The 288,358-nt window shown below is 36.1% G+C and overlaps 9 protein-coding genes and 2 long non-coding RNA genes across 16 annotated transcripts in view; 4 read left to right on the top strand and 7 right to left on the bottom strand.

Moving 5' to 3' along the window:
* Nucleotides 1-10,700, bottom strand: part of LOC112054662 (putative sodium-dependent multivitamin transporter) — a 12,371-nt gene extending 1,671 nt beyond the window's left edge. The window contains exons 1-9 of one of the 2 annotated variants that reach the window (XM_024094513.2): nt 10,320-10,700; nt 5,693-5,815; nt 5,049-5,611; nt 4,870-4,966; nt 4,239-4,403; nt 3,626-3,783; nt 1,743-1,947; nt 1,008-1,202; nt 182-346 (exon numbers count right to left, since the gene is read on the bottom strand). In XM_024094513.2, coding sequence (XP_023950281.1) covers nt 182-346; nt 1,008-1,202; nt 1,743-1,947; nt 3,626-3,783; nt 4,239-4,403; nt 4,870-4,966; nt 5,049-5,611; nt 5,693-5,809 — 1,665 coding nt within the window. In that variant the 5' untranslated portion in view covers nt 5,810-5,815; nt 10,320-10,700. The remainder of the gene's footprint in view (nt 1-181; nt 347-1,007; nt 1,203-1,742; nt 1,948-3,625; nt 3,784-4,238; nt 4,404-4,869; nt 4,967-5,048; nt 5,612-5,692; nt 5,816-10,319) is intronic. The other variant, XM_024094515.2, reaches the window with a different exon arrangement.
* A 2,011-nt stretch (nt 10,701-12,711) lies between these two features.
* On the top strand, nt 12,712-26,857 carry LOC112054663 (odorant receptor 7a-like). Its single transcript, XM_024094517.2, has 5 exons — nt 12,712-15,180; nt 19,422-19,518; nt 21,249-21,362; nt 22,765-22,920; nt 26,646-26,857. Exons 1-5 carry the CDS (start codon nt 14,246-14,248, stop codon nt 26,712-26,714), a joined length of 1,371 nt encoding a protein of 456 aa, XP_023950285.2. The 5' UTR covers nt 12,712-14,245; the 3' UTR covers nt 26,715-26,857.
* On the bottom strand, nt 26,715-41,401 carry LOC112056838 (uncharacterized). Its single transcript, XM_052884832.1, has 6 exons — nt 41,240-41,401; nt 40,708-41,038; nt 39,499-39,559; nt 35,877-36,085; nt 30,150-30,312; nt 26,715-29,484 (listed from the first exon to the last, which is right to left on the bottom strand). Exons 2-6 carry the CDS (start codon nt 40,883-40,885, stop codon nt 29,400-29,402), a joined length of 696 nt encoding a protein of 231 aa, XP_052740792.1. The 5' UTR covers nt 40,886-41,038; nt 41,240-41,401; the 3' UTR covers nt 26,715-29,399.
* Nucleotides 41,402-44,124: 2,723 nt separating this feature from the next.
* Nucleotides 44,125-58,876, top strand: LOC112056837 (cell division cycle and apoptosis regulator protein 1). The gene is made up of 16 exons (XM_052884629.1): nt 44,125-44,956; nt 45,824-45,972; nt 46,224-46,449; nt 46,904-47,193; nt 48,037-48,304; nt 48,604-48,769; nt 49,612-49,764; nt 49,988-50,151; nt 51,500-51,670; nt 52,388-52,753; nt 53,691-53,926; nt 55,149-55,251; nt 56,281-56,395; nt 56,762-56,997; nt 57,507-57,622; nt 57,823-58,876. Exons 1-16 carry the CDS (start codon nt 44,270-44,272, stop codon nt 58,025-58,027), a joined length of 3,651 nt encoding a protein of 1,216 aa, XP_052740589.1. The 5' UTR covers nt 44,125-44,269; the 3' UTR covers nt 58,028-58,876.
* Nucleotides 58,877-60,260: 1,384 nt separating this feature from the next.
* On the bottom strand, nt 60,261-67,617 carry LOC112056687 (abl interactor 2). Its single transcript, XM_024097152.2, has 9 exons — nt 67,438-67,617; nt 66,727-67,166; nt 65,943-66,134; nt 65,341-65,465; nt 64,723-64,798; nt 63,960-64,027; nt 62,799-62,948; nt 62,156-62,261; nt 60,261-61,466 (listed from the first exon to the last, which is right to left on the bottom strand). The coding sequence occupies exons 2-9, from the start codon at nt 67,157-67,159 to the stop codon at nt 61,303-61,305; spliced, it is 1,314 nt and encodes a 437-aa protein (XP_023952920.1). The 5' UTR covers nt 67,160-67,166; nt 67,438-67,617; the 3' UTR covers nt 60,261-61,302.
* A 390-nt stretch (nt 67,618-68,007) lies between these two features.
* LOC112056686 (striatin-interacting protein 1) lies at nt 68,008-72,699 on the top strand. Its single transcript, XM_024097150.2, has one exon. It carries the CDS (start codon nt 68,147-68,149, stop codon nt 70,601-70,603), a length of 2,457 nt encoding a protein of 818 aa, XP_023952918.2. The 5' UTR covers nt 68,008-68,146; the 3' UTR covers nt 70,604-72,699.
* A 2,177-nt stretch (nt 72,700-74,876) lies between these two features.
* Nucleotides 74,877-80,541, top strand: LOC112056688 (uncharacterized). Its single transcript, XM_024097154.2, has 6 exons — nt 74,877-75,127; nt 76,054-76,266; nt 76,833-77,011; nt 77,841-78,046; nt 78,746-78,996; nt 80,035-80,541. The coding sequence occupies exons 1-6, from the start codon at nt 74,898-74,900 to the stop codon at nt 80,144-80,146; spliced, it is 1,191 nt and encodes a 396-aa protein (XP_023952922.2). The 5' UTR covers nt 74,877-74,897; the 3' UTR covers nt 80,147-80,541.
* A 2,885-nt stretch (nt 80,542-83,426) lies between these two features.
* On the bottom strand, nt 83,427-94,966 carry LOC112055205 (homeobox protein LOX2-like). Its single transcript, XM_052884802.1, has 3 exons — nt 94,831-94,966; nt 93,431-93,544; nt 83,427-83,797 (listed from the first exon to the last, which is right to left on the bottom strand). Exons 1-3 carry the CDS (start codon nt 94,964-94,966, stop codon nt 83,427-83,429), a joined length of 621 nt encoding a protein of 206 aa, XP_052740762.1.
* A 56,972-nt stretch (nt 94,967-151,938) lies between these two features.
* On the bottom strand, nt 151,939-281,504 carry LOC112056914 (uncharacterized). Of its 3 annotated transcripts, XM_052884570.1 has the most exons (6): nt 281,412-281,504; nt 274,685-274,850; nt 270,064-270,175; nt 269,336-269,480; nt 267,075-267,204; nt 151,939-152,552 (listed from the first exon to the last, which is right to left on the bottom strand). In XM_052884570.1, exons 1-6 carry the CDS (start codon nt 281,430-281,432, stop codon nt 152,467-152,469), a joined length of 660 nt encoding a protein of 219 aa, XP_052740530.1. In that variant the 5' UTR covers nt 281,433-281,504; the 3' UTR covers nt 151,939-152,466. The 3 variants fall into 3 exon arrangements, with proteins under 3 accessions (XP_052740530.1, XP_052740531.1, XP_052740529.1); XM_052884571.1 differs by lacking the exons at nt 267,075-267,204; nt 269,336-269,480; nt 270,064-270,175; nt 274,685-274,850; nt 281,412-281,504 and adding an exon at nt 224,340-225,226; XM_052884569.1 differs by lacking the exons at nt 267,075-267,204; nt 269,336-269,480; nt 270,064-270,175; nt 274,685-274,850; nt 281,412-281,504 and adding an exon at nt 224,200-225,217.
* On the bottom strand, nt 157,895-158,309 carry LOC128198543 (uncharacterized). The gene is made up of 2 exons (XR_008251301.1): nt 158,120-158,309; nt 157,895-157,990 (listed from the first exon to the last, which is right to left on the bottom strand). It is a non-coding gene; the product is annotated as an uncharacterized LOC128198543 (long non-coding RNA).
* Nucleotides 191,310-194,102, bottom strand: LOC128198542 (uncharacterized). 3 transcript variants are annotated; one of them, XR_008251300.1, is made up of 5 exons: nt 193,538-194,102; nt 193,060-193,232; nt 192,486-192,800; nt 192,142-192,342; nt 191,310-192,062 (listed from the first exon to the last, which is right to left on the bottom strand). It is a non-coding gene; the product is annotated as an uncharacterized LOC128198542 (long non-coding RNA). The 3 variants fall into 3 exon arrangements; XR_008251298.1 differs by having other exon boundaries at nt 192,486-192,621; nt 193,538-194,100; XR_008251299.1 differs by having other exon boundaries at nt 192,486-192,621; nt 193,674-194,100.
* Nucleotides 281,505-288,358: the final 6,854 nt, after the last annotated feature.

Genomic DNA, 288,358 nt, shown 5'->3' with positions numbered 1-288,358 from the left:
TGACGAATATACTCCGAAACGACTGGACCGATTTTATATTCTTTCACGAATGAAAGCTACATTATCAGCAAGTAACAAAGGTATAATATTTTATTCCAGTATTTTCACGGGAATGGGAGCTACGCGAGTGAAACCGGGGTCTAGTAACAAATAGGTAAATGTAATATTAAAAGCTTCATACATGTACGCTGGACTTCTTGTCATATTTAGCTCTGAGTCTGCTCGCGAGAGGGGGCGTGAACAGCGCAGGGTCTGGGTGCGCCAGACCCACCTTCTGCCACGGATGCTGCTGTTTCCATGCCAACGAGACAATGCTCCCCACCACTAGCACCCAAATAAAGCCGATCTGGAAAAATTAACAACAATTTTCTTTCAACACACATTAGGTAGCTACTTATTAGGTACAGAAATTTTAAAAAATACGTCATATTAAAAAGTCTTAATGACGCCACGGTTTTAAGAGACTGGATTCAGGGCCCAGAAGTCCTAGGTTTGATTCCCGCCTGAACTATTTTCTACTACCTACTAATACGTAACATCTGAGTTAGAGCAATCGACCAAGGAGGTACACCGACACGATTTTTTCTTATAGATGATATAGGCAAATCCTACCTACCTACAGATATATTGTCAGACGTGATAGCAGTGGATATGAACACTGCCTACGATTCAGAGGACTAGGTTCGACTCCGTTCCGGGGAATGTACCACATATGCTTTGATTATATATACGTATATATAATCAAAGCACATATGTAACTTGTCAGTTATGTGCCTTTTAAGAAATTAAATATCACTGTCTCAAACGGTGAAGAAAACCTGAAAATTTTCTTAATTCTCAACGTGTGTGAAGTCTTCCTATTCGCATTTGGCCAGCGTGGTGGACTAAGGGTTAACCCCTCTCATTCTGAGAGGAGACTCATGCTAAACAGTGAAAGAATGATGAATGATGATGACTTAACTTGATAATGTTAAAACCTTGTAAAAGTTGAAACCTTGCGTACTCACCGGACTAGTCCACATATAAGAGACCCTGTACATGTAGAAATAATCGCTCGGCGGCGGCGTGGATAAAACGCTCAACGTCACGTTGCCAGGACAACCTTTGACACTGACTGGCAGCTTTACTGGCAATGGTCGCGGTCCACCGAAGCTAATCCAAAGTGTTACGGCCATACCAGTGAGAAGTGCCACGGATACACCCTATAAAGTATATGAATCAATAAAAATATAAAACTGAAATAATTATACAGGTATGATTTTATATGGTAGCCTACTTAATTCTTTCATCATCATAATACCAGCCGATGGACGTCCACTGCAGGACATAGGCCTTTTGTAGGGACTTCCAAACATCACGATACTGAGCCGCCTGCATCCAGCGAATCCCTGTGACTCGCTTGATGTCGTCGATTCACCTGGTGATGGGTCGACTAACACTGCGCTTTCTAGTGCGAGGTCGCCATTCCAGCACTTTAGGACCTTGGGACTCCAACGTCAAAGTTCTTTCAACGTAAGTGTATCCGAAACTTATTTCAAAAAATTTACTTTTAGAATTTGTTCAAGCTAATCTCTGAAACGGATGGACGAATTTTGACGGGATCTTGCAGATGGCTGATGTTATAAGGAGTAACATACACCATACCCCACGCTAATGAATGAATTACGCGGGTTAAATATAAATATGAAAATATATTTTTGAAAACACAAACAATCAAAAAAGACTAAATAAAAACAACTTACGCGCTCGTTTGCATACGTAGTGAACATTCCCAATGTGAATATTCCCAATAGGGGTCCCCCAACTGCGCCGAATATGGTCAGTGAAGCTTGCAGCACCCCTCCCAAGTGCTCAGCGATGAATGCCAAAGCCAGAAACACCAGGCCAAAACCACATGCGGCTAACTTGGTCAGCCATGGTACGTATGATGGATTTATTCTACACCACCTATACAATAATATAAAAAAAAAGTGTGTCAGCTCCGTCGCACGAATGGAGTTTACTCTTTTCAATAGCAACGCCTGAAAAGTGAAAGGTGCGCAACCAAGGTGCAGCGCTGCGTGCGCGCCCGCCAACAGCGTGCACGTGCGTGCGGACGCGCTAGGCATGTGCACGCTATGGCGGCTACGTACGGTGAAAGGTGCGCAGAATAGGTTGCGCACAAAAAACGTACCGAGGGGTATAAATGAAAAATCGATTGTTAAGGAGTAAACTCCAATAAGTTATGAAATGACATGCGTTACGTTTTTTGTGCGCAACCTATTCTGCGCACCTTTCACCGTGCGCTGTGCCGCCAACAACTTGCACATCGCACCCATGTTCACGCTGTAGGCGGGTGCGCACGCCGCGGCCTGCTGCACCTCGGTTGCGCACCTTTCACTTACAAGGCGCGAGTATTGAGACGTGCTTCGAGCTAACTTTTTGTTTTTTTTAACATACACACTTTTTTTTGTTGGTAAACAGTGCACATCGAGTAGGGCTTTAGTAATACTTATGTTAAAGAAGACTAAATGTATAGAATTGTAAAATAACTAATAGACTTTATAATATACTTCACATTATATATTTTACTCTACTACAATGATATAATCATTAAACAAACAAGCCCAATAACATATAGTATATAGGTATAGTCGCCTATACAGCATACCCTATGTACGTCTCAATACACTCACAGCTAAATTAGAAAGTTGCGCACTAAAGGTGCGCACCAAAAACGTGACACTTTTTCGTTAGTTCAGTTGGTTTTACCCCTCGGATTTTTCTCATACCGGGCGCCTTATATATAAAAAATCGATTCTTAAGGAGTAAACTCCAAAAATAATTAATATTAGTATCTTGTTATAAAATAAGAATTTCATATACATATAGAGCACAGATGTCTATAATACAAGTTCTTTCTTAGTTTAGATACCTGTTACTCATCCATTAATTATAGTGTTAAGCTATTTTTACCTATTAATATTATGTTACGATTTTATAGAGAATAAACGATATTATTATATTATTATTATATATTTTTTTAATATCCTATCACATATAATTATTTTTAACCGACTTCAGAAAAGGAGAAGGTTTTCAATGTGACGCATATATACGCGTATATATGTATATATTTTAAATATTTGTTACATAATAACGGCATTTTTAACCAATTTTAAAAATTATTTTTTCCTTTGAAAGAGTATACTTCCAGATTGGTCCTATTTCATTTTAATGAAAATTGGTTTAGTAGTTTTGTGTTAAAATCAAAATAACTGAAATACTTCTTTGAAGTCGATTCCATTCTTATGTTAAAAAGATTTAAGTTTTAATTATTTTGGCATAACTATTACAGGAAAGTGCACTGATATTTTTATAAAATATTGTGTAGTTTTTATTTATATTCTTTTATCATATGATTATGCTCTGCAACCCCGCAGTTTTACCCTCATAATTCCCATTCTCGTGGGAATACGGGATTTAAGATAATACGAGTATCTGTATACCTACGATATGTCTTTTGTGCGTTCTAGGGGTACCTACTATTACTTGTCACTAAGTTTGGTTCACTTTCTAGAGATCATTGTTTAGTCTCTATAAATTCTCAATCTCAATGAATCTTTCGAAAGTATCCTACCTTTACCTGCCCACATAATCCGTAAGAGTGACAGCTGCCAATGCATTACAAGAAGCGGATATGGTCGATAGGGACGCACTGAATATTCCAGCCACAAATAACCCAGCCAGACCAGGCATTGATTTCATTGCATCGACCACGTAAAACGGCATCAATTGGTCAGCCTGTCAAATAAGAGAGACAATTACCATTCAATCAATATTTAGCACTTAACTTACACTGGCAAAAAAATTGTGCATTGGTTGACTTGAATTTTGTGCAAAATACCTACGGAATTACATTGAAGGGTAGATATGCAAAAAAAATTGAATTAAACTACAAAGTCTTGAAGAACTTGAAGAAGAAGTTTCACTACAGACTGAAAAGCTATTATTATTTGTACAGATTTTCGACAATAACTATATCCACCGTATGTAATCTTACAGATTTCTGTATGACCTTCCGCCATTTTGTTTTATTTTCGCAGTTTTTGACCTTCTAACGGCTCCTAATCTTAGAACCCCTTTATGGCTATTACCATCATACAATAGCTAATTCCAACTGTACTTTTATGATTGTATTAACATTACCATGAGAAAATAGAAATTTAAAGAGGCTTTAAAAATATTACTCTACTTACTCCGGTGATTCTTTTGCTGGCCAGCGGGTCACAGTCTTTGTAGACAGCGTACATACTTAAACCACTTATGCAGGTCACAATACTTAGGACTGAAAGCACAGGCCAACTCCACCACAGACACTGCTGCGAACGGTCCAACGTGCTCACCGTGAGAAGACGTTGCACCTGTGTATTTATTACTCTATTATTTTTCTCACTGGAATATTCCATTTGTTACGATCGTTACGCTTGTGGAGATTGTCACTTAAAATTTAATTGGCCTGCTGATTAACACAAGCTGAGGAATTCTAAATGAAATGTAAAGAGATTCGTTTATATCAAGCACCTTGGTTTACAAGCACATTTATAAGTTGTTATTTTAGTAGTTTGTTTTTAAACTGGTAAAATTTGAAAATGTGCTAATTTCAACTAATTTTGGCTGGCAAAGACGTACCGCCAAGCGATTTAGCGTTCCGGTACGATGTCGTGTAGAAACCGAAAGGGGTGTAGATTTTCATCCTCCTCCTAACAAGTTAGCCCGCTTCCATTTTAGACTGCATCATCACTTACCATCAGGTGAAATTGTAGTCAAGGGCTAATTTGTAAAAAAAAAAACAAAACTACAAAGATTATGTTATTGTCATTCTCTCACCTGTGTATGATTTACGGCGTATAGAGATAGATATGTAATACATCCACCAATTATAAGCGACCACCACGTGTGTCTCTCTGTTGGATCTACGCTGAAACTGAATAACAAAATGTTCAAGTTATTAAGTTATTTCAAACTATGTAATGTCATGTTATGTCATAATTCAGTGGTAAACTTACTTGGAAAAATCTAACCGCCCACCGTCTCGAGCTTTGATAAAAATCTGTTCAAATCCTCCAAGTTGTACCGATGCAAATATAACTACACTAAATACTGCGCCAAACATCAAGAATGATTGTAATAAATCAGTAAAAAGCACAGCCTTCATACCACCCAGCGACGAGTAGAAGGTACAAACTAAACCAACTACCAGAATAGAAATCAATCTATCCAATCCAGTTACAGATTCCAAAACGATCGCCGGTGCATATAAAACTATTCCATTGTATAATACCATTTGTAAGGTATACGTTAAAGATGCCAACATTCTTATTTGAGGTCCAAAACGTAACTCTAAATATTCGTAAGTACTAGTTTTCTGCAATCCAAAAAATACTGGCAGATAGAGCCGAGAGGCAACCGGTGTAGCGATGCCATAAGCAATGTTTATTACAGCGAATTGCATTCCAAAGTAATAATTCTCAGCTGACAGTCCTAATAGTGTGATAGCAGACATGAATGACGCCATTAATGAAACAGCTACAGGAAATATTGACATGTTGCGATCAGCTAAAAGGTACTCCTGGAAAGATAAAAGATAACATAAATTATTTGTATTCATTGAACGTAAATTTATATTTGTTTTAATAAAAATAAAACTAACATCATTGGTTTTTTGTTTCCCTCCACTGAATCTAAAATAAAGTCCGATCACAATTGAGGCTAACATTGTAGCTACCATAATGACGTAGTCCCATACTCCAAAAATTGTCTGCGCCATTGTTGTCTGAAATTAAAGTAGTTGCGTTATATTTATCGATAAAAAACCTTTGTACATCGAGAAGAGAAGACTCGATAAAGCCCACTTATGGCTACTAATCTGCTAAAGGTTATGGCTATTACCATCATACAATAGCCAATTCCAACTGTTCGTTTCCACGTTACGTTTCCAACTGTACTAACTGAAACTGAATAGTATCGATAATATTCACTTTCAAGAAATATCAATAATATTCACTTTCAAGAAATATCGATAATATTCAGTTTCTGAGTTTATTAAAAGTAGGCTTTAAAACTTAAACATCAAGTTTGTCTATTTGTGGGAGATTCTACCACCGGTTCGGAATGACAGTTCCTAGAATAGAAAAGATTAGTAGTAGTCAGCAGGTTCGTCACTACCCAGACTTTTAGGTGCTTGGACCTTAAAAAAAAACTTGTAAACAAAGGAGCGTTTTTTAATATTTTAAAAGCGTTTTGGTATTTTTATTATTGAACACTGTTAAAAATCATAAAATATCGTAAATTAATAGAAGAAATAAATTATTATCATATGATGATGATTATGATTTTAAACTTATTTCGTGGTTGTTCATTATGAATATTATTTAAACGGGTACATACCATTACTTTTGTATTTATATATGTTATTGAATTGTTACGGAATAACCTTAAATCAGATGAAAATGTCACACGAAAAAATAAATTATAATTCCTCGCATATTTCTTTGGTTCGTTAGAATGTAAAAAAGAAACTACGTGTAGTTTCCCAGTTTTTATTTGTAACTACTTTTGTAATTCAAGGAAGGCGGGACCAGTTCATTGGCCATTTTAACGTTTAAACTCTGCCAAGGTTACATTACCTCGTGAAACAGTTTAATTGTAATAATACTTGTTTACTTCTGAATATGTATTTCGAAACCGATAGTGCATATTATAAATGTACTTTATTGTTGGATCTCACAGGTGAATTCCATTTTCACCTGTGAGATCCAAAAATTATCTCTAGCCTGTTTAGTGCTCATATAATTTTGTTATCTGTTGCTCGTTGGGTGCACGGGAGTAGTTCCCATAACTCTACGGTTATATTTTTTGAAACATGTGTTCTAAAATAAATGCTTTTGGTGTAAAAAATATTTCTTTTGTAAATAGATCTTAAATTGTGTCAATTATATTATGACCTAGCCAAACTTACTACTTGATAAATATCATTAAGTAGCTTACTAGTGAAGTGAGGAGTGCTAGTTGTAATACGTCGTCGATATTGAGTCTTACCACTACGATTACGTATTTTAAAATGCAAGGATAGATAAAGGCGTGTGTTACATTTGTCGAAATTATTTGAATTTGTATGAAAACCTAAAAAGTTTTTTTTAGTTTAAAAAAGATTAGTTATGCGGTATGGCTCCCTTAAGTGGATTTTTCAACACGTCGAAGTTATGGGAAATACTCCGCAAAACCCTGTATATAATATAACACAAAAAATATGTGTGTTATATACCTATATTTTGTATTAAATTCGTCATATGGAGGAAGGAGGGCTTCATCCGCTAATGTAAAATCCCCTTTATCTAGTACATTTTATAAAATCCTTTTTTGGAGCTAGCCGACCGTTAATATCAGCCAGTAGTATTATTTTCAGAGTAAGAATAAATTAGTAATTCTAATAAATCATACATATAAGTATTACTTAAAAGAACTATAAGATAAGAACAATATATTAGTCGTGAAGCTACCTATATTAATAATATTACACAATTCAAAAGTACGTACCTAGCACGTAAATAAGTAGGTACGACTACGTACCATTAATTTCTCATGCGATTGATTCAATAAGTAATTAAGTATAAAGACAGACAGATGTGATTGTAGATAGGTACTTACTTACTCGTTTTTCAGATGATACCTACGTGATTTAAATAATATACAAGATGATTTACTAACCATCTACTATAATAACCATCGATTTTGTACCAACGCACTTTGAAAAGGATTAGGTATTTAACCTACCTAAAATGGCGTCGCCTCAATTCACTTCTTGCTTAAGCACATACAAACACATAAATGTTGGTACCGATTGCAAAAAAATATGCATGCTGAGAGGATTTACTTCGATACGGAGACAATGACTTGCCATTTATAACAGTAGCACTAATCCCGAAACTGAATGGGTATCTATTTACATATTTTAGCTTACCTTGTAGCCTTTATTTATCTAATGCTGCGCTACTAACTACTAACGATTTTAAGACAATTTATACTATTGAGCAAAGCATATTGCTTTATACATATTTTTCCCGGTATAATTTGAAATTAAGTCATATTCCCATTCGCCAATTACTTAGTTTCATGGCAATTTAAAAAAACTGTTACAACTTTAAGGATCTCTAGCGAAGAGTTGCCACGCAACTCAGCGTTACTTATAAGAGCGTAGACGAACAGCTATCTTGTGAGTTTCTAAATGATTAAATTGAATTGAATTGAACCGAACCTCGGCTTTGGGGGACTTTCGGACCATCAAAATCAAGAACACTGTTGTTAGCAACGTTGGTATGTAGATTTATTAATAAGTAGTTTTGAATTTTATGTATCAAGACACAAATGTAATTTCCAACTTTTATTTTACGCCCAAAAATAAATCGCCTCAACAATGGTAATAGAGTCTACATACAGTTGCAAGTAGCTGTATGATGAAAATGACATCATGGTGACAATAATACGATCTAAAGAACTCTAATGAACAGTACCTAGGTTTTCTAGTATAGCAATATATTAAACAGTGTAGCAAGATAAACATGTTTATTGGTTTTCAAACTAAACATAATAAGGAAAAGGAAGTTGTAATGATTCCTGTAATATACACTAAGTAGGTAGGAACCTACCAAAATTAGCTTACAATATAAAAACTTATAAGTAACAATAATAATAAATATTAATATTATTACTTATACTCGTAGTACAAACTATCTATTTCTTCAACATTTCAAACAATTCAATGATGAGGTGAAATTGAAAAACTTTTTTATTTATATTATTTTTACTATTTCATAGACGTGTATTAAACCATGTCAAATTTCAGCTTTCTAGTTTTAACAGAATCCGAGTTATCTTACTAACAAGTTTATATCTATTGCATTTGCATGCATTTTTCGTGTTTCAATTACGTTTTTAAATTGAGTTGACTACTTAAAGCTCTTTAAACAGCAATTGCTACCAAGCTGTTAGTTATTTTTGTAATTTCATTTTACATATATCATATACGGAAGTAGGTATATTATATAGATTATAATATATGATCCTACTTCCGTGTACTTTTTCTCGTATTCTTAAACAACCGTTTGGCTGGTAGAAGGGTGGACACTTAACTATAACAAAAATTAGCTCTTAAAAACTTAATACTATTATTAATATATTATTATTAATTTTACAAACGGATCACTAAATCGAAAAATAGTGGTAAAAGACCCTTCATATCCTTCAAAGACCTATCCAACGTTACTTCACATTATGCGATAAACGAGGTAAAATAAAATTCATTCCTACTTGCATATAGGGGAGGTACCCTAAAAAAATATTTTCAAGATTTTATTTTTCGACGTTCACATTTTTAATGTACCTACAAACTCATGCTAAATTCCTAGTTGAACGCTAAGCCGCGGACTGACAGACGGGCGGACGAAACTATAAATGTCCCTTGTGGACTACAGAACCCTAAAAAAATTAAATCGCAGATTCAGTAGTAAAGAGTAAGTAGATAGGTACATACTACATACCTACGTACTGAATATTTTTTGGCACATGGACCAATTTCAGAAGATGGTTCAGTGATTTTCATATGAGATTTTCTTAATTTTTGCAGTAATTTTTAAGTAATTAGAATAATTTACTCTGATTACTGAGTACCTACGTACATAATTAAAAATTTGATAATAAGTTGCTTGCATCGTATCGGTTTAAAAATGATTAATGTAATATATAATGTATCCTTATGATAAGACTACTTACAATAATTAAGTAACCTTGATCTGTTCAACTTTTATATTTTATTCCTCTATACCCACAGATTAATGAATCTATACCTATAACTTGTACATAATTGTGTTTTCTGTGCCATTATAATAATTATGTCCGTTTTCGCACCACTTTTGAATGGTTGAATGTAGGTATATCGATGTAATTTGTTGTAGGTAAGTCTGAAGTCTAGTAAGTAAGATGACTGTAATGATACCTATATACGATCTGATTTTAGAAAATATAGTGGAATGGAATGAAGAAACTCAAATGGCTACATGAAACCTAAAAACAACACTCAGCATTTCAGCAGATGAGATCAGACCAAAAATTAAGTAAGTATTTATTTATCTAAAGTACATAAAGTAGACCTAGGTAATAATTTTTATATAATATATGGAGTCGTTATATTTAAACTAAATCATGTAGTAAAAAATAATCAAAACTCTATTAAAGTAGATAACACCACTGTGAAGCATGGTTATAATTAACTGAACACTTACCTATTTCATCAGAATTTGTAGAACTGAATTTAATAACCCGTAAATTTTTCACCGGTGCAGAATTAAAATCTAGATTTTTCGATATTCCTGCATTATAAGTACACTCCACAATTTTACACAATATTTTAGAAAATATATTTAACTATTATTTTTTTATTACAACATAGTTCATAGTATATATTTTTTTTACTAACAAGGTATCATAATTAAGGCACAATAAGTACCTATAAACGTCTCTTCACGCGAAGTGCCTCCATTGGAATGAAATGAAGTTCGTATAGGCCAATGTCCATTTGTTTGCATGTTTAATTAAACGATTGTGGTACGTATAACCTCACAACTACAAATATTTTGAGGTTATGTTCAGATTTCTTGTAGAAAAAAAGCAAAGTGGTACAAATGACATAAGACTTAACGATAAATCCAGCGATGTAAGCGCTGCAACATTTATAGCAGGCGTTAATTTTATTGTAAATGTAGAGTCAGACTCAGAGATATTATAATGGTTGGATTGATTATCCTAACATAATTATATAACATATTATAATATGTTAGAATAATCAATTCAAATTATGGTATATCTAATTTGAAATTAATGTAGATATTTTAGGTGATAATAATAAATGTGAACAATTTAAAAAAAAATCTGTTATATATTGCTTTAAATTTCTTTTGAATAATCAAATATAATAAAAATAATGCTTCAAGAGCTAAATTGATAGTAAAAATCTTAATGCAACCATTATTTTCAAAAGAGCTTGATTTTTTTAAAAATAGTTTATAGTTATGCACCATGGCTAATGACAAAATATTTTTATTTACAAAAAATATTTATTTAAATGTAAATATTATTAAGTAAGGCAAGATTTTTATTAATAATTTTATTTACAATATATATAATAGCTACTTACTTTTTAAAAAGCGCTTTATCGCTTGACGGATTCACAAAACACTACGTGCCGATTGACGTAAGAATCGTACGACCATCATTGTGTTACACAACGTGAAGCATTATGTCTAGATACTCTATAAATAACTCTTTAAGCTTATTTATTCTAATATCATACCTTCATTTATATTCAAATGTATAAAGAATAATTTAACATTTTAATCGGGCGTTCAAAATACTAAAATCATGAACTTTGACAACCACAAGTTCTAACGCCCTCTATAGGCGACTCTTAGTACCGCTTTATCACGTACGGTTGGTAAACGGTGTATGGTTCTTCTAAAGCTCGTAAAACTTAAAGTAGAACCCAGATCTCTAGTTATAGCTATCGCTAACTAACCGAACGAATCAGTTTTAATGAATAGAATAGGAATTTGGGAATAATAATGGATATTAGTAATAAAAATACTTATATAACTACAAACAACCAGTCAAATCTTTCCTTTTATAATATTAGTATAGATTAATAGTTGATGAAACAAGCAGATAGACTAGTTCATATTACTCTTAAGTGAAAAACTATCCTCTATACCAACACCTCCTAGGACAAGCTATGTCGCTAGGATGTTAGGGACACGTTGTACAATCAGCTATTCTACGCCCATTTAGGTGAGACAGGTGTAAATTCAAGGCAATTAGATGCTATACGGCAGGGGTCACCAAATGGCGGACCGCGGTCGTCGTCCGGACCGCCGACCCCTCATGTGCGAACCAAAAAAATATATCCCCCGCCGTATAAATTTCGATCTCAACTTATTGATGAACATCTCCAGGACTGAATGTGAATCATCATCATCATTTTATTTCATTTCTTAAAATGGACCCCGAGTGAAACTAGTTGGTGACCACTGCTATACTGACAAAAAAGCTACATGGGCTACATAGAAACTTGCAATTTACTGCCACTGGTGTAGCATACGTAAAAAACATGTAAATAAATAATATAGTCGCATACTTAAAATGTTTCCTCATTAAATTAAGTAGTCATCACGAATATACTTGAGTAAGTAGACAACAACTTATTACTTACACACCTGATACTAATAGATAATTTATTAGTTCGTAGCTTTAATCCAATTTAAAGATATATTATTATAACGTAAATAATTTTATACCATTATTGAGCACTATGAATTACGTTTAAAGTGTCAAATGCGAGCACCATTATTACAAAGGGAATAGAACTCCCCTAATAGTTACCAGCCTAATTAATAAATCACAGCTTTCAGCTAAAGGTGTCAGGCAACATAGCAAGTGTTTAAACGCCCTGCTTTAGAGGGCAATTATACGGGAACTATGTTTTTCAAGAGTCTAGACCTCCTTGCGTCCCAGCGTTTCAAGTGCTCGAGAGAGACCAAAAGAGTTACTTCGTATACAAATCCCTCACACAACATAAATAATATACTAGCGGACGCTTGCGACTCCGTTTGCGTGAAATTCCTCATTTACAAATCCCGTGGGAACCAAGCACTTTATCAGGATAAAAAATAAATATGTTCTGCTCCAAGTTCTAATTTATCTCTGTACCAAATTTCATCCAAATCGATTCAATGGTTTAGACGTGAAAAGGTAACAGACAGACTTACTTTCGAATTTATAATATTATATAGTGTGAACTTTAGAAATAAAAAAAAATATTGTTTAAAAATGTCAACATTTGAAACTCTACATCAATGTTTAAATTCTTTTTATTTTAAGCTGCAGCTTAATGTTTTTTTTTATATTACCGTTAAAAACGTATCAACGATTAAGTACTTTTTATTTAAACCGGTATGTACAAAAACAAAATATACCTTCAGTGTAATACGCCAAGTAATTTTCTATACTGTAGCTATAGATTAAGTTACTAATCAAAATAAAATTTATTTACTTTGTCAAAAAGCTCAGTATAGTTTGGCAACTTCGTTCGTAACACTCCCGATGTTGCACGCAGGGCGGGGGCGTGTTGCGATGAATGAAAATCCAACGACTGATGCACGTCATTTCCCACCCGTGCAGTCTTTCCGCCCGTCGCCCGCATATCATCAGTGTTATCAACGTTAGCCAGACTATAATTTCTTGTTTGCATTCACAATAGTTTGCTTTCATAACTATAGCCATTGGATAGCTGGATAGCTATAACCTCTTTTTTAAACAGTTGACCGTTCTTGCCATATATGTATGTACATTAGAGATATTTTTTGTTAATTGCCATCCAAAATATTTTCAACGAAGAGGTGAAGTCACTGTCAATAAGTCAGTCAGACACGGTAAAAGGTTGGTGTTACCAAAAGTATGTAAGCTATATTAGAAGTGCATAATATGATATGGCTGTAAAAATATTTAACAAATTACCTGATGACATTTGAAATTAAGCTTGCCTCATTTTAAAATGAAGTTAAATAAATGGCTTATTGTTAAGTGCTTCTACGACCTTAAGGAATATTTGACTTAATTCTTAATGACATACTCGTACTAACTTTTAATTCTAATTATTGTATTATTTTGTAGTTGTAACTTTATTTTTTTTTTCATTTAATTTGGTAATTAAGGCTGTTTGTGTTACTTTTTTTCTAATCTGATTTCATTTAATTTAGTAATTGTGACTGATTGTATTCTTTTTTTCTTAATTTTATTTCATTTATTTTGGTAATTGTGAAAGGTAAAGGACAATAATTCTTGCAACTAAATGATTTTTATTTATTATTATTATTATAAAACTTGATAGTCGTTTCATTGATGTTAAAAGAAAATTTGATTTTGGCAAATATAGAGCGAAATAGAGAGGCAAATATCCACTAGAGCGATTCCAATCAGTATTATGTATTACCAACTTCTTTCGCTTAACACTCTTACCTCTTCCATTTTACACCATTCACCTAAGTAAGCTCAACCCCTACTTATTAAATATGTATGTAGCACTCATCATGTTTCACATTATACTCCACTTTATAACTCGATAATCCGTCACTATACATTTAAAAGTAGAAACATAACCATGGCGGATATTGAAAAACCTTTAAAAAAATTACGTGCACCAAGACGTTATTTTGGAGTTCATTACTTATTGCTCAGATTCCTTGGACTTGGTTGGTGGCATCACCCCGATGAAGGTGATACCCGTAATTTTCCAGGACTATACCTTTACTATGCTATAATTACTGAAGTCGTTTGGGTAGCTGGTTTCGTAGGACTCGAGACGATTGACCCGTTTGTGGGACAAAAGGATTTAGATCGATTTATGTTTAGCCTTTCCTTCGTCATCACCCATGATCTGACTCTTATCAAATTGTACATATTCTTCTTCAAAAATAAGGAAATTCAAGACATCGTACAGACACTGGAGATAGATTTGCAACGTTTTTATCAAAACAATGAGAAGAATCGGCAGACAATCAAAACTACTAGAATACTCACCGCTACATTTCTTTTCTTCGGATGGATTACTATTGGGAATACTAACGTCTACGGTGTTGTTCAAGATATTAAATGGAAGACTGAGGTTGCAAGGTTAAATGATACCTCCTTCAAGCCTCCGCGGACTCTTCCTCAGCCGATTTACATTCCGTGGAACTACCAAAGTAATGAGTCATACATCTCGACTTTCTTTTTGGAAACAGTAGGTCTTTTGTGGACAGGTCACATCGTAATGACCATTGACACATTTATCGGTTCAGTGATACTCCATATGAGCTCTCAATTCGTGATACTACAGGAGGCAATAATTACTTCTTACGATCGCACAATTGAACGTTTAACCAACGAAGTCAATTGTGACAAAGATGACCCAGATATGATTGACGATTCTCATAACACGGATGTTGAGTGTTATTACGAAAGAGTTGTGAGAACATATTGCACGGAGGAAGAAATTGAGAACGCGTTAGAAAACACGTTGAAGAGTTGTTTCCGTCAACATCAAACGCTAATAAGGTTCGTGCAAGATATATCTACTAGTCAGTTATAGAGAACACTTGTACCACATTTGCGTTACTGCAGTTCTTTGTATAACGCCTTGCCTAAAGTTTGAAACCTATTAGGTACTGATAATGATGATGATATATTTGAATCACTGATTGTTAAAACCCCACAAGTTACAATGAGTTAATTTTTCAAGAGAGACATTAAACCATTTATTTAAACAAATATTGTATATTTGTGTTTGCCATATGTTGTAATTAATATATTATGCAGCCAGCCATAACTTACATTTTTTTTTTAATTCTCATAATGTGGTATGTAATAATGTGTAAGTATGGTACTTTTTATCAGCGATTTTTTTTTATTTGTGTTTTTTTTTTACACTCAGTGTGCTACATAAGTTGTTTTAACACTAAATTCGAATAACTCAATGCAATAAAAAAATTTAAAATACACAGCACATTACAATATAATTTTATGGAATGTCCATTTCCTATTTTATTTTGTGGGTTGCATGATGCATCTACTATTCGCTATATAGCTCCAAAAGCCAACAAGTAACATTATTAATATATAACAAAATATTACACTCTTCATTCTCTCTTCATAAATGATTTCTTAAAACATGTTACTTGTGGAGTTTTTAATAATCACCGATTCGTTTATAAGCTTTATCTATTGAATAGTAGTAGGTAATCTGTGTTACATAAATCATATACTACTCGTAATATAAATTAATTAATAAAACAGCCGAAAGAGAGATGTCATGAATCCATCTTTGGTGCAAAGATGACTTTGTCTTATTATCATTGAATTATTATGCACTACGTACGTATTCAATGCTTATTACCAATAAAAATTGTTAGTTACCTACTAGTCCTTTGTAACTCGTAATGACACAAAATCGTTATTGTATTTTGTATCACAAATATTCTGTCTTTAATGATAGGTAGGTAGAGTAGATAGGTGTAAGGGTAAGGTGATCCTAACATAGTATTTTATAAAAATCTGTACTAAATTCAATCACAAACCCTTGCTCTTGATGATTTCATAGCTTTGATAAAGTATTATCTATAAAATAAAGTACAATCTGTAAGGAACATTGATATAATTTCCGAGCGTGTTTCAAAGGCATTAATTTTAATACACCCCCTAGCAATGCAAGCCTACCAGAAATTGTGGAGGCAAAATTTATTTTCATGAATCGTGGAGCGAATATTCATCGGAGTTTTTTAAGTTCATTAATTATTTAAACGAATGAGTGTCATATTCGTTTTTTCGTCCAAAAATTACGACTTTTAACTACTGTAATAAACGTTGTATACCTATCTACTTGTATAACACTAAAATCAGTAACTGAATTAAAGTTGTTTTCGGTTATATATTTTTTTTTTATTTTTAGCTTCAATTCACTTGCATTTGTAACCTTTTTTAGATATATTTCTCCATTCCTACCGCATTGTAGTATATAGGTAGGAACATCCAACATACCACAAAAAGCTCAATTCTGAACTTGGAAAAGTTATAATAGATTTTTATTATTAATCAGATTGACCAATTTCCAAAAAGCAGGTTCTATTGTTTAACTGATGTTTTGTTAACTAAAAAAGACCGAGATATTTCACTGCTGCCTTGATCGATGATAAATAATTTAAAGGGCTCATTTTTTGCGCAAAACATCTGTCCTCGGCTCTCTGTGTCAGCTGTCCAGATCGGAAATGCAGCCATCATTCCATATGGGCTTGATTTGTACTTATATTTTGTACTAGCGAACGCCCGCGACTCCGTCCGCCCTTAGACCTCTTGAATTACTTACAGTAGTATCGCTGTAAAAATTAAGTAACTTCTCCCGTTTTCCCAACATTTCCCTTCACTGCTCTACTCCTATTGATTGTAGCGTGATGAAAAGTATACTATAACCTGCCAAAGAGAATGAAGAATAATTGTACCAAGTTTCGTTAAAATCCGTCGAGTGTTTTTGTTTCTATAACGAACATACAGACAGACAGACAAACACTGATTGCATTTTTTGCATCAGTATCGATCACTGATCACCCCCTGATAGTTATTTTGGAAATATATTCCATGTACCTACAGAATTGACCTCTCTACAGATTTATTATATTCCCTTATGTTCATCTGCCTCGCTCGACTCGCTCGACTCGCTCGTAAATCCATAAATCCCCTCTACGGCTCCCCTACTATATCTATCTATCTTAAAGTGCAATTTGTTTTGAACTTTTAACATCGTGTAATTGCTGTATAATTAAAAGATTTAAACGCGTCTGTAACTTGAACTTAACTTCTGGCAAGCAAGCAGAATACAAGTCAACGAACCTTAAATTGCAATATAGTGAGACGTAAATTAGCTAGCATCGTACACCATGCCAAGCAGCGACAAACTTCGTCTCTACAGAAAATATTGTCACTAGCAAAAGAACATAAGGAAATGAACATTAAACCCATTTTGGAATCGAGTCAAAATAGTACAATTGTTTCCGAAACATCTTTGGACACTGTTTAGATTAAATTTCTTAAAGATATTTTCTGTACACTAACTTTATTATTTAACTAGCTGATGCTCGCGACTTTGTCTACGTGAATTTTGGTAATTTCTTATACTTTACATTTGCTCGAATCTGGCGATGTACTGGGGCGTATTCGATCTATCTCGGTGATATACGGGGCGTATTCGATCTATCTTGGTGATATACTGGGGCGTATTCGATCTATCTCGGTGATATACTGGGGTGTATTCAATCTATCTCGGTGATATACTGGGGCGTATTTGATCTATATCGGGCGGTGCTCATTAAAAAGGACGCTTTTTTTCCCACTAAAATCCCGATCCCGGAAAGATTCCGGGGTTCATTTAGCATATATGCTGGTTAATAATCTACTCTATCTTTCAGTGAAAGTCCCATTGGGATTGATTTAGCCTATCCGAAGATTGACTCAGGAAACAATCAGACAGACAAGCATACAAATATTGTCATATCTGTTTGTGTTTTTTGTATAAATAATTATTAAAACTAAGTCATTTTGTAATCACCTATTTCATGCTCATATTTCTAGAAAAACAAAACAAAAACTACTTTTCTTTTTATTAAAACGGGAATCTTTTATACTTTCTACTATTGCTAGAGGTCTGACGAAAACTCTAGTTTCATCAACCAAAAAAGTATAAATCAGGCAATATAATAGGCAATAAGGGGGCCACATTTCTATGAGACATGGTTCAATATCAACGGATTACCGCTTCAATATTGTCAGTCGGTTACTTTTTTCGCACGCCTAAATCAACATAATATACATTTCATTTCATATTCACCTCCCTCCAAAATGAAAGTGTTCATTCATATTTTTCGATAAGTTAGTGACAGATATATAGGTGTTTAAAGACATAGAGTATCTAGAATCTAGATGAATAAGGGACTTTAGTTGGTGTAACGTCGACCTTCTACATCTTTTTAGTAGGTTCAATTCCCAACCGTTGCGCTATTATGTTAACAAAAACACCACAAAAAATATTTAGTTTCTATGTAGAAACTTTCATTAAATCATTTAATGAAATTTTTGGGCATTCTTCATTCGCACTATGCACCCAGACTAAGCTATCATCTATACCAGTCAGGCAACAAGCAAGGAATGCCCTGTGCCCGTCAACTTTCAGGCCGAAAAACGTAAGGCCTTAGGCCAAGAATTTGAACAAGAAAGAAAAGAAGACAGATTTTTTTTAAGAATATTTGCCATATCTTTTTTAAATATGACCAATATTCCCATTCTCCTTCAACTAGTCGGGAAAGATTGTATTAGGAGTGTGTACAACAATAGACCAACGGGACGGGGATTGAACCACCACCCCTCGGTGATGAGCCCGACCGCTCTTACAGATGAGCTATTGAGGCTCAAATTGGTTCAGGTCTGGCTGGTGGGAAGCTTCTGCTTTGGCTAGTTACCACCCTACCGGCAAAGACGTACCGCTAAGCGATTTAGCGTTCTAGTACGATGTTAGCCCGTTTCCATCTTCAGATTACTTCATCTCTTACAATCACGTGAAATTGTAGTCAAGGGCTAACTTGTAAAGAAAAAAAAATACCTATCTACTACTTAAAATATATTTATTATTAAAACACTGGTGTGATTCTGGTTGAAAGATATATGACGAAATTTTATTTGGTGGTTAAAGAAGCCTTCCCGTCTTATTCCCTGATATAATATACCATTTTATTCAGATAGTTATTTCCTTACAGTTGTGTTGAGAAATTCGCGTCAACTTATTCCTACGGCTTTATGACTCAACTCCTCTCGAGCATGGCTGCGATTTGCGTGGTAATGGTGCAAGTTTCGGTGAGATATCACAGTCAAATTACTTTTTTGCATAATTCAGATAAATTGCTTTTTTCAGATGTACAGATGAATGCTGGTTTTATCAACACCTTTTTTTGTGTAGCCGTAATGTTTGTATCTACAGTAATTTAATGCACATAATATATCTACAATTTAATTCACATATAGCAGTTACCTTGGATTTAAGAATTAGCTTATGTGTTTTGTTTTGTGGCAGTTACAATGGACTTAGTTGGTCCTAACTGCTTTGGTCTAGTGGTTATGCCTATGTGGCTTAGGATTCTGAAGTTCTAGGTTCGAATCCTAGGTCGGTCTCTTCTTTATGCCAAGGAATTATCAGTAAAAATCTCGACTCTACACTATTTGTGCAGTTCTTATTTTGCTACGCAGACAATCCGGGTAAGGTTCTTATCAATAACTGTCAGTGATCTTTATGAGTATTAAACATAACATAATCACTCTATGTCCGCCAATCTACGTTGAAGCAACTGAATGGTTCTAAGCTCCAAACCCCCCTAGCATTTTCAAGTGATAAGAGTTCTCTATCACTGTCGATAATGATAAGAGAGAAAAATCAGAGTTAAAAAATGTAGGTGATTATAAATGTTTATTAACATTTTAAAATCCATCAGTATCTAATCTACGATTCTCTTCACGCATGAAAATATAAAAATACTATAGTTAATAAATACAGTAGATAATGTTTAGTATCAGTGGTGTGATTTATTAACGTATATTAAATTGCATTATCAATTGCATACCAACAAATATTTTATTATGAAGTATGAGCCGCATGCCACTTGTTCATGTAACATTGACCCTTTGGTAGCTAGAACAGTTTGTAATGTGTATGTTTGTGGCTTTTTATCTTCTAATGTAGATGCAGTTTTCTTCTGACTTGATCAAGATTGTTCTTAGCCAACGATGTCAAATACTGTTAGAAGTTTTACTAGGGTCATGAAAAATGAGGATTTCCACATCTCAATGTTAGTTGTGGTCAACAAAGAACGTTATTTAAACATATAATACCTAAGTATCGTCTATAACGTCGAGTTGTGTGTTCAGGAAGTGTAAAAACTATATATACATAAATAAACAATGGAATTAAAGACAAAATCGTGCATGTGTGCGCTCAGTCTCAGTGTTGTAGCGTATTGTTCGGATCACTTTTTGCGGTGATTTTGTAGGGACGTAACTGATCTATAGTATAAAATTATCATCTTAGCCATATAATATACATATGGATTTATAAGACGAATCATATAGACATAGACATATATAAATAGAATGTTCCAGTGTGAATTCGAAGATAAAATTGTCACTCGCAAACAGTGGCAGGTATCGATTAGGGTATGCACTAGTAATAAAATTAAGCAAACTGGAAAAATCGGTATTTAATAAGCATGAAGAAGAAGACAACTCTTAGGGTATGCAGTACTTAAATGCATGTATGGAATGCACGCCACTGCTCGCAAATATCGTGGTTCTCTATTAGTAAAAGAATTTTCCAAATCAGTTTAGTAGACCCAGAGATTATTTCCTACAAACTTGCAAAACCTATGTTTTTAGTATAAACGAATACATCCACGGATGATGTTAAATTCGATAAAGACATATCCAAAGTTTTATGCACCCAGTTTCCGTTGACTTCTAAAGTTTCATTGAAAAGCAAAGTTATCCAACTTAACTGTACTTAGCAGTAATATCCTCATTAGGTAATTCTGTTGCAGCAAGACGCCTCCAGTTTTAAGTCAATCCGCTTAGTGACTTCGTTGGCCTTCTTCGTTGCTATGATTATACAACTCGCTATACAGTGCTTTACTGGTAATGAGCTGACCTATCAAGTAAGAACTTTAATTAACTATAACTACGAGTAAGTTACGTGTAAGTACGTGAAAGCCCAGTGGATATGACCTCTGTCTCCAATTCTGGAGGATGTAGATTCGAATCCGGGGCTCAAATATCACGTGTCTCAAACGGTGAAGGAAAAACATCGTGAGGAAACCTGCATACTAGAAAAATTTCTTAATTCTCTGCGTATGTGAAATCTGCCAATGCCTATTGAGCCAGTGTGGTGGACTATTGAACTAACCCCTCGCATTCTGAGAGGAGATTCGAGCTCAGCAGTAAGACGAATATGGGTTGATAATGACGAGTAAGTTGAAACTTTACTTTGTTGTTGTATCTTTATCTAATAAGGTTTTAATGTTAGCCTTTGACTGCAATCTCAGATGATGCACGTGACGATAAAGCTTAGGACAATAGCCAGTTAATTTAGAAGAGAAATCCAGAAGTTTAAAAATAACAACACCATTTAAAGATTTTTGTTTTAAGTAACTAACATAAAATTACCTTATTGTAGATCTTTCATCTTCATCAAATAAATAATCCTACCTAGTAATATACTTTTAAAAAAATGTGAACCGTCACGGAACGCGTAGATGTGAAACGTCGATATTATTTTATAAAAGTAATATGCAGAAAATAACAGTGGGAGAGAAACGCACAGTCGATTGCGCATGGCGTCGCATCACCATGTCGTTTACATATACCATCATATAGCGTGGCGACGCGTCGCCACGGCATGCATCGCCACGCCAGAAATTGGTAATGCGCATGGTGACGCGTCGCCATGTCGTTTACATATACCATCATATAGCGTGGCGACGCGTCACCACGGCGTGCGTCGCCACGCCAGATATTTTACGTGCGGCTATAGATGTTTCACATCAAAAACCTCAGCTTTTACAATTTTCTCAAACATAGCATCTTTCATACGGTACCTAGGTATCTTGAAGAAGTGCTTGAGACAGCTTCCTCAAAAATCCTAGAAACACAATGACGATGATCACTCTGATCTGGCACGACAAAGAACCATCTTGGAACCCTAACGCCGATGAAGAAATTAGAAAACCTACTCTAATTACACTATCAAAAAATATAAAATACTTATCACGCGATAAACCTTAATACATATTATTGTAAATTTTTGGTAAATTATTTTAGATTGTAGGTTAATCTTTTACTTTAAGTTTTTAACCGGACTCTGCAGTGCTGTGAATGCCTGTAAAAGATGGCTGCAGTAGTTCAAGAATTTTGTAACTTACTTACATATAATGTTTTCTGCTGTCATTGTTGGCATTACAAATAAATAAATAAATAAATAAATAGAGCCGTTCTAGGTAGCTAATTGGCAGTTAAGCTTATATTTATCAAGTTTTTCCAATTAAAGAAATAACCAAACAGGCTGGTCGGGTATCAGACGCGATTATGGAGTGCAAGTGGGAGCGAATGCCGCCTCGCTTTCGCCGGCAGCTTACGATGATGATGGTGCGAGCTCAACGGCCTCTGAAGCTGACAGCGGCCGGTTTCGCTAACATGGACAACCGCTGTTTTCTAGCTGTAAGGAATTGTTTACATCATATACACTAACTAGCCGATGCCCCGCGGTTTCAACCGCGTAGTTCCCGTTCCCGTGAGAATACGGGGATAAAATATACCCTATGACAGTCACAAATAACGGGGCTTTCTAGTGGTAAAGGAATTTTCAAAATCGGTTCAGTATATCCAGAGATTATCCCCTACAACACTACAAACTTTACCTCTTTATAATATTAGTATACATTTGAATTATCATCTTTTAACAAATTTTTTAATTTTATGAAAGCGGGCAAACAAAAAGGTGTCATTTAGTATTTTATTAATTAATACATGTACGCTTGCAACCCTAGAGTTACAAGGGGAGTGTAACATAAACGTATCTCTAGAGATAAATAACCCTTTATTAAACTGGTTGGAACCCCGTACACAGTCAGTATTTTTTTTTTTTTTTTATTCTTTACAAGTTAGCCCTTGACTACAATCTCACCTGATGGTAAGTGATGATGCAGTCTAAGATGGAAGCGGGCTAACTTGTTAGGAGGAGGATGAAAATCCACACCCCTTTCGGTTTCTACACGGCATCGTACCGGAACTCTAAATCGCTTGGCGGTACGTCTTTGCCGGTAGGGTGGTAACTAGCCACGGCCGAAGCCTCCCACCAGCCAGACCTGGACAAATTAAGAAAATCTCAATCTGCCCAGCTGGGGATCGAACCCAGGACCTCCGTTTTGTAAATCCACCGCGCATACCACTGCGCCACGGAGGCCGTCAAAATCTTACTAATATTAACCGACTTCAAAAAAAAGGAGGAGATTCTCAATTCGACGCGTATGTTATTTTTTTTTGTAATGTTTGTTACCTCATAACTTTGTCATTTATTAACCAATTATAAAAAATCTTTTTATTTGAAAGACTATACTTCAGATTGGCCCCATTTAATTTTCATGAAAATCGGTTTAGTAATTTTGTGTTAAAATCAAAGTAAGTGAAATACGTGTTTGAAGTCGTTTAAATTTTTATGTTAAAAAGATATTATTAGAGGTAAAGTTTCTGGTGTTGTACGGAGTAATCTCCGGATTTTATTTTTCACATCAAAACTGACTCTATATGTAATCACATTCTTGCTAATATTTTTTTAGTTATGATATTTTTAGTTATTCAATTGAAATGGTTAAAATTGAGTGTGGACTTTCCATGATTCTTGGTTTGATAGAAAGGTGTCACTATAACAACGAGTGTAGGTGATTGAACCTTTGCCTTTAATCAGCATCTACTCGCATCAACGATATTATTTTCAAAGTAATAAGAGCAATGCTGAGTCGCATATAATTTTACATATCATTGTACCTATTTGTATCTATATAACGCAATGGACTTACGTCAGTTTATTTATAACTAGCGGACGCCCGCGGCTTCGTCCGCGTGGAATTGTTTTTTACAAATTCCGCGGTAACCATGGTGTTTTCCGTGATGATAAGTATATGTTAATCCAGAGTAAAATCTATTTTCATTCCAAATTTCAGCCAAATCGCTTCAGTAGTCGCAGCGTAAAGGAAGAACAAACATACTTACACACAAACTTTCGCCTTTATAATATTAGTGTGATTTTTAATTATGTTTTTTAAAAGAGAATAATCTGAAAGATCCTTAATTCAAGTCCGACTGATATTGCTGTCTCACAAGGTTTCAATGTTTTTATCAATAACATACAATTTAAAAATTTTTATACACCTCCAAATGTCATGAAATTATTAATTACACTCTCGATCAATATTCTCTTTCAGTGCGCTTTCATTTGAGACCCCACTCGACTACATTTGCAGACATTCGGTTCTCCACTTTTACCCTCCACATATTTTATAAACCAATTTTTATCAAATATATCTAAGAACACTCGCATTTAAGTTACCTTTAATCCAAAAAAAACTAAATTGAAATCCCTTCATCCGTCCGGTAGCTATGATGCCACAGACAGACTGACAGACATACAGACAGACAGACAGATACGTCAAACTTTTAACACCCCTGTTTTTGCGTTGGGTGTTTAAAATATATGAGTAATAGGTTATACTGTACATAGCCTTGTGAAAACTTTGATTAATACCTATTGATCGTAAACCATAACAAACATTTAATTCATGAAAGTTAATTATTAGAATATTAACCTACTAATTCAAACATGTCTGACAATGTACAGCTACCCATATATCATTAGACGATCCAATGTATCATAACTGCGTTGATTGTTACAATTGAGTTCCAATCTTCGTTCACTTAATGATCGAAGGTTCCAATGAACCATAACAGACAAGAGTTTGAAAGTAGGTACTTTTATTGCCAATCAAAAGCTATTAAATTCTCGAAATTAGCTATTATATCCGATATTATTTTTTTTAAACTTAAAGATTAAAAATCCCACGGAAATTAAGGATTGGATTAACACATAAGCTACTTTTTATCCCGAAAAAATCCATAATCGAATCCATAAGAAACCCAATGGTTTTCCGAGATTCAGTTTTCCGAGAAAACTGATGATTTTGATGATACGAATGTTTGTTACTCTTTCACGCCTCGGCTACTGAACTGAATTAGCTGAAAATTGGTACTGACATATATTATAGCCTGGATTAACACATAGGCTACTTTTTATCCCGGAAAAATCCATGGTTCCCGAGGGATTTCTGAAAAACTAAATTACACGCGGATGAAGTCGCGAACGTCCCGACGCCCTAGTTTATTATATTGCTTAAATAATAAATCAAATTCAATAAAATGAACCCCAGGATGAATTTAGGTAACAACTAGAAATAAAATTATCTACGCAATTTCCGTATACAAACACAAAGATTGTACTTAAGTACAATGTCAATCTAGAATATTTACTCGTGTAAATATCACACGTACTTGACAATGTGTCTAGATGCTAACAAATATAATGCTAATTTGCTTATTAAAGGTCGTAGCTCATTAGACCCAACCGGGACCCGAGCCGCACCGCCTCGTCGGTTGTCGTCGACAGGTGAACCACGGGTGGACGCCGCGTTGTCCACTAGTGAACCTCGCGTGGTCAACGAATTTCCGAAAGTCGACAGGGAGACCACGGGTGGACGCCGCGTTGTCAACTTGCGATTCACGCGAGGCAAGCATGCCAACAGCGAGCTTTATCGAGTGGTCCACTCGCGGTCGGCGCGAGGACACCTCGCATTCGAGGCAATCCTGTGATGGTCCGGAGTTGATGTAGTGAGCGCATGCCCATACAAATCCATACAAAGAATACTAACCACTCGAGGCGAGGCGGTGCGGTCGGGTGGGTCTAATGAGCTACGACCTTTAAAAGGGTTTAATCTAATATATTTCATGCAATTACTAACATATTTATTAAAATTATTAAAAAGTGATTTATGAAATAACAAGCGGACGCCTGCGACTTCGTCCGCGTCGAATTCAGTTTTTCACAAATCCCACGGGAACCATGGATTTTTCCGGGACGAAAAGTAGCCTATGCGTTAATCCAGGTTAATATTATTTATCTTCATTGCAAATTTCAGTCAAATCGGTTCAGCAGTTTCGGCGTTAAAGAGTAATAAACGTCCAAACAAACATCCATAAAAACTTTCGCGTTTATATTATTTGAACGCTTTTTCAACGTCCGTCAAAAAAACTCTCGTGCGAATGAAGGCTTTACTTTTTTTACTTTAAATTATTATACAATAAAATAAATAAAAAGAAATGCTCTTTTGTTTCAGATTATAAAAGCTGCTTATTCGTATTACGCGGTACTAAGTCAGAAACAATTAATAATTAAAACAACATAATACAATCAATATCTTTATTGATACACTCATAAGTTACAATTCCAACAAAATCGTTGTATTAGATACATTATTATGTCATAAATACACTTATATGTAACTAAAAAAATCTAGGTATACTATCACAGATCTTCAGGACATAATATAAAAGTTAAATTAATTGTCCAATTATTACTAGCACTAAGTTTTGTTAGCTTAAATTAATAATTTGTGATTCAGTGATTTCCACGGGATGCTCGCTTACTTGCCACTTTCGTGGAAAGAAAATTAATGTGAATCGAGATTTAAAAAATAATAGTCATTGTACACCATACTGTGTGTATGGTTTAATATTTATTTATAAATAAATTATTTCAAGAGATGATGTATTTGTTATTTTTCATTAATGCATGAAATTGTAAAATATACTACAAATACTAAAAGATGCAAGAACCAGCTCAGGACTAAGGGCCCCGTATGGGTTCGAAACGGGCATATTCCGACCTAAGATCACGTTAGTTGTTTTTCATAATCAATTAATATGAATACTCACTCTACACTCTACTTACGTGTTGTGTTACTCATGATTGTTTTAGTCAGTCAAAAGATTTCTAAAAAATATTAAATACAGTTTTTCATACAAGCTTCAAGTTTTATATAGGTAAGCGCCAAAAAACTGTAATATTTGTATTCTGTACCAAAATTGGTTCAGCAATTTAGGCATAAAAAAAATCTTAAGATTACGTCCTATTTGAATCGAAGTCTAGGTCGATTTTTTATATTGAGCATTGATATCATCCATTTCATCAAGTATGATTGGAAATTATACAATGATACTTGATGAAATGGATGCTGAGTAAGAAAGGAAAATCCTTTCTTACTCAGCATAATTATTGGTAATTTAAACCCATAAGAAGAAAGGAAAAAATACAACTTTGTATGAAATATTTTCTTTGAAGTTTGAAGATATTTATTACACGCGGTGGCTTGTGTCTGCTAAGTAATTATAAATCCGTGTGTAAAATACAAATTAAAATTTTGTATGAAACGTTTTTTTTGAAATTTGAAGATACTCGTATTACACAGTGGCTTGTGTCCGCTAGGTAATTATAAATCAGTGTTTGTAATAAAAATGTTAGTATGGACATGATATCTATAAAACCAGATATTATTAGATAAATAAAAAATTTGAAAATTTTGAAAAACCCCCGAATGACATGAAATTATTAATTAGGTACACTCTCGATCAAGTCGTCAATCTTTCCCACTCGAGTGTAATTACAGTCATTCGGTCGCTTCCCCACTTTCAACCCCCACAATTTATAAACGGCTCAACCGATTTTCATCAAATATGTATAAAAACGGAAGTCATTTGATACAAAAAAAAAACTATATTGAAATTGCTTCATCCTTATGGAGCTATGTACCAAAGACAGACAGACAGACAGACAGGTCAAACTTATAACATTTGCGTCGTTAAAAAAGTGATGACTTTTAATAAAACTGTTAAATGTAGCTTTAGTTTTACAACGCATATAAAATCCCATGTTCTACTTTGTTTTCGCCGCACAAAGTTAGTCCGACTAGTTTTAAAGTCCGAAGCTTGTGGCAACGCGTGCAGAGTATAAAAAGCTTATGGCTTCTACTTCGGACATGTACAATGCACATCCGAAAAACTGTTGGCCAATTCATTAACTTTGACGTATGTTAGCTACCTAATATACTTCTCATCAGAAAAATCGCAACAGGCTGTCTGAACAATACTTGCGGTTTGTTTCGATTTTTTGATGAGAATTAGGTATATTTAAATAACGTTTCACAATGTCGACTGGGAAATGTCATCTACCTTATCAAGCCACGAAATGTTCAGGTTTTTGGCGTCGGCCGTGGCTTGTTACCAGCCTACCGAAAGGGTTACCGTCAAGCGATTTAGCGTTCCAATACGATTTCGTGTAGATATCAAAGGGGGTGTGGATTTTTATCCTCCTCCTAACAAGTTAGCCCGCTTCCATCTTAGATTGCATCATCACTTACCAGTCAAGGTGAGATTGTAGTCAAGGGCTAATAAATACCGGATGTAATTTTTTACCTACAATCATAATTTTGATTTGATTTCAGATCATTAAATGAATAGTGTATACGAAATCACGTGACTTTATGACCCTTTGTGATTTTTTTTTTATGACCCTTTTTGCTAAAAATTTTCGCCGGTGTATAGAAGCGACGAAGTAACATTTTAAGCTGTATTATCCGCTCAAATATCCCAGCCGATTTTACAAACACTTCTAAATGCCCCACTCTATAAAGGTAAATAGTATTTTTTTCCCCAGAAAATTAACAAAAAAAAAAAGAAATCGAACAAACAAACCAATCAAGTCTTCAAAAAATATCATAAAACTCAGGCTGTATGATCAACGACTTACTTTGTCCCCCTTATGTACAAATTGAAGATGAATTAAAAAAAACGTAAAACGTTGTAGCAAACTTTTTTTGAGAAAGTAATGATTTTATTATTAAAGTAAAATTATCAAGATTTTTTTAGATATACAAAATTGCGGGGTGGTTAGGGTTTGCCTGGGCCGGAGATGGGTATTCACTTTTCTTATTATGTCCACTAACATTTATTAGTACGTCAAAGTTAGTGAATTGGCTTGGTGTCTCCGGAATTTCGTGTGTAATTTAAATTTTTTCACGTCAAAGTCAAACAGGTCAAAGTTCTAGGAGCCGAGGTTTCGGCGTTACCGAGCGAGATCTTTCAGGAGTCTTCACGTCAAGTACAGTCATTTCTTCGCATCTGGAAATTAGAGAACGTATTTTTGAAAATGGAATTCTGGGAAAATGTTTTCAAATGCTGCTTTGCTGATTTAAATTTAATTTAAATTTAAAATAAATTATCATGGGTTCTATAAACCATCTTCTATACTAATATATAAAGCTGAAGAGTTTGTTTGTTTGTTTGATTGAACGCGCTATTCTCAGAAACTACTGGTCCGATTTGAAAAATTATTTCAGTGTTATATAGCTCATTTATCGAGGAAGGCTATAGGCTATATATTATCTCCGTACTTCTACGGGAATGGGAACCACGCGGATGAACACGAAAAAATTGTTTTAGTTCTTTACACAGGTGTGCGATATGAAGATATATTAGCATTTTACGACAGGAACCTTTATAAAACTATGTAATTTATAGAATGTATCTATACTAATGTTATAAAGCTGAAGAGTTTGACAAACAAACAAACTCTTCAGCTATTAGTATAGATTGGTGTAATTGTTGTTAGTGTTAAATTTTTAAATACAAATTATGAAAAAAGGATGTCAAGGAGATGCGTGAGTTTTTTAATGAGTTTCCCCGGCTTCACCACGCTGCTTGTAAAGACTCATTCTGGACATTCTTTATTCTGTAATAGATATATAGAAGATAGACATATACAGATAGTAAATAAAGATACATGCCTATCATCAGCTGATTGCGCGGCGTTGTAGTACACATCAGGTAGAACAGAATCATGCTGACTCAGCAGGGTGCTGCCCGCTCGAGGCGAGTGCGGTCCGTGCGTCGCATACGGAGAGAAGGGCACTGTCGCCCGTAACGCTGCCAGAACAAGCAGCATTCCACCTGGAACAGTATTACATTTTTACGTCGAATTCACAATAGGCTACTTGCCTCTTTTGTAAACAGTGTTTAAACTGAACTATTATTATAAGCTATATTTTATTTTGTCCCGTCAATAATAACCAGTAAAAAATTTAATATAAATCAAAAAATATCTACGTAAAATTTTTGCCGCCGAAACACAACACATTAGCAAGTGACGTCATAGAGATAACAGCGTAATTGGCGTTTGCAGTGATGTGATTATATCACGTCACCGCACGCGCCAATCACAAACCGATGCCTTGTAGCGAATGACGTTACAGTTTATGATTGGCGTTTGCAGTGACGTGATAAAAATACAATTTTGTTTTATAAAAATATTACAATTACGAAATTATTTTCACAAATAAAAATGTGATTAGAGTTTCTAGGCATCTAAACTACCTATATGCAAAAAATCTTCTTAGTTTTGTACAGCAGGCGAGTAGCCTATTAACGACGCTCTTTGGAAGAGTTCGGGAAAAGTTCTATTGTCACGCTAAAGTATTTGTAGGACAGCTAGCCTATTCACTAATTTGGTCTTTATCCTACTAATCCTACTGCCATTATAAACGCGAAGGTTTGTATGGATGTTTTTTACTCTTTAACGCCGCAACGACTAAACCGATTTGACTGAACTTTGAAACGAAGACAGGCAATACCCTGGATTAACGCTTATGCTACTTTTCATCCCGGAAAATTCAATGATTCCCATGGAATTTGTGAATAATTTAATTCCACGCGAAAGAAGTCGCGGGCGTCCGCTACCGCATTTTTCGTTTTTCGTAAAGCCTATTGCCGCAGCAGGCCAATGGGCCATTGGCCTGTCATATTTTGGAAAAAAATGTTTCTGTTTAAACATATTACGATTATTTATGGTAAGTATAAGTACCCTCTCGTAACATTTATAATTTAATTTGAGTATACCTAATGAGATATTGTACAGTTTGTTGCTGTCGCGAATTTCAACGCAAGTTTGTAAGTCTAATGACTGTTCTACAGAACTTTCGGTGCTATTGTGTTTATGTAAAGCCATGTCTTAACCGTTGGGAACTCGGCACTCCAAATTGAAGGGGTCTATACTTATATTATAGAGGTTGGTTATAAGGTTCGATTTCAGGAAGGATTTCAATTCGAATCGCTCAAGCATTGTTTGGCGAATTACGTTTGTTATGCGGTCATAATCACTCCGTGCTTGAAGACAAGAGTTGTTGTCATATAATTTCCGCTATTATGCGATACGTTATCAAACTGTCACATCAGTATTTTATAGGTATTTCTCTATGGCTTATGATAAAGTTCGTCTACCCACGCAAAGGTATTAAGTGGAATGACAAAAGAGGAGAGGAAGACCAAAGTTATGGTTGGAGTATGTGAAAGAGGATATTCATGTAAAAAGTACTGCTAACAGTTCGTTTCATGTAGGATGGTGCGGGTGAAAGTTCGTTTCGCTCTTGAAAGTTTGCCGTGATTCACGATAATAGTACGGATTATGAAAGTCATACAGGCGACTGCCACCGTACCTACCCATGCTATCTGTAAAACACTTTATAGAGATTTACTGTACCTATTTGAAAAATATCTACAAAATTATATACAGTACCTAATCTACTTACATAGCGTCATACCGCAAGTTAAAATAAACATAGGACAAAAATTTGACGATAAGAAATAATTAATTGCACAAAAAACAATAAACGTCAGTCTTTTGAGTTGTTCGTACGATAAATGTTGCGAGGATGTCCTTGAATTCCTGTATGATGAATTTCGAGATAATATTACTTACAAGTAACACAAGGTTTACCAAAGTGATTTATTGAAAGCTGGTTTTTTTTTTGTTAAAAAGGGTTCCGCATTTTCCTTTCAATGTGAATTATGGCACATATAAATACCGTTGGTATAGAAATTCATTGTTATTTATTTTTATAGTTTTCCCACTTTTAGGTACCTACAACTACATGCTTATTAAACTTAAATATTTTATAATGAAATAATATAAAACAAATGCTTATTATACATTTTCATTAAAATATATTTGAATTTACCACGTTTTACAGATATCGGAGTGAAAAATGTTTGAAAAAAGTTTTCGTTTTGAGATATCTCTCTCTAAATAACAAATTTCTTTATTTATTTTATTTATTTATTTTATTTATTATGACTATGTAAGGTAAACGTGGGAGATAATAGTTTAAAAAACTCCTTTCGTAAGTGAATCCATTCGTTGTTGTTTTCTCCACTTACCTATTACATTTTTCGTAGGTAAGTATTTAAGTAAATGCGTCTCGACTTTGATGGTAACAGATTGAAAATTTCATCCATCTCCAAACTAGGATCACCATTCTCACTAGATGAAGACAACAATTACAATTATTGTTGAAAAATATGTAAGTTACGGTCACAAATTTACAATGAATTTCTGAAAAAAATCAAGTGTGTATTATTCATGCCAATTGGTTTTTAAATTCTCGTAAAAAGCGAGAATTTAAATCCTTAATTTGATCCTAGTTTGGAGATGGGTGAAATTTTCAATCTGTTACCATCAAAGTATGCTCTCCAACTAAAATTTTCAAAATACGTATCTTCAGAGTACCTACAGAATTTGAGCTGTTACAATTTTTTTTTTATTTTTTAAATTTCACAGCAAGTACTTAAATATGAAAATATCTAAGTTGGTATATGAAAAGAAAATTTCAGACAGGTTTTAGTATTTACAAATAAATTAAAAATCTAGCCGCATTTCTTGAATTTTTCAATAATAATACCTACCGTCATCTAGTATAATAAAAATAAAACGAAGGTTTTTTACAACGTAGTAGATACTCTAAACTTGCTGTAGCAAATAGCTTACGTAAAAATGGTATCAGTTTGTACGTGAAGGATACGCCACACGTGACGAGAATGGTAATTTCGCGTCAACATAAAATAACTTTGAATGAAAGAATGAAAGAAAAATATTTTTATTTGGTCAGTAAAAACTTAAAACTTTTAAATATTAGATAGAAGCAGGCGTTACATTGCGGAAGTTCTTCATGATTATATAATGATTTATTTTGCTATCATCCGTGAAAAGCCGACGAACCCATGCAACTCAACATCTCCTGAGGATGCTCCGGTTTCGGGGTGAAACGTACGTAGAGAGTATTTTGTCGGACCTGGGTGACGTTGTCGCGTGGGTTTGTCAACTTTTCACGGATGAAAGCAAAATAAATAAATCATTATATAATTCAAACTTTTATATTATTATATGTTTAAAAGAAAAAAGAAGAAGAATAATGCCCGTTTTATCGAACTAACAGTTGACTGTGACATTTTTGAAAAAACGTTTTCTTGCCTTTGCGGTACTTTAGACCGAAATTGCTGGCCAGATCTTCGTGACATTACACAATTTAAAAGTTTGTCAGGAGAAAGACCACAGCATAAGTAATTAGCAGCATATATAAGTAATTTAAAAAAATGTGATCCGTCACGGGACGCCTCGAAGATGTGAAATATCGACATTATTTTGTAAAAGTAATAATATTCAGAAAAGAACAGTGGGAGAGAATCGCACAGACGATTGCGCATAGCGACGCGTCGCCACACCGTACACACGACTGCATATAGACTGTATATATATAAAAAAAGATTAAAAAAAAAAATTAAAAATTCTTTTATTTCATAAGGCTTAGTTTACAAGCACTTTTGAACGGTCAGGTATATGTCAAAATTTAATTTAATCTAATGGTGATAATAATAGACGAGAACTTAAAATTAAAGTTACGAGGGTTCCAAACGCGCCTTGGTCCGAGAAGACCATCATATACCATCATATAACGTGGCGACGCGTCGCCACGGCATGCGTCGCCAAGCCAGAAATCAGTTTTACGTGCGGCTATAGATGTTTCACATCAAAAGCTAACACGTGAAGTCAGAAGGTGTGAAATAAACATTTTTCATGCGAATGTACTCAGGCGATAAAATGCGCAGACCGTTGCCATAGCAACTGTTACTTCCGTGTTGTACATTTGATTATATTTATATGTTTCGAATATTTCGCTCGCTGGTTACCTGTAATTACCGACGCCTGTGAGCATAATAAATTAATTATTCAACCAGATGCACTGGATTCATTTGTTATTACTTACCACTAAACAACGATTGTAAAGTGGTAATAATAAAGACTAATATGGGCTAGATAGAAATTTTAATTTTCAGTTTAAAATTTTAAACTTTAAATTAAAAACCTCTCATCTACCGGCGAGCATATTATATACACATGCAGACCGTAAAACTATTTAGCTGGTGAATAATACTAAGTAGGCGGTAGTAAGTACTTTGTACTATTAAAGTACTTACTACCGTAAAAGTTCGTTTCACTCTTGAAAGTTTCCCGCGATTCACTATAATAGTAATTATTAACGTCGTAACCCATGCTATCTGAAAAACACTTTACTTTACTTTCCTGTACCTAACTGTAAGATCTCTACAATGAATGTCTACTAAAATCGAGCCGTTACGCGGTAAAGAATGATAAAAGAAAAATAGAAAATAATATGTACGTATCAAATATCCACTACTTTTGAAAACAGGTATTAATTGCCATGAAAGTAAAAAAACGGAGATCTCATTCTACTTTTGAAAACAGGTATTAATTGCCATGAAAGTAAAAAATCGGAGATCTCATTCTACTTTTGAAAACAGGTATTAATTGCCATGAAAGTAAAAAATCGGAGATCTCATTCTACTTTTGAAAACAGGTATTAATTGCCATGAAAGTAAAAATTCGGAGATCTCATTCTCTAACTGTAATGACGCGATAATAGAAGATTATTACACATAAAGTTGTGATCTTTAAAGCTACCTAATGGCTTTACATATGCACTGATATTAAACCTAATTAGAATCATCATATCATCATATCAGCCGATGGACGTCCACTGCAGGAGATAAGCCTTTTGTAGGGACTTCCAAACATCACGATACTGAGCCGCCTGCATCCAGCGAATACCTGCGACTTGCTTGATGTTGTATTGACATAATATTAATTAGTGTATGTGATAACCTATAATTAGCAATGCAATAACTACTCGTATATTCATTTCAATGTAAATTATTAACATGTGACATTGTAATAGCTGACACTGGTAGCCTAATAAAATAAATAAATGTCGTCATTCCACCTGGTAGGGGGTCGACCAACACTGCGCTTTCTAGTGAGGGGTCGCCATTCCGGCACTTTGGGACCCCAACGTCCATCGCGACTCTTCGAACTATGTGCCCCGCCGATTACCACTTCAGCTTCGCAACTCGCTGAGCTATGTCAGTGACTTTAGTTCGCCTGCGCATCTTCTCATTTCTGATTCGATCACGCATAAAAACTCCAAGCATAGCTCGCTCCATCGCCCGTTAAGTGACTTTGAGCCTTCTATAATAAGGCCACAGTTAGCGACCAAATCTCGGATCCGTGGGTCATCACTGGCAACATGCATCGTTCGAAGACTTTCGTCTTCAGGCACTGAGGAAACATTCGAACGTACGGAACCCTACAACTAAAAGAATCTCACCTGAGACGGTGGCTAGTATGGTGAGGTTAGCAAACAGTATGGCGGTGGCCACACAAGCATAGAAGGGCGCGCGCGCTCGACCGCACGACCAGCGCAGGAAGTCCCAGCAGCGCAGCTTCATGGAGTACTCGCCGCGCCGGCACAGCAGGTCCACGAACAGCGCCGCCACCCACATCGTCTCCAGCAGGAAGATCAGAATGGCTCCCACACTGTAAATTAACAACTGTTTAGCATAGGTGGACATTAACTCGTTAATCCGTTAATCTTTAATTAACGAAGTTAACATTTTGATTAACGGATTAACTTTCAAGTTAACTTTTAAAAATTTTAACGGACTCGTTAACTTCCGTTAATATGCAGAAGTCCGTTAATCATTAATCCAATGCCTACCATTTACCGCACGACGCGATTAACAGTTTTAAACAAGTAAGAAATGATGAAAGATATTTTTTTTCAAAGAAATCAACAGATATTTATGTTAAAATTATAGATAAAATCAACTAAAAACAAATTTTGGCACTTTTCCCCAGTGCTCACCCTTATTTTTCCTATGGGGATCTCACACAACATAAAAATGCACTATTAACTTGCCATATTAACGGATTAACGATTAACGTTAACTTGCGTTAATTCTTCCGGAATGTACCGCTTTGACGTTTGACGAAGCTAACTTTTTTTGTAGCGGATTAACGATTAACGAAGTTAACTATTTAATTAACAGTGCCCAGCTATGCTGTTTAGGCACGTGTTTTCTTTCACTCTCTCTTTTTTGTTCTGTCTCTTTTTCTCCCTTCTTTTCATTGTGGTTCGGAGCATATGGGCGTAATTACCATAACATACTAGCGGACGCCTGCGACTTCATCCGCCCTTAGACCTCCCGGACCTATTGCAAAATCCGTTCTTAGTGAACGTCTACTATCTACGAACTACCTCCCTACCAAATTTTTGTTTGTACGTCAAACGTAACCCTATGCCACACACTGCACGAGTAGCGTTGTAAGTAGCGAGGGAAGCAGGCAGAGACGTCGTATGACATGGTTACTCGTCCTAACGCGAGGTGCATAATGTGACTGCGGCAAAGGTGCGTATGCAACGCTGCATGGAAAGTACATAATGCGAGTAATCCACTTGACTCCTAAATAGACGACCGGTCGTATCCGTTACGTGACATGTAAAAAAATATAAAGTAAACTAAGGGCAATAGGCGAGCACAGTATCATGCTCCGCGCGATAGAGGAATATAAAGATTTTTTAAATGGCTCACAACGGTAGATTAAAACCGCATTCCCTGACTGTCGGCTTCTTCAACGCAGACGGGCTTTTCGATAAAATACTCGCAGGCAGCGAATGGATAATTAACCTAATTGTTATACATTACGATACGTTTACACTGTCATGGTTGCTTCTTGCTTCTGGGGCTTATCTATTGCAAAACGTATGCATCAATCTTGTGCAATTAATAGAGCAAACTGGAACAATTTCAATACAATTCGTCAATTGTTTCGGCAGTATTGTAACAAATGATTACGTATGAGCATCCTAGATTTGTCCATAGGTCGCAAAATCAGGCTTTGGAAATACCTATCTCATTTTCTTTACCTCATATCATATATATTTCCGTTATGCGAGAAAACGTAACAAACAAAGTGACATTCGCATTCGTAATAAATATTATTACGAATGGTAATGCGAATTGTGTTTTGACTAGACTAATAACAACATGGTACACCCAAAAACATTCCTGACGTAAGATAAATCGAAATACGCACTATAGGTGCTTACATTCATATACCGAGGCAGGATTTCGTCAGTGACGAACTTGTTTGGTAAATTCTTTAAATTAGTTTTCTGAGAAGGATTCTGATCTCATGTTTCATGTAATCGCTTTTAGCTTTGATTATCGAGGTAGGTACTTGATTGTTATAAAATGAATTTTTATTATTAGGTAGATAAATCATATAGGTACCTATACTACAGCCGTTCTTGATGAGTACCTACTGTTTACCAACAAACATATTAAAACTATTTAACACCTAATAATAATCATAATTAAATTGTTCTTAAATAATTAGGTAATGAAAATAAATTTGATTAATTAGTAGGTAAAATTAGATATGGTTAATATATTTTATGTAACATTTTTTAAACAGACCATACTGAATTTAAAATAAATAAGCTATGAAAAGACATGCGTTTTTCTATCTTCATTTCTAATTTCTTTGTTGGTAAACAGTACTCATCAAGGAAAGCTGTAGTATAGGTACCCAATTTAATTATTGGAATAATGTCATGTTCTAAGGAATATTAAAAAATATATAATGGCATAGCGATAACACCGTTAGTATTTGTTTTAATAATAATAATTAAAAAAAAATGTGACTATATTTCTTGCGTCCCCATCCTATGATAATGCAATTGTATATTATAGTAACAAGTACTAATGCCACAATGGGTAGGTTCCGGCACATTTGTACAATTATTAATTATATACATCTATTATTATCTCGACTTCATTTTTTTATTTCAGTAAATTATTTTTTTACTCTACTGAAATATCGTTCAGAAGTGGAAGAACATCATTGTGAAGAAAGGGGCATAAGAAAGACATAAAACACGGCGTCCCAGCCTCCTTTAGAGTTTTCCTCGAGTTCTCATTACGTGTAAGCGCTACACATTTTACGCATTTATTATCTCGCCTCTCTGACTTCTTTATGGCCTGAAAGGATGTTTTCTTGACTGGTGAAGTATTAGAATGATGTGTTAAAAAGATACACGAACCTTTTGAGGTATGGTATAATATTTCTTTTAAATATTTACTTGAAAAGAAACTTGTAAAGATATGTTAGCTTTATAGATCTTTGTTACTCAATTACGGCTCAACGGCTGAACAAATTTGGATGATATTTAGTACAGAGATAGGTCATCATCATTATCAACCCATATTTGGCTCAATGCTGAACTCGAGTCTCCTCTCTAAAAACCTACATTAGTACCTGAGAATGTTCTTAATTCTCTACGTGTGTGAAGTCTGCCAATCAGCATTGGGCTAGCGTGGTGGATTATTAGCCTAACCCCTCTCATTCTGAGAGGAGACTCGTGTCCAACAGTGAACCAATGTAGGTTGTTAACGTTGGTAGTGAAGAACCGCAAGACTCAGCTATATCTTAGCCTTTCTTGATAAGTACTGTTTACCAACAAAGAAATTAGAAATGAAGGTAGAAAGCGCATGTCATTTCATGACTTAATTATTTTAAGTTTGTTTATAAAATGTTATATAAAATATATTAACCATATTTAATCGTTATAAGCTTATTAATCAAATTTATTTTCATTAATTTAAGTACAAGTTAATTATATTAAATATTAGGTGTGAAATGACTAGTGATCAATGGCGAAGGAGGGTATTTTGATGAAGGTAAGCCGTCCCAAAAAAAAAGATAATAACACAATTACAATAAAGAAAAGATTATGTATGTATGAATTTTTAAAAGGTAACCCGACGGAATCGGCCTGTGTGGACTCTTCGCCGCTGCTAGTGATGTATACCCTCATTTTTAATTAGTTTGTTGGTAAACAGTACTCATCAAGAAATGCTGTAGTACAGTTATAAAGGCGTACTTACATTAAGCCAGGAGCTACTTCATAGTCCAAGACAGTGAGCTGTGCCCCCGCGCCGCTCATCACTGGGAACAGAGACCAAATAGTAAATAATAGAAGTAATATTTTGATTATTTGTTTGTTACGAATAGTTACCGAAACTACGGGACCGATTAAAAAATCTTTCACCAATAGAAAGCTACATCATCGGGGGACTGCTAGTTGTGAATTTTGGGAATGCATTTTTGCATACTAGAGTCAGCCGTGAAGTCAGCCATTGACGGTCAGTTATTTTCACGTTTCTGCAGCGAAGCGCGCAAACGGCAGCGAAGACATTTAATAAGTCGAGCCGTCATCAGATCAGTTATAGTCGTGGGGCTACAGAAACGTGAGAATAATTGATCGTCAATGGCGTGCATTATGAATGGTCTCGTCGGGCAATAAATCATTTTCGTATGTGTATCTCTTTTGCACTTACGAGTCTTGTGGAAACGCGTAATTGTTTTCTTTATTTTTCTTTCATTTTGTAACACCTACGTGGTTAGTTACCACCCTACTAGGCAGTGGTTTAGCTAAATTCGGATCACTTTTTGCGGTGATTTTGTAGGCACGTAACATATCTAATAGTATAAAATATCGTTGGTCAAGATGTGCTGGCACATCCCTATCTCTATTGACATTTATGACATAAAGTACTAGTACATATAATGTACCTATTCTGTGCCACAGAAAACATATGTACAAGTATGTTCTGTGTCTCAAAGAGGCAGACAATTCATAATGATCTGACTATAGGAACTAATATTATATTTATAATCCTTCTAGAGTTTGGCTAATGAAGGTAGAGACTGAAATCGCGCGCCAAATTAAAAAAAGAGGAGTAAAATTTGAAAATTATAGTGCAAATATTGGAATAACTGAGTTTAATACTTATTTAAATAGTAAATAAATATTGTTTTTAAAAATAAATGTTGATTTTTTACTTGTTCCATATAATACTATATTTTATTTAAGTATACTATATTTTTTTATTACTAAATGTGAAAAATGCTATATTTTTCTGAAAAAATTGTCAACCCTAGGCGCAGGACTGATGACTACGTGCTCTCCGAGGCACGAGGATGTACCAACACCACCGACTTCCAAACATCCAGGCATGCAATACAATCGAACATAAAACTTTTTTTTTGGAAGTCGGTTAAAAACTTTCAAAGAAAGTGATTAAATATCTTACCTATAGCCGTTATAAGTCCCCATAATCTGGCAATGGGTTGTAATAAGTCCCATAGCCGGGACTCCAAAGTCTTCTTAGGCACTGGTCTGTTTATAACGGGGATCCTTTTATTTGCATTCTGAGGCGCACTAGTCCCAGTTTCCTGGGTGGCCTGGTTTATATCCACGGCCTCGCTCATATTGCTACTTCATCTCCAAATAAATAATTATATTCTACACTGGCACGACAGAAATTTAAATAACTTTCAAGGCTTCCTTCACGGTCCAAATGTACTACACTCTGATTACGATTACGTATTTTTACGACGTTATCGCGTTCAAATAAAACGTACCTACGTAACACGTAATAAAATAGCTTTGATAATGAGAAATTATTCACTTTTATTTATATAAAAAAACTAATATTATTGCCACTGAATAGGTACTAATTTATTAATAGATTTTGTTTGGAAAAAAAGCGCATCTGCTTATTTATCCTGGCTAAATGCCAGATCGAAAATATTACGCCTTGAAACACATCTTTGTAAACACACCGCGGTTTAATTATTTTACGTTAAATTATCATTGTGTAGTTTAAAAAAATCACGTAAGTAACTGGTATGTTTTAAAAACGTTACGACTCGCGACGCGCGTCTATGCTCGTGGACGCACCATGTAACTATGGCGCTGCCTTCTGTTCTAGCTGAAAGTTACAGCCCGACTGATCAGTTTCGAGATGAACATTCATTACGAACCTCATCTCAGTAAGTAGGTATAACAATTATGAATGAATAATTAATTATATATTACGGTACCCACAAGTATCTGCCTATGTACAATCTTAACATTTGAAGTAAGTATATATTCTTTGTAGATAGTTATATTTTGCTAAGCCGTGAGCCGTAATAGCCCAGTGGTTATGACCTCTGCCTCCGATTCTAGAGGTGTGGGTTCAAATCCGGTCCGGGGCATGCACCTCCAACTTATCAGTTGTGTTGTGTGTCTCTTAAACGGTGAAAGAACACATCGTGAGGAAACCTGCACACCAGAGAATTTTCTTAATTCTCTGCGTGTGTGAAGTCTGCCAATCCGCATTGGGCGTGATGGACTATTGGCCTAACCCCTCTCATTTTGAGAGGAAACTCGAGCTCAGCAGTGAGCCGAATATATGTTGATAAAGAAGATAAAAAGAAGATATTTTGCATTTGAAGGCCGAGCTTCATTTTTATACTGACAAGCTTTGAACCCCTAAATGGTTGAAAAAGGTTAAAATTTGTGTCATTGTAAGCTGGCTTCTAAAAAAGCTGAAAAAAGAAGAAGGTTCTCAATTCATCGAAATGTTTTTTTTGTGAATGTTCATCGATTACTCGAAGATGCCTGAACCGATTTGGAAGATTCTTTGTTTTTATTTCATATAGCTCCACTAGCGGACGCCCGCGACTTCGTCCGCGTTGAATTTGGTTTTTCACAAATCCCTCGGGAACCATGGATTTTCCGGGATAAACAGTAGCCTACGTATTAATCCATGCTATAATATATCTCAATACCAAATTTCAGCTAATTCGGTTCAATAGTCGAGGCGTGAAAGAGTAACAAACATTCATATAATCAAAATCCCAAGTTTTCGTAAATCTCGGGAAACCATGGATTTTTGCGGAATAAAAAGTAGCCTATGTGCTAATCCAGAGTAAAACCTATTTCCATTCCAAATTTCAGCCAAATCGCTTCAGTAGTAGCGGCTATATAGAGTAACAAACATCCATACAATCTTTCGCGTTCATAATATTATTAGGATAATCAATCAATCAATCATCATGTACAAAGGACATGTCCTAATTTTGTATGGAGCCTGGGTCTTTATTCCGAGTGTCAAGTAATTAGAACAAATTATTTTTATTTTAAAAGAAACATAAAATACAGGGCTCACAACCCAAAATAACACAATTTTTGGAACCCGCATTTTTTTTAATTAATTATATAAAATATATTTTTTTTCAATATTTAAGAACACTAAGAATTTTTATCATGGCAATTAACACCCTGACAGATTGTCAGTGATCTTCGCTTAGTCGCGTTCGTTTATGGTGTTTTTAAAGCAATAGTATTGTTTTGGTTCAAACTTCTCTGTCTACGCTATAAATGTTTCTCTATACCTAGTGTCTGCAATTTGACAATATTACATGACATTGACAGCATAAACCGGATATGAATTCAATATCCACATTCAATTTAGGCTGTTTTGCTTTTGAACACTTTTACCTTAGATCTTAGCTTAGACCATTAATAAATGGTCTAAGGATCTTAGATACAAAGATATATATAGATACAAAGATAAAAATATATAATAGCCTTAGGCTTAGATACATTTTAAATAGGTGTCAAATACTTTTACAGTATCGTCTATGTTTAATTTGTAGACAAGGGAGCGAAACAAAAAAATATTTATCTAATTAACCAGTGTTTCAAAAATTCTGAAAATTATTTTCTAAACAGCAATTTGTATCTTTTATCCGTAAAAAATACTATCGATATTGGATAGAAGCAGGCGTTACTTTGCGGAAGTTATTCATGATTATATAATGATTTATTTATTTTGCTATCATCCGCGAAAAGTCGACGAACCCATGCGACAACGTCACCCAGGTCCGACAAAATACTCTCTACGTACCTTTCACCCCGAAACCGGAGCATCCTCAGGAGATATTGACTCTACAACGTGCAATTGCACGTTGTCGCATGGGTTCGTCGACTTTTCTCGGATGATAGCAAAATAAATAAATCATTATATAAAATACTATCGACCTGCTTATAAATTATAAATAATAAAGACCCATTTTGTGACATGTCCTTTGATGATGGAATCCTGTATTGTAGGACCTCCGACCGTGGCTTTGGTTGAGCATTTTACCCAAGTACAACAACCCGCGGTCTCTGGCCACGCGCTTACTTGTACACCAGCCTTCGGCCGGAGGTTGGTGATATGGCCTCCTTCCGTGGCTTTAACTAGGCACTATATCCAAACTCAAAACGCACAGCTTCTGGCCTCGCACTCAATTATTCACCAGCCTTCGGCCAGGGGTTTGTGATAGGGCCTCCAACCGTGGCTACGGCTGGGCATTCTGCCCAAGCACATAAAACGCGTGGCCTCTGACCTATAAGTAAATAGAAGTGGCGAAGAGGTTGAAATTGTATATCGATTTTCACGACGGACGCGGACGAAGTCGCGGGCATCTGCTAGTTCTTTAAAATAAATGGGCAAAATTATAATAATCTGCCTTTTTAAACTTTACCTACTGCTTTCTACTTCTACTGTTTTTTTTTTGGTGAGTTAGTGTTTTTTAGCTTTTTGAGGTTGGTAACAGTGCTTTCAGTATAAGTAGTGTACTCTGTGGCCCGGCCCGGACGATCAGCCATCTTTTAGCCGCTCCTACTACTCTATGGCCGCTCCGTCCGGCGTCCGCCATTTTAAAAACAGCGTGGTTTAGGTATTATTGTGTTGTAATCAAAATAATAGAAAAACAATAGTTTATTGTTACTTTAGAGTGTAATATATAGTTTATGTTGTGATTAATTATTAAAGAAGAATGCAGACAGGCAGTGGAACTAAAAATCCACCATGGGCCCGATCAAATGTGAACACAAACATGACCGGCATGAATCCCCAAATAATGGATCCAAACGCCGCTATGATGACTCAACAAGGCATGATGCCATTCCAACAATCACAGGCGGTGTTTAATCCAAGCATGATGCAAGCGCAAAGTGGTATGGCAATGCCAATGTCAGGGCAGATGCAGATGAACCAAATGGCTCAAAACCAAATGTATCCAGGAAATGTGGTAGCGTATCCCACACCACGAGCTTTAAACCCAAACATGTACCAAAACAGCGGCGCTAATCAAAATCAACAAACTAACGAGCAGCGTGTTTTCACCGGCACCGTCACAAAGACTCACAATGACTTTGGTTTTGTAGATCACGATGTTTTCTTCCAAACCTCTGTGTGCGCTAAAGGGTCTATCCCCAAAGTTAACGATAGAGTGCTAGTGGAAGCAACCTACAATCCTAACATGCCGTTCAAATGGAACGCGACGCGCGTGCAGGTGCTACCGAAGGCCGGACCGAACCAGAAAGTCAACACTCCCAAAACAAACGCGTATAACGCAGTGCCGCCGCCGTCTAACAAAAAAACAATTCTATCACGTCGAGACGATCGCAGAGATGATCGAGTCTCACGACGAGATGACAGATCCAATACAATGTCAAACAGGGTAAATATTAATTGTATACATTTTTATTTAGCTTATCCTAGACTTCTCTAAGTTAATGACTATTCCCCCTTCTAAGAAAGAAAGACCTGTGATAGCCCAGTGGATATGACCTCTGATTCCGGGGGGTGTGGGTTCGAATCCGGACCGGGGCATGCACCCCCAACTTTTCAGTTGTGTGCATTTTAAGAAATTAAATATCACGTGTCTCAATCGGTGAAGGAAAACATCGTGAGGAAACCTGCATACCAGAGAGTTATCTTAATTCGCTGTGTGTGTGAAGTCTGCCAATCCGCATTGGGCCAGTGTGGTGGACTATTGGCCTAACCCTTCTCATTCTGAGAGGAGACTCGAGCTCAGCAGTGAGCCGAATATGGGTTGATGACGACGAAGAAAGAAAGAAAAAGACTATTCCCCCTTGATAAGGGAGACTTGCCGAGGGGAGTAGTAGAAACTGGTGTTCCACCTCCGGAAGGTGGCTGGCATGTATGAGATGCAAAAAGCCAAAAATAAGGCAGGTTGCTGCTTAAAAGAGGCCTATGTCCAGCAGTCGATGCATAACGGCTGATAATGATGAATAGTGCAAATGTTGATAAAGAAAAACAGTATTTTTGGTGGTACATTAATAATATTGAAAGCTAAGAATTTACACCTTCATAAATAGAGTCTTCTAATAATAATTACTCATTTAGATATTTTTACTCGGTTTTCATAAATGCATATTGTGGATGCCAAATTAAAAGTCTAAGAGTAAATGAAATTGTAATTAATATTGTTTTATACATTGCAATACAAATAATATTGTATTGCAATGCCCTAACCACACTATATATAAACATTCATACATAGGCATTACTTCTCCCGTTCTAGAAGAGATCCCGTACCAGAAGCCGCTCCAGGTCTCGGGACAGGCGTGACAGTCGCAACCGTAGGGACTCTCCACCACGCAAACGTACTTTTGTACATCAGCCGTCGCCTGCCAAATATGTTGTACGAATGCCAAGAATTCCCCTAGATGTGTGAGTAGTTTCATTAATTTAAGAACAAGTTAATTGTAATTATTATTAGGTGTGAAATGACTAGTGTTTATACTCTCATTTTTAATTTGTTTGTTGGTAAACAGTATTCATCAAGAAAGGCTGTAGTATAAGTAGCCTCATTACCCCTCATATTTGGAAGATCTGGCCCTCTAATGGGCCTTAAAATAAATATTGATGAATTGGCCTATTTTGTGTATAATTTCCAATCTGACAGTAAAATTCTCTTTCAGTCAAAAAATTGATGTGCCTACACTATCTCAGAGATACACCAATCTGTATATACCTTCGGACTTCTTCAACGCATATGTGAAGTGGGGCGAAACATTCCCCCCACAGGCACCGTTTTCTCTGAATAATCCTTGTGCATATCACATCATGAGCCGAGATGTTCCTGATCCTAGTCCCAATGATGCGGTATTAGAACCTCCGGATGCAGACTACAGATTTTCAGCCAAGGTTAGGATAAATATGCTATATTTTCTGTCTTAAGATGTAATTTTAATTGAATTAAATCGAGAATTGTAGAAAAGCTTGGAGGAAGATCAGACAAACTCTGAATAAAGGCTTTTATTATTATTATAAGATATAATTAAAAAAAACCTGCACACCCATTTTGGATAAGAATCTAGTATTTTTTATTTTAGATGTTAACAACATTATAAGAAACCTTGAAATATGTTTTAGTAGTATTAATTTGCTCACCTGCTTCTTTACACAACAACAAACAAAGTTTATACTAAACAATCAATTAAAAGTTTCTTTCATCTTTTTATTTTTTATTAATGGGTATAGTATTAAAAGTAAGGCAAGTATTAAAATTTTAAGCATATTTTATGAGTTATAATCCAAATATCTTGAATGAAATATTATCAATTGAATGTATGTATTTTATTTATATTATTTCTTGCAGGTTATGTTGATCAGTATGCCAACATTAGAGAGTCTCTATCAAAAGTGTGGTCTAACAAAAGTTGATGAAAAGGACAAGCGTAGCAACAAAAACCCTTTGCATCCTACTAGGTTGATCAAATTCCTTGTCGGGCAAAAGGGTAAGGGGGGTGAAAACTTTGCTATAGGTGGGCCTTGGAGTCCTTCCCTAGATGGCGAAAATCCAGACACAGACCCTGGTGTTTTGGTCAAAACTGCTATAAGGACTTGCAAAGCCCTTACGGGTGTCGATTTGTCCAGCTGCGCACAATGGTAAGTTGTCTATGCACTACTTTTCCCATCTAACTGGTGTTATTTTAAATCCAGAAGTCCATATTGTTTGTACCCTTATCCTAACTGGACCTAGAGTTTCCTCTTACATTGTCAACTATTGTGTTGTAAATTCAAAAGGAATAGGGATGATGACAGTTTTTTTAATTGTACATAAATTAAGAGTATGCTAATAGTAGTACAGCAATTTTGTAAAAGTAACAGGGTATTTGCGATCATTACTTTCGGAGCTACAGGGATTTAAAGGGTCAGATTTGCAGTGCTGCTATGGATCCCTGAAAAATATATCCCCCATACCAAATGGCAAGAACTAATGTCATAGGGACTTAATCATCTTTAGATCTAATATCTTTGTTATTTGTACATTTATGTTTATAGTTCATGTATTAAAAAATGTCACATTCAATGTAAGGAAGCTAAAACTGTATGAACTTTCAACTAATTACGATAAAAGATTTTTAATAGATTTTGAAATTTTATAATATTATTTATTTTTCAAATATCCGGACAATCTTTGCTTTTTATGTATAAATTAGTTAACATTGACTTTATTTACCCGAAGTATCATAAAAATCAATATATTCAAACCCAGTCATCATCCCCATTTGATCAGTAACAATGAATCTGTGAAGAGGAGATTCGAGGTTGTAGTGGCACTATCATGGTACAGTACACATTCATTTGAGAGTACCAGCGGTCGTACATCGGGAGCAGAGATTGTGCCATAGCGACCCGCTCTCGTACGGGATGTGTACTGCGGCGGACGGGCAGCCCGTGCTGGGCTGCAGTGTGAGTATGTGAACTACAACTTGGTTACCCGCGCAGGTACCGAATGGTGGAGTTTTACTACTGGCGCGAGGGCGGCGGCGGCAAATCCCGACTAGAGTGTGTGGTGTTGTTCCTGCCAGACGTGTGGTCGGCACAGCCGTCGCGCGTCGACTGGACCACTGTCACCGACCACTATAAGGCGGCCTGTGACGCTGCTTTGAAAAAACTAGACGGCGACCAAGAGAAGAGCTCCGGCGACGAGGCGCCGAGCGGCGAGCCCGATGCGGCCTCCGTCGACGACGGCGCTAAGGACAAATCGCAAATTGTTTGTTCCCAGTTTTGTTTGGTATTGTTTCCGGCTGCGCGCTATACCCCGATGACATCGCCCGAGCTGCTGCCGCATAATGCCGATGCTGATCTGGCCGATGTTCACACTATGAACGATACGCATTCCTTTTATACTTTTTTTTTTTATAGTAGATACATAGTCTCTAAAGCAGAATTCAATTTCGATAAAGTTTTATCACTTTTTTTTATAATACACGATTTTATCTCAGTTAATGCCTTGAGCTAATAGTATTTTGTTTGTTTGACTGAGACCTAATTAAGAGTGATTTTTTTTAGGAGGCATCAGAACCAAATAAGGATGACAGTACCATTACAATAGATGAAAATGATGATGATGACGAGGACAAGCCGGAACCAACTCATTATTCACAAATTGAACTGAGAACTATTAAAGTTGAGCAATTGAGACAAGAACTTCGTGCACGAAACGTAAGCTGCAAAGGTAAGAGATTTTCAGTATTACAGATAAATAGCCCAGTATGCATTAAATAAAGCCGATTAAATCATAAAGTTTTAGTATTCAAAGACTGTTCTTTCGTTATTGGCTTGGCACCACCTTCAAAGTGATCATGAGTAGCACATGATTTTGTTTTTCGCTTTTTAGTTTATTTTTGTGATTTGAAGTTGCTAAATTTTTTTGTTAAAATGATTTTATTACAATTGATTACTATCAAGTTAATTTTCCGTCAGTATATTCATCTTTATGAGAGGCTAACTGGGTTACCAGGTAAAAAAAAATCTGATCAATTTGTAAGACATTGTAGCTGTAACATAGCGGTTAGTAACAACTTTTCCTCCTAACTTGTATCAATAATGAAGTTATTAAAAATTGTTACTAATCAGCTGTTTTTACTGTTCCTTAATTATACAACTTACCTTACTTGCTTAATTCTACATAAGTTTGTAAAATGGTGGTAAACAAAAAAAATAAATCTTGGCTGAGTTTGTTGTGGGCTCTTTTCGGACCAAGGCGCATTTGGAACCCTCGTAACTTTAATTTTAAGTTTTCGACTATTATTACCACCATTAGAATAAATTAAATTATGACATAACTTGACATTTAAAAAGTGCTTGCAAACTAAGCCTAATTGAAATAAATGAATTTTGAATTTGAATTTTGACTTAATTTAACAGACTCAATGTCCTACAAATTGCGTGTCCTACAAATTTAACAGCCTCAATGTCCTACAACGTTATCTCGTTCCGACACTCCAAACAATTTTGGCGTTTGGTGGCACGTCTTTGCTGGTATATGCAACCTGTATGTATTAATTTAATTCTTAGGAATACGGAGTCAACTGGTATCACGCTTATCAAAGCTACTGAAGACAGAAGAAGAAAAGGAGCAGAAGGGTGAAGAAGTCATGGAGGTAGAAGATGAGGACCAGGACGAGAAGAGAATATCAACTGCAGACAAGAAAGAAGAAAAAGATACAGGTAAATTATATTTGTGTATATTAATGTTTACCTATTGAAAGCTGTTGATTTTTTAATTATTTCCCATTGTTAATACATTCAGAAATTACCTATCTAAGACTGTCAATGCTAATAAATAGACTAGACCTATGTTGAAGGTAGAGTTAGAAAACTGCTTTCAAAGTTAATCTTAATTAAAATTAAAAAAAAAATCTGATTAAAATTAATTTATTTTTTATTTTAGCTGATGAGTCTGCAATAATTGCTGACAAAAAAGATGTTGACGAGTCAACAGATAAAGATAAAATGAAGGATAGCAACAAAAAGGACAATGACAATAAGGACAAAGTTGAAGAAAAGAAAGAGAAACCAAAAACGGAAAAGGAAATTGAGGAAGAAAAGAAAAAGGTTTGAATTTTGGTTTGAGTATAATGTGTTGGTGTTATGAAAAATGCAAATTTCTAGCAAGTGCAGAATTTCATACAAATTTATTCAGCAGTTTTTGTATTACTAGTAACAAACATACAAATTTCAGTAAAAACGTAAGTTATTCACGCTTCCTTTATTCACGTTTTCACTATTCGCGGATTAAAAAGTTGCGTCCAAATTCCTATTTTCGCAGCTAAATATTTCGTTATTCGCGGATCTTTAACTTGCAAATACCTATTGCCGAAATTGGATGTTTAAGAATGCCACTGCTTAAAATCACTCTGAATAGAAGCTTTTAAAAAATTTCAAAATTCTTCAAACCATTGTCTAAGACTGAAGATAATAGTTAATCAATAACTTCAGTTTAAGAGGTAACCCCGTATCGAACGAAGTTCGCTATAGCTATCATGGCTATCGCTGTCGATATCGATATCGCATCCCATCCCATCCCGTCCCATATCATATTTAAATATTTAAATTAAGTTTTAAAAGAAATCCTTAACTTTTATTAATATATTTTGGACCCTTATTCCATGTACTACATCAGAGTTTCCCAAACTGTTTTGTGTCGTAGACACTTTTGCCATGTTTTTCCTTGTTGGGTAGACCCCCTACTTATTTGATATTGATTTTCTGTATGCACAACTTACACAATTTTATAAACACATATAATATTTAATTACTTCATAGTTACTTTTAAAATAATGTATCTGTTTTGATATTATAAGATAATATGTTGTAAAAATAGGTACTGTCAGTGTATGTGTTATGATCCACTATTGTGGAAACCATTTTCATTTAATGGACCCCCAAATTTTTTTTCGCTGACATAGACCCCTTGCGGTTTGTCATAGACCCCTAGGGGTCGATGTAGACCACTATGGGAATCACTGTACTACACGAAACTAATATCTATAATATAAAAATGAATCGCAAAATGCGTTGGTAAGCGAATAACTCAACAACGCTTGGACCAATTTGGCCAATTATTTTTTTAAAATATTCGTTAAAGATCTAGAATGGTTTCAACGGCGAGAAAAATTTAAAAAGACTAAAAAAAAATTATACCCCCATACAAAAAATTCGTAATAATTTGAATTTTAATATGTATAGGGTAGTGGTAGGGTAGGAGTAAGGTAGGGGTAGGGTAGGGTAGGGTAGGAGTAAGGTAGAAGTAGGGGTAGGGTGGGGATAGGGCAGAGGTAGGGTAGGGGTAGGATAAGGGTAGGGTAGGTAAAGGTATGGAAAAAGTGCACAAAAGTCAAAGCGAAGCTTGACCGGGTCCGCTAGTTGTTTATAAATTTGATATGCAACTACCCTATTGCAGTTGGAAAAGGAGAAGCTAACATTGAAATCGCGCTACGCAATGCCAACGACGCCGCACATAATCGTGCACCCGTCCGCGACAGCCAAGGCGGGCAAATTCAGCTGCAACGTCGCCACCGTCTCACTGTTGCTGGACTATCGCATCACTGACAACAAGGAGCACAGCTTTGAGGTGAGTTCTATGAGATTCATAGCATTCCAATATTATCACAAAGCTAGTTTTGCCATGTTCATTTATAATATATAATATATACAGGGTGATTCGGTCTTAAGTGCGGATATTTTTTTTCGTGGTTCTGTATCATTAATAGAATATAAATGTACAAACACGGCCTCCGTGGCGCAGAGGTATGCGCGGTGCTCCGTGGCGCAGGTGCAGGGTCCATCGCGTGGTAAAGGACCCGGCACCTGCACGGTGAATCCATAACTTTGTTATTTTTGAGTTAAAAAAAAAAGAAAAAATAAGTGATCATTAAATTTTGTTTATGTACAAAATATAAAAATATCCGTACTAAAAAAAATCTTCATGTATATATAGGGTGATCGGGAGTATTTCCCATAACGCTACGGTTATATTCTTTACCGAAAAGCAATTAAAAATGTTCAAGGAACATGTATTCTAAAATTAATATTTTCAGGGTTAATAATATTTCTTTTGTGGCGTGTGTTACATAGATAGTCGGATTATTTGAATTACTTTATGTGAATAAAAAGTTTTTATTCAACAAATATAACCATATACATTTTGTACAACATATATATTTTGGTATATAACAAATATACCAAAAAAAAAAAGAAAATTACCAAAATTTGTTTACCAAATGTTTATTTGTAAACATTACTTTGATTTCATTGATCATGTCATGCTAAACGGTTATTTTGTTTAAAGCTGTTCGTATTCGCGGAGCTATTTAACGAAATGCTGATGCGCGACTTTGGGTTCTACATCTACAAAACGCTGTACACATTGCCTGAGAAACCAGAGAAAGTTGATGAGTCCAAGGAAAAGGATAAAAGTGTTGACAAGAATGACAAAAAGGAAGATAAGGCGAAAGTAGATGATAAAAAGGAGGAGAAAAAGGATGACAAGGAGAAAAAGGACGATAAGGAGAAAAAGGATGACAAGGACAAAAAGGATGACAAGGACAAAAAGGAAGATAAGGAGAAAAAGGATGACAAAGACAAAAAGGATGACAAAGACAAAAAAGAAGATAGCAAAGACAGGAAAGACGATAAACGCAGGCGTGATAGACGGGTAATTTGTTAATTTTACATTTAAGAATTCAAACCATTGTGATAATGGTGCTTAGTTCCAGGAACAAAATATCTATTCATGACCATACAGCAATAGTGCTCTAGTTGAAATGCCACTGTCATGTAATGACGTCCATTGTAGCACGAGTCATTAGTGCAAACAACGTGGTGCAATGGCTAATTATGTGCAGTGGCATACAATACTTTTTTTGAGTAGATTACGAAATGGGAGTAGAAAAAATTATGAACCATATAGTGAACCTCGGGGGTATTTTTCTGTACAGCCATCTTCCAGACTTTCATGTGTCTGAGGAAAAATATGCTCCTGTAAATTTTTGGATATGATTACCTCTTCTTCCTACCTCTTCATCTTTGAGATGGAGTAATTGTGCTAGGAAAATCTCAAATGATTCATGATAAGTCCTAGGAACGAAGTGTAATATGCTTTCTGGGTCAAAGAGAAGCAATACCACCAACTTCCAAAATACAGTAAGTGATAAAAGAGAAAAAGAAGTTAAAAAAACAATGTTTAATTTTATTGTCAGTCAGTCCAAATTTAAAGTTTTATATTCAGTTAATAGTCGATAGTCAATTAGGAGCATAGCTTTGTTGTTTTTTTCTGTTCTGGTTCTTTGCTTTGTCTATCGGAGATCAGTCTCTTGACCATAATCCATGACTGCTTAGTATGTTGTTTCCTTAGAAGCATAAGTAGAATAAAAAATAATTTTATTGGTTCAGGCGTCTTCGAGTAATCGGTAAACATACATAAAAAAAAGATTCCGACGAATTGATAACTTCCTCCTTTATTGAAGTCCGTTAAAAATAGGCCTTCATAAAGTGTGGTATATCTGGCTGCTCAGGCTTTTATTAATAAAAATAATTAAACCACACGCGTGTGTAAGACAAAACACACATAACTAAGTATGTCATGCAAACAGGACTCGCACAGCGACGACGAACGCAGCCAATCGCCGCGACGCCGCAGCCGAGGGGTGGAACTCCCCCCCGACCCGTACCTGCTGCTGTCCCTGGTGTACTTCGACACGGCGCGCGGCGGCAGCATCGCGCGCAAGGACCTGCAGAACCTGTTCACCAGCCTCGGCCTGCAGCTGTCGCGCTCGCAAGTGCGCAGCATACTCGAGAAAGTGTGCATACGCGATGTCTTCAGCTACAAGTGGGTTTTTTTTAAAAAAAAAAAAAAAAGAATATATTGCCATATCTTTGAAATACTCGAGAAAGTGTGCATACGCGATGTCTTCAGTTACAAGTGGGAGTTTTTTTTTTAAATATTTGCCATATCTTTGAAATATGACCAATATTCCCATTCCCCTCCAACTAGTCGGGAAAGACTGTATTAGGAGTGGGTACGACAATAGACCAACAGGCGGGGATCGAACCACCACGGTGTTTGAGTCAGACCGCTCTTACCGTTGAGCTATTGAGGCTCAGTTTTGAGCACTTTGCTTGACTTGGGGAGTAAGTTGGCGAATGCGTTACGAAATGTGTAATTGGGCGAGGCTTTCAAGATCCGTGCTGACATTTACAGGCACAGTGAGTCTCAGAGGAGATGCCCTTAGAAAGTCGTTCAGCCCACATATTCTGCTTCTGCCTTTGGGCACCATGAGGCGATGCATCTGGGCTCGCCCAAAACTCCGGGTGACGCCGCTGAGGTCCCATTAAGGAGCCTACGGCACTTGCATGAAGATAATCTTTTTAACATAAAAAGTGAACCGACTTCAAGGACATATTACAGTTATTTTGATTTTAACACAAAATTACTAAATCGATTTTCATGAAAATGAAATGGGACCAATCTGAAAGTTATACTCTTTCAAACAAAAAATAATTTTAAAATTGTAATGCATATGTAACAACCATTAAAAAAAACATGCATTGAATTGAGAACCTCCTCCTTTTTTTAAAGTCGGTTGATAAAGGCATAATGAAGCGTGTTTGTTATTTCAAACTACCAGTTTACTGCACTGTTACTGTTTAGGCACTGTTAGAGAACTTTGAAACAATCCCTTTTTGTACACTAACCTTTTGCAAAAGTTTTAGCTGCTGTGTTAGTGTCATTGTCTGTTCTTGCTCTTAATAAACCTTTTCTTACGCTACCCATCCTTAGGGATGGATGGACTTATCTTTATAGGCAAAAGAAAGATGTGATTTGTCAAAAAGCTTGTTCTAAGATGAGGTCCAAGTCTTTTGAGAGGTTTAAAGCATTGTTCTGTCTAGCTTTCAAGCTCAATTCTGGCAGAGCTTCAGCACCTGCCCAAACTCCTGATGACTGCAATCTAACCTGCATAATCTTATCATGAGCTTCAGCGAAGCATACTCTAGTGTACATTCAGTAAAAAAAATACATACAAAAAGTAATAACTGTGTTTTGTTCATAGGACTCTTATTCAAGCGGTCAAAGATTTGTCAGCGGGCTCCCAAGAATACATGCAAGATTTACCACTCGACGGCACCATTGTGACCAGTGAAATGCCTCCACAAGTAAGCACTACTACTGTTTTATTAATAACTGCAATATTTCAGATTTGTATTTTACGGGGTCATTGGGAATTTTTCCCATAACTTTAAGGTGTTGACATAACAATTAAAAAAAAAAACTTTTTATGTTTTCATACTAAGTAATTCAAATAATTACGACTATCTATGTAACACACGCCTTTATCTATCCTTGGATTTTAAAATACGTAATCGTAGTGGTAAGACTGTCGATATCGACGAGATATTGCAACTGGCGCTCCGCACTACACTAGTAAGCTACTTCTTGATATTTATGAATAAACTAGCTGACGCAGCGCGGTATCACCCGAGTGGTTGTCATTCCCATAGAAATACCTATAGAATTCCTCGATAAATAAGCTATCTAATAATGAAAGAATTTTTAAATCGGACCAGTAGTTCCTGAGATTAGCGCGTTCAATTAAACAAACAAACAAACAAACTCTTCGGCTTTATAATATTAGTATAAATAAGTTTGGCTAGGTCATAATAATTTTGTACTCCAAAAATTTTCATTTTAGAACACATGTTCTGTAAAAATTTTAATCAATTTTCCTTAAAGAGCTATGGGAAACACTCCTGAGCACCCTGTATATGTTTTTGGTATATGTATTAGGAAAACATGATCATAAATTAATGCTTACAGTTATTTTTAAATTACAATCATTGAGATGCTTTTTCACTTACCATTAGGTGGGTTGACTGCTTGTCCATGAATAATCACACTAATATTATAAAGGCGAGAGTTTGTGTGTAAGTATGTTTGTTCCTCTTTAACGCTGCGGCTACTGAAGCGATTTGGCTGAAATTTGGAATGGAAATAGATTTTACTCTGGATTAACACATACTTTTCATCCCGGAAAAATGCATGGTTCTCGCGGGATTTGTGAAAAACTGAAATCCACGCGGACGAAGTCACGGGCGTCCGCTAGTTTACCATAAAACACATCCATAGATCCATAGAATCTCTTTCCTTTTTGGAAGTCAGTTATTAAAAAAAAAAATGATTTGCAGATTGCCGAACTGGAGGCAACCATAGCGGCTGGTAACAGAGAACTGCTGCCCATATTCAACAGAGGCAGCGATGACGGCGAAAGTACTGCGGAAACTAAAGATGTTAGCAACAGTGGTAAGTGTAACTATTTTTCTTAGAACAAGTTATTTTGACAAACAAACAGTTTTACACAAAAATAAATAAGAAAACACATTCAAAATTTTGTCACATTTATTTGCCTTTAGAATAAGTTATTTTGACAAACCAACAGTTAACTTTTCTTAACGTCTAATTAAATTATTAACTAATATTTTTGTCAAAAACTCCGTTGAAACAATTAAAATATAGAAAATCATGGCCTCTTATTGTCAAATAAATATTTAATTTAAAAATAATATAATCACGTCTCAAAAAAATATGATGAATTTTTTTCAATGTAATAATCAATTTTAAGACCATTTAAAAATTGTATCAATTAGTCTATGAACGTCTATGCCACAGGTATAGTTATGTACAAGTCGCGGCTCGTGGACGTGGGCGCGCTAGTGCTGGGCGCGGCGCGCTGGGCGGGCGAGCGCGCGCGGCTCGAGACGGCGCTGCGCGACACGAGCGCCGCGCTCAAGGCGGCGCGCGCGGCCGCGGCGCGCACGCAGAATGCGGAGCGCGGCGCGCAGTCGCAGCTGAGCGATGTGTCGTCGGCGCTCGCTGCTGCGCGGGCGAAGATCGCGTCGCTCACGGTACGCTGTTTTTCTTCATGATCAGATCAGTATAACAGCCGATGGACGTTTTTTTTTTTATTCTTTACAAGCTTGACTGCAATCTCACCTGATGGTGTAATCTAAGATGGAAGCGGGCTAACTTGTTAGCAGCAGGATGAAAATCCACACCCCTTTCGGTTTCTACACGACATCGTACCGGAACGCTAAATCGCTTGGCGGTACGTCTTTGTAGGTAGGGTGGTAACTAGCCTTTCTTCCGTTCTATCCGTTCTTCTGCGGATCTGCTCATTTCTGATTCGATCACACAGAGAAACTCCAAGCATAGCTTGCTCCATCACTCGCTGAGTGATTAAGCCTTTTTGTGAGAGCAACAGTTAGCGACCAAATCTCAGATCTGTTGGTCATCACTGGCAACACGCACTGATTGAAAACTTTCGTCTTCAAGCACTGAGGAATTTTGGTCGAAAATATAATAATTTAGGACCAAAATTAGTGCAAATAAACTAATTTCTTTTTTTTAATTGCAGGCCAGTTCTAAAATATTCCATTCCGCACTCAAGAGCATCCAATCGAAAGTGGAAGCTGTGGTTAACATCAAATATGAGGACGACGATGTTGTTGAAGTCGTCAATGGACCTATGAAGTAAGTTCTGTCTATGTGTTATTACTACAGCCTTACTCGATGTGTACTGTTTAACATCAAAAATGTTTATTTTTTTTTCATTTTCAATGTGTTGTTTCTAAAGTTTCATAATAACTTCACTAAAATTTACAGTCCACAATATTACTTTTTTACTATATAAAACAAAATTTCTAAATATAATAATATTTTTTCTATTCCAGACCTGAAGATAAGAAAGATGTGAAAGACATAAAGCTGTCGGTAACAGATAAAACAGAAGGCGGTGACGAAAATGTTACAGAGATTAATGATGATAGTGTTAAAGACCAGAAAACTGAAAAAATTGAGGAAAATTTAACAGACTTGGTTCAAACTAAAGAAGACATTATGACAACAGAGAACATGGATCTTGACGATAAGGAATGAAAATATATGTGATTTTGGAAACTTACCTACTTTAAAAATAAAATAATTACATATTGAAATTTGTGTCATCTGCCCAAATAGCAATATTTTTCTTGTAAAAGTAAAAATAAAGTATAGTTTAAATGAGTATGAAAGAAAAATCAACATCGTAAAGAAACTTGCATACCTGAGGATTTTCTTAATTTTCTACATAATATGTGAAGTATGCCAAGCCATATTGGCCTAGTCCCTCTCATTCTGAGAGGAGACTCGTGCTCAGCAGTGAGCCGAATATGGGCTGATAATGATGAATGATATCTGTAACTTCGAGTCTGCTCTAAACACAAGACTTAACTGCATATACAAAAACGTGTGTTGCAACTTATAGGGAACTAGAAATTTGGATAGAAATCTTTATAAAATACTTTTGAAAATAATAATTTGTATATTATGGTAATAACATGCTCATGTTAATGAATGTGGACGTCAAAAAAAATGTTTAACTATTAAATCTACATAAAAAGTATGTTAGAATTTGGAATAAGTTTACGGTGATATTCTTTATTATAAGTGAGCGTGAGAATGTAAACTTGAAAATGTGTGATTCAATTATTTGTGTGATGTGGTGCGCGCGCTGAAACTTAACGCGTTCGCTGCAGCACTGATTTTTCTGTACGAGGTTTTTTGACCTCGTACTAAAACAATCAGTGGTGTGATACGAGGTCCATCGACCTCGTACCTCTTGAAGACGTGATAGGTACCTACGAGGTCAATTGACCTCGTCCCGCAGTGAACGTGTTAAATAGATAAGTTGGTCGTGTGTGCGCGCTCTTATTGGTAAAAGCAATAGTAATAAACATGTGAAAATTGTCAAGTGTTTTATTTTGCTTCTACAGGGTGCTCGGGAGTATTTTCCACAACTCTAGGAATTATTAATAATTGTAATTGTACTTGTATTCTAAATTACTTTGTATAAAAACATTCAATTTTTTTTTAGTTAAAAAAAATAGTTACGCAGTTCGGAGATGTATAAGTGGACTTATGGGTAATACTACCGAGCACCCAGTATATAAAGATATTGTTCTTATTCGAAAAGTTACATTTAACCAATTTCTGTTAGTAATAATTTTCACTAATATTTTATAGAGTTCTCTATACTATTTATACTAATATTTGATGGCATTGGGATCTGAAACTACTGTCTTTATAAATGTGGGATCATTTGTGGACATAAATCGTCAGCTTTATTTAATGCACTTACGTATCGGTCGCGAGAGCGAGCTATGCTTGATCAAATCAGAAATTGGGATATCCGCAGAAAAATCAAAATCACTGACAGCAAAGCTGAAGTGGCAATGGGTGGGGCGTTTAGTTCGAAGAGCCGATGGGCGTGTGTTCCAAGGTGCCGAAATGGCGACCATGCACCAGCAAACGCAGTGTTTGTCGACCCCCCACTAGGTGGACCGAAGACATCAAGCGGGTTGCATGGATGCTGGCGGCTCGAGAATGTGGTGTTTGGAAGTTCATGCAGTGGATGTCCATCAGCTGATAATGATGATGAATGACGATGCAGTTATTGATTACTTGTCTTCATCTTCATTGTTGATTCAAACTATTTTTAATGGCCTTTACTCTACTCCAAGTCTAGGCCACCTTATCTGAGATGAAATTCGGAGATAATACCCACCACGCTTCTACAATAACAATCTAGGTTGAACTCGTGAATCTATGGTATGGTAAGGTTGTTCCGAGGGGGTGTACCACCAATACTATAGCTTGGCAAATTAGTTCGTAACACTCCCGATGGTCCGCGCGGTCTGGGTGGGGGGTAGCGATGCCCAGCGCTTCACACCTGCGCAGTCCTTTCCCCCCGTCGCCCGCATATCATGGGAGTGGCACCTCGCCCAATGTATGAGTACATTATAATTTTAGGAGTGTTTTAGAATCAATTGATCGTTATAAATAAAACAACAAATAAGATTGATACAATTTAATATTATTACATGATTATTGGTTTGATTGAAGTTTAAATAAAAAATTAAAAATATTAGTACCATAATAGTATAAATATTACAAAGAAATACATAAATTGTTAAAATACAGTATATGACGTACATTCAATAGATAAAAGTAAAAATTAATATATCGTGAATGCCTTATTTGTGGTAGGTATAAATCACCTGTTTTGTTCATATAACAGGAATGTATATTATAGGTATATTTAATTATTTATACTAATATTAAATTCCTTAACTGCTATAAAACAAGCCTGCAAATAAACACTATCCTACATTTTCATTATGATAAAATATGTAAAAAAATGCGTGCTTAGATACTATTATTTTGTCACTATCGTAACTTTCGTATATTGATATTTTAAAATTCTAATTAATGAATAGCAACATTTTGCTATTTTTCCTTAAAAATCTACGAAATTCGACGAATTTATAGTGCCACGTCAGGTTTTTCCGGAAAATAGTAAAAATAATCTGTTATTCATAGTACATTTTACTCAAAGTAATACAAACTTCTATTATATTAGAACTCTAAAGCGAGTAGTTTTTTTTAGTTCTATTCCTACCTATAAACGAAATATACATTCGGTTTCCTAATCGAAATATTAACATAATCTTGTAAATTAAACTACGCCACGAGTACGAATACGAGTGATTCAAGATTTATAGTTATACTTATAGCATAATAAAGAATAAATAGTAAAATCCTATAATAATAGGCTTTTACTATATATAAAGAATAATAGTAATCCTTTTTTTACTCGAATGCGGTAGCAATACAAATTAATTAATCTTTATTCATAATGAACTTGCGCAAAGTGGCGCCTGCTTGTATTTAAATTTTATAATAAAGTGGAGCCTGTGTATATTACAATTTCATAATGAACTTGCGCAATGTGGCGCTTATCGTTATTAAATGTTCATAATGAACTTGCTCAAAGTGGCGCCTGTAAGTATACAATTTTCAAAATTAAATTGCGCAAAGTGCGCCTGATAGTCAATAATCATAAATAATCATAATGAGCTTTCGTAAAGTGGCGCCTGCTAGTATTAAAATTCACAATGAACACGCGCAATATGGCGCCTGCTAGTATTAAATTTCACATTGAACTTGCACAATATGGCGTCTGTTAGTATTCAATGTTCATAATGTACTTGCGCAAAGTGGCGCATGCTTTTATTCACTGTTCATAATGAACTTGCGAAAAGTGGCGCCTGTTAATATTCACTGTTCATAATGAACTTGCGCATAGTGGCGCCTGCTAGTATTCACCAGCGCGCTCAGACGCACGGCTCGACGTAGTTCCCGGGGAAGAGGCCGGTGACGCCGTCCATGACGCCCTCCCACCAGCCGTCGTCGTTCTTCTTCAGCACGTAGATGACGGCGCTCTCCTGGAACGACAGCTCGTCCTCCTTGTCCGCGTAGTAGTCGTATATCGCCACCACTGGAACATAACACACCATATAGAAGGGGAGCCCAAGAGGGAATTTTTGCAGTTACTCGAGCGCGGCAGAAGAACATTAGGGATTACACCTTGCACGTTGTTGAGTACCTCCACCACGATCCAAACTCTTTTGTTTGGATCCTGCCGCGGCAATTCGGGCGTACTCCGACGTCGTATCACGTGAGTTTTAGCCGTGTTTTATAATCAATTAGTATGAATAACACTCACAATAGTTTAAATTCTAAAATACACAAATATTTCGTTATTAAAACTAAACATCTAAATGTTTAATTTTCGAAGCGTTAGCGTTTGTAGAAAGAGAAACGACGTGCCACTTTGCCACAGGACTGATTATTGAATAGGGTAATTGACTCATATCAAATTTAATATAAGCAATATTATTTTTGTGTAATATTCTTTTATTAATATATCGATATCAATTAATAAAAGTTAAGAATTTCTTAAAAAAACTTAATTTAAAAATCATTTATTTTTTAAATTTTCCAAACGTCAAAAACGCTGTCGTCCATTTTGTGACATCACAAACACACGTGATGTACTAAACATCAAACTAATTGTTATCTAATATTTTTGTCAAACGCTCCGTTTGGTTCGTATAGTCAAAAACATATTTAAAAACTAAAATGACATGACGTGACTAAGACAGAGTATTGAATTTTTTCACATACCTTTCTCAATGTAATTCTTGGGCACCCATCCGGGCAGGTCCTCTTCATCGGGCACAATGGCAGGGACTGCGTTGGTGTACTGCCCGCCCAGCTTACCCTGGAACAGCTGCCTCATACCAGTTAACTATTGACTTCTACTAGTTCTTTTTCATCATTGGCAAACATGTTTGGCTCACTGTTGAGCAGGAGTCTCCTTTCAGAATGAGAGGGTTAGGCCAATAGTCCAATGGCCCAATGCTAATTGGCAGACTTCACACACGTAGAGAATTAAGAAAGTTCTCAGGTATGCAGGTTTCCTCACGATGTTTCTTTTTCACTGTTTGAGACAAGTGTTATTTAATTTCTTATTAAATATCAAATATTGGTGTTTTTTATTTTGTTACTACTCATCATCATTATTAACAACCCATAATCGACGAGTTTTTTTAACCATCGGTAGGGAGCAACCCAACAAGCTAAAGCCCGCTTTCTCCCACTACCGGTGTATATATACACAAACACTACAGTTCCAAATGCGCCTTGGTCCGAGAAGAGACCACAACAAACTCAGCCATGTTTACCTTTTTAACCGACTTCAAAAAAAGGAGGCGGTTTCTCAATTCGACCGTATTTTTTTTTTTGTTTATATGATGACGATGTGTACCTGCATGTGGTGTCGTCCGAAGGACTCTGCGAGCTCGTCGTCGAGCGGCGGCGGCGGCAGCGGTGGCGACACGGAGCCCCCGCGTGCGGAGCCTCCGCCCGAGCCTCCACCGGAGCCCCCTGAACCACCTGCCGATGAAGACGACGCGCGCTGCAACACAAATATATCAAATCAAAAATATAATCTAGTGGAACAGATCAAGCGATCAAAAAAATTCCCAATTTTTTGTGATTTTTAAGGTTAATTGGTTATGAAACACGGCTAAAACTCACGTGATATTAGGTCGGAGTATGCCCGATAGTTTAAAATCGGTTTAAACTATTGTATAGGACCTGCCTCGCTAGACGTTACTTTTCTGTCAAAGTATATGATCAACTATCTAATGCGATTATAAAAACTGTATCTATAGAATCGATGTTAAATAGTTGTAATCTTGTTCGTCGGTTAAAGAGCTCCGTAAAAATACCTTTCTGTGTAATTGAATTGTGTAAAAAAACGGGCAAAAACTTCTAGTTTAGTATAAGATATATACCAAATTTAAACTTGTTTTCCTCAGAAAATGACAGACAATTTTGTTCGTGACTATGACTGTGATACAGGTCCTTCTATGATTTAAGTTAATTGGTCTGAGGTTTAAACTCACGATAGTTTAAATTCTAAAACGTTTAAGGTTTTTCAGATGGCTGTATTTCCCTTAAAGATGGTCAAAATGGTATTTTAAAAAACAGGATTTTAAAGCTTAAGTGTCTAATTTTGAGATTTTTCAAGCAACTTGTTCTGCTCTATCTTAATGAATAGGTACCAAAAATATTTTTTTTTTCGAATTTTTATGGGTTCTTTTTTTTTGTTCTACGAACTTGAAAAAAAAATCTACGTAAAACGTAATTATTAATATCCTATAGTAAAACGGTTGACCTTCAGGTTATCCTTGCAACTTACCACTAATTTTGAGTACAAAAAATTTGGAATGTAATAGCAACATTTTTGAGGTCTATTTTTCATTTTTTTATAGATCTCAATTAGTTAAGATATTTGCAGAAAAGCCTTTTTAGAACAATTTCTGTGATAGATACTTATTTTTTTTTAAACATGTACATGTAATAAGTCTTATTTATTTAATTATACGAAAGAAGTAAACCAATGACCAAAATATCAACTTACATGCCCCGGCAGGCTCATAGAATGCTGGCTGTGTTCTCCATCTGATCCAATCAATGGTGAAGGTGGGGCTGTAATGAATAAAGCTTTATTTATACCTTAAATTTATTACTGAGCTTTCTTGGAATCTTGTATACTATAAAAAAAAAAAATACCAACCGAATTGAGAACCTCCTCCTTTTTGCAGTCGGTTAAAAATTGGAAGATTTTATAGGTTCCTGTGGCTTCATGATGAGCCATGATGAAATGAGAGCCAAGTCAATCAGTCCTACTTAAACATGGTCACCTTTTATGTATACGTATTTTCGTATTAGAGGTTCTTCTTTTTTCTTTTTGGTCTATTATTGTCATCAAATTTAAAAGTTGGCAGTTAGAAGCTATCTTCCCCAGCGGGAGAAGCTGTATATATTATAGTTCGTTGATGACACTCCCATGATATGAGGGCGACGGGGGGAAAGACTGCGCGGGTGTCAAATCGTGCGTGCGGGAAAGTGAGGTGCATCAGTCGTGGGCTTTTCATTCATCGTCCGCCCCCCGGCCCGCGCGAACCATCGGGAGTGCTACGAACGTAGTTGTCAAGCTATAGTCATATGTGTCAAGAGTTTACCATCTTTTCAAGCTTTGGTACAAGCAAAGTTAACTGGACTGTCAGGTAATTTGGTTTCTATGTTTAGCTGTTACTGGATGCAAGCGGAAAATGTAATTTTTCTTCTGGTAGCTATGATGATAAATAAGAATCAAAATCCTAAATATTATTGTAACTCACGTGGCATACTGGAATGCAGATCTTGTTGAGAATAGTTGGATGGGGACTGATGCTGATTCGGATGCACCATTCCAACCTGAAAACAAACATTAATTAAACAAAAGGCCTTGTGTGTAGCAACACAATACCCACTGCAACCATGCTCTTGAGATCCTACACCTTCAGGCTAATCATTGGACCAATGAGGTAGTAAATTTTTTTTTTTTTTTATATGTAATTTCTGCGACATGGCGATCTGCTCATAGGCAATAAGCCATTCATTTATCTGATATCATCATATCATTTAATGATTTCTTTGAGAGCTATTTTGCTGCAGATTCCCTGTCAGCAGCTCTCCCTTTGGCTTGTTATGGAAATCTGTTCCACAGGTCGGGAATGCTCTGTCTTTGTACAAGATCGAATCTGTAGCCTAGTGGCACATCGATCGAGAATCGATGTGCCACTAGGCTACAGGTACACTAGTCACGTCATGTCATGCTTGAGTAATGGTCTAAGATTTGGCATAAAGAATCAATACCGTCATCTGTTAATTATTTGGAATAGCAAACGCAAATATATTATAGAAAATATTCACATTGACTTAATACAGTAAAATAAGGCATAAAATAAACTTGTTACCTGCGGTTGAGCGACCGGCAGCGTGGAGTAGCCGGGCGGGCGGCGCGGGTAGTTGGGCGCGTAGTGCGACGGCACCTGCGGCGGCGCCACGGCCGGCGGCGTGCGGTACTCGCGCGACGACTTGCCTACAATCACATCAAGATGAATTTCTTTCTTCGGCTTCACATTGCAACTTCAACTGAAGAACAATTTGAGACTTGTTCCTCCCTTTGATGCTTCATCTTGCACTGAGTCCTTAGCCCAAAATGACAGCAAATCAACAAGCTTAAATGTATTTGAATGTTGAAAGTTGAATTTGATTATTATAAAGGTGTATCCAAACATAGCAAGGCCAGTGTCAGCAACACGCGGCAATCGCGAGAGACAGCCTTACAGCGTGACTTGTGGAGTCACGAAAACACCAAAAGCCACGTTTAGTCGTCATTATAAAGCACACATTGTGCACTTTATCACACAATATGGCACACACAGAGTGACAAATTGCTTGTTCGTGAAATTACACCAAAAAGAGTAATTTCAACGGTAAGTGAAGTTATCTGTATTCTGAGGTTTGGACAGGCCTTTAATCATTCCTCAAGACATTAATAAGTTATCAGTCTTACCAAGGGTGCCCCGTCCAAGAGTGCCAGTGTTTGCTGCAGATGATGAGGATCTCACCACCGCGGGTGGTGTGGGCGGCTTGGTGGTGGGCGCTGGCAGGGGCGCTGCGCCCGGGGCGGAGCCCGAGCGGCGACCGCGCGGCGTGCCTGTGCTGCCGCTGTTCCAGCGAGCACCATGGCCAATGTCATCTAAGGCTATAAATAATTTATTATTAAATAATCATTTAATAAAGTCATTAACATCTAATAGTGGTTGTTAACGAATTGAACATTATCACTGTAGCAGTGTGCTGGTTCTAAGATCTGTATCCCTCTCCTATCAGGAGGGAGGCATAGCTCTGTAGTGAGCTGTTTTTTTAATATAGGCTAATTTTGAACTTTTAAGGGGCTGGCTCAAATCTCAGTTTGAGAAAAAATCAGGAGCATAGGTCTAAGATTTGATAACTAGCTGCTGTTATACATCCACTCCTAAGACAGGTCTCTTATTTGGAAAGAAAGGGCAATATTTTTCATATTTAAAGGTATAGTTCATTATGAGCCTATATGGCATCAGGGTGTGGCCTTATACCTTATAAGATATGATATATTGATGAATTTGGAAAAAATATATGTTAGCTAAGTATTAGAAATATGATATTATAAATAAAAATGTCCTAATAAAATAATAAAATACCATGAGGCAAAGCTATTAGGGGAAACTGGTGTTCGAAGTCACACCAATTGATTGGGAAAGCAGGCCCCTTGTAAAAGGAATATGGTAGGTGATAAATGAAGAATAACAACTCACCCGAGTAATCAATGCTCTTTCTAACATATTTTATAGGCTTCTCAGGATTAGCCGGCGCTATGATTTTATATTGTCTATTAGTGACCTTGTTGGCAGTTAACACACCAATCTCCCTTCTGGCCACTTTCTCCTTGTGAATGGATACTGTTTGAGCGATATGATTCATCTGGCCTTCCATTTCGGCCAACTGCATAGTCTGGAGCTCCAATAATTGAAGGAAGTTGTATGCGAGCGTGTTGATTTGGTAAGCAACACTAGCCAGAGATTGTGTGGTGTAGTTCTTAGTACTTTCTAGAGCGAGACGTTTGTTTTCGGATTGGAAGTAATTCGCTTCGCAGTACTCCGCCACTCTTTCGAGGTTTGTATGACTGTCGGTGAGGTGATTACGGCCCTCGGGTATGTCCGTTTGTAGCAACGCGGCTAACTCTGCCATTTTGGAGCTGAAATTAAGATATCCTGCCTTATGCACCGGAAAATGATAATCAAATGCCTATTTTCCACGCAAAACTGTTGCCAAACGCCCTCTAATACTCGATTCAAAATGTAACATTATTGCAAATTATTTATTTAACACAGGAACTTTCGTAAGTACACTTTAAACAGAATGCGAGGTTAATTCGTAATTGTAAGTAGAAATTGGATGATGTAGAGCTAAAGTTGTAGTATGATCTGATACCTAACAATAAATATGAATTATTATTAATCACGTACCTTTCTTAAACTTTCGTCTTGAATTTAATTATAACACTGCACAATAAATGATTATCGATGCGGTCAGTATCGGTACATTTAGAATACAAAAATAAATAAACGTAAAATTATATTTTTACTCCACCCATTACAAAAAAAAACATCACAATTCACAATTTCACACCACTTGACTTGACTGACAGTTGACAGTTGACCACAGTTGACAATTCACAGACGTAACAAAAACAACAAAAATCAGACAGAGGCAGATCGACGTGACCATAGACTTTAAAGTATTTAGTGTTTCGCAGTTGCATTCGAAGCGCCATTTGGATTCTTTTACAAATTCTCGACAAGGGCGAAAGCCGAAATGGATGCGTATAGCTCCTCAAAGATTACATAATTGTAATGATTTTGCATGCATGATAATGATTTTGTGTAAGAATCACGTGAATGTGCTTAATTATGCAAGTATCATTCTAATCTGTGTGCGTATTTTAAACTTAATTTGTCGTCTGTGATACTTTATTCAGTATAGTGCTTTAGTCTTTGTATCTGTCATTGTATATTAATAATCTGTGTTATTATTCTTCTGTCTGTGAGTTTCGCAGCGAAGCGAATCAAAAAAAAATCAAGTAAAAAGAAAGTGAATTTGTGTAGAAAATTTGGATAGATAACAGTTTGCTTAAAATGTAATAAAATAAGTAGTTATAATTTAAATTATAATAAAATGGGAACTAACGGTAACGGCCGCCGCGGCGGCACTAAATTACCCGACGTCCGCCGACCTATGGAAGAGGGTGACTGTATCGACATGGAGAGCCCGGAGCTGGATTTCGTGTACGACGACTGTGACACTCAAGCTAATGAAATAGCTGAATTGTATAGTTACACCGAACATCCGGAATTCCAGCACAACGTGAAAGCCTTCGAGGAAATAATGGACGAATTCAATTACCCACCCAGTTGGCAGAGACTGACGAATACTCAGCAACGCACTGTTGTGATGAAACTTTTGGAGCATTTGGATGTTGCTGTGAGTGAGATACGTATGCGGGCGACGAGATGTATACTGTACTTGGCGCAGGGTTGCTGGGCGGAGATGCAGTCGGATGCGGAGCAAGCTCATTGGGCTCGAGTTAACATAATGACTTTGTACGACATGGGAACCTTCGCTGCTTTTGTCGAACTGTTAAATCTGGAAATAGTGAGAAGTAGTGCTGCAGTTGCGTCTAGGAAACTCGCTGAATCACTTGCAGACTCTACTAACCTGAGAGTGATTCTTTCTGTGTTGTATCTTATAACTGAACATATGAGAACTGAAAAAGAAAATGTAGATACTGAGTATGCACATCTCGTGAAAACTTTCAAGGAGGAAATAGGATCGCCCTTTGGGGAGGAGATGTTACCTGTTAAATTACTTGGTATGGTAACCCAGCTGTGCGCTGGTACTACACCACATTTTCCTATGAAAAAAGTCTTATTGCTCTTATGGAAAATTTTACTTGTGTATCTTGGGGGTACAAAAGAGTTGAAAAAACGGAAAGCCAGGCTTCGCGAGAAATATGGTTTGCCTCCTGTGACTGAAGATACCCTTGAAATAATAAAAAGTATGCGTTCAAGTTCTCCACCTCCCAGTGCTGCTGATATGCTGGAGAACCAGAACCCGGGACAGAGAAAATTGAAAGAGAATGAAAGAGCACTCCGTAGACAGACCTTTATGAAACAAACATCTCTCGATGAATCAGACGAGCAAATTTTTGTTGACAAAGAGGAAACTGGCAACGGATCTGAAGATTATTCAATGGAATTCCAATCGATGTCTTCGGATAATATTCAAAATGCTAACACAAACCCCAATTGCCCATACTACATGTATATTAAACGTTTTGATAGTCCACCTCCACCGCCACCACTTCCTCGAAGCCTACCGTGGCGATCAAAAGTTCGTCAGAAGGATATTGACATGTTTTTAGACAATGTCAGAATAAAATTTGTTGGATACTCCCTTCCTGGTGATAGACAGACCATCGCTGGATTACCCCAACCTATACATGAGGGTATAGAGATATTGAAGAAACACATGTACACAAGTCTTGCTGAAGTCCAAGCAGAAAGGGAGTTTGAAATTGCTAGAAGTCCTTTAACTAGAGGGGAAAAAGATGTAGAAGAAACTGAGGCAGAAATTCTATACAAAGCAATGTTGCCTAATTTACCACAATACATGATCGCTCTACTAAAGATCCTTTTAGCTGCCACTCCAACCTCAACTGCAAAGACTTATTCAATGAATATTATGGCTGATGTGCTGCCAGAAGAAATGCCAATGACTGTGCTCCAATCATTAAAACTCGGTATAGATGTCAACAGACATAAAGAGATTATCGTCAAGGCAGTCACAGCTATCCTTTTATTACTGTTAAAACATTTTAAATTAAATCATGTTTACCAGTTCGAGTTCATGTCTCAGCATCTTGTATTTGCCAATTGCATGCCTTTAGTACTTAAGTTTTTTAATCAGAATATTTTATCTTATATTGGAGCGAAAAATTCTATACCCATTTTTGATTTCCCTGCTTGTGTTATAGGTGAACAGCCAGAACTTACCAAAGAATGTTTGGACATTGGGGACTCGTCAGTTCCATATTCTTGGAGAAATGTTTTCTCTTGCATAAATCTTTTGCGTATTTTGAATAAATTGACTAAGTGGAAGAATGCTAGAATCATGATGCTTGTTGTGTTTAAAAGTGCACCAATTTTGAAACGCACACTCAAAGTGAGGCATGCCTTGATGCAGTTCTATGTATTGAAATTGTTAAAGATGCAAACTAAATATTTGGGGAGGCAATGGAGGAAAACTAATATGAAAACAATCAGTGCTATATATTCTAAGGTCCGTCACAGATTGAATGATGATTGGGCATTTGGGAATGAAGTTGATGCTCGACCTTGGGATTTTCAAGATGAGGAATGTGCTTTGAGAGTTAGCGTTGATCGTTTTAATCAAAGAAGGTACAGTTCTGTCGTGGATTTAGATGGTGATCTGACACCGGTTGATACAGATATAAATAGTGTACTGGACACAATCATAGATCTCGATGAAGAATTTAAATTAAACTATGAATTATGGCTGGAACAAGAGGTATATAATAATGAAATCAATTGGGATGTTCTACTCTCAACATAAAATATATATGTATATGCATGATTTAGTAAAATTTGGTGTGCACAAAGAGGAATAAAACTGGGTACCTCGCAGACTAAAATTATTTTATTATGAGTAGGATGATGTCAAAAAGCAAACACATCCATCACAATGTGGTATTTAAAGAAATAATCTTAACATAGAAAGTATTGCAAATGGATGTTTGTTGTATATTTGCATTATTGACTTAACTCTCGTAGTGAGTAGTTACATCTGAGATTCTTGAATAAATGGTTTGCCATATCTGGCAAAATATAAGTCTGTGGCTTAGATGACTTTCTCTTCTATTTAATTTGCTTGTATAATCAACTGAACTAGTATTTAAGAGCTGTATACCTAATGGCTTGTATATTACAACTTTTATACAACATGATAACAGAATGACATTGGTAAATCTGAAAATGCCCATGCACGCCACTTGTAATGGATCTAGTATTAAACATCTTATAAATAATTTACATTTAATTGAGTGTAAACAAGTTTTTTTATAAATTTTTTTTTCATATATTTGTCTTAATGTATCTAATGGTCGTATTATAATGTATAGAAGTCTTTTTTTATAAATAAAACATTTTATCCAAGACAATTTTAATGTTACTTAAATATTATTGTTTTAACACCATGTTTTAAGCAGTATTATTTAACGACAACTTTTTACGGTTTCAAAATTATTTAAAAAAATATATAATGTACTGAATATTTATTTGTTTTAATATTTCAGTAGTAGTTAGTATTGTAGGCATGTTGAACAAATTAAATTAAAACTTATAACAATTATGAGGTTATTGAAAATTAATTATTTCCATGTTGACTGTTCCCTCTGTTGTCTTGGTTTCGAAGACTCAGTGTGATTATTTACTAGGGTGGACCTGGCCCTTACATCAAGTCTATTATTATTAGTATCATAGTAGAATAGGGATGATGACAGTTTTTAAATTGTATAAATTAAGAGTATGCTAATAGTAAAGCAATTTTGTAAAAGTAACAGGGTATCTGCGATCATTACTTTCTGAGATACATTTTTTAGTTTTCGAAGCGTTAGCGATCGTAGAAAGAGAATCGACGTGCGATTTGGCTAGGGGGGCAGATTTCCAGGGTACAGACCTGCAACAGATCAACTATAAAGCATATTATTGTTTTTTAAATATCGGGCTATAGCACGTTCTCGTTCTACTACAATTTGTTTTATGTAGGATGGTGCGGGTGACAGTTTCACTCTTGTAAGTTTGGCGCGATTCACGATATTAATACGTATATGAACGTTATACAGGCGACTGTCACCGTACCCATGCTACCTGAAAAACCCTTTACTATATTATTTCTATACCTATCTGGAAAATGAAGTTTGTGATACAATCGCATTGCACGTGTAGTATAATAGGCCTTATGTGTATTGAAGCAATAATGAATTAAATATCGAATATGTATGTTAGTTTTTACTTTTTTTTAATTATAAACATACATGTAATATGTTTTTAAATGTTTAAATTATATGCAAAAAAACATAACAAAAATATTATGGTGATAAAAATAAAACAGATAATACATACTTACTTGAAATTCAAAATTATGCAATATTCTTAAGCGTACCTAGCTTAAGTACTTTATGTTCTGAGATGTGTAGAGGCCGATACAAACTTTATGACGTCTACGTGCAGACAGTACCTAATTAAAGTACGAACGCCGCGCGCGGGATGAAGCTCTGCCGCTGCATTACCGCTGGTACCTAAAATTTTGCATTGCGATGTTCCGAAACGTCATAAAGATTGCATCGTACTGAACCTAAATCAATTTTGTTAACGATATACCTTTAAATTTTTAAATTTTCTTGTTATTTACCTTTATTTTAAGAACATGACAAGTATAAAAAACTACTTAGAGAGATTAATGATTTAGAACTAAGGTAGGAATGCATGATCAATAAATTGTAGATGACTTTTTTAACATAAATTACTTATAATTTTTTTTAAACAGTGTAGGTACCTACCATATTCTGAAGTTTATACAAATATATTTAAGTATTATTCTACGTAACCAAACTGGTGAAAATTAAATAAAAAGAGTTTATAAAATTGAAACAGCCTTTTTTATTATTCTCATCGAATAACCTAAGCAAAGCTCAGCCTAATTTTAATGTCAATTTAAATAGGATAGGCTATATTAGAGAGACGTGATAGCCCAGTGGATATGACCTCTGCCTTCGATTCGGAGGGCGTAGGTTCGAATCCGGTCCGTGGGACCTTCAGTTGTGTGCATTTTAAGAAATTAAATATCACGTGTCTCAAACGGTGAAGGAAAACATCGTGAGGAAAACCTGTGAATTTTCTTAATTCTCTAGGTGTGTGAAGTCTGCCAATCCGCTTTGGGCCAGCATACCATACCACCTCTCATCCTGAGATTCGTTCTCAACAGTGAGTAGGAATATGTGTTAAATCGGTTATGGGTGATATTATAATAGGCTATAATGTAATAAAAAATGCTTTTGGATAGATAAGGAGCTTAGACCCACCAAGCTGATCTAGTGCGGGTTGACGGGCATAAAGTGAAATTGATTGGCCCTACCTAACGATTATTATCAGATTTTATATAAAAAGGCCAGGGAAAGTCGTCTTACCAGTTATCACGCTCTTCGACTCCGAGGCACATAACGCGTCTTAGACGGGAAAGCGTAATATGCGGGATATGGGTGGGGGAGAATGAAAAATATAACGTCTAATGTACACATTGTGTATTTGGTGTAAAGACAACCTAATTATGGTACTTAAAGTAATCACGTAGGTATATCTGGTTTGATCATTATAGAAATATAGAGTATCAAAAAGATTAAATTTTACTTTTGCAGATTTGTGAAAAACTGAACTCCACGCGGACCATATCGCGGGCGTTCGCTAGTAATAACATAAAATTGAAAATTTTGAACAACCCCCGAAATTCATGGAAATGTTGGATCCCTAATATTAATTACACTCTCGATCAAGTCATCAATATTCTCTTTTAGTGCGCTTTCATTTGAGACCCCACTCAAGTATGTTTACAGACATTCGGTTATTCTTCCCCACAATCATCCCCCAGAACGTTTAAACGGTTCAACCAATTTTCATCATTCACTCACAAATGTCACGTTTCACACAAAACAAACTAAATTGAAATCGCTTCATCCGTTCGGGAGCTATGGTACCACAGACAGACTGACAGACACGACAAACTTATAGCACCCCTCTTTTTGCGTGGTGGGTTAAAAAAAAGCTGAGCCGAGCAAGTTGCAGGCTGGCTTTGTTCTCACGTCAAACGTCGCTGCGATGACATCAAAACATTAGTAATATTGTGTACCTATCCAACATAATGGATCCTCTCACCGCCCTATATCGGGGCACTTAGCACCGCAAGGGTGCGATTTGATCTGAATCACAATGACTGGTAGGTGGCAGGCGATTTAAATTTATAGCTTCATACGAATTGGAGTAAAAATAAAAAATACCTACTCGAAAACTAATTTATTTAAAAATACTTATAATTAATCGCCTAAATGCGTTGGCCACGTGCAGTATAGGATTCCGTAGATTAAATGATCACGTGAAATCTGAAAAATCCACAAATGCATCCCTGAATAATGATGCTGGTGTGTACTCTGTACCGACTCGTAAATCTATGGTGCTGTCACACCCACAATACTTTTGAAGACCTAACCCAAGATACGTAACTGTGGTATAGACGAAATAAAAATGTCAGTTTAAAGGTTTACATGTAAGGAAGGGCCCCAATAAATATTCTTTTCAAATCTCTTCTAGGTAACCTAGCTAAATCGCGGACGGATAGACGAACATGGAGAAACTATAAAAAAACATTTCAATTTTGTATGAATCGTCCATTCTCGTAACAGCATAATTATGTACGGCTATGTAGCACGACTATCGGAGTGCTATGTCGAAAATCTCTCAAAATCGCAGTTGACTACGGAACCATAAAAAGGGATTAAGTTTTGTCCTTTTAACCGATTCAAAAAAAGAGGAGGTTCTTATTTCGGGTGTGGCTATTTAAAACAATCTAAAGTAGGGACGTAGGACACCTTCCTAAATGTGTCATTTACCTACCTAAGTATATAAATCTTTTCCATGTAAACTGCAGTTAGATACTAACAGTTACGAGTCCAACTGCGATACAATCTTCAAGCTAAAGTATTTTCTGCTCCATAACCCGTGTAATCTGCGCATTCAACATCCACACTAAACTGTAACGCCATTTTCAACGCATTTCTCTAACGATACACACGAGCAAAATGCATAAATTCGTCGCGATATGGATATTAATTTTAAAAGCGTTTGAAGTGTCCACAAAAGTGCATTACGATGAATTTAATGTAAACGATATTCTGCGTACGGATCTTATGCCGACATTTTTTATGATCGACGAAGTTAAGCAGAATGTAAGCGATACGTCGATAAACAAACAAATGCCGTACGTTAATGGATCGATTGACTCGGCGTTGTCTACCCTCGATTTTCACAGGTAAAATTTTAAAAATAGAATTATGTAACCCTTTCGCCTTTAAATTATTAGTCCATTGAAAAGTTACATTTGGGGTTGCGTTTTTTTTCATTCAACAGCTAAGTTTTTACAGCGCTCCGAAGTTAAAACCTTTTCATTTATTGTTCTATGACAAAAAGTTACTGAACCAAAGTTGTAGAAAATTTAATTTGCTAAAAAAATATTAACAATTTTTTTTATTAGATGAATAGTTTACGAGATAAATCGTAAAAAACATTTCAACCCTTACTTTCAAGATGGCGGTCGCGGGACAAGGGTGGCGACCCCACAAACTTGGTTTTAGCTTTACACTGACCCCCTACACAGCAAAAAAATAAAATTGCGTCCTCTAAAAAACGCAAGGCAAGGCCTAAAAATGTAACACTTCAATGGACTATATCATTATAACGTTATTAACCGATAGACCTCCACTGCTGAATAAAGGCTTTTTATCCAGGACATTCAAACACCACGTTATTTAACCGATTGCATCCAATGGCTCCATAAAACGCGAAGTAGGAGGGACCATTACAACGATTTCCAACACAGGGTCGCCATTCCAGCACCTTGTGATTTCAGCGGCTCTTCAAACTCTTTTTTTTATTTTTATTCTTTATGAATTAGCCCTTGACTACAATCTCACTGATGATGCAATCTAAGATGGAAGCGGGCTAACTTGTTAGGAGGAGGATGAAAATCCACACCCCTTTCGGTTTCTACACTACATAGTACCGGAACGCCAATCGCTTGGCGGCACGTTTTTGTCGGTAGGGCCGTAGGTAGTAGCCACCGCCGAAGCCTCCCACCAGCCTAAATTTCCCACTCGTTGAGCTATGTCAGTGAATTTTAATTTAACATTTCAAATTATTATTATGTTTTGATACTTAACTAAAAATGTTTGTTTTTAGAAAAATGATGAATGAATATCAGTGCAGAAACTACCTCGCAGAACAAATATTGGGTGAAATGGGTAAAAGTGTGCTGCAAAATCGAGTCGGTAAGCCACCTCGTGAGGGACATGAGGGTTTTGGGAATAATCTGCTCACTCGGCGCACTCAGGACATACGAAGCAACTTTATGTATGATCCTGGTTCAATGAATTATCAGGAGTGGCTGGCTAAGTATGTTTGCTATTTTAGGCCTCATTCGCACGAGAGTTTTTATAACCTACCTACCTATACTAGTATGTTCACACGACAGCGTTTTTAAAACACTACGCTTTTTTATCGATCAGTATTGCATTTTCAATTTTGGGCGTTGGAAATACTCCATGAAATAAATTAAGAACGTTAATGAAAGCGCCAACGTATTGTTTTTTTTGATTCTCGTGGCGAATGTGTAAAATATCAATCCTTTTAATAACTAACTGTCACATTTGTCCAGTGGTAAGCATATGTGATTTTGGATCACGTTTTTCTTAGGGCATCTCCTATATGGCGTACTAAATTATATTGTGGTTCCATTCAGAATGTCAAGATAATATAGGCTTTGAAATTTCATCTGGGGGCATCACAAAATCTATTTTATTGCAACACATGGGTTTTATGTTATGGCTAGACCACCATCAATACCCTTTCAACTTACTTTCAACTCAAAAAAAAGTCATTTCTTCACACGCTCTTACTGTATTAATATCCTGACAACAAGACAAAGTTTTCTATTTTCCTGGTCGTGCTATACTTCATAGGGTGATGGCTCTCAACGATATCTACCGGCATCACAACATGTCAGTAAGCCCATCATACAACGCTACAGCCTTTGAGGCAGACCATCGGTCACAGCCTAGAGAAGGCTATGAGGTTATGGAGGGTGCGGAAATGGCGATTGGAGACTCTGATGGACTTATGTACGAGGTTTCAAAACATGGTAATTATCTATTATTTTTAATTTTTAAAAGAAGATTAAGTTTTTTTTTTATACCTTTTAAACGATACATTAACTGATATGGCTGAGACCATCATTTATGTACAAAGCTGTGTCAATGTTCCATTAGTAATTAACATAGCATTTGATGCTCATGGAAGCTTACAAACATTTTCTAAATTTTCCTTCCTGCAAAAGTATCCTTTAAGCATTTTGATTTTAGTCCTACAGCTAGATCATCCTTAGCCTCACTTTAGCAAAAAATATAATTTCTTATATAACTGTCTTGCTAGTCTATTGCGAAAGCATCAGCTTTACCGTTTTCTGTTAATAATAATAAGTCGAATAGTCTAAACATAGACTATTCGACTTCGGACCATGACTTTAACTCATCGATATGACAATATCGTCAACCCGGAGTTTGTCAGTTGGTAGTGTTAAACTTACAACCCTCTACCTTGCTATTCCATCCATTATCAATAATTTCTGATACAATATCTAATCGTCGCACAATCGAATCCATTGTTACCTTAAGCCCGGAGTAATATAATATAGTTCTTTTGACTGGTGGAAGGCTTCTGCCTGGGCTAGTTAGCACCCTACCGACAAAGACGTACCGCCAAGCGATTTAGCTTTCCAGTATGATGTCGTGTAGAAACCGAAAGGGGTGTGGAGTTTCATCCTCCTCCTACCAAGTATCATCAGGTGAGATTGTAGTCAATGGCTTACTTGTAAATAAAAAAACTTCGGAGAAACCCTTTAAGGAGGGACTGGTCCTGAAATGGGTCGTTCAAATAGTTCAATAGTCCTCTGATAGTGATGTTTTTATTAGGTGGTGGTTACGAATACAATATGCCTCCCCCTCCGCCGTCGATATACCAACACCCGTCACCAATACACGAGATCCACGAGGAATACGGCGTAGAGAGGGAGTCCCATGGACTGGGCATCTCTGATCTCTTCGATATATCTCTTACCGGGATCGCTTTCTTGTCCTTCGGCATGTTTATATTGCAAGTGCTTATGTGTATAACAATGGTGAGTACTTAATGTTTAAGTTTTTAACTAGCGGACGCCCGCGACTTCGTCCTCGTGGAATTCAGTTTTTCACAAATCCCGCGGGAACCATGGATTTTTCCGGGATGAAAAGTAGCCTGTGTTAATCCAAAGTAAAATCTATTTCCATTCCAAATTTCAACCAAATCGCTTAAATAGCCGCAGCGTAAAAGAGGAACAAACATACTTACACACTTACATACAAACTATTATATTAGTGTGAAGTGTGATATACTTAGTGTACTGTACTTAGTAGATTTCTATACTTGGTTGCTAATATACTTAGTGTATGTGTTGCCAGTGATGACCTATGGTTCCGAGACTTGGTATACCTCTTCTAAATTGAGCCACTACAACCATATTACTATACTATATGTGAAAAGCTACCCTTGAATAAAAAAAAACTAATCAAATCTGATTTTAGATAGGTACTTAGAATAAAATAACCAAAACATAAATGTACCTACCTATTAAAATGTATTAAGTATTATAACGGTAAAAAAAGAGTAGCAAAATAGGTAAATTAAAATTTTCGTTTCTTTGTTTTTGTCTAAAACTACTTCACGCTTTTTCGACTATTGGTTGGTACTTACAGAAAATTATATCAGGAAAAAACAAATGTTAAGGAACTTCCATGGGCTTTTTTTGCATCATAAGTAATTAGTTGTTATCAATTTACAGAACCAACAACCTACGCAAGTAATGCAACTAGTCGACAACACCGATACAGTCAATGTGGACGATGTTTTCCGAGTGAAAAGAGACGCAGAACCGCGTACCAGAACTATTGCAACCCTCAACAGCTTGGCGCGACACGCTCTGATGGCTATCCGACCTCAGTCACTGGAATGCCTCTACCGTACCTTGTGTTTAGGGAACAAACATGCAAGGAACATTCGTGATAGCAACAAATATTGGCTACCTTTGTGGCAGTAAGTATTCAAAACGTTACTACTTGAAATTTTTTGTCATGTTTTAGAGCCTCAATAGCTTAACGGTAAGAGCGGTCGGACTCACCACCGAAGGGTGGTGGTTCGATCCCCGCCCCGTTGGTCTATTGTCGTACCCACTCCTAATACAGTCTTTCCCGACTAGTTGGAGGGGAATGGGAATATTGGTCATATTTAAAAATATGGCAAATATTCTTAAAAAAAATGACTAAAAAATAAGCTAAACATGACTAGATTTTTTTTTCTTTTTTTATTCTTTACAAGTTAGCTCTTGACTACAATGTCACCTGATGGTAAGTGATGATGCAATCTAAGATGGAAGCGGGCTAACTTGTTAGGAGTAGAATGAAAATCCACACCCTTTTCGGTTCCTACACGACATTGTACCGGAAAGCTAAATCGCTTGGCGGTACGTTTTGGGATCGAACCCAGGACCTCCATTTGTAAATCCACCGCGCATACCAGTGCGCCACAAAGGCCGTCAAAAATAGGCATAGGTGTAAAGCCTCATTAGACTGTAATACCTTACCTTTGTAAGGAATTCATTACGTGTTTAGGGAATAAGCACGCAAGGAACTACACAGGAACATATCCTGCCAACTATGGCAGGATATGTGTTTAAATATAATATTCTGGCGAAATAAAAATTGATTGATTGAAGGAACATTTGTGATAACAAAAAATAGTCGCTACTTGGCTACTTTGTGGCAGTAAGTATTCAAATCGTTACTAAGTACTTGAAAAAAAAACTGTTATAGGAATAAATTGAACATGACCTGGCCTACACCCGCCTCAGGCCTATTCTCAGGTATAGGTGTAAAGCCTCATTAGCCTGTAATTCCTTCTCTCATAAATATACAATGCTTGGCGGAAATATTAAATCGGTAGAAGTACTTCTCCGACGATTTCCGTCAGTTCCATAAAGTTCAACTACTTACTACTAAAGGCTAATTTGTAAATAAAAACTAAGCTTATATATTACATATATATATATGTAATAATATATATATATATTTTCAGTGCAGGAGTCGCCTGGACGCGCGGCAAAGTGCTCGGCGCTTTGCAGGCAGCTGCTCTTGGACTCGGCGGTGCTGATTGCAACGAAAGTTATCCTAAAAAGCTATGCATTTAAGTAAGCTTAAGTTATACTAGTAAGCTTAAGTCATACTAGCTATGCCCTACGGTTTTACTCGTATAATTATGAAATATGGGCTAGAACAGATAGATTTTTCCAATTCGAACCATTTGTTTCTGAAAGGAGGCTGGCGAAAGTGGGAATCACACTGTGATGTGTCGTACATTCATACCTTTGTATTAATTAAATCTATTATTTTATAAAATGCTTGTAAAAAAAAATATTTAGATTTTACAGAACGGGAATCAAAAGAAAAATTACTGTATTTTATTTACGAAAAAACTACTAACTAGATAGGGTGCCTACTAATTTTAAGGTATATCTTTTTTCTCTCTGCTTTTCGAAACTGCTTACCATTTGATTTTTTCTTAGTTAAATCATGTTAAACAACTAGCTAGTCCCAAAATTCATGCAATCTTCTTACCATTCTCCTTTGCGTGTTTAACTAGACAACATCGCTTCATATCCGACTTCCAAAAAGGAGGAGGTGGTTCTACGCTTGGCTGTATGTATGTTTTAATGTTAGTATAGATTTATGTAATCTTATTTTCTGAAATGAGCAAATCACATTTATTGTTACTAGTAAAAGCAATTTAGTTCTCTTATAGAAAATACTTTTTCCAGAATAAAAGGAAACCTTTGTGTTAATTTCAGGTGTACCTAATCTATATACATTCCAAATGTCTGCGAAATCAGTCTAGAAGTTGCGGCGTATTAATTAACCGATTTCAAAAAGGAGGAGATTTTCAAGTTGATCAAGTTTTTCTTTATTTTTTTTATGTATGTACATCGATTCTATCGATTTTCTATATTCTAGACTTAAATCAAACTATTTGTGCCGATAATTGAGTTAATAGATAGTTGATTCATTTATGGAAACAATTTGCATTACTTACTTACCTATATTATTTCAGTTAGATTTCGGGAATATTGGAAACAAAACGACAATAAAAAGATTTGTACAATTTATATTTACAATTTTGTTATAGTTTAATATGTATGCAATAATTTTATGATCATAAAATCGATCAATCGATCAACTATACAATAGTGTAATCATAATGTATTTCTTATTATTATCTATTAAGCTTAAATACTCGTATATTGCTTATACAATTTAAATCTATAATTTTTTTCATTGTAACTGAAAAGTCATTATAATTATGATATGTTTAACTTATATCGTACTATCTATAGATTAACTTACTCGTAAATATTAATTTATCAACCCATATTTGGCTCACTGCTGAGCTCGAGTCTCCTCTCAGAATGAGAGAGGTTAGGCGAATCCACCACGCTGGCCCAATGTTTTGGCAGATTTCACACACGTAGAGTTAAGAAAATTCTCTAGTATCCAGCTTTTCTCACGATGTCTTTCCTTCACCGTTTGAGACACGTGACATTTAATTTCTTAAAATGCACACAACTGAAAAGTTGGAGGTGCATGCCCCGGACCGGATTCGAACCCACATCCCCTCCGGAATCAGAGGCAGAGGTCATATCCACTGGACTATCACGGCTCTTTTTTTTCATTGATTTATTAAACTTTAATTTATTAAAGTCGAAATAGCTCAGCCATGCTCTTTCCATTTACATAGTGTTTTAATGGCATCGCTAAGTACATAAGAATGCTGTAACTCGCTACTTTTGTCACTTCAGCTCTCGTGTCGACACAACTCGTGTCGCAGGTGACAAACTGGCAACAGCACTGTGAGGAAATTTAATTTGTTTTAACAGGTAAATGATGTTTTATTACTACTACATCCGTTTACGAGCAGTGAAATATTGTAGACTAGTTGAAACGCGAGACTTTGTCCGCGAGAAAATCGGTTTAAACTTTCATTGTACATGACGGTTTGTTTTAAAGATAAAATGGTTATAAGTATAGATTCCTTAAGAAATAAGTACAATACTTATTATGTCTATTGTCTACTTGATAAAGAAACTATAATTCCGTGATAGCCCAGTGGATTTGACCTCTGCCTTCGATTCGGAGGGCGTAGGTTCCCATCCGGTCCGGGTCATGAACCTCCGATTCTTCAGTTATGTGCATTTTAAGAAATTAAATATCACGTGAAACGGTAAAGGAAAAACATCGTAAGGAGATCTGCATACCTGAATTTTCTTAATTCTCTACGCGTGTGAAGTCTGGTAATCCGCATTGAGCCAGCGTGGTGGACTAAGGCCTCTCTCATTCTGAGTGGAGATTCGTGCTCGAAAGTAAGTCGAAAATGGGTTGCTAATTATAATTATGACTTATACGTCAAGTCCACGGACTTGTTTGTAATTCTATAAAACAGGAATAACTGTGCATTGTTTTGTTGTAGGTCTCTAATATCTCGGAGGAATTAGGCGGAGCTTTCCCAAGCTCCCTGGTGGCTTGGATTGAAATGGCTTGAAATTTCCAACATTTCCAACAATTTAACTGATTTACAGAAAACTTTGACAACATCGATCGTAGATCTTTAGATAGGCCCCGAAGCGTCACGGAATTGTCATTGGTTTCGCAAATACTTATGAAAAGTAACAATTTTCTCATTATATTCGTGTTGCGTCTTGTATTTTTGCACTTACCAAATGATCACGAAGGCATAATTAAGGGATTAAACAAAAAAAAACAGTCAAATATTTTTTTAAGTCACAACATGCGCTTGTTGCATACTAAGTTAAGATGTGCGTGCACGTCTTTGAGTAATGACATAACATTGTGCGTTCTTTAATACGGAAGGGCCCATCTAACAATTTATATCGATCCTTGACAAATTATATACTTATCTTAACGTTCCTATTAAATTAAATCACTCGAGCTCAATAGATATACCAAAAACTACACTGAACGGATTTTCATCGATGTAAAAATCCGTCATTAGCTTGGAGTTTAGTAAACAGTTTTTTTTTGAAACAAATATCAGCATGCTTCTAATATTTACAATAGATCAAAATCACAAAGGTATCTATTAATTTATAATATTTAAACCTTAAGTTTTAAGTTAAATACAATAAGTGTAGATGTGATTTGGACTCTCATCTAACTTTACATTCTTAATCTACTTCCTTAATTATGATTTGTTTAAATCAAATGAGATTTTATTGTGCTAACTAGCCCAGTCGGGGATCGAACCAGGACCTCCGTCTTGTAAATCCACCACGCATACTACGGAGGCCATCAAAATAATCTACTACTAAATCAATCAGTAACTACTTAATCAATGGTGATTTGGCATTTTCGAGCTTTTAAAGGTTCTTTTTCAACTTACATTCTAGGTGATAACGTTATTCATGGCGGCGACGATGGTATTGTGACAGGAGTAAACACGCAACTGAGTGGCGCATACGCGTAAGGATTCAGAAGCGAATAAGTTTGGGGAGAATGTCCGAAGATGTGTCCCGAGAACAATCCTTGACGTTGAGCGATCTTAATACGAGACGTTAGTTGCTTCTTCCATTTCGTCCTCCTGTTCTGAAACCACGTCTTGATTTGTACCTCTGTGAGGCCCAGCGCTTTGGAGAGTTCCATTCTCTTTGAAACGCTGAGATATTTGTCTAGCTTGAATTCAGATTCGAGACGCTCGAGTTGCTTAGCGCTGTATGCTTGCCGGGGTTTCCTCTCTGGGCCTGATCGTCGCGGGCGCCTGTTGTTTTTGTCGTCTGTAAAAAAAAATATTGCTTGTAATTTTTCTATAGGTTGGCAACTTCGTTTGTAATACTCCCGATGTTGCGCGCGAGGCGGGCGTGTAGCGATGAATGAAAAATACACGACTGATGCTTGTTACTGCCGATTTCACACCCGCGCAGTATTTCCGCCCGTCGTTCGCATATCATGGGAGTGTTGTCAACGAAATTGCCAGACTGTAACATCCATACTAGTAAGTGTTCATTTACAAGAGCGGCAGCTGCTACCGACGACTGAAGTCGGCGACTCTCGGCGGCGGTCGATGTTGTTGGCTGCCGCCGAGACGTCACTGACTGCAGTCAGCGACCGTCACCGACTGCCGCCGACTGCAGTCGACTGCGGTCGTCGGTAGCAGTTGCCGCTCGTGTAAATGAACCCTAATATGTAGGTAGGTATGTTAGTGGGTATAAATGTGTCTATCATTTATGTCGATAATGTGTAGTTATGATTTCATGTTGTGAACCGGTTAATTAATGATTTTGGTATTTTATAGAGATAAATAGATTTTTTTTTTAAATAGAGATTTTTTCTCAAAGATTTGCGTTAAAATAATGACTGTTGGAAAAACAACAGAATATAGACAGGGCAATAACGTAAAATATAATAAATAATAATATTTATTTCGCTTCACTTCTATATCACTAAAACTATTTTAAATATTCTTTCACCATTAAAGCTACATATATAATAATAATATCAGCTAGTGAAATAGGCTATAATTAATCACCGTAATCCTACGGGAACTGGATATACATTGGTGAATCCGCGGGTTTATTTCAGTTATTATTCTATATTACTGCCTTTTCGTGTGAAACAATAGTTTCCTTTGTATGATAAAAAGAATGTTAAACTAACGAAGTAGTAGTCAATAAATAGTGCTTTTGTGTAAATTTTAATAATAAAATTCATGGCAAAACTTAAGATCAAACAAGAGAATAACTAATAAAACACGCCCAAATATACAAAGTAGCTGCTCTCACTAAAAACAAACAAACGGTGATTTTTTTTCTCAAGTACTAATCGGAATAGTCGCGGTCTCTCGTTAAGTGGCTATAAACACAATCAGGGTGTTTGTGTTGCGCCTGCGCAGTTTGACATCTCGTGTGTAAATAGAAGATTGTCGCTGACGTAGACAGACAAAGAAATAGACAACTGACTGAAGTGTCGTTGTAAGTGATAGGGCATTCGATTTGACGGTAGTTTGACTGCACATCACACTACACTGAATAATTACTTCATTAATTTTCGGCTACTTGCGACTTCGTTCACGTGAAATTAGGGTTTACGCAAATTGTTTTCAAATAACAGACAAATATAGCTAATACTTTTTGCTTAAAAGAGTTCATACATTACAATCAGTTTTTCAAAACTCATCATCAACAAACATACATCCATACAAACTTTCGCATTTCTAATATCAGTAGGAAGCTAGCTTGTTAAGTTCTTAAGATGTATTTATTTTATATTTTTATAATAAACGCAGAGAGATTTACTAATAAAATGGCACGCGTCATAACCCCTCAAGTCAAACCGCCTTGTCTCGTTACTTTACAGAATCTACCCATATATTGTTCTCTTTTTTGAGGAAATGCATTGTATGTACTCGTAATCTATTCGTCTATTCACTGCTCTGTCTACGGACGCTAGTGTGTGGCGTGTGATGGACTCGCTAACACAGCGCTAACGTTTTACGTAAGCTGTTCACGTTGAGCTCATTAAAATATATTTAATTATTTCTTAATACTTAGAAAGGATATTTTCAAAAAGAACCTAATGTAACACAACCTTATGTAGGTAGAATTTGTCTGCTTTTGGAAGTTCAAGGTATACGTACAGTAATTATACAAAGCTGTGTACGAACAGACGATTAATGTTTTACAATATAGACGACTATCAGACGTCCCGCGGTTTAATTAAACCTATTTTTAATATTTTTCCTTGTTTAATTATATAAATTTATAGTTAACCGAAATTTATAGAACCGAGAAGCCAAACCGATTTAAATTTTTGACAGTAAATAATTATTGTTATTAGATACTAATAGTATAACCTACTAAACAAGTAGGCATAGGTAGGAAATGGGTATATACATTTTTCTATAAATTCGTCGTAGGTCGTGAGGAAACCTGCATACTTACCTGACAATTTTCTTAATTCTATACGTGTGTGAAGTCTGCCAATCCGCATTGGGCTAGCGATGTGGACTATTTGCCTAACCCCTATCATTCTGAGATGAAACTCGTGCTCAACAGTGAGCCGAATATGGGTTCATAATGATGATGATGGCCTACATAAAAGAACAGCCTACCCTAATATACGGTTATTCCTCACAAAAACCATGCATTCATAAATTATTCGCAAACGTTGTTGAAAATAAAACATATCGTCTCAACGTTAAGTATTTAACGTTAAATTGAATAATCGTTAAACATTTCCACGATCGAAATTGCGCTAACGTGAAAAATTGTCGTCACTAACACGTAAAGCAAACAGGGTTTTGACGGCCTCCGTGGCGCAGTGGTATGCGCGGTGGATATACAAGACGGAGGTCCTGGGTTCGATCCCCGGCTGGGCAGATTGAGATTTTCTTAATTTGTCCAGGTCTGGCTGGTGGGAGGCTTCGGCCGTGGCTAGTTACCACCCTACCGGCAAAGACGTACCGCCAAGCGATTTAGCGTTCCGGTACGATGCCGTGTAGAAACCGAAAGGGGTGTGGATTTTCATCCTTCTCCTAACAAGTTAGCCCGCTTCCATCTTAGACTGCATCATCACTTACCATCAGTTGAGATTGTAGTCAAGGGCTAACTTGTAAAGTATAAAAAAAAAGGGTATAACATGGCGTTCCGTTAGTGCGATACGTCTCAACGAGGTCCCTCCTATATCCTCCTCCCTCAGACCAATTATAGAAGGACCAGTATCGCACCCATATTCACAAACGAAATTTTCTATCATTTTCTGAGGAAAACGAGCTTAGATTTGGTATATATCTTTTACTAAGCTCGAAGTTTTTGCCCGTTTTTTACACTATTCAATTACACAAAAAGGTATTTTTACGGAGCTCTTTAACCGACAAACACGATTACAACTATGAAACATCGATAATATAGAGAGAGTTTTTATAATCGTATTAGATCGTTGATCATATAATGTGACAGAAAGTTAACGTCTAGCGAGGCTGATCCTATACAATAATTGGTCTGAGCCTCCTCCCGAATGGACCACTAAGCCGAGGTCCGAGTCTCATAGGAGACACCCTTAGAGAGCTGTTCTGTCCTCTATCTTTCTGTCAGCCTTCGGGTCACATCAGGCGATGCTTCTGCGCTCGCCCAACCCCCCCGGTGACGCCGTAGTGGTTCCGCAGGGAGCTATCGGCACCTACTCAGACAGAAAAAAAAAGATACGTCTCAAGGCACATTCGTCGAATTGTCGCCAGCCGACGGACGGTGGTCGCGACTTCGCACCAAAGTGTCGGTAAACAGCTGCCGCGTCGATAATTACTAACAAAGCTGGCGTGTTTGCGCCCCGCCTTAGCGACTTGTGCTGTTGGAACTGTATCGAGGAATGATACACGAAAACTTTTATGAGTTGTGCTAATGCCACGCACGCTCACGTTACAGCGATACTTATGAAAATTTAAATCACGGAAATGTGTTCGTGAATAATTTAAACAAATAGGAACCTTAGTAGTACGGACATTTTAGACATTTGAAGCTACTTAAGCTATATAAAAAATGCGCTATGCTGTGCTATTACAACTTTTACAACATTTTAATCGTTATATCTCCAAAACGGTGGTTTGTAGGGAAGATATTGATACATTTTTTGTAGATAATTTTATGATCTATAAAGATATTTTTATGATAAAACTTATCGTTTTACTCTAAATCGCGAAAACTCATTTTCTTGACCTTTGACCTTGAATATTTTTTTTTCATTACAGGGGAAAGAGATATTCAGAGATTACCCCCTACAATTACCACACCTTTTACCTGGTTATAATATTAGTATAGAGATACTAAAATGTTTGAAAACTCAAAAAAAAATTTCAACTCCTATCTATAATTCTATAAACATCTTGTTTGTAGTCATGGTACGATTAACATGTATGTAACATGAAGATAATATAGTCCACAAGTGTGTGCAAGCACAGGTGCACTCTCTCTTCCCTCACTCTCGAAATCCGATGGGACGGCAGACCGACACGACCGGTGAGAGATCAGGCGCAGGACCGACGGCTTTACGTGCTCTCCGAGGCACGGAGGTGTACTAACACCGCCAACTTCTCGACTCCAGGCTGCTATTAAGATTATTCTTGTAGGAAAAAATCCCAATAACTTATTTTTTTTGTTGACCTGACCTCGGATTCGAACCACGGGACCAATGAAGTAGTAGGAAAATAGTATAGGAGAGGTAGGTACAGGAGGTTTTAGCTCGCTTCAAATACCGATCATGCATCATTACTTAATCGCAGTTGACTTGATAACATAAAATTGAAATTTTTTAAAAACCCTTAAAAGTCGTGAAATTATTAATTACACTTGCGATCAAGTCATCAATATTCTGTTTGAGTGTACCCCACTCGAGTATATTTGCAGACATTCGTTTATTCTTCCCCACTTTCAACCCCCAGAACTTTTAAACGGCTCAACTGATTTTCATTAAACGTGTCTAAGAACACTCGCACATAAGTCACCTTTCATACAAAAAGAAACTAAATTGAATCTGTTCGGTAGCTATGGTGCCACAGACAGACAGATATATTACACCCTCGTTTGCGTCGGGGATTAAAAAGTAAATCACAAAAAAATACGCTAAGTATTTTGTTTATTTTGTCATCTTGTGTAAACGAGCCGTAAGTCGCTAGTTAGTCAACTATTTTGTTACATTGGTCGAGATGAATTTTGAATTTTGAATTTTAAATCACAAAAAAATAGGCTAAGTATTTTGTTTATCTTGTCATCTTGTGTAAACGAGCCGTAAGTCGCTAGTTAGTCAACTATTTTGTTACATTGGTCGAGATGAATTTTGAATTTTAAATCACAAAAAAATACGCTAAGTATTTTGTGTATTTTGTCATCTCGTGTAAACGAGCCTTAAGTCGCTAGTTAGTCAACTATTTTGTCACATTGGTCGAGATGAATGCTCGGAATTTCGGTGGCTATAAAATGAGTTAGTCATGTGTCACATCCGAGAACAGGCAGGGAGTCCGTTCGTGATTCAGGTTTTGGGTATACTGAAGTACCTACCTATATATCTATATTAGAACTCTTAATCTTGAAAAATATCTCAATTTTTTTTTAAAGAATATTTGCCATTTTTAGGGATCCGAACGTACGTAGTACAAAAACGGAACCCTTATAATCCGCCTCGCGCATATTTTAAGGTCTGTCTGTTTTCTCCTAATGTACTGGACCAATCCAATTGAAATTTGGTACACATTAATTCTTGTGACCCAAATACAGGGATGTATAATTGTCAATAGATACATTTTGAATATGGTGGGCACTTATGGGAGGGTAAGATGGAAAGTTGAAAAAAATACTTTTACTAACTCCATTGTGTGATACATCAAATAAAAAAGGTCTTGAAAAGAGGATTTTGAAAATATTTTAAATTTCTTTTTTAATTTTCCATCTTGTCCCCCAAAAGTGACACTGGGGAATGACTGTACTAGGAGTGAGTACGACAATAGACCAACGGGGCGGGGATCGAACCGCCACCTCTCGATGATGAGTGCGACCGGTCTTACCGTTGAGCTATTGAGATTCTGTTGATCCCTAGGTGGTGATAAACTAGTAACCAAAATCATATATATTTTTCCAATGTTAAGGAATTTAAGGCTCGTTGTAGAAGATAATGATGGTTCATCATCAACAACCCATGTTCGGCTCACTGTTGAGCACGAGTTTGCTCTTAGAATGAGAGGGATTAGGCTAATAGTCCACCAGGCAGGCCCAATGCGGATTAGCTGACTTCACACGCCTAGAGAATTAATTTAATCCTCATGCTGGTTTCCTTAATATTTCCTTTATAATAATAAATAGTTCAAATTACAGGCCGCGACAACATTTTATAAGAAAAATATATAGTATTTTTCAGATTTAGCTACAATAAATATCTTACGCTTAGAGAAAATAATAGTATTTTACGGAATAAGCGGAAAAATGCGTTTGTTTTTATAAAAACTATATTTTTTTTACCCTTGTTGCATTTTTCAAGAAGTTTTATAAATAAGAGCCATTAGGTACATGTTTTCTCACGTTTTTCACGTTAGTTATATCGAAAATCAAAAGATCATTAATCGTTAATTTCAAGTTCGGAATTCGATAATAAAGATAAGTTCGGATTCGATGATAATGTTCATAAAGTACCTACTATATATTTCTTCAACAGTATTTTATAGTACATCATCATCATCATATCAGCCGATGGACGTCCACTGCAAGACATAGGCCTTTTATAGGGACTTCCAAACATCACGAGACTGAGCCGCCTGCTTCCAGCGAATCCTTGCGACTCGCTTGATGTCGTTTGTCCACCTGGTGGTAGTGTATAGGCCGAAATATCAAGCTCTTAAGAGCAAATTTTTGTTACAGTCAAGTGTCCCCACCCTCTACCGGCTAAACGGTTGTTTATGCATATGTGAAAAAATCACGAAAGTAGGATATTAGGTGGTCTGAAAAGTTCGCAGGCTAACATAGAAAAATTCATTTTTTGATAGAATTTGATTTTATTATTCAGCCTTATATATCCTTCGAAGACGATACAACGACTATCGCGGTCGTACAATTATAGAATACTATTTCACCATTTATTTTTGTTCATTCTCGTTACAGATTACCAGTAGTAATACTAATAGCCGCACGGACGGATGGACATGGCGAAACTAAAAAAAGAGCAAATCGCATTTCAGGCAAAAAAAAACCAAAGTCAATGTATTATTATGTTCATATGTTTAAGAGAGGAGCACATATTATCAGCCCCTGTAGCCAAGAGGGACGTCGATATTCTTTCTACGATCGCAAACGCTTCGAAAACCAGAAGAATGTATGGGAATGACATTTGCTATCGATAGGTCACGTGATCAAGATCTGTCATTCCCATACATTTTTCTACTTTTCGAAGCGTTTGCGATCGTAGAAAGATAATCGCCGTGCCACTTGGCAACAGGGGCTGATTATGTACACTAATGACGCTCCGGTTTTTGCGTAGAGGGCTCATAACGAATCACAACAAGCGTTCCCCCATAACTGATTGCCAAATTACAATTATCCATCACAGAGGGACGATGGCGTGTTTGGTCCTTGCGTGTGAAGAATCGCACCCGAGCGATGTCACGCGATGCACGCATGCTGGTCGGTTGTGTAACACTGATCATATATTAATACGCAGTTATAGATAATCTTCTGTTTTTGAGCCATGATAGCTGGGGAGCCAAAAGCTAGCCATCCACCATCCAATAAGCCCACATGAGTGCAGCGCTACTTGACATAGGCTTGACATCCTATAAAACCGACCGTGTGTTGGTTGCTATCTGCATGATGTCATGCATATCGCGACCAACACACGATCAGTTTTATCGGATGTCCTGCCGTTAGCGCTGCAGGTTATTGGATGGTGAGTATGAATACTCGTAGTTTGTACGTGACACTTTTTAGAAGATCGAAAGGGTGGATAAGTAATTATAAGTAGACAGTAAGCTCCAATGATCCATGATAATCCATGATACAAGACATTGTGAAATTTTGTTAGATCTATAAAAGCAGTAAACACCACCATGCATTGTTTTGCATGCATCTCAAAGGGATTTCGATGAGGCAGCAGAGTTTTTGATGAAAGCTCCCTCCAAGCAACTTAACTTTTTCCTTCTTTCCTTTCCACTTCCAAATTATCGCCATATTTCAACCAATTTACATAAAACCTTGAAAAATTCTCGTCAATCACTCTACCTATTCGTAAAAAACCGCATAAAATCCGTTCAACACTTTTTGAGCTTTGAGACTCGGAGTACTATTGTTTTATAGTAGGTAATGTAGAGAAGCGCACTGCGTTTTTGCAATGACACAAAAAAATCCATACAAATCATTTATGATGGTTCATTCTGGATGACTGAGTTTTAAATCTCTAAGTTTAAAATACTAGGTGATGTCAATTAATAAGTACCTACTTATAATGGCAAAGATATAACATCAAATGCTGCATATCGATTACTAGTTGACGTCTCGCGGTTTTACACGCGTATTCGTTTCCTACATATTGATCGGTCAGTTTAGGCAGAATAACGAAAAACGGCAGTTAAAAATGGTCCAGAAGTTTCGCATCCTATTCGCTATAAACTACTAAATCTAAAAAAATCCTTCTTCTTTATAATCTCTCAATACAAATACGTACATTTGAAGTGTCTCTTTAAAATTAAAAATAACTGCTATTCTCATATGTTTATCTGGGGTCACAGCAGTGCCCACGCCAAGTCGAGCAAAAAAGTGGCACACTCTTTTCTCGAAGCAATTCAAGCCTCTCTGTAACTCCCTATCACTTTCTATAACTCTTCTGGTTTCATCCATCATCAATCATTGCATGGACACGATATATTTTAACTTTCATTCAATATGAAACCATAATTTAAGAATTATAACTAGTCAAGATTTTTAATTTTGTCACTCACTGTCTGACCGATCATCAAAACTCCAAGGCACTTCTAGTAGGCATAGAAGCTTTTTAAGAAGAAATTTAGAATACAATTAGTGTTTAGTGTACAAATCAAGGGAAAATTAAAATATTTTGCAAATTCATCATCATCATCATCATATCAGCCGATGGACGTCCACTGCAAGACATAGGCCTTTTGTAGGGACTTCCAACGATACTGAGCCACCTGCATCCAGCGAATCCCTGCGACTCGCTTGATGTCGTCAGTCCACCTGGTGTGGGGTCGGCCAACACTGCGCTTACTAGTGCGGGGCCGCCATTCCAGCACTTTGGGACCCCAACGTCCATCAGCTCTTGGAACTATGTGCCCCGCCCATTGCCACTTCAGCTTCGCAACTCTTTGAGCTATGTCAGTGACTTTAGTTCTTCTGCGGACCTCCTCATTTCTGATTCGATCATGCAGAGATACTCCTAACATAGCTCGTTCCATAGCCCGCTGTGTGACTCTGAGTCTTCTTATGAGGCCCATAGTTAGTAACCAAGTCTCGGAACCATAGGTCATCACATCATATTTGTGTAAAACTGAACTTTCCTCTATTGTCAGTATAGATATCTTGATTTAGAAAATGTGCGTCTCGGGACGTTTGACAGAAGTAAACTTAACTAAACTAACTTAAATCTGCTGCCGTATGTGTGAGAGAAAGAATCCAGAGAGGAAACGAAACGCCGTAACGCGTTATGTTACGAAGCAGTTTACCCTCCCGTGATGCTAGCCACAAACGGTCAATTATTCTCACTTTTCTGTAGCACCCACGACTATAATTGATCGTGTGTTGGTCACTGCGTACACGACTTGTATAGTATGCCGCGTGGGTACTGCCGTTTGCTTTTCAAAAACGTGAGAGTAATTGACCGTCAATAGCGACCTTAAGTTATCACTTCAAAATACAAATACCTACCGTAAAACGTAGACGCAGGTTGTTGTGTAGCGAGCCAGTGCGCGTACGCATGCCCCGCTAGCAGCTCAGCACTGTTGAGGGCACTCAGCTCTGCGCAGGTAGAAGTCGACGACACTGAGATACAAAATGATCTCAAATTATACATAACATTGGAATACAAAACTATACAGGGTGTTCAGTGATTTATGGATCAAACGCAAATGGTAGATCACAAGCAAATTATCTAAAATTATTTGGTTAGTTTTAATAAAATCCCTAGGGTGACCCAGTTATATTAAAAAGGTGGAATGTGCATACTTTGAATTTTTTTCTTATAATGTAAAGTTAGATCCTCCCTTGCATATTTATCAGCAACTTTGTAACTACAAAAAGTAGACATACGTGTGTATAAGTTTTGAAAATTATGGTACACTATAGTTTCGTACATTTTTAATCGGGTCATCTTAATGAAAGAACAATAAATTAATTATTGCACTCAAAGCTTCATCTACAAAACAAATAAAACATTGCTTATAAAAATAGTAGATAGATATCATACATTGGTATTTCGATCCGTAACGTTTTAATACAAATCGGATCTTTAAAATCTTAATAAAGAAGCTATAGTATTGAAAAAATGATTCAAGATAGAAAACTTTGAAATATAACTTGGTCACCCAAGGGATTTTTTCAAAAGTAACCAAATTAGTTTTATACATAATTAGGTTTTTTATAATCTTTAATTGTTTATAACTTTTGCAATTATGTGCGTAATATGAACCTATTAGGTGCGGGTATGAATATTTGCACAATTTTCTAGACGCGACGATAGTCGATTGAGATCAGTATCAGTATTTCACATGTTTTGGAAGATACTGACTGACTGACGCCTCGCATTGAAGCAGCGTGGTGGGTCTAAACTATATATATTCGTTACAGAAGAGAGGTCTGGCCCTTCAGTGGGTTATTCAACATGGGCACGTCATGATGATATGTTTAAATTAAGCATAATTATATTAATACTTTGCCATGACAGAAAAATATTTATCGTTTGGCATTTCTAATTTATGAGTTTTGATTTAAAAAGAAAATTATTGAAAAGTTTAGTTTTTCAAGCAAAATAGCTAATTAAATTAACCTACCATTGTGTTCATCACCAACCTCTTCTAATTCTTCACTTTCGTCAATCACTGCTTTAGTTTGCGGATCACGGCTATTGTTACCTAAAATACTATCAATAAGAAAGTTTTTTCCTCTATCATTGATAACACTACTTGCGATATTGTTAATTAATTGATCACTTTCACAACCACCCTTTGAAATTACAGTCATTTTATTTGTGTACAAACTTTTACTGAACGAATAAATAGCGTTCGTACTATCGTATGGATGCACATTTGACCTTTGATCGTTGTTCTCACAAATCACATCAATCGTTTCGTTTTCACTGTCCAATTCAGATTCGGATCCGCAATTGTATACAAGTTTTTCACCAACACAATTTTTATCACCGCTCTCATTTTCACACGTACTAGATATGTCGTCTATTGAATTCATTATTTATATACAATATTATTTTAATAATATCAATTTATTACATTACGAAGTCGCACGCACAAAACACACTAGAGTTTCAAGATCTATGTGGATTTGGAAAGATAATTGGTTCTGAAAATAGGTGGTGCCTCAGAGCACGGAAGCTGTAGGTATCACTCAAGTGGTTCTGTCGTGCTACTGGCTGATTATCTCGTGGAGGGGATAACGCCATCTTAAGAGGTGGAGCTTAGCGAACCGCCTGTGAAAATTCACACCTTTCTTTTATTTGATAACAAGTTATATGAGAGCTTTTTATCGCACAAAAGCCCTCTAAAAGCTCATGATGAGATCTGCAGGGGAATCTGCCCGGCTATTATTTGTGTGTCATCAATTACATTACATCAGTTATGATGGACGGTTGCGGAACTGAAGGCTCTTTGCGGTTCAATTTAACAATCCTTTTACCTTCGTATCTATTATTCGTTAATTATTTTCGTGTTTTGTAATCATTCATCTGTGGCGCATTGGTATTTTGTAAGTTTTACCCCAGGGAGGTTCAAAGTTCGATTCAAGTCTAGTATCAATATTACTTCGTATCTATTATTCGTTAATTATTTTCGTGTTTTGTAATGATTCATCTGTAGCACATTGGTATGTTGTAAGTTTTACCCCAGGTTCAGAGTTCGATTCAAGTATAGTATTAATAGATTAGTGGCGTTTAGCGTGTCTTGGAGGGGCACTGTAGCAAATTCATCATCATCATCATCATATCAGCCGATGGACATCCACTGCAGGACATAGGCCTTTTGTAGGGACTTCCGAACAACACGATACTGAGCCACCTGCATCCAGCGAATCCCTGCCACTCTCTTGATGTCGTCGTGCGGGGTCGCCATTCCAGCACTTTGGGACCCCAACGTCCATCGGCTCTTCGTACTAAGTGCCCCACCCATTGCCACTTTAGCTTCGCAACTGGTTGAGCTATGTCGGTGACTTTGGTTCTTCTGCGGATCTCCTCATTTCTGATTCGATTACACAGAGACACTCCTAACATAGCTCGTTCCATCGCCCGCTGTGTGACACTTAGCCTTCTTATGAGGCCCATAGTTAGTTAGTTAGGTATCAAAACTACTTGGAAGGAATGAAGGGTAAAGATTTCATACACATGAAACAAAAATGCTTTCTTAAAATAAATATAGGATGTTTCCAACTTCTGGGGAATGCATAACCAGGGAAAAAAAGAGATTGTGGATTATCTACATTTTACTAATTTTTGCTTTTACATGTAAGTGTCCCCTGTAGTGCGGGGACCCCGTATCGCTGATACGGCTGATATCAGTAGCTACGCCTCTGTTATATATAGGGTGTCCCGTAATTAATGGATAATACGCATATGGTAGATACACCACCTAATTAACTAAAACTAATTTGAATAGTTTTCCAAAAATCTCTAGGGTGACCAAGTTATATTTTCTTTTCGAATTTTTCAAATTTTTCTTTCTTGAATCAGTTTTTTCAATGTTGTAACTGTTGTAATTAAGATTTTAAAGATCTAATTTTTGTTATACATTGCGGATTACCAATGTATCATAATACTATTTTTAAAAATATTTTTTTATTTGTTTTGTAGAAGAAGCTTTGAATGCAATAATTATTTTTCGTTCATTAAGATGACCAGATTTAAAAAATGTACTTGACCTAAATTCTTCGAAATTGCTTCAGCTAGTTCGATTTATCATATACCTAATGGCCCGCCCCTGCTAATGCACAGGTGCAACGTAGACACTAATTTAGGACAGTAAAAAGTAAGATTTTATTAATATGTATTTTTTTAATTGAAAGAGAATACAATACAAAACATATGCTAACTTATCCTAAAAACTAAACAAATCATGTCCACGTAGTAAGGTGGCAAGAATACTGCTGCATTTCTGCGCTGAATAGCTAGCTGGTCCTTTACGCAAAAAATTAGCCAAAAAAGATTCGGAGATTTTTTTGAAAAGGAACAAATATGTAACTCACAGTCAGAGGGGCCTACTTGTCACTTACCGGTATCTGATACCGGTAAGTGACAAGTAGTCCGGTATCAAGACCGGAAACGAAGCTGACTTCGTTTCCGATACCGGATTTCTGATATGACACGGTGATAGTGTGTCAACGTATGTAGGGTCCCATATTAGGGCCCACCCAATTTCCCAGGGAACCAGCGTGCAGCGTCAATCCATAAGGTCTCTTGCCTTCATCCCGAATTTTTTCTGACGGCTAGATTAGAGTGATTATAATAATATTATAATTAATCTTTATTCTGTACTACATGGATATTTTTTGTAATAATAAAAGATAAAAATGGTTACATCGTGAGCTTTTTAAGGTCGCCATTGACGGTCAATTATTCTCACGTTTCTGAAAAGCAAACGGAAGTACCCACGCGGCATACTGTACAAGTAATGACCAACACACGATCAATTATAATCGTGGTAGTACCCACGACTATAATTGAAACGTGAGAATAATTGACCGTTTGTGGCTAGCATTATAGCCTAGTGAATATGACCTCTGCCTTCGATTTGGAGGGCGCAGGATCGAGTCCCGTCCGGGGCATGCATTTCTAACTTTTCAATTATGTTCATTTTTAAAAAAATATCAGAACTTAAACGCTGAAGGAATAACATCGTGAGGACACCTGCATACCTGAGAATTTTCCTAATTCTCTACATGTGAGAAGTCTGCCAATCCGTATTGGGCCTGCGTGGTGGACTATTAGCCTATTTCTTATTCCCTCTCATTTTATGAGGAGGCTCGTGCTCAACAGTAAGCCTAATATGGGTTGTTAATGATAACCTAACCTGACAATGACAGGTAAATGGGAGACCGGACTTTACAATTTAACCTGTATGTTACTCATACCTACCTACTATCCCATATTAACAATAACATAGGTAGGTATGTCGCTTGCGCTCAAAATATCAAATCCTTTTAGATTTAGATGTTACTGCCGGATACACTAAAATTTTAAAATTAGTTTTATCACAGAATACATATATACGTACTTACAAGTTACTAAAGATATACTAAGCAGTCTATTTAATAGTGTTTTGTATTTTATTTTTATATCAACATTGTTAAGAATTAAAAAAAGGACTAATAAATAAATGAGAGAAAAAAGCTAAGCAGTATAGGACGGTTTAGAGGGGGAAGTCAAAATGGGTCGTTCTGTTACCCAAAGTGTAATGTTTCATTGTATTAAAATTGCTTATAATTCCATAGCCTTATGTCGCTTACGATAATTCGACGGCGCTGCCCCTGACGCAATTTTTTAAGCAAGTTTCAGCCATAAATATAGGTGGTTTTCTAATGCCACCTACAACATTTCATCGGAAAAGGAAACTCCTTCGCCTTGTTACAAGCGCCATCTAGTTGCTCGAACTACAAGACAGCTTGTCACTGCTAGATGGCGTAGTACACAATTTTCATGGTTTCTGTTATCGTGTCATTTCCAAGGGTTCTTTATCAAGTTAGAATGAGCTTTTATTGTGATAATGTAGATGGTGTTCAAGACAAAAAGATATATTTAAACTAAAAGCTCTTTAATAACGCTTCCTCTATTGGCGTTTTTTCTAATTGCGGATTTAAAATTGCAACCCAATTCCTTTATTCGTGGCTAAAGATTTTGTTATTCACGGAGACTGCTAAAAACACAGAACACATCGCTAACGCTTTCTTTTCCTAACAGTTAAAATTTTCAAATAGGTTCAGTAGTTTCAGTTCCTATTCAATGCAAACAAACAATCAATAAAATTCTTGCTTTTTTATAATAATCATCATCATTAACAACCCATTTACAGCTCACTGTTGAGCACGAGTCTCCTCTCAGAATGAGAGGGGTTAGGCCAATAGTCCATCACGCTGGCTCAATGCAGACTGATTGATTGACAGAGACTGACAGAGATTGACAGACTTCACAAACGTAGAGAATTAAAAAAAAAGAAAGAGAAGTTTTCAAGTATGCAGGTTTCCTCACGATGTTTTTCCTTCAACGTATTATTCGTCGGACCCCCACCAGGTGGACCGAGGATATCAAGCGGGTTGCGGGGAGCTGCTGGATGCTGGCGGTTCGAGACCGTTGTGTTTGGAGGTCCATGCAAGAGACCTATGTCCAGCAGTGGACGTCTATCGGCTGATAAGGTAAGGTAAGGTAATTTATTATTTAACATTTGGTAAGTACCTGATGAAAAAAAAGCTTGAATAAGAACTACCAACTCGTGTGCGCGACTGATAAGAGTATTACGTGAAATACGAAGGTATTAGTTTACAGAATCGGAATATTGAGTCGAACCCGTGTCACGAACATATCCGGTTAACACGTATATAGACGGAGAGCCAGCGACAGCCAGACCGACGTCATTTTATAAAAGCTGATAGTCTGCAGCTCATGCTCCTACTATAGATGAGTACCGTAGCCGTAACCTACTATGGAGTTTGAACCGTGGTGGCTTTGGGTGATAGCAGGTTTCAAGGGTCTAGACCCTCAACCGTCTAAGTATTTAAGTGTATTTTTTTTAATATTTTTACCGGCAAATATAAGGAATGTTATCCCCACTCTCCAGACATTTGGCTACATGGCAACCCTTTGCTAGAGACCCTTGAAGTTTCAAATTAAATAGTGTTTTTAGAAGGGTTGCCGCGAAGCTAAGTGACTGGCGACTGGGAATGTAATTTCTCATTTTATGCCGAGAAAAACATAAAAAAAAATTACATTTTGTACTTAGACGGTTGAGGGTCAAGACCCTTGAAACCTGCTACCTCCCAAAGCCACTACGGTCCAAAGTTTATAATTGGCTACTTACTAATGCTGTGTTGGCTGTGTTCGTGGCGTTAACCCAATCTGTGTTTCCAACAGAAAATCAGCGCTACGTGTCCTAATTAAAATGGTCACGTAGCATTGTGCTGAGCTGGGGAAATTTTCTGGGTTATGCCACACATCGCAGGGTATGGTCCTGGATGTCCTGGTGTACTGGAGATATTGTGATGTGTGGTATAATTTCGAAATAAACGCATTTTTCTTTCTTTCTTTTTTCCTAATGGAAGAAGCATGAGCTGACAAGCTTTCAGCTTTTATAAAATGACGAAGGTCTGGGGTTCACTGGCTCTTAGACTATAACGTATATTGCTGTATATTTCCGGACAGATTGGATAACCGGGTGTACAATACTACCGTATCAGCAGTCCAATAAACGTGTTGACTTGGCCCGTTGGCGGCCTACTATTAACATCCGGCAAACATATATATAGGTGTGTTAATGTTTCGTGTAATGTACGTTCATTTAATATAATATTTAAGCATACGTGTATTTAATACGAGTCTATTAACTTAGTGCAGGGTTTCTCAAACATTCGGCACCATGAACCCCTGTTAAAATTTCCAAGTGACAGCGAACCTCTTACTAACTAATGAAAATTCCCCCCCCCCCCCCCCCTTACCCCAAAGAAAATAAATAATTTTACTGTTGAAGAAAATGAGGTTTTTCTATACTAATATATAAAGCTGAAGAGTTTGTTTGTTTGATTGAACGCGCTAATCTCAGGAACTACTGGTCCGATTTGAAAAATTCTTTCAGTGTTATTTATTTATTTATTTATTTAATATCAAGCAATACCATACATTACATTATACAATATAATAATAATAATTACAAGTTACATTTTATTACATAATGCAAGTTATGGATACCCAGTTTGGGCGTAGCCTTTTGTCGAGTGAGTGATAGGGAGACCGATTTTATTTTTTGTTTTTATTTGTTATTCAAGTAGTCATTCACCGTGTAATAGCACTTTTCGACCAGAAAGTCCCTTAATTTCTTTTTGAAAGCAATATCTTTCGCCTCATTACGTATACGGTCTGGAAGGTTGTTGTAAATTTTTATTGACATTGCGTATGGGCCGGAGCTGTGGAGTATTAATTTTGAAAGAGGGTAAATTAGTTTATTTTCGTTTTTTTCGCGGAAGCGCCGTGGTTTATAAGAGTTATCGACTTTTTCGTAAAAATGAAAATTTTTTCTCACAAATTTACATATTTCAAAAATATATATGCAGGGCAGGGTCAATATTTTTAGTCGTTTGAAATACGGTTGGCATGATTCAGTCTTACTTATATGTACGAGGATGCGTATACACTTTTTTTGAAGTATAAACAAATCTTGGGCGTTTGTGCTATTTCCCCAAAGGATTACCCCATACCTTAACCACGCGTACCCATAGGCATAAAATGCAGCTAATGCAGTTTTCATGTCAGTGGTTCTTTTTAATTCTTTAAGTCCATATATAAATTTCGATAATTTATTTTTCGTTTTGTGTATATGATTTTTCCAATTTAAATGAGTGTCAATTTCTATACCTAAAAAAGTTAAACTGTCAACACATTCAATATTTATGTCATTATAGGAAAATTTGATATTTAATTCTGTTTTTTGATATGGTCTGAATTGAATTATTTTCGTCTTATTAAAATTTATTTCTAAATTATGAACATTCATCCATTTAATTATGTCATTGAGTAGATTATTTAATTTGTCATTTAAGTTAATGTCATTTGAAAAAGATAATAATAAAGAAATGTCATCCGCAAATAATACACAATATTCGTCAAGGATTTTCGGCAAGTCATTGATATAAATTAAAAACAGAATACACCCAAGAACGCTTCCTTGGGGTATTGAGTTAGTCATTTTTATTACGTCTGATCTAGTGTAGTTAATTTGTCCCGTTTTTTGATCACATTGTTCAATTTCAACATATTGTTCGCGATTTTCTAAATATGATTTAAACCACGCGTGTGGTATTCCGCGTATTCCTATGCCATATAGTTTATTAAGTAAAATACTGTATTGTACTTTGTCATATGCTTTGGACATATCTAGCATTAACCCTATTGCGTAATTTTTTCTGTTTAAAATGTTAATTGCTTCTTGTATAAATTTATAGACAGCCAACGTCGTACTGCGATCCTTTCTGAAGCCGTTTTGGCTTTCATCAAAGATTTTAAATTTTTCACAATACGAGTTTAGTCGTCTACACATAGCTGTCTCAAATATCTTTGATGTTGCTGGGAGTAAAGCTATGGGTCGATAGTTGCTTGGGTCCGTTTTGGCGCCCTTTTTATACACCGGTCTTATGATAGATTTTTTTAAGCGTTCAGGAAATATTCCGTCGATAAATGACTGATTAACTAGTAAGTATAGTGGTGGTGTTAATTCTTTCGCACATTTTCTTAGTAGCGATGGTGGTATATGGTCAATACCGCAACTATTTTTATTTTTTAATTTACGTATAATGTCATACATTTCACGCGGTTCGACTAGGCGCAGGAACATGCTGTTTTCGTTCTGATTGCATATTGTCACTGGCCGGCCGCTTGCGGTGTCGTCGCGAGCGCCCCCTCCCACAGACGCGAAATATGTATTGAATGCGTTTGCTGTCTCATTCGTATCCGACGTTAGCTTATTGTGGACTTTCAATTTGATGTTCGAGTTTGGTCTTGTTCTATTAGCGTTTTTATTTGTACAATTTCTTACTATTTGCCACATAGATTTTGTAATGTTGTTTGACCGTGCCATTTGTTTAATATTATTTATTTTTTTCGACTTGTATACCGACTGTTTCAGTACTTTGGCGTACTTTTTATAGTAATTTTTAAGAATTTTGCTTTTTGATTGTACAGTTAAAATTTTTAATAATCTTTTATTCTTACATGAAATTTTTATCCCTTTTGTTAGATAAGTTACTCTTTTTGTATTTATTTTAATTTTTTTTAGAGGGATGCATTTGTTTAAAATATTTGTTATTATTTCATGGAATGAATTATAGTTATCATTTACTGTTTTATGTGTTTCTAATATTTTATTCCAATTTATTTTACCTAATTCGGATTTGAAATTTTCAACGTTTGGCTTACTGTAAATTCTTTTTGTTATGAATAATTTAGTTACTACTTTTTTTGACGGTCCTTTTCTATGATAAACTGTTCCTTTATGATCGGAAAAGCCATAATCTTGTACGTAAACATACTTATTCTCTTCTATATAATTGGTAAATATTAGGTCTAAACAAGTCGAAGAAGTGCTAGTAACGCGGGTAGGTTCATTTACATGTTGATGAAAATTGTATTCTAACATAAGATTAATTAAACAATTAGATATTTTTGAATTTTCTAAAACGTCAATGTTAAAATCACCTCCGAGTATTATTTGTTTTTTCGTGTATTTTTTCGAGATTAATTCTAATATTTGTCTTAGCTGATTTAGCATAATATCGATCTCTCTACCATTACAGTACATGCATATTATAATTGTTTTAGATAAGGTCAATTCTATAGCACAAACTTCTATAATATATTCGATTGTCATATCCATAATATCCTTGCGCTCAACGAATTCAATGTTGTCTTGAAGCAGTATTAACACTCCGCCTCCTTCACGTTCTTTCCGACAGTATGCGGTTGTTATTGAATAATTACGCAATTGAATTAAGTCTAATTTTGCGATCGTAAGCCATGTCTCAGATATACAAACACATTGGCATGGATTTTCTTCCAGAAATTCGTCAAAGATGTGTAATTTATTATTAATACTTTGCATATTTTGATAAAGTATACTTAGTTCTGACGTGTGGCTAACGAAAATTAGTAGATCTTGCATTACTTAGTGTACTATTTCTTTGTGTACTAAAAAGTGTTTCGCTATGTTGTGATAAGTCGTGCGTTTTTGTGCTTTTTCGGGAGTTTTCGAGCAAAATCGGGATTTGTTGTGATGTATGTGTATTTGTTTTAGTTCCATTTATGTATAACGTATTGTCTTTTATCACTGCGTGTTTTCCACTAAGCCGGGCTGAACGCAATTTTTGGTGTAGTTCTTTTTTTTCTTCAAGTTCTTGTCTTGACAGAAATGGTGAAATCCAAAATCCCGAGTTTTTGAAGAATGTGAGGTGCTCTAAGATATATTTTGTCATTCTTTTACTGATTAATTCGATTACCAGTGGACGCTTGTATCTTGACTTTCCGACAAAGTGTAGTTCTTCGATGTAACCTTCAAGATTAATGTTCAGAATGTCATAGAAAATGTTTATGACCGTGTCATGCAGTTCCTGCTCACTACGATGGTATTCGCTGGTAAGTCCATATAAAACTATTTTTTTCGTACTATCAGTGGCCTTCTTATTATCAGTATTTTGTGTGTGGATTCTTTTTTCAAAATTTTTTATTTGTTCTAATAGTTTTGTATTCTCTTTTTCTAAGTAGTCAATTTTCAGGTTCAGGTCATTTATATTTTCTTTTAATATATTTTGGTCAGCAAGTAGTAATTCCACACGTTTTGTAAAATCCAATGTTAGATTTGATATACCGTTATTTATCTCACTTTGTAGGTTATTTGTTATTTCCGTAATGATGTCTTGTTTAATTTTTTCAAATTTTATGTCCAGTATTTTGCTGAATTTTTCAAGTGGGATACTTTCTAACGGCAGAGAATCGGGATTTGCGTTTCCGTATATGTCATCCACTTGCATTTGTGAATCATTAGGGGTTAGGGTTTCTTTTCTTAATACAGGTGTGGTGTCGTTCTTTTTTCGGCGAGTAATGTTTGAAGCTGGGCTGTTATTTTTTGTGGAAAGTTGTGATCTTGAATGCATTTTGGAAGTTTTGATGATATGTGCGAACGGGATAGCGAGAGTTTGTTTGTATCTACCTGTTGGATTTTTCGGTGACGGACCAATCAGCTGTGCGCATTAGTAGAAGTCAATGGCCGTTATGGCCGTTTTAATGTTGCTTCGTGAATCTGGTAGAATTGAACACTAAATTTATAGTCAGTTTGTTAATAATTTGGTCTCACTTTTACACTTATTTGACTTTTACTCTTACTAAAGCTCATTGAACAGTTTTTAACGATAGATTAGCACAAAAAACACTTTTTTTCTTTATATTTGACGAGACGTGTGCTTTCCGTGTCACGGTCTCATCCCCACTCTCGTTAGATTAGATAGCCCATTTATCGAAGAAAGCTATATAGGCTATATATTATCCCCTACTGTTTTCCTACAACCGCGCAGCGTCAGCTAGTATTTGAATAAAAGGTAACACTTATAGTATCAACACAAATGTCTTTGTAATAGTAATGTGATGGGTGTCCTTGTTTTTTGTCGCAAATAGATTCAATGTTAGGAATAATTTTGGACAACTTTAACCTTAATTCTGACTCGGTATCAGTTATCAAGCCACCATTACATTACGTAAATCTTGTCGCGAATCCCCTGCCGTCAAATGGCGAACCCCTAGGGGTCCGTACCCCGCTTTGAGAAACCCTGACTTAGTGCATTAACTGCCTCATTAGTCCCGTGGTTCAGCTACGGAGAATGAGGTCCAGGGTTTGAATCCCGGCTAACAAAAAAAAACATTATTGTATTTTTTTTAGAAGAAAAGTCTTAATAGCAGCCTGGAGTTGAAAAGGCGGCGGTGCTGGTACACCCACGTGCATCATGTGCCTGATCTTCACCGGTCGTATCGGTCTGCCGTCCCATCGGATTATGAAAGTGATGGAAAAGAGAGTGCACCTGTGCGCGAGCACACACTTGTGCACTCTAATATCTCCTGCTCGCTCATAGTTAATCTCACCATGAGATTGGCCGCCGTGGCTGAAAGAAAAACAGTTCGGTCGGGAGCATATATTATTATTATGTTAGTGCATACAGCCTATTTAGACATATTGATTTTTTTATACAGTTAAGTGAAAAGTACAATTATACTAATCTATATGCTTAGCAATAAGAATGGTAATAAAGTTCTTATTAATATAAATTAATATCGAATCTATACTTATGTTTTTAGCATCTGTACCGACTCGTAAATCTATAGTTTTTGGTATCTATAATAATAGATTGTGGTATACTAGGGGGTAATCTCTGGATATACTGAACCGATTTTAAAAATTATTATTCCACTAGAGAGCCACGTTATTTGCAAGTGTCATAGGCTATATTTTATCCCCGTATTCTTGCGTAAACGGGACTACGATTATAAAACATCGCGCGGCGTCGTTTAGTGTTTAGATGACATCTCAATAACATTAAAACTCGAAAAAAAAACGACCACAATGTATCCATTGTCTATTAATTCATCTACTAATATAGTTTGCGAAAAGTAAGCAAATGTCATTAGCAAAATGAAAAATACTTTTCCGTAATAGGTGTAACTTTACGTATAGGTGTACGTAATTACGTGGAAATAACATCATAAAAGCTCTTAGCTAAAAACCACCACAATACCGCGTAATCAAGCAAATGGATGTTCAGTCCATTAATTATGTTACTTATGTAGGTAACTACGGAAATTAGTTATAGTTGTGTGAAGTTAAATCAAATAAGTGTCCGTTTTCATTTAGCAATTATTGAAATAACGTCGAAATTAGTCGATTACTAGACGGTTGTAACTTTTTTTTTGCTTTGGAATATGGCGTTGCGATTTAGCCAGCCAATAAGTAATCATTGATTGGTAATCCAAATTGAGTTAAAATGATGATTCATTTATTTATATATTAAACTTTATGTACACTACAATGGCAGAGATCAGCATTCAAAGGCGGCCTTATCGCTAATGATAACGGTGATGATGATGACTATGATGATGGTGATGATACCCTGCTTAAGCGCAGCTTAAGAGCTTATTTTCTGCGATAATACCGATAACTATCTGTATACTTTTTATATACTAATAATATAAAGCTTTCCTAAGCTAAAGAGTTTGTTTGTTTGCTTGAACGCGCTAATCTCAGTAACTACTGGTCCGATTTGAAAAATTCTTTCAGTGTTAGATAGCCCATTTACTGAGGAATGCTATAGGCTATATTATCCCATATTCCTACGGGAACGGGAACCACGCGGGTGAAACCGCGCAATGTCAGATGGTCGTATCTATAAATTCATATCAATTTACGAGGCATTCATAAATTGCACGGCCTCACATCTCACATGCACACATTATTTCCAAAGTTTGACAATAGCTCTCAAGCGCTGACGAGTTCTAGCTTTGTTAATTCCGCAGGCAAATAAGAGCTTTCTAAAACTGGGCTATTAAAGTCTCCAGAGGAAAGTTGATTAAAATGCAAGCTTTGACGGTTGACCTCATTATATGCCTACTGTTTATAGAGTGTATTTACTTTACTAAATCTATGTTTAAAAAGGCTCTTTGGTTTTCCTGTAATTATGTTTTTCTAATGCCGCGATAGCCCAGTGGGTTATGACTCTTCCTTTTTTCAGACGGATTTTTCAGATCACATGTTTCAGACGGTGAAGGAAAAACATCGTGAGGAAACATGCATACTTGAATATTTTCTTTTAAAGATGTGTGTGAAGTCTGCCAATATATTGTATATTGTAGAAACCGAAAGGAGTGTGGATTGTCATCCTCCTCCTAACAAGTTAGCCCGCTTCCATTTTAGATTGCATCATCACTTACCATCAGGAGAGATTGTAGTCAAGGGCTAACTTGTAAAGAAAAAAAAATCTGCATTGCGTGGTGGACTATTAGCCTAATCCCTCTCATTCTGAGAGGAGATATAGAAATAGAAATTCTGTGTGTAAATGTTCTGTAGAGAATATTGTACCTAATGGCAAAACCGATAAAGTCATACGTTCCATGCATTAGGAATAGATTAATTGGTTTTTTGCCTTTATTTACGTTGACATCAATATATCGTTACTAGCCACTGAACATGATTTATCATCTGTAACAATAGTGGACCATATACTGTAGGTATTACGTAAAAAATATCTATCTATCTCTCAGTAGGTTACTGCAAAAATTTAGCTTCCATTCCAAGGTCGTTAGTGTAAACGATCTTTAGATTTAGAAGGTAAAAATATTGAGATTTGAGAGTCTGTTGTAAGTACTCGAACACCACACGATCCGGTCGCTAAGTGACTCTTAAAGCTTCAAAGACATTTGGCGATTGATTTTGTGATACTTGGCAAAAGTATGACGAGATCAAAGCGCATCCTGGGTAGTTACTGAATTATTTATTAAGCTATTAAAAGACAACGAGTAGGTATATCGATAATACTTTGTTAATAGGCCTCCATTAAGGAACAAACAACATGAAATACAGTATTAAGAACCCTAAAGTGATTTTAAAGGTTTACCGTTTTCTATACCTAGTGTCGAAAAAAATAAAAACCTATTGCAGCGTAAACCTAATATGTAATGCTTATTAGGTTTACGCTCATTATTTTTAACCGACTTTCGAAAATGAGGAGGTTCTACGTTCGGCTGTATGTATGTTTTTTTTATGTCTTATGATTAATGATCAAATAGATTGATATAATTTTTTACGTTTTATATAATAACATTGTTCAGTTGCCGTTTCTACTCATGGCTACGAGATTATCGCTATATTACAAGTTATATGGTTTACAGCATGCATATATGTATATAGGTATCCATCCATCTTACTGTTACGTATAGATATATCCAAACCCGTAGGACTTTCCAAAATAAATTGACTATACCAATAGCCGTCATAGCCTAGTGAATATGACCTCTGCCTTCGATTCAAAGGGCGTAGGTTCGGATCCGGTCCGGGCCATGCACTTCCAACTTTTCAGTAATGTGCATTTTAAGAAATTAAATATCACGTGTCTCAAACGGTGAAGAGCAAAACATCGCGAGGAAACCTGCATACCTGAGAATTTTCTTAATTCTCTGCATATGTGAAGTCTGCCAATCCGCATTGGGCCAGTGTGGTGGAATATTGGCCTAAGCACTACATTGAGCCGAACATGGGTTGTTAATGATGAGGATTTTTTTTTAAATTTACCTATTGTAATATTTAGCCATTAGTAAGTATTTACTGATGAATGGCAAAAAAATATTATAATACAATCAAATAGTTACTGGATTAATTTTAGATGGATTTTTAGTTACTAAAATTCAGGCAACGTGGGTTCGGACTAAATCTTTCAGTTTTATGGTATTAGGAAAAATCCGCAATTTAATTGCATTCAGCTGCAGGTCTGACGGGCTTGCCTACTAACTTATGGTGACTGGTATTGACTCTGACAGGTAAACGTGTGCATCAAATGGTATTCGTTCAGAGGATTTTCGATATTTCACGTTATTTCCTGAGCCCGCCTCTGTGACAGGAATATTTACGTCATTACCTGCCTTAACACTCCCGGGACACTTGTATAACGTGGGATGTAGTTCGAGAGATAAGCGGAAGCGATTTTATTTTTCTTGGAAACCAAGAGTGAGGGAGAGGAGTATTGCTATGTATAGGCGTCCTGCATATACATAGCAATATGATGGGAATTAAGGATTTAACCTAAACAAAACGTTTATTGTGTACCTAAAGAAAATATTTAAGAAATTAAATATCACATGTCTCAAACGGTGAAGGAAAACATCGTGAGGAAACCTGCATATCTGAGAATTTTCTTAATTCTCTACGTATGTGAAGTCCGCATTGGGCCAGCGTGGTGGACTATTGGCCTAACCCCTCTCATTCTAAGAGGAGACTTGAGCTCAGCAGTGAGCCGAATATTGGTTGATAATGGAAACAAAATATTATCTGTATATGTATTTGGACTAATCTCTCAACGAAATTCCGTTTGATTTTCACTAACAAAATCTCATAAGAACGGAATGTATTCGGTTGAAACCGCTATTCATAAATATTTTAAACTTATTTTATGTAAAATATGATTAAAACGCTTGTCGCTTGTGATTTATAATGCAAACGAGCTTATAGATATCGAGGCGCGAGCAATATTTGAATATCTAGCTAGAAATGCTCAGTGAAATAAATATTAGGCTGAAGGATACTGTTGCAATATTTTTGCGATAGTTTTGTGCAAGTAACTTTTATTGGAATATTTCAATTGCTTTAGAAATGTTTTTAGTATAAGCTAGAATTTATAACTGAGTAACTAGCGGCAACTTGGGTATTCATTTAACGCTTAGCTATACTAATGACAACTCTGACTCAGTCGTAAATGTAGTTTCGTAGCACAAAATATATCAGAAACCACGTTAGCTTTAGCGTTTTCTGTTCTATGTTAGAATGTATTCGTTTTTGTATTTGGAGCGGCTACGACAGCATCGTGTTCCGTGCGCTCTATCTTCCTATTATTTTTTAGATGCAATTAAAATACAATCGATTATACGTTTACATTTAACCCCATAACTTGTAACGGTACAGGTACGTGATCTTATGATCCCTAAATGTGAAGTTATCGCCGTCCGGCGCCATTGTTTTCAGACAATAACAATATTCGAAGCCAAAGCTCATCCGTCTTAATGAGAAACCTTGGAGCCACTATCGCACCATTTGTTTGTCGCCAATAAAAAAGGGAAGGTACAACAAGATTTTTATTTGTGCTCACGAACCTGTGATAACTTTCTTCTTTGTGAAGTTCGCACAGGACACCCAAACTCAGGATATCCGCTTATTGGTTAGACTTGTTGGCACATTGTCTACTGTCTGTTAATATATTTTACGTATGTATTAAAAAGCAAAAATGTGATATATTCATAAAAACATGATGATTTTTTCATTATGAACGAATGAATGCAATGCATGTTATATCTATAGGTAGCTAATAGTTCAACGTAGCATTTGTTATGCCAAGCATGCGACATTGGATGGCTTGCATTCTCAAAATTTCCAAGGAACATCTTGAACTCGCATATTTGAAATGATGACAGGTAATTCTGAACCTTGTATGTACTAAAACTTATCGTTAAAGCATTTTCCATAGCAGTTCTGTTTTCGTTTACATTGTATTTAGAATGTTAATAATTTCCAGGTAGTTTTCTTTGGATTGTACGAGTAAGTATCAGAGTAGTAATTCCTAATTAAATAACTGAACCGTAAATTCGAAGCTTAATTGATTGAGATAGCACTCGTCCTTTCGCGTGTGTTTCCCTTCTCTTTCTACGTGTCTATATGCCTCTCTTTCGCACATCCCCCTCACTTCACCTACCAGGCAGCTGGTCGAACAATGGTTCGAACATCTAGCTCATTGGCGTTCTTATTTTCGCTGTGTACGGTTCGTTCACGAACCATTAAATTTCCCTATTTTAAAATTTAAATTCTAAATTTAAATTTCAATATAATTGTGTACTGTGTTCTCCTGAAGAAGCAGTGACCATCAGTATTTCACGTAAGTGTTTATTTTTATATAAACTTCTATACATTCTCTAACAGTTTTACTGTTCGTTTATATTTATATGCCTATTTAAATTAAATTTAAATAAATCGAAAAACGCATCAAATTGCAGTCGCTGTCTTAATATACAGGTACCTGCATATTATTATTTTGCGAATCAAAAATAATGCGAGCAATCTATTTGTTTGATCTTAATCGGTCCGAGAGAAGCGACTGCAGACCACAATCTCTTCGCAGATCGGATAGTAGCTCATTAAATCAGCTTGAGTACCTCCTCGAGGTCGAATAAAACGACGAGCCGCAAACCAAAACGTTAGCGCCGTCATAGGAAATCAAAGCGATCTCGACGATCAGATAATAGGTTTGATAAACTGTAAAATATTTTTTTTTGTAGCTACCTTCAAACATAAATATTTTATAAAATAATTATTCTAAACGCAAATAATACGTTTCTGTAAATGTAGTTTTCGAACATTTTTTGCTTCAGGTAATGCACAAGTCTGTGCCTTCCGAAAGGGTAACTTACTTGCTTACGTAATACGTAAACTGACGTGTTTCGGGACGATTGTCACGAATTATTTTATGATCAAATTAATTAACTGCTAGTAGTATTGCAAAAGATGCATGCAGTAGTTTTCTGTAGACACCAAACTTAAAGGTCTATCAGTTCCAAAAGCTTTAAATGAGTTGCAATAATTTTTTCTTTTTATAATAAAAAAAAAAATAATAATAATAATAATAATTAAAAGCTTCTTTTATTTTTAAATAGTAATGTACCTACGTATAGTATCATACGATCTTTTGCAACTATTATGCGGTCATAGAACTGAGATAATTCAAATGAGACGTAATGCTATAACGAAATTCATACGAGAGCCACTTATAAAAACGTCTTTACGGTTGATGCTGAAATCTTTTGAATGCTGATTCTTTTACGGTGGCTGATTCTTTTACTGTGGCTGATTCTTTTCCCTTGGCTTTTATGAAAGTTGGTGGTGTTAAGAAAGTTCTTAACACTCGTCAACTGTCAGATCACTTAAATTAACTAATAATCGCCCTCCGCAGGGGGCAGTCACTTACAATTGCCCTTCACAGGGCATTTCATTGCTGGCATGTGCAAACTAAGCATCCAACAAAGAATGCTCCTCCGCAGGGGAGTCATTATTATCAATATCCTCAGGGATATGTGTACAATGTATTTTAATCGACATCCCTTCTTAAGGTAAGTACTTGCTGAAATACATAAGCTACACATCCAGCACAGAATGCTCCTCTACAGGAAAGTCATTGTTATCAATATCCTCAGGGATATGTTTAGAATGTATGTCTTGTAATCAACATCCCTTCACAGGGTACTTGATGGAATACGCAAGCTACACATCAAGCACAGAATGCTCCTCCGCAGGGGAGTTATTATTATTATCAATATCCTCAGGGATATTTTTACAATGTGTAGTAACCGACAATCTCTTCACAGGTGTCTTGCTGGAATTCGCAAGTAACACATCCAGCACAGAATGCTCCTACGCAGGGGAGTCGTTATTATCAATATCCTCAGGGATATTATTACAATGTGTAGTAATGGACAATCCCTTCACAGGTTACTTGCTGTAATACGCAAGCGACACATCCAGCACAGAATGCTCTTCCACAGGGGAGGCATTATTATCAATGTCCTCAGGGATATACTAACAATGTTTTGTAGTTGACAATCCCTGTACAGGATACTTGCTGGTATACACAATCTACATATTCTACACAAAATGCTCCTTCGCCGGGGAGTTATTATTATCAATATCCTCAGGGATACGTTTTGTAATGTTTTCTAATCGAGTTTCCTTCAAACGGTACATGCTGGCATGCGCAAGGTATACACATCCAGCACAGAAGGCTCCTCCGCAGGGGAATCGTCATTATCAATATCCTCAGGGATATGTTTACAATACTTTTAGATCTACAGTAGCTGGACGACAAAGTCGATCAGTCAGAAATCAGAGCGCATCCGTCGATGCCTCTAGATGTGACAATACTAAAGCGTGCGTCAAGCTCAATAGGCCTCCTCTTGTTGTACCAAGACCTTAACACCTTAACTTGTTGTTCTTGTTGCCTTAACACCTCAACTTTGTAAAGTGTTCTCAAGTTTCCGGATTCATACGCAAGGTTTGACAAAAATGTTCATTGTGACAGAAAGCGATGGTTCCTACCGTCCAATTTTTTATTTGAAAAGCCTAAACACGTTTGTTCACATAGATCAGTTCAAACTTACAAATATTTATCGGATACCAGATTTTCTGAAAATACGAGATCGGCTATGCAAAATAGACCTTTTCCCAAGCTTACTTCCATTTGGTGATCCGCAAGTCCGTAAGGTGGTTTCTCCGTCTAATTTAAAATGGAGAAATTAGACCAATTGGGTCGCTCAGACCTTGCCGGAAGTTATTCGCATCGTTGTATATCTAGATGATTGTCTGCTGGCATCATCATCATCAAGTTTTCAATGTATCCGAAAATCCGAGCACGTGCTGGAAGGAGAGACCCTTGGCTTTATCAAAAATATGACTTCCATCTGAGAAGTATCAGTCTTTTAACCTAGGTGTCAAGCATTTTAAAGGACAACAGAACGACTTTATGAAACATCCGAAGTCTGATCGGTCTTCGGTCTAAATTTTACCAGCTTTGCAGTCCCAAGGGGCAGACTGAACTAAAAGTGCATGTCATACCAGCACATACAATACTACAAGATTAATCGATTGGCATCACACCACCAAGTCATTTCCTGACTACAGACACATCGGATCTAGCTCGGGCAAACAGCTAGACAGATGGTAATTTTTTAATTAATTTGCAATCAAAAATAAATGCTGGCAATATTAAGAGTCCTAAAAAGCTATTATCAGCTCTAGCGATGTAGTACCATCCTACTACAGTGCGGTAACAAATCGGCAGTTGCTTACCTGCGTAACGACGATCGCAATATCACGTATCAGTCTTTATTTTCAAGCTAGTTATATATGCTAGCCGATCGACGTTCTCGACATCGATAGACTGTGAAATGACACCTGTTGCCTCATTGCACAGAAATCATATACAAGATATTCGGGGTACCCTGTGAACGATCTTTTCGCATTGCTGACAGACAGCACATGTTGTTGCCAACTATATCATATTGTTATCAACAATATATCGATAAACTTGAACGACAAACAGGTGATTTGTCATGACGCATTTTCTATTTGCTGGTAGTACTCATTAGCGTAGATATTTCCACCACCTTGTCTGGTACTAAGAGTCCTAAGTACACCTCAATAGAGCTTCTGGCATATTTCTTTTGGTGATTCCTCAACGGGACCAAGTTTTTCTGCAATAAAGGCTCAGTTTACCATCCGAAATGTCACTCTGACTCATTAGTGGACATGGCAACGGGCTTTCTACTTCCCAATAACAGAACTACTTAGTAACAGATTTCTAAGGGTCCGAACATACCCTTAGAAGTCCGGAAATGTGAGGGTGGGATTTAAACCCTCTGAACAAGAATTTTGATCAAAATGATTTACTCAAATCATCTTGGCGACATTTAACCTACAACAACAACTTATAAGGTTGCCTAATCACCATGAATAGAATGGGTGGATATACATAGAACAAACCCAAGAAATTGTTTTATTTTTGAACCTATAGCTTCAATAAAGGCAAGTTTTATTTATACTTATTGACAAACTATCGTAGAATACTATAGTTCTACACAAATCTGTAGTAGCTACATTGTGTAATGCAGATTCAGCTAGCCTTTCAAGTTCACATACCTACTTTAGTGAACATGTTTTTAAATGAATTATTTAATTGCTCTCAAACAACTGGCAGCAAGTAAACCGCCAAACTGAAACATGGACGATCTTGTATCTTATTTAGCAAATAGTAAAATGGATTTAAACACACTTTCGTAACATCCAGACATACTATCGCAATGTTCTTTTTATTTTTTCCTTTGTATGGCAGAAGAATACACGATTTAACTCTTCTTCTTTTATTTTCGATTTCAGATCACTTGAAAAATTCTAACGACTTTATAATTCTGTGATCTCAAAAAGGACTCTACATCGTATAGACAATTCGCTATGATACATAGAATCAGTTAGCTATATGTAATAAAGTATTTATTAGTACTAAGAGTTCAAGCCAGCCTGCTTCGCGTTCAGAAATTGCTGGTTGACTATTTCTATTTTGTTAGAGGCTAATATTATTAGCGACTATTAGTAGTTGCTAATATTGCTGGTAGCTTTCGATCTACAGGTGATTCCAAAATTGGTCTCTAGATCTACCAATTGGCTAGATGCAATTGAGAGCTGAAAATACTTTCATAGATTTTTACAAGCTACAGACTAGGGCAACTGCTTCCAAGTCAGATACTGTTGTTAATTTATTTGATTATATAACTTGATTATTAATGATTATAGTTTAAATTTTAGTATATTTTACGTTGAAGCTCCCAAAGTGCTTTTATCTTTGGGTAAGGCGTATCTTATTTTATGTAATATATTATTTGTTCCACCTTCTGATTTAGCGTATAATCAAATCAGAAGAAGAATGTAATTGTTGTTTAATCATTCTACTTATAAAAGATTATTATTTTCGCACATCCAATATAATAAATTTTATTTATAAATGCCCCATGTGTTGCCCCAGTGTTTATCTACACTTTTAAATTACATGATTTTTGAGATATAATTATTATTTTTATAAATACAATTAATTCTGTCTTTCTCACATTGACGTTCTTCACCACCAGGCGATAACAAACACGTCTCAATCAATTAAGCTTCGAATTTACGGTTCAGTTATTTAATAGCAGCGTTTTTCCTGAAATAAAACGCATATTAAATTACTAACCTAAATTCGAAGCTTAAGATAATTTCTGCCTGTTGATTTTCAACGCAATGAGCTAGATGTTCGAACCATTGTTCGACCAGCTGCCTGGTAGGTGAAGTGAGGGGGATGTGCGAAAGAGAGGCATATAGACACGTAGAAAGAGAAGGGAAACACACGCGAAAGGACGAGTGCTATCTCAATCAATTAAGCTTCGAATTTAGGTTAGTAATTTAATATGCGTTTTATTTCAGGAAAAACGCTGCTATTAATACTCGTAGCTGCTTATCGTAGATTTCCAGGAGAATTCCATTTAGGAGGAGAATAAAAATTTCGTTAATTCATAAATTTACTAAAACAAATCATACCATCTTTTTAAAAGATTCTACAATTTACAGAATTCTATTATATTTATTCCGTAAAATCAATATAAAATACTTCAAGTGTCGGAAAAAGTTTAGCCGCCTGGGACCTTATTCTGTCTTCTAAAAACAATGATCACGTACAAGTAATATTTACACCGATTTTCTCGCTGATAAAGTCGCGAGGCTTTGTTAGTTAAATAATAACAAAATGATTGTAACTGGTAGTCCAACTTGTCCAAAATGACTCTGCAACATAATTTGTTTAAGAGGAATACTTACTTATAAAGAATTTGATTGACAATTTTCACTTTTTTATAGCATAACTGTACATAAATGGCCCTTTTGTGAATTGAATGTTTCGCATAAACTGTTCAGTGTGCCTAGTGGGAGTTTTCAATACTTTCATACTGTTACTATCGCGTTGACGTATACGCGAATCTATATGGAATTGAAACACTTGTGCAGTAGTGCCACTAGAAGGCGCTGTTTAAATTCCTTGGAAATTCGCGTTTACGTTAACGCGATAGTAACAGTATCAAACTGCCACTAGGCCCTCTGGGCAATGATATTTTATACTAGAGATTATATATATAGAGATATATTTTACACTACCGCATCAAAACTGAGGCGGACAAATGTGGAAAATTTACTTAAATTTGTTTAGTTGTTTATTAAATAACGAACGTTAAACAAATAATACCTAAATATCGTCTACAATGTCGAGTTTTGTGTTTAGGAAGTGTAAAAATTATACATACATAAATATATTATGGAATTAAAGACAAAATCAGTGGTGTAGCTAAATTCGGATCACTTTTTGCGGTGATTTTATAGGGAGTATAAAATTATCATCGGTCCTGGGCAAATAAGACTAACGTTAACACATATTCGTAGAAGCGCTTATTGGCTACGTATCGATTCGAATGCTGAGGATGAGGGTAGTTCACAGTCGACTGCAGCGTCAGTTCCACTCCGTCGGCCACAAACAATACATATAGTATGAGATCCGGCATAAGAAATGTATATCCTCATCTGTTATTTATTTGGGGTAAGAAATAATTGACAGAAAATATACACATTCATACTAAATATTATAGTATAGAGTATAGTTAAAGTTACTGAACAGAATTGAAAACGTCAAGGTTGCCTGCTTTCACACTGCAACTGTGGGGTTACCAGACATAAACAATTGACTAATGTTATTTATATACCCTCATCAGCTATGTAGTAGTCTACTTCTAAAAAATAAAAGCTTATCTTAAGCTTAATTTAGCTGTATTATGTAACTACTAACTAGGCAAACTATTTGCTATGTGTAACTGTGAATATTATCTATTATTTCTTTCTTATCACTAATATATATCAGATGACGGTATATATTTCTGATGTCGGATCTTAGACCATTACCTAATGAGCTTTACGCTATGCATTACATTTTTAACAGCAGCGTTTTGAAAACACTTACCTATATTCTGTTTATTTCTAGGTGTCTTCTAAAGTCAGAGGAAAATAAACTATCGGATATAAATGCATATCGTCATTAACAACATTGAAAAATAATTCACATCATTTCACATCACATTTTTAACGGCCTCCGTGGCGCAGTGGTTTGCGCGGTGGATTTACAAGACGGAGGTCCTGGGTTTGATCTCCAGCTGGGGCGATTGAGGTTTCTTAATTGGTCCAGGTCTGGCTGGTAGGGTGTGGATTTTCATCCTCCTCCTAATAAGTTAGCCCGCTTCCATATAGATTGCATCATCACTTACCATCAGATGAGATTGTAATCAAGGGCTAACTTGTAAAGAATAAAAAAAAAACACCTTTTTTCCGGTAAATTGGGATCGGACGAAGGATCACTTGTTAAGTACCGATTCTATGGGAGCCTACAGGTGCTGGTCTTTGATCTTCTTTCGTGTAATTCGTGTAGCTAATGTTTAATGTGGCGGATAATTGTAGCTTTATTTTCTTTCTTTCGTCTTTTGTCCGTTAATGTTCTTATTAGAAACTAGCAGACGCCACGCGGTTTCACCTGCGTAGTTCCCGTTCCCGTAGGAATACGGGGATAAACTATAGCCGGGAATTGTATTCAAACAGTGAAAGAATTTTTGAAAAATCATACATACAGCCGAAAGTAGAACCTCCTCCTTTTTGGAAGTCGGTTAAAAATGGTTCAATAGTTTCGGAGCCTATTCAATGCAAACAAACATACAAAAAAACAATCGATTTTTTTCTCTTTATAATATTACGAGCAATCGCCGCGCGGTTTCAAGCGCGTGGTTCCCGTTCCCGTAGGAATACGGGGATAAATTTAGCCTATAGCACCCGGGGATAGTGAAGCTTTCCAACAGAGAAAGAATTTTTCAAATGGTTCAGTTATAGTTATATTTATTAGTCGGAACTTAATTAATGCAAACAAACAAACAAACAATGAAAATCTTTCCTCTTTATAATATTAGTATTGACTATTTTAATATACCTACTTTATTGATTAGACGAGACTATTAGTAGAACAGAGAGTGTGATGGTTTATAACTAGTCTGTATTGTCATTTTAATATATACGTTAATAACACTCTTTTTTAATTTTTATTCTTTTTTTTTACTCTTTACAAGTTAGCCCTTGACTACAATTTCACCTGGTGGTAAGTGATGATGCAGTCTAAGATGGGAACGGGCTAACTTGTTAGGAGGAGTTTCACACCTTTCGGTTTCTACGCGACATCGTACCAGACATTTGTTTTATCCATTATTCTAGTCAGAATTACTTGGATATTGGATATATTTTTTTTTATTACTGAGAAAGAATAGAACGAACGAGCTAACTTATCCTAGTAACTATACAAATCATGCCCAAGTGGAATGGTGTCTGGACACTAAAAAATGAGCCAGCCGTTCTGTCACCAGTCGCGGCAACTAGCGGTGAAATGTTTTTTTTTGATACTGCGACTCCATGGCCCAAGGACCTCCATGACAAAAAGAACGAAATATAAGTAACTCTCATTCAGAAAAACATACTTAGGCCACCTACAGGTTTCAGCTTTTCTGCTGCGGCTCCCGGTCTTGATTCTGTCTCCTGCTAATTTATCAACGCATGTAATTTAATACAATGATTTGTTCTGTATTTAATATAATGTTTCGTTCTTTATTTACAGAATGAAGTAATGAAGTAGTTGTATTAATTAGGTTCTACAAAATAGCGTTATAGTTGCTCACATAAATTATTAAGTTAGTTCGTTCCATACTAGAAATTTCCACGGTGCATGTTGATTTATTATAGTGTGACTCTGTAGGTAAAATGTTACATGAAAATGCTACGAGAATGTAATATTAGCTTATTCTACGGACATTTCCAAGAAAATTAATTGAATTTAGAAATTAAAATGACTATAGGTTGGATTTGATGAAGGGTTTTGAAATTGAAATTGAGGAGGATACAAAAAACAAGAAACGTAGACATCCGAATGAAAACTAAATTAACAGATGCGCTTCTTTTTAGTTTAAACCAAAAATGTAACTGGGCTGGTCACTTGTCAAGATATAAAGATAAGAGATGGACTTACCAAACAACTAAATGGCAGGGCCCAATTGGCAAAAGAAATGTAGGAAGACAGTAAAAGAGATGGGTCGATGATATAATAAAAACAGCAGGAAAAAACTGAATGCATATGGCCAAAGATAGGGAAAAATGGAAAAAGATGGAGGAGGCTTTTACCCATAGGGTGCCATATAACAAAATAACAGAATTACTTTAAAATTTATTGTAACATTTTATGTATTGTAAAACTGTTAAGTGGAAATAAAGCTATAATAATAATAATAATAGGTTGGATTACTGCCCTGGTCCTGTGGTGAGGCTAGGTAGCTTCTTATTATGAGGTTCAGGGTTGTCATCATTAACAACCCATATATTTGGTTCACTGTTGAGCACTGGTCTCCTCTCAGAATGAGAGAGGTTAGGCTAATAGTCCACCACGCAGGCCCAATACGGATTGGCAGACTTCACACACCTATAAAATTAAGAAAATTCTCAGGTATGCAGGGTTCATCACGATGTTATTCCTTTACTGTTTGACAGCCATGATATGGATATGGATATGACCTCTGCGTTCGATTCGGAGGACGTAGATTCGCATCCGGTCCAGTGCATGCACCTCCAACTTTTCAGTTATGTGAATTTTAAAAAAAAAGCTTTAAAATAATTAGAAGAAGAAGAAGAAATACTTTATTGCACACAAAAATAAAATTATAAATTAAAACATTAAAAAGATAATTTAAACTTAGCATGCAAAGGCGGCCTTATTACTATATATATAATTAGTTTAATTTAGCCGACTGTTTTCCAATATACCTACAGAACGATCAAAGCAAATTAACAATTTACGAATGGATGAACATAATTACCAACTACAAATTCACAAATAACATGTAGATTATAGTAAAATCATTAATCCTGCGAATTTTCTGACAGATGCTAATGTCACTTAATAATGATACCATATTTATTGTGATAGTGATGTCCATTGTCCTGTACTGTATAGGTAAATAATAGTGCCTCAGTTCATTCACTCTCAAAGAGGAATTTTGAACAGAAATTTCAATCTTATCGCTTTGATAAAAACTGCAGACAGACAGACACGTCAAACTTATAACATACCTCTATTTGCGTCGGGTTAAAAATTAAAAAAATTCTTAAAGTAAAGTTTTCTGACGATGTTTACTATTTAAGACACGATGTTTATTTCTTAAAATGCACATAACTTAAATATCTGAGGTGCATGGCCGGGACTGGATTCGAACCTACGTCCTCCGAATCAAAGGCAGAGATCATATCCACTGGGCTATCACTACATTTCTTTGGCCAAACTAGTAGTTTATTATGCGGTACGAACTTTGTCATGTAAACATCCGTTCGGAGTTTTCCATTATTATTTTTAATGATCGCACACAATGATAAATATGATAGAAATCTATTCAACCCTTTATGTCAACCAATTCAGGGCGCCGCCACAAACATAAACAAGTGTATGAAAACATATTATTGGGTTAATAATAGTTTTCTTTTGTGCTGTAAGGTTTTTATAATATTTACTAGCGGACGCCCGCAACTTCGTTCGCGTAAAAATTGATGTAAACTTCTCTACCTCTACCTTACCCTGCTCGTAAACCTACCCAACCCTACCCTACCCTACCCTACCCCTACCTTACTCCTACCCTACCGCTAACGCTAACCCTTCCCTCGCCCCACCTTACCCTACCCTAACCCTACCCGTAACCTGTCCATACCCTATCCTACCCTACCCCTAATCTACCCCTACCCTACCCTACCCCTAATCTACCCCTACCCTACCCCTACCTTACTCCTACCCTACCGCTAACCCTAACCCTTCCCTACCCCTACCTTTTCCCTACCCTAACCCTACCCTACCCGTACCCTACCCCTACCCTACCCCTATCCTACTCCTCCCCTACCCTATACGTTCCATATCCTTCCTCTACCACTACCTTGCCCCTACCCTACACAACCCCTACCTTATCCGAACCCTACCATACCCTACCCTTACACTTTCCCTAAATTACCCCTACCCTACCTCTATCCTACCCCTTCCCTACCTCTATCCTATCCCTACCCTCAGCAAAATTGGTCCAGCCTTTTGTGCGTGGTGCAATGACCAAAAGACTATAATTTCCCAAGCGACTTCTATGCTAATACTATAAAGAGGTAAAGTTTGTGTGGTTGTCGGGGGTAATCTCTGGATCTACTGGACCGATTTGGAAAATTCGTTTACCAATAGAAAGCTACATTATTTGCGAGTGTCATAGGCTATGTTTGGTCCTCATATTCATACGGGAACGGGAACCACGTAATTGAAACCGCGGGGCATCATATAGCGGCATTTCTGCGACTTTCAGAAATTTTGTATTATCTCTGAAACTATATAACTAATTAACATACTGTAAAGGGCAAATCTTATCTCTATAATATCCTTGTGATTGTTAAATCATTTATTTTGATAAGGATTTAAGTTTAGTTGTGTAAATAATGACGTAAACCTTAGTTTAAAATTTAAATAATTTATTAAAGTACTAAAGGTACTATATCTGCTAAAATATAAAAGATAGATATATGGTGTCGCGGACTTTTTTGTAGAACTTTTAAAGGTTCAAAAAGCCTCCATACATTTATTTCAGTTATACGCAATGGTTGAGGCAGCGCATGCGAATAAGTAAGTTTTTCGGTCTGACCTGTAAGAGAAAACCCGCGATATCTCAGTAGTTATATATGATAGAAATATAAAATATAGCCTATAGCACTCCCCGATAACGTAGCATTCTACTGGTGAAAGAATTTTTAAAATCGGTCCAGTAGTTCTGAAGATTACCCCATTTCAAAAAATTGTTACAAACTTACAAACTTACAAACTTACAAACTTTACCTCTTTATAATATTAGTATAGATATAGATTAAGTAGGTATACTTACCTGATTTATAAGGTCTGTGGATCTTTATTATATGAAATACTACTTAACGCCTCGCGATTTCACATGTTCGTTTTCGTTCCCGTGATAATACGGGGATGAAATATAGCCTATAACACTCACAAATAACGTGGCTTTCTAGTTGTAGAAGGATTTTCCAAATTGGTTTAGTAGATCCAGAGATTACCCCCTACAATACCACAAACTTTACCTTTTCATAATATTAGTATAGATTATAGCAAAGTAGCTAAGAAATTAAATATCACGTGTCTCAAACGGTGAAGGAAAATATCGTGAGGAAACCTGCATACCAGAGAATTTTCTTAATTCTCTGCGTGTATGAAGTCTGCCAATCCGCATTGGGTCAGTGTGGTGGACTATTGGTCTAACCCCTCTCATTCTGAGAGGAGACTCGAGCTTAGCAGTGAGCCGAATATGGGTTGATAATGATGATGATAGCAAACTAAAGAGTGTTTTCATCACCGAACGTTAGGGGTCGTGCTCAGAGTAGTGTATCTTCAACCTCACATAGTTTAAAAAGTTCAGAGATAAATTTTCTAACAATGTGTCCCTTTCGCATAGCCCGTATTAGGTACGAGAAATTATGTTTAAATTTAGTTTACATTAGCTAGCTAAATTAACATAATAAACTTCGAAACATTTCGTTTATTTTAAAAAAAATGTGTTAAACAGAGTTTATATTATTTTTGAGTTTTTAAATTATTATCAGCCTTATTTATAATCTAAATACAACACCTAAACTGGTTTTATTATATTTTAATGTATTCTAAGTATTTATGACTAGCGGACGCCCGCGACTTCGTCCGCGTAAATTTCGATGTCAACTTTACTACCCTACCCCTACCCTACCCCTACATCTACCCTACCCTACCCAACCCCTACATCTACCCTACCCTACCCCTACCCCCACCCTACCCTTACCCTACCCCAAACCTACCCCTACCCTACCCCTACCTTACCTACACCCTACCCCCATCCTAGGGTACGGGTAAGGACCTTCCCCGTACCCTATCCCTTTCCTACCCCTATCCCACCCGTACCCCTATCTCACGCCTATCCTACCCCTACCCTACCACTTCCCTATCCTACCCGTACCTCTACCCTACCACTACCCTACCTCTACCCCTACCCTACCCCTACCCTAAACCCGGCCCTAAACCTACCCTACCCCTACACTACCCCGACGCTTCCCTACCCGTACCCTACCCGTACCTTACCCTACCCTATAACTTCTCTATCTTACTCCTACCCTTAGCAAAATCGGTCCAGTCCTTCGAGAGTGGCGGTATGACCAAGAGAAATAGAGACTTCTATTCTAATAATATAAAGGGGTAAAGTTCGTGTGGTTGTAGGAGGTTATCTCTGGATCTACTGGACTGATTTGGAAAATTGTTTTACCAATAAAAAGCTACGTTATTTGCGAGTGTTATAGGCTATGTTTGATCCCCATATTCACACGGGAACGGTAACTACGTAAATGAAAGCGCCGGGCGTCATATAGCGGAATTTCTGCGTCTTTTAGAAATTTTGTATTATCTCCGAAACTATTTAAGTAATTAATATACTGTAAAGGGCAAATCTTATCTCCATAATATCCTTGTGATTATTAAATTATTTATTTTAATAAGGATTAAAGTTAAGTTGTATAAATAATGACGTAAACCTAAGTATATAAAACTAGCGGACGCCCGCGACTTCGTCCGCGTAAATTTCGATGTCAACTTTACTACCCTACCCCTACCCTACCACTACCCCAACCCTACCCTACCCAACCCCTACATCTACCCTACCCTACCCCTACCCCCACCCTACCCTTACCCTACCCCAAACCTACCCCTACCCTACCCCTACCTTACCTACACCCTACCCCCATCCTAGGGTACGGGTAAGGTAGGGGACCTTCCCCGTACCCTATCCCTTTCCTACCCCTATCCCACCCGTACCCCTATCTCACGCCTATCCTACCCCTACCCTACCACTTCCCTATCCTACCCGTACCTCTACCCTACCACTACCCTACCTCTACCCCTACCCTACCCCTACCCTAAACCCGGCCCTAAACCTACCCTACCCCTACACTACCCCGACGCTTCCCTACCCGTACCCTACCCGTACCTTACCCTACCCTATAACTTCTCTATCTTACTCCTACCCTAATATATCTCTATACTAAATTTCAGCTAATTTGGTTCAGTAGTTGAGGCGTGGAAAAGTAACAAACATTCATATCATCAAAGTCATCACTTTTTGCAAATCTCGGGAAACCATGGATTTTTTCGGGATAAAAAGTATTCCAGAATAATATCTATTTCCATTCCAAATTTGAGCCAAATCGTTTCAGAAGTAGCGGCGTTAAAGAGTAACAAACAAACAATTTGTAGGAATATTAGTAGGATATGCCGCCACACGGTGCCGCAGCAGCGCCGTACAGCGGCGCCGCACACCGCGTGCCAATCCGCGTTGGGTCAGCATGGTGGACTATCGGCCTAACCCGTCTCGTTATTTTATGAAAAATATGATTAAAACGCTTGTCGCTTGTGATTTATAATGCAAACGAGTTTATAGATATCGAGGCGCGAGTAATATTTGAATATCTAGCTAGAAATGCTCAGTGAAATAATTATTAGGCTGAAGGATACTGTTGCAATATTTCTGCGATGGTTTTGTGCAAGTAACTTTTATTGGAATATTTCAATTGCATTACAAATGTTTTCAGTATAAGCTAGAATTTATAACTGAGTAACTAGCGGCAACTTGGGTATTCATTTAACGCTTAGCTATACTAATGACAACTCTGACTCAGTCGTAAATGTAGTTTCGTAGCACAAAACACATCAGAAACCACGTTAACTTTAGCGTTTTCTGTTCTGTGTTAGAATGTATTCGTTTTTGTATTTGGAGCGGCTACGACAGCATCGTGTTCCGTGCGCTCTATCTTCCTATTATTCTTTAGATGCAATTAAAATACAATCGATTATACGTTTACATTTAACCCCATAACTTGTAACGGTACAGGTACGTGATCTTATGATCCCTAAATGTGAAGTTATCGCCGTCCGGCGCCATTGTTTTCAGACAATAACAATATTCGAAGCCAAAGCTCATCCGTCTTAATGAGAAACCTTGGAGCCACTATCGCCCTATTTGTTTGTCGCCAATAAAAAAGGAAAGGTACAACGAGATTTTTATTTGTGCTCACGAACCTGAGATAACTTTCTTCTTTGTGTAGTTCGCAAAGGATGCCTAAACCCAGGATATCCGCTTATTGGTTAGACTTGTTGGCACATTGTCTACTGTCTGTTAACATATTTTACGTATGTAATAAAAAAGCAAAAATGTGATATATTCATAAAAACATGATGATTTTTTTCATTATGAACGAATGAATGCAATGCATGTTATATCTATAAGTAGCTAATAGTTCAACGTAGTATTTGTTACGCCAAGCATGCGACATTGAATGGCTTGCATTCTCAAAATTTCCAAGGAACATCTTGAACTCGCATATTTGAAATGATGACAGGTAATTCTGAACGTTGTACGTCCTAAAACTTACCGTTAACGTATTATCTAGAATGTTAATAATTTCCAGGTAGTTTTCTTTGGATTGTACGAGTAAGTATCAGAGTTGTAATTCCTAATTAATACTCGTAGCTGCTTCATTTAGGTTTTCAGGAGAATTCCATTTAGGACTAGAATAAAAGTTTCGTAAATTCATAAATTTACTAACAAAATCTTACCATCTTTTTAAAAGATCCAATAATTTACAGAATTCTATTATATTTATTCCGTAAAATCAATATAAAATACTTCAAGCGTCGGAAAAAGTTTAGCCGCCTGGGACCTTATTCTGTCTTCTAAAAACAATTATCACGTACAATTAATATTTACACCGATTTTCTCGTCGACAAAGTCGCGAGGTTATGTTAGTTTAACAATAACAAAATGATTGTAACTGGTGGTTCAACTTGTCGAAAATAACTCCGCAACACAATTTGTTTAAAAGGAATACTTACTTATAAAGACTACTTACTTATACAATTTTCACTTTTTTATAGCATAACTGACAACTGTATATAAATGGCCCTTTTGTGAATTGAATATTTCGCATAAACTGTTCTGGGCTATTTTATACTAGAGATGGGGCACTACGAGACGGAAAAAATGTGGAAAATTTACTTAATTTCTTTTAGTTGTTTATTAAATAAACAAATAATACCTAAATGTCGTCTACAATGTCGAGTTTTGTGTTTAGGAAGTGTAAAAACTATATATAAATATATTATGGAATTAAAGACTAATATACATAAATATATAATGGAATTAAAGACAAAATTGTGCATGTTGTCAGTGGTGTAGCTAAATTCGAATCATTTTGCGGTGATTTTATAGGGAGTATAAAATTATCATCGGTTCTGGGCAAATAAGACTAACGTTAACACATATTCGTAGAAGCGCTTATTGGCTACGTATCGATTCGAATGCTGAGGATGAGGGTAGTTCACAGTCGACTGCAGCGTCAGTTCCACTCCGTCGGCCACAAACAATACATATAGTATGAGATCCGGCATAAGAAATGTATATCCTCATCTGTTATTTATTTGGGGTAAGAAATAATTGGCAGAAAATATTCACATTGATACATTGCAAATAGGTTGCCTAGTTAAATTGCAGCTGGATAGTATTAAATATTTTTTATTAAATGTTTTTTTAAATTATTAGGTTAATTTAAGAAACATTTAATAAAAAATATTTAATACTATCCAGCTGCAATTGAAAGCAGCAGCTTGAAATTGTTAATTTAAAGAATTGTACACTATATTACAGCCCTACTCGATGTGTACTGTTTACCAACAAATACACACACACCTAATAATAATTATAATTATCTTGTTCATTTTGAATAACATTTTATGAACAAACAAAACAATTTTAAATAAATAAGTTATGAAATAACAGGTAAACAATAAATAAAAGGTACACATCGAGAAATGCTATAGTATAGTTAAAGTTATACTCAACAGAATTGAAAAAGTCAAGGTTGCCTGCTTTCATACTGCAACTGTGGGGTTATCAGATATAAACAATTGACTAATGTTATTTATATACCCTCATCACCTATCTAGTCGACTTCGACTTAGTCGACAAATAAAAGCTTATTTTATGGTTAATTTAGCTGTATTAAGTCCCTTTGATCTAGTTCATGGTTTTCTAGATTTTATCTGAAAAATGTGCCTGCCGCAATTACTAAGCAAACTATTTGCAATGTGTCACTGTGAATGTTATATATTATTTATTTATCACTAATATATAACAGATGAGGGTATACATTTCTGATGCCGGTTCTTAGACCAATACCTAATGAGCTTTACGCTATGCATTACATTTTTAACAGCAGCGTTTTGAAAACACTTTCACCTATATTTCTAGGTGTCTTCTAAAGTCGGAGAAGAGAAACTATCCGATTTTAAATGCATATCGTCATTAACAACATTGAAAATAATTCACATCATTTCACATCACATTTTTAACGGCCTCCTTGGCGCAGTGGTTTGCGCGGTGGATTTACAAGACGGAGGTCCTGGGTTCGATCTCCAGCTGGGCCGATAGAGGTTTTCTTAATTGGTGCAGGTCAGGCTGGTGGGAGGCTTTGGCCGTGGCTAGTTACCACCCTACCGACACCATACCGCCAAGCGATTTAGCGATCCGGTACGATGTCGTGTATAAACCGAAAGGTGTGTGAATTTTCATCCTCATCAAAACATCTTTTTTCCGGTAAATTGGGATCGGACGAAGGATCACTTGTTAAGTGCCGATTCTATGGGAGCCTACAGGTGCTGGTCTTTGATCTTCTTTCGTGTAATTCGTGTAGTTAATGTTTAATGTGGCGGATAATTGTAGCTTTATTTTCTTTCTTTTGTCCTAAGTCCGTTAATGTTCTTATTAGAAACTAGCAGACGCCACGCGGTTTTACCTGCGTAGTTCCCGTTCCCGTAGGAATACGGGGATAAAATATAATATTCGAACAGTGAAAGAATTTTTGAAAGTGGGTTCAGTAGTTTCGGAGCCTATTTAATGCAAACAAACATAACTTTGTTGTTACTAGCAAACGCCGCGTAGTTTCAACCGCGTGGTTCCCGTTCCCGTAGGAATACGGGGATAAATTTAGCCTATAACACCCGGGGATAGTGAAGCTTTCCAACAGAGAAAGAATTTTTCAAATGGTTCAGTTATAGTTATATTTATTAGTCGGAACTTAATTAATGCAAACAAACAAACAAACAATCAAAATCTTTCCTCTTTATAATATTAGTATTGACTATTTTAATATACCTACTTTATTGATTAGACGAGACTATTAGTAGAACAGAGAGTATGATGGTTTATAACTAGTCTGTATTGTCATTTTAATATATACGTTAATAATACTCTTTTTTATTTTTTATTCTTTTTTTTACTCTTTACAAGTTAGCCCTTGACTACCATCCCACCTGGTGGTAAGTGATGATGCAGTCTAAGATGGGAACGGGCAAACTTGTTAGGAGGAGTTTCACACCTTTCTGTTTCTACGCGACATCGTACCGGACATTTGTTCTATCCAATATTCTAGTCAGAATGACTTGGATATTGGATATTTTTTTTTTTATTATTGAGAAAGAATACAAAGAACTTAAGCTAACTTATCCTAATAAAGTATACAAATCATGCCCACGTGGTATGGCTGGACACTAAAAAATGAGCCAGCCGTTCTTTCTCCAGTCGAGGCAACGAGCCGCGGTGAATTGATTCGGATTTTTTTTTGCATTGCGACTACATGGCCCAAGGGTCTCCATGACAAAAAGAACGAAATATAAGTAACTCTCATTCAGAAAAACATACCTAGGCCACTTACCGGTTTCAGCTTTTCTGCTGCGGCTCCCGGTCTTGATTCTGTCTCCCTGTCAACACATACACATTCATACACGTTGCTAATGTATCAACGCATGCAATTTAATACAATAATTTGTTCTGTATTTAAATAATAAATAATAAATAAATAAATATACTTAAACAATACACATCACTATATAGCCCCAAAGTAAGCATACAGAGCAGCTTGTGTTATGGGTACTAAGATAGTTGATATTATAATATTCATATATACATTTATATACTACATATAAATACTTATATAATGTACACACAGACACTGGAAAAAACCCATATTCATCACAAAAATATTTTCCAGTTGTGGGAATCGAACCCACGGCTGTGGATGCAGAAAGCAGGGTCACTACCCACTGCGCCACGCGGCCGTCAAATCTGCCATGACTATTAGTAGAACAGAGAGTATGTTGGTTTAGAACCTAGTCTGTATTATCGGTACACGTTAATACGCGTTAATAACTTTTTTTTTTTTTTATTCTTTTTTTTTATTCTTTACAAGTTAGCCCTTGACTACCATCCCAACTGGTGGTAAGTGATGATGCAGTCTAAGATGAGAACGGGCGAACTTGTAAGGAGGAGTTTCACACCTTTTGATTTCGACACGACATCGTACCGGACATTTGTTTTATCCAATATTCTAGTCAGAATGACTTGGATATTGGATATATTTTTTTATTATTGAAAGAATACAAAGAACTTAAGCTAACTTATCCTAATAACTATACAAATCATGCCCACGTGGTATGGCTGGACACTAAAAATTGAGCCAGCCGTTCTTTCTCCAGTCGAGGCAACGAGCCGCGGTGAATTGATTCGGATTTTTTTTGCATTGTGACTACATGGCCCAAGGTTCTCTATGACAAAAGGAACAAATATGTAACTCTCAGTCAGAAAAGCATACTTGGGCCATTTACCGGTTTCAGCTAGTATGGGTACTAAGATAGTTGATATTATAATATTCATATATACATTTATATACTACATATAAATACTTATATAATGTATAAATACACACAGACACTGGAAAAAACCCATATTCATCACACAAATATTTTCCAGTTGTGGGAATCGAACCCACGGCCGTGGATGCAGAAAGCAGGGTCACTACCCACTGCGCCACACGGCCGTCATTTAATACAATGTTTCTGGTTTCGTTCTGTATATACAGAACCCAAGTAATGAAGTAGTATTAATTAGGTTCTACAGAAATAGCGGTATAGTTGCTCACATAAATTATTAAGTTAGTTCGTTCCATACTAGAAATTTCCACGGTGCATGTTGATTTATTATAGTGTGACTCTGTAGGTAAAATGTTACATTAAAATGCTACGAGAATGTAATATTAGCTAATTTTACGGAAATTTCCAAGAAAATTAATTTATTTTAGAAATTAAAATGACCATAGGTTGGATTTGATGAAGGGTTTTGAAATTGAAATTGAGGAGGATACAAAAAACAAGAAACGTAGACATCCGAATGAAAACTAAATTAACAGATGCGCTTCTTTTTAGTTTAAAACAAAAATGGAACTGGGCTGGTCACTTGTCAAGATATAAAGATAAGAGATGGACTTACCAAACAACTAAATGGCAGGGCCCAATTGGCAAAAGAAATGTAGGAAGACAGAAAAAGAGATGGGTCGATGATATAATAAAAACAGCAGGAAAAAACTGAATGCATATGGCCAAAGATAGGGAAAAATGGAAAAAGATGGAGGAGGCTTTTACTCATAGGGGGCCACATAACAAAATAACAGAATTACTTTAAAATTTATTGTAACATTTTATGTATTGTAAAACTGATAAGTGGAAATAAAGCTATAATAATAATAATAATAATAGGTTGGTTTACTGCCCTGATCCTGTGGTGAGGTTGTCATCATTAACAACCGATATATTTGGTTCACTGTTGAGCACTGATCTCCTCTCAGAATGAGAGAGGTTAGGCTAATAGTCCACCACGGCCCAATACGGATTGGCAGACTTCACACACCTATATAATTAAGTAAATTATCAGGTAAGGGTTCATCACGATGTTATTCCTTCACTGTTTGACCTTGGATATGACCTCTGCGTTCGATTCGGATGACGTAGATTCGCATCCGGTCCAGTGCATGCACCTCCAACTTTCCAGTTATGTGAATTTAAAAAAAAAGCTTTGAAATAATTAGAAGAAGAAGAAGAAATACTTTATTGCACACATTTACTTTATTCTGGTGACAGAAGGGATGGCTCATTTTTTGCGCAAAGGATCAGCTTGGCTGTACCGCGCGGAAATGCAGCCAGTATTCTTGCCACCATTCCACGTGGGCATGATTTGTATAGTTATTAGGATAAGTTAGCTTAAGTTCCCTATTGTATTCTTTCTCAATAAAAAAAAAAAAAAAAAAGGTTTTGCACACAAAAATAAAGTTATAAATTAAAACATTAAAAAGATAATTTAAACTTAGCATGCAAAGGCGGCCTTATTGCTATATATATAATTAGTTTAATTTAGCCAACTGTTTTCCAATATACCTACAGACCGATCAAAGCGAATTTACAATTTACGAATGGATGAACATAATTACCAACTACAAATTCACAAATAATATGTAGATTATAGTAAAATCATTAATCCTGCGAATTTTCTGACAGATGCTAATGTCACTTTGTAAAATAATGATACCATATTTATTGTCATAGTGATGTCCTGTTCTGTATAGGTAAATAATAGTGCCTCAGTTCATTCACTCTCAAAGAGGAATTTTGAACAGAAATTTCAATCTTATCGCTTTGATAAAAACTGCAGACAGACAGACACGTCAAACTTATAACATACCTCTATTTGCGTCGAGGGTTAAAAATTAAGAAAATTCTTAAAGTAAATTTTTCTGACGATGTTTACAATTTAAGACACGATGTTTAATTTCTTAAAATGCACATAACTTAAATATCTGAGGTGCAAGGCCGGGACTGGATTCGAACCTACGTCCTCCGAATCAAAGGCAGAGATCACATCCACTGGGCTATCACTACATCTTTGGCCAAACTAGTAGTTTATTATGCGGCAAGAACTTTGTCATGTAAACATCCGTTCGGAGTTTTCCATTATTATTTTTAATGATCGCACACAATGATAAATATGATAGAAATCTATTCAACCCTTTATGTCAACCAATTCAGGGCGCCGCCACAAACATAAACAAGTGTATGAAACCATATTATTGGGTTAATAATAGTTTTCTTTTGTGCTGTGCGTAAGGTTTTTATAATATTTATTAAGTAGGTACACTTACACAAAATATCTGTGGATCTTTATTATATGAAATACTAGTTAACGCCTCGCAGTTTCACACGTTTTTTTCCTCCGTTTCAGTGATAATTCGGGGATAAAATATAGCCTATGACACTGACAAATAACGTGTCTAGTTGTAGAAGGATTTTCCAAATCGGTTTAGTAGATCCAGAGATTAACCTCAATACTTCAAACTTTACTTCTTTATAATATTAGTATAGATTATAGCAAACTAAATAATAGCAAACTAGCTAAGAAAATATATATCACGTGTCTCTAACGGTGAAGGAAAACCTTACCTTACCTTACCTTATCGGCCGATAGACGTCCAATGCTGGACATAGGCCTCTTGCATGGACATTGTGCACATCTTCCAAACAAATACTGATTTGCGGCGATTTTAATGTTGATATTCTAACAGAAAACTCAAAATCTGTTAGATTTCTTAACTTATTTAAATGTTTTGATTTGATGCATGCTTTTAACGAACCTACTAGGATAACCGCAACTTCAGGTACCTGTCTGGATAATATATTTTATAATTGTGTGCTTGAGAGAAAGAAGATAATAAATAAATTAAGCTCTGATCATAGTGGTCAAATAATTACTATCTTAAATAATAAAACCAATAGCAATCAATGGGTAAAGTGTAGGCCAATAACTGAAAGTAAATTAAAGCGATTCAAAAACACAATTATTTCTAAAATTCCAAGTCTTGCATTTGAAAATAATCATCCAGACATGCTCTTTGGTTCACTTTTCAAGACAATAGACAGAGAGTTTAGTAAAATTTTTAACTTTAAACGCATTAATGCTAGCCAAAAATTAAAGTTTAGCGAATGGGCTACTGTAGGCATTTACAAAAGTAGAGACAAACTGTACGAGTTGTACGAGGAAAAACAATATACTCAAACGCGAACTTATTTAGATTATGTAAAAAGTTACTCAAAAATTTTCAAACGTGTTTGTATTCTTGCGAAATCGTTACACATCAAACAGAAAATAATTGAGTCTGAGAACAAGATACAAACCACCTGGAATATAATTAATAGAGAATCAGGAAAAATCAAACCGCGGGATATCAGTTTTGAATTAATTGTCAATGACAAAAAGGTAAACACTGATATCGAGGTTGTTAATGCCTTTGAAGATTTTTTCCAGAATGTTCCTATCTTGTTAACTGATTCACTAGATTCGTCTGCTACGGAAGCCCAGAGACTATTAAGAGGCAATGTTAAAGAGTGCAACGTTCTTTTTGAATTTCACCACATAACTGTATCAGACATTAAAAAATCTTTCAATTTGTTAAAATTAAAAAGAACCGGAGATCTGTGAGGCATGTCAGTGAAAGTAATATCTAATATAATTGATGTCATTGCTCCCCACTTAGCCATTATTTTTAATGAATGTGTGGACTTAGGTATTTTTCCGAACCTAATGAAGCATGGCAAATTGATACCACTTTTTAAATCAGGAGACAAGTCAGATCTTAATAATTATAAACCGATTACAATATTGCCAACACTTAGCAAGGTCTTTGAAAAAATCATATTAAATCAACTTTTATGTCATTTTAATTTAAATAACTTGTTTCATCCTGAACAGTATGGTTTTACAAAAGGTCGCAATACAACTGATGCAGGGGCTAAACTTTTAAAACATATTTATGAAGCATGGGAAGGTTCTAAGAATGCTATTGGTGTGTTCTGTGATCTGTCCAAGGCGTTCGATTGTGTTGACCATAACACCCTTCTACTCAAGTTAAGCCACTATGGCATCAAAAGTGTTGCACTCGATCTCATTGCCTCTTATCTCAGTGATAGAACGCAGAAGGTATGCATAAATGATATAAAGTCGCACGGTTCCACTACCATAATGGGCGTCCCACAGGGTTCAATTCTGGGTCCTTTTCTATTTTTAGTGTACATAAACGATTTACCATACCATGTCAGCGGCATATGTGAGATTGTACTGTTTGCTGATGACACATCCTTAATTTTTAAGTCCGACAGAAATAAAGATAACTCTGACGACGTAAACCGTGCCATATCGCATGTGTCGCATTGGTTCACTGCAAATAATCTACTTTTGAATGCCAAGAAAACTAAATGTATTGAGTTTTTATTGCCAAATGTTAAAAAATTAGATAAGTCTATAATGATCGATGGTGAAACACTGGAAATGGAGAGTTCCACAGTTTTCCTGGGAGTGACCTTGGATTGTAAACTTCAGTGGGGTGCTCATATAGAAAAACTGTCTGGTAAACTTAGCTCAGCGGCATTTGCCGTGAGAAAAATAAGACAGTTTACTGATGTTGATACAGCTAGGCTTGTTTATTTTGCGTACTTTCACAGCGTAATGTCTTACGGTATTTTATTGTGGGGCAAGGCTGCCGATATACAATCTATATTTGTACTTCAAAAAAGAGCAATTCGAGCAATATATCAATTAAAATCACGCGAGTCCCTTCGTCAAAAGTTTAAAGAATTAGGTATACTAACAGTAGCCTGTCAATATATATATAACAGTATAGTATATGTAAGACAAAATATTAATTTGTACAAACGAAAAGGAGATTTAAACCCACGTCTTACTAGACACGGGCATAAGTTAGTTATTTCTGCATATCGTCTCCAAAGAGTAAAAAAATCTTTTGTAGGTTTGGGTGTACTCTTCTATAATAAGATCCCCAAGACTGTGATGGACCTGCCAATGCATAGCTTTAAGCAATGTGTTAAAAAACATTTACTTAGTCGAGGGTACTACAACATTGATGAGTTCCTTAATGATAAAGATGCTTGGAGGCCGTTGGATCAGCTTCCACCTTCACACAGAAAGTAAAACTATAAGAAATGTAAACAGTAATTGTTATTAATTGTAAATTATAATACTGTATGACTTTTTCAAAAGAGCAACTGTTGAGTTTCTTGCCGGTATCTTCTCAGCAGAACCTGCCTTCCGAACCGGTGGTAGAATCTTTACAAATAGTCAACTGACGTGTCAAAAGTGCTTGTAAACTGAGCCTACTTGAAATAAATGATTTTTGATTTTAAATGATTTTTTGATTTTGACCTCCAAGCACAACGATCTCGAGCCGCCAGCATCCAGCGGCTGCCTGCAACCCGCTTGATATCCTCGGTCCACCTAGTGGAGGGTCTGCGCTGCGCTTTCCGGTGCGGGGTCGCCATTCCAGCACCTTGGGACCCCAACGTCCAACGGCTCTTCGAACTATGTGGCCCGCCCATTGCCACTTCAGCTTCGCGACTCACTGAGCTATGTTATTGACTTTGGTTCGTCTGCGGATCTCCTTATTCCTGATTCGATCACGCAGAGAAATTCCAAGCATAGCCCGCTCCTTCGCCCGCTGAGTGAAGGAAAACATCGTGAGGAAATCTGCATACCAGAGAATTTTCTTAATTCTCTGCGTGTGTGAAGTCTGCCAATCCGCATTGGGCCAGCGTGATGGACTGACCCCTCTCATTCTGAGAGGTGACTCGAGCTCAGCAGTGAGCCGAATATGGGTTGATAATGATGATGATAGCAAACTAAAGAGTGTTTCCACCATCTAACGTTAGGGGTCATTCTCAGAGTAGTGTATTCTTCAACCTTACATAGTTTACAGAAGTTCAGAGATAAATTTTCTAACAATGTGTCCCTTTCGCATAGCCCGTATTAGGTACGAGAAATTATGTTTAAATTTAGTTTACATTAGCTAGCTAATTTAACATAATAAACTTCGAAACATTTCGTTTATTTAAAAAAAAATGTGTGTAACAGAGTTTATACTATTTTTGAGTTTCTAAATTTATTATCAGCCTTATTTTTAATCTAAATACAACACCTAAACTGGTTTTATTATACTTTAACGTATTCTAAGTATTTATGATGTTAGTTATTTAGTCTTTATTACGCAATTTGCAGTCCATGTAAAACCAACTGTGGTTTGTGTTGCATCATGGTTAGGCTCAATTTAAATATGTATTAAATAGAATAATAAATATATAAAATAAATAAATAAATGTGCATTATATGTGTAAGGGTCAGAGCACATATAGGTATTATCAACTCGGAAAAGAAACACCTACGACGCAAACTAATCGGGAGTCGGGACAGGCTCACAAAGCGAGGCTATAAGGTGGCGGTCCGACTATAAGGTACCAAGTAGATGAACTCTCTAGCGCAGTTGGTAGTGGTAGTTCTTAACAGGGATGTCCTAGATTCGATTCTAAGCACGGGACAGCACAAGATTCCAAATGTACATTATCTCAGATCTGGTCTAGTGCATCGACCGTGAGTAGTCACCATATTGGGAAACCGGTCCAGTACGATGCCGCGTCGAAATCGTTAGAGGTAGAATAAACTTGTACCCCTGTTAAGTAATCCCGCTAACATCGTAAATTGCATCCTCAGTCGTCAAATAATCGGTCAGGCTGATGTTATGTGACAACTGACTATTACTATTCACTAATTTGGTCTTTATTAAGAACCTATTAAAAAGTGATCAGAAGGCAGCACATACGATGTTATTTTTCGCTTTTTAGTTTATTTTTGTGATTTTGAAGTCGTACTCACCACTCACTCACCACAATACCCACCACTGTATCGCTCAGAAATGACGGCTTAGTGTTCAGAGTTATTTTCTGATATAGTAACAGCCTTCTAAGCGTTATTCATGTTGATTCATTTCACATGTTTTTTTTTATCCTTTACAAGTTGGCCCTTGACTACAATCTCACCTGATGGTAAGTGATGATGCAGTCTAAGATGGAAGCGGGCTAACTTGTCAGGAGGAGGATGAATATCCACACCCCTTTCGGTTTCTACACGGCATCGTACCGCAACGCTAAATCGCTTGGCGGTCTTTGTCGGTAGGGTGGTAACTAGCCACGGCCGAAGCCTCTCACCAGCCAGACCTGGGCAGATTGAGAAAATCTCAATCTGCCCAGCCGGGGATCGAACCCAGGACCTCCGTTTTGTAAATCCACCGCGCCACGGAGGCCGTCAAAATGTAGTTTTTCTTCAAGGGCTTGTAGTCTATAGTGTTTTATTTACTTCTTATTCACTCACGCCAAGCATGCACTTGGCACAACATTCTTTCCAGCATTTTGAGTAGAACACCTACACTTTGTTTTACCTAGACTTTGTTAATAAAGTCAAGATTTTACGTGTAATATAGAGTGTGAGACATTAAATCGTTTGTTAGTAAGATTAATTGGCTCAGGTATTCCTGTCGTGCACATTGTCGGTAAAGACAATTTGCATATTAAGTGTCCTCGTTCTAGTCTTGAAGCTTCTTCCTTAGTGCAACCGCATTACCTATTTATGATCCAGCTACGAGTGGATTATCAAAGACAATGCAAATAGTCATAAACAAAGGATACTTGATGAGATTTCTGCACATTATTTTTTGTACATTTACTTAATATTTTTATATTTTTGATTACTTACTTTAATTAAAACTAACGGACGCCCGCGACTTCGTCCGCATGAAACCCTACTACTACCCTATTCTGCTCCCACTCTACACCTATCTTACCATACAGGGGATGAGTAGGGAGTCAACCCTACCCCTACCATACCCCTAACCTACTCCTACCCTACCCCTACCAAACCTTTAGGTACCCCTACCCTACCCTATCCCTACCCTACCCCTACCTTACTTCTACCATACCCCTACCCTACCCCTCCCCTACCACGCGACGGAAGCTTAAAAGATGGAGTAACTTCTCCCAGCATTTCCCTTCACTGCTCTGCTCCTATTTATTGTAGCGTGAGAAAAGTATACTATAACCTGCCCAAGAGTATGAAGAATAATTGTACTGAGTTTCATTAAAATCCGTCGAGTAGTTTTTGTATCTTTAACGAACATACAGACAGACAGACAGACAAAAATTTTACTGATTGCATTTTCGGCATCAGTATCGATCACTAATCACCCCTGATAGTTATTTTGGAAATATATTTCATCTACAGAATTGACCTCTCTACAGATTTATTATAAGTATATGTAGATATAGATTCATTAAAAAATGATTTTTAACAAGACAATTTATATTTTTAATTTATATCAAAATCTTATTTTTTTCTTTTACACGAACGTAGTTTATTATAAAAGCTTAGGTAGGTAAGTAGGCCTTCTCAGATGCGTTTGAAATATTTGTACTTAGCTTTAATTTTTAGTTCGCTCCTTCTTTTAACCGCCTCCGTGGCGCAGTGTTATGACGGCCTCCGTGGCGCAGTGGTGTGCGCGGTGGATTTACAAAACGGAGGTCTTGGGTTCGATCCCCGGCTGGCACCATTGAGATTTTCTTAATTGCTTCAGGTCTGGTTGGTGGAAGGCTTCGGCCGTGGCTAGTTTTCACCGGCAAAGATGTACCGTCAATTGATTTAGCGTTCCCGTACGATGTCGTGTGGAAGCCGAAAGGGGTGTGGATTTTCATCGTCCTCCTAACAAGTTAGCCCGCTTGCATCATAGATTGCATCATTACTTACTATCAGGTGAGATTGTAGTCAAGGGTTAGCTCTAGTTGTAAAGAATAAAAAAAACTTTATTTTTCACCATTACTTTAGATTGACGAAATTTAAATTTTATATATTAATTTTTCTCGATTAGTGTTGAGAGACTTTATTTTGGTATTTCCTAAAATTTAAATTACAATTTTCATATTACTTCACACCATTTTAACAGTGAAATAGTGCCGCACCGAAGTACCTACCTACGGTCGCGCTGGGTGTGCAACTATTCCCATTAATGCATACACACGATTCGAAAACACTCCATTGGGCATAAAATAAAAGGTCCTTTGCTTGTAATATGATGGAAGCTTTATAGGTAAGTGAAAATAAATTGCACGTAACAGTTGTAAAGGAAAAAAAAGGTGGGAAAACTGCTTACCTGAAAATTTTCTCAATTCTTTAAGTGTGGTGGACTATTAGCCTAACCACTCTCATTTTGAGAAGAGACTCGTGCTCAATAGTGAGCCGAATATGGGTTGTTAATGATGATGTTTAATTGTATTTTTAACCGACTTCCAAAAAGGAGGAGGTTCTACATTCGGCTGTATGTATGTTTTGTTTTTTTTTTTTTTCATTTAAATTTAAATTTTCGCAAAAACGCGATCCTCAGTTTTAATGTAAATCAAACGATAATGCCTTAAAGAGGGCGTATTGTCCACTGAAATAAGTCAATGGAAACAAAAAATTATATCACAAGCTCATAAGTAAAAATAAAAAAACACATACCGTTCAACTTGAGAACCTCCTCCTTTTTGAAGTCGGTTAAAATTTGACATTTATAAAGAAACGAATAATAGGAAAAATTTTCAGAGGACATTATCATCATCATATATCACAATTTTTGCGGCCTACTGCAGGACGAGACCTCTCTCTTTACATAAGGCTTTATGGAGGTTAAAGTCACCACCATGCGCATTGGCGGGCTTAGGGTGATAACGTTTTATTTTGTAGATAACAATTACTGATAATAATGATCAGGACAGATCAGACGGCCTAAAATACTCTCAAAAGTACAAGTGCGTAACAACTCCAACTTACCGACTGCCGGATTGTGAATATAGAATTTCTTGGACCAGGATTCGAACCCAGGATTAGCCATATAAGCTAACTACTGGTTTAACGCAGTTTGTCGAACACGAGTATGTAGTAAATGACAAAAAATCAGTACTAACCTGATCGAGCAGCCACGACCACGAAACCACTGGAACTTTCGACAGCAAGTGCAAAACGTCCATCATCATCATCATCATCGTCATCAGCTATTAGCCCATTCAGCACTTTTGAGCACGAGTCTCCTCACAGTCGGCCACGCTGTCCCAATGCGGATTGGATTAACTAAACGCACGTAAGATAAACTACGTGCGCATTTAAAACACGTGATATTTAATTTCTTAAAATACACATAATTAAAATGTCGGAGGAGCATCACACCGGTTCGAACCCACGCCCTCTGAATCAAAGACAGAGATCTATATTTTTTTTTATTCTTTACAAGTTAGCTTGATTACAATCTCACCTGATGGGAAGTGACGATGCAATCTAAGATGGAAGCGGGCTAACTTGATAGGAGGAGGATGAAAGTCCACAACCCTTTTGGTTTCTACAGGACATCGTACCGGAACGCTAAATCGCTTGGCGGTATATTTTTGTCGGTAGGGTGGTAACTAGCCACGGCCAAAGCCTCCCACCAGCCAGACCTGGACCAATTAAGAAAACCTTAATCAGCCCAGCTGGGGATCGAACCCAGGACCTCCGTCTTGTAAATCCACCGCGCACACCACTGCGCTCCAATAGGCTATGGCTCTATCACGCTGAGCATATCCGCCCTAAATAATGTGAAATTATTATAGGTAAATGAAATTGTTACAATACCGCTCTATTTTTGTTCAAAATCGACAAGAAGCTGAAAGGCATGCAAAAATTTGTAACATGTATGGTATAAGTTCCTAACCGGGGCAAACACGAGCGCATCGCAGCATCCGCCCACATAGTTCAGATGACGCCTCCGGTGGAATGCGAGCGGCCTTTTCGAATCCCCAGCCTCTCCCCGCCCAAGTTATCGCTTTGTGAGCATATCGCGTACAATACCTCTTTGCAAAGTTAAACCAGCCTCGCAAATAATACAACTCTTTATTTTATTATACTTGATTATGAAACGGTAGCATAATAGAGTTTTTAAAACGGCTCTACAGCGCGATAAGTCTCTCATAGCTCAGCCGGCAAGCAGCCGACCTTATTGTCTTGAGATCGAATCCGAGTGGAACACGGGATTTTTGGAGCCGTGATAGCCAAGTGGATAAGACCTCTGCCTCCGATTCCGGAGGGCAAAGGTTCGTTTTCGGTCCGGGGGTTCATCCTTTTAAGAAAATAAAATAACATGTGTCTCAAACGGTGAAGGAAAACATCGTGAGGAAACCTGCACACCAGAGAGTTTTCTTAAATCTCTGCGTGTGTAAAGTCTGCCAATCAGCATAGGGCCAGCGTGGTGGACTATTATCCTAACCCCACTCATTCTGAGAGCTGACTCGAGCTCAGCAGTGAGCCGAATATGGGTTGATAATGATGATGACTCATGAATGATATAGTTTGACTCATGAATTCCTCTATAATATATATACCATACATAATATAGAACCAAAGTCACCGACATAGCTTAACATGTCGCAAAGCTGAAGTGACAATGGACGGGGCACATAGTTCGAAGAGCTGATGGACGTTCGGGTCCCAAGTTGCTGCAATGGCAACCCCGCACCAGAAAGCGCAGGTTTGATTCCCCCACCATCAGGGGAACTGACAACATCAAGAGAGTCGAAGGGATTCGCTGGATGCAGGCGGCTCAGAATCGTGATGTTTGGAAGTCTCTAAAAAAGGCGCTTGTTCTGCAGTGGACGTCCATCGGCTGACATATTATGATGGTGATATATTCGTCTCTCTGATTTAGACAATTTGCACAACCGCACCCGCACCGAAAAGCGCAGTGTTGTTCCACCCCCCACTGGGTGGACCGAAGACATCGAGCGGGTTGCAGGGAGCCACTGGATGCTGCTGGAAGTCCATGTAAGAAGCCTATGTCCAGCAGTGGACGTCCATCGCCTGATAATGATGATGATGATGATGATTTACACAATGCTATATAATGTAGATAGAGAGAAATAAAGACCCAATTCTCACATTGTTGTTATAAAAACATCGTTAATGAGTAGCGCTTTAAGTATTAAACTGTAAATGACAGTAATTTATGGTGTTACTAGCTGTACCTCGTGGCTCCATTCCCTTACGCGAGTCCCTTCATATCCCTTTATCGTGCAAGTATCGGTATAAAAAGTAGGCTACAAGCTTATCGATCTATCTCGCACCTTTGACACACATGAGTTTTAAAACATTATTATGAACCGATTCATATAGTAAAGTAACTTTACTTTAATAAAACTAATGTAAAAGCTTTTAACGAAAGAAAACCATTACTTATTTAGATATTAAATATTAAGTGTCAAAATTCAGAAACTTACCGTCAGAATTATATAGTTTTTTTTTATAGCACGCATTCCTAAAAAACAGTGAATCTTATACTTTAGAGAAAATAAAACGGTTGTTTAAAATAAAACCCCTTCGCTTTAGAGTGGCTGGGTTCGATAAATAAATTAATAAGGGCGGTTTCAGACTAGCGTTTTATACGCGCGTATGAGCTCGTTTTTAGAAGCGCATGTAGGCGTGCCTATTGGCACACGCTTAACTCGCACGAGCGTTGACGAGCTTCTAATTCTAAGCTCGCATATTTTATCGGTTCGAGCGAAAACGCCGAAATATGGCCGTTTACGGGAGCCCGGTTTCTTGAAGTGCGTAATGTAGCGCGCGTGTATGCTGAAACGACCGTATGACCGCGCAAAATATCTAGTCTGAAATCACCCTATTGAAAAAGTATAAACGTAGTAGCTATTCAAATGAGACAACTATTTATTTTATAAAGTATTTTATTAAACATTTTTTTCTGTAAAATACTCGTAGATTAATTAAAACCGACATTTACAACAAACAACTATAAAATTCTTTGTTTCCATTTGTCTAACACTAAGTATACATAAATAGGTCCTGCTTGGAATAGTTCTAGTACAGCCTGAAATAGTAGTGACAGTAATCGTGAGGATTACGGGTAACTCTTGAACACGAAGCTTAACGTATCACTCGAAGACGGGAGGGGATGCAAATCGCATTTTAAGACTATAATTCCATCATTTACATGCAATTACATTATTCGAAACTAGTATTATTTTCAGCTTGAAGTTTCGTGTTTAGTCCTATTATATTCATATATTTGCAAAGTGAAATTTTATTTAAATACAGTAAAAGCTCATTATTCGCGGGCGATACGTTCTCTAAATGTGTGGCGAATACCGAAACCGTATTTTATTTGGAATGATATTTTATATGGGATACGTTATTGGGTGACAAAATAAAGAACAAATATATAAAGAAAAAAGCAATTAATTGAAGTTATTGATTAACTATTATCTTCAGCCTTAGACAATGGTTTGAAGAATTATTAAATTTTTTCTTGCTTGACATTTTTTAAAAGCTTCTATTCAGAGTGATTTTAAGCCGTGACATTCTTAAACCATCCATTCGCATTCGCAGTTTCGTCAGTCAGATCCGCTAATAACGAAATATTTAGCCGCGAATATAGGAATTGGGACGCAATTTTTTTATCCGCGAATAGTGAAAACGTGAATAAGGAGCTTTTACTGTAAATATAAGTTCTCTTTAAAGTAAATTATTTTACAAAACATCAAATTAAAATTTGAAAGAAAATATAAGTTTCTAAATAGCGGCTTCCACTGGGTGAACAATAATTATAACCTATATTTTTTGTAAATATTTGTTTACTTAAATCTTACATTTTTTTATTCGTTCCGAAGTAACATTGACTAGAATAATATATTATACCCGATTAGGAACTAAAAAACATTGAATGAACATCTACCTACGCTAACTAACAATCAACTAAACGTGTACGGCAGCACAATACCAAACTTTGCTTACATTATTTACGCAGTGAGTGCATTGGCATTAGCAGTTTTGCATTATAACCAATGATTTTGTTGATTGTAACCACAGATTAAAGAATAATAGGCAGATAGAGCGTATGGAACACGGTAGTGATACAGCCATTACAAATACAAAATTAAAAACTAATACATTCTCGAGTCACAAAAACTAAAAAAATAAAATGGAGTATTTTTATAGGTAGTTATTGATTAATTATGAAAAAAGTTTTTTATATGGTAGTCATTAACAAGTCAAGGATGTCAGACGCACGGGTGACGGTTGTTTTTTTATGGGTTTCACCAGCTTCACTACGCGGTATATATGATGTAAAGACTCCTTCTATATCATTCTCTATTCCGTGATTGTGACATACATATTATTCGTAAAACATAGTTGCAAAATTTTAAAATAAGTTGAATACGAATCAAACAATATAAATTAAAAATATATATATAAATGAAAGTTATCGATATACGTATTTTTTTTTTATTCTTTACAAGTTATCCCTTGACTACAATCTCACCTGATGGTAAGAGATGATGCAGTCTAAGATGGAAGCGGGCTAACTTGTTAGGAGGAGGATGAAAATCCACACCCCTTTCGGTTTCTACACGGCATCGTACCGGAACGCTAAATCGCTTGGCGGTACGTCTTTGCCGGTAGGGTGGTAACTAGCCACGGCCGAAGCCTCCCACCAGCCAGACCTGGACAAATTAAGAAAATCTCAATCTGCCCAGCCGGGGATCGAACCCAGGACCTCCGTTTTGTAAATCCACCGCGCATACCACTGCGCCACGGAGGTCGTCAAAAGGTCGTATTTATCAATTTTGAAATGTTAGTTGTACGTATAGCTTACATATCGGTAAAAAACAATACAAAATATGTTATAAAGCTATATACTGTTAACATCTTGTAATTAAATTTAAAGTTAGCCGTGCAGAAAACATAAGGTTAAGACACAAATATTTTTTATTAAATCTGTAACTGTTTGTTTTGATGACATCGTCTCACTTATCTAAGTAAACACTTAAGTGTGCCTTAACCCTAACACATATTCCATCTACATTTTAACCCAATGATATTTTATACAACAGATAGGGCACTAGCGCATCCAAAATGAAGCAGACAAATTTGCATAATTGTCTTAATTTCATTCAGTTGCTTAATAAACAACGAAAGTTATTTAAACAAACAATACCTAAATATTGTTTACAATGTCAAGTTGTTTGTTTAGGAAGTGAAAAAACTATATAAACATAAATATATAATGTAAGTAAACACAAAATTGTGCAAATGTGCAGTCAGTGGAGTCGCTAAATTCGGATCGCTTTTTGCGGTGATTTTGTTGGCATGTAACATATCTATGGTATAAAAAAAAACATACATACAGCCGAACGTCGAACCTCCTCCTTTTTGGAAGTCGGTTAAAAATAGTCATTGTTTTAACCCGCAACTGCTACTATATTTCTTAATAAGCACGTTTACATGTGACATTTTTCTTTTCCCTTATTTTACTTCTAAGTATACTCCTAGTTCGGGAATTTTGACTCTATGTCAGCTGAGCTACAGTTTGATTCATAGGGTCGGATGACTAAACGGACAATTAGCCGAACTTCAATTCTTAAGCTTGCAAGCGATTCAGAAGCATACCAGCACTTTTTTTTGACAAACATTTCTAACCCTATAACATTCAACACAGTTTATATATAATTTAATTAATATAAACACGAAACTACATAGCCGATTAACATCAAACATTTAATTCGTATAGTATGCACACCAATTTATATTTTATTTCTCTACAGACAGTGTATATTTAGACGGATGAAATTTTTCCTAAGGTCATCAAACAAACATACATAATTATATATTTCTCGTATGCTACATTTATTTTTTGAACCTATCTATACGTAACATTAAAACATAAAAAGTACATATTTGCTTTTAAAATACAGTTACTTTTATAATTATAATTGGTTGCACACTGCCGTAAAAGGCGAACGCAAAATAGTATGAAAACCAGTAAAGAAAATGCTAATTAGCAAGAACTAGTATTTTTGCCCCAGATTGTGTATTTTCTATAGGTTCCATTATTAAAACTCAGTAGTGTTTTTGGTCATTTTTTTATGTTTGCCAGAGAACGCAAAAAGAAGAACAGTGTGACAGAGTAACTCTATATCTCCTGTGAAACTAGGAACTTGGTTTAGACTCTAAACCGAGTTCAGACTCTAATAATTAACAGAGTCCATAGTTTTAGAACCGAGTGCTCTAAACTTTAGAGATACTTTCGGATCTATGGGAATTTAAATCCCAGAAAAACTGCTTTTGCGTTTGTATCTTACGGTAGTCTGTAACAAATTTTAGTGTTCGTATTATTAGGAACGGCTTATTCCAGGGGCTTGCATAATTACTTATAACCATTCTTACAACGTATAATACCCATTTATCCTATAATGTAGTTTCAATTGTTTTTTAAACTTTGTTACAATCATTGACATAAACAATTATTAATTCGTTATTTTATAAATTTAATTAACCATTATTACACATCAATTTAATTACAAAACAATAAAATTATTATTTTACTATAATATATTTATTAAAAATAAAATTCAATGTTCCGTCTTTTTGAGAATGAAAATGAATTAAATTAAAATTTATAGTAAGATATAATATAGTAAGTTTAACATTAAGTACTTATATAGAAAATAATAGTAGGTAAGTATTTACCTTATTACGCCTTACATTTTTGAATATCCAATATCCATCTACTTTTATTTAAACACTTAATAAAAATATATTATACTATGTTTACACACATATTTACAAATTTACTTAATAAAATGCGCATACATTCGAGGCCCAGTTTTAAAATACAAAATATTTAACGGAGGCTTAAAAAGAAAATACCTACTCATAATAGGTAAGTATAAATATAAAATACGACTTACCTATGGTGCTGAATTTCAGGATTTTAATAATTGTTATTTATGAGTGAATTTACAAAATAATGTGATTGGTAATATTAATTGTAATTTTACACTTTTACATTAGCATTTAAAATGTAAATTATTGAATTATTAGTATTTTGTATTTTGTGCACTTTGATTTAAGTTACATAACTTAAAAATTTATTAAGCTGACACTAAAAATTGGAGTGTTCTAAATTCATACTTGTTTGTCTGTCTGTGATATTGTAGCTTAAAGATTGGCTTTTAAAGCGGTATTTAATTTTAACTGAGACCTTACGATCGTCCGAAAACGAACGTTCTTCTGAAACATTCAAATTATTTTGTTGAACAATTCGTAAATGCCTGAGTTTGAAAATTTTAACTATTTAAAAATATATAATTAAAGACTGCCTGCCTTTAGGTATTTTTGCGTCTTAAACACCATATTTATCCTCATTACTTGGTGTCGACGAGGACATTTAAACGAAATCATTTACGCCCGAAGAAAATAAACTTTTGCAAAGACTTTTATAAGTGAGAAAAGACGTGCAGAATACCTAGTATTTCCAATGCTTATAATAATCGAGAACAGCTTTCTATACGCGTACATGCCCGTGACTTCATTCACAAGTGAGCGAGCACTGGAGTTCAAAATGAAGTTGTTCGTATACCTACATATGACTGACGTAATAAATATTTTATTCAGCCGCGCTCTGCATTCAAGTCGGTTATTGAAAACGACAAAGCTATTCAAGTGTGCCTACATTGATTTTGCGCTTTACAATGACAAGAATAGGTCTGTATTCAATTCTTATCGTTCTGTGTAACAATATTGATAGTTTCTACAATAACTACGATACAAAAGCTCCTATTCTTACCAGATCAAAGCACAGGTTAGAAGCTCATTGACTAGACTTGGCAGACTGACTTAAATGTTAAAGTTGATATCTAAGAGTGCGAGCACACGAGGCGTTGCGGCGGCGGTGCGGCGCCGGAGCGGTGTCGCTGCGTCGTCTTACATAGAAATATCTGTCGCATGTCACACGATGCGCTCCGACGTCGCACCGGACTTGCAACTTTGATACGGTGAAATCTTTGCGGTGCGACGCCGGAGCAGTGTCGCTGCGTCGTCTTACATAGAAATATCTGTGGCATGTCACACGATGCGCTCCGGCGTCGCACCGGACTTGCAACTTTGATAGCATGAAATCTTTGCGGTGCGACGCCGGAGCGGTGTCGCTGCGTCGTCTTACATAGAAATATCTGTGGCATGTCACACGATGCGCTCCGGCGTCGCACCGGACTTGCAACTTTGATAGCGTGAAATCTTTGCGGTGCGACGCCGGAGCGGTGTCGCTGCATCGTCTTATATAGAAATATCTGTGGCATGTCACACGATGCGCTCCGGCGTCGCACCGGACTTGCAACTTTGGTACGGAGAAATCTTTGCGATGCGACGCCGGAGCGGTGTCGCTGCGTCGTCTTATATAGAAATATCTGTCGCATGTCACACGATGCGCTCCGGCGTCGCACCGGACTTGCAACTTCGATACGGTGAAATCTTTGCCGTGCCGTGTGTCCCGGCTCTAATAAATTATGTACCATTTGATGTACGAGTAATAAATGACGTAATTTTAGTATAATTGTCAATATAAATGTACTAAATTAATTTACATACTAGCTTGAAGTAGGTATTATTTGAGGCAGTCATAGAATATTTTCTTCTTATTTAAGAACGCGTATTTATATTAGGCAATTAATACGGCCTCATCCTAATTGACTGAACTCAATTGACTTCAGTACTCGATTTTCTTTTCAGTTTTGTTAGATACGAAGATATAATTCTCCATAGAAGTAGGTATTGTGAATACGTCTATACAAAAGTGCTTTTCAATATTTTAACAATTATTCCCTTGTGTTGTGAGAGTACGTATTTATACATTTACGCAATAAATTAAACCATATAATACTTAGCCTAAACATACAGTATTATACTTACATGAAAATAAATCTAACTAAGACAGTTGGATTTTAACAAATTTTACACTTTAACAAGCAAACCTCACTGTAGACTCGTGCAATAAGGTAAGTAACTTAATAGAGGTTATATATATAATTATTTTTGTTGCTATAAGGTGCTTCTGGATAATTTATTATATTAACTTAGGATATTCTGTAATTAGATAATCATTAAACCAGTATTTAAGTTACTATGGAATAATTATGTAAGACGTATTTTTTTAAGCTGCATTTAAGTATAATGGCCGTGTGTAAAAAGCTCTTTCGAATTTCCCCTTTTACCTCAAAGCAATCTTACTCCTTAACGATGGTGTTAGAAGAAAAAAGAGGTAGATAGGTTACATAAACCGCATTCGATGTTTGAAACTCGCACACAACAAATATTTTTGCGACGTTGTCAATGGCGTGATGACAGTGCGGCGACTGAGCTCAGGTTTGCTAATTAGCATAGTTTTACTTTTAACGTGCCACTTCCGGTCCGCGAATAACCTATATACCTCTTTTTTCTTATAAAATCATTGCTCCATGACAATAAAAGAATTTACAAAAAATTTCAATAAAGAAGAATATGCGTATGTTAATCTTCCTTACTAAAGAGTAGTATAGTAGTCTCATGTAATATTTTTTAACCTGAAATTTAAAGGGGGTTAAAAAATATTGAAGGTTTAGAAGGGTCTGTATAAAGTTTGCATCTGCGGGTCAATAAACTTCGTATACAAATTATATTTTTATTTTGATTTAATATTTATTCTGTCTGAATCGATGTGTTTTTGGTTGATTTTAATCAAGTAACGCCAAATCCATTTTACTGTGATTGATTTAATTCAATAAAGGCATCTGGTATTTGTTCATTTTATCATAAATACAATATGTACTTAGGACTAAAGGGAATCCAATTAGTTTTTTTATAAAAGTTACATTTGTAAAAGTTCATTTTGTTTACATTATTGTACATTCACAAAGCGTACATTCCATCATCCAATTTATTTTTTACAAGTAACAGTAGAGACCATTAGTACGTATAGAAATAAAAATGCTTTTCATAGTTTAAAATAAAAATAGGATACCATTACTTTAATACATGAATTGACAAATAAACGTATTTTTTTCAATTGACTAGTTTATACTCATAGCTTGTTATTATGTAAGTAGTATTTGATCCCGTAAATTCGAACAGTGTTCATATTTGTATAGATTTTGACAAGAAACCTTATAGTAGGGGAGCCTGGGATGCTAAATTTGCAGTTACTACAGCGTCATGGGGACCGATTAGATTTAGTAGATTGGATGATAGGAAATATAAATGGTTACATACCTTGTAAGGAAAAAAAACACAGACTTTAAAAAAAAAATTGATTACTTTGGATACTGGAATTATCAGAAAATATTAGCGATTATTTTTGAGATTGTATCCTTCAAAATAAGTAAAAAAATAATGGCTCGGATACTGAAATATATTTTGTAACTTTGGAGCCCTCCCATTCCATTACGTTACGATGAAATCGTTAAATTTTCGAAGTGCACACCTTTTAACTAATCCACTTTATCCTTATCTGACGATATTTGGTGGAGGTACTCAATTACGTGCAAGGTAGGTATAGTCTCTTATGTTCAATGCCGCGCTCGAGTAACTCCAATAATCCCCTCTTCGGCTCCTCTACTATTAAGTCTAAAAACTGCAACTAGGCTTAAAACATGAAATGCTAATGACAAAGAAACAGTTGCATGTTTTTTTATTCTGTACCGATGTATACAAATCTATAGTGTGAGTTTCGAATTCGAATGTTTTTGTGTATAGTATCGTGTTTTTCTCTCTTTTATGTGTCAACACACTAGTCCGTTTCAAAATAAATAATACGTATAATGTCAATAGCTACGAGCCGTGATAGGCCAGTGGATATGACCTCTGCCTCCTATTCCGGAGGGTGTTGGTTCGCATTTCGAACTTTTCAGTTGTGTGCATTTTAAGCAATTAAATATCACGTGTCTCGAAACGGTGAAGGAAAAATCGTGAGGAAACCTGCATATTAGAGAATTTTCTTAATTCTCTGCGTGTGTGAAGTCTGCCAATCCGCATTGGGCCATCGTGGTGGACTATTAACCTAACCCCTTCTGAGAAGAGATTCGAGCTCAGCAGCGAGCCGAATATGGATTGATAATGATGTCAATAGAATGAGTAATATAAAGTGTATTCAGTGCAATTACAATATTATAAAAAAAAAAGTTCCTTGTCTTAATAAAAAAGGGTTTTGTAAAAGTTGTACTTGAAGTAACTTTAGTTTCTTGAAGAAAAAACGTGTAGTTAAGTAATCACACATTACTAACACATATAAGCGAATACTCTAACATTAAGTTCCAAATCGTACATTCGTACAATTCAAATATATTTATAACCACATACCTACTAGTACACTTAATTTAAGCAGGAGAATTGACAGTCTCTCTCCCTATATGCAATATCGATATACATGTATTATAACAAACAACATTTCGTATTTACCATTCACAAATTTCACAACTAACTACACACTTTAAACACTCAATTCACGGAACCATCAGTTCCTTATAGTTTGTGCGTTGATGACTGTAACGATCCATGCAGGCCATATGACAACTTGGACATTATAACGGCAAGGTATGGGTTAAGTATTCCAAGCCAAGTCGTCGGGTCGAGTCAAATCACGCGAGGCCTGCTTCGGCATCGCTCACCGAGGCCGAGGAAGCGTCCGCGGCTGGCAGGCCTCGATGGTCGTTGTCGTGGGGGGCCTCCACGCTAGGAGCGACCTCTGGCGGTTCAGGCGGCGCGGCGGCGGGCCGGACGTTGTCGAGTCGTGGTCGCGGCGAGTAGCGCGGCGTCAGCGCAATCCCCCCGACGACTGGGTGCGATTGGCGATTCCCGCCTGAAGGACGTCGTGCATCAGCCGCTCGTTCTCTTGCCGTACTGTGAACAAAGGACAGCTTAACCAGGGGGTTTAAAGATAGAAATGTTCATTTTTATGATTTTGTATGTTACCGTAAGATTGTGATCACCGTTAGGTTATAAACTGACGTAAGACTGATTTTTTTTTATTATTATTATTTACAAGATAGCTCTTGATTACAATCTCACCTGACGCTAAATCGCTTGGCGGTACGTCTTTGCCGGTAGGGTGGTAACTAGCCACGACGGAAACATTTTCAATTTAAATTTAATAAATTATTCCAAAATAAATATTATAATTTTATGTTTACATTCACACAGGAAGTAAAACTATAAGAAATTATAATGTTGTCATCAATTGTAAATTACAATGTTGTATGATTTTTTAAAAAGAGCAATTGTTGAGTTTCTTGCCGGTTTCTTCTCAGCAGAACCTGCCTTCCGAACCGGTGGTAGAATCTTTACAAATAGTCAACTGACGTGTCAAAAGTGCTTGTAAACTGAGCCTACTTGAAATAAATGATTTTTGATTTTGATTTTGATGTTTTGTGCAGTTTACAATATTCCCTTTCAATGTTCACTTTCTTATGGTGGCATATTACATCAATAGTTCAGTTCGCAGTATGTTTTACTAGAACAAACGTAACTTCATGTTCGTATGGAGTTATTAGATCATAGCGCTTGGCCGTCCATATCGATAAATTTACGACGAAACCGAAGTTTACTTTAGAACTTAAAGTAACTTGATGGTAATTGAGTTATATAAACTTTTCGTTTTCTAACACAGGTACAAACGTAATTAGAACCTGAGGAACTGTACAAGATTTATTTAGTGTAATTAGAAGAATTTATGTTGTGTAACTTGAACTTAAAGAGCAACAAAATCGACAATAACAACAAATCCTCTCGAGATATTTTGTACAAAACAATTTATAGCAAAGGTTTAATGTAAAGTGGAACGTGCGTACACATTGGTTTTGAGGATTTAAATTTTAACAATACAAAGCTGGGCACGGTTTTTAGAGATGATAGCTACGTAAGAAGGACATAAGACGTAGGCCTGTAGCCATCGATCGTAGATCGTTAGATGGGCCTCAAAGCGTCGCGGAATTATCATTGGTTTCGCACATTGAGTACGTCACCACTCGGAACACATTTCTCTTTATTTATGTTGTGGCTTGTGTTTTGAAAATGAACACGAAGGCATAAATAAGGGATTAAAATAAAAAAAAACAGTAAATATTTTTTTATGTCCACGTCCACTCACAGCATGCGCTTGTTACGTACTAAGATAAGATGTGCGTGCACGTCTTTGGGTAATGACATAAAATTGTGCGTTCTTTAGTATGGAGGGGTCCATCTAACGATTTATATCGATGTCTGTGGCCATATGACACGTTTATTCTCTTTCCACGAACGCTAACGCTTCAAAAATTAATAAAATGTATGGGAACGACTGATTCAATCGATAACTTGATCACGTGACCTGTCGATAACGAATGTCATTCTCATACATTTTTAACCGACTTGAAAAAAAGGAGTAGGTTATCAATTCGTCTGAAACTTTACTTTTTGAAGTGTTAGCGTTTGTAGAAAGAGTGAATCGACATGCCACGTGGCTACAGACCCTTGTTTGTTAAATATAACGGTGGGGTAGACTATTCATCATCACCAGCTAATTTTATTGGTATTTAGAGATAATAATAATCAGTCCTTTTCTTATTAAAGGGGATATTTCAAGGAGTGGCGTGTAGAAACCATGTGGATTTTCATCCTCCCCTAACAAGTTAGCCCGCTTCCATCTTAGATTGCATCATCACTTACCATCAGGTGAGATTGTAGTCAAGGGCTAACTTGTATAGAATAAAAAATTACAAAAATATTGGAGAAGAAATTTATATTTTGTTCATTTTGTATATGCCTACCCTACTTAAAGATCTAGTGCACGCCACTGATTTGGAGCATCCACCACACTTCTCTAATGCGGAATGGTCATTCTCTATCAGATGATTGAGACTAGGACCGACGGCTTAACGTGCTATACAAAGAGGTGGAACATAAACAACTTCCCAATTCCGGGTTGCAATTTCTTGAAAAAGAATCTCATAATTTCATAGACCGACCTCTGGGTCGGTACCGAGGTTACGTGGTCGGACCATGACCACATATAATCATTAACCATCCAAAGTCTCATAAACATTGGACCAACGAAGCAATAATTACATAAAATATTGTTTAGATTACATTAACTGTGTTAAGAAACTTATCATTAAACTCTGCTGCTGTAACCTTTATGTACCTTAATTTTACCTGGCATAAACACATTTAGGTACTTTACTTGTGTATAATAGTTATTAATTTGAGATGTTAATTTCAAAATTAATTATAAATATCTAACATCACAATTTGCCGAATTCGTAGATTTATCATCATCATCATCATATCAGCCGATGGACGTCCACTGCAGGACATAGGCCTCTTGTAGGGACTTCCAAACATCACGATACTGAGCCGCCTGCATCCAGCGAATCCCTGCGACTCGCTTGATGTCGTCAGTCCACCTGGTGGGGGGTCGGCCAACACTGCGCTTACTAGTGCGGGGTCGCCATTCCAGCACTTTGGGACCCCAACGTCCATCGGCTCTTCGCACTATGTGCCCCGCCCACTTCAGCTTCGCAACTCGTTGAGCTATGTCGGTGACTTTGGTTCTTCTGCGGATCTCCTCATTTTTGATTCGATCACGCAGAGATACTCCTAACATAGCTCGTTCCATCGCCCGCTGTGTGACTCTGAGCCTGACGTAGATTTATGCTGGAGTATAATAACAAAATCTACTTGTTGCTTTTGTACCTGTGGAGTTTATAAAATTTAATTAGTGAACCATATTTGTTATTTTTGTGTTAATTTTTTAGTGTATTTTAGTGTAAAAATTGGGACTGCTGGATGCCACACTCTAGTTAGTATCACTCACATCTAAGGGTTATTTGCACTCGTTAAATATGTATTTAGTTATTTCCTTAAACACTAAATGTTGGTTTTATATTAAAATATGTTTATATTTAAGGTGTATCTTAATATTTCTATAATTCTACGTATTTCTAGTAATTCATGCAATTTATGACCTTACTACTTATAATAATTAGTTAATTACCTTATTTACATAAATAATAATGATTAACCGACTTCCAAAAAACAGGAGGTTCTTTGTTCAGCTGTATGCTTTTTGATCTTTAGAAAGCAAGCACTTTGCACCAATTTCATGTCCTCTTTGTAGAACTATTTGAATTTTTTGAATATACTTTTATAGTTCTAATAAATAATTCTTAATTTTTAATAAAGAACTTCTTTTTATAAAGTAGGAAGATATAATATAGAAACGTATGTATATCTAATGAAAACATATGAAAACAACTCGCTCTATTTTCCTTTCAGACCAAGCAAATCGCTTGAGCTAGGAGTAGGTACATTTATAGTACAATAAGTGGGAATCGAACCCTTAAGCAGATTTGAGCTTAGACCCTTTATCATGGATCTATTCTGGCTATAAATATTAAACAAGGTCTGTTGCCAAGTTATACATTAATTTTCTTTCTACAAATGCTAACGTTATGAAAACAAAAAGAAAAATGTATTAGAATAACATATCAGCTAATAGATAACTGTATCACGTGACCTATCGATAATTAATATGATTATCATATTATTAACAACCCATGTTCACTGCTGAGCACAAGTATCCCCTTGGAATGAGAGGGTGTAGGCTAATAGTCCTCCACGCCAGTCCAATGCGTGTTAGGAGACTTCACACACGTGACAGACTGCGTGTTGGTAGAGAATTAAGAATTTTTTTACCGTTTGCGACACGTGATATTTGATTTCTTAAAATGCACATAACTGAAAAGTTGGAGGTGCCCAGGCTCGAATTCTTAATTCTCCAACCTACGCCCTGCAAATCGAAGAATCAGTCATATCCACTGGGCTATCAAGACTTTTAATGAATGTCATCCGCATAAATTTATTGCAGGGACTTCCAAACACGATTCTGAGCCGAACAAGTAAGCAGAGAAGGCAAGTTTTTTTTATTCTTTACAAGTTAGCCCTTGACTACAATCTCACCTGATGGTAAGTGATGATGCAGTCCAAGATTAGATTAGAAGCGGGCTAACTTGTTAGGAGGAGGATGAAAATCCACACCTCTTTCGGTTTCTACACGACCTACAAAAGGCCTGCAGTGGATGTCCATCGGCTGATATGATGATAATGATGATACATTTAATAGCTTTCGAAGCGTTAACGTTTGTAGAAAGAGAATTGTTGTGTGACGTGGCTACAGGTCGTGAACCTTAAAGCCGTTAATTCAATTATACTAATCTGCCCAACATTGCTTAACCATGGCAATCTGCTAATTTCCGTAGTCGGCTACGTTCATATCGCTTCAATGGGACATACTAAATTCAGCAGCCAGCACAATAACCTACGTGTGTACAATCCTTTTCAATTAGGCTGTGTTTACCTCGCAGCGTAATAATAGGCTTAAAGTTTTTTCATTAAAACGCTCTAGCAAAGGTAACTTGTTCATTTATTCGTAATTTTTCGAGCTATTGTTATAAAAAAAAGGTTTGTTTACTTAATAAGGGACTTGGTTGCGATGATTTTATTTAATAATAATTAATGTTAGACTGTTTTCGTGTTGAAAGTTCCGATTTCAGGGTATTTACGAATGTTCACATTCGCATTTGTGGATGTATTTCTTAATATTCCTAACGTAGAAAGAAATAACTGATCTGATACTCGTATTGCATGCACTTAAATAAACATTTGGATACGCTTTTGCGAATATTGGAGATGAATCCACGTTCGCAAATGCGAAAATTCGAACATGTTTTGTTAGCTCACTACTAAATTGAGATGCCGTGATAGCTCAGTGGATATGACCTCTGCCTCGGATTCCAGGGGGTGTGGGATCGAATCCGTCATGCACCTCCAATTTTTCAGTTGTGTGCATTTTTAACCGACTTCCAAAAAGGAGGAGGTTCTACGTTCGGCTGTATGTATGTTTATTTTTTGATTCCAGGGTGGTACCATTTTTTTCATGTCAGGATCTGATGATGGCATCCTGGAGAAATCGAGGGGAACTTTCGAAAATCGTAGGGACGGCTAGTGCGTTTGTTAATGTTTCCATAAGATATCTTAAACCACTACAATTTTATGAAGGTCTGGAGTTGGTCTGATGATGAAGCCGAAAAACAGACGATGGAACTCGTCAACGATTTACAGCAGGTACCTCTTGTTTGGGCTAGATTTATTTGTATTGATGAGAACTTTGCACCTAGATGGGTTGTGACCGTATTGAGGGTCTGATGATGAAGACGAAGGACAGTTAAGAGAACTCTTCAACGGTTCCCAGTAGCTACCTTGTGTTTGGACTTGATAAATTTGTATTGATGAGAACTTTCCACCTAGATGGGTTGTGACTGTATTAGGGGTCTGGTGACGAAGATGAAGGAGAGTTAAAGGAACTCCTCGACGGTTCACAGTAGCTACCTTTGTTGGGACTTTATGAATTTGTATTGCTGAGAACTTTCCACCTAGATGGGTTGTGACTGAATTAAGGGTCTGGTATTGAAGACGAAGGACAATGAAGAGAACTTCTCGAAGGTTATTAGTATCAGTTTTGGTTACACTCAGTAGGTGTGCTAACACTAAAAATTAAAAAATAAAAATTTTAATAAAAAAATTCAACCGACTTCCAACTCAAAAATTAGCCTAAACTAAAAAGCAAAAATAACATCTTACGTATGTGCTACCTTCTGATCAGTTTGAAAGCGGTGCCAATCCAGTGTCATTTTAATTTAAGCCGTTTCTGGAAGAACCACAGAAAATTTGAAATTTAAACGGCTTAAATTAAAACATCACTGGCTTGGCACCGCCTTCAAACTGATCAGAAGGTAGCACATAGGTAAGATGTTATTTTTTGCTTTTTAGTTTAGGCTAATTTTTGAGTTGAAAGTCGGTTGAATTTTTTTATTAAAATTTTTATGTATTCCTATTGTAATGTATTGTTATGGAAACTGTATTGTACATTGTTATTTTGTAACGTTTTCACATGGTTTTTAAAGTGATGGTGATAATAAGTAAGTATCCTAAAAAAATCATTACTTTGGTATTTTTAATTAAATTGTATTTTTATGTTGCGATGTATAAAAATATCCTAAGCAAGTTAACGTCGTTAATTTCGTAATATACTCGCACGAACAGGTGGATTTCCATTTATTACAATATTAACACAGATGGGCGGTAATAGGCCTAGTTCCGAGCCAGGAGTTGAAAACATTTTAATGAATTGTCCTAAGCAAACAAAATGAAGTGAAAGCCGTTGATGTAGCGAACAATTAGCGGGGGCTCTGTTGTAGCGCGTCAAATTAGTCAGAGATAACTTTGTTAGAGCGTAGACGTACTTGGAAAATGTTTTAGATTTACACTCTCTTTGTACCGTTTATCCCGTTTTGCTTTGTTGAGCTAAAATAAAAGGTGAAAATATTTTTTTTATAACAGAAATGTTGACGACCTCTGACTGACCTGGTGGGAATACTCGACCGGCAAGGCGCGAGAGGTGGTTATTTGAATAATTATGTATTTTTCAGTTTCATATAAATTCAGTTTAGGTAGGTATGCTAAGAAAATATGTTTGGTTGAGAGAAAGTGGCCACTTTACAAATTATTATTAATTCCACTCTTTATTTGTAAAAAGTGTGTTAATTATTATACAGCGTAAATTATTTTAAAAACAAAAAACCAGACTACTTAAACGTAATAAACTGAAAAAAGAAAAACAAGTATAACAATATCTATATAAAGTTCTGACGTGGAAATCAATGTAAACTTCCAAGCCCTATTTTCCCACTTTAGGGGTTGAATTTTAAAAAAATTTGATTCGTATTTTTTTCATGATTTATGAATAAATTTTTAAAACTGTAACTCTAAAAATTAAGGACTTTCTATACAAACTTTCAACCCCTATTACATCTCCTTCTTATTTTATTAATGTACAGAATGTACAAAATGTACAGAATTCGTATGATAAGTATAAATTCTAGATGGATACAAATGGTATAAGTAAAATCTCAAATTGCGAATAAATGTACAGTTTTATTATAAGTATTGCTATCTCAGCATTATAATCTCAAGTCCACCCTTCATATTTCTTTTCAAATCCATATTAGATCATCTTTCAGACCGTTCATAAGAAAATGATCCAATTTGTTTTGCCGAGTGGTTAAAACATGGTTCATTTATTTCAAGATATAGTTCTTCATTTCTTTATCCCTAGTACTGTGTTTTATACAATATATACAAGTAGAGACATTAGTTTGTGACTTCGTTTAAAATCGTGTAATATATAAAACAGTTTGTTTTAATTAAATCATAACATCTTTATATTAAGTGGCTAGTTACCTCCCTACCGACAAACACGTAACGCCAAGCGATTTAGCGTACCGGTACGATGTCGTGTAAAAAGGGATGTAGATTTTTAACAAGTTACCCCGCTTCCATCTTAGATTACATCATCACTTACCATCAGGTGAGATTGTCAAGGGATGATTGTAAAGAATAAAACTAAACAAACAAAGTTCTGGTTATGTTTAATAGATAGTTTCTGAATTCTAATCCATTGTTCTTTTTATATAATAAAATAATTAATAATACCTACTCTTATTTTCGCAGATGAGATAAAATAAATTTGTACTAATATTATAAAGCTGAAGAGTTTGTTTGTTTGTTTGATTGAACGCGCTAATCTCAGGAAGTACTGGTCCGATTTAAAAAATTCTTTCAGTGTTAGATAGACAATTTATCGAGGAAGGCTATAGGCTATATATTATTCCCGCATTTTTACGTGAACGGGAACCACGCGGGTGAAACCGCGCGGCGTCAGCTAGTTAAATATATTTACGCATTTTAAATTGAGTAACACTTCACAGGGAGTACAAGAATAGACATCTTAGAAAGTGCCGTCCAGTCCCCCTAACTAAGTCCTCATTCGCACGAAAGATTTTTTTATCGGTCGTTAAAAAAGCGTTAAATACAACAAATGCATTCCTAGCATAAGTTCACACGACAGCGTTTCTACGTGTTGCATTTTCAATTATTTTAAAAAATTATAATAATATATATAATTGTTATAGTCAAAATTGCCATTATACGTTTAACTAAACATTTTTGCGTACACTGTCTGAGCACACATCTATACTAATATTATAAAGAGGTAAAGTTTGTAAGTTTGTCACATTTTTTAAATGGGGTAATCTTCGGAACTACTGGTCCGATTCTTTTACCAGTAGAATGCTACATTATCGGGGAGTGCTATAGGCTATATTTTATATTGGTATCATATATATTAGCCGAGTTATCACAGTTTTTGTCATACAGGTCGGACTGAAAATCCTCTTAAACAGACTTATTCGCATGCGCTGCCTTAACTATGGGTAAAATTGAAATTAATGTATGGAGACTTTATGTATCTTTAAAAGTTCTACAAAAAAGTCCGCGACACCATATATCTATCTTCTATATATTAGCAGATATAGTACCTTTTGTGTTTTAAAAAATATTGATTATATATACTTAGGTTTACGTCATTATTTATACAACTAAACTTTAATCCTTATTAAAATAAATTATTTAATAATCACAAGGATATTATGGAGATAAGATTTGCCCTTCACAGTATGTTAATTACTTAAATAGTTTCGGAGATAATACAAAATTTGTAAAAGACGCAGAAATTCCGCTATATGACGCCCGGCGCTTTCATTTACGTAGTTCCCGTTCCCGTGTGAATATGGGGATCAAACATAGCCTATGACACTCGCAAATAACGTAGCTTTCTATTGGTAAAACAATTTTCCAAATCGGTCCAGTAGATCCAGAGATTACCTCCTACGACCACACGAACTTTACCTCTTTATATTATTACCATAGAAGTCTCTATTTCTCTTGGTCATACCACCACTCTCGAAGGACTGGACCGATTTTGCTAAGGGTAGGAGTAAGATAGAGAAGTTACAGGGTAGGGTAGGGTACGGGTAGGGAAGCGTAGGGGTAGTGTAGGGGTAGGGTAGGCTTGGGGCCCGGGTTTAGGGTAGTGGTAGGGTAGGGGTAGAGGTAGGGTAGTGGTAGGGTAGAGGTACGGGTAGGATAGGGAAGTGGTAGGGTAGGGGTAGGATAGGCGTGAGATAGGGGTACGGGTGGGATAGGGGATAGGAAAGGGATAGGGTACGGGGAGGGTAGGGGTAGGATGGGGGTAGGGTGTAGGTAAGGTAGGGGTAGGGTAGGGGTAGGGTAGGGGTAGTGGTAGGGTAGGGGTAGGGTAGAGTAGGGTAGTAGGGTAGGGGTAGTAGTAAAGTTGACATCGAAATTTACGCGGACGAAGTCGCGGGCGTCCGCTAGTTTTAAATATAGATAAATTTGTATTAGCCTAGATGAGCGGAATTCCACAATTTCGTTACGGTATTTATTCTTTTACAAATTCGCGTTAATCGTGGATTCTTGGAACCTATGTTCTGCTCCAATGTCGAATTTACCTCTATCTTTCAGAAAATCGGTATAGCGTCTCATTCGTGAAAAGGTACGAGTACTTTCGAATTTATAATAATAATTATAGTAAGTCTCAAGTAATATTAGTTCTAAAGTTAGCATTTACTGTGAATCATTATACAGTTTTCGGAAAAAAATCATCTCTACTTGGTATTATGACTAAAATTCCTTATTAGACCTTATTTCATTTTCTTTCTTTCTCTCATGTTTTCTTCTTTTTAACCGACTTCCAAAAAGGAGGAGGTTCTACGTTCGGCTGTATGTATGTTTATTTTTTCAGTTAATAATACTAGTGTGTATGTTCTTTATTTGTGATATTTAAGTTATCTTTTATTTACTGTTATTCTTTATTTCATGCTGTGTTTATTTGTAAGTAATCACTACACCTATAGTGATTTATAATTTAGTTACGTTTTATTATTTAAGTGATTGTAAATAAACCTAATAAATAAATAAATAAAGTCTCGATGGATCGGTATTACTTTCAGCATCTAAACAGTAACCCCTTAATATAATTAAATGAATAATGGTTTTATTACCATTATGGACTATAACTGTTTAATCAGACCGTCTATTTTGATTATAACGATTATTACCGGCTATTGGCTAAACTCCAATCTGTTATAGATTTATTGCTTACGTATATAATATAGTGAGTATTTGTAATTCGAGTGACTTTTAAACTGCTGTTTGTTAATAGCCCAAGATCCGTGGAATAATTTTACAATTGATTACTATCAATCTGGTAGCTAACTGGGTTACCAGGTAATACAAATTTTTGAGCGACGGAACGAGATAATGTTCTACGCAATTTGTAGGACATTGTGGCTGTTTAGTTGTATAACTATTACTTAAGCAACAGTAAAAAAACAGCTGGTTACTAACAACTTTTAATTACCTTGTTATTGATACGAGTTGCGAGGACGGGAGTTTGCCATAAGTTGTTACTAAACAGATGTTTTTTACTGTTGCTTAAGTAATAGTTATACAACTTAACAGCCACAAATAGCGTGATACAATATCTCGTTCCGAGGCTCAGAATTTTTTATTACCTGGTAATCCAGTTAGCTACCAGAATCAAGAATTTTCGTTAATAAAAAAGTTGAGCGTCTCATCTAGATGAACCCATTGTCGGATCCTGGGCAAGACGCAAGTAGTTTAAAGAAAGAAAAAATTATTAAAATTAAATCGATAAAATTGTAAAGAGGACAATGGAATCGCAATTTCTTAAAGTAGTATTATTATAGTAATTCTATTAATATGTCTATTTGTAAGTTTATTTTTTTTTTTAAATCAAATAGATGTGTCAAATATATAAATAAGGCAAGCAAACTCCACTTGCCACTTGCTTGCCACTGATTCAGACACGCCTGAATAGACGGTTTGCGGTATCTAGCTAAATATAGCTCCACGTATATCTTCTTACTATATAAAAATAAGTCGGGTTTTCCTTTCTCACGCTATAACTCCAGAACGCACGAACCGATTTCCACGGTTTTGCATTCGTTGGAAAGGTCTCAGGCTCCGTGAGGTTTATAGCAAAGAAAATTCAGGAAAAATTTCAACGTAAGGTAGAGGTAGGGTAGGGTACGGGTAGGGTAGGGGTAGGGTATGTGTAGGGTAGGGGTAGGGTAGGGGTAGGGGTAGGGTAGGGGTAGGGTAGGGTAGGGTACGGGTAGGGTAGGGTAGGGTAGGGGTAGGTTTAGGGTAGGGTAGGGGCAGGGTAGGGTAGGGTAGGGTAGGGTAGGGTAGGGGTAGGGTAGGGGTAGGGTGGGGGTAGGGTAGGGTAGGGGTAGGGTAGGGTAGAGGTATTTGAAAGTTTACATCGAGTTTCACGCGAACGAAGTCGCGGGCATCCGCTAGTCGAGTTATATTACCTGTCTAAATTATTTTCACGGTCTCTAAAGAAGCAAATTTGGCGTGTTAACATTTAATTAGGTGAATAAGTTATAAAGCCCGTGGGCGTTCGCCTTCGCTTATTAGTTGCGAAGATCGCAACACAACTGTTTTACCTAAAAGTTTTCATAAGTTAGTTTACGTATAACTAAGTACCTTTTAAGTTATAAAAAGTATTTGGTAAAAGGTAAGTACATACCTCGTTCTAATATACTGGCTTAGTCATGTTCTTATTAAGGATCGTAAACTGCACATTCGTTTCTTATTATGAAACGAAAAATGAAAAATTTACCTCTTTGGAATAATGCTAAAACTTTTTTGTGAAAATATCTTGGTAATTCCTTTTTCTATATAAAAAAGCCTTCGGGTAAACTAATATTGAAAAAGGTCATCATCATTAACAATCCACACCTATTTAGCTCACTGTTGTACAAGAGTCTCCTCTCAGAATGAGAGAAGTTAGATTAATAGTCCACCACGCTGGCCCAATGCGGATTGGCAGACTTTACACACGTAAAGAATTAAGAAAATTCTCAGGTATGCTGGTTTCATTACGATTTTTCCTTCACTGTTTGAGACACGTGATATTTAATGTCTTAGTTGGTCCCGTGATTAGTTAATAGTCAAAATATCTTAAGAGCGCGCAGCGCGTTGGTACGATATGGATGAAATTCGAAGCGCAAACGAGACGCCGAAACCGAAACCGCCAAAACCATTTTTACCTAATTGCATGTAAATTAAACAACATAACGAAAAACAAAATGGCCATGTTCAAGATATATACCTAATTTTCTATACAAAACAAAAATTTAAGAAAATAAGTTTGCTTTTCCTGAGATTGAAAGCAAAGTTTTACAAATTGTGTATTTTGTATAGTCATAACGAAGCTTATACTTTGAAATATCATTTACCCAAATATCAGGCTCCTAACTTTTCTAGAATCTGAGATCCAGAACCATTTGTAACCACCAAATTACATATTGCACACTCTTAAAGATAGGAGTACAACGTACGTAAAGGATTTTCTCTCGTATCATAAACTTGAGTAAAGTAACGCCTGCTTCTATTCAATAAATAAAATCTTCCGATAGTCCGTGGAATTTATATGAACTTTTCATTTGAATGGAGATTTTCATTCGTTACAAATTGCCTGCTCACTTGAGCTATCACCCTATAAATAGCACGTACTTAAACATTCCTCTTCACTTTATTCAAAAGTCGGCTACGAGAATGTAATATTAGCTGATTCTACGGAAATTTCCAAGAAAATGAATTGATTTTAGAAATTTAAATGACTATAGATTGGATTACTTTCCTGGTCTAGTGGTGAAGTTATGTAGTTTTTTATTATGAAGTTCAGGGTTATCATCATTAACAAACCAATGATTTAGCTCACTGTTGAGCACGGGTCTCCTCTCATTCTGAGAGGAGACCCGAGATTGGCAGAGCTCGCATACGTAGAAAATTTACAAACTTTAGAAAACTGCAGGTATGCAGGTTTCCTCACGATGTTTTTTTGCTTTACCGTTTCAGATACGTGATATTTAATTTCCTGAAACGCACATAACTGAAAAGTATCGATACGATCGGTGTGAAAATGAGTATGAAATAAGTTTATTTTCCCTGGTGAAGATTCTAATGGAGTAATTTATGAAAATATACAAGATTTTGTAGTACATTTTTCATTTATGTATCGTTATAAAAAGTGAGTCTAATTTCGGACATCTCTTTTACCAAGTAAATGATAGTAGACGTTTGAAAGGAATTTTTAAAGATCAGGGGTGCAATTGCGCTATTTTACACTCATCGACGAACTTTTCGCCTTTAACAATCTTATCGACAAAGATGTCAAAATCAAAATGTCAGTAACAATGAAGTTGCCATGGAAACGAACGATGTCACAGCTCTGTAACTTAACAGATTGCAAGGGCTGTTCGTGTTTTTACTCGACTGCAAGAAGGGTTTTGTTTTTCGTGCGTATATTGTATGTACGCTGAACGGATTTACGTAATTAAAATATCGTTAGATTCGTATCAATAACCCAAATGTTCTTATATAGTTGAAGTTCAAAGAAAACCAACACGACTGTGAGATGTTATAGACTCGAGGTGAAAAAAAATGTTTTTTTCGAATATTGCGGTATAGGTCAATCGTCAAGGGTTAATCAAGAGGATTTCAAAATGGCATGTCATGGCCATTAAAAAACCTACAATTAGAAAAACGTTATTTTTTAATCGCTATACCAAATATGCGAGGCGGATGACTAGAGGTGCGAACAGGTTAGGCAGTCGGCTTTTTTATGTTTTTAATTGTTACCTTGTTACCATTAAGTGTTGGTAAATTTTAGATTTCACTGCAAAATCTAAAGATTGACCAAAGATAGAGTTTTATACAATTATATTGTATGAAATAATAAATTTTATAAAATAAACCATATTATACCTAATTTGTTTGAGACTGTTTTTTGGTAAGAAGACGAGGTTAAAGAAACCACCTCGCAAACTTTAAGCTTTAATCCAACACCCCATTTAATTGTTTACGCGCTCTCTCTTTAAAATTCCAAACAAGTTAGCAAATTGTTTCAACTTTTAAAGCTTTAAAAGATTCATTTAACTTAGAAGTTTTGCTTTTTATGTATAGGTATGTAACCTAAAATATTTAAAAGAGACGGACTTTCTTGGGTTACAAAAAAAAAATTAAATAACCTTTATTTTATAACTAGCCGCCGTCCCGCGGTTTCACCTGCGTATTTCTCTATGCCTAAGATACTCACAAATAACGTGGCTTTCCAGTGCTAAATGAATTATCAAAATTATTACAGAGATTGCCTACAATACCATAAACTTTACCTCTTTATAATATTTGTATATAGATAAATCAAAATCACCAAAAATAATGAGAACTCACAGTTGTTAATATTTTTTGAAATGTGCGGTTTTTGCTGAAAAAGTACATTTTCTATTATATGTTCTTGCCCATATCTTGATTATGCAAAAGTTAACCAAACTGAAATCAGCATAAATTTTGATATTATTATTCATTAAATGACACTAATTTGGCTATTATGTAAGAAAAATGGTTCATGGTCCAGCTATGTTCGAATAACTATAAATAGTTAAAAAAAACTAAAAAACACGCCTTTAGCTTGCACAAAAAAATACAAAATTAGATTGAAGTCACGTGACTTCTTTTTCCAATTCCTGTAAGCAAACCCTTTCATTTGATAAAGAGCCAGTCCGTTATCTTGGGGAGGCCGCCATATTGGATTTGGAATGACGTTTCTTAGCTAGTCATGTATTGTCATGAGAACTAAATTAACTAAGCTAAATTTCATCCCAATCGATTCGATTTTATTACATACATAGTTACAAGTGATTGGAGAGGCCGTCATATTGGATTTGTAATGACGTTTCTTAGCTAGTCACGTATTGTCATCAGAACTCAAAGCGTGTGCAAAATTTCATCCTGATCGAAGACCGTGAAGTGGGTCAAATTAAGATTCCAAGATTTGATTTTCTTACATAAATAGTTACAAGTGAAGTTATGCGTGTTAAAAATGGTCGGTCTCTATTCTGATTTCGTTTACCTATGTAAATCTATTTTTATATTTTAAAGTACGATGCAACAAAGTCCGGAACAAACAAAAGAAAGGCATAATTATAAAAGCTTTGTAGTAAAAGGCTGAAAGGCGGAAGCACGTACCTATAACTTTTCGCTGTGAACATTACTTTAAAACACGACTCAAAAACTGATCCAATCTTACTTTTTGCAACCCAAGGATGAAAAGATACTACGAGTATAACCTGCCCAGTAGTATGAACAATAATTGTAGCAAGTTTCGTTAAAATCCGTCGAGTAGTTTTTGTTTCTATAACGAACATTCAGACAGACAAAAATTTAACTGATTGCATTTTTGGCATCAGTATCGATCGCTAATCACACTCTGACAGTTATTTTGGAAATATATTTCATGTACAGAATTGACTGTACAAATTTATTATAAGTGTATATGTATAGATAGATACCACTTTTTCAATCTTTGCAAGTTGTGTTAAAATTTCTGTACCCTTTCACGATGAATAATGGACAGACGAGGATGAAAACCTTTTAGTCGGAGCAAGCGACAGTTCGGTATTGTAGCGAGGGTACTTTGAGATACTTTACCACACAGGTATTTGTCCCCGTGCGGGGTAACTCGCTAATTTTGGGGGTAATGAAACTCATTTGCATTTATATTATTTTGCTGAAGTTTTACATACTCGTTGCTACGACTTTTTAATTAATGTAAAACAAAATATTGTCCGCCCTCACTCGAAGACCGGTCCGAATAAATTCGTTGGATGATTTTGAAGTTAATGTAAATAATAGGACAAAAATTAGCAGAACCCCGTGTTTTAACAGTGTAATTCCCACTCCCGTGGGAATACTGGGATGAAATATAGCCTGTGTTACTACCTGAAATGTAGCTTTCTATTGGTTAAAGAATATTGTAAATCGACCAGTAGTTCTTGAATTTATTCGTTACATATAAAAATATAAATATTTTCTCTTTATAAAATTAGTAGGTATAGGATACTTGTTCTTAAACTTACAAACTTCGTGAGGAAACCTGCGTACCAGAGAATTTCCTTAATTCTATGCGTGTGTGAAGTCTGCCAATCCGCATTGGGCCAGCGTGGTGGACTATTGGCCTAAGCCCTTTCATTCTGAGAGGAGACTCGAGCTCAGCAGTGAGCCGTATATGGGTTGATAACGACAAAGTCAAATTACAAGAAATCTTGCATGAGATCGTCATTTTTCATGAGATCGTCGTTTATAGAAATATTTTCAGTCAGTCACATGCGAATCAACCACAGGGTCTATTTACTCATAGCATTGGCTTAATTGTCACAAGCGGGACACAAATATGTACGTACTCTTATCAATCAATAGTTGGATGGTTGTATGGTTGGATGTTTATTATTCAATCAAGCTAGAACCTGAATTTGCTGAATGAATTTGAATACAATTTAGCACAGATGTAGATTATAATCTGGAATAACACGCAGGCTGCCTTTTATTCCGTATTCCCAGATGCACGTGATCGACGCGAGTGAAATTCGGGACACAGCTAGTATTAAGGTAGAACCTGAATTTGATTAACGGATTTCAATCAAATTTGGCACAAAGATGGATTAGGTATAATCTGAAATAGCAGGTGGACTTTTTATCCTATATTTTTCAGATTATAGGGTCTAAGCGACTTAAATCGCTAGCCAATAGCCACAGATGATGAGATAGAACTCAGAACACAAAGAGCGCTAAAGATAAAATATCTGTGAGGTAGAATCTGAATTTGCTGAGTGGATTTGTATACTAAATTGGCTACAGAGATTAGATTATAATCTGGACTAGCACATGTAATGCTTTTTATCCCATATATATTACTCATTCTATTGACAATCATCATCCTCATCATTAACAACCCATATTCGGCTCACTTTTGAGCACGCGTCTCCTCTCAGAATGAGAAAGGTTAGGTCATTAGTCCATCTCCATGTTCAAACGCGTAGTGGCAGACTTCACATACTCACACATCATCTTCACATTCAGAGTCTCTAGTTGATTTAAGAGAATTCTTAGGTATGCAGGTTTCATCACAATGTTTTTCCGTTTGAGACACTTGATATTTAATTTCTTAAAATGCACTTATTTGAATAGTTAGAGGTGCATGCCCCGTACTGGATTCGAACTTACGCCCTGTCAAATCTCAAACGCAGTGATCATATCCACTGGGCTATCACGAGTCAAATCTCATCACTACACAATTAACCCTCATTCGCACGAGAGTTTTTTTAACGTCCATTAAAAAAGCTCTCGTGCGAATGAGGGCTTAGTGATGAGGTAATGACAATAATCATTTGTCCAATAACCTGTCACCAGGCGTACGTGTTTCCATCCAAAGCGATTAATCTTTTAATGCTGACGACAAATCAATTACTCTGCTGGAGCCGACACGTCGCCACCCATTTTCCGAATGATGAAATTAATACACAAACGAAGCAGTCATGTCGGACCATTTAATAAGTACTTACCCGCAAATCCAATTCCACGAATGACTTGACTCTTTGTAGTAGTAGACTTGACTCATGTAGATTATTTATGGGAAATATCAAATCTTTGCCTGCTATTGTAGACAAAGATTTGATACTTAGGTTCTTATACGATACTAGGACAGTTACTTTTGCCTTTTTCTATTTTACTTGACTTTAAAAATATGTAGTCTGATCGACATCTTTAAAAACGTGTTAATTAAGTCTAGTAGTCAAATCAGTTGTTACGATCTTTCGGGTTCAGAATTTAACTTTCCGCATAAAACTATACCCGATTACAAATAAGATCGAAATCTTATTTGTAATCGGGTATTAATTTGTATTAAAGTTTTTATTATTTTGCTCTCCAACTATGCTTCATTCAACCCATTTCTTATTCCATTACATTTTGTATTACAAAATTTCCTCTTCTATAAGAATCATATTGTAAAAAACTATCTAAGTAATAAATATTTTTTGAGTTATTTTCATTAAGGTCACTTTTCTCAATATTTGGGTTTGGGGAGGCCTTTTAGTAGTTTTTCAGTTACAGCATATTTGGCACTTTGCCTTTTAATGGATCAGATGACGTGTATTCCTTATAAATATTTTATTTATTTTAAATTTAATATACTGTTATAGTATTTAGAGAGCCGTGATAGCCCAGAGGATATGATTCGGGCGTAGGTTCGAATCCGATCCGGGGCACGCACGTCTAACTTTACAGTTATGTGCATTTTATGAAATTAAATATCACGTGTCTCAAATGGTAAAGGAAAAACATGGCGAAGAAACCTGCATACTAGAGAATTTTCTTAATTCTCTACGAGTGTGAAGTCTGCCAATCCGCATTGGGTCAGCGTGGTGGACTATTGGCCTAACACCTCCTATTCCGAGAAGTGACTCGAGAAGAGAGCCGAATATAGGTAGATAACGATAGCATTTATATAGACAGTCGTGAATAGACAAACTTTCAAATCAAAACGCTTTCGCACATACAAGTATCTTAACGGCTTTCCATCTCAGCGTACGCTTTTATTTGTGTCAGATTTTCCACGTATTCCCCGAGCTATCAGTATATAAATAGCTCAGCTGCACATTGCTCTTCACTTCATTCAAAGCTCAACGTTGAGAATGTAATATAAAGTGGGATGAAGCAGTTGCAATATGGATGCCTCGTGTGAGGTTTAGAAACAAGTTTCGAACAAACAAGTACCTGCGCTAACCGTAGGCTAAGCTGAGTTTCATAAAAAATAATTACATACTATGAGTTTAATTATAATTGTTAGTTTTTTTAACTATTCAGCAACGTAAAGTTTTTTTCATTTGCCGCGTCCGTTTGAGTCTGTTAAATAAAATCACATGCGTATAAAATAACATTTAAAAAAGTAGTAGCTTAAATAGATAAATATACAATAAGTCTTTTTGTTGCTCTACTCAGCGTGACTTATTTTGTATTGTTTAATCACACTAATCCTACTAATATTATAAACGCGAAAATTTGTATGGATGTTTGGACGTTTGTTACTCTATAACGCCGCTACTACTGAAGCGATTTGGCTGAAACTCGGAATTGAAAATAGATTTTACATTGGATTAACACATAGACTACATTTTATCCCGAAAAAATCCATAGCTTCCCGAGATTTGCGAAAACTGATGATTTTGATGATATGAATGTTTGTTGCTCTTTCACGTCTCGACTACTGAACCGAATTAGCTGAAATTTGGTATTGAGATATATGATAGCCTGGATTAACACATAGGCTACTTTTATCCCGGAAAAATCCATGGTTTTCTGATCTGAATTCCACGCAGAAGAAGTCGCGGGCGTCCGCTAGTCTTTAATAAAAATAATAATCGACTTTCGACGATTATAATTCAAAAACTAAGAGCTGTGATTTTTGAAGAAACGGTAATTTGAAATGAAATAAATGGGCGGATATTAATCCTATCTTCGGAAGTTCGACTTTATTACTAAAACATTTATATTTATATATCCTCGTGTCTAACACTTCACTCCATAATGTGTCTCGTATTTGATAATAACAGGCGCACATATAAATAAAAGCTTTTATTCTTCGTTAAGCTGATACGTACGTGCTTCATAAAGTTATTAACTTCTTTCCTAACTCCTTTGGTTGCTGTTTCTTTTGCAACGGATTTATTCTTTCTAGAGCTGTTGTTTGTGTTTCTTCGGTTAAAAAGTGAATACATAATAGATTTTATTCATTGAATACAAACATCTCGTTTAAGTTAGCCAGGTAACTTGTTGATAGAAAATAGAACTTAAGATTTCATTTTAATAATCTATCCCTAATTTGATTTCAAAATATGTTAATAAACAAAAGAGAATAAAAAATTTAAACGTACTTATACTTTATCTTATACTTGGCTCAGTATCGTGATGTTTGGAAGTCCCTACAAAAGGCCTATGTCCAGCAGTGGACGTCCATCGGCTGATATGATGATACTTTATCCCTTTAGTTCAATATGCACGGGAAAAATTGTATAGGAGTGAGCTTCATGAGTCACTGAAATTTTCATTCTTCTAAGAATTTTTCAGATGAAATTCTCAGTTCGAAGTTGCGAGTTAGTGACATTATCACTCTAAGCCCAGCAACCCGCATTGGGCCAGCATCGTGGGTTTAAGTTCCATTTTCCCTCTCCTATAAGGAGAGAGCACTGGCGGGAGCTGGAGGAGGCCTTTGCAATGAGGCACAATGAAATTAGGGACATAATTTAATTGTACAAAATCTTCATTAATAAAGGCTATTTTATTTTATTTATTTATTTATTTATAAGGAGAGCGGCATGGACCTGTAAAATAGGCTGATAACGACGAACGCACGCGACTTTCGGTTTCTTAAATAACCTATTTCTTATGCCAAAAAGGATTCTTATGCCTACTTTTTCTTTACCCTTGAAAAAGTGTGAAAAATATGACATTACACATTTTTATAATATCAGTTATGTTTACAAATACCATCAATATTTACGTATTATCAAAGTCAGAAGTACTATGAATGGATTGTCCAAATCATTTGTTAGGAGAGTTTGAATAGCCCAATCTCAGAAGAAACTAAAGCTTAGGAAGTAAACGCAAAACAATGCAACAGGAAAGACTAGTAAAAGGAAAACAGTAAAGAGGGTGGGGCTCAGATGAATCCCCAGTCGACACTAGTAAATGTCGGTCATAGTGTAATTAAAATAACGGTGGCCGGCCAAATACGGGATACAATAAAAAACAGAGTCCGGTAAACTGCCGGGCAATTGCTTTGATAAAAAGGTCGAGTGACACCATTTCTCTTTAGACGCTTTGCGCAATTCACCTTTCTTAGTGTCAGTCTTAATCTTGAGATCAAAACGTGGTCAGACATGTTGCCACGAATGGCGTTGAAAAAAAGAACGTAATAAGTTTTTACTTTTATGATTTGTGCAGTATAGTGATGTATAGTATAGTAAATTTCAAAAAAACTTAGACGTTTTTACGAAAGCAAAGCTGTTGATCGGTTATCTTGGTTCGTTCGTTCGTTATCAACCCATATTCGGCTCACTGCTGAGCTCGAGTCTCCTCTCAGAATGAGAGGGGTTAGGCCAATAGTCCACCACGCTGGCTCAATGCGGATTGGCAGACTTCAGACACATAGAGAATTAAGAAAATTCTCTGGTATGCAGGTTTCCTCACGATGTTTTCGTTCACCATTTGAGACACGTGATATTTAATTTCTTAAAATGTACACAACTGAGAAGTTGGAGGTGCATGCCCGGACCGGATTCAAACCTATACCCTCCGGAATCGGAGGCAGAGGTCTTATCCACTGGGCTATCACGGCTACACGGTTATCTTGGTTAGTTCAATGATATTAGAGGTGGAATAGCTCAAGGCATATTGAACGTTGGCCTTGAAAAACGTAAGATACCGGTTGTACCATAATTTATCAGTGCCAGAAGGGAAGAGTTAGGAAACAAGAATATGTCACTAGCAGAAATCACTTATAGAGATGAGTGTTTCCTTACCCACTGTTTTTCGATTTACTTTTATGTGTCACTGGTACTAAATAGATAATAAAAAAAAAACAAAAAAAGTGTGTGTCAGCTATGCTACGCACGAATGGAGTTTACTCATTCAGAACCACCTAAGGAGGATTCCTAAGGAGTAAATTCCAAAAAGGAATTAAGAAATTTAAAAGGAAGTGGTAAAATGTCGCATATGAACAGAGGAATTCGCAGGGCATTCAAGGAACACCTGTTAAGTGCCGCTCTGTGGCCTGTACCTGAGGCGTAGGCGTAGGTGTCAAGCCTCATGAGCTAAGTAATTACACCGACAACCATGCTCTACTGGCAACGACATACATTGTACCTACGGTACATAGACTAGATGATCACCGTCATTCGCACGGCTCACGGAACTGACAGAAGATTATATGAAAACCTGTCATAATATAGTTGCTCCATATATGTATACTGTGTCTCCGCTTAGCATTAGGAACAACTTTTATGCACCGTTTTCATGAAACATAAATGCAGTCTACACAATATAATGTCGTTGTCTACTGGAATACGACAATGTAAACTTATAGAGACGTCATTCAGTCTTTTGTCTGTTTAAAGTGCAATGATTTTATTATTTATTTTTTCTAAAGAATAAACGTAAATCAAAAGTTAAACGTATACCGTATTCTTTTAATTCATAGAGCGTGGGGAATGCGTGATATTTAAAAATGGACTTTATTTGGATACGATAATTTATAAAATAAATTATCGTATCCAAATATTTATAATATAAAAATTTTTTATTAGATAATAAATACTACAACAATCGTATCAGTAGCGAATTCAAAACTCACTGAGTAGTAAATCCGCAATGTTTTGCCAATTCAGTAAAGTGATACTGATTTATTATGAGAAAACATAATTATTTATTTGAGAAGATTGGGGTTTTCCTCGGGTCCTTTGAGTTTCACTTTAGATTTAATAGCGAGAAAAGATATTTATGTTTCGGTTTGAAAAGGGTTGGTCGATGTCTCTTCCCGCAGATGTAAATTGGGGAGGACGGGGCGATCCATTGATTCGCTTTGACAAAAGATCAATTCAGCTTTCTACGAATATTAATGAGGGGATGGGGCATACAAACCAGATAATAAACTAAGTCAAGAGGGAGACCTAAACTAAAAATAACCGCTACACAATACAAATACATGTAGGTAACAACTAGCTGACGCTGCGCGGTTTTACCTGCGTGGTTCCCATTTCCGAAGAAATACGCGTATAATATATAGCCTATAGCCTTCCTCGATAAATGGGCTATCTAACACTGAAAGAATTTTTCAAATCGTACCAGTAGTTCTTGAGATTAGCGTGTTCAAACAAACAAACTCTTCAGCTTTATAATATTACTATAGATATAGGTACGACCAAAGTAGGTACCTACTCGTATCAGTGACATTGGTCCTGTTTTGGTACATGACCGTTGGTAGATACATCATGCGGTACTTCTATTCATCATCATCATCATCATAATAGCCGTTAAACGTCTACTGCAGGACATAGACCTTTTGTAGGGATTTCCAAACATCAGGATCCTGAGCCCCCTGCACTGAGCGAATCCCCGCGACTCGGGACCTGGCTGGGAGTCGACTAACACTGCGTTATCTAGTGCGGAGTCACCATTCCAGCACCTTAGGACCCCAACGTCCATCGGCTCTTCGAACTACGAGTATGTGCCCGGCATTACCACTTCAGCTTCGTGACTCGTTGAGCTATGTCAGTGACTTTGGTTCTTCTGCGGATCTCCTTATTTCTTTCGATCACGCAGAGCTACTCCGATCGTATCTTTTTCTGCTGTCTCGGCTGTGTGATTCTAAGTACTTTTAATACATTTTTAAATTTAATGACTTTGCCTCCTCCAAAAAAGTTTAGATTACAAAAATAAATTATAAGTGTTGGCGCTCATAAAACGATAGTGGTTTAAGTTTTCTTGAAAGAAAATATTGAAAGTAAGATAAAAGAAACAATAAATAAATAAGAAGGAAATAATAAACCTACATAGCAATTAATAAAGATTAAAATAATTTATATAATGGAGAAATATTACTTGGCTTTTCAAACCTCATTACTTGCGGCCTCATTAGTGTTCCTACCTACATTCAAGTTATATTATTACCTTATATTTTATTCGTCTTTGAAAAAAATACTAGTTAGTCCTTGATTGCGATCTCACCTGATGTTAAGTGACGACGAGCTGGGAATTGAACCCAAAACATGTGTTGTATGCTTGCATAGCGTCACCAAAATTTAATGGGTTTACGCATCTCTGTTGTTTTACTAATAGCGTTCAATAACAAAATTTGACGTATTTACAACGTAAAATTATTAATTCAAATTCAAAATTCATTTTTTTCAAATATGCTTTTTCAAAATTAAAGTTACGAGGAGGTTGTACAAAAGTCTATACTTATAAATTTTTTATCTCAAATCAGATCTCCACGAAAAAGTACTTTTTCTCGGTATTTTTCACCTTCATTTTATTAATATAAAGCATAAGAATCCCATCAAAAGAAAAGCCAGACTTCATACTAAGAAAAGACGGAGATAAATGAAAAAAAAAATCCAATACTTATGTATATTTTAATCCTCTCAAAACTATTCAACAAACATTTAATCAACGGAGAAAATTCTCAAGAGATTTAAAATATCAAAGTACCCACCCACCCTAAACAGACAAAAGTTTCTTCAAAGTTCTAAATTTTCTAAGAAAATCGTTTTAAAGTATTTTTGTTAACTTTCCTTTTTCACTTCAGAATGTAATCTTAGTCAAGATCTTATAGTGCGGCAGTATAAATTCTATTATTATTATTATTATTATTATATGTTAATTTATACAATTAACAACAAACAATTAAATTGAAAAAATATTCCAGGGATTTTTTTTGTTATTCTTTACAAGTTAACCCTTGACTGCAATCTCACCTGAAAGTAAGTGATGATGCAGTCTAAGATGAAAGCGGGCTAACTTGTTAAGAGGAGGATGAAATCTACACCCCTTTTCGGTTTCTACACGACATTGTACCGGAACGCTAAATCGCTTGGCGGTACGTCTTTGTCGGTACGGTGGTAACTAGCCACAGCCGAAGCCTCCCACCAGCCAGACCTGGACCAATTAAGAAAATCTCAATGGGCCCAGCCGGGGATCGAACCCAGGACCTCCGTTTAGTAAATCCACCGCGCATACCACTGCGCCACGGAGGCGGGATTACTACAAGTACCTGTATAATATGTGATTTGTTCCAAATATATATCTTATTATGTACTCATATATAATTATACTTATTATTATAGTATGTACTAGCAGATGCCCGCGACTTCTTTCGCGTGAAAATCGATGTACACTTTGACTCCTTCGGCTGGCGAATAATAAAGTGCGCGGCCGGAGGCCGTTTCGCTGAACTGATACAGAAGGGAGTTATTGTTGATACGGCGTGAATTGTGATGAGTTTCCTGACTCTGTAACCCCGACCACCGGTTGCTTGGGCACTCAAACATCCCGCAGCGGGAGGGTTGATTTTTTTTATAAAATTTAAAAAGAGGAGAAATAAATAAATGAGAGAAAAGGTATAAAAATTTATAGCCATAAATTGTCACGTATACGATATAGAAGCAACCCACCAAAATGTAATATAAAAGCACCTTTAATGGCAGTATAACGTATGGCCTTACAAGTTTGAAAGTAATGGACCGTTTCCTGTTCCCATTCCTCTTATCGAAAGGTTTCGAGGAATTTATTGTAGTACTGTATCGTGTATGTGTAGGTAAATTTCATTTCGCAACGGTTTTGAGTTGAGGAGGTATTGATTAATCAGATCAATATGTGACTTCCTATGGAAACAATTTAATGTGGAATCCAAGTTTTAGTATAAGAATACGTGAAAATGTGTTTTAGACTATCCTATATTTTTATCACTTTATGATTATTCACTTGTGAGTAAAAACATTAAATATTAGTTAGATATCATAGTTAAAACATTATACAAAACATATTTTTGATTATCAAATTAGTAAATCAAACTTTGCTTTTAAATTAAAATTTATCATCTGTATTTATAGGTATATTATATACCTATAGCTTTTGCAGATGTAAACAATATTTAGTTCAATATTTATGCAGTACTTTCGGGGCCTATTCATCACAAACAAACAATCAAATCTTTTCTCTTTATATTATTAGTATAGATAGTATAGATAAACATTGATAGCTGTTGGAACGTAAGGCTTAATGAAATGGAATAATTATTTATTGTTAACTGTTCACTCATAGACCGGAGAGGTTTACAAAATAATAAATACCAATTAGGATGAACCCCCAGAATTAGCCAAAATCTAAAACCGCGATGTAGGTAAGTAATTTTGTATAGAAATAGTCACTTTAAATTACTCTAACATACAGTCTAAAGTAATTTTTATAATGATTCTATAGCACGCCTACGTCTGTCGGCTCAGTTAGCCTTTCAATATTTAAATAAACGACGCGATAAAAATCTGTACCTTATTTTTTAAACAACGTTGTGGTTATATAAAACGCTGAAGGTTTTTAACGTGAACAATGGAAAAACTGATAAGGATAATTAAAAAGCTCTCCCGTCTGACATCGGCCGTGTCTAGGTACTTGGGTGACTAAGATCATTGGCCGGGTTTATGGTGATACAGCCATTGAGTTACTATGCACTAGGGATTAGAGAAGACACCTGTTATCACTACTGTGACCCGTTCAACTGCGGCGATATCGCCGCACTTCGTAGTTTGTTGCTACTACTATGTCGAGCGAAATAAGCGCCCTTTTCTTGCAACCCCCTGATTCATGGGGTTGCAAGAAAATAAATTTCTATAATCGTAACATGATCCTTATTTTAAACATGTTTAGAAGCGATGTAGGTACAGTCAGTCTGTATTATCTTCAAATCGTTCGAGAAAGGAGATGGTCCAAAATTGTATGGAGCAGGATCAGTAATTGTACCCTGGCGGAAATGAAAGAAAATATTACTTTTAACTATTTTTGATTATATAAATCTAGGAATTTACTATTAGGGGTAATAATGGCGGATTGATGACGTTTTCAATGCAGTAATCGAGTTGACGTTTGCTGTCAGTTATGTTATAGTTATGTTATAGTTGCTATATGGGCGCCATCTTGATATAACTCAAAAACTTGAATTTTAATTTTATTAATTTCTTTTTGTTTAGTTAGATTTATTCACTTATTTAGATTTTAATAAAATCCTGGTATTTTTAAAATTTTAATGATACGGGGTACAAGAGTGGACCTGAAATGGACCACCTCCTTTGGAGAAAATAACCGAAAATTCAATAACAATATTGAATCCAAAGGATAATATAAGATCAATATGCAAATACCAACATTTCAAGCACAATAAAACTCAATAAAAATGTAATATTTTAATGTAAAATATTATTTCTCTTACACTAGAGTCTAGTCTAAACTAGTAGATGCTCTTAGTAAAATTGAATGATATTCAACCTATAAAGCCATGAACTTTATAGTAGTACTAGCTGTCTCCGCGAGGTTTCACCCGCGTGGTTCCCGTTTCCGTAGGAATACGAGGATAATATAGTACCTATAGCCTATAGCCATCCTCGATAAATGGGCTATCTAAAACTGAAAGAGTTTTTTAAAGCAGACCAGTAGTTCCAGAGATAAGCGCATTCATACAAACGAACTCTTCAGCTTTATAATATTAGTATAGATTCTATATATTATATAATATTAAGTTCGTTATATTTATTCGCAACCAAGCCAAGTTGTAAATAAAGATAATGTTTACAAATTCCCTATCAAATAGACTTGTGAATCAACCTCAGCACTCCTTGCGAGTAATTCCTATTTATATCACTATTTTAGATCTGTGAGTGTTTACGCGTATCTAATTTGCTAATAATAATTTGAAGCCATGTGTGCATTAACAAATCAGTGAGCGTTGAATTAACCGGATATCTATTGACCGTGATATACGAAAGTGGTGCGTGCAATAAAACAGATTTCGTTTGTGTAACAGTTAAGAATTTAAGACACTGGCAGAAAGACTATCCAAATGATAGTCCTTCCGCGTGCGTCCGCTAGTTTAGTTTTTCACAAATCCCTCGGGAACCATGGATTTTCTAAATTAAACGTGAATACATAATTTTTAATTAACAAGTAAACTGCGAGTCTAACTGTAGAATAAACATGAATCTACATTAACAAATAGTAATTTTATTTTGACTCCGTTTGTGTTAAATTCTTTTTTTTTTTTTTACAAATCCCGCAGTAATCATAGATTTTTCCAGGGTAAAAGTTTTGCTCCATGATCCAATTTATCTCTGTAGCAATTTTCAGTTTAGTAGTTTAGCAGTGATAAGTTATCAGACAAACTTACTTTCGCATATATAATTTTACTAGCGGACGACTGCGACTTCGTCCGCGTGGAATTTAGTTTTTCACAAATCCCTCGGGAACCATGGATTTTTCCGGGATGAAAAGTATGTGTTAATTCTGAGAAAAATCTATTTCCATTCCAAATTTCAGTCAAATCGGTCCAGTAGTTGCGGCGTTAAAGATTAACAAACATCCGTACAAACTTTCGAGTTTATAATATTAGTAGGATGTATGGATTATCATAATTCTTATGTTACTTCATATTGAAGTTAAACTTGAATACCAAAGTGTTGTAAATGTGAGTAAGTTCTCAGTATCTTCATAAGAGCAACAAAAGTTTGATACGCTTCATTAATTCCAAACTTCAAAACCGATACGTACTCGTACCTACATGATAAAGATGTTTCACTTGACGTGTTGATATTCACAACAAAAATAATGTACAGCCTGAATATATTGGAAAAAAATCCCGTCATATACAGACATATCTTATTTTATGGAGGCTGAGAGTTTGTCACTAATAGTTCCAATAGACATACAATCTATCTATATCTATATCTATATTTATAATAAAACTGGTCGAATTCTATACATTTATTCGCAATTTGAGATTTTACGTACACCATTTGTAACACCAAACGTTACCGTGGCATAACGGACGCCAGCGCCATCTAGAATCTATACTTGTAATACGAATTCTGTACATTTTATTTGTTGGGCCTCGCGAACTCCTTCTAGTGGCCGAACCTGCAGGCGCAGACGCTTACGGCGACGAAGATGGCGACGAGATGGATGACGCACATACCGGACTTGACACCGCCCCAGCGCAGGATAGCGAGTAATTGCAGTCCGCGCGGGGCACATGATTGACATCGTCGACTACCCTTAGGCCGAAAGGTCTCAGCCCCGAAAGGGGCTGGAAGAACATGACCGGCGGAACAAGATCCCCCGCGCCTTACCCGGGCAAGGAGGCATAGCCTCGAGGCCCGTACCTGGATTTTTGTCCGGGAGATGACCTGCCTGCATTTGTTGGGGGGCATTATATAATCGATACTGAAGCTAAAAATATTTATTTTCGATTTTTTGTCTGTTTGTCTGTCTGTCCGTGTTTCTTTGTTATTCGGGCATCACGCTGAAACTACTAAATGAATTCAAATAAAACTTGGCACGGTTTAAGACCATAATACGGAGAAGGTTATAAGATACTTTTTATTACGAAAATAAAATAAAAAGCGGGTAAAATAGGGGTTGAAAGTTCATTTTTAGTTACGGTTTTAAAAATTTGTTCATAAATCATTCAAAAACAGATAGAATAGGGATGATGTATTTCGTTATATGTTTGTTTTTAGATATTATCATAAGCCAATCATTTTCTCTGCGAGTCGACAAACAAGCCTAAATTCTTTAGAAATGTCTACGGGATTCAAGCTTGTTATTAAAATTGCCCACAATTTTCCTCAACGACAATGTACTTATTAGATAATATTCTGCATAACATTGATTTTAACTTCCGAAGTAAAAAAAGGCTGTTTTTATTTTAACGAGTGTGTGGGCGTATGTCTGTGGCATCGCAGCTAATAGCTTTTTTATTCTTTACAAGTTAGCCCTTGACTACAATTTCACCTGATGGTAAGTGATGATGCAATCTAAGATGGAAGCGGGCTAACTTGTTAGGAGGAGGATGAAAATCCATACCGGTTTCGGTTCGGTTTCTACACGGCATTGTACCAAAACGCTAAATCGCTTGGCAGTACGTCTTTGTCGGTAGGGTGGTAACTAGCCACGGCCCGAAGCCTCTAAATAACTAATAGACTGAAACGATCGAGATGGTTTCTAACCCCCGACGCAAAAGAGGAGTGTTATTAGTTTGACGTGTCTGTCTGTCCGTCTGTCTTTGGCACCATAGCTGCCGAAAGGATGAAGCGATTACAATTTAGTTTTTTTTGTATTAATGATGACTGCGCGAGTGTTCTTAGACATGTTTGATGAAAATCTGTTGAGCCGTTTAAAAGTTGTAGGGGGTGAAAGTGTGGAAGAATAACCGAATGTCTGCAAATATACTGGAGAGAATATTAATGACTTGATCGAGAGTGTGATTAATAATATTTTCATGACCTTCGGGGATTTTTCATAATTTTCAATTATACTATGAAAGCCGATATGTCCGATAAGCCAATTCGAAGATGTCGATGTTTTTCTATTTAAATTAAAATAATTTCTGACATAAACTATGTTATCAAAGATAGATTATCAAAATATATAAATAAAATTAAATTGTATGTCTGTGATTTCAAAATAACTGTGTTCTATTTAGTGCAAAAAGTTATACGATACCAAAAATAAGCTTTTATTTTAATTATTTCTTGTCTATCTGTCGTATGTTTGTCTGAGCCTAACGTTGAAATTACTGAACCAAATTTAACGCGAATTTCACTGTAAGATAGAGGGTTACTGAGGCTACTTTTCCCCTGTAAAATTCAATGGTTACTAATAATGGCCACATTTGTGAAAAACTGAATTTCATGCAAACGAAGTGGCGGTCATCCGAAATTAAAATCATGAATTTATTAAGCACTAGTACTTAATAAATTTATGATTTTCAAAATTTTTAATTTTTCTTGTTACAAAATGAAAATGAATTTTAAAAAATTATACAGCATAAATATTGAAGAGCCTACAGAAATAGATGTTCGCTTAACGGCTACAAAGTGTTAAAATCCACTCGACGCGGCCTGACCTCACTCCCTTTACAGTTAATCAACCGTTTTCATCTCATGGTGTAGCGTTTAACTGTTGTGGAAAACGATTTTAAGTTTGGTTCAGCTTTACTGATTAATAGCTATGCCTGCGCTCATGTATACGAGTACTTTCATGGTATTTTACCATTCCACCATATGAATACCATCATATTTAACCGACGAATAAGAAAGTTAACAATTCGACGTGTATATTTTATGTATGAACACGTGTAACTTTTTACTGAGTAGTCCGATTTTTCGAGTCGGTGCCAAGCCCGTGTGGCGTTGATTTTAGTCGTACTTAACTGATTAAACCACATGAAAGAAAAAAAGAATGTCTCAGAAATATAAATCTTTATGATAGGTACGCCTTGAATTGATCACTGGTTTGGCACCTCCTTCAAAGTGGTCAATTGGTAGAAAATATTATAATGTTATTCTTCCCTTATTAGTTAGTGGGTACGTTAATATTTTGGAGTCGGTTGTATTTTTTTTTAAATAATCATTTATTATACATATTAACACGCTATTAGCTTCACTTGTAACTATGTATGTAAGAAAATCTTGGAATCTTAATTTGACCCACTCTCCGGTCTTCGATTAGGATGAAATTTTGCACACGCTCTGAGTTCTGATGACAATATATGACTAGCTAAGAAACATCATTACAATTCCAATATCGCGGACGTCCAAGATGGCGGACAGGCTATTTTAAAATGCACCCCCATGATATGGGTATCAAATGAAAGGATTTGCTGTCAGGAATACGTACTGGGTGAGGATATGCGATACTGAACTTTTCTTTCTTCTAAGTAATTTTCAGTTAAATTCTCACCCCTGAGTAGGGAATTTGGTGGAGTTAGACCCCCAGCACGTTAAGCCATCGAATCTGTTCATTGTCATTAACATCTGATAGTGGTCGTTAAAGATCATCCTACCTTAAGCCCACCAACCTGCATTGAAAAAGTATGGTGAGCCTAAGCTCCATATAAAGTCTCCTATAAGCAGTGGCGTGCACTTTATACATGCATTAAAGTACTGCTTACCCTAAGAGTAATTGAAATCACTTCATCTGTTCGGGAGTTATAGAGCCTCAGACAGACAGACAGACACGTCAAACTTATAACACCCCTCTTTTTGCGTCGGGGATTAAAAATGTTGACTACTAGAACAATCCAATTTACACACTGAGAATCGAATCAAGGACCATAACAATACCAACTACACTAGAGAAGTCGTAAAACGAACGAGACTTAAATGTATTTTTACAATACGTAGCACTTTATGCCTAAGCCTTGCACTAGTTCCTTGAGAAAATATTACACTCATGTCAGACGATGCGGTCCTCCGTCGTAAACATTAGATGAGTTTACATTTTCTAGAAACACTATTTTATAACATCAGAATGTAATCCCTAGAATATGAGTTATAGAAGTGAGGAATATTATGTTGAAATGTAAAAAGAACAAGAAAAGTAAATGAAAATGGTTTTCAATTAGTTTAAAGTTTTTTTTTCTAAAATGTTAGGAATTTTTATCATTTAACCAACTTCTTTTTTTATCTATATTCTATGTTAGGACCTAGGAATAATATTGTAAGTGTGTGTAATTTCGTATCATCGTCATCATATCAGCCGATAGACGTCCACTGCAGGACATAGGCCTTTTGTAGGGACTTCCAAACATCACGATACTGAGCCGCCTGCATCCAGCGAATCCCTGTGACTCGCTTGATGTTGTCAACTCTCGTCGCTCGTCGTCGCTTGAAGTACGTATACTTTACTCTAAAGTTAATACTCTTGGAGATGGGATTTTAATAATGTTAACCAGTTTTATTCAATGATATTAAATACTGTTAGATGTGTTGTTAGCGCATGAAAAATAAAGCGCCCAGAAGAGGAAATTTATACACAACTCAATGTTAACAACGAACGTTATTTAAACAAATAATATCTAAATATCGTCTACGATGTCGAATTGTGTGTTCAGGAAGTGTAAAAACTATATTATAATACACAAATATATAATGGAATTAAAGACAAAATTGTGCATGTGTGCGCTCAGTGTTGTAGCCTATTATTCGGATTACTTTTTACGGTGATTTTATAGGGACGTAACCTATCTATAGTATAAAATTATCATTGGTTTTATGACAATTTGAATGAAGAAATCAGGTGTCTAGAGCCTGGCGTAAGTTTACCAATGGTTTTAATCGGTCCTAGCAGCGTTATTCTTAGTAGTGTAGTCGGCAGTGAGAGTTTCGAATTCATCTCAATACTACTTGAGATATGACCTCTGCCTCCGATTCCGGAGGGTGTGGGTTCGAATCCGGTCCAATCCTCCAACTTTTCAGATGTGCGCATTTTAAGAAATTAAACATTACGTGTCTCAAACGGTGAAAGAAAACATCGTGAGGAAACCTGCATACTAGAGACTTTTCTTAATATTATCTACGTGTTTTAAGTCTGCCAATCCGCATTGGGCCAGCGTGGTGGACTATTGGCGAAACCCCTTTCATTCTGAGAGGAGACTCGAGCTCAACAGAGAAATGAATAGGGGTTAATAACGTATGATAACGTTATTATCTCTCTACTTCTACTCTACTATTTTTATCCAATACGGTATAAAGATATAGATACAGAGGAATTCGAATCACAGAATAACGCTTCAGATCTCTCATATAAAACCCTTCTTTTATGGTTCGTCGCAGTAATTGTAGGTGTCCAAAGATTCCCATCGTACGATCGGACTCGGATCGTAAGGATTTTTGTTTCTCAGACATTCTTTTTGTCTTTCATGTTGTTTTTTCAGTACGACTAAAATCAACACCACATGGGCTTGACACCGACTTCGAAGTGATCAATAGGTAGACAATATTATAATGTTATTGTATCGTTTTTAGTTTCGTGGGTACGTTAAGTAATGTTTTGAAGTCGGTTGCATTTTAAAAAAATTCTCTCTGTTTTCGTCGGTTGAAAAATCCGATTAATGCCTTAAAGATACATGAACAACGAGCAAATTAAGAAAAAGAAACCACGAGTCACGACACGAAAAAGCCAATGTAAGTGAGATCACACTCACTGACGTCATGACTACAGAATGAGAGTCTGCGATAACCACACATACCTGAATTTATGGAAAAACGTTACGTTAACGTTAGCCACCTATGGAGTTTAGATCGTCGTGGCTTTGAATGATAGCAACTTTTAAAGGTCTATTCATTAACTTTGATTATTATCTTTAGTAGATAAACACGAAATTTACCAACTAGCTACGTTAGTGAATCTTATTTCGTATGCACTATATATCTATTCCCGCACCGAAAAACGCAGCGTTGGTCGACCCCTCACTAGGTGGAATGAGAACATCAAGTGGGTTGCAGGGAGCCGCTGGATACTCGCGGCTCGAGACCATTTTGTTTGGAAGTTCATGCAATACGCCTATGTCCAGCAGTGAACGTCCATCGGCTGTTAATGATGATGATTAATCTATTGCTAACTGATAAAAAATACTAACCAGTATGACTGACATTGTTATTTTCGTTAACAATGGGCTTTACGGAATACGAAATATGTGGTTGTTATTGATTTGATGTTAACTATGTTAGGTGGAAAATAGACCAAAATAAGTGAATAGGCCAGCAGATCCTTAGTAGTCAAAGTATAAATTGTATATTTTTTACGAGATGTTATCAGGTGCCAGGCGTTTAGCTTCATGGCAACCTTTTGCTAGACTACATAGAAATAGAAGAACATCAATGGAGAAGATTTGAACAGGGTTGAAATACAGACCACTTCAAGCTCGTGGGTGTGTAGAGTTAAGGTGACGGACAGCGAAAAGAACGCCATCGAGTTATTCTAGTGCTGGATGGACGCGACCAATAAAATAAAGACTTTTCTTAAAACTACCACAGTCCAAACTCCATAATCGGCTAACCTATGGTAGAACGTATTTCGGCGGCTGGCGCAGTGGCATGCGCGGTAGATTTACAATACGGAGGTCCTGGGTTCGATCCCCGGCTTTTGCGGCGGCTATTGAGGTTTTCTTAATTGGTCTAGGTCTGGCTGGTGGGAAGCTTCGGCCGTGGCTAGTTACCACCCTAGCGGCAAAGACGTACCGCCAGGCGATTTAGCGTTCCGGTACGATGTCGTGTAGAAACCGAAAGGAGTGTGGATTTTCACCCTCGTCCTAACAAGTTAGCCCGCTTCCATCTTAGACTTACCATCAGGTGAGATTGTAGTCAAGGGCGAACTTGTAAAAAAAAAGGGGCATAGGCTGACAAAATTTCAGCCTTCATAACATGAAGTATGTGTGGCTACTACAGGCTGTAATTCCACTATATCCCCACACGCCGGTCTGAAGCGATATAACGGTCGTTATCATAAAATTTTGCTGTATAATACTAATTTGAACATGAAGTTGGCCAAGCGACCGGCCAAAACAAATACTACTTCAATAGGTGTTAGGTTAACTACTCTTGCAGTTTTCTATAGTAGGAAGTTTGAGTAAGTTTTCATATTAAAATAACCTGCCAAGTGTAAGTCGGACACGCGCATGAAGAGTTCCGTAACATTATTCATAAAAACGCTTAAAAGAGCTCCCTTCAATATTTATTTTTGTTATTGTATTCTTTTTTTTTATTCTTTACAAGTTAGCTCTTGACTACAATCTCACCATCAGGTGACCTGCAGGCTGATTATGTATCTCGACGTATCACTTCTAACTGTGTAACGCAAAGCTAAATTGAACACTAGAGTGTTTTTGCAATTCCGATTATGTAAGACAAAAGACAGCCACAATGCCTAGTGATATCGTTCTAGGCGCAAAATTTTATCGACATTATGCGACTAAATAAAATACACCCTTTCCCGGTACTACTTACTACGGGTGCGGCATACTTTTGCACATATACGCATTATACTTGATTTTGCTGTTTGTCTGTGGTGAAGTGAAGTGCCATAGTTTCTTTGTTGGTAAACAAAGCCGTATTAAAATATTAATAAAAAAATTGGTTTCGTTGGATCAAAGTACTTGCTACTGCTAGTTTTTTGTTTTCAATAGAAGTAATTAATTAATCATTTTATCGTATACATTTTTATTAGTGTTAATAGTTAATTTATCAAAGTAAACGGCCACTTTTACATAAAACATTATCTACACGAAAGTTCTTCAAAGTTTTATCGTCTGCCTATGATTAATTTAATGGTCGTTGTGATAATATGTAAAGTATATTGTATAGTGTTTTGTTTATTAAAGTTCATCGCTTGCAACTAAAGATGTCCGGGAAACTCAATGATCGCCTTGGCTTGGATCAAACTTGGCGATGGGTTGTTTTGGAGGGCCTTTGGAAAGTCAGGCTACTAAATAAACCTTCCGTGTTCGCGTCTGCCAGTGGCGTTGTGTAAGTTATCACATATCTATATTCTATATTATTATTTTAAAGAGGATGAGAGGAAATTTTTGATATTGTAGGGGGTAATCTCTGGATCTACTAAACCGATTCCGAAAATTTTTTCACCAATAGAAACTCACATAACTTGCGAGTGTAATAGGCTATATTTTATCCCTGTAGTCCCAAGAGAGTGAGAACTATGCAGGTGGAACTGTCGAGCATCAGATAGTAATTATATTCAATTGAAATTCATGATTTTCTATTATAAGTTTAACATAATACTTGGTTTTGTGACTATTTTAAACCACAACTATACCTGCACCATGTAACCTTTAAGTTCTAAGCATTAACAAGCCTTTTTAAACCACAACTATACCTGCACCATGTAACCTTTAAGTTCTAAGCATTAAGTACAAGACAAATAATCAAAATCAAACTTTGTCTCATTATGCAGATGTATTAGAATTGTTTGTATTTGTAGGTGTTTGTTTTAGTTACATTAAGGCTAAATATAAAATCCTACCTTGATTAGTAATTTTTTTATGATGATTGAGGCTAGCCACTTAAAATAATTAATTCAAATTTCAATTACAATATATAGTTAAGTTAAATCCTACAAGTATATGTATCTCCTACAAAACTGGATAAAATATAAGGCAAATCAAAAAACAAAAGAGCTCAGTTTAATCCCATAAAAGCCCAGTTGCTGCAGAGTAGACTAGAGGGTTTGCCAGGGATATAGGTCCATAAGCACAGCAATAGCCCAGTGGATGTAACCTCTGCCTCAGATTCCAGAGGGTGTGGGTTTGTATCCAGTCCGGGGCATGCAGCTCCAACTTTTCAGTTGTGTACATTTTAAGATATTAAATATCACATGTATCAAATGGTGAAGGAAAACATCGTGAGGAAACCTGCATACCAGATAATTCTCTTAATTCTCTGCTTATGTGAAGTCTGCTAATCCGCTTTGGGTCAGAGTGGTGGACTATTGGTCTAATCATGAATGAATGAATAGTATTACCTAATCCAGTGTATGTAATTCTTAATGATAATAATTGCTAATTCAAATAATAATTTGTACTTTATATTTTCTTTTATTATGTACATGTTCAGCTTAATAAATATTGCACATTTTGATTTGTTAAATTTCATCATTTTGATTTGTTAAATATCACATATAATGAATATTGTTATCATTTACAATAATGTATTGTTTATGATAACAATATTCATTAACCTGAAACTAAAGGATCACTAACATTCTTCGTCTGAAAAGAAGCTCAACATAAATACAACAAAGTATTATTTTTGTTATCACCATCTCACAGAAATATATTGTAGAACCAAGTTATATACCTGAGGTATAAATATATCAATTAACCCCCCCTAGATTTGTCATTTATATAAACTCTTAATCAAGATATAATACATAGGCCATTTCTTATCTCAATATTCCCACAGGAATGAGATCTACTTAAAGAAACCGGGGGCATATGTAGTTCATGTAATAAAAAAATATTTTCTACATTTCAGATCAACATGAAGATGTGGGCTCTAAACTTTGAGTGCCAGGGACTGACTATGGAAGTCTCCATGTCCATTGAGGTGCAAAACACCTTGAAAAAATTGGTAATTCTGAATCCTTCATCTCTATGAACGATTCATGAAGAAAGAATTAAACAAACATTTAATGAACAGATTTTTTATAAGATTATTATCAATAATGACATTGCATATGAGAGAAAATTGTCAAATATAATTTCATTTTAATTTAATATAGTTAATTATGACATCACTGTATATAAAGAATATGATTATTATCATTTGGTTAATTTCAGTATTACATAGTATTAGATAAAAATTTTATTGTAAAATTGCACATCAAAATATGTTTTATTATCTATTATTAGGAGGAAATATTATTTAACTATTATTATTATCCCTAATAGCCCAGTGAATGTGACCTCTGCCTCCAATTCCGGAGGGTGTGGGTTCGAACCCGTTCCGGGGCACGCACCTCCAACTTTTCAGTTGTGTGCATTTTAAGAAACTAAATATCACGTGTCTCAAACAGTGAAGGAAAACATCGTGAGGAAACCTGCATACCAGAGAATTCTCTTAATTCTCTGCATATGTGATGTCTGCCAATGTAATCCAAATATGCTGGCCCATATTCGGCTCCTGTCAGAATGAGAGGGGTTAGGCATTGGCCTTCCCTTACCTTATCAGCCGATAGACGTCCACTGCTGGACATAGGCCTCTTACATGGACCTCCAAGCACAACGACCTTGAGCCGCGAACATCCAACCAACCGACCAACCACGCTTTCCAGTGCGGGGTCTCCCGAGTGCGGGTAGGCACTAACCCCTCTTACTGGGGGAGACTCGAGCTCAGCAGTGAGCCGAATATGTGTTTATAATGATGATGATGATGATGATGATGATTATTTAAGTAATTGTAAAAGAAAAAATTGAATACTACATTAGTTGTTTATCTATACAATTCAATAATTTTAAGAACAAAACATGTACCTACCACATTGTAGGAAATAAATAAATAATGATTTGATTAAAAACAATGTTGTTTAATGTTAAGCAGGTAGGGCCAGGTAGTTCTATATTTGTGTAACATCTATTACTTAAAAATAAAAAATATATTTACTTGTGTTGGTATTTTTTATTCAGACTTGATATATTGTTGTTGACAAATTTTGTTATAATATATATCTTTCATTCTTTAGTTTAATTTAATCAAGAAACGACCCTACTTACACATATAGGTACCCCCTCTAACAAAAATAGACTGAAGTATAGGTAAATATTTAACAAAATGTAAATTAAAAATTAATTATAGATTAATTAAAAACATGACTACAATTTGAATTATCAACTTTAATAATTTGCTTCAAAATAAAAACACATACGCGTGGCGCAGTAAGTAGTGCTCCTGCATCCACGGTCATGGGTTCGATTCCCACACCTGGAAAATATTTGTGTGAAGAGCATGGGTTTTTTCCAGTGTGTGTGTATTTATACATTATATAAGTATTTATAGGTAGTATATAAATGTAAATGAATATTATAATATCAACTATCTTAGTACCCACAACACAAGCTACTCTGTATGCCTACTTTGGGGCTAGATAGTGCTTTGTATGGTTTAAGTATAAATAATTATACAGAAGGCTTGGTCACGAAAAAATATATCCAGTCCTTTGTCTGCATAGCTTGAGGGTTCTAGCAACTTGTTATCATGGTTTTGAGTGAGGAATCCTTGGACAATACTGCCATCACAAGGATTACTGTTTTCTGTATCCAGCCCTTGATCTAACAGCCAAGTGAAAGCTTCTTTAGGTGTTGGTTGAAACATTCTTAAGCTCTTCACTTCTTCAAAATTATTAGTGATTCTCCTAGAAAAATAAATCATAATGTAGGTATACATGGTACTGCCCAACAAGTTCTTATAAAGTAGGTATATAATATACTGACCTGTGATAAGTCTCCTCCTTCGGCTGCATAGCTTGAGGGTTTAGGAAACCAGAGTTCATGGTTTTGGAGTGAGGAAACATTTTACAATATGCACCCAACTACAAGGCTCCACCGTATTTCTGACACAGCAATGTTGTGCATATCTTCATGGGATCTAGGAGCAGCTCCCAAGATGGGGGTCATCATGCAAACATTGGTCACCTGAAAGAATTGAAGTGTGTATTGCAATGTATTATGTATTTTGCCTACATAAAAGTAACAGTTATATATAATTTATAGTATATAATTTATATTTGGATCCTGTAGTTTCATTAACTGACAGTTATACCTAAGCAACAGCTTACCTAACAACCAACAGCGGTCCCTATTGGGCAGGTTTTCCTCAAGTGGTCTTATTGCACTGGTTCCATATGTACAAGTCATAAGATGCACCACCAAATTGAGCATCCACTATGTTATTATTAGATTGGCATCACATATCTGAAATATTAATTGACAATATATAAATAAGTTAATGTTTAAATAAAAGGAGGTACCATGCTTTTATTCAATTCTAATTGTTAGCCTCCTAGTAGCTCTTGGCTTGTAGGCCGAACTATTGTCACATGGGTGCAATCAATGCGCCCTAATACCCGGGCAATCCAAATTTTTTCATAAATCTGTAAGTAGATGTTAATCTAGATTAAGCACCTGGGTATATGTTTATTTACAGTAACATCCTGTGATATGAATAAGCACTCTGTGTATTATTTATTAATCTCAATCAATAATCAATCTCATTTTGCAAATAAGTTTTTATGCAAAATCAACCTATGAAAGATTCAGTGTGGTAGTGAACACAAATTAGTTGAGTCTTAGAAAAAAAAACTAAATGTTATGTTAGTTTCATACTGTGCTATAAGTTAGTTTCATACTTACTTATTTATAATGATTTTGTGTTTAATGCAAAGGGAACTTAACACATTTTTTTTAAACAGCTGGGGTATTCAGGAGCATCAGCGACTTCATGTAGGCATTTGCTAAAAGATGCCTTAGCCATCACAAAGCCATTTGTATGATCCATTGGCATAAAAGTTTAAAGCTGCCAAGACCTGTAAATAATATTCAATGGTTTAATTTAGGTTCTTAGGATGACAGTGACCGATCTTTAGATAATATTATTTGTTTCTTACAATCTAACACAAATACTACTGGACTGATTATAAAAAATCTTTCACCATTGGTAAGCTACAGCACAGAGTAATATAGGCTATATAAAATATAGCCCGTATTACTCTGTGCTACCCCATATTCCCACAGGAACGGGAACTACACCGGTCAAACTATGGTGTGTCTGCTAGTACTGAATAAGCCTACTCCAAATCTTAAACCAACTTATCCTATGATGGAAGCTCACCTTATAAAAATACCATATTCGGCTCACTGCTGAGCTCGAGTCTCCTCTCAGAATGAGAGGGGTTAGGCCCATAGTCCACGTCACTTGCTCAACGCAGAGAATGAAGAAAATTCCTTCATTCATTCATATAACTTACTTATCTCTAATTCATTGCGAACAGCAGTTGTTCGAAGACTTTGTATTTCTTCTAAAACCTGCTGGTATCGCGACACGAAAGTTTTGCAATGAACTCGACAAAGACATCTTTTTCGTTCCGTTTCCGCGTACAATACAAATGCTACATGCATTGTATTGTACATGGCAATGTCGGTAAACACTACAAAAATAACACAATTAATTAAATTCACTTCAACTAACTCTAAAACTGTAATTCTGCTTTATGAAATAAGTATGTAGGTAGGTACCTACTATATATTCTCAACTTTCGTCATATTTTACATGAAAAACTTTTCTAATTCTGATTTTATTGACTTACAAACTAATACCTTACTTACAAGGTATAGTACAAAATTCAAAAAAATCCTAAAAGTACTTTTATTTGTAATTATTGAGTCACAGGCGTCAAGTAAACTTTATTAAAACACTGCTCGGTATTAGTTTCTATAGCGATTGACTTTGACAACTTCTGTGTCACGCAGTTGTATGATCATTATGCTTACATAATCGCTTAAACTGACTATCGATACGTAAAAACTGCGTTATAACTTGGATAAATCCCTACAAGTGACCGTGACAGAGAACGATCCAAGATGACGTCATTTCGGTGGGAGATGTGTGTTACATGATCGCAAAAACGAAAAATCGCTGTCATTTGTTGTCGTGACTGTGATTTTAAAGCGTTCACCGAGTTACATAATGACCCTGCTGATGTTGAGAGATTAGTTTTTCACTAATCCCGCGGGAACCTTAGATATTTTCTGGGAAAAATAGCCTACGTATATGTTCATCCAGAGTAAAATCTATTTGTATTCTAAATTTCAGCCAAATCGCTTCAGTAGCTGCAGGATAAAGGAGAAACAAACATATTTACACACACAAACTTTCGACTTTATAATATGTATGTAGTGTAAGTAATAGAAGTATTTTATAACAAACATCAGTAGGAACATATTACAACACATATTATTTTCTATAAATAGATTTAGTTGTTAAAATCTCTACGATATAGTGCGAGCTCTTATTTAGTAGATACTTACTTAGGTACCTATCTAATCGATTATTATTAGTCCTAACTTGTGGGTCCATTGCTGTTTCCAAAGCTTTTAGCGCCTGTCACGAGATAGTTCAGAGTAATTATTGCTGCAATGGCAAAGTTTGGATAGGTATTAATAACATTTGGTAGGTAGATACTGCGTATACTACTTACCTTGTGTAATATCTACGCTGAATATTCTTTGTAATTGTAATACTGCGAAATACGAGTATAGGGATAATAACAGTTTTTTAATTTGATTAGATTTAGAGCATGCCAGTAGTAAAGCAATTTTCTAAAAGTAACAGGATATCGCGATCATTACTTTTGGAGCTACAGGGATTTAAAGGGTCAGATTTGCGGCACTGCCACGGATCCCTGAAAAACGCCTCATAAAAAATGGCACGAATTAATGACGTCGCTGATTCGGTTGTATTGGCGTTTAAACAATATTACAAATACTATTGTTATTTGTGCGTTTATGTTTATAGGGCAGATATTGAAAAATTTAGCTTAGGAATTCCTGAAGAGCTTCCTCCTTGTTTTCGAAGTTGTTTATTAACCGACATCGAAACTAAGGAGAAAGTTCTCAATTCGACGTGTATGTTTTTGTTTTTAAGTTTTTTACCTCATAACTTCGTCTTTGATTAACCAATTTTGATTAACCAAAATTATTTTTTGTTTGAAAGAGTATACTTTCAGATTGGTCCCATTTCATTTTCATGAAAATCGGTTAGGTAATTTTGTGTTAAAATAAAAATACGTCTTTGCAATCGGTTCCATTTTTATGTAAAAAAGATTATCAGTAAACACCCCGTCAAAAGTGCGTACCTAGCCCTAATACGTTATCAAAAATACCTGCGGTAGGTAAATCACGTCACGAAAATAATTATTCTATGTCAATACAGCATCCATCACTTTCAATACCGGCAGTGACACAAAGCCATGGAACATTCACTCACTGGCGGGGAAAGTTTTGAATCAAGCGTGAAATTAAAAAGTTCCCCATTCCAGAAGTATGGGCACGAGTATCGATAATGAAATGTGGTAGCAAAAAGGGAGTATCGATGATAATAAATCGTTATTGTTATTTATCATCAGTCTATTTCAATAGTCCGCTACAGAGCCAGGCTTCCATATAGGAGACGGAATATGGAGCTTACCACCACGCTGATAAAATGCGGGTTGGTGGGTTGTTATGGTGATAATAATTGTATGAACTATTTAACGATCACTATCAGACTTTAATGATAAAAGACACGTTCCGGTACGATGCCGTGTAGAAACCGAAAGGGGTGTGAATTTTCATAATCCTAACCAGTTATTCTGCTTCCATCTTAGACTGCATCATCACTTATCATCAGGGGAGATTGTAGTCAAGGGTTAACTTATAAAGAATAAAAAAAAAAGACTTCAGTATTTGCTGGATATACACGAAAATTACTGTTATGCTATTGCTATCAGTGAATCTTAAAACATGTGATTTCGTATTCAATACTAATCTATTGCTAAATGATCAAAATTACTAACCAGCGTGTTAGATATTGTGATTTACATTAACTTTATGTTTTATGGAATATATAAAAATATAGTTGTTAATGATTTTGATGTTAATTATTTAGTTGTTAAGAGACAAGAGTTAGTGATTAAGTATATATAATAGCTGAACCGATTGCTTAACGTTTATCTTAGCATACTCTATCACGAGTAAGTAAGTAAGTAGGTAAGTATCACAATACAGTAGTATTGTTATAAACATGAACAATTATCCACTTATCCGTCTAAGTAAGCGAAAAGCTGAAGTGGGAAGTCCATCGAGTTGAGACTGAATTCAAGACTTGTCGAACTCGATCCTTGAAGCTATTGAGACTTATTTTTAGAACCCTTATAGTTTCGCTATGTAAGTCTGTCTGTCCGTTCGTCCATTCGTCTGTCCGCGGTTGTAGTGTTTGTGTCTACTAAACAAATACCTACAATACTACATACACTAACTCATGTACAGTCACGTACATCATGTACAGACAGTCTGACAAATTATGAAGAAAATTCACGAAATTAGGATATATAATGAAATTACATAGAAAACTATAATAGCTAAGAAACAATTGCTATTTAAAGAGTAATAGTCGATCAACTTAAAAGACGTAATTGAATATCGATAATGCTAATTAATTAATCTAATTCCGTTGTTAATTAAAAAGATAAAGTTATCAGCAAGATAATTCAGAGTCTGTTTCAACTAGACTAGACTAGAGAGAAGCTGAAATTTGGTATGGGTATATATATAAATAACGTCTATAAAGAGGTAAATACATAGACTGCCAAAATCATTACCCTTCCCTTCGCCGTTGTCGGGTAAAAAGAAAATATAAAACGAAAAATTTTTGGTGGGATTCCTCCCCTACATGCAAAGTGAGGATGATTTTTTTATCGTTTAACCCATGGCGTAGGGAATCGTTATCGGTATTTTTATTACAGAAAGGAATTGAACTGCTAACTCAATCTACGGAACCCTACACTGCTCGTATATGAATGAAATCTCATTTAAGGCTGCTGCGTGGCGCAGTCTGTTCGATTCCCACAACTGTAAAATATTTGTGTGATGAGCATGAGTGGGTGTTAAATACACCCACTCATGCTCATCACACAAATGTATGTAGTAAATAAAAATATATATGATAGAACCCACCATCTGTGTACCCATATAACAAGCTACGCTTACTTTGGGGATAGACAGTGAATTTATGTATAAAAGAAACTAGCGGACGCCTTCGACTTCGTCCGCGTGGAAAAGTAACAAACAACCAGACAAACATCCATAGAAACTTTCGCGTTTATAATATTAGTAGGGTTTAATCCCACTACAAGAAGTATTTTAATGTAGGTGTAGATCTCATTATTACATCTACTAGTATTTGTATTGTATGTATCAGTAACTCACCTATCCAACGCTACTTAAGCAGCTTCTACTGTAGAGTGTAGAGGTATTTACTACTGATCAAAGGGGCACATTTTCACTATATAAAACAATGTTTATGGATTAGGTACGAAGAACAGTAGAGGAAACAGCCGAATCAAATTTAGAATACATACTGCAACGGCGTTAGCGGTAATCTAATATGGTTCCAGTGTATTTATTATTCCTGGAAAACTTTATGATGCTGAAAAACTCATTTTTACGGCGTGACCCATTTTAAAAGAAAACAGGTGTACCTTTTTTCTAGTTTCTTACTCGTGTTTATGATCGCTGCAATTTCAGCAAGAACTTTTAAATTTTTTTAGCTTCTTTTAGTCGAGGCCTGTATTTCGTTTGGTGGCGATAGCTTTTCTCGTGCGAGCATCTTTTCCTTACAACTTTTATGTGTGTGATTATTATTTAACTTGTGTCCTACTTAAGTATTCTCGAAACTGCTGATCCTATTTGAATAGGATGCTTTTTAACCCCCGACGCAAAAGAGGGGTGTTATAAGTTTGACGTGTCTGTCTGTCTGTCAGTCTGTATGTAACACCATAGCTCCCAAACGGATGAAGCGATTTCAATTTAGTGTTTTTTGTATGAAAGGTGATTTATGTGCAAAGTTCTCAACCGATTTTCATCAAATATGTCTACTAACACTCGCCCGTAAGTTACCTTTGTTATAAAAAAAAAATTGTAATTGCTTCATCCGTCCAGGAGCTATGGTGCCACTGAAAGAGAGACACGTCAACTTATAACACCCCTCTTTTTGCGTAGGAAGTTAAAAATAGGCTGACGATGATAACAATGTGTGTAATGGTGCATTGTTATGTTATAATACGAGTATGCCATCCCAATCCTCCCCAACATGCTAACATAAAAAAGTATCGCCCCAATATCAATATTTTCACACGCATCACAATCAATTCTGGCTTCAATTTATCAGCTACAGACCAAATTTCATATATCAGCAATTCGTGGCGTGACACTGGATTGACATGTTGTGACAGGACTACACGTTATTACTGTCGCCGCGGAATATTTATGATTTCATTATAACTCAAAAAGGGCTTGGAAATGAGTGACTTTGTGCACGAGGTGGTCTTGCAGATGATCTTCATTTTGCTGTTTAATTGTGTTCAGATTTTTAGAAGCATGTGTTTTTCTCGCTATGAAATACTTATGATTTCATTGTAATGCTCAGAGGGTGTGGAAATGAGTGACTTTGTGCACGAGGTCGTCTTGCAGGTGATCTTCAATTTGCTGTTTAACTCTTCAATTCCCAGTGTCACCTGGAGGTGACAGACGTTTAATATTTTTTTTCTACCAGAAGGAGATATTATTTTTCAAATTTAATATTATTGTTTCGAAGCCAATATGTAACATTATCAATAATTTTTTTTTGATAACACTAGCAATATGTCATGTGCCAAATTCATTCTGTTGTTTAGCGCGAAATTGAAGGAGTCTGAGTTTGTGTGATCTCTTGCGATATAAAGTGAAATATAAATGCCTAGACCGTAAGTATTGTTTTTTTACTTATTACATGTAATAAAGGAATAAATAAGCTGTAGTACAAATGTTTCTTATTCTAAAAATAACTAATAGCGTTATTGTTACAACGTCGGAAGTATGCAGTGTCACCTGTAGGTGACACTGGGCATTGCAATAACAAATTGTCCTGACTTCATTCTAAGCAAAAACTTGTTACATTTTGGCCTTATCGCTATATGGTGATGTTTTTTTATAACTTTATTACGTATTACAGGTTGACCTTGGATTATAGTTGCAGGCAGAGGAGAATTCAGGCGATATTATTTTATTTTCTCCTTATGATGGTGTTGTTACAGGATAGAGGGAAGAAACGAAGCTAATATTAGACATCTCCTCAGACGCATACTTCGCTTTCATGTTGTAATACAAAATATACTTTACTATTATTCCGAGTAGTTACGAGAGCAGAATGTTGGGGTACGGGTACTGGTCGGGAAAATCGTCTGGACTACTGCAATTCATAAAACTTGAGAACGAGAGAAAGAGCTAGGCTCTTCCTTACGTCAAGCTTCTGAAGAACATATTGTAGCTAAGTAGCATGACAACAGCATGATTTTTTTTGCTTTTAGCTTAGATGCAGCTTGTCAAATGAATGTCTGAACTGAGACAAGAGATGGTCAAAAAACAACCAGCCTTACTGCGTTTTCCGGTGAAATGTTGCTACTTGCTAAAATTTGACAAGCCTTCGATCGGCAATTTGTGAATCTACCTCTGCAGATGATGCTGAAAGTCCCTACTAAGGTTAGGAGCGCTGGAAGAGCTGACGACCACTCGCAAATCGACACTCAACGAAGATGCGTATGTACAAACCACCACACTATAAAATGTATCCCAATGCAATATCCGTTTGCATATAGTGTTGGTACAGCTTTCACAGAAAATGAGTGTTCTATTTGTTTACATATTTATTATACACATTATTATAGAATCTGTCGTTTCATTCCTACTGTAAGAATAAGAAAAATGTTGTTTCCTATAAGTATAGTCTCAAGTATACTTATAGGAAACAACAATGCCTCAATGCCCAGTGTCACCTGTGGGTGACACGCCTATAAAAAAAAATGGGGGTGGTCCATTTATATTTTATTTATTTTTTTGTAATAACTAAGTGTTTGTAAGCTATGTTATCCAAAGAAAAACGAAAAAACTATATTAGCCTTGACATGGGAATTGAAGAGTTAATTGTGTTTAGAATTTTAGAAGCATGTTTTTTCTCGCTATGAAATACTTATGATTTCATTGTAATGCTCAAAGGGTGTGGAAATGAGTGACTTTGTGCACGAGGTCTTCTTGCAGATGATCTTCATTTTGCTGTTTAATTGTGTTCAGATTTTTAGAAGCATGTGTTTTTCTCGCTATGAAATACTTTTGATTTCATTGTAATGCTGAAAGGGTGTGGAAATGAGTGACTTTGTGCACGAGGTCGTCTTGCAGGTGATCTTCAATTTGCTGTTTAGATGTTATGCTTAGATTTTAGTTAGTACGCTTTGCTCTTGCAACAGCAGATTTATGATTTCATTGTAATGCAAAAAGGGTGTGGAAACGAGTTACTTTGTACACGTAGTCGTCTTGCAGGTGATCTTTATTTTGCTGTGTGAAAATAATTAGGTTCTATGAAGTGCGCTACCGCCGCTATAGAATATTTAAGGATTTCATCATAAAGCCCTAAGTGTGGAAATTAGCGACTCTGTACGTTGTCATTTTCCAGGATATTTTAATTGTGCTGTGTAAATATGCTTAGATTCTAAATACGTCTTACGCCACTGAATATTTATGTTTTTATTATAATGCACAAAAGGTGTTTAAATTATTAGTGATTTTTTACACGAATATAACAAGGTCCTAAGAAGCACATGCTATTGTCGTTGTGGAATATTTATGATTTCATTATAACGGACAAAGGGTGTGGAAATGAGTCACTTTCTATACGAGGTCGTATTGCAGATCTTTATTTTGCTGTTTCCTAGCTAGTTCTCACAAACTTAAAGTTCTTAAGAAGAACGTGTTATTGTCGCTATGGAATGTTTATTATTTCATTACAGACAAAAGATGTGGAAATGAGTCACTTTCTACACGAGGTCGTTTTGCAGGAGATCTTTATTTAGCTTTGCGAGTATACCTAGTTCTTAAAAAGAACGTGTTATTGTCGCTATGGAATATTTATGATATCATTATAACAGACAAAGGGTGTGGAAATGAGTCACTTTGTACACGTGGTGGTCTTGCAGGAGTTCCTCATTTTGTTGTGTGAATATACCTAGGTTCTAAGTAGTACGTGTTCTGGATTAAAATCAGACTTTGTAACCTACATTGTTTGGCATGCTAACAGGTTTATACACAGGAAACTCTCTCCATACTATCTTACTAATATTATAAACTAGAGGACACCCGCGGTTTCATACGCGTAAACTCTGTAAACATTCTTTAATAAATAGATTTATTGTGACTTGATGGTTTAAATGTAATGAAAATATTCGAAAATTATTCGGTACAATGTATGATAAAATTATTTGGTTTTTCCAAAGTTTTAATAGTAATTCTTAAAATTAAAGACCATAAAAATCAGTTTAGCCTATCATGAGTAATGGAGTAACTAGCTCGATATTGTGTTATAAGTATATTAATAAAGACGTACCGCCAAGCGATTTAGCGTTCCGGTACGATGTCGTGTAGAAACCGAAAGTGTTGATTCATGGATCATCCTACTCCTAAGAAGTTAGCCCGCTTCCATCTTAGACTGCATCATCACTTACTACCACTTATGTTTTCATAGTGTGACGATCGCGTAAATGTAAACAGGAATTTATATGGAATTGAAACAATTGTGCAGTAATGCCACTAGATGGCGCTGTTTCAATTCTGATTACTGAGATTGTAGTCAAGGGCTAAGTTGTAAAGAATAAAAAAAAACAAATGCGAAAGTTAAAGACCCTCTGCTTTTCCCTCAATTATTTACCTACATAAAATATTGATTTAATGTAGTTTCAAGTGACTTCTTGAGCTGATGTTATGGACTTGGTAGGACAATCGTAATTACGATACTCGATTCTTACGTTGAGTTGTATTAATAAGTATTTAAAATTCTTACTCCAAGAAAATTAAAAACAATTCAAAAATTAATTATTTCAAGTAGGCTTGGTTTATATATTATTATAATTTACAATGATTAAAAACATTGTGTGAAAGCTGATCTAAGCATAAAATCCATCCACTTTTAATTATATTTGTTTTAATAAGAAATAAGCTATTTATTTTACAAAACGTACTGGTAATAAATATATCATGGTTAATAAAACTTTTAAAACCGTTATATTATGTTAGCTATAATAATATTAATATATATTTTTTTGCTTTTATAAGTACCCATTCAGTACGTAAATTTTAAAATAGGTAGGTACAATTGAAAGGTCATGAAAGTAATTAACCACAAAAATATTATTTCGTAGATGACGCTTATTCATTTCTCCACTGCAAATTAATTACCAATATCATCAATCATTCATGCCGCATATAATTATATGCACGTCGCATGCACGTGAAAAATGCAAATTTCATGCACATATGAAGTACGAGTTATTTCTCTCATTTATTATCTGATTATGACCATATAAATAATAATTGCCTCTGGGGTTCCGTGGTTTATTTACGTTTACCTCAACCCACACAAATAATTTTATATCATCGGGGATTTTTTTTTAATCGGATTACTGGCTCGTGGTAACAAAAAAAAATTTAGATAATGCAAAAGTGAGCTTCACTTTTCTTATCGTTTAGTTTTTCGTATCGCTTAGTGGTTCGTGGTAAAAGCGTAACAAATAAACAATTATATAATGCAAAAGTGAGTTTCACTTTTCTTATCGTTTAGTTTTTCGTATCGTTTAGTTATTCGTATCGCTTAGTGGCTCGTGGTAAAAATAAACAAATATATAATGCAAAAGTGAAACCACGAGCCACTAAGCCGATTAAAAAAATATCACCAATGGAAAACTACTTTGTCTTCCTATTCCTACGGGAACGCGGGACCACGCGTCTTATTTTTTTTTTTGTATTCAATAGGGTACAGTTATGTCTGACGGAAAGCAATGATGAGGTCTAGAATGGGACACTTGCCTAAAAAGTGTCTATTCACTCTTGTCTTGACGTACCTATTGCATTTAATTTTTTTTAACAAACGTGGAAAAAACTACAAAAAGACTATGGTTGTTCCAGTTTCGTTATTAGGAGACTGTGATCAAACGTGCTAAAAAAAACATTGTTTCAAGGGTACACTGAAAAAGGTACAAGCAAGGGAGCGGGGATTTTCATTTCGTGGAACATTCTACAAGGACTGTAGGTATAATATTGTGGTAAATTTTTAATACTTTTTCTAGCTTATGAATTAAATTTTATATTCTCCAAACTTTTTATAGACTAGTCAGAAAAATAAAACGTCTGGTTTAGGAGAATTAGAAGTACTTATTGTCTAAGAAATTAGTTCCTTTCTTTTCCATATCATGGCGAGGTCCCTTTTTCAGACCAGGTTATTGCATGTTATACATTATTAATTACACAGAATAGTTGACTCATAACAAATTTAATATGAATAATATAAATTTCGCATATATGGAATAAGATTCTGAAATATATCGATATTAATTAATAAATTTCTTATAAAACTTGATTGAAAAATCATGTATTTTTCAAGTTGTCCAAACGTCAAAAACGCTGTCGTTAATTTTTTGACGTCTTTACTTGATGTAAGTACTAAACGTGAAACTAATTGTTAACTACTATATTTGTTAAACCCTCCGTCTGTAAGGGATTTGTTATAGTGACGTCATGAAATGGTTGCAATATAGAATATCATGGCTGTCAGGCGTTTTGGCTCATATTGTCAAAAACATATTTAAAAACTAAAATGTCTCAAAAGAACATCGAAAAAAAATCCGATCTAGTAGAACGATAATGAATTATTTAAGACCATTTAAAAAACAGTCTCAACTAGCCTATTATACAGTACTGAAAAGTCTATATTGGTAAACCTAGATGCTTAAATTTAACAGAATAACAGAACAACGCACAGTATAACATTTATACTTTAGTTACCACATCATTATTCATTAGAAATTGATACTGAGTAGCAGATAGAGTAATACTTCGAATTCACATGGAAGAAAAACGGGAAATAACTACTAAGTATATTAAATTATAGTTTGTCACGGAAAAGGAGTTCTAGCAATCTCACTGAGTCGTATTACGTATCGGCAAACAAAAGCCCTATTCTGTAAGGATGCTCCTCTATTGTAATTTACTCAATAGAAAACGTCAAACGATGAAACAGAACTATTCGTTCCTACAGATCGTTTCTCAATGATCATTTCCAAACGGATCAAATGTACTACAATGAATTTTCTTTTAATATTTCGGCACTGAACACATACGTGAACATCTGACATTCCATGATACATCATTTTGAAAAATTACTTATTTCCTTTAAAGTTTATTTTAAAATCAATATCAGCTGGCTTATTCACTATTTTTGACTTAGGCTAGATGACATAGACGAAATTGAGATTCTATATAAGTAAAAACGACGGCCTCCGTGGCGCAGTGGTATGCGCGGTGGATTTACAAGACGGAGGTCCTGGGTTCGATCCCCGGCTGGGCAGATTGAGATTTTCTTAATTTGTCCAGGTCTGGCTGGTGGGAGGCTTCGGCCGCGGCTAGTTACCACCCTACCGGCAAAGACGTACCGCCAAGCGATTTAGCGTTCCGGTACGATGCCGTGTAGAAACCAAAAGGGGATGTGGATTTTCATCCTCCTCCTAACAAGTTAACCCGCTTCCATCTTAGACTGCATCATCACTTACCATCAGGTGAGATTGTTGTCAAGGGCTAACTTGAAAAGAATAAAAAAAAAAAAGTACGTTGATTATAAAGACCAAAATAGCGAATAGACCAACTGGCCATTGCTTATGTTACAAACTATCACCCATATTACAGAAGCACTCAATAATTGATCTTTGGCATAAAATAAAACTATTTTATATATATTTTATATTTTATATATATAACTTAATAATAGTGTAAGTTTCGAGTAACGTCTCTATCTTTTTCTGTCTATAGTATCGAGTTAGAGTAGTTTAGTGTAGTGTAGAGGGGTAGTGAGATACTGACGTATTCGAGACTTACAATGACTGTCGACTTGTAAAATTATCGTTACAGAATAAGGCTGCTGTATTGAACTTCGTAACAAAACTCGAGATTGAAACAGGCCTGTAACATTGCCTGGCCTGAAGAGTGTCTAACAAAGTTTGATTGATGAAGATGTACAATACAGTACAAATACAACTTGAAATATGAAAATTCATATCTGTAGGGCATTTACTACTTAGTAATATGCTTAATGTGTATTATTATATTGTGTAATATTTCAATGTCTATGGGTCGGTCATGATTAGACGTAGAAAGACGTGCCTTTATAAAAAGAAAAGTAAGATTATAAAAAAAAAATATACAAGTAAATAAAATTCGTTGTTCGTAATTTTAAATTGACAGCTTTTCACTAACTGCTTATGAAAGTATTGAACGAACGTACTTAAAAATATCAATTTTTAAAATGTCTGTAATTTGTTCCAAATGATCTCTGAAACAGCAGGGCCGATTTTAACGGGACTTTCACTGGCAGATAGCTGATGTTATAAGCAGTAACTTAGGCTACTTCTTATTTTAATATTCCTACCCATCCTATTAAGCTTATTTCAATATCATCATCATTATTACCAACCCATATTCAGCTCACAACTGAGCACGAGTCTCCTCTCAGAATGAGAGAGGTTAGGCCAATAGTCCACCACACTGGCCCAAGGCGGATTGACAGACTTCACACACGTAGAGAATTAAGAAAATTTTCAGATATGCAGTTTTCCGCACAATGTTTTTCCTTCACCGTTTGAGACACTAGATATTTAACTTCTTAAAATGAATATAATTAACTGAAAAGTTGGAGATACATGCCCCGGACCAGATACCCTCCGGAATCGGAGGCAGAGGTCGTATCCACTGAGCTATCACGGCTCTTAAAACAGGATAAAAAATGAAAAACGTTCTCAAGTATGATTTTCGATCAACAACAAATACAAAATTACAAACGCCGCAAATCCGTAAGTCATATAGAAACGATGCGCAAATTAAAAGCGTTTGAGCAAGTTTAACCGCTGCGTCATCCTTTTGGGTCACGCCTGATAAATGAGACGCTGCCAACGTGTCAACGCAGGTCACGTCAAATGCTTACGCTGATAAGGCGTCTTGTACACCATACAATATTGCGCAATATTTTTATGTTGCAACTAGCGGGCGCCCACGACTTCGTCCGTGTGGAATTGAGTTTTTCACAAATCGCACGTTAACCATTGATTTTTCAATTTTCACTCCAAATTTTAGCCACAAATTTTCATACAGACTTTCATCCCCTATTTCATCCCTTTAGGGGTAGAATTGATCAAAATTCTTTCTTAACAGATGACTACTTCTTATCATCTACCTGTGTGCCAACCAACCTTTCAGCCCGGTTGGTCCAGTAGTTTTTTCTAAGCGTTATTCACGTTGGTTCATTTCACAAGTTAATTTTTTCCAAGGACTTGGCCTTAGTCTATTATTAATCTATCTATAAATAATCTACTAATATTACAAAAGCTGTAGAGTTTGTTTGTTTGATTGAACGCGCTAATCTCAGGAATTACTGGTCCGATTTGAAAAATTCTTTCAGTGTTAGATAGCCCATTTATTGAAAAAGGCTATAGGCTATAAATTATCCCCGTATTCCTACGAGAACGGGAACCACGCGGCGTCAGCTAGTATTACACATAAATATGATATGTGTAATGGACGCCTAATACAAACTGTGTAACCATAACCGAGTATGAATATGCATTTGTAAACAGGGGGTTGTGTATCGAGCCTGCGTGATTGACGTATGTTTTTTCACATGATCGGAGTATCAACATAAGACGCCTTGTGCGCGGTGAGGCGGTGGGCTGGGTTAATAGGATATCCCCTTTGACGTCATCACGACAGCACTGTCCCCGTGCCATGCCTTTGTGTATGAACAATTTAATTATCATTATTAAAGTACTCCCGTCCCGTAGAGTGAGGAATGGCAACGGATTGTAAGGCTTGCCACCACACCTTAGACTACGACGACCACTCTGTCAAGAGTGGAGCGACAGAAAGAAGAAGAATTTAAGTACTGTGTGATATGCAGATTACAAAAGAGTGATATAAGTATGATATAATATAGAGCTCAACGAGTTGCGAAGCTGAAGTGGAAATGGGCGGGGCACATAGTTCGAAGAGCCGATGGACGTTAGGGTCCCAAAGTGCTGGAATAGCGACCCCGCACTAGTAAGCGCAGTGTTGGTCGATCCCCCACCAGGTGGACTGACGACATCAAGCGAGTCGCAAGAGTTTGCTGGATGCAGGTGGCTCAGTACCGTGATGTTTGGAAGTCCCTACAAAAGGCCTATGTCCTGCAGTGGACTTCCATCGGCTGATATGATGATGATGATGATGAAAACCTACAAGGGGCCCAGAGCCCCAAATCTCAAGTCCTACAGACTAACCATTAGACCAACAACCCAGCACTATGCTTCATACGAATATCACTTACACGAAGCCGCAGTATAAGCGACTCAATTACGAATTCATACACACGCTTAGAAGAAAACTACGGGTAGTTTGCGGTTGCTTTGTTTGCGGATTATTGCGGCGCATTACGTAATATGCTTTTTTATATGAATTCTGAAAAGAGGATTTTCAAAACAACCTATCATTATCAATGCAAATTTTGAAAATCCCCTGAATGTCATGAAATTATTAATTACACTCTCGAACAAGTCATCAATATTCTCTTTCATTTGAGACCGCACTCGAGTATATTTGCAGACATTCGGTTGTTCTTCCCCACTTTCACCCCCACAACTTTTAAACGGCTTAACCGATTTTCATCAAACATATCTGAAAACACTCGCACGTAAGTCACCTTTAATACAAAAAACTAAATTGTAATCGTTTCATCCGTTCAGGAGCTATGGTGCCTGACAGACAGACAGACACGTCAAACTTATAACACCCCCCTTTTGCGTCGTTGGTTAAAAATGAAGATTTAACACGCCACAGACGAACCGGAGAATTCCCTCACAAAGTCTCAGCTTTAATCTCAAACACGCCTCGAGATTTCTTATGCCTGATGCTTGTAATATAATTATTGTTGTGAGATTCGGCCGACCTGTCTAGCATTTAAATGGATGTAATTTTAGTAAATACTGACATAATTACAGTGGAATTATAATCAACTAACTTCAAATGTTATTAACTATGAATATTATGACATCTATATCTATACTTATTGCTTTTACTTTTTTATATCTATATTTATTACTTCTAATCAGGTCTATCTGCGTGATCGAATCAGAAATGAGGAGATCCGCAGACGAAACAAAATCACTAACATAGCTTAGCAATCGCGAAACTTAAGTGGCTATAGGCAGGCGACATAGTTCGAAGAGCCGATGAACGTTGGGGTCCCAAGGTGCTGGAATGGCGACATCGCACCGGAAAGCGCAGTGTTGGTCGACCCCTCACTAGGTGGACCGAAGATATCAAGCGGGTTGCAGGGAGCCGCGGGATGTTCGCGGCTCGAGACCGTTGTGCTTGGTGGTCCATGCAAGAGGCCTATGTTCAGCAGTGGACGTCTATCGGCTGATAAGGTAAGGTAAGGTAAATAAGGTAATCAGGTTTATGTATTATGTTCGAAGAGTTATGATGTTAACCCATTAATGTTAATGGTGCGTTGCAAAGAGTTGCCACAAAATTACGAGTAGATAAGTGTTATAAGGATATGGACATGACTTTCATATCATCAAGATTTAAGGTACTCAAAGAGATGACTTATTATTATTACTTTTTACCTAGATTAATTATTTAACTTAAATCACCATTGACAACTCTATATAGGCTTACTGAGCACGAGTCTCCTCTCAGAATGAGAGGGGCTAAGCCAATAGTCCACCACGTTGGCCCACGTTCACACACGTAGAGAATTAAGTAAATTCTTAGCTATGCAGGTTTACTCAAGATGCTTTTTCTTCATCGTTTGAGACTTGTGATATTTAATATTCGTATTGAATATAAGTATAGATCTTAAATACAAAATGTAAACTCAAATATTTCATTGAAATCTAATATAAAGATCATAAAATACAGAATATCTTTCATTGATAAGGGTCCTACTCGTCAAGTACTCACACCTCTTTAACACATAAAAGCGTTCATTTCGCAACGATATAGTGGTTCAACTTCTCGTAAATTTCCCCTTTGATTCGAAATTTATCCACAATGTAGGCACTTTGCCAAGCTAGGCTAGACAGCAACAGGTTGAGTTGTATCCTCAGAGTAAAATACTAGAGATCGGCAAACCGACGTTATACGAGTAGCATCGCCATAATATTTTTTTTTTAAATGCCTTATAACCAACGAAATTTTTTTCATTTTTTTTTTTATTCTTTAAAATCAAAATAAAAATCATTTATTTCAAGTAGGCTCAGTTTACAAGCACTTTTGGCACGTCAGTTGACTATTTGTAAAGATTCTACCACCGGTTCGGAAGGCAGGTTCTGCTGAGAAGATACCGGCAAGAAACTCAACAGTTGCTCTTTTTAAAAATCATACATTATTATAATTTACAATGATAACATTACAATTTCTTATAATTTTACTTTTTGGGTGAAGGTGGTGGTGGTTACAAGTTAGCCCTTGATTACAATCTCACCTGATGGTAAGTGATGATGCAATCTAAGATGGAAGCGGGCAAACTATTTAAGGGAAGGATGAAAATCCACACCCCTTTCGGTTTCTACACGACATCGTACCGGAACGCTAAATCGCTTGGTACGTCTTTGTCGGTAGGGTGACTAGCCACGGTCGAACCCTCCCACCAACCAGACCTGAACCAATTAAGAAAACCTCAATCGGGCCCACCCGGGGATCAAACCCAGGACCTCCGTCTTGATAATCCACCGCGCATACCACTGCGCCACAGAGGCCGTCAAAAACGTCGTTTATACTATACATATGTTACGTGCGTACGAAATCATGGCAAAAGGTGATCCGATTTTAGCTACTCCACTTTCTTTGCTTTTAATTTAATCGCGAAGTATGCTATATCGACATTAACAAAATTAGACATTTTTTTAATTAATCTGGTATGAGCAACTTCAAAAGAATTAAAAAAAAAATCAGCTCATTCGACATCATTTAAAGAGGTTTGATCTTATCATTATTGATGTAATAGTGCATACCGGAGAATTTTCTCAATTCTCTGCGTGTGTGAAGTCTGCCAAAATGCATTGGGGCAGCGTGGTGGACTATTGCCCTAACCCCTCTCATTCTGAAAGGAGACTCGAGCTCAGCAGTGAGCCGAATGTGGGTTGATAATGATGAATTGCCAGACAATTAGCTAGGGATCATTATAAAGTTATAATTTAAAATTGTTTTTCTATATACGAGTATCATAACAGAATACGTAATACGTAAAATAGTACACGTAGCATCACGTAGGTCACAATAGTAAAACACCGACATCAAAAATGTATGCGGCTTTTCTATTACAAAATTCAAACATAAGTTCGCTATTGTGTTATTAGTGCGGATTGCGAGCGTATTCATCGCTTTCCGGTTTAATATGAGTTTAGAATATTAAGTAGACTCTACTTCTGTGTAGAGTACCTACCTACTAGTACAAATGAAACTTACGAAACTGAAGTAACCTCCGACGTTTTGGGACCTATCCAGACCGAGTTTGTCCTGGGAAAATAGTCGCGTTTTTAAAACGCTGACGTGTGAACTTATGCTTGAGAATGCATTTGTTTTATTGGAACGCTTTTATAACGTCCGTTAAAAAAGCGCTCGTGCGAATGGGGGCTTAAGGATGTGTTGATTGTATGTCCTAAGAATAATTGATATGTTTATAGGCGATGGTTTTCCATCAAGGAATCAATTTTACCATCAGGTGGGCCATGCCATCTGCTTATTTCTTTAATACTAATAAAAATTCTCACCTGTTAAATGAACTATATGGTCTACAGTTATATTTATACTAATATTATAAAGCTGAAGAGTTTGTTTGTTTGTTTGATTGAACGCGCTAATCTCAGGAACTACCTACTAGTATTATTATATTATGATTTCAATCTATAGCTAGACAACTTACGTTTTGTTATCTTTGTTCAAGAGGTAAAGTTTGTGGTATTGTAGGCGAAATCTCTAAATCTACTGAACCAATTTTGAAATGTCTTTTACCACTAGAAAGCCCCGTTATTTGTGTGTATACTATAGGCTATATTTTATACCCATATTCCAACGGGAACGGCAAATACGGGGTGAAACCGCGGGGCGGAACGAAATTGTTTAATATATGGGTAATATTCCTTGCAAAATACTTAGTTTAATAATTTTATTAATCTACGAGCGGTTGACTTGAAGTCGGTTTATTGTCTTTTATGTCGTTACTTTGTACGCTCTACTTAATTATTTTTAATTAAACTTAAATTTTTTAGGCTTATTAAAGGGATGGGTTTAAAAGGTTGAGCGAGTTTTCTGAGGAACGCACGGTATATAATATAAAATTTATTAATTAAATAACATACATTTTGTGTTTCTAGAATTTTCTTGATTAGTTACGAAGTATACTATTATAGTATCATCATCATTCATCATCGTCATGTCAGCCGATGGACGTCCACTGCAGGACATAGATCTTTTGTAGAGACTTCCAAACATCACGATACTGAGCCACCTGCATCCAGCGAATAACTGCGACTCGCTTGATGTCGTCAGTCGTCACCTGGTGGGGGGTCGACCAACACTGCGCTGTCTGGTCTGGTCTGGTCTCATTATTATAGTATACCTCAATCATATCTTAAAAGCAGAGAATACATTCCCGAAAAAAATTCAAGTATTTACTCGTAATTTATGAATGCTCTCTTTTGAAACCCTAGTCAGTTTAAGTTTTAATTCAAATTTGTCTAATTTGGTATAATAAAACAATTTGTATCTGTATTTTCAGTCACACAAAAAAATAGGTAAATAAAACGCCAAAAATAACTTTTCCACTTTTTTTTACTTTCTCTCTCAGCCTAAGCTGTGTGTTGAACCAAAAAGCTTTTAGGCACCTTTTAACCAAAGTCCGTGGCGGGCTATATCGGCCGTAACCAATTTTGTGAATAGCGAAACAAAATGAAATACTGCTCAAGGGACGTTACCGAGAGTATCAACTTTAGTTTTCATTCAACACTCAAGGGATTTTTTTTTCAGTACTGAGTGCGGAGTAAAGTCTTAATAATACCAGATACTAGCGGGCACCCGCGACTCCGTTCGCTGAAAGTTCTATTTATTACAAATTATTTATTAAGGGGTTTTTATTATGTTTCAGAAACCATGTCCTAGCCTTCCTCGATAAATGGGCTATGGGCTTGGTTCAAGCAAACAAAAAAACAAATTATTGAGTTCTATAATATTAGTATAGATAACAGAAATCCTGGTTGCCAGACACTTAGCTTTGTAGCAATCCATCGCTAGAGAGTCTCAACTTTAATTAACGGTGTTTTTACAATGTGTCCTAGTATAAATTAGCCCTTAAGCTGGATTCACGTTACGTAATACAATAACACCGTGGCCTTTGGTACCTTCGGTATGGTACCTTCGGGACACTGACGGTATTAAGTAAACGTGGCTTGATACGAGTCGAGATACGAGATACAGTCAGTCAAATAAACTTTGACCGTACTTCGTCAAAACAATAAAAATATCTGAAGTTGTAATAATTATCACATTATAACAGAAATTTTGTTCCAAAAAATGTATTTGACTGTAAATTTGTGTGGCGATCACAGATTAGATAAGTTACTTTGTGTACTTCGTCCTAGATAAGTTTGTAAAATGGTGGTAAACAAAAAAATAAACCATGGCTGAGTTTATTGTGGATTCTTCTCGGACCAAGGCGCTTTTAAAACCCTCGTAATTTTAATATTATGTTTTTACTTACCATCATTAAATCATGATATAGCTTGACGTTTTAAAAGTGCTGGTAAACTAAGCCTAATTAAAATAAAAGAATTATGAATATTTAATTGTGAATGATTAAACAAATTATTTATTTATTTACTTCACCCTAGGAGTTCGTCATATCGAGTGCCTAAAAGATTTATAAAACTCATTGTAGAAAACTTTCCCTTGTCAAGAAAGTTTTCCTAATTGTTGCTAAGAGCTTCATCGCCAGTTAGCAACGAAGGACACGCGTAATGAATTAGGCTATTTTGAGCCTCAATTTGGCCTGATTCTCTAATTTTCTTGTTCTAACAACAACAACAACATTCAAAATTAACACACTCTGTCATCTGTTCTGTCAAATTAAAAATTATAATAAATATTAAAACTCAGAGGAATATTATGTAGCAAACTTTAATTTTAATTTTTAATATGGTAGTAAATACCAATTAAATACCAAAGAAGTTATCACGAAAAAGTATGATAGGATAATAAGCTGGTGTTTAATACAGGATAATAATGATACATCAAACTATTTTAATATACTATGAGAAATATGTATGAAATACGATTTTACACAAAAATATTGTATGTATAACTTTATATTGTATGGTTGGATTTTGGTAAGTACATTTCAAGGGTGGTCTCATATAAATTTCGACAAAAATTGCAGCCCTCGGGAAAATAGATTAATTGTTTACCCGTTAACTGTATATTAAAATCATGCTTTTAGCTTCATTAGTGGTTTTAAAGTCCGTTATATATTTTTTTATGTTTCTCTTTCATAAAAAACACCTTTTGAATATTTCTTTGAAAAATAATACAGTTGAAAATGTTGGAAGCACTTTGGTTTATTTTTCTCATTGAATCATTGCTTTCCTTTGATAGTAGGAAATTGGAAAACCAACAAACTACGTCCAGCGGTGAAAGGCATGATGATAACACGTAAAGGAAATAGGTTGGGGATGTCTCACTTAGTACGTGCTTAGAAAGCGTTCTCAGTTATCAACATCTATTACAGATCTATTCTAATACTATAAACTAGCGGACGCTCATGACTTCTTCCGCCCTAATACGTTAGCTGCGGTACGAGGTCAATTGACCTCTTAAGTCTAGTATCCTCAAGAGTTACGAGGTCGATGGACCTCGTACCACGCCGCATAAAGTTTTAGTATGAGGTCAAAAAGCTCGTAACGCTCCAGAGGAAAGTACGGAAAAATCAGTGCCGCAGAGAACGTGTTAATCCAGCCCTTAGAGTAGTAACTTCTCCCGTTTTCCCAACGTTTCCCTTCATTGCTCTGCTCCTATTGATCGTAGCGTAATGAAAAGTATACTATAACCTGCCCAAGAGTATGAAAAATAATTTGTACCAAGTTTGGTTAAAATCCGTCGAGTAGTTATTGTTTCTACAACGAACATACAGACAGACAGACAAATTTTACTGATTGCATTTTTGGCATCAGTATTGATCACTAATCACCCCCCCTAGCTATTTTGGAAATATATTTCATGTACAGAATAAGTCGTGGGCATTCGGTAGTTTATACGCTAACTCTTTCACTTTCAACAAGTGCTCGTATCTTGTGGTATGGCTCAAAGAACCAACTACGTCAAGTTTCGTTTTTCGTTTCAACTAAACACTAGTAGAGACTACCTAGATACCTACTCTATTAGTGTATAAATAAAATAGTCCCTCTAATTCCACAATAATTCAAACCGCAAACAAAAACTGTATCCCCTTTGTAGTAGCGGTGTAATTCCCAGTCCTTAGTACCTTGTTGAGAATATCTGACGTCGGCTGGAACTCGATGTTCACGACCACTTCAGTTTTATTATTAGAAACTTTATGCTCGGGTGAACGCAAGTGCATAGTATAATTTACATTGGATACATCATAGATTTGCTGAGTGGCTAATGCTCAAGTATTATCATGCGGGCGTGTTTCTCTGTAAGTTCAAGGTTTTTGTCAAAGTATAATTTAGCATTAGCTACATTATAGATTGGCTGAGTAGTTAGAGCCGTGATAGCCCAGTGGATATGACCCCTGCTTCCGAATCCGGAGGGTGTGGGTTCGAATCCGGTCCGGGGCATGCACCTCCAACTTTTCAGTTGTGTGCATTTTAAGAAATTAAATATCACGTGTCTTAAAGGTGAATCACGGCGAAGGAATCACGGTGAAGGAAAACATAGTGAGGAAACCTGCATACCAGAGAATTATCTTAATTCTCTGCGTATGTGACGTCTGCCAATCCGCACTGGGCCAGCGTGGTGGACTATTGGCCTAACCCCTCTCATTCTGAGAGGAGACTCGAGCTCAGCAGTGAGCCGAATATGGGTTGATGACGAGTAGTTAATGTTCTACTCTTACTTTTTTACTTTTGACGGCCTCCGTGGCACAGTGGTATGCGCGGTGGATTTACATGACGGAGGTCATGGGTTCGATTCCCGGCTGGGCCTATAGAGGTTTTCTTAATTGGTCAAGGTCTGACTGATGAGAGGCTTCGGCCGTGGCTAGTTACCACCTTACTGACAAAGACGTACCGCCAAGCGATTTAGCGTTCCGGTACGATGTCGTGTAGAAACCGATAGGGGTGTGGATTTTCATCCTCCTCACGACAAGTTAGCCCGCTTCCATCTTAGATTCCTTCCATCACTTACCATCAGGTGAGATTGTAGTCAAGGACTAAGTTGTAAAAAAATTAAAAAATTATAGGCGAGTCCCACGATAAGTCGAGGTTTTTGTTAGCTTAAACTAGATACATGAGCTGCATCGTGATTTGCTTAGTGGCTGATGTTCAATAAGTATTCTCATGTGGGCATGTTCCTTGATAAATTTCAGGTTTTTGTCAAAGTATAATTTACACTATATAGATTTGTAGAGTGGCTAATACCTACTCTAGTATTTTCATAAGGGCGTGTACCTTAATAAGATTTGAGATTTTTTATCACACTAATATTATAAAGGCGGAAATTTGTGTGTGTGTGTGTGTGTGTGTAAGTGTGAAACTGTGTAAGTGTGTAAGTATGTATGTTCCTCTTTTACGCTGCGGCTACAGAAGCGATTTTTCTGAAATATGGAATTGAAATAGATTTTACTCTGAATTAACGCATAGGCTACTTTTCATCCCGGAAAATCAATGGTTCCCGCGGGTTTTGTAGAAAAACTGAATTTTTTGCGAAGTTGCGGGCGTCCGCTAGTAATGTATAATTTTACTACATTATGGATTAGCTGAGTGGCTAAATCTCAATTATTCTCAAAGATGGTTTTTTTTAGAAATCGCGACAAAAAAGATGTAAAGGGTTAAAACAATATATTATGTACAGACATTTATAATCATAACGCCATTTCGGCAAAAACATACATATTTTACTGTTTTGTCCAAACTCAAACTGACATAGTAAACATATAACAAAAGATCGTTTTTCATGAGATAAACATAGAAATGAAATGATAGTAATTATTAACTTAATTTTATCAATAGGACCAGTATATAATTTCTACACTCAAACAAAGAAAACACAGATTTATATTGTTAATCTATTTTGCATAAAACAGGCATTATGATAATAAAAAGTTGCACTCACAGACAGATCACGGTCACAATTGAACACGAGTCTCCACTCAGAATGTGAAGGGTCATTCCATAGCAAAGTCGCTATATCATGGAAATTTAAATTGCAAGATTTCCAATAAAAGAAAAAAGAAAATTAAATCTCTCTTCTAAGTTAACTAAATTGTATGCTTGAGTACGAAATTGATTGACTTGAAAACTCATAATGAATTCGGGCATTACTCGAATAGATTTATAAGGAACCTTTCGACGTAGGTACCTACTTAAGGTTTTGAGGAGTATAATTAAAAATGTTTCAATGGGTAGCAATATATTTATTCCAAGGTGTATGTATATTGTATAATCTGTTTTAACTTTTTTTTTTTATAGTAAATGAGCTTTTTTTTAATTAATAAAGAATTTAAAAAAAAATAAAAGAGCTTACGCTGGGCGATAATAATAATACATCTTGATGAAAAGCAACAATGAAGTTAGAGCGTGCTTGCCTAGAAAATTCCTATAGTATATATACAGTGCTAATGTGTGTACGTTATCGTTACGCACGATTTGCTTTATGTCACGATGCGTGAACAATCTCATGAATAAGAACCCCACATGAGTTCGAAAACAGTTCGTACATAGGTATAGGCATAACAATAGGTGGACAGTAATCAATCTGGTTTTAGTCATTTTTCTATTTCAAAATTTAATCTAATTACGGCAATTTTAAAAATAATAGCTGAGTTTCTTAGCCGTTGTTCATCTGAGACACGACTTATTAATAAAATTATTTGCTTTTAAATATTAATTTACTGACTATATTGCTTACTAGCAGACGCCAGTTCAGTTTAACACAAATCCCGCAAGAATCATGGATGTATCCGAGATAAAAATAGCCTAGCCTATACGTTCCTCGAGTATCTCATCTATCTGTCTTACGAAAGTCTCATTAAAATCGATCCAAACGTTCCACAAATTAGACCAGACAAACAGACAGAGACACAGACAGATAAATATTTTTAAAAAAGCTTGTTTGTGTTTCGGTACCTGTCGTGTAAATAACTACTTATAAGCAATTGAGAAAACACAGTTTTATGAAATCAATCACAGACAAACATTTAAATTTTATTTATATAAGTATCTATTGAGTGTTTTTGTGTTTTATTTGTAAGTATTGTAGTAATGATTACTATTCCGTAAAAGAACATATTTAATGTTTATAATCTTAAGTATTAATACTTAAACAATTAAAAATAGCTTAGTAGAATAATGTCCAAGACAATGGGTTAGTTCTACTTAGGTATAACAACATTTTTAGGTAAACGTATTATTAAACCCACTAGTTAATTTGTCACCGCTAACAGTATCTAGTAGTGGCTATCGAGTATATATGGACGCGTGTAAATATATTCGTAAAACATAACTGCTTATTCTCGCTTTTTTATTTGTTCGTACAAAAGAATTGGGTGTGATTGATTATTATTTTCTTGGTGACCACACACGATACAGAAAATTACACTATTAATAATAATATATTGTGTATTATTAGAACTATTATTCGCATTTTGCTTTATATTTACAAAATATTTGTTATAAAATTCTTTCATCGTCTACCATATTGTAGAAATAGTCATGATATTACTACATACAGCCGAATATTATAAGCTCCTTTTTGTCGTCGATTAAATATCAAAAAATATATAATTGAGAGATCAGTAGTAGGTGTTGTGGGCATACTTAAGGCGGATACCGATTCTGTTCTGACGCGTCACGATACGACACGTCAGACAAATATAAATCCGGCTTTATTGGTTAAATGTTTTTGCCGTTTCACTGAAGAAAGACTAAGAAAACATCGGACATTATTTTGTAAATTTTTCCTAGATTTTATTGTCATTAAAGCTATTTAAAATTGATTTAAATAAATGTGGATAAAATTAAAGCTTAACTGTATACAAATATTATCAGGTAGTTAAAAAGCAGGGAATTTTTAATTGAAAAAAATATATAGTCTTTTTGGACTTAAATAAAATGAAGAATTACTTACAAAAAACTACATTTTTCATATTTATACCGAACGATATTTTATATATTCAATATTACTACTTCTGGAACTACATTAGTAAAGCATGTTGGAGGAAATTTACGTCAGCATTTTTATGAGGAACATAAACAAACGTTCAATCACTTCCGGTGACCGTTTTCCATTATTACGCATATGAAAATATTCATCTTTATTATTTCAAAACAAAGAGTTGGACTGACATGCCTAACATCCACCTCATTACTTCAATGCAATGATTATTTTATACTATAGATATGTTACATGCCTGTAAAATCACGGTAAAAAGTGATCCGAATTTAGCGACTCCACTGCGCAATTTTGTGTTAACTGACATTATATATTTATGTATAAGTATATAGTTTTTACACTTTCTAAACATACAACTCGACATTGTATGTATTATGTGTTTAATAAGCGCTTAATGAAATTAAGACAATTATGCACATTTTGTGCGCCTCAGTTTTGTTGCGCTAGTGCGCATCTCTAGTATAAAATATTATTGATTCAATGTATGTAAGTGATAGATACAGATACATATAGATACCCATCACTCTTATAGCACATGAGTGATGGGTATCTAGATACTTTTAATTAGTATAAGTTAGACCCCATATATATAATACTATTTAATAATAGAAGTGTCTTGTACATAATAACCAAATTTTTATCTCAAAAATCGGTCAACCGTCTGACTTGACCTAAAACCAAAAGACCGATTTTCGTGGTCGCAATTTTTTTTTGAGATAAAAAATGTAAAATTTTCTTTAAAGTTAATATAGTCCTCTAAAAGGAGGCACTCGCAAAACATGACAACGGTGAATTTATATTACATTTATATTTATGTGACTAAAGCCGGTTAAGTTGAATTTACATATTAATTTGTTCTCCGAAGACTTTAGGGAATAGAAAACAACAAAATTAAATTTATTATTTTAAACACTCCCCCTGATATATGTTTTCATGTTAGTGCTCGCATATTCCATTAAACTTATTAACTGAGTGTGTGTTTTTGTCCATACTTTTTCATATATTGAAAGCTCTTTTTGAAACTACTGGTATTAACATCTGAGAATTCCGAAAAAACTGGTCGGAGTGAATTGTATGAAGGCTTGTGCTTGATCAGAAATTCTTTTACGATTCCGAGAATATTTTCGATTCGGAGTGTTCACGCACGAATAAATTACAATACCTATAATAAAGGTCCGTTTATATCTAAAGACACAGTGCATCACAGACAAGTAGCGTGGCAGACACCCACAGACACCATCTATTCACACTGCCCAGCAGCCGGTCAATTCACTAACTTTGACGCGAGTTAGCTACCGAATAGAATTAACAACAATTCTATAACAACCGCATTTTTTCGTGTTCCGTAAGGCCTATTATTAACAAATATCACAATGCCTACTGGAAAATGACATTTACCTAATAAAAGATACCCATGAACGGTTATCAATATGAATCGGATGACATTTTACATACAAATCTCAATTTTGATCAGTTAGCATTAAATAAATAGTGAATACGAAATCATTTAACTACAGAATAACTAACAATAGTCTAGTTGGTAAATTTGGTATATGTCAACTGACATACCTACTTCGAAGATAGTGAATTGGCCTGCTGGTAGCATGAGACACAACAAAATAATATTTCCGCGAATACTGGCCGAGCGCAGCCCATGTCTGTCGACGTCTGCGCTGCCGCGTTACGATAGAGATAAATACGTTGATAAACACTGTATAGAAGAATATTATTTCGTCTGTCACGGCACGTGTCTGGCACGCTAAATGTCTGTAGATATAAACGGACCTTTACTTGTTTGCACTGCGTCCGAGTCCGCGCCGAACGTCAATACGCAAGCAATATCCGTTGAATCAAACGCACTGTAAAATCTGGATACGAAATATTTATTCTGAATATTCTAAAAGTCACATCAGATGCAATGTTTTCGTATCAACAATCTTTTATGTTATTAACAAATCGTTTATTTAATTTCAAGTAGAACAAACTCCGTGTTTTAGAAGAGCTTGTAAACTAAGCTAATTTTATTTTATTTTTAAATTACATAGCAGACATATCGCGGTTTCACCCGCGTGGTTCCCGTTCCCGTAGGAATACGTAAATAATATATAGCCTACATTGTTGTTGAGCCGTGATAGCCCAGTGGATATGACCTCTGCCTCCGATTCCGGAGTGCGAATTCGAAGTTTCCGGGCATGCACCTCCAACTTTTCAGTTGTGTGCATTTTAAGAAATTAAATATCACGTGCCTCAAACGGTGAAGGAAAAACATCGTGAGGAAACCTGCATACTAGAGAATTTTCTTAATTCTCTGCGTGTGTGAAGTCTGCCAATCCGCATTGGGCTGTCGTGGTGGACTATTGGCCTAACCCCACATATTCTGAGAGGAGATTAAAGCTCAGCAACGGTTCGGAAGACAGGTCTTTTCATCAGGGTCTTTTCTTCATGACCTAAGAGTCTGTAATGACCTTTGTCATTATAACAAAGCTTAATGGAAACATAGCACCAATTTATTTATTTATTTATTTTATTCTATTAATTATTATAAAGTTAACAATAAAAGAATGTGACCGGCATGTGTTGATGAATTCTATTTATTATGGAACTTCGAAATTTTTAATAATTAATTTTTAGTAAACTAAATTTTACTATGAGTATGGGTTTAATCTCCAACTTTTTAGTTGTGTGCATTTTAAGAAATTAAATATCACGAGTCTCAAACGGTGAAAGGAAAACATTGTGAGGAATACCAGAGAATTTTCTTAATTCTCTGCATGTGTCAAGTCTGCCAATCCGCATTGGGGCAGCGTGGTGGACTATTGGCCTAACCCCTCTCATTCTAAAAGGAGACTCCATCTCAGCAGTGAGCCGAATATGGGCTGAATCTAATAGCTTATTCTCCATAACTGAGCAAACAAACTACTAGATCAATGAGGTTTATCTAGACTAATGATGCTTAAGAGAAAATATAACAGATTTGCGCTAAAAGAAAAACCTCTTTACTAGCTATAATTCTCTCATGAACCAGATAACAAATTGTGTTTTTTCGGAGTATCTAAAAATAGTTAAAGCTACTGAGGATTCTGTTTAATAGATTTGTAACAATAAACAAGCAGTTTTAAAATTAAACTAACTAGTGGCATATGGAGAGTGGAGATGCTTTTAACGATATTTAGAGTAGCAGTCTGACTCTGAGCCCTCATTCGCACGAGAGCTTTTTCAACGTCTTTTTAACGTCCATTAAAAAAACTCTTGTGCGAATGATGGCTGAGAGGGGCTGTTAACATAGTTTTCTGCCCCTTGCTCTAAAATTGGTTCGTTGTTTTACAAAAACAAAATGACAATCGATTCATATTAATTATGCTTGACTTAATTACTTGATAGTGTAACTTAAGAACTGATAGCCCAGTGGATATGACCTCTGCCTTTGATTCGGAGTGTATAGCTTCAAATCCGGTCTGGGGCATGCACCTCCAATTTTTCAGTCATGTGTATTTTAAGAAATTAATTATAACGTGACTAAAACGGTGAAGGAAAATCATCGTGTGAAAATCTGAATACCTAAGAATTCTCTTAATTCTCTACGCCACTGGGCCAGCGTGGTGTACTATTAGCCTAACCCCTCTCATTCTGAGAGAAGACTTGTGCTCGACAGTGAACTGAATATGGGTTGTAGACGTGTTTGTGTAACCAATGAGTTCTTTCCTAGAAAGAATATTATCAACATCATCCGCCTATTTTAATAGCCTACTCCAGGGACGTACTTTTCTCCTAAATATAGCTTTTGATGTTGAGCTCCATCATGATACTACAAGGCGAGTTTTAAGTCTTTAAGTAATAATGTTTGAAAGCCACTCAGATATTAATGACAATAACCTTTAGCTTTAGGTATTTTCATAAACACGACACCACTGACTTCCCAACTCAGCATTGCTACTACAATTAATGGAAGTAAGAAAAGCCCAAGATTTTTATTTTCTTTTTTGGAGGGAAGAAAAAAACGAGATTTCTATTTTCATAGCCCATTCCGATTACTCAAACCCTGTACTCGGACTGGATCAACGTTGTACACAAAAAAAAATACCTTTAGATCACTAGGCATAGGTGTATAGAGGTGGGTGGGTGGGCTATGTCCATCCTAGAATTCTGGTATACCGATTTAAAATTCTATGATGGACGCCAAAATATACAAAGAAAAATCAATAAAATCAGTTCACCCGTGTCAGAGGCCAGCATCAACAAACATTGTAAACGAAATTTCTATATTGAGTGTCAACTCTGCTCAGCGACATGACAGGGGCCAGACCCACCCTAGGAATTAATTCTATGCACGCTATTGACGATCAATTATTCTCACGTTTCTGCAGCACCCACGACTTGACCGTGTATTGGTCACTGCGTGCATGACGGCTCGACTTATAAAACGTCTTCGTTGCCGTTTACGCTGCAGAAGCGTGAGAACAATTGACCGTCAATGGCTGACTCTAGATACGCCAATGTCCCTAGGTATTGAGATATTATTAGACAAAGTCTCAAACCAGGTTTGACTGTCTAAAGTTGAATGCAATAAATTCAAAATGTACTAAATGGTTTTTTTACAGTTTTCACTGGAGGTCGGAGTAATTTATGAAGAAGATAATAAATGTTCTTTATAAATTACTCTCACTTGTTGTCTTCAGATTTATGCGCCGAGTATTTAGACTGTCTTTTTCTGTGTTGTAATAGTATTATTTGTAATTCATTAATATTGTATTTCAATTAATTCACAATAACGCATTTTTTATCTAAGAAATTCCTACATAATTGTACACCTCGCAGAAAATAGTTGACTTTATGACTTTTTGTGTGGAATGCACAATTTATCTTCTAACGATTCTTTTCCTACCAAATTTCTCAGTAATTATACAATTATTTATGGATAAGATGGATAATAATGGTTACTGAGTGCTTGTTATGGTTTTATTATATTAACTTAATAAGTATATTTCTATATCTTAGATTTTAGTGTAAAACACGTACTTTTGAGTATTATAGTTACAAACACGTCACATCTAGTACATTCTAATCATGCAGAAGGGGGTTGCGAACGTGCGGCGATCTCTCGAGGAAGAGTGTCGTTTGTACTAATTGTGACAATACTATTTGTAAGAATGTTCGTGGTGTCTAAGAGAGAAGAGAAATGTCCGACGTTGGTAACAGAAATGTAAGAGAGGTATATCTACAAGAGTTGATATATACCGCAATGGTCGGCGGCGAGGAGCACCCGAGTGTCCATCGTCTGTTGCACGGAGACGTTCGCAGCCCCTGGAACTCGGGGTCGGACACAGTCGCATGCGAAGCGGGAAGGGCGACGGTGGGGCAACATGAACGGGGCTCACTGAGAGGATGGTGCGGCGGCACGGAGAACGTGTAGTACTTGGCTGTTTGGTTGTGGGCGCGGAGCACCGAGCTGTGCGTGAGCGTGACCACGACCACGAGCACCGACGCCAGCGCCAGCGCGAAGAACGACGCGGCCACGGCGGCGACCACGCGCCGGCGGCGGGCCTCCTTGCCGGCGTCCTCGAGCGGCGCCTCCGGCTCGGGCGCGGCCGCGGGCGGCGGCTCCGGCGACCTGCTCCTCACACTGGGCCCCCGGCTGTTGGGCAACTCCAAGGTGTGACGCCGCGAGCGCCGCGCGCGCTCACACTCCGCCGCCGAGGAGTGGTGGCGGCGCAGCCTGTGAGGAGCTCCTGGCGCTGCCCTGCATGACGCCGATCGCAGCGTGCGGACCGGCACTATTAAATCGTCACTGGCCACGCGCGGCACACGACCCGAGTGAACGGAGCGGAAGGAGTGATCCCGCGCAGATCCGCTCGCAAAAGCGAGATCGACGGAAGCGCGGGAAGAGTGTCTCGAGAAGCGTTCGCGATCCACGCGGACCGACATGTTGCGACTTTGCGAGCTTCGCGCGCGACGGCGGCCGCCCGAGTGACGCGAGCCCCCCCGCGTGGCACGCTCCGCCGCCGCTCCGTCGCCGTGCCGCCGGCGTGCCGTGCCGCGGCCGACGTGCCGCCGTGTTTACGTTTGTCCGCGCTAGCACAGCAAGCTCGTCGAATGCTTTCAAAACATTCTTTATGCGAAAACGTATTTCCACCTGACGCTGTCGATGTTGTACTTATTCTCCCAAACATGTGCAGAATTGGCACTTAACACTTAAACTTGATCAAAGACTTTCTCTGTTTACTCAGTCACTCGTTTTGCAGGATGTTGACTGAAAATTTCCTATAAAGTATTTACTATTTAAATAAATCGAACTGAAGTACAAATTGTTGGCGCTCAAATTCTTACGTAAGTACCTATTACGTACCTACCTATTTGGTACAATTCCTAAACCTATGAATGATAACCGAATCAACACAATACTTATACATTTATAATACCTGTCCCCATTACGTAGGACGGTGTGCAAAATAGAACACCGTTCTCTTTTGTTGTATCCACGTTGTCAAGTTAAATTGTCTCTCGTGCGGGAAACGAGACTGATAGTAGAGAAGTTGTTGCCACTCTCTATATCGACAGTCGACACTATTCAATGGACTGTATCGATATCACAAACATAGACCATGACAATCATAGCATACGACGATTTGCTGCATTTTTTTTCCTTTGTTCTAATTTAGAAAAAATAAAAAATATAACATTCAAACAATTTAAGTACTTGAAATAATACATTACTATTTCGTTCGTCTATTAGTTGGCCTATGTGTTCACGGGCTCCTCAATTCGAGTCTTGGGTGGATGACATAGGTACTGAGCATTTTTTCCATCCAAGGAATTTTCAGTAGATATGTAAATGCTCAGCCTAAGTTGTGAAGTTCATTAATCATCATGCTCTTTAAGGCAGATGTAACACCACTATTGTCCGGCCGCTCAGAGATTGCGTTTCTGACACCTGTCAATGTCACCTTTTAATATTTGATAATTAATTAATTGTTAATGATTTTAGCCAAAAAAAAAATACATCAACATTATCTTTCTCATTTGCATTGACATTGAAAGGTGTTAGAAACGCAATATCTGAGCGGCCGGACAATAGTGGTGTTACGTCATCAACCCATATTCGGCTCACTGCTGAGCTCGAGTCTCCTCTCAGAATGAGAGGGGTAAGGCCATTAATCCACCACGCTGGCCCAATGCGGATTGGAAGACTTCACACACGCAGAGAATTATGATAATTCTCTGGTATGCAGGTTTCCTCACGATGTTTTCCTTCACCGATTGAGACACGTGATATTTAATTTCTTAAAATGCACACAACTGAAAAGTTGAAGGTGCATGCCCCGGACCGGATTAGAACCCACACCCTCCGGAATCAGAGGCAGAGGTCATATCAACTGGGATATCACGGCTCAGGCTCAATAGTGGTGTTACAACGTGTGAAATAGCATGAGGGTGTAACACCATCGTGTAAGCCGTAAGTCACAGTTATTATCATTAACATCTGATAGGTCTTGTAAATGTAATAACTCGTAGCATGTTTTTGTAATTTAGAATTATCCAACTAATCCAACCAGATTTCAGTTCTTTCCAAAAAGTAATAAAATAGTTTAGTATAATTTTCCTTCTGATTCTTTAAGTTAATGGTAATAGGAGAATAATGAAAAAATCTAAATAATTCAAAGACAAAGAACAAAACCACAATCGTCAAGTTTAGAAGTCTGGTTGTCTGGTACAAATTCCTGGAATATAAGACTTGTTCAAATATGTTGTTGAATACTTAACAATATAAATAAGGCGCGAGGCATTTGTGAGAAGGGTGAAGGTACACCGTACAGCCTAAAATGCAAACACGAAGTACGTACAAGATTGAACTGAGGCATTTCAATAATGCCATTTTAAGAGCCTTAACAATTATGGTATGCCTGCTCTGCTGAACAATGTAACAAGTCTACCATTAAAAACCTTTTTTACGAACAAGCTTTTATTATTTGTTAATTTAAAGAACTAAAAAGTTAAAAACTGGTTGCCATCTGGTAGTACTCAATAAGACGAATCAAACGAGGCCAAACTCGATTGAGTTGCATCGTTTAATTAAGGAGTTCTTATAGCCACCTTCCAGCTCCATCATCAGACTCTAGTTACCATATAGTATTAAGGTATTTGTAAAGACGAATCCAATGAGTCCAAAGTCAGTGAGGTTGCGTCGTTGAATTACGGAGTTCCTATGGCCACCTTCCAGCTCCATCATCAGACCTTAGTTACCATATAGTATCAAAGTACTCGTCAAGACGAATCAAATGATTTCAAACTCGATGGGTTTGCGTCGTTTAATTGCTGAGTTCTTTTGGCCACCTTCTAGTTCCATCATCAGACTCTAGTTACCATATAGTATTAAAGTATTTGTAAAGACGAATCCAATGAATTCAAAGTCAGTGAGGTTGCGTCGTTTAATTACGGAGTTCCTATGCCCACCTTCCAGCTCCATCATCAGAGTCTAGCTACCATATAATATTAAAGTTTTTGTAAAGACGAATCCAATGAGTTCAAAGTCAGTCAGGTTGCGTCGTTTAATTACGGAGTTCCTATGGCCACCTTCTAGCCCCATCATCAGGTCAGCTCTTTGTCATAATTATATTTATACGTACACACAAAATTTCTGTCCAATTGGAAACCGGAAAGTGGATCAAATTTAACTTCCAAGATTTTATTACGTTATCGGTACAACGGGACAGCAGAAACTAAATAAAATAATATACTTGAAATATCGTTGACATAACTACCTGTTCGGTATGTAGCTTTGAGATCTCGAGAACTCGAGGTCATGGACTCGAGTCCTGTGTCGTGGATTTTTTTTAAGAATATTTGCCTTTTTACCTTCATACCTTTTTGAATCAAAATCAAAAATCATTTATTTCAAGTAGGCTCAGTTTACAAGCACTTTTGACACGTCAGTTGACTATTTGTAAAGATTCGTAATATGATTAATATTCCCATTGTCTTCCAACTAGTTGAAAAAGGCTGTGATTAGGAGTGGGTATGCCCACAAGCGTTAGCTTTTAGCGATGTCTGCTAGGCTATTCTGTATACGATATTTTTATAACTCGCAAGTGCGAGTTCCGAGTTCACCTCTATCTCTCTCTGTTTAACACGATACTATAGGATGAGAAAGATAGCGGTGAACTCGAAACTCGCAGGTAGTTATACAAAACATCGTTAGAGAATAGCCGTGCAGTTCTGTGGGTACGACAACATTAGTACGACTTTAGCGGGCGGTTATCGATGATGATTTCGGGCTCTTCACCACGGAGCTATTGAAATTAAAACAATATTTTTTGTCTGTCTGTCTTATTATTCCAGCTAATCTCTAAACCGATTTTAACAGAAATTTCACTGGAAGATAGCTGATATTATAAGGAGTAACGTCGGCTACGTTTTATTCCGAAATTCCAACATAAAATGGTATTTCCACGGGTAAAACTGCGTGGTGAATCTTGTACCTAATAAATGCTACGCAAAAAAGCCATTGAAATAGCATAAAATATTTAGTACTTCTATTAAAAAGTCATCAGGATGGACGGGTAAAACGTTTTCCGCTTGTCGAGATTCAGAATGAACAATCATAAAATAAAGTTTCAGAGAGGAAATTGAACATCTTCTACACGGCTGGGAAAATATTTAAAACGACATTTTCACCAATATATTGTCAACAAAATATTTACAGTAAATTTATTGACATTTCGTATCCGCCTCGTTTGTCCAGTGGTTAGATTGTGTGACTACGAATCATGAGTGCATGGGTTCGAGGTCAATGTCAAAATTCATTTATATATATATAATGCTAGCTTACGAGTAGCATGGGTTATGATAATAAAGGTCGAAAACGTTTACGAGGGATTGTGTTTTGTTTATTACCATTTTACAATATTTAAGCAGTTTGGATCGTGCCGCGTTGCAAGACCAACTCATGATTAAGGGCCCCGTAAGGGTTCGAAATTAGTCAGGAGTCTGTTTTATAAGGAGAGGGCTCTGTAGTTGGCCATCAAAAAAAGTGTCATGATGACGATATTGAAATCGATCTTAAATAAATTCAGTAATAAAAAAAATTGTATGACACGCTAAAATGGCAAAATATGTCGTGACTAGAAAGTAATTTAACATCTATAAGGCTATGTTTGAGCAAATAAATTTAATTTGTGTAAATGATTAAGAAAAATCGATTACACACTCGCATGTATCCCGTGGAAAGAATCGCATTAAATATTCATAAGCTCAACATTTGGCTTATAAATAAAGCCCTCGAGAAAGTTATATAAAAGCAAGCAAGGCAAATAGATTATTGCTGTTTAGTAGTTAGACTTTTGCTGTAGTTTTTAACCGACTTTAAAAAAGGAGGAGGTTCTCATATGCGTATGTTTTTTTTAAATTTTTGTTACTTCATAAGATTATAAGATAAATTTCTAAACCAATTTTGAAAAGTCTTTTTTTGTTTAAAAAGCATATCTATGCCACTCTTATTTTAGAAATAAATTTCATTTTTTAAAAATAAATGTCGATTTTTGCTTATACTAATACTATATTTTATTTAAGCGTAGGTGCCTACTATATTTTTTATAGCTAAATCTAAAAAATACTATATTTTTCTCAAAAAATGTTGGCAACCCTACCCTCAACTGTCCACCATCACACTTTATATATCTCTGCCAGTTGTGTAATCGTACCTTGTAAGACTGGATTCGATTACCTTAACACCCAGAAAAAAAAATCCTGTTCCCGAGAGATAGGACCAAACAAAAGCTAGTTCTAAATGAAATACGGATTTGCTTTTCTTCAAACATTTTAATCAATATGGTCTTATCAATCCAATTCGTCCTTAATCCCCAAGTTGTAGATCCAATAAATATTTATTATAGGACGTATGCATAGGTACTTTATGCGGTAACTGAAGTAGTTAGGGTATTTTAAAGGGATAACATTTAATTTTGTATTTTTATGGAATAGGCTTCGAAATTACTTCTTTCAGCAATCAAAATCAAAAGCTGTATTTCCATGGGACTACTACACGGATGCAACCATGGGGTGTCTGCTAATTGACAATAAAGTATTGTACCTACTAAGTTCAAGCTTAGTTTTATTGTAGCCACACATTCTTCCAAAACTTCACGACCATCATTTCGTTCAGCAAATATAAAATACTAGCGGACGCTCGCGACTTTGTCCGCGTGGAATTCAGTTTTTCACGATTCCCGCGGGAACCATGGATTTTACCGGGATGAAAAGTAGCCTATATGTTAATCAAGAATAAAATCTATTTCCATTCCAAATTTCAGCCAAATCGCTTTTTGTAGCCGCAGCGTAAAAGAGGAACAAACATACTTACACACATACACATTTTCACACTATCACACTTACACACAAACTTTCGCCTTTATAATATTAGTGTGATAATAATAACAACTAAAAATTACAAAGAAAATGAAATGAAAACATGAAAATAAACTATTCCATTTTATATAATTCATTCGCATACCGATAAAAAGTAATTGAATACCGCTCTATTCGTGTAGTTCAGCAAATAAAAAAGCGACGCGGTAGAGGGCGTTGGAGATTTTTCAACAACCACTGTTAACACGGTGACACTTATTGAGATCGGGGTCATGAATAATGCATTTTCCACGTCCAGTCATCCTTTGTAGTGGATAGATACTTGTGTATACATCGGCCTGGGCGACGCAAAGTTTGTGCTGCCGAGACAAACTGGATGCTCTGTTCACTTGATTGTAAAGTTGTGTTTCGGCCTAAGGCCCTTGAAATTGACAAATAATAGGAGTTATGTGCAGAGTTTCGATGTTTGCGGTTGTGGTCGGATTGTTGTTAGATACCTACTATAACTCGTTGAATTTTACGTCGATATATTGGAAATATTTCCTGAAATTGTCTACCGAATACACAGATTAAGAATAATAGGTAGATGGAGCGCACGGAACATGACGGTGTCGTAGCCGCTCCAAATACAAAATTCAAAAACTAATACATTCTCGAGTCAGTACGACATGAAGCGTCGCATAAGTAACTTTCAATATTATTCTAGAAAAATGGAGTCTTATGTTTTTAAATATTTTAAAAACTGTTCACAAAAACTAAAGAAATAAGATGGAGTATTTTTTTATTGGCAGGTAATTAGTGATTATTATATTCATTTACGTAATATTTGTCACTGGTAAATTTTGAAATACAAATTATGAAAAAAGTTTGTGCTTATATGCGGATGTCCAGACGCGTGACGTTTGTTTTTTTATGGGTTACACTGCCTTCACCACGCTGCTTGTTGTTGTTGGAAATTAGAAATTTCCTACAATGATTGTTGATATTGATATTCACACATTATGATGAAAATCCAATAAGTCAATCGGAAAATATCTTGTGTTTTTTTAAAACTATTTCTTTGTTTTTTCTTCTTATGTTGTTATGTGCAAATATGTATAAGTAAAATAAATAAATATTAGCACTATATTATTATTTATAGATATAAAGTCGTTTTCCTGGTGTCTATTTATGAATGTCGGGGGATTTACAAAAGTGTAACTTGACTGATTTTATTCAATTCTAATACTCGTACATCGCTATATATGGTTTTCAGATTAATCATAAAATTTCATGTATGAAATGTGTCGCTCACGACAGTAGTACTGGCGGCTCGACAATCCGATAATGATAATGGACTGGGCATATACAACTCACGAGATATAACAGCGGACAACACGCCATGTCGTATATATACCCCTGCATTCTGTAAAGTTACAGCGATGTGACATCGCTTATTTCCATGGTGACAACGTCGTTAGTGACATTTATTTTTGGCATCCCATCGACATAAAGTTGAAATTCTAATAAAATTTATTATAGGCGAATTACATCGACGATTATAAAATAGCGGAATCACACCCATGATAATGGTGTATGCGATCTAAGGATTAACCTCTAAAGTAAACAAAAATTTAATCAGATTTTTTTTAAATGTTGGCTTTTAATGATGTCTCTCATTTATTAAATAAGACCATGTCTTATTTAATAAATGAGAGAAATGAATGAGAAGAAAGAGTTATTGCAACTAAGATATCGCATTGGAACATTGTAGAGTCAACACCTTCTGAGAATGCTTGGGTTTCGGGGTGAAACTTGCGGAGAAGATTTTCTGCATGGCATTTGGCGTTGTCGCATGGATTCGGCAGTTTTTCTGGATAATAGCAAAATAAATCAACAACTCACTATCAAATTATGAGATACTTGTTTTTTAATTGTTATTTCTTTAACTTTTGGCCTTGTCTGAGACAACTCACGCGTTAACTTACTACAATGTGTTTTATTGAATGTAAATATCATCATCATCATCATCATTTCAGCCGATGGACGTCCACTGCAGGCCTTTTGTAGGGACTTCCAAACACCACGATTCTGAGGCGCCTGCATCTAGTGAATCCTTGCGACTCGCTTGATGTTGTCAGTCCACCTGGGTCGACCAACACTGCGCTTTGTAGTGCGAGGTCACCATTCCAGGTCCCCTGTGTGATTCTGAGTCTTATGAGGCCCATAGTTAGCGACCATAGTCTCGGAACCATAGGTTATCACTGGCAACACGCACTGTTCGAAGATTTTTGTCTTCAGGCACAGAGGATGAGTAAGTATCATCATCATCATCATCATATCAGCCGATGGACATCCACTGCAGAACACAGGCCATTTGTTTGTTCCAAACATCACGATACTGAGCCACCTGCATCCAGCGAACCCCTGCGACTCGCTTGATGTCGTCAGTTCCTGATGAAGGGTCTACCAACACTGTCTGGGTCTTTGTAGTACGGGGTCGCCATTTCAGCACCTTGGGACCTCAACGTCCATCGGCTTTTCGAACTATGTGCCCTGCCCATTGCCACTTCAGCTTCGCGTCTCGTTGAGCTATGTCGGTGACTTTGGTTCTTCTGCGGATCTCCTCATTTCTGATTCGATCACGCAGATACTCCGAGCATAGCTTGCATGAATGAATATGTGGAGTAGGAATTCCAAGTTTTCTATAAAGCACTCTAAGTACAAATCGATACAAAGGTCCTAAAAGTTTTCCGTCAAACTCGTGAGTACTAAATATTGAGATAGGGGGGATGAATAATGCATTATTTCTGCCGGTCCATCGCTTCCCGACAAATTCACTATACACATGTATCAAATTTGCTTTCACGAGTATGTAGATGCCCGTGTGAGCCACACTAACAAAGTACGCCTACTATTGCTACAGAAATGCAAGTGTATCATGTTTTGAGTTTCAGTACTAGTAAGTCGTGATAGCCCAGTGGATATGACCTTTGCCTCCGTTTCCGGAAGATGTGGGTTCGAATCCGGTCCAACTTTTCAGTTGTATGCATTTTAAGAAATTAAATTTCACGCGTCTCAAACGGTGAAGGAAAACATCGTGAGGAAACCTGCATACCAGAGAATTTCTTAATTCTCTGCGTGTGTGAAGTCTGCCAATCCGCATTGGGCCAGCGTGGTGGACTATTGGCCTAACCCCTCTCATTCTGAGAGGAGACTCGAGCTCAGCAGTGAGCCGTATATGGGTTGATAACGACGACGACGACGACTAGTAAAACAAATGACACTCATTGTATCCTAATCAAGCGGATAGCAGTAGTTTATGAAGTACCAAAGTTATGAAGTACTAAATTTATAAGTCTATAATGTATGTACTTAACAGAGAAAAAAATATGTATGTATGTAATAGTATAAAGGCGAAAGTAAATTTGAATAGTTGTTACTCTTTCACGCAAAGTCTGATTGGATTCGGTTGGAATATGGAATGAATAATGATGGAGATAGATTAGATTTTATCACGAAAATCCATGATTCCCGCGGGATTTGTGACTGAATTTTCCGTGGACGAAGTCGCAAGTCTTTTAGTACTAAAATAAAATGAAGCCTTCAATGTATTGCTGAAATTTGGAAACTTTTTCAACGAAGTGTGAGATGTACGGGTAACTAGAAGCAACGCCTTTTACACCGGAGGCGCTTACTAACAAGGTGATATTTGAAATTCAATCCCTTTGAAGATTCCTTGAAACATAGGACGTCGAAAGTTTTTATGAGAACGGTGTTAAACCTTAAAACTTTAACCTTTTATTAATACTTTAGAAGTAATTACAATGTCTCTTATTACCTTAGAAATTTGCTGTTAGAATATACGTAATAAAAGTAGGTACTTGAATACACCATACTTGAAAAGAGTGTTATTCACAGATTGTTAAGATGACAATAATTGTATCTGAGGATACTTTATCTTATCAATCTTAAAGAACAACAATGGAACAACATAAAATGGATAGATTTTAAAATAAAAAAAGCTTATATTATTCTCACTTCACTCAGACTAATTATTTAAAGATCAGTATCGCACCCAAATTCACGAACAAAAATATCTGTAATTTTTTGGGGAAAACGAGCTTAGATAAATCATATAATAAGCTAGTATTTATTGTCCGTTTTTTACACCATTAAACTAAACAAAAAAATTTAAGGAGCTCTTTAACCGACAGACACGATTACAACTATAAAAATCGATTCTAAAGAGACAGTTGTTACAATTAAAGTAGGTATATGATCGTTGATCATATACCTACTTTGACAGAAAAGTAGCTAGGCAGGTCCATACGTAAGTAGTCGGAGTTTGGACATTATTATCTATATTTTATCATCCTTTTAAACCGCATTGGAGCTGCTTGGTAGTCTAAGTTCCCCTATCTCCTATCCCCTATCTGGAGTGACTCCAGTGGAGACCAGCACCATATGAACCGACGTACAACAGACAACCTTTAGTGACCAAGTGCGGAAACGGCCCAGGAAAGAAGAAGAAAAAGATCCCCTATCCATAAAGAGGGAGATTTTTAGTGTACTTACAGTTACAATAGAATATGTACCTACGCATAAAATAATATAAAAAAGCTCTTACAAAAAAGAAGGGATCATCAAGCCAAGTTACAAATGAAGCAAGACCGAATAAAATCCGAAGATTCTTGTACATCAGAAGATTTATCCGGACAGTGAATAACAAAATAATGTCTGTGCAAATAAGAAATCGCTCGTTCGGCTGCCATGAAATGTTTGAGGGGGAAAAGTTTCCACTTCATGTCACAACGGGTTCATATTTGAAATCTTGACGTTGTTTATATTAGGGTGTATTTCGGTATTGACGCTCGATCGGTTTCTAGGTGATCGAAATCTGAATAGCTACGCAGTACACACATCTGTCGATCGAACGAATGAACTAATAAATAATAGCGATACAATGAATGGAATAGAATAGAAGCAGAAACTTTACGCATTTTTTATATTTTATTCAATACTAGTGGACGCCCGCGACTTCGTCCGCGTGGAATTCAGTTTTTACAAATCCCGCGCGAACTATGGATTTTTCCGGGATGAAAAGTAGCCTATGTGTTAATCCAGAATAAAATCTATATCCATTTCAAATTTCAGCCATTTCGCTTCAGTAGCCGCAACGTAAAGGAGAAAAAAACATACACACACTCACACGAACTTTCAACTTTTTTAATATTAGTGTGATGTGTTAATCCAGAGTAAAATCTATTTCCATTTCAAATTTCAGCCAAATCGCTTTAGTAGCTGCAGCGTAAAAGAGGAACAAACATACTTACACACTTACACATTTACACACGAACTTTCGCCTTTATAATATTTTTGTGATAGTGTGATGTTAGACTGTGATAAATATGTATTAACTAACTTACTATACATATTATTTTTACTAGTATCGACGCATTATATCATACCGGATTGCTAAATCGCCTGGCGGTTCATTTTTGCCGGTATTCATAAGAAGATAAAGTTTTTTAATTCTCAAGACTATATTATGTCGATATAGTGGGTAGCTACGGTAACGATAATAACCTCAATGGTAGAGTAACAAAAGTTGTTACTAACTAGATGTTTTTTTACTGTTGATTACAACAATGTCTTACAAATTGCGTGGTACATTATCTTGTTCCGACGCTCTGAAATTTTATTTCCTGGTAACTCAGTTAGCTACCAGAATCAAAAATTTTTTGTAAATAAAAAAGTTGATCGTCTCATCGAGATGAAGCTACTCACGAAAAATTTGCTTGATAATAATCAGGTGTACAAAATGTTCTAGGGATCCCTGGCTATAATATGAATGAATAGTTTAAAGCTGAAAATAAAAAAAAAATTAAACTCCAATATAACTTCCAATAAATCGATCTGCTATTGAATAAATTTAATGTTTAAAACTTGTATCCGATTATTTCGCTTCGTTGTTCTATTATGTGTTATTTCCAAAAATACTCAAACCAAATACGTTAACTCATCTCCATACCAAAGCTATATTTTCGTCGAAATGTAATGTTACACCGTTGAAATTAGATTTGCCTGAGCCGAACGTGAATTTACAACCCTCTTATAATGGAAGTAAATTGCATTTACCCTGTTGTTCTTTTACACCTTAATGTCCCTTTTCCATACAACATTTCAATTACATCCATACCTTTTATTAATGTGTAGGTAACTATATCTGTCTGGTACCTTTTCATGGCAAAATACAACGATATTCTATACTAGAGATAGGGCACTAGCGCATCAAAACTGAGGCGGAAATATGCATAATTGTCTTAATTTATTCGCTTATTAAATTAAAAGACGAAAGTTATTCAAACAAATAATACCTTAATATTGTCTACAATGTTGAGTTGTCTGTTCTGGAAGTGTAAAAACTACATACTTATAAAATATAAATTATTCCTTAAGTTTAATTTATGTTTTTAATGTTTCAATTTATAATTGTATTTTTGTGTGCAATAAAGTATTTCTTCTTCTTCTTCTTCTTCTTAAATGTAACTGAAATTCGGATCATTTCTGTAGTGATTTTGTAGGCACGAACCATATCTATTGTATAACACATCGTTGGCTGAACCGATTTAGATTAATTTTGGTATTAATGGAAAATCTTTGTTTTTTGCGGGGGTTTGCAAAAAACCGAATGTCACGCGGAAGACGCGGGCGTCCGCTAGTGTTGTAATAAAACCTCGGACACATTAATTTGACATCTGGCTACCAAACACATCACAAATATCATTCAACAGGTATCAAGTTAATCCGCACGAGCTGTACCTACGACTAACTCTGGTAAAATCAAAAGAAAAGGTAGTCTGTAATCCCATCATCCTTTAGATTCCACTGCTTAAGCCTTTTGAAGTCACATAATATGCCTTACCAATTGCCACTTCAGCTTTACGATTCGTTGTAACTTGTTGATAACTTGAGCTCTTCTGATAATCCCATTTCTGATTCGATCACGCAGAGATAAAAATATAGCAAAAAGCGAGCATCGACTGCTCAGTGACTCTTAGCCTTCTTACGAGTAGAATGCCCATAGTTAGATGTATACGCATATGTAATTATGCTTTAGAAGCGTTTAAACTTCCAAGTTTATCATAAATAACCAATTCATTAATCGATTATCATAAAAATCAATCTGTTAACATGATCCGGGTGATTGGATTATTTATGTCACCGTTAAATTATAAAATACTTACGTTAGTTTATAATCTCGTTCACGATATAGTAATCTGTCGATATATTGTTAACTGAACATACTTTTATTTTACAATTTAACGGTAACATATACAAACAATAGATTAAATGTTTTTGTGATTTTGAAGTTTCGCGTAGCTGCTACAACAATAAAATTCAACATAGCTAAGTATAAAATAATTCGCGTAAATTAACATAACTTACCTCAGAACCGCTAAAATTATCAATCTCAAAGTTACTCTTGGAAGTTTAAGAATACTTACTGTTACTGTTGGCAAACATTCATCGTGTTTTACTACGAAAAGAAAATATTCACACGTTTCATTACAGAATCACTTCATAAAGTCCCAAGATTTTTGTAACAAAAATATCGAAGATTAAAGGGCACATTTTTATTTTTTATTTTTTGATCTCTAAAGACTCTCCATGTAGCAATTTTCGTTTGTGATCTGATAGCGAAGAACGTTCAATAGCGAACAGTAACTATGGATCGAGGTTCATGGAACTTAAGACAGAATTAATTACTATTTAAAAAAAAAACGCATTATGTAGCACGGAAGAAAACAATTGATCTGTTCCATAATGATAAAGATGCCTGGAGGCCATCATCATTAATTTTTTTTAATAAAGAAGGTTTTTAATTATAGCCAGCGGACGCCCGCGACTTCGTCCGCGTGGAAATGTAAACTTTCAAGTCCTATTTCACCACTTTAGAGTTAGGATTTAAAAAAAAATTTAATCTCATGTTGTTGTATTTTGTATTTTTTTATGATTTATAAACAAAATTTTAAAACTGTAACTCTAAAAATGAAGGACTTTCCATACAAACTTTCAACCAACTATTTCACCCCTTCTTATTTTATTTTCGCAATAACTGTGTCAAGTTTAATTTGAATTCATTCAGTAGTTTCAGCGTGATGCCTGAATAACAAAAATCACGGACAGACAAAAAATCGAAAAAAAATATTTTTGTTTCAGTATCGATTATATAATGCCCCCCAACAAAAATTTTCAAAATATCTTCAATGTACAGTATGTACAAAATGTACAGAATTCGTATTATAAGTACAGATTCTAGATGGCGCTGGCGTCAGTTATGCTACGGTAACGTTTGGTGTTACAAATGGTATAAGTAAAATCTCAAATTGTGAATAAATGTATAGAATTCGACCAGTTTTATTATAAGTATAGATAGTCTAACAAAAATGCGAATTGGTTACGAACAACTATTAAATCCATAATATCGGTATGACAAACCAGCGCTAGCTAATCCAGTGTCATTCCTATTCTAGATAAATCCCGCAAATCCTATTTCCAATTGAATTATGAATTTCATATTCATATTTTCATTTTGATTACATTGAATTTTAAAGAAATGGAATTTAATATGCCCTCAAATAATTATACAATTTTTTCGCTTTATTCAAGTCATCACATTAAGTGAATAGTTATTATTTATTAATAAGAAAGGCAGCTTTTACTTGGATTTTTTACAGTGCTAAACTTTCAGGTACTAAATTCTCACGTTCCAAATTCGTATTACTCAAAGAGTGTAATGATTGGTTTTTGTTTTTATACAAATATAAACTAATCACTTTTCAATTACTTATAAATTTAAATACCTACTGTGAATTATATTCCTATAATATCAATTTCCATTAACATAACACAAACATTTTGAGAACGGATTTTTTTATATTCTTTACAAGTTAGCCCTCGACTACAATCTCACCTGTAAGTGATGATGCAATCTAAGATGGAAGCGGCCTTCTTTGGAACTTGTTAGGAGGAGGATGAAAATCCGCACTCCTTTTGGATTCTACACGGCATCGTACCGCCAAGTGAATAACTAGCCACGGCCGAAGCCTCCCACCAGACGAAAGGATTTAGTGACAGGATTAAGGAGTCTAAGATCGAACGAAGACGCGGGAGTCTGCTAGTGGCTACAGTTATATATTTTAGCCAAATACTCGCTAGTAATCAAAGACTATAAAGACGTACCTACAGCAATCTGACATATTGTAATAATACTTCAGGGGAACTCAGGGATAATGTAGTGTAAAAAGGTACCTCATCCAATATTGGTCGTAACATAACAGCACCATATAAACACGTGTATTCGCAGGGTAACTCACTTAAGTTGTTAAATTGGATGTATGGAGGGAAGGAACACCGTAAACATCTATTAAGGACCGCCTTAAGCAAAGATACGCACCTAACAGCTTACTGGGTAGGGTCAAATTGCAATAAAGCTAATAAAAAGCCAGGCACTTTTACAACTTACTTTTTCTATAAAGGAGATGGTCCATTTCTACTAATATTATGAACGCGAAAGTTTGTGTGAATGTCTTTGGATGTTTGTTACTCTTTTTTTAGCTGAAATTTGGAATGGAAGTAGATTTTACTCTGAATTAACAAGTAGGCTACTTTCATCCCGGAAAAATCCATGGTCCCCGGGGGATTTTTTTTATTTTTTTTCTTTGCTATGAGATCGAAGACTATGCCTGTACAAATAAGCGGGCAAGATAAGGTTGAACAATTGTAGTACCTCCAATCCCCATTACACACTCGTAAGTACCTATGACATCATTATTTTATCTCATCTCATGAACTAATTAAGCTAATGTAGATTGTAGATGCTAAAGACTTGATAAGATTAACCTTTCCTGTAAAAAGATTTACGTAAAATATTAGCAACTTGTTGCAAATTTTTAGTCGGAAGTAGAGCAGCCTAGCGGAGAATAAAGTGCTGGAAATTATACGAACAACGGTGCACTCTTTATTACGTCGAGTTTAAAGCTTTTGTTCATTTTCAAAACATTTAATGTTAAAACTTTAATTATCTACAACACCGTTAAAATGAAATGTTGTCTAGTTTTGTTGTTGGTTTTACAAGTTGTTATGACAATATTTATGTAACACTAGCGAATGCCCGCGACTTCGTCCGGGTGAAATTCGATTTTTCACAATTCCCGCGGGAATCATATATTTTTCTGTGATGCCTAGCCTGTATGATTCATAAAATCCTTTATTTCTTAGTGCAAATGTCATTAGAATCCATTCAGACATTCCAAAGATTAGCCCGGATAAACAGATAGACAGACAAAAATATCAAAAAGTTGGTTGTGTTTTATTGGTTTTAGTATCGTGTAAATCATACATTTGAGAAAACAGTTATTTTAAAATGTTGAGTGTCTATCTACACTTCAAAATTAATTATTTTTATTATTAATGTATTGTTAAAATTAGTCCGTCGAACTAGTATTTGTGAATGTTTGTGTTGCATCCTCTGTGAATATTAAGCTAAAAACAATACTTTTATACATATATTTAGATGTAGGTCTGGTCTACAACCAGCACGGCTATTCTCTAACGATGTCTTGTATCTTTCTCATTCATATAGTATCGTGTTAAACATAGAGAGATAGAGGTGAATTCTACTGATGGTTAAATTTTATTTTAAGTTATAGGCAACGTTTACAGACATTTTGTTAATATACTGGATGGACCGATTGTCAGCGGGCATGTGTTTCTCGTTACGTGAAAGTTAAACAAATCCTAGACATATTTTGCTTCAATGTAACCCCTGACCGTTTATACAAAGCAAAGTTTGAGTTTTAATGTGTATCTTACTAAATTTAATTTGGACGGTAAACTCGAACCGAATCAAACAAACGTACTTATGCATTGTTAACTTTATATTTTGGTATAGTTAGGGTTCATTTACACGAGCAGCACGTTGCCAACGGCAGCTGGCAACCGACGACTGCCGTCGACTGCCGCCGAGACGTCGGCGACTGCAGTCGACTGCCTTCGACTGCCGCCGAGACGTCGCCGACTGCAGTCGACTGCAGTCGTCGGTAGCAGTTGCTGCTTGTGTAAATGAACCCTTACTTATTGTCTCGTTGCTCTAGATGTTAGCCTATGTAACTTCAGATCACTAGGTCCTGGGTTCGTGACCTAGGTGGGGCTATTTAGTACTGAGTTTTTCTTCAGAAAGACGTTTTTTTTTACCAACCAGTAGTTAGTAAGTACCACCGTGCTTTAGAGAGCGCGTTCAACCATGTTCCAATCAACATCATTAACATCAGATACCTACTTAACGATCACCGTTAAAAAGGCATTATCATTTTAAGACCGCCTACTTGCAATGGGAAAGTGTGGTGGGTCTAAGCTTCATATCCCCTCTTCTAGGAAGAGGCCTGACATTGTAGTGGGCTGTTGAAATAGGCTGCTAACACGTTCACCGCGGTACGAGGTCAAATGACCTCGTACGTCTAGCTGCTTTAAGAATGACTGGGTCGATGGACCTCGTACCACACCACAAAGTTTTAGTATGAGGTCAAAAAACGTCGTACCGCACCAGAAGAAAGTTCAGAAAAATTAGTGCCGCAGCGAGCGTGTTAAGCATAACACCAAAAATAAAATATCAAAATGGCAGCCAATCTAAGATGACTGATCTTTGTACCCATTTACTCAGTCGTTACGTGATAGCCCAGTGGATATGACCTCTGCCTCCAATTCCGGAGGGTCGGTTCGAATCCGGTCCGGGGCATGCACCACCAACTTTTCAGTTGTGTGCATTTTAAGAAATTAAATATCACGTATGTCAAACGATGAAGGAAAACATCGTGAGGAAACCTGCACGCCAGATAATTTTCTTAATTGTCTGCGTGTGTGAAGTCTGCCATTCCGCATTGGGGTGGTGGACTATTGGCCTAACTCCTCTCATTCTGAGAGGAGACTCGAGCTCAGCAGTGAGCCGTATATGGGTTGATAACGCCGACTCAGTCGTTTACCCATAATTAGAGAAACTTCCAGACTGACATATAAATATTTTTAAAAAGACAGCATATTTAATTTTATTTATTCATTGCAATTTTATTTATTGGTATAAACGAAACCGAGCCCATTATTTTGCTTGCGAGCCACTCGCCAAATGGATCCAATATTTCTTTTTAATTTCATAATTAAGTGTGAAAATAAGTAATTTAATTCAATGTTATTACAAACGTATAATTATTCGGTTTTCAGCTAACGCAGTAATAAAAATTTTATATCTTACTATTTTTTATACACATTGACATCATATGGAAGGATTTAATTACTAGAATTACGAAATTTTAATTATACCTTATCAGCCGATAGACGTTCACTGCTGGACATAGGCCTCTTGCATGGACCTACAAACACAACGATCTCGAGCCGCCAGCATCCAGCCAGCTTCCAGCGGCTCCCTGCAACCCGCTTGATATCCTCGGTCCACCTAGTGCCAACCAACAACGACCAACACTGCGCTTTCCGGTGCGGGGTCGCCATTCCAGCACCTTGGGACCCCAACGGCTCTTCGAACTATGTGGTCATTGTCACTTTAATTGCAATTTTAATAATATTGTCCTATAAAAATTAGTATCTCTTATTTTGAATATGACAAATATTATCCACATTCAAAGCCGAAATCCCACCCGGGCCAGGATCGAACCCTATATCTTTCGGATTTCAATCCTTTTAAATTGAGGCTTCCGGTATATTCAAGAACTCATAAAATGATGTAAATCATCGTACGACATTCTAAAATTACGTGTTACTTCAATATAATAATACACGAGGGCCTCGTGGACTGAAGCCATTAAAATTATTACGAGCCATAAATGATGTTACATGAGCTTCTGAGCTTATGTAAATAAGCGACAGAGCAAGCAATTTGAAGAGGTGGATAGCTCAGTAGGTAGATATAGTAGATGTCACGTGAAAAGAGCACTTAACCTTAATGTGAAGTTTTAATATTTAAATTCGTAAAATGATGTAATTCATCATATCTATACGACATTCTAGATACGTGTAATTTCAACTTAATACCCAACGGCGTCGTGGACTGAAGCCATTAAAATTATTACGAGCCATAAATGATGTTACAAGAGCTTCTGAGCTTATGTAAATAAGCGACAGAGCAAGTAATTTGAGGAGGTGGATAGCTCAATAGGTAGATATAGTAGATAGCACGTGAAAAGAGCACTTCAGCTTAATACGAAGTTTTAATATTTTAATTCGTAAAATGATGTAATTCATCATATCTATACGACGTTTTAGATACGTGTAATTTCAACTTAATACCCAACGGCGTCGTGGACTGAAGCCATTAAAATTATTACGAGCCATAAATGATGTTACAAGAGCTTCTGAGCTTATGTAAATAAGCGACAGAGCAAGTAATTTGAGGAGGTGGATAGCTCAATAGGTAGATATAGTAGATAGCACGTGAAAAGAGCACTTCAGCTTAATACGAAGTTTTAATATTTTAATTCGTAAAATGATGTAATTCATCATATCTATACGACGTTTTAGATACGTATAATTTCAACATAATATACGCAACGGCATCGTGGACTGAAGCCATTAAAATTATCACGAGCCATATATGATGTTACAAGAGCTTCTGAACTTATGTAAATAAGCGACAGAGCAAGTAATTTGAGGAGGTAGATAGCTTAGTAGGTTGATGTTGTAGATGTCATGTGAAAAGAGCACTAACAGTTTTATCACAAAGTTTTAATATTTTAATACGTAAAATGATGTAATTCATTACATCTATACGATGTTTTAGATACGTGTTACTTAGATATAATAATACACAAGGGCCTCGTAGACTGAAGCCATTAAAATTATTACATGCCATAAATGATGTTACAAGAGCTTTTGAGCTTATGTAAATAAGCGTCAGAGAAACGAGGAGGTAGATAGCTCAGTAGGTAGATATTGTAGATGTCACTTGAACAGCACTTACGGTCTTTTACGCGAAAATCTGCAAATTTGCCGAAGCGTTAGCACTTATCCGCAGAATATGCTTTATTTTAAATTAAGACATAGAGGTACATCTAGAACGCATATACTTATATTGGTTATATACTTATATACATGCAATAACAAAGACATAGGTATGTCCAGTTTACCTTGGAACTGTTATTAACCTTATCCGCTTGATTTAATTTATTTCAAAATATTAAGAAAAAGCTTAAATTGTATGTACCTATTAATTAAGTTATCAACTTTATTATTTTGTTATTATGTTTATTTACTTAAAGAACTGCACTGATTTACAATATAATCTGTCAGTACTCAGCGTTCTTTTTAATATGTCACGAGATATACCGCAAAATGATGCACGATATTTAACGTAGCTATATTAATCATTTTGTAGTGCAAACTAGCTTTCCCTGCAGGTAATGAAAGCAGATATTAACTCGTTAGTCAAATTTAATCCATTTATGTGGGTAGTTACGCAGTGAATAGTGATGCTATCTCTGGCCCGGGTAACGGACAAATCTCCACACTGAAGCAGAAGTTTGCTATCTACCTTTAATATAAAAGTAGTGACTGACTGCATGTACTAAGAATTAAATTACCACGGGAAATAAAATTACATTATTATTTTATTATTATTGACAACCCATTTTCGGCTCACTATTGAGCACGAGTCGACCGACTTCACACACGCAAAGAATTAAGAAAATTGTCAGGCATGCAGGTTTCCTTACGATGTTTTTCCTCCACTTTTGATATTTAATTTCTTAAAATGCACATAACTGAAAAGTTAGAGTTGCATGCCCCAAACCGGATTCGAACTTACGCCCTCCAAATCGAAGGCAAAGGTCATATCCACTGGGCTATCACATCTCTCTAAAATTATAATAGCGGAACATTATAGAAACTGGTTTTGGAAATTCTTTAGAATGTCTGGCCTTGCTAATTTCCGTAATCGATTCGGATGTTAGAAGAAATATATTCGCAGAATCAGAATTCCACAGAAATGTTGAGTTTCAAGACAATTAATTAAATATCCAATGACAGTTAAATTTTCATTTATTTCTTATTTTAATAGTTGAGAAATAAAAAGATCTAGAACATTCATGAATACAGTTGAAAAGTGGATGCAAAAAAAAATCACTCCGTTGTTACTATGCAATTATGCATTTAATTTCTTATGCACACAACTGAAAGTTGGAGGTGCATGTCCCGGACCAGATTCGAAGCTACAACTTCCGGAATCGGAGGCAGAGGTCATATCCACTGGGCTATCACTCTTCATAACTAACTTGGCTCTCTCATATTTCACTTCATTAACCGTGAAGCTCTTGAACCTTATATTACCCGAACACGGGGCAAGTAAATAAAGTTTTGTTAAGTCCTAACATAGATTCACTTTTGTAAGCTTTATTTCGCGACCAAGAAACTATTCGCTGATTGGGATAAATGTCAGTTTCCTTTTACACAAACTGCTGACTCTCGAGGTACTTTTAATATACTTCGTCGCCTTTATTTGACCTTATTTGCAAAGTTTCAAAGTGATATACGAGACGGTCCAATATTAAATTATCGCGACTTACAAAAAGTGACTGCTAAGAAACCTTTTTTCATAGAAAAATTTTTCTGCTACATTTCCTATAATTATTGTCGTTGTCTCGTGAAAAGTGCTCGGCCGATTTTCCTGCGCATTACACATTTTTTACGGTTATTAGCGAATGAATGCTTCTTGGCTATTGTTTCGAACGTTTTATGTAACCATTGTCTTGTAATTTACTTACTGCTTTGCGATTATCATTCACTTCGAACATTTTTATATAATAACAAACGGACGCTCGCAAATTAGAGGCTTGCACCTCCAACTTTTCAGTTATGTGCATTTTAAGAAATTAAATATCACGTATCTTAAACGGTGAAGGAAAAACATCGTGAGGAAACCTGCATATCTAAGAATTTTCTTAATTATCTGCGTGTGTGAAATCTGCCAATCCGCATATGGCCAGCGTGGTGGACTATTTGGCCTAACCCCTCTCATTCTAGAGAGACTCTAGCTCAGCAATGAGCTCAATGTGGGTTCATAATAATGAAAAATTATAATGGTGAAAGACTTATACTGAAGTTGCAATCAAACGAAAACGCATAGAGTAATGCGTAAAGTAGTAATTCGAACAAAGCGCAAACACAGTCGAAAAATTTGTTATAGGGGTTTGTAACATGGCCTAATTTGCACCATGTGTTGGCAAATCCGATATATTGTGTCCGTTTCACCATGCACGTATGACGTCACCCTAAATAGGTTCAAAGCTCATTAAGCGGGTTAACTGGGTGAGATGATATCTCGATGGCGTTGTACAAAGCGGACGAGATTGTATGGACGCGATTTGACACGTTTTTTACTTCACACGCCCCAGTACCTAATGAGTAGCAACAGACATGCTTTACAATACTTATTATATGTTATTATATGTCAATATCAACCCATATTTTAATGGCTTCGAATCCGGTCCGGGGCATGCACCCCCAACTTTTCAGTTGTGTGCATTTTAAGAAATTAAATATCACGTATCTAAAACGGTGAAGGAATGCATACTAGAGAATTTTCTTAATTCTCTGCGTGTGTGAAGTCTGCCAATCCGCATTAGGCCAGCGTGGTGGATTATTGGCCTAACCCCTCTCATTCTGAGAGGAGACCCCGAGCTCAGCAGTGAGCCTAATATGGGTTGATAATGATGAATAATATGTATCATAAAGATAAATGAAGAAGTGCGTAAGTAAAGTCAGATAGATAACACTAATATAATTAAGGAAAAATAGGTAAAGGTCAGAAAACCTATAACGTGGTGTCATATTTCTTTTATTAATATCGGATAGACGTCCAAACATAATATGAGTCGGTAACCACTCTCCCAGTTAGCTCGAGAGTCGAATGACGTCGCTTATGGCTCGTAATAATTTAATGGTTCTCTCTATCGTTATGTATTATTAGATTTGGATCGAAGGAGCTAATGTTAGTCAATAATATTGGCTTCACGTAATACAAGGTGTGCCAGGTTTGACATACCTTTCATCATTATCAACCCATATTCGGCTCACTGCTGAGCTCGAGTCTCCGCTTAGAATGAGAGGGGTTAGGCCAATAGTCCACCACGTTGCCCCAATGCGGATTGGCAGACTTGACACACGCAGAGAATTAAGAAAATTCTCTGGTATGCAGGTTTCCTCACGATGTTTTCCTTCACCGTTTTAGACACGTGTTATTTAATTTCTTAAAATGCACACAACTGAATAGATGGAGGTGTATGCCCCGAAACGTATTGGAACCCACACCCTCCGAAATCGGAGGCAGAGGTCATATCCACTGGGATATCACGGCAATGTTAGTCAACAATAATAATGCCATGTTTGACGTACCTTTGAAGGTAGAATACTATGTTACACCCTACCACCCTACCGACAAAGACGTACCGCTAAGCTATTTAGAGTTCCGGTACGATGTCGTGTAACTGAAAGGGGTGTGGATTTTCATTCTACTCCTAACAAGTTAGCCCGCTTCCATCTTAGATTACATCACTTACTATCCGGTAAGATTGTAGTCAAGGGCTAACTTGTAAGTACTTAATAAAAAAAATAAAAAAAAAATTTCCTTTAACAAAATATTACGTAAACGACAGAACAGAAATCCGTTCATCCAGGCACTATGTATATCTGGCAGTGGATGAACTAGTGACTATCCTGTCAACAGAACTGTCCATTTATTTGGCTAAATACAGTAATAACATCAGATTGGGATGGGAATTGGTCTAATAAAATAGTTCAAATATTGATATTGCAATTATTGGTCGCGATGTTTGCCTGAGTTGATTGGATTTCTTCTACACACAAAAAAATATGTAAAGGCACAATACAAGTAATGGTCCAATCATTTGGTAGTTTTGGCAATCTTATAGAAATCTATAATATTACCAATTTTCAAAACTCCCGGAATACTTTCCAGGTAAACTCATTTTTAGCACCAAATGACCGTACTATAAATAAATTGAGTAAAAATAACTTTCCAACATACGAAGTAAATAAATTATTTCATTTTAAAGGATCAGCCTGGCTGTCCAGCGCGGAAATGCAGCCAGTATTCTTGCCACCATTCCACGTGGGCATGATTTGTATAGTTATTAGGATAAGTTAGTGTAAGTTCCGTATTGAACTTTTTAACAATAAAAAAAATATATAATTTACTGAACACCAATTATATTATATTCAAATTGGAAAATTTTAAAGAATTAAAATTGGTAACTTATTTATAAACAAAAAGGGGGCCTCAGCTTTATGCAAATAAATAAAAATATGTAAGTAATATCTATATATATCATAAATCTAAATAAAATACCTTTTAAGAGGAAAAAAATTTGATACTCATACTTTTTTAATAATCTTTCATTTATTTATTTCTCCTTTTTTTCAAATTAAAGGAGAAATAAAAGAAACAAAATTGATACTCATACTTTTTATTATAGTCAATGATACAATTTGCTATTATTTATTACCAAAGTAATAAATAATTCGTAATTTTACTTTAACTCCGACAACATTTCCCATGGAAACTCCATTTCTTGAATAGATTAAAATGATACTGTAATGGTAATATACGATTTCCAATATATAAATCGTATTCCGAGCTTTTAACAAGATGAAATTGAAGGGACCGACCTCACAGATTGTGAAGTTTCATTTTACAAACCTTTTTCCAATGGCCAAGGTTTTTTTTTCATTTGGAGTGGAAGATAACCACTCATCTTTCTGTTCCTTGTCCTCGAAATGAGTGAAAATGTGTATTCTTAACAAACAACGAGCCGGATAAGGAGTGTACTTATGTATTTTCGTAAACCTTTAGAATCTTCACCCATTCTATATTATATAATCTTGCTTCGACGTTGTTATTAATTGATATTTAATATTTATAATTCTCATGTCACAATGTTCGTTCCCATATTCCCTAGACGGCTTGACCGATTCTTATGAATTTTTTTATGTATAATATACAGTAAGTCTATCATTGAAAAAGAAATGGTCTCTCGCTGCCGAATAAAACCTATCCTGCAGCATTAGCAATTTATTTCAATTTGCTACAAAAAAATAAAAACAGGCAAACCAAGTATTACTCTTATGTACTATATCTTCCTGAATCAAAGTACCTAGGTACTTTGATTCAGGAAGATGTACCACATAAATGCTTTTTTTCTGGTACAAAAAATACTTGTAGACAAAAAACATTCAACAGAGATACGACTACTAACTAAAAACAGAGATCGTTGATTTACAACCGTACAAATCATTTTTTCGCTGACATTTGTAATAGTCGGGGAGCCCGGGATACTAAATTTGTAGTTACTAAAGCCCCATGATGACGGATTAGATTTGGTAGATTAGATGATAGGAAATATAAATGGTTATATACTTTTTTCGCTTTCAGCGATGAGAACAAAAGTTCAGACTTTAAAGGCTATTTTGTTTACTTCGGTTTACTGGATTTGTCAGAAAATATTAGCGATTATTTTGTAGATTATTTCCATCAAAATAAGTAATTTTCCGCGCTTGTGGCTCAGATACTAAATATTAAGGGTTTATTTTGAAACTTTGGAACCCATTCCATTATATTACAGTCAAATCGATTTTCGATATGTTTTCCTTTTAGGTATCAATTAATTCATTTTATCCTTATCTGCTGGATGAGTATTTTTGCAGTTACTTCATTTTTTGGTTGCCTAAACGTAACCATTGATATTTAGAGCTCATACTTGTTGGAGGTACTCAACAACGTGCAAGGTATAGTCTTTTAAGTTCAACTGCCATGCTCGGGTAACTGCAAGAATCCCCGCTCCGGCTCCCCTACTATAAAAATGAATCATAAATATGTCGCCTGTATCCGAATACCGAACCCTTTTAAGGCACAGGACAGTAAGTAATGGCGATACTCCAATTTCGTACATAATCGTTTAGTCTTTTAATATTTTAGGGGTTTCAAAAAAGTTTGGCATAAAAGCCACCTTTTCTGACTTCGCGAATTTTACCTTTTCCAATTGAAATGATCAAGAGAAATGTCTAAAATAAATGACCTTATTTTAAAGCTTAATCTCTACTAAAATATTAATTGATTTCTAGAGCAACTCAAATTTGGCGTTTACAATTTAGTAATTATTCAAAAAGTTAAAAAACCTATTCGATTTGTTGTTGTATGACGATATTTTTTGAAGAATGTTTTTTTAAGACTAATATTTTCTTCTTCTTAACATATAAATGTCATCACTCATCACGAAATCTCGAAACCCGTTTGACGTACAAAGATGAAATTTGGCAGGGAGGTAGCTTATAGTCTGTAGGTATCCACTAAGAACGGATTTTGTGATAGAGCCGGATTAAAGAGGAGCGGACGTAGTCACAGGAATCCGCTCGTTCTTTATTATCTAACTAGCTGACGCCGCGCGGTTTCACCCGCGTGGTTCCCGTTCTCGTAAGAATATGGGGATAATAAATAGCCTATAGGCTTCCTCGATAAATGGGCTATCTAACACCGAAAGAATTTTTCAAATCGGACCAGTAGTTCCTGAGATTAGCGCGTTCAATCAAACAAACAAACTCTTCAGCTTTATAATATTAGTATAGATGACTAAATCTCTTCATCATCTCCTTTGAGACCTTGGCCTCTGCTTAGAAAGGCATTTGGACCAAACATAGAATCATGCATTTGGAAAATATGACGCTCTTCAGCATTTGAGTAAAAATTTCCATAAAACCCGAAAATTTAGAGCCAGGAATTAATAAATTTAGGATCAGGCTGGGAATGACATTATCATAGCCATGACTTGCGTCTGTTCGCTCGCGTCCAAAAACAACTTATCAGCACAATCTGTTAGCGGCGGTTTTTAATTAGTTAAGTTACAATTTATAAGCCGTAATAGCCTAGTGAATGTCCTGTGTCTTCGATTCTGTCCGAGGCACTTTTCAGTTATGTGTACTTTAAGAAATTAAATATCGCGTGTCTTACACGTTGTAGGAAAATCATCGTGAGGATACCTGCATACTTTAGAATTTTCCCAACTCTCTGCTTGTGTAAAGTCTGCCAATCCGCATTGAGCCAGTGTGGTGATCTATTAGCCTAACCCCTCTCATTCTGGGAGGGTACTTGTGCTCAACCAGAGAATATAAAGCACTATATAACCTGCGCATTGCTCAATAGTGATCCAAATGTGGGTTGATTTATAATTATAACTAGTAGACGCCGCGCGGTTTTAGCCGCGTGGTTCCCGTTCCCGTAGGAATCAGGGGATAATATATAGCCTATAGCCTTCCTCGATAAATGGGATATCTAACACTGAAAGAATTTTTCAAATCTGACTAGTAGTTCCTGAGATTAGCGCGTTCAAACAAACAAACAAACTCTTCAGCTTTATAAGTAGCTATTTTGTGAACCGTCGTTTTTGTTGACGCTATATTTCTCTCACGGATACCATGGAATAAGTAAGATTGTTTTTGTTGGCTTGTTAGCAATAACAACGAAACCACTCCAACGAAATACTCGTCGTGCTGTTTAAGATTCGCGGTCGGATTCATAGAAATTGTACTGCTGAGTGTTTTTTTCTTTTATTTATAACTGTCCCGGTGGACTGCGTGCAATAAAAATTGTCAAAGTGACATTTCGTATACAAAATTAGTTTAAGCTTTTACCTGTTCCTTTGGGTTTCCCAGTAGAAAATATAAGCTGTTATACCTTTCTAGATTGGTAGTTTATTTTTCAATTAGTAGATACTGTTTATAAAAATATATTTATGAAAATGATGTGTTTTATTGAAATCACCGTGTGAATTTTCTTTACTATCTTATTCAATTCTCGGCGTCCTACGGTATTGGAATAGTGATGTGCTATATTACGATGCACAGTGCTAGTTGACCCCCACTAGATAGATGGACTGACTACATAAAAAGCGTCGTAGGCAACCGAGATTAACAGGGACCTGTTGTGTTTGAAAGTATCTACGAAAATGTACATAATATTACTGTGATGGAAGCCTACCAGTGCCCTGATGTGATAATGATGAACTCGTAGTTCAGTACATAAACACTCAGATCAATCAAGAATATTCTCTCTGGAACGAGAACTATGTAGGTAAAACTGCGTACCATCTTATGATATCATTTATGTAATTGTATTGTTATGTAATACTATGCACTACTGGAAATATTTGATTGCTTGTTTGTTTGCATTGAATAGGCTCTGTAACTACTGAACCGATTTGAAAAATTATTTCCCTGCTTGGAAGCTACACTATTCTAGAGTGCTACTGGCTATATTTTATCTCTTTATTCCAACGGGAACGGAAACTACGCGGGTGAAACCGCGAGGTTCTGCTAGTATTTAATAGGAAACTTATTTTAATTCACAAATTGCTTTAGTGCCTGAAAGCTAGTAGCAATTAAGCAGAGTTTGCTTGATTACTTTCGATCAATCATGAGTTTGACGTGGACCTCCACCATTTTAGGATATCATAATCTAATTAAATTGAAACATATTCATACCATCGTAAGCGTAGTATAACGTGACGGGTAGCATTGACATAACAGCATAATTTTGTGATAGAGGAAACACCTCGAGCAGGTCCCAGGACTTGTGACCCTGGGTGTAGGTTTAGAGGATCCATTCAGAATGTATTAACACTCACCTCCCCTACCCGACATGCACAGACTAAACAATTTATGATAATTACAATGCAAATATAATCGCAAAAATCACTAACGCGACTAGCAGCGTGACGGTGTTCACGCTGCCTAAAAAAGAACTAAAGTCATCAAATACCCACTTATTTATACTATCACTGTTGTAACAACTTCATACAAATACCTTCTTTTAATAATGAATGTATTTAATGTATGTTTTTAATAATGAATACCATCCGTACTCGAAGAACTCCTAACAGTTTTTAATTTTTTATATTATCCTGGATAACGTTTCTGTGGAATAAATCCACTTAAAAAAATACATTACTTGATGTTCCGACTGAACATCAAGAATCCACTTTTCTTAAAATAAATTTCCTTTTGAAACGGCAAAACATTTCATGCGATCTTTGTATAAAAATCATACCTAAGCTTTATAAAGTGCTCAAGTAAACTCGCGAAGTTTTCTCTCATCTTTGTCATAACAAAATCATGAATTCAGTCTACTACAAACACTTTTACTTGTTACTCTTTTGTGTTTGTGTTTGCTTGTGCATTTTTTCAATGAAATTATCAGTTTAACATTCTCTACGAGTAGTTTAAAATTTGTAATTTGTAGTTCTTAATGAATAGCCAATTGCAAATATGATGGTATAATAAAATATGGATTATTTAAAATAACAACGTAAAGAAATATATAACTACGTACTCGTAGTAGAACCAACGTACTTGTAGTAAAACCAGATAAGAGTAATTTTTTTACAACTTTCTCTTTAATGTTCAATAATCAAGCAGTTTTTAATAAAACCCCAAATTCAGAGCAAAATCAACCTTAAATGGATGAAAATGATTCGTTTATGGTTGTAATTGCAAATGCAACTACTTGAAAAGACCACCCAAAAGTTGTTTTAATCACTCATTTATTGAGGAAGTTTGTTGCTCGCTGGTTGTGAGACTATTCGTTAACAAAAGGCCAATAGATGATGTAATAATATCCACAATTTTTAATACGTTACTATGATACATTCGTCGTTATCAACCCATATACGGCTCACTGCTGAGCTCGAGTCTCCTCTCAGAATGAGAGGGGTTAGGCCAATAGTCCACCACGCTGGCCCAATGCGGATTGGCAGACTTCACACACGCAGAGTATTAAGAAATTCTCTGGTGTGCAGGTTTCCTCACGATGTTTTCCTTCACCGTTTGAGACATGTGATATTTAATTTCTTAAAATGCACACAACTGAAAAGTTGGTGGTGCATGCCCCGGATCGGATTCGAACCCACACCCTCCGGAATCGGAGGCAGAGGTCATATCCATTAGGCTATCACGGCTATTATATACATTCACAACAGGAAAATTCTGGAAAAACGGCGACAGAATGGCGCCGCCATAATGGATCTTCGTAACGTGAACAAGTATCGCTAATGAGAGACGGGTGAAATGTACTGATCCAAGATCTGAATAATGATGCCCTTCACCCATCAGCTTATAGTTGGAAACTATGTCAAAAAATTAAAAACTAAAAATTAATTTATTTCTAGTAGGCTCAGTTTACAAGCACTTTTGATACGTCAGTTGACTATTTGTAAAGATTCTACCACCGGTTCGGATGGCAGATTCTGCTGAGAAGAAACCGGCAAGAAACTCAACAATTGCTCTTTAAAAAAAATCATACAATATTATAATATACAATTGATGACAAAATTAAAATTTCTTATAGTTTTACTTCCTGTGTGAAGGTGGAAGCTGATCCAACGGCCTCCAAGCATCTTTATCATTAAGGAACTCATCAATGGATCGTCTTATTAAACACTAGCGGACGCCCGCGACTTCGTCCGGGCCATCAAACTTCAAGTATGCTAAATCCTTCTCCTGCTTCTAAGCTACCTCTCCACCAATTTTCAGCCAAATTGGTCCAGCCGTTCTTGAGTTATAAATAGTGTAACTAACACGACTTTCTTTTATATTTATGTAGAATATTCCCTTAAAGCTTTGATTGTGGATACGTTTACGACTTTATTAATAAACTTTACAATACTATAAAAAATATTGACGATTTAAAATAAATTACAAGTTTATATAGAACTAGCTGAAGCCGCGCGGTTTCTCCCGCGTGGTTCCCGTTCCCGTAGGAAAATGGGGATAATATATAGCCTACAGCCTTCCTCGATAAATGGACTATCTAACACTGTAATATTTTTTTTTAATCGGACCAGTAGTCCTTGAGAATAGTGCGTTCAATCAAACAAACAAACTCTTTAGCTTTATATAATTAGTATAGATAAACTGAATTTGATTTTACTCATAAAAACTTAGTTTTCTTGGCAGTCGGGTAACAAATTACAAGAGCTTGGCCAATAAAAAATATGTTAAATGATTATGAAACACGGCTAAAACTCACGTGATATTACGTCGGAGTATGCCCGACTAGTTTCGAACCCATACGGGGCCCTTAGTCATGAGCTGGTTCTTTAGGATCGCGGCACGATCCAAACTGATCAGTTTGGATCGTGCCGCGATGTTTAAATTCTAAAAAATATGTTCATGGAAATATATATATCTAATAACTACTACTACAAGTATAAAATAATAACATTATAACGATTTTTGGTAGAAAATTATACAATCGCAAAATAAAATTGTATTTATTTTCATACTCATCACTTACCATCAGGTGAGTTTGTAGTCAAGGGCTAACTTGTAAAGAATATTAAAAAGAAAGTTCGGTAATATTACTTAAACCGATTAATATAAACAATTAAATTTAGTTCAATCCTTTAAATATTCTATACTGATAACAGATTGTTCGTTTCCATAAATAACATTTTTGATAAAACAAAATTATCATCTGGTTAGCGAAATGTCGAAGGACTATTACCTGTATTTGGATATTGTACTTATATTTATCTTCCTAAATAAACAAGATTTACCTTCATTCGTCAATTAAAACCAAAATCCTCTAAAATCCCAGTATCGAAAATCTAAATTAACGCTGTTGATAAAGGCTTCACTCTGTCCAAAAATGGAACATTAATATCGAATTAATACTTTGCGCACTTAATTTTTAAAACCAACAAAAAGGGCAAAGGGCGATATAAAACCGCGATTCTTTACCTGAAATTGGACTGAATACCGCTAACTGAGAGCGGTGTGCGAATGACGTTATCAAAAAGGATGACTTGCAGTCACGTCCCCTTAAATTTATCAGCGGAATCTGTTTTGCCATGATTTTTAATTAATCCGATGTGCTTGAGCTTCTTTTCAATAATGGTTTTATTTTAAGTGGGAAGTGACATATCTGGCACAGATAGAAATGTTTTGCTCTTGAATAAATTGAGCTCTTGCGTATGGTATAAATAGTTTTACTTAAAATTGACATAAATGATTACCTAAGTGTCCCGTTGCTCAAGTGGTTAGTTTATGTAATTTCGGGTCTTGGGTTACTGACAACAAATTCATTTAGTTATAAAGGAAGAAGAAAATATATAACATAGATATAAGAACATACAAGATTGTTATGCCATTGTTTATATTTCGTTTCTTGTCTATATAAATGTTTTTGGTATAAATAGTTTTACTTAAAATTGACATAAATGATTACCTAAGTGCCCCGTTGCGCAAGTGGTTAGTTTATGTAATTTTAGGTCTTGGGTTACTGACAACAAATTCATTTAGGTATATAGTGTTATCGCCGTTTAGTGTTGGAAATAGTAGTCTGTGACGGATATGACGCCGCTTGATCTCGTGTTGGCTTCAGCGTGCTCGTGGCGTTCGAGCCGTCCACATCTCTTGTTGTGTAATTCTTTATGGGTTACTTGGGATAGGCGGGGAGAGTGACTTGAGTGGAAAAGGGGAGTGTTCGTTAACAGTCAAAGGTACCTTGAACCCTACACACATCGTTCACAAGTGCGTGACTCCACTCAAGGTCATTCTCTGCCATTCTAGGGTCTTATTTTGGTTACAGTTTGATTTGTTAATTAAGTTGTCCTGACAAGTGTTGTGAATCATAACCTTTGTTCGACATTAGTTTTCTTATATTTGTAATCACCTTTTATGTCCTATAATAATAGGAAGAAGAAAATATATAACATAGATATAAGAACATACAAGATTGTTATGCCATTGTTTATATTTCGTTTATTTTCTATATAAATGTTCTTTTTTAATAATTTTAGTGAAAAACGCAATGTTATTTGTAACCGTTAAACTAACTTTAAAAAAGCCCGCCTAAAATGCTATACGGCCTTTGCCAAGCTGAAAACTTTTAGTTTTCTAACTTTTTAATTAAAGTTAGGTTATTTTTGGGTTAGGGTATTTATATAATCGCTCAACTTGACAGCACTATGCGTTGTTCCATTTTCGTAGCGTTAGATTAACAGATCCCTGTTTTTATAACCAGATAAGTTTTAAGATATTTTCGGTGCTTTTCGTTTTACTATAAATATTATTAGACACGGCATTTAGGGCTCTTTTTAGCAGAAACGTCTTCAAATCCCTTCTTGAAATAAATGTCTTTTTTAATAGGATAGTTTTAGTTTACCCACCAAATCACTCAATTTGTATACCACGTTCAGTTTAGTAGTTTTTACATTTCAATAGTATACGTTTCGATGTAAGTACATAACTAGTATGTATATGTAAATTTTAATATTATATTTACGTATAAATTATGTTATATTTATTTAATTATTTATATTTATAATTACATATAATGTATTGCACCTTCCCGCTCTTTTTTCGCAAGTTCTCTCGTCAGGGGTTGCCTGGTAGAGATTACTTATAGCAATAAGGCCGCCTTTGCATGTTAAGTTTAAATTATCTTTTTAATGTTTTAATTTATAATTGTATTTTTGTGTGCAATAAAGTATTTCTTCTTCTTCTAGTCTGTCGGATTAAAATATAATATATATTTAACTAATTCTCTAGTTAAATCCGTCCTATGAACAAAATGATCCCACCTTCGCCTTAATCATGCCGAAGTTAACCCCAACTTACCCAAGCACAAAATATACGAGTAATATGACTCCAACAGTCAGGTTCACAAACTTATTAAACCTTTTTGACGTTGAATAATGACCGTGCAGGGGGATCGCGGTAACTTCTTTTTTGTTTATAAGATTTCTTAATATAAAAGAAGTCTTATAAACAACGCCTAACTAAGATTATTTTGTAAGGTATCTTTTGTAACAGCTTACTAGCGCGTTCTAGTCATAAGACTAGAACGCGCTAGTAAGCTGTTACAAAAGATAATATAAATTCAGTTATTTTTTGGAGTTTACTCCATAAGAATCGATTTTTCACATATAGCCCCCGGTATGAAAAATATATGGGCATTAAAATTCGATAAACGAATGACAGCGTGCGTAACCTAATTTTCGCACGTTCACGCTGTTGGCGGGCGCGCACGCCGCGGCCTCCTGCTCCTCGGTTGCGCACCTTTCACCTTTCAGACTTTCACCTTAATAATTATAGACCTTTCACCTTAATAATTATAGACCAATTACAATACTGCCAACACTTAGTAAGGTTTTTGAAAAAATCATTTTAAATCAACTTTTAAGTCATTTTAATTTAAATAATTTATTTCACCCTGAACAGTATGGTTTTACTAAAGGTCGCAGTACAACTGATGCAGGTGCTAAACTTTTAAAACATATATATGATGCATGGGAAAATGCTAAGAATGCTATTTTGTGATTTGTCCAAAGCATTCGATTGTGTTGACCATAACATTCTTTTACTAAAGTTAAGCCACTATGGCATAAAAAGTGTTGCACTTGATCTCATCGCCTCTTATCTTAGTGATAGAACTCAAAAGGTATGCATAAATGATTCAAAGTCTCGCGGTTTTTCTAACACAATGGGCGTCCCACAGGGTTCAATTCTGGGTCCTTTTCTATTCCTAGTGTACATAAATGATTTACCACACCATGTTAGCGGCATCTGTGAGATAGTACTGTTTGCTGACGACACATCCCTAATTTTTAAGAGTGACAGAAGTAAAGATAATTCCGACGATGTAAACCGTGCCATATCGCATGTGTCGCATTGGTTCACTGTTAACAACTTACTTTTAAATGCAAAGAAAACTAAATGTATTGAGTTTTCATTACCAAATGTTATAAAATTAGATAAGTCTATAATGATCAATGGTGAAACACTAGAAATAGAGAATTCCACAGTTTTCCTGGGAGTGACCTTGGATTCTTAACTTCAGTGGGGTGCTCATATAGAAAAACTGTCAGGTAAACTCAGCTCAGCTGCTTTTGCAGTGAGAAAAATAAGACAGTTTACTGATGTTGATACAGCTAGACTTGTTTATTTTGCGTACTTTCACAGCGTAATGTCTTACGGTATTTTGTTGTGGGGCAAGGCTGCTGATATACATTCTATATTTGTACTTCAAAAAAGAGCAATTCGAGCAATATATCAACTAAAATCACGCGAGTCCCTTCGTCAAAAGTTTAAAGAAATAGGCATTTTAACAGTAGCCTGTCAGTATATATATAACAGTATAGTTTATGTAAGACAAAATATTAATTTGTACAAACGAAAAGGAGATCTAAACCCACGTCTTACTAGACACGGGCATAAGTTAGTTATTTCTGCATATCGTCTCCAAAGAGTTAAAAAATCTTTTGTGGGTTTGGGTGTACTCTTCTATAACAAGATCCCCAAGACTGTGATGGACTTGCCAATGCACAACTTTAAGCAATGTGTTAAAAAACATTTACTTAGTCGAGGTTACTACACTATTGATGAGTTCCTTAACGACAAAGGTGCTTGGAGGCCATTGGATCAGCTTCCACCTTCACACAGGAGATAAAACTATAAGAAATTGTAATTTAATTGTTATCAAATGTAAATTGTAATACTGTATGACTTTTTCAAAAGAGCAACTGTTGAGTTTCTTGCCGGTATCTTCTCAGCAGAACCTGCCTTCCGAACCGGTGGTAGAATCTTTACAAATAGTCAACTGACGTGTCAAAAGTGCTTGTAAACTGAGCCTACTTGAAATAAATAAATTTTGAATTTTGAATTTTGAATTTCAGGTGTAAGTATTGGGACGTACATAGTGTATTCTGCGGGCCAACATACACCTATTTAGACAGTCGATCTGAAAGAGTAAACTCCATTCATGCGTCGGAGCTGACACACACTTTTTTATTTCCTGCTAACGATTATATAACTAATATGGTGGTTTAGCCGTGAAAAGGTAACAGACAGACAGACAAACTAACTTTTCCATTAATAATATTAATATCGTCATCAACCCATATTCGGCTCACTGCTGAGCTCGAGTCTCCTCTCAGAATGAGAGGGGTTAGGCCAATAGTCCACCACGCTGGCCCAATGCGGATTGGCAGACTTCACACACTCAGAGAATTAAGAAAATTCTCTGGTATGCAGGTTTCCTCACGATGTTTTCCATCACCGTTTGAGACACGTGATATTTAATTTCTTAAAATGCACACAACTGAAAAGTTGGAGGTGCATGCCTCGGACCGGATTCGAACCCACACCCTCCGGAATCGGAGGCAGAGGTCATATCCACTGGGCTATCACGGCTCTAATATTAATTATTATAGATATTATTATAGATATTATTATAGATATTAATATTAATATAGATATACCTAAATCACCTACACGACCTTTCTATTTAAACTGCCAAAAATTCCGGGATTGACTAAAGTGTAATAGGATAAAGGCTTATAAAATTTAGCGAACAAAACAAAATTGTACGATCAAATTAGGTCCTATAATTAAGTAGCGTTCTAGTATGCTTGAGATATTCGAGAATTTTCACGCGTATGGAAAATTCGAGCGAGCGCTTTCGCATTAAACTTACCTTCAAGATAAACTGCACATTTTTCATAACTATTACTCGTTTTATGTTTTTTAACCGACTTCAAAAAAGGAGGAGGTTTCTCAATTCAACCGTATATAACCGTACCTAGATAATAAAATTATTCTTTGTTTTTGAAAACCAACATTTGCGACAACAACGCTAAGTACGAGTATTAAGTCAAACGATCAATCAATTCAATAACATTAAAAAAACAACAGAACATTGCTCAAAGTAATCTTAAGTAATCTTATAATGCAAATAGATAGACAGATGCCTATAGTATTCATAGTACACAAAAAAATCGACAAAAAATAAAGAATCGCAACATAAAATAAAAGTGAACTGCGTAAAGACCGAAAATGAAGAAACCGAAATGAGCCTTCTCCTCCAGACCCTAAACTAATGAAGTAAAGGTAAACTGATACTGCAATAATAAAAAAAATAACTACGCATATTTTACATACTAATGATCGTCATCCCCATCATTACCAACCATATTCGACTCACTGTTGAGCACGAGCCTCCTCTCAAAATGGAGGGGTTAGGCCAATAGTCCACCACGCTGGCCCCATGCGGATTCATACTACTACTTACAATCATACATACTAATAATACAAATACTTAGCTGATATGTATGTAACGGGGAAGATACTAAATTTCATGACAATAACGGAGAAGCCGTAGTAGCCTCAGAGCAGGTTCTAAGCTTTACGTGTCAAGGATGGCAGATACACAAAGTAACACTATCAATTGTTAGCGGAATGATCGCTTTACTAACTATTACAGTTCTACCCTCTAACTACAATATTGATCAAGTACAGCGCTGATACTATCAGATGTAAACCAGAATTAACTAGCGTATGGCTATAAGTGAAATCACGAGCTTGCTAACCGTTCCAATAACTCGCTCGCCGACATATGTATATCATATAATATTTATACATATTACATTCATATTTATATAATACCTACTACTTGAAACATAAAATTATAGTATAGCTGTTGATAAGTAGTACCTAGTAAGACTTAATCGCTCTTTGAAGACACGTAATGACGCAGACTGTCTTGTCTCTCGGCAAATCGTTATATTATATGTATGATAGATAGTTAAGTAGGTATGGTATATACAATATCGCAGGGTTGTGGTTTAATCTAGTCTGTTTTGTTGAATATGATTGCTTTCTGAATCCGCATAATTTAGAAGCGTCTATCGTGAATCTTGTAATGAATAGAATATAATTACGTTCGAGATAAAGTTTCACGAAATATTCACGTCTTTTTTAGATAGCAGGATCCAAAAATAGAAATCGCTGCCTACAAAATTATATTTAGAAGTGGAAGACTTGTGAACTTTGCTATTTGATTAGGATCAGTAGATTTCTTGTACATACAGCATGTTTCGATTCGAGCCCAAACTCGATTTAGAAGTTACTGTGACCACTTCATGAGAGTCGTCAGAGTTTATCATGACACCAGCTTCATGGTACCATTTATTACATTTTTACTAGAGATACCTTCTTGAACAGATATAATTTTCATTTTCGAAAGTAAAAAAGTGGCCAACATTTAGCTTCAAGCTGTGATCTATTAACAGTTGTACGTAAAATACCTAGAAAATTTCATGGATGGTTTTCAATAAAATTATATAAATATTAAATTAAATTTGGTTCATCCGAGACTTGATCGCTGACTATGGGCCGTATTAGAAGACTCAAAGTCACTCAGCGGGCGATGGAGCGAGCTATGCTTGGATCTCTGCGTGATCGAATCAGGAACGAGGAGATCCGCAGACGAACCAAAGTCACTGACATAGCTCAGCGAGTCGCGAAGCTGAAGTGGCAATGGGCAGGCCTCATAGTTCGGAGAGCCGATGGACGTTTGGGTCCCAAGGTGCTGGAATGGCGACCCCGCACCGAAAGCGCAGTGTTGGTCGACCACTAGGTAGACCGAGGATTTCAAGCGGGTTGCAGGGAGCCGCTGGATGCTGGCGGCTTGAGACCGTTGTGCTTAGAGGTCCATGCAAGAGGCCTATGTCCAGCAGTGGACGTCTATCGGCTGATAAGGTAAGGTAAGGTTTCATGGGCTCCGTGTCATATCAGGGAGACAGAATCAAGACAGGGTGCCGCAGCAGAAAAAGCTTAAACCGTAAGTGGCACAAGTATGCCTATCTGACCGGGAGTTGAATATTTGTTCCCCTTGTCGTGGAGACCCTTGGGCATGGAGTGCCGAAAATTTTCTCCGAATTTTTATACCGCGGCTAGTTGCCTCAACGGATAACAGTAGGGGACGCTCATTTTTCGCGCAAAGGACTGTCCAAAGCGAAAATGCAGCCAGTAAGTATTCTTGCCAACATTCCACGTGGACATGATTTGTATAGTTATTAGGATAAGTTAGCTTTAGTTTCCTGTTGTATTCTTTCTCAATAAAAAGATTGATATACTGGTACGATATATTAGTAATCAAAAGTTACCAGTATTAAAGCAATTAAAAGGTATATTTTCTTTCAGAACCTTGTTTGTTAAATGTAGTGCAAATACAGGAATAAACTAAGTTATAGATACGTATTTTTATCTTTTCAAAATGTTTGTATAGCACTAAAGTTTACCACACGAGTTCCACTACGCGGAATTTTATTACACCGATTCAATTTACCCTTTTCTCAAACCAAAACTACGGGGTGAAAGTGCATTTTAACTACTGTGACAAATTCTAGGCACGTTCTGTTTTAAATGCTTTTACACTGTGTGACAATGCATTGATGGTCCCTCATGTAAATCTATGTGAAATACAGGTGTTTGGCTGTTTTAAAACATTTGTAATGGATTTATACTAAAATGTGCATAATGTAAAAAAATGCGAAAACGACGGGAAACAAACCTATGCCTCTTTGGCTATCGCGGCCAGAGCGTCTTTGCATTAGAGCAGGGCCCAACTGATGGTGTCGAAGCTATGCATGATACGTATTAGGACCCTCGTCCTTACTATAAGAGAAGTTAAACACTGGCTCATCTCTACACAGGTAGACCAGACCAGCAGACCGCGCACGACCACTCAGGTCGAACGCCGGTGACAGATTGACTGACTCATTGCCCCCACTACCAATGTACATGAGATAGTGTATGTAGTATTGTAGATATCTATTTAGTATACACAAACACTACAATACGTATCTTTAATTATAATAACCAGTGCCCAGTAAAGTCAACTGCGGTTTATGTTGCATTATGGTTAGCCTTAATTTCAATATGTATTTTGTAGATTAATAAAATTATAATTAACCTTGACAGCCGCGAATGTCATTAAGCATTTTTAGCAAACGAATTGCAATAATAAAAATTTTAATAAAAAAAATACAACCGACTTCAAAACCTAAAAACGTACCCACTAAACTAAAAAGCGAAAAATAACATCATAATATGTTCTACCTGCTGATCAGTATGAAGGCGGTGCTAAGCCGGTGATGTATTAATTCAAGCCATGTGAGCATATCTTATAGATTTAGATTTTGCAGACAGTGTTGTTTCATGTGGTCCTGTCAGAAATGGCTTAAATCAAGACAACACCGGCTAAGCACCGACTTCATACTGATCAGCAGGTAGAACATATTATGATGTTATTTTTCGCTTTTTAGTTTAGTGGGTACGTTTTTAGGTTTTGAAGTCGGTTGTATTTTTTTTATTAAAATTTTTATTATTTTTCAATTTTTAGTGTAAAATTTCATCTCAAACGAATACATCAGACACCTAATGACAGTCACAACCCATCTTGGTACAAAATTCTCAGCAATACAAATTAATCAAGCCCAAGCACGAGGTAGCTACCGTAATCCGTCAAGGGGTTCCCTTCATTGACCTTGGTCTTCATCATCAGACCCCTAATAACAGACACAACTCATCTAGGTAGAAAGTTCTCAGCAATACGAATTAATCAAGGCCAAACACAAGGTAGTTACTGTAAACTGTTAAGGAGTTCCCTTAATTGTCCTTGGTCTTCATCACCAAACCCCTAAATGACAGTCACAACCTATCTATGTGGAAAGTTCTCATTAATACAAATTAATCAAGCCCAAACACAAGGTAACTGCTGTAAATCGCCAAGGAGTTCCCTCGTCTGTTTTATGACTCCATCATCAGATCGATTTTAAACCTTCATAATTTTGTATTTCTCAAAGGTACTAAATGGAAAAGTTTACAAACACATTAGACACCCATATAATTTTCGAAAGTTCCCCTCAATTTCTCCAGGATTCCATCATCAGATCTTGTCATGATGGCAATGGGACCAAATGGGGACTATACCGTTTCAAACAAAAAAAGAATTTTTGAAATCGGTCCAGGCGTCTTTGAGTAATCGGTGTACATACATAAAAAAAAAAAAAAAAAAAAAATACCGACCGAATTGAGAACCTCCTCCTTTTTGAAGTCGGTTAAAAATGCAAATATATACGATCAAATGTGTAAGTGTGTAAGTTTGTACTTAATTGAACTTATTAATCAATGTATTTATGGTTTTATAAAAAGATCTTCGCAGGTAAAGCTGCGAGGTACGCCTAGTTTTTAATAAACTTTGAATACCTGATAATAACATCATAGTTTAGACTATAGGATAAGGACTTAATTATGAGGTATATACCATAATGTATATCTATTAGAATATTTGCAGTTTTAGGCGACTTTCAGGAAAGAAGGCTTATATTGAGCAGTTGCAGTTCCTTCTATCTCTATAGTATCCTTCTATTCCTGCCGTACACTTAGAAATCACTTCCATCCACGATTTTACCGTTACAATTACCGACTTAAATATAAATAAACAAACAAACAGGTCGAATAAACAAACCCCTTAAAATCTGGTCACGTATCGTTAGCTCCTCTAATACTTACTGCTTGCTGATCACTTAGCATCAGGTGACTCTTTTATCTATCTATACGTTTTTAATATAGCTGTTTGTTTGGGGTACATTCTAGATTTACTCACTATTACAAAATAAACTGCATCCTGCAATAATGTATCCAGATAGTGATCATGGTGATATAAATACTGAATATAATAACACAAGAAAGGACTTACCTTTTCTCTGCTTACAGCACCGTCACTGAGATAGATTTAGCCCTGATAGCATAGATTCTAAGCATCTCCTATGAGATGCAAATATAGACTTACAGAGATGTTGGAAAGAAGAATTAGTATTTTTATATATATATTAAAAATGATATTTATTGATTGGAAAGAAGATATGGTATTTTTCGAATGAATAAGATCGGTTCTACCATCCTTGTTATCGAGATTACAATCAAAGTTAGAGTGACCTAATATTTAGGACCTCGTCATCGCCGGCGAAGACGTTGTTTCGAGTTAATTAATTAACCTCTTTGTGATGGACTTCGTCCGGGAACGTACTATGGGTATGCTTATTCTTGTCGAGTATGTTTGAGTTCTGGTCTAAATGGTGTCGGTGATATTGCACACGAGGTTTAAGTCCTCATTCGCACTATAGTTTTTTTAACGGACTTTAAAACAGCGCTCAAATACAACAAATGCTTTCCCGAGTAGATGTTCACACGACAGCGTTTTTAAAACACGACATTTTTTTTGTGCAGTGTTGTATTTTCAATTTTAGGCGTTGGAAATAGATCTTCATTTAACTTCATACTAAAGAAGGTTTTTTTAACGTCCGTTAAAAAAACTCTCGTGTGAATGTGGGCTAACACTTTTGTCTCAATGTTAACGGACACAAGGCGGCAGATTTATTATAGGACACAGCATACCTATACCTAAGGCAAAGTGTTCTGACAAAAGATGTCTTGCTATTCTATGATTTTATTTAACGAGTTCGTTTTTAACCGTCTTCAAAAAAGGAGGTTTTTTTAATGTTTCTTACCTCATAACTGCGTCATATATTAACCATTTTTGAATTTTTTTTTGTTTGAAAGAATATAGTTCCAGATTGGTCCCATTTCATTTTTTCTGAAAATCGGTTTAGTAATTTTATGTTAAAATCAAAATAACTGAAATACGTCTTTGAAGTCGGTTCCATTTTTATGTTAACTTATTAGCTAAAGTGATTTTCAGATAGCATGGGTGACAGTTCGTTTCTTTAAGATAGAAACGAACTGTCACCCGCACCAGCCTACATGAAACGAACTGTATACGGAGTAGCACTTACCCATGTCGTCAATGAGCGGCGCCATCCTCAGCGTGACACCAACAAGCAGCAAGCACAGAAACAGCAACAGACAAGCTGTCACCATGATGGTGTAGCGCGCGCGTCGTGGCAACTCATCGGGGTCCAACACCTGGTACAGAGAAGCAGTAAAATGACTACAGCTTGGCAAGTTTGTTGATGACACTCCCATGATATGCGGGCGACAGGGGGGGAAGGACTGCCCGGGTGTGAAGTCGAACGCGGGGGACAGAGAGGACTGCGCGGGTATGAAGCCGTGCACGCGGGGTATCGCTACCCCACTTTTAATAAAACATTAAAAGTACTTTTTAAATTTTTCGCTCAATCTGTTGCGATAAATAATAGATGGGGAAATTATTGCAGCCGGATTAAAAACGTATATCCGGAATTCTTCATTTTTCCGATCGTATTTTGTTTCGATGTCCCTTGTAGCAAAGTCCTGTCAAAGAAATCAACGTACTTTGTATTGCTTTATAACAGAGCTGTAATCGCTTTTACCTGTGGCTAAGTACCACAGGTAAAAGTCAAGCGATTAAGCGTAGTATAACGCCGCGAAGAAACCAGTCATATTAAATTGATAAAACTGTTTGTATTATATTGATTAAATACCTCCCAATTTAGCGCATTACTCGTATCATTCCATAGAACATCAGGGTCAACGGGACTAAACGGTAAACGCTAACTTTCCAATTTTTAAAAACTCGAAAATTGAATACGTAATGAAAGCCATGAATAATATAATCTAAAACTTTTTGCGGAAAATTCAACTCAGATAACGGAATAAATGAAGTCGCCGGCGGAAATCACGTGTCATAATGTAAGCGGTATCACCTGACCATTTCCGGCGTTATACTTTCTTTTTCGACTAATATTATATACTTCAAACGTCCTCTAGTGGCGCTTTGTGAAAACAGCATCAAAACGCTACGTGTTTCATCCACCCACCGTAAGATGGCGCAATTTTGCATAGTAATGCCAAAATGCCAACACAGATGGAGCTTTTGTCCAATTAGCAAAACATGGTGTGCCCGTTAACGACCAAATATGTTTAACAATAAACAAACTTTCTTATAAAATTTGACTTTTTCACCATAGTGCCACAAACTTTTCTGACCTGGTAGCCAAATCTGGAACTAACGTCGCGGTACTTTACGAAATTTGACAAACGCTTCAAATAAAGCCGCAAACGCCCAAATAGTTTGGCAAACATGTTTGATTTGACGAAAAGTTTAATGGTGTACTACACCATTACTACTACAAATTACAAGCGTCCTACACGCATTTTGATTGTATTTTTTCTATAAATAACGCAAAATGTAGTTTTCATTCTCTTTTTCACGTTTTCAGCCCATCTCGAGCCCGTTTCGTGGTACCAGGTAAAAATTTAGGTATAGTAATATTATAAAGAAGTTAAGTTTGTGGTACATTGTAGGGGATACAATAAGAGTATTCAAAATCGGTACAGTAGATCCAGAGATCTACTGTACCGATTTTGAAAACGCTCTTACCATTGGGAAGCCACGTCATTAAAGTGTCATAGGCTATATTTTATCCCCGTATTCCTACGGGAACGGGTACTGTAAGGGCGAAATTGCGTGGTGTCTGCTAGACTTGCATAAATTACTAGCAGACACCACGCGGTTTTGCCCGCGTAGTTCCCGTTTCCTTAGGAAAAAAGATATAAAATATAACCTATAGCACCCGGAGATAGTGTAGCTTGAAAGAAATTTTCAAATCGGTTCAGTACCTTCGGACCCTATTCAATGTAAACAATCAAATGTTTTCTCTCTATAATAATATAAAGTCATCATCATCATCATCATATCAGCTGATGGACGTCCACTGCAGGACATAGGCCTTTTGTAGGCACTTCCAAACATCACGATACTGAGCCACCTGCATCCAGCGAATCCCTGCGACTCGGTTGATATCGTCAGTCCACCTGGTGGGGGGTCGGCCAACACAGCGCTTACTAGTGCGGGGTCGCCATTCCAGCACTTTGGGACTCCAACGTCCATCGGCTCTTCGCACTATGTGCCCCGCCCATTGCCACTTCAGCTTCGCAATTCGTTGAGCTATGTCGGTGACTTTGGTTCTTCTGCGGATCTCCTCATTTCTGATTCGATCACGCAGAGATACTCCTAACATAGCTCGTTCCATCGCCCGCTGTGTGACTCTGAGCCTTCTTATGAGGCCCATAGTTAGCGACCAAGTATAAGTATGTTTACGAATTGACTACTAACGTGAATAACTTTAGCCTGCTCGTCGATCGCCGACACCAGTAAGGTGCGATGTTTTCTGGGCTTCTGTGGATGGGTGGGCGCGTGCCGACGACGCCTGCGCCTCATTCTCTCCATTTCCAACTGTTCGGGACTGTTGAGCTCTCTCCTGAATGAATATCAAATATTGAATTTCGACGAATAACATACAAATTGTTTTTATTTTTAGGTTATATTTTTTCTTTTTAATTCAAATGCATTTGTTAAATTGCGCGAAATATAGCTAAATAAATCAATAATATTTCTAATGAGTATTTTTAATTTTTTGAAAGGCCAGAAGGAAGACAAGCACTATCATTATTCTCAAACTTGAATTCTAATTTGCGAGATTAGATATTTAACTAATATATAAACGAACGAATCACGAAATTTCTTAGCCTAGAGTTGGGAAGTCGGTGTTGTTACAACTCTTACTAACTTGGAAAGCACGTCAAGACTTCGGTCCCAGTCATTATCATTACAAAATCAGCCATAAATATGTTTTCTGTGCCATAACATTAAAAGTGGTCATTACGAAACCAAACATTAATTCCGCCAACCCACATTACAGCAGACTGATGAGTTTAAGCTACATATTCTCCTGTCTCCTATACGGATTTCTATCCGTATAGGAGACAGGAGAATATGTAGCTTAGAATATGTAGTTTGGCTTGGTATTGGTTAAAATAGGCTGATAAGGAAGAAACTCTAACCCATGGTGCGTATGTAACTTGAGCTTCTTCTTCTTGACATGCCTCTCAAACTCGTTTTCACACCAGTGCTTCGGTAGTCTCTCGCCGGGGCTGCCAATGATCGATGCCTCCTCTAAAAAAAAATACAATAAACAATTAAGAAAAGGAAAGATCTTTGTTTGTACGAGGAATACACAAAATTATTAAACCATTGATTGAAAAAATCACAAATTAAAAGTTACAAATACAGTAAGATGCTTCAAAATTAACATGAAATATTTTAGTCAAAATCTTTTTAAAAGGCAAGAAACTTCGCGGTGCAATTATTTTCGTCAGACGTCGAGTCGAGCGACATGTAGACAGCGCTTCAAAGAACTCTTTATAAGCCACCGCGGCAAAGTCGGCAAACATACAAAAATAACACAAAACAGTGAGTAGCTTTATGGAATAGATTGCAGAGTTTGAGAGAGTGAGAGCATAGTACACTAGCGGACTAGCCATGGGGTGGAAGGAGCGGTCCGCCCTGGGCCTCGGGTCTTGAAGGCCTCGAAATCTTGAAGGACCTCCAAAGTTTGAAGGCCCCCAAGGCCAGAAGCGGACTAACGTTTCCATGTTGCCTTGATCAATTTTATTTCAAATCCTTCTTCCTATCCTACTTCCTACTAATATTATAAATGCGAAAGTTTGTATGGATGTTTGAATGTATGTTTGGATGTTTGAATGTTTGTTACTCTATAACGCCGCTACTACTGAAGCAATTTAGCTGAAATTTAAAATTAACACATAGGCTTTTTATCCCGAAAAAATCCATGGTTTCCCAAGAATTGCGAAAACTGACGATTTAGATAATATGAATGTTTGTTACTCTTTCACGCCTCAACTACTGAACCGAATTAACTGAAACTTGGTGTTAAGATATATTATAGCCTGGATTAACACATGGACTATTTTTTTATCCCGGAAAAGTCCATGGTTTCCGAGGGATTTGTGAAAAACTAAATTCCACGCGGACGAAGTCACGGGCGTCCGCTAGTATTTGAATAAAATTGACAAAATGAAACATTATGGTGTAGATAGTTTATGTAAATATTTTTTGCCTTTTTTTATGTAAATAAGTATTTTATATAACTGCTTAAAAAATCTAGATGGCTGTATTAATATAGCAACACCACATAGGAACGTTTGACAACCTGGGGGTATCAGGTCTTGGGGGGCTTCCAAGCTTTGGAACTGTTTCTCGGGAACCTAAAAGCTTTGGATGCCTCTCTTGTTTAATTTAATCTTAATTGTAATTATTTATTTTATTTGTAACAATTATAACATTGTAAGTAAATAACAATTACTTAAACAGTGCTTTATAAAATTGTAAAATTTGCATTTTTTTAAACATTTTGCAAAATGTTTATGGTAATACACTGTGACTTGGTTATACTTGTAAAACAATATTTGTATACGTGTATTAGACAAATAAAATTTCATTTCATTTCATTTAAACGGAACGCAGTCTACCGTTTTTTTATACTTGTAAAATTACATCATTTACTTAAACGGGGGGCCTCTTTTAAGTCCGGCACTGTTATAGTGACAGTGTAGACAGCGTAGTGTCACGTAAAACAGCTACAGGCGATTTTACGGCGCATTGAACGATTCTACAAGCTTTTATTTATCTTTCCCCGTTATGTGTTTGGTCTGCCAACAACTCAGCTGCCATGAACTCTTACTACCTCGTTGGTCTAATGATTAGCTTACGTGACTTCGGATCACTAGGTCCTGGGTTCAAGTCCTGGGTCAGGCTATAAAATACTGAGCTTTTTTTCTTCTTAGAATTTTTCAGTTAATATTCTCAACCCGGAGTTAGGATGTTGGCAGTGTTACTCCTCCGTCTAGATCCTCCGGGCACAATAAACCATCGGTCCTGATCATTATCACTAACATCTGATAGTGATCGTTAAAACATGTAACAGCTGGCCAATTCACTATTTTGGTCTTTATTATCAACTTATCAAAATGAACAAAATGTGATCTACCAGATATGTACCAGTAGACACCGAATGACATTTATTACAAAGAATCTCTATTTCGTATATGTCAACTAGCAAGTCAAAGATAGTAAATTAGCCTGCAGGACATACAATGGAGTCGAAAGACGGCCAAAAATCCAAAAGGTGTATTTTTCGTCAATTCGCTGATGTGAATGATAGTTTGTCAAGACAATTCATTATTGGTAAACAATAAAACAAATTGATGAATACTGGGATAGTGTTTCTTTTTTCTCTCATTTCAAATTTTAATTAATTTACAATTCTCTTATCTTAAGAAAATTACCTCAAATACTAATAACTACCTAAAACTACACAAAAATCATATAACCATAGTATTACAACATTTTTCACAGTCAGTCAAATTCCGCGAACGAAAAAGACGTATTTGCCGCGTCACACTTAAATTGAGTTCTTACAGAAAAAGTTAAAAATCGAAGTTTATTTGCAATTCTAAACTTTGTTTAATGCTTTCAGCGTCGAAAGTTATGTTTAATAGAATTACAACCTTTTAGTTACCTACTCTGAAAGTTTAGACTGTTTACCGTCTCAGTAATTATTTTCTTACAACTTTTAAAGTAGATACTCGAAACTCGACACGCTTCGAGAATATTAAATAGCTTCTTGAGTTCGGGGAAATCTCAAATCACCGTGTTCGTTAATTGTTTGACAAGAAGTTTAGCGTTCAATTTAAGGTACTTCTATCGAGGTGATGGAATTTATTAATAAACATGTTTACGCCCGCGATTCAGATTGAACAAATCCCGTGGAAACCATTTCTTCGGAATAAAAGGAAATCTTTATGTTGCTCAATAGCTTTCTCTATCTTCTTTTCGATCATCATCTCCTAAGACTCCATCCCACTTCAGCGGGGTCGGAAAAATATGTCAATCTTTTCCATTCGTCACTATTACTCGTCAACTCATCATCCACTCCTTTTAGACACATGTCCTCTTTCACACAATCCAACCATCTCTTCTTTGGCCTTCCTCTTGCACATTCAACATTTTTCTAGTAATATGACTTTCCTCCCTACGCATTACATGTCCATACCAAGCTAACCTTTTACTCCTCAATTTTTCTGTCACTAGCGCCACCTTCAGACTTCCTCTTATATACTCATTCCTTATTTTATCTTTTCCTTTTCTATCTTTTCCATTTTTGATAAATAGTTGGTAATCCCTTCCAGAGACAAGCCCGGGCAAACTGACAAACAAAAATGATTAATCACACTAATATTATAAAGGCAAAAGTTTGTGCGCAAATGTGCCTGTCAGTGTGTATGTTTGTTCCTCATTTGTGCTGTGGCTACTGAATCGATTTGGCTGAAATTCGGAATGGAAATAGATTTTACTCTGAATTAACTCCTATGTATTACTTTTCATCCTGGAAAAATCCATGATTCTCGCGGGATTTGTGAAAAACTGAATTCCACGCGGACAAAGTCGCTGGCGTCCGCTAGTTAATTAATAAAAAAATCGTTTAAGTTTTAGTATCGTGTAAATAACTACAAGTATTGTACTACAGCCCTTCTTGTTGTGTACTGTTTACCAACGAACAAACTAAAAATGAGGGTAAAAATCACTAGATATATTTCACACCTAATAATAATTATAATTAACTTGTTCTTAAATTAATGAAAATAAATTTGACTAATATGCGTAGAATAATTAGTGAAAATTAATATGTTTATAAATTTTATAAACAAACCATACATAATTTAAAAAAATAAGTTATGAATTGACATGCATGTTCTACCTTCATTTTTAATTTCTTAGTTGGTAAACAGTACTCATCAAGAAAGGCTGTAGTATAGAGAAGATACCAGCCTAAACCAACGTGTATTAAAATTGTAGAACTAGATGCTACGCCGTAACCACTGCGTAGAGGTTATTCGTAGCACACCTTCGTTTACCCTCTACAAACATGGATTCAATTTACTAGCTACTAGCTACTAGCTGTGTGTTTGTGTAAGTATTCTTAAACAATCTGTATAAATTCTTTCCAAGCGAGGGACACAGAATTTAAAAAGAGAAAATTATTTTCATTCCTATAATTTGATTCCTCTTGAGAAGCCATTGCAATATTTACGAAGATCTTTGACCGTATCTGGAGACATTAACAGTGAAATTCATAGACGTTGCAGGGCACCACCATTCACCCACTGAATGTCGAATTCTCAAACGTATAGAGTTTAAATTCGACACTCAACTGACGGCCTCCGTGGCGCAGTGGTGTGCGCGGTAGATTTACAAGACGGAGGTCCTGGGTTCGATCCCCGGCTGGGCCAATTGAGGTTTTCTTAAATGGTCCAGGTCCGGCTGGTGGGAGGCTTCGGCCGTGGCTAGCCCTTCCGACAAAAACGTACCGCCAAGCGATTTAGCGTTCCGGTACGATGTTGTGTAGAAACCGAAAGGAGTGTGGATTTTCATCCTCCTCCTAACAAGTTAGCCCGCTAGACTGCATCATCACTTACCATCAGGTGAGATTGTAGTCAAGGGCTAACTTGTAAAAAAAAAATTAAAAAAAAACTCAAAGGATGGACGATCCCCTGGGGGCGCCCCCACAATGTCTATGTATTCCACAGTAAAACGTGTACGCACCGTCGGACACATGGCTGCGCAGCAATAGGAGCAGCGGGTGTGTGCGCGCGCGGCGCCGCGCCTGCTCGGCGTGCAGCGCGCGCGCCTTGCGCTCCACCAGCGCCACCAGCACAGCCTCCAGCCGCGCCGCGCCCGGCTCCTCCGTGCACACCGCTTTGTCGACCGTCTGGAACGTGCACACACACATTTATAAGATACTTCCAGCAGTGCACTTCTTTTTTTTTTTAAAAAAAAAAAAAAGAATATTTGCTATATTTTTATAATAGAAAGAAAGAAAAAAAGAAACCAGACTACTCCTGGGCAGGTTATAACATACTTTTCATCACGCTACAATCAGTCGGAGCAGAGCAGTGAAGGGAAATGTTGGGATAACTGGAGAAGTTACTCAATTTTTACAGAGATACTACTGTAATGGCTGGATTAAAGAGGGCGGACGAAGTCGCGGGCGTCTGCTAGTCCTTAATAAAACCTTACGTTAACAAACACGACATGCTCTTTAAAATCAATTTCGGAACCTGTAACACGTTATGTATTTTTTAACTAAGATAATTTTGTTCCGAATTAACTATTGAAGCTAAAAATGTATCTATAAATACATATGTAAGAGTACTATACATGTTGAATGATTTCAAAAATACATTGAAGACGGCGGCATATAATCGACCTTTCTAATCCTTCAGATACGAGTACAGTCAAACCCATCGGGTCGAAGCGAAAGGTTTTCGAAGTTATAACTGTAATCATCGATCACTATCGTGTGTCCTTACATTATCGACTACCGGATGCCCGCGACTTCATCCGCATGCAACTCGATATAAATTTTCGACCCCTATTGCACTGCCTTATTTTAATATTTTCAAATGTTTTATATACTATCACCATCGATCGTAGATAGATGGACCTCAAAGCGTCGCGGAATTGTCATTGGTTTCGCACATAGGGTACGTCATCAATCGTAACACATTTCTCTTTATTCATGTGTTTACACTTCCAAAATGAACACGAGGGCAAAATTAGGAGATAAAATAAAAAAAACAGTAATTTTTTTTTAAGTCCACGTCCACTCACATCATGCGCTTGTTACGTACTAAGATAAGATGTGCGTGCACGTCTTTGGGTAATGACATAAAATTGTACGTTCTTTAGTATGGAGGGGCCTATCTAACGATTTATATCGATGTATCACTAATCTTTTTACAAAAATATTTCTCGAAATATCTTACTTTCGATTTAAAACATGACTCCCGTCGTACGATTTAAAACATCAATATTTTCAAAATTCGGGTTCAGTATTTCCAGAGATTACCCCCCAAAACCTCTCAAACTTTATCTCTTTATAATATTAGTAGGTATATATAGATAAGCGGACGTTTGCACCAGGCAACAGGATCTAAATGAATTATTTAGGTATTCAGTGCTCATAGAGTAATTGTTAATGACCATCATTTGTACACTCGATTCTGTATTACATTAATTATACTTAAGGGGATAGTTATTAACAATTAGCTAGACCGTCCATCCTATAGTAGCAGGATATACCAATACATTAGAGTACACAGAATGGTGGGCTTAGTTAAAAGCCTCGGATTCTAATGCAACGATTATTATGGTGTTAGTATAATGACTACAAGCGACAGCATAACATGTATACTGAGGTCTAAAATAAATACATTATAATAGTCAAGCCTGATACAAAATATATATAATAGAAACAATCATGAAACGGTGTACTTATTTTTCAAATTAAAAAGTTAAAATTAAAAAAACAATATAAAAGACCAATGTCTGAAAAAGTTTTGTTAAAAGAAATTAGAAATTTAGGCGTTTTCATCGTTTATTTCAATGTCCGGTACTTCCGGTAGTCTAATCCAAAAAAAAGTATTACATCGAGTGTAGTTTGTCACAGCAATCATTTTGGCATCGATATAGATCGTTAGATGGGCCCCTCCATATTTATTTTTTTAGAATGCACAATTTTATAGAACGCACAATTTTATGTCATATCCAAAAGACGTGCACGCACATCTTATCTTAGTACATAACAAGCGCACGCTGTGAGTGGACGTAGACTTAAAAAAATATTAACTGTTTTTTTTATTTTAATCCCTTAATTATGCCTTTGAGTTCATTTTGGAAGTGTAAAAATACAAGCCACAACATGAATAAAGAGAAATTTGTTACGAGTGATAACGTACTCAATGTGCAAAACCAATGAGAATTCCGCCACGCTTTGAGGCCCATCTAACGATCTACGATCGATGCATTTCGGTACCAATTTTACATTGTGGTTCAAAACTTAGGGGTATATCAAAAACTAAAGACATTTTTCGGGCTACGACGCTCGTCTATTTGTTTATTATAATTGTCTTTATTATAAACTTGCGCGGGCAGCTGTCATTTTAGTTCTACTTACTTACAGGTGTCTCTACCTACATTTTAGTTCAACTTACTTATAAGTGTCTATACCTACATTTTAGTTCAACATACGTAGAGGCTTCTATACTTACATTTTAGTTCAACTCACTTACAGGTGTCTATACCTACATTTTAGCTCAACTTACTTACAGGTGTCTATACCTACATTTTAGTTCAACTTACTTACAGGTGTCTATACTTACATCTTAATTCATCTTACTTACAAGTATCTATACCTACATTTCAGTATTCTCGTCTGCTTAATGGTAAAACTAAAATCTTAATTAATATTTTAAGTAGAAATTTTAATAACTTCTAAGTTTGACGGGGTCCGTATTATTTTTAGTATGATTTACTGCACCTATTTTGAATAATACGGAGATAAAATAATGTAAAGTATCCCCAAAATATTATGGATTGCGTCAAGTTCAAAATTGTCTTCTGAAGGATAAATTGTAATTCTCTTTTGGCTCGTAAAAAGAACAATGCGTACAATAACACGAATCATTGTATGAATAAGTAATCCGACAAACAACAAAAATAGGTATCTATGCTATATTGTCTGGAACAGTTTTATTTATGGAAAACAGATTAGAATGTCTGAATAAATAAAAGTTTAGATCATTTCTGCATCTGATTTCTATATTTCCAAGGTCTTCATACCTTGAAGATTGTTACGTTATATTATGTTATCGCCGCGTTGGCCGCTTTTAAAACATGTTTTTAATAAATAGTGTAGGAAATAGTAGTCTGTGACGGATATGACGTTGCTCGATCTTGTGTTAGCTTCAGTGTGCTCATGGCGTTCGAGCCGTCTACATCTCTTGTTGTGTAATTCTTTATGGTTTACTTGGGATAGGCGGGGAGAGTGACTTGAGTGGAAAAGGGGAGTGTTTGATATCAGTACAAGGATCCTTTAACCCTACACACATCGTTCACAAGTACGTGATTTCACTCAAGGTCATTCTCTGCCATTCTAGGGTCTTATTTTGGTTACAGTTTGATTTGTTAATTAAGTTGTCCTGACAAGTGTTGTGAATCACCTTTGTTCGACATTAGTTCTCTTATATTTGTAATCACTTTTGAGTCCTATAATAATTAGTCAACAGTAATTCGATTAATGAAAGATGATAAATTTTTTTCTCTTTTATTTTTCTTTTATTTTCTTTATTAGAATACCTACAGATATAATAAAGTGGTAAAATTTATGAGATTGTAGGGGTAATCCCTGGATCTACTGTTGATTTTGAAAATTCTTTTACCTTTTCGGTCACGGCGGCTAATCTCATGGTGAGATCAACCATGTACGCAGGAGACAGGATAGTGCACAAGTGAGCGCAAGCACAGGTGCACTCTCTCTTCCCTCACTCTCGAAATCCGGTGGGATGGCAAACCGACATTTCCGGTGAGAGATTAGGCGCAGGACCGACGGCTTTACGTGCTCTCCGAGACACTGGGGTGTACTAACACCGCCAACTTCCCAACTCCAGGCTGCTTTTAAGATTTTTCTTGTAAGAAAAATCCCAATAACCTGTTTTTTTTATATTTTTTTTATTGGCCTGACCCGGAATTCGAACCCCGGACCTCATTGTCCGTAGCTGAACCAGTTAACCACGGGACCAATGAGGCAGTTGATAATAATATACGACACATGTAATCGACGTAAGTTACCTCTTATCCCGTACAAAAACATACCGTACCAGCTGGTTGAAATATATACAGGCGTAGTCTAACGAATCCAATGTATCGGTGAAATTAAAACACGGCACAGTTTCCCCGATAGCACAAACTGCAGCGAAACCGAATTCAAAAGATGAAAACTGACACAGTTACCTCGACAGTATCGAGCTGCGGGAATCAGAAGCGGTAGGCATAAAGCGAATATCCAATGTATCAACACTGCATGCTCTTTGACGCTTTTGTGAATATATCGACGAGCTGTGGATTATCAACGCGGACGTACAACGTTGGGTTTAGGATTAACTCAGATAAGCCATTTTAAGCCGTCACACATTTTCTATTTATAACGCTCGTGAAAAACATCTGTTGCGTAAGGAACTCGTCTTTGAGATTTTTATGATGTACTCATAGTTATTTATAATGAAGTTGGATTAATTGACTTCTGAATATTAGATTTTCACACATCTATATGAATAAAACCAGCCAAGTGCGCGTCGGGCCACGCGCAGTGTATGGTTCCGTAGATTAAGTTAGCATTTTTATACCTTATGTAATGCACAAAACTACCAATAACGATACCCGACACCACGGGATAGATGTATAAAAATTCATCCTCAGTTTGCTTGTTCCCTAATTTTTTTCAAAAATTTGGTAAAAGAACCCTCATTATATCTTTTGAAGACCTATCCAACGGTACCCCACACTATGAAATAAAGGAGTAAAAAAATCATCCCCACTTTACGATGTAGGGGAAGAACCATAAAAAAATATTTTTCAAGATTTTGATTTTGTTTGCTAATTTAAACTTAACTTATAGTAAGTACAGCTTTCTATAGTAGTAATAGTCTCAGCGCTAAATTGCGGACAGACGGACAGACGAACATGACAAAACTATATAAATCTATAAGGATTCCTTGTGGTCTACGGAGCTCTAAGAAGATAGATACACTATTACGGTAGCTAAACCAATATCTATAAATAGAAACTATTATATATCGTACTCGTACACTATACTTACAATATATCGGTCAGAACTCCCGCCACCAAAGTGGAGAGCAAAAGTTAGTTTGATACTAAAATTGTTAACTTAGATAGGTGGCTTGGAGGCATTCGAATTGGCTTTCAACTTTAAACAGGAAATAGGCAAAATTGTTAAGTGATAGTAATGCTTTTGTAAAGGATACATTAAAAAGAATAACTAATAATTTCTTTAGCATATAATACCTACAGAATCTTCCAAACTGGTAGTAGAGTCTACATAAATTCTTAAGGGTAAAGCAGTGCCCTGCCAAGTCAAGCAAAAACGCAGTACGGCTGTACCATCCTTTACTCGAAGCAGCTCAGGTTATTTTCGAACCCTTAACTTCTTTCTGAATAAAACTAGAAGCCTGAATTTGTTTGACTTTTTAAAAGTGCTGTTAACTACGCTGATAAATTAAATTAGAAATATAATATACTTAGTGAAAGTTTTGTGACTGAGTCCGGGGAAGTACTATCTTCGTGCTTATATTTGCCAAGCAGCATTTTTGTGTTTCGGTCTAAAGCAATGATTCCCAAAATGGTCTATATCGACTCCTAGGGGTCTATGACTACCTACAAGGGATCTACGTCAGCGATAGCGTCAGCGGGGTCCACGATAGTGGATCTCAACACATACACTGATAGTACCTATTATGGAATTTAGCGAGTAAATTTTTAATTTCTTTTCCATCGTCATACCTTGTGGAAAGGGGGTTCAGCACTGTTACCAATTTCCTAGCGAAAAAAAGAAACAGACTGGAACATCATTAGCCGAGGAGATCTAAGGTTAACCCTTACAAAATTGACGCCAAATGTTGATAATTTATTATTAAAATATCAGGTTCATCCTTCTCACTAAAATATTGACTTATTGCTTATGTTATTTTATTTATAGTTTACTTTATGTTTATTTAATGTTATGTATATTTTACACAACAGATTCAAAACAGGCATTTTTTAGGGACTTTCAAACATCACAAATCCCTGCGACTCGCTCGCAGTCCAACTGGTGGGGGTCGACCAACACTGAGCTTTCTAATGCGGGGTCGCCATTCCAGCACCTTGGGACCTCATCGGCTCTTCGAACTATGTGCCCTGAGATATGCTCGGAGTATTTTTGCGTGATCGAATCAGAAGTGAAGGTCATCAATTTTTCTTCTGTATCGTTACACTCTTGACAGAGTGATCGTGGTCGTCATTTGGTTGCGGTGGCAAGCCTCACTATCCGTCGCCATTCCTCCCGTAGTGTGGCTGTCCTAGAACATTCGTGGAGCGATCCATGGAGAGAGGGTTTTTACTTGGTCAGTCCAGCGCATGGGTGACCTGCCACGTGCTCTTGTGCCCTCCAGCTTTCCTTGCATCACAAGTCTCTCTATGGACGTGTCATCTTTTCTTGTAATATGACCAAAGAAAGTCAGTGTGTGATATTGGACTATGGAAGAAAGACGCTGTTTGATGCTCAGTTCTTGGAGGATTGAAATGTCGGAACTGTGTCTAGTATATGCCAAGCATTCCTCTCCAGCACCACATTTCTAGAGCGTCTATCTTTTGTTTCTCGCTTTCTCTCAGGTCAGGTCATCAATAATAACTATAAAACACAACAGTTACTCACATCGGTCGACTGCTGGCGCATCGTGAGCACTCGGCCGGCCCATGTGGCCGATCATCGCCGCTCGTCCGCCGCTACCGCGCACCGCATCTTATCTGTTCACAAACAAAGCCTCATCATCATCATCATCATCAACATCATCATCATCATCATCATCATCATCATCATCATCATCATCATCATCATCATCATCATCATCATCATCATCATCTTCTGCTGTGTTCTGGTCTAAATGTAGATATGGTTGACGGTGATAAAACCTGGATCATATAAGCTATACTAATAATATAAAGCTGAAGAGTTTGTTTTTTTACTTGAACGCGCGAATTTCAGGAACTACTGGTCTTATTTGAAAAATTCTTTCAATGTTAGATAGTACATATAACGAGGAAGGCTATAGGCTATATGTTATCCCCGTATTCCTAAGGGAACGGGAACTACGCAGGTGAAACCCTGCGGCGTCAGCTACTATAACCTATATCGGAGAACAAATTTTACATTATAGTCAAAAATTTTGTGCACGCGACTGACTACAGGACACATGCCTTACCTTTTGATAAGGTATTTAATCTAACCCTATCACTCTCAGAGCAAGCGGAATGTTCAAGCATAGACCCACTAACCCAGCATTGTTATCCAATGCTACTGTCTATCTTCTGTTGTAAACAACTAGTAATCGTATTTTCATAGATTATTTTTCTATAGTTTTAGTTAATATACGATTACCTTTTTATTGTTTACTGACCTAAAAAAAGGAGGTTCTATATTCGGCTGTGTATTTTTTATTATATGTCTAAATTACATGGCAATTTTTTTTTTATTAAGGAAATCATCATCAAGAACATATCAGCCGATGGACGTTCACAGCAAGACATAGACTTTTTGTAGAGACTTTATTTTTAACAAAGAAAATCGTACCTAATGTTTAATTTATAACAAACCGAACGATAAAATAAAACTTAGTGACCATGTTTGAGTTGTAAATTCTTGATGAAGGTTTTTCAAAATGATACATTATGTAAGTAGGCTCATTAAAACATCCACTGTGTATACGTGAGTTGGTTTATCGAATGAATGATTAATAGAATTCGGAATGGCCCGATGGCTGTGCTCGAGAGCGGCCCGGCGCTAACAGTCGGTTTATATGATTCTATTACTTCTCCAATGACCCATTTTACGTCGACGACCAAAACGAAAAGGTGATACAAATCTTGTGCAAATGTAATTGATAAAATATACATTGGCAATATTCCTTTTCTGTAAGTGAAATCTCGTTCGTTATCAACCCACATTTGGCTCACTGCTGAGCTCGAGTCTCCTCTCAAAGTGAGAGGGGTTAGGCCAATAGTCCACCACGCTGACCCAATGCGAATTGGCAGACTTCACATACGCAGAGAATTGAGAAAATTCTTTGGTATGCAGGTTTCCTCACGATGTTTTTCACCTTCACTGTTTAAGACACGTGATGTTAAATTTCTTAAAATGCACACAACTGAAAAGTTGGAGGTGCATGCCCTAGACTGCATTTGAACCCACACCCTCCGGAATCGGAGTCAGAGGTCAAATCCACTGGGCTCTCATGGCTCATTATCAACCTATTTGAGCGGCATAGGTTTATTATACTGTTTTTCACTAAATTATACTTTTTACTGTTGAACAAAATTAAATAATACAATAGTACTTTTTCAGCATCAGAATGTATTATACAAATTATTATATTTTTCAGTAATGAATGCTAAGTGGTGGGAGGATAGAAATAGAGCATCTATCAATCGTATTAATACTATAACCTGAAAAACACACGCACGCACACATACACACATACACACACACACACACACACACACTTTAATTTTAACTTTAATTTTGTAATGTTCATTTAGATTTTGATATTTCTGTACTAGCTATGGAAGAGCGGAGCCTTCTAATACAGAAGTAGTTTTACTACTCCTAAAAGAAGGTTCCAAACTCGCACTAATTTATGTAAATTTAGAAAGTGAAATAAACGATTTTTATTTATTTATTTTATTTTATAACGTTTCGCTGATGTGTGAACTCGACCTAAGCAAAACTTAGTTGAGGTTGAAACTACTTGAAACCTGACCCACTCGATGTTATATCAAATTATATCTGCCTGGAACGGAAATGTGGTGAAATTAAATTTTGCATATTTCCACGAAAATGCGTCGCGGAAAACTCCTGGACAACGATTTGCGGTCGCCGGTTTACGTGGTAAACCGGAAGGAACAATTAGTTTAAAATAAACATGGTCTCCAACAAATTGGTGTGTTCAAAATGTGCTTTCTTTTTAGCCGCATTGCAGTTGCTTTATGTTTTTGCGGTTTTATACAATATGCAAACACCGGCCTACTCACCGGCCAATTCTCTCGGGAGATTCATTTGCATAGAAATTAGTACAAACCGCTAGCAGCGCGGGAAAAAAGGCTTCAATTTTCTCGAATAACTCGTGATTTTTTACACTTTTCAGGGTACCGTAACTCAGAATTGACAAACGAACATTATTATCTTAATACTAGCTGACGCAGCATGGTTTGACCCGCGTGGTTTCCGTTCTCGTAGGAATACGGGTATAATATACAGCCTATAGCCTTCCTTGATAAATGGGCTATCTAACATTGAAAGAATTTTTCAAATCCGACCAGTAGTTCCTGAGATTAGCGCGTTCAATCAAACAAACAAACAAACTCTTCAGCTTTATAATAGTATTATAGATATAGACAATAATTCATACTTATTACATATACATTATACTTGCAAATTGAGAGCTATACTATGAACGAGTAACATAGGATAAACGCCTACGTTCGTACAAATATAGGGACTACGCAGATAAAACCGCAGGGTCCCACATGTCTGTAAAAAAACTGTAATTTTTTCATACTTCGCTCAGTAACAATAATGTCAAATTAAAAAACTTGAAATGTTGTTACTTTTGCACATACTCGTACCTACTTATTAATTTTCTTGAGTTGTGGGAGAAACTCTCTCAATATCTTGAAGAAAAATAGGTATTCTTGGGAAACGGCATTGACGTAGATATATGGGAAAAGGCCGTATATTATGAAAATAACATGACATGGACCGGCATCCTCCGATTTAGCAATGACGACGCATAATCGTAACAAATGACGTCACATTAATTTTATTGAAGCCTCATATTTTATTGTCTGCCTTTATCCCGGAGAAGTATTATTGGACACAAACATGTAAAATTAACATCTAGTAAAAAGTAGTAAAGTTGTCTAGTAAGTAACACGTAGTAGTATAAATAAATTACAATTATTATGATCTTACTACTTCTTTTACAGTCCATTACTATCTACCTAATTTACCGTTAGTAGCTTCATCTTGATGAGTACCTTTTTTGTTCACGAAAATTCTTAATTTTGGTAGCTACCAGGTATCTGTCATACACTCACAGGGATATATCTGTCATACACTCAGTATTTCTTATTTCCTAGCTACCTAAATTAAGAATTTTCTGATATAAAAAAGTTAAACGTCTTAACATGAAGCAACTCACGGTAAATTCGCATGACTGTTATTAATTGTGTATTACATTTATTTCTTACAAATTAATTACATTACAATGGCTCTCAGTATAAATTAATTAATTAATTAATTCACACATCAAACGGTAAAGGAAAAGCATCTTGAGTAAACCTGCATACCTCAGAATTTTCTTAATTTAATACGTGCGTGAAGTCTGCCAATCCGCATTGGGCCAGCGAGGTGGACTATTGGCCTAACCCCTGTTATTCTGAGAGGAGATTCGAGCTCAGCAGTGAGCCGAATATGGGTTAATAACGACGACGACGAATGCCTCTCACTATAAAGGATAATATAGATATAATATAATTTTCGAGAAGTTTTGAAAATGGGTAAACTTATAGATTTTGAGGTGCTCTTTTCGAATTTTCATTTTGTTATTAATTAATTTTCAAAATACTCCGGAAACTTTCCAGGCAAACTTAACAACTGATTGGAATATATAATTTCCACAAAATACCTCGCCGTACAATACAAAGCTAAATATCTCTGTGCAGAGTTTTACAAGGCTGTTTTTATAATTGTGCGGTATAATTGGTTTCACCGTGTATTTTTTACGCTGGCATGAAAGAGATTTTCAGCGAAACTTTTGTGAATATTTCTTGTACGTATTCAGTCATTACTCGTATCATGGCAATTTAAATATTTTTCTAAATTTATTAATTGACTAAATCAATACATTTAATAAAATTGAAGAAGAAGAAGCCTGTGATTTCAAAATAGCTGTGTCTTTTATTTATTTTTGTCTGTCTGTCTGTTGGTTTGATTGGGCTGATCTTGAAAACGGCTTTCCCGGTTTTAATGGGACTTTCACTGGAAGATAGAAGAGGTTATTGATCAACATTTAGGTTACTCTGTATCCCGGAAAAATATATGCTTCCCGTTCATGAAAAACTGAATTTCACACGTACGAAGGGTGTCCGCTGTAAATCATATAATGGCTGAAGAATGAAATGTTGTCCTGTCATATTTTTATATGAGATTTGGGATTTTACATTTTTTTTATTTTCAATAAAAAAATACTTTCTTTAAATTTAACATACTTTGTAATTCTTAATTTTAATTTATATATTTTATACGTTATTTTATTGTACGAAATATAAGAATATCTGCAGCCAAATTGAAATAAATTAATCTTTTTTCATGTATAATAAATATTGTGTCTCTTAAACAGTATCCACGTACTCAAAAATTCATTATTATGTAATTGTATTATTCCAGGTACCTTTTTTTTTAAAAATGCAAAAGTTCTGAGCTTTAACAAGCTCTAAGTTGCTGCAAAGAGTTCGTATCTATCTGGTCTATGTAATATTGTTCCTTCGTAAAACATAAGAACAGTGCTTCAAAGTTTTAAACTAGTTTATCTTTTCAATATGATAACGAAGAAGAATATTTTATTACCAACCTTAAGATAAAGTTTTTTAGTTATACTAAATGAGAAAAAACAGTTACACAAAGATCCGATGGCCGTTAGGGTCCCAAGGTGATAGAATGGCGACCCTGCATTAAAAACGCAGTGTTGGTCGATCCCCCACCAGGAGGACTGACGACATCAAGCATTGTGATGTTTGGAAGTCCCGACAAATGGCCTATGTCCTGCAGTGGACGTCCATCGGCAAATATCTTGACTAATATCTTATGAATTACGAAGACACACCACTTTGCCTATAAGAGAGGAGGTTTGGAGCTTCAACCCACCACGTTGCTCAAATCCTGCGCTTAGGATAATTGACACTATCACGATCACAATCCGATGTTAATGGCAATTACCGGAATCGAAGGCTTAATGCGTGCTTTCAAAATAGGATGATTTAACCCTACCATAACTTCCCAACTCCGGGCTGAGAATTTTCTCTGAGAATTTCTTGGATGAAGGAATGTTTCTTAGCCTAACCCAGGATTCGAACTAAGGATCTCATGACGATGCTTTGACAGACTATACACCTACGAGGAAAGTTACTGTAAATTAATGATAAGCTCATCATCCTATCAACCGATGGACTTTCACTGCAGTATACAGGCCTTTTGTAGGGGCTTCCAAACATCACGATCTTGAGCCGCTGGCATCCAGCAAATCCCTGCGACTCGTTTAATATCGTCAGTTCACCGGGAGAGTCGATGAACACTGCGCTTTCTAGTGGGTCATCCATATCAGCACCTTGGAAGAATAATATAGCTCTTGTAATGTTTATCACAGAGTAATCTTTAGTTGTTTTATTCAAAGAACCAAACAATCCACCAAAGACGTTATCTTATTGGATTATGAGCTAGCGATGACTGTTTATTGTGTTTCCGCTAGCAACTTGTTTTCTAAACCGGCGGTAGAATTACCGGAATCGCTAGGATCGTATTAGATATTATTTTCAAATAGCGGAGCATCTGAAAAGCTGTTTTCTTGAAACATTGTTTTCAATAGTTTAATTTTACCTATTCATAGACGACTTTCATTAGCTTTCATTAAGTTTTTGCCTAGTTATTCTTACGTCTCTTTCTTACTCACTTGGGGATGTACTAACATTGCTATAGGTAGGTATATGTTCCGGTCTAGAGTAGATACAGCAGCCGATTAATAAAAAATATTTAATTGCATAATATCAGCAAAACTAGTGTTTTAGGATGTTTTCATAATTCGGGTTTCTATCCATGGTTTATGAAACCATCGTTACAGAGTAGCGCTACAAGTGAGTGTTGTTATACTGCGAATTATAAGAATAACCTGCTAGGTTTAAAACAACGCTTACGCCACAATAGTCGTGAAAGCTATCAAAATGCTGAGCTATTAAAACGCCTTTGTAAAAGCAAAATAAATTGTGTATATTGTATTATGCAGACGGCCGATCCTTTTTCGCCAAATGAAATAAAATATTCACGATTGTATTATTGACGTCAAGCTCACAGCTTCACCGTTTCGAATGTTGGTATTTTTTTTTCCATTCTACCTGCAGATATTATTCCAAATTCTTTAACAAGTTACAGGGCTGCGATTTCATCTCATAGTATGTAGCTATCCAATTTAATATTGTAGGTATTGTAGGTATTGATGGCAGAGAAAATCAAAAATAATTTTTTTCTAAACTAGCTCAGGTCCAGACATAGAATTGAACTAGTTATCATTTGCAGCTTTAGTGAATTTAAAACAACACAATTATGCATGTTAATTATATCAAAATATACGATATAGTTTATGTAAATAGGTTTTTATTATTACAGTATAATTTACTGGGCCCCAATACCTCCCTCAAATTTGAACCAAATGAATATTTTCATTTGAAATTTTGGATGTTTTCACACCTATTGACAATTCCCATGGCTATGGTTTTAGATTGAATTATATTGTACCTAACAAAACATGCGTATTAATGATCTAAGAGATCTTTCGT

The sequence above is a fragment of the Bicyclus anynana genome, chromosome 12 (assembly GCF_947172395.1).
Source record: "Bicyclus anynana chromosome 12, ilBicAnyn1.1, whole genome shotgun sequence".
NCBI lineage: Eukaryota > Metazoa > Arthropoda > Insecta > Lepidoptera > Nymphalidae > Bicyclus > Bicyclus anynana.
Note: the sequence above shows the minus strand (reverse complement) of the source record. Positions and strands in the feature narration are given on the sequence as shown.

Excerpts from the sequence above, each read along its gene's own strand:
- LOC112056837 (XM_052884629.1), top strand. The coding sequence starts at position 44,270 with ATGCAGACAGGCAGTGGAACTAAAAATCCACCATGGGCCCGATCAAAT. Across the intron at positions 46,450-46,903 it reads ACTACAGATTTTCAGCCAAG|GTTATGTTGATCAGTATGCC; the intron begins GTTAGGATAAAT and ends TATTTCTTGCAG. Across the intron at positions 56,998-57,506 it reads CGAAGATCGCGTCGCTCACG|GCCAGTTCTAAAATATTCCA; the intron begins GTACGCTGTTTT and ends TTTTAATTGCAG.
- LOC112054663 (XM_024094517.2), top strand. The coding sequence starts at position 14,246 with ATGGCGGATATTGAAAAACCTTTAAAAAAATTACGTGCACCAAGACGT. Across the intron at positions 15,181-19,421 it reads CAACATCAAACGCTAATAAG|TTGTGTTGAGAAATTCGCGT; the intron begins GTTCGTGCAAGA and ends ATTTCCTTACAG. Across the intron at positions 22,921-26,645 it reads ACAACCGCTGTTTTCTAGCT|ATTATAAAAGCTGCTTATTC; the intron begins GTAAGGAATTGT and ends CTTTTGTTTCAG.
- LOC112056914 (XM_052884569.1), bottom strand. The coding sequence starts at position 224,886 with ATGTCGGTCCGCGTGGATCGCGAACGCTTCTCGAGACACTCTTCCCGC. Across the intron at positions 152,553-224,199 it reads CCTCGCCGCCGACCATTGCG|TACGGCAAGAGAACGAGCGG; the intron begins GTATATATCAAC and ends CTTTGTTCACAG.
- LOC112055205 (XM_052884802.1), bottom strand. The coding sequence starts at position 94,966 with ATGAATTCAATAGACGACATATCTAGTACGTGTGAAAATGAGAGCGGT. Across the intron at positions 93,545-94,830 it reads CGAAACGATTGATGTGATTT|TGTCGTCGACTTCTACCTGC; the intron begins GTGAGAACAACG and ends TTTGTATCTCAG. Across the intron at positions 83,798-93,430 it reads ACCTGCGTCTACGTTTTACG|ACGACAAAAACAACAGGCGC; the intron begins GTAGGTATTTGT and ends TTTTTTTTACAG.
- LOC112056687 (XM_024097152.2), bottom strand. The coding sequence starts at position 67,159 with ATGGCAGAGTTAGCCGCGTTGCTACAAACGGACATACCCGAGGGCCGT. Across the intron at positions 64,799-65,340 it reads TGCCGGTCGCTCAACCGCAG|GTTGGAATGGTGCATCCGAA; the intron begins GTAACAAGTTTA and ends GTTTGTTTTCAG. Across the intron at positions 62,949-63,959 it reads CTATGAGCCTGCCGGGGCAT|CGCGCGTCGTCTTCATCGGC; the intron begins GTAAGTTGATAT and ends TTTGTGTTGCAG.
- LOC112056686 (XM_024097150.2), top strand. The coding sequence starts at position 68,147 with ATGGGAACTAACGGTAACGGCCGCCGCGGCGGCACTAAATTACCCGAC.
- LOC112056688 (XM_024097154.2), top strand. The coding sequence starts at position 74,898 with ATGCATAAATTCGTCGCGATATGGATATTAATTTTAAAAGCGTTTGAA. Across the intron at positions 76,267-76,832 it reads TATCAGGAGTGGCTGGCTAA|GGTGATGGCTCTCAACGATA; the intron begins GTATGTTTGCTA and ends TATACTTCATAG. Across the intron at positions 78,047-78,745 it reads TGCTTATGTGTATAACAATG|AACCAACAACCTACGCAAGT; the intron begins GTGAGTACTTAA and ends ATCAATTTACAG.
- LOC112056838 (XM_052884832.1), bottom strand. The coding sequence starts at position 40,885 with ATGAGCGAGGCCGTGGATATAAACCAGGCCACCCAGGAAACTGGGACT. Across the intron at positions 39,560-40,707 it reads GGGACTTATAACGGCTATAG|TGATGAGCGGCGCGGGGGCA; the intron begins GTAAGATATTTA and ends CTCTGTTCCCAG. Across the intron at positions 36,086-39,498 it reads GAAGTAGCTCCTGGCTTAAT|TGTGGGAGCCATTCTGATCT; the intron begins GTAAGTACGCCT and ends GTTAATTTACAG.